Source organism: Capricornis sumatraensis, chromosome 7 (genome assembly GCF_032405125.1).
Source record: "Capricornis sumatraensis isolate serow.1 chromosome 7, serow.2, whole genome shotgun sequence".
NCBI lineage: Eukaryota > Metazoa > Chordata > Mammalia > Artiodactyla > Bovidae > Capricornis > Capricornis sumatraensis.
Genome location: NC_091075.1, coordinates 86,510,485 through 86,798,842, shown reverse-complemented (window position 1 = coordinate 86,798,842; position 288,358 = coordinate 86,510,485). Strand labels below are relative to the sequence as shown.

The window sequence follows — 288,358 nt, the reverse complement described above, 5'->3', positions numbered from 1 at the left end:
CTGTAGGATATAGGCTTCATTCAGCCTCCTTGGGGCTTCCCTGGTGGCTCAGAGGTTAAAGCATCTGCCTGGAATGCTGGATACCCGGGTTTGATCCCTGGGTCAGGAAGATCCCCTAGAGAAGGAAACGGCAACCCACTCCAGCACTCTTGCCTGGAGAATCCCATGGAGGCAGGAGCCTGGTAGGCTACAGTCCATGGGGTCGCAAAGAGTCGGACACGACTGAGCGACTTCATTTCACTTCATTTCACTTCACTTCAGCCTCCTTGACTTTCCCTGAGTTCCAAAGGGTTTCAAACAATTGCTAATCAGGGAAGGGAGGGAATACAGAAACAGGAGAAAAAAATCAAAGGTTGGTATGGCCTCCAGACAGAGTCCTGGTTCCTACTCAAAGAAATATGCATAACAATGTCTTTGAGTCCCGCCCAGGTGGAGGATGGTAACTTCAGACTGAACACAAGATTCCTGGAGCACAGCTCTGTTGCCTCACCACCAACCAATCAAAAGGGGTAAAACACCCTGCAACCCTCACCCCAAATGTTGCCTTCTGTTTCTGGGGACCAGAGATAACCACCCTGTTAGTGTTATGCCCAAGTTGTGAAATCTCCCAATGATCACCAAGGAGCCGATGTCAGATGCAAAAGCAAGAAAGTCTTTATTATTAAGCTTGAGCTGGGGCTCCCACCGTTACCGACACAGCGGCTATGGGAAGGAGCCCCAAGTTTTGGGTTACATGGCTTATATAGGGTATATTCGTGTAAGAGGGGATTTCCAGGCTGGAGGGCATCTGATTGGTCACCCTCTTTCGAAGGGTTGTGTGTTGATTTCTGATTGGTTCTTGTTACCTAAGCAAACCACAAATTCCTGGACGTAAAGCCAGGAGATTTTGGTCTGAGGTCTGATTGGCTCGTGGGTAGTGGGGTGCGGTTGGGTGATTTCCAAAGTCTTTTTCCTGGAACCTCACAAAATGGAGTTTTCTTTTTGACAAGATGGAGTAGCTTAGGTTCTTCATTAGGTCTCCTGTTTGGCCCCTGTCTATTTCCTCTCTGAGAGGGGCCAACAGTTTCAAACTAAATTGCTGTTATTACAAAGGTGAATGCTGGTTTCAGGCAAAAAATATCTTGACTTAGAGCTGGTAGAGAGAATCTCCCGCTCTGCTAGGTAGGCCTATGCCCATGCACAGCAGAAAGAAGTTACAGAAGAAAGAGACCTCCACCCCAATTCCCAAGAAGTATCTTGAGAATGAATCTCTCAGGGGAGAGTTGTTAGGGGAAGCACACTGATTGAAACCTCCCACCGTGGTCAGGCACCATAGTAATCATTTGCATGAGTTGTTTTATGACAGGAGATCCTGATAAGGAATACGGAACTAATAAGCCACCACCAACCTGAAGAGTTTAGGAAAGGTCGAAAGGAGACACCGATTTTGTCTGTCCACTTCTTGAGGTTAATTTGTAAATGACTGTGAGCCATACGGCAGAGCAGTTCTCCTGGGTCCCCTTACCCTACTGCTCTCCACCAGGTGCCCTTTCCCAATAAAATCTGTTGCTTTGTCAGCACATGTGTCTCCTTGGATAATTCATTTCCAAGTGTTAGACAAGAGCCCAGTTTCGGGCCCTGGAAGGGGTCCCCCTTCCTGCAACAATCCTGTCTTCAGGAAAGATATTGAGATTTTGTCTTTAATGGATTTACTTGTAAAGAACTTCATGCATCTGATAGTACTACAAGAAGATTGCAATTAAACTTTGAAGATGTTGGGAAGGTATAAGTGTACAAAGAACTAAATAGACATTTCTCCAAAGAAGACATATAGATGGCTAACAAACACAGGAAACGATGCTCAACATCACTCATTATCAGAGAAATGCAAATCAAAACCACAATGAGGTACCATTTCATACCAGTTAGAATGGCTGTGATCCAAAAGTCTACAAGCAATAAATGCTGGAGAGGGTGTGGAGAAAAGGGAACCCTCTTACAGTGTTGGTGGGAATGCAAACTAGTACAGCCACTTTGAGAACAGTCTGGAGATTCCTTAAAAAACTACAAATAGAACTAACTGCTTTATGACCCAGCAATCCCACTACTGGGCATACACAGCGAGGAAACCAGAAATGAAAGAGACACGTGTACCCCAACGTTCATCGCAGCACTGTTTATAATAGCCAGGACATGGAAGCAACCTAGATGTCCATCAGCAGACAAATGGATAAGAAAGCTGTGGTACATATACACAATGGAATATTACACAGCCATTAAAAAGAATGCATTTGAATCAGTTTTAATGAGGTGGATGACACTGGAGCCAATTATACAGAGTGAAGTAAGCCAGAAAGAAAAACACCAATACAGCATACTAACACATATATATGGAATTTAGAAAGATGGCAATGATAACCCTGTATGCGAGACAGCAAAAGAGACACAGATGTATAGAACAGACTTTTAGACTCTGTGGGAGAGGGAGAGGGTAGGATGATTTGGGAGAATGGCATTGAAACATATATAATATCATATAAGAAATGAATCGCCAGTCTAGGTTCAATGCAGGATACAGGATACTTGAGGCTGGTGCACTGGGATGACCCAGAAGAATGGTATGGGGAGGGAAGTGGGAGGGGGGTTCAGGATTGGGAACATGTGTACACCTATGGCGGATTCATGTTGATGTATGGCAAAACCAATTCAGTATTGTAAAGTAAAATAAAGTAAAATATTAAAAAAATAAAAATTAAAAAATAAATAAGTTAAAAAAAAAAAGAATAGGTATTCAAAACAATGCTGCAGGGAATTCCCAGTAGCTAGGATTCTGCACTTCCACTGCAGGGGGACATGGATTTGATCCCTGGTTGGGGAACTAAAATCCTACAAGCCACACAGCTAGGCGAAAAAAAAAAAAAAAAACAACAACCTGATGCTATAGAATAGAATTTATTGACATGGGAAGCCATTCATGATATATCCTTAAGTAGACACAAAGACTAAATTGAATGTGTGAGTTAGGATAGTTTTGGCAGGAAGTAATAGAACATCCAACTCAAAATGAATTAATTTGTTTATTTTTTAAATATTGTATTTTTATTTATCTATTTGTTTGGCTGCACCAGGTCATCGCTGTGGCCAGCAGGATCTTTGATCTTTGTTGTAGCATGTGGGATCTTTAGTTGTGTCATGGGAACTCTTAGCTGTGGTGTGTGGAACTAGTTCCCTGACCAGGGAATGAATCTGGGCCCCTTGAATTGGGAGTGTGGAGTCTTAGCCATTGGACCACCAGGAGAGTTCCCAAAATGAATTTAAAATGATATATTTATTTATTGCAATTATTAGATGTGTTTATCCAATTGGTCTAGACAGAGAAGGCTTTCGGGTTGTTGATTCAGTGACCTAACAATGTTTTAAAGGAACTGGTTTACTTCTCTTTGCTCTCTCACTCAAAATATCTGCTTATCCTCCAGCTGGCTCCAAAAATAATTGAAAGAAGTTGATTCCTCCTTCACATTCAGAGGGAGGAGGAGAGAATGACAGACTATCACTTTCTGTAAAGACCAAAGAGGAATCTTTCTAAAAGTCTCTAGCAACCACCTCCTAATTTATCATTGGCTAGAACTGTATCATATTCAGATTTCTAAACTCATAGGGAAAGGGAATGTGACTTTCTTCATAGTCAGACTCAGTCACTAAGCTAAGGTCAGTTTCCCAAATCAGAGTATTATTCAATGGAGAATAGGATGATTTGCATTTGGAGAGTCCGATATAATGAAAAAAAAAATCTATCTATCTAATGTCTTTGAATAGAATAAAAAATTAATCCCACATTATGAAAGTATTGGGCATTGGAATTATGTTTCTTTTACATTTGTTCCTTTTGCTTGCCTGTATGTTGTAGTTTTCTATAATTAAGTATGTGCTGTTGTTGTCTCATTAATCTTTTAGTATGGAAAACTTTCAAATCAACCCCAAAATGCAGGAAATAGTATAATGAACCCTCAAGTATCCATCACCTAGCTTCAACAATTATCAACTTGTGATGAATCTTGTTTTATGCATTATTTTTGCAATAAGAGAAAAGTTTGTTTTAGTTAAAAAGAAGATCTAATCACTTACTTATCATTTTCTCTAATCCATAGAATTCACCTATGCAAATCAGCAAGATTAGGTAAGGAGAGCCCAGTATTGCTCTTGTCAGGTGCTCAAGATCCTTCTCAAATTGTGCCCAATGTATTTCTTTGAGAGTTTGGTTTTGTCAGTTTCTTACTCTATCTGTGCTTCTCAGAAATTCATGCTGCAACATCCCCAGTGTCAAGAGGAAAAGCACATGACTCTAGGAACTTGGCATACAGATTAAAATGGCTCACTTGAAAGCATAGAGTTATTTTGAAATCTCATTTTTACTTTTAAAATCTGTGAAGATGTGCATTTTAGGCTATGTTTAATAGAAATAGAATTTCTAAATTACTCACCATTGAATAAATTTGATACTGTAGGGAGATGGTACATGTTGGTCTTACAGCTTCCAGGCTTCCAAGGCACCTTGACAAATACGCCTGTGAACACAAGATCCCCAGTTTGAGAGACACAGCCTAGGCTTCTCTCTGCTTTTAAAACCCTGATTCTCCCCTCTTTGTTTCCTTGATTTTGAAAGTGGATTCTCTTTAAGGTCTTGGGCTTGATATCAGTGCTCTTGCTTTTCTCCACAGGAACCTCAGCTGGTGGGACCTACCCTAGGACCTAATCCTTAGTTGTCAGCCCTACTGACTCAGCTTGGCCAGGTCTGGCCCAGTACCCTGCAAGAAGATTTTAGATGTATGAAAACACAAGGGAGAAGATACATGTTCATCTAATAGATATTTACTGAGTGCCAACTCTGTGTCTACATTTGAATGCAGAGTTCCAAAGAATAACAAAGAGAGATAAGAAAGCCTTCCTAAGTGACAAATGCAAAGAAATAAGAAAAAAAAAAAAAAAAAAGAATGGGAAAGACTAGAGATCTCTTCAAGAAAATTAGATACTTAGGGAACATTTCATGCAAAGATGGGCATTCAGTTCAGTTCAGTTCAGTCGCTCAATCGTGTCCGACTCTTTGCGACCCCATGAATCGCAGCACACCGGCCTCCCTGTCCATCACCAACTCGCAGAGTTCACTCAGACTCACGTCCGTCGAGTCCGTGATGCCATCCAGCCATCTCATCCTCTGTCGTCCCCTCCTTCTCCTGCCCCAATCCCTCCCAGTATCAGAGTCTTTTCCAATGAGTCAACTCTTCTCATGAGGTGGCCAAAGTACTGGCGTTGCAGCTTTAGCATCATTCCTTCCAAAGAAATCCCAGGGCTGATCTCCTTCAAAGTGGACTGGTTGGATCTCCTTGCAGTCCAAGGCACTCTCAAGAGTCTTCTCCAACACCACAGTTCAAAAGCATCAATTCTTCGGTGCTCAGCCTTCTTCACAGTCCAACTCTCACATCCATACATGACTACTGGAAAAACCATAGCTTTGACTAGATGGGCATAATTGAGGCCAAAAATGGTATGGACATAACAGAAACAGAATCTATTAAGAACAGGTGGCAAGAATACGTGGAAGAACTATACACAAAGATCTTAATGACCCAGATAACCAGAATGATGTGATCACTCACTTAGAGTCAGATATCGTGGAATGTGAAGTCAAGTGGGTCTTAGGAAGCATCACTATGAACAAAGCTAATGAAGGTGATAGAATTCCAGCTGAGGTATTTCAAGTCCTAAAAGATGATGCTGTGAAAGTGCTGCACTCAATATGCCAGCAAATTTGGAAAACTCAGGAATGGAAAAGGTCAGTTTTCATTCCAATCCCAAAGAAAGGCAATAGCAAAGAATATTCAAACTACCACCAACTGCACCCATCTCACATGCTAACCTAACAAGGTAATGCTCAAAATTCTCCAAGCCAGGCTTCAACAGTACGTGAACCAAGAACTTCCAGATGTTCAAGCTGGATTTAGAAATGCAGAGGAACCAGAGAGCAAATTGACAACACCCTCTGGATCAGAGAAAAAAACAGAATTCCAGAAAAACATATACTTCTGCTTTACTCATTATGCCAAAGTCTTTGACTGGGTGGATCATGGCAAACTGCGGGAAATTTTTAAAGAGATAGCAGACTACCTTACCTGCCTCCTGAGAAATCTGTATGCACGTCAAGAAGCAACAGTTAGAACTGGACATGGAACAATGAACCAGTTCCAAATTGAGAAAGGAATATGTCAAGGCTGTATATTGTCACCCTGCTTATTTAATTTACATGCAGAATACATCTTGCAAAATGCTGGGCTGGATGAAGAACAAGCTGGAATTATGATTGCCAGGAGAAATATCAATAACTTCAGATACGAAGGTGACACTATCCTTATGGCAGAAAACAAAGAGGAACTCAAGAGTCTCTTGATGAAAATGAAAGAGGAGAGAAAAAAAGCTGGTTTAAAACTCAATATTCAAAAAACTAAGATCATGGCATCTGATCCCATAACTTCATGGCAAATAGATGTGAAAACAATGACAGACTTTATTTTGGGGGGCTCCAAAATCACTGCAGATGGTGACTGCAGCCATGAAATTAAAAGACGCTTGCTCTTTGAAAGAAAAGCTATGACCCACCTAGACAGCATATTAAAAAGCAGAGACATTACCTTGCCGACAAAGGTCAGTCTAGTCAAAGCTATGGTTTCTGTAGCAGTCATGTGTGGATGTGAGAGTTGGACAATAAAGAAAGCTGAGTGCCGAAGAATTGATGTTTTTGAACTGTGGTGTTGGAGAAGACTCTTGAGAGTCCCTTGGACTGCAAGGAGATCCAACCAGTCAATTCTAAAGCAGATCAGTCCTGAATATTCATTGGAAGGACAAATGCTAAAGCTGAAACTCCAGTACTTTGGACACTTAATGTGAAGATCTGACTCATTTGAAAAGACCCTGATGCTGGGAAAGATTGAAGGCAGGAGAAGAAGTGGACAACAGAGGATGAGATGGTTAGATGGCATTACCGACTTGATAGACATTATTTGAGCAAGCTCTGGGAGTTGGTGATGGACAGAGAAGTCTGGCATCCTGCTGTCCTTGGGTTTGCAAAGAGTTGGACATGACTGAGTGATTGAACTAAACTGAACTGAGCTGAACTATGTGTCTGGCACTTAGCTAGGCTTTGGGAATAGTGTAGTTAAAAGAAAGGACACAATCCACTGTTATCAGAGACAACAGGAATGTGTAGACAATTATAAAACGAGCTAAGAAGTGCATGTTTTATGAAGTATTGTGTCCTGTGAAGCTCAGAGTAGGGCTCCTTAAGTGGCTCAGGAATGTGTTCCAAGAACATAATGCAGAATGATTTGGGAGACAAGGAAAGAGTGTCTCGGTAGTAGTTTTCTATATTTGAATGAAAACATGCTCTTGTTTAACCACACAAAGTGGCTTCTTAGAAGTAAAAGGATAGTCAAAAGCAGGAAATTGTTTCCAGGGTTTGCTTCTTACACTTATTACACTGATTTAGCAAGAAGAAATGAGCACAAAGACTTTGATTACTTTGGGATGGAAATTAGAAAAATAATTGTATTCTTTTCAGCCTGAACTTTTTCGGTGAGCATCTTTCACATATATTGGGAATTTTATTCAATTCTTGGTACTTTTTACTCATGTTGCTTCTTCTCCCAGTGTTATCTTGGTGACATCTTAATCATTGGTGAGTCCTTGGCCTTCCATGGTGGCTTAGCTGGTAAAGAATCTCCCTACAATGGAGGAGACCCAGGTTCAATCCCTGGATCAGGAACTCACCTGGAGAAGGAAATGGCTACACACTCCAGTATTCTTGCCTGGAGAATTCATGGACTGAGGAGACTGGTGGGCTACAGCCCATGGGATCACACAGAGTTGGATACAACTGAACAACTAACACTTTTAATTGGTCTTCTATGAAATTTTTGCCAAGCAGAATCAATTGCTCTCTTCTTTCTTTTCCCTTAACCCCATCTCTTAACAGGTGGAGCTTCGAACCATCGGTATTGGCCTCTCTTCCTGTGCCTTCCTGGTTGAGAAAGCAATTAGTCATTCTACTTGCTAAGCTCAGAACTCTGCATGGTGGTGGTGGTTTAGTTGTTAAGTTGTGTCCAACTCTTGTGACCCTGTGGAGAGTACTCTGCCAGGCTCCTCTGTCCATGAGATTCTCCAAGCGAGAATACTGGAGCGGGTTACCATTTCCTTCTCCATAGAACTCTATATAGTATTTAACTATAATACATTTTTAAAAGAAGTATATGGGTTAAGTGGATTAAAATTTAATTTAATATTTATAGTGAACTGATTATTTTGATTACTTTATCATTAAAAGACTATACCAGTCAAAAATTTTAACTTTATTTTTTCTTTCTTGTTTCTCAGCAAAAGAATGGGGTAGTGGTGGTGACACTGGCATTTGTTCTGAAACCATCTTGATTGAGTAAATTTGATGTGACACTTATTTCCCATTGAGTAATTCAGAAACAAACACACCCCAGCAATGGTGAACTCCTCTAAGGTGGAGATAGAAGGATAGGCTGTGTTGACGCACAGTTAATCAGGGCTGAGTAATAGAGCTGAGTGAGAAAACAAATGAAGAAAGCCCTGTGCCTACCCTTTGTATGCTCTTCTACAGATGTATAGTCCTGACCTCAGGTTACTTAAACCAAAGACTGTCTTGTATCTGGACTTTTACTTTTCCACTGTTAGCCCTCTTTTTTCCTCCATTTCAGGTATTTGACAGACACAAAAATCTGTCAATATAAAGTGAGAGATTGGGCTTCCCTGGTGGCTTAGTGATAAAAAATCCACTACCAATGCAGGAGACATGGTTTCAATCCCTCATTTGGGAGGATCCCACATGCTGTGGGGCAACTAAGCCCATGCGTCACAACTACTGAATCTGTGCTCTAGGGCCTGAGAGCCACAACTACTGAAGTCCCCGAGTCCTAGGGCCTGTGTCTCGTAAAAATGGCAGCCATCCAGTACAGCCAAAAAAGAAAGAAAGAGGCTCTTGATATAGAATTGCTATTGTTCAGTCACTAAGACATGTCTGACTCTTTGTGACCCTATGGACTGAAGCATACCAGGCTTTCCTTTCCTTCACTGTCTCCCAGAGATTTTTCAAATTCATGTCCATTGAGTCAGTGATGCTATCTAACCATCTCATCCTCTGTAGCTCCCTTCTCCTGACTTTAATCTTTCCCAGCATCATGGTCTTTTCCAGTGAATCAGCTCTTCACATCAGGTGGCCAAAGTACTGGAGCTTCAGCTTTAGAATCAGCTTCCTATTGAAATCTCCAAAGTAATGCCAAAAACTGGGGAAAGTCATTGCCCTCTGGTAGGAGTAGACACCCTATGAAGTAAAAAGATTTGCCTAACGACTACCAGCACCCAGCTTCACATATGTATAAGGAGACAACAGAGGAGAAGAGTCCCCTGCATGGATCACTGCCTTGTCATGGCAAAAGGGCTTGTGTAACTCAATGAAGCTACGAGCCATATCATGCTGGGCCATCCAAGATGGACGATCGTAGTGAAGAGTTCTGACAAAATGTGGTCCACTAGAGGGGGAAATGGCAACCCACTCAAGTATTCTTGCCTCAAGAACCCCACAGTGAAAATGAGTGAAAGTGAAGTCGCTCAGTCGTGTCCGACTCTTTGCGACCCCGTGGACTGTAGCCTACCAGTCTCCTCCATCCATGGGATTCTCCAGATAAGAATACTGGAGTGGGTTGCCCTTTCCTTCTCCAGAGGATCTTCCCAACCCAGGGATCGAACCCAGGTCTCCCGCATTGGAGGCAGAGGCTTTAACCTCTGAGCCACCAGGGAAGCCCCAAGAACCCCATGAATAGTATGAAAAGGCAAAAATATATGACAGCAGAATATAAGCCCCTCAGATCTGAAGGTGTTCAACATGCTACTGGGGAGGAGTGAAGAGCAATTACTTATAGTTCCAGAGAAAAATGAAGCAGCTGGACCAAAGTGGAAATAATGCTCAGTTGTGGCTATGTCTGAGGGTGAAAGTAAAGTCTGACACTGTAAAGAACAATATTGCACAGGAACCTGGAATGTTAGGTACATGAATCAAGGTAAATTGGATGTGTTCAAGCAGGAGATAGGGCTTCCCTGGTGGGTCAGATAGTAAAGACTCTGCAATGTGGGAGATCTGGGTTCGATCCCTGGGTTGGGAAGAACCCCTGGAAAAGGAAATGGCAACCCATTCCAATATTTTTGTCTGGAGACTCCCATAGACAGAAGAGTCTGGCGGGCTACAGTCTATAGGGTAGCAAAGAGTTGGACATGATTGAACCATTAACACTTTCACTTTTCTAGCAGGAGATGGCAAGAGTGAACACTAACATCATAGGAATCAATGAACTATTAATAAAATAGATGGGCGAATTTAATTCAGATGACCATTATATTTACTACTGTGGGCAAGAATCTCTTAAAAGAAATGGAGTAGCCCTCATAGTCAACAGAGTTTAAAACCTAGTACTTGGGTGCAATCTCAAAACTTACAGAATGATCTCAGTTTGTTTCCAAGGCAAACCCTTCAACATCACAGTAATCCAAATCTGTACCCCAACCAGTAAGGCCAAAGAAGCTGAAGTTGAATGGTTCTATGAAGACTTTAAAAACTTCTAGAACTGACACCAAAAAAAGATGTGCTTTTCATCATAGGGGATTGGAATGCAAAAGTAGGAAGTCAAGAGATACCTGGAGTAACAGGCAATTTGGCCTTGGAGTACTACATGAAGCAGAGCAAAGGCTAACAGAGATTCATCAAGATAACATGCTGGTCATAGCAAGCATCCTCTTCCAACAACACAAGAGACAACTCTACACATGAACATCTCCAGATGGTTAACACCGAAATCAGATTGATTATAGTCTTTGCACCTGAATATGGCAAAGCTCCGTACAGTCAGCAAAATAAGACCTGGAGTTGACTGTGGCTCAGATCATGAGTTCCTTATTCAACATCCAGGCTTAAATGGAAGAAACTAGGGAAAACCACTAGGCCATTCAAGTATGACCAAAATCAAATCCGTTGCGATTATACAGTGGAGGTGATGAATAGATTCAAAGGATTAGATCTGGTCTGAAGAACTGTAGATGGAGGTTTGTAACATTGTACAGGAGGCAGTGACCAAAACCAAAACCATCCAAAAGAAAAGAAATACTAGAATGCAAAGTGATTGTGTGAGGACACTTTATGCATAACCGAGGAAAGAAGAGAAGCAAAAAGTGAGGGAGAAAGGAAAAGATATGAGCAACTGATTAGAGTTCCAGAGAACAGCCAGGAGTGATAAAAAGCCTTCTTAGCAAAAGAAAACCTATTCTGAACAATGTTAGGCTGGTCCCATTCCATTTGTAATGTGCAAAATGCCTGCTCTAGCTGGACTGATGTGAAGTCCACATTCACATAATCTACTCACTATCTCTCCACTGCCCAGAAATATTTAATGTTCTGTTTGTACTAGATTAGTCTCTTATTCCATGAATCTCTGAAAGATGGAAGAAAACAGGATCTAGTATTTAATATATTTCACTTGATTCTAAAGATAATTAAAATTAAAAAAAGCATTTCTGAATAATGCCTCAAGTTTTGAACCCTAGAAAAATGGGCATAACAAGTATACAGACACATTTTAATAAGCATTTAAAATAATTTACTTTTGTTTAATTTCATAACTTTTCAGTTCTATATGTCTGTTTTACAGAGATAAAATGATTCTTTTAAAATATTTTTTATTTTTGTGCTCAGATGTATTTTCTGTTGATCTATGAAATGTACTGTACAAAGCTGTATGGTGGTACAGTTGGGCTAGATACTTTTGTTTTTTAAAATCTGGACTTAGCCAAATATATTTCACCATGTTAAAAACAGTATCATTCTATTAAAAATTTGATTGCATAAAAAAAGGCCTTCTTAAATGAACAGTGCAAAGTAGAGGAAAACAATAGAATGGGAAAGACTAGAGATTTCTTCAAGAAAATTGGAGATATCAAAGGAACATTTCATTCAAGGATGGGCACAATAAAGGACAGTAATGGTAAGGACCCGATAGAAGTGGAAGATATTAAGAACAGGTGGCAAGAATACACAGAAGAACTAGACATAAAAGGTCTTAATGATGCAGATAGCCACAGTGGTGTGATCACTCACCCAGAGCCTGACATCCTGGAGTCTGAAGTCAAGTGGGCCTTAGGAAGCATTACTACAAACAAAGTTATTGAAGATGATGGAATTCCAGCTGAATTATTTAAAATTCTAAAAGATGATGGTGTTAAAGTGCTATACTCAGTATGCCAGCAAATTTGGAAACCCCAGCAGTGGCCATAGAACTGGAAGAAGTCAGTTTCATTCCAATCTCAAAGAAGGGCAGTGCCAAAGAATGTACAAACTACTGTGCAATTGTGCTCATTTCACATGCTACAAAGGTTATGATCAAAATCCTTCAAGCTAGGTTTCAGTGGTACATGAACTGAGAATTTACAGATGTACAATATAGATTTAGAAAAGGCAGAGGAACTAATTTTTGTTGGCTTAAAGCTTAGTATTGAGAAAACTAAGATCATGGCATCAGGTCCCATCACTTATGGCAAATAGAAGAGGAAAAAGTGGAAGCATTGACCAATTTTATTTCCTTGGGCTCCAAAATCACTGCGGATGGTGAAATTAAATAATACTTGCTCCTTGGAGGAAAAGATATGACAAACCTAGACAGCATGTTAAAAAAGCAGAGAGATCACTTTGCCAATAAAGGTCCATCTAGTCAAAGCTATGGCTTTTCCAGTAGTCGTGTACAAATGTGAGAGTTTGACTATAAAGAAGGCTGAACACCAAAGAACTGATGCTTTTGAACTGTGGTGATGGAGAAAACTCTTGAGAGTCCCTTAGACTGCAAGAGATCACACCAGTGAATCCTAAAGGAAATCAGTCTTGAATAGTCACTGGAAGGACAGATGCTGAAGCTGAAGCTCCAATACTTTGGTCATCTGATGTAAAGAGCTGACTCATTAGAAAAGACTTTGATGCTGGGAAAGATTGAAGACAAAAGGAGAAGAGTGCAGCAGAGGACAAGATGGTTAGATAGCATCCCTGACTCAATACACATGAGACTGAGCAAACTCTGGAAGGTAGGGAAGGACAGAGAAGCCTGGCACGTTGCAGTTGATAGGGTCGATAAGAGTTGGATACAACTTATGGAACAACAATGTGATACATCTACTGTATGTTTCCAAGACACCTAAATCCACAAATATATTCCTCCCGACTCAGCTTCTATGTTGCACAGAAGGACACAGGAAAGACAGTCCATTCTAACTCAAACATATGGAGATAATTCTGAATACATTTTCTTCACATGATAGGCAAAGGAGTCAGTTCAGTTCAGTCACTCAGTCATGTCCGCTCTTTGTGACCCCATGGAAGCAGCATAGCAGGCTTCCCTGTCCATCACCAACTCCAAAAGCTTGTTCAAGCTCATGTCCATCGAGTTGGTGATGCCATCCAACCATCTCATCCTCTGTCAGCCCCTTCTCTTCCTGCCTTCAATCTTTCCCAGCATGAGGGTCTTTTCCAGTGAGTCAGGTCTTCACATCAGGTGGCCAAAGTATTGGAGTTTCAGCTTCAGCATCAGTCCTTCCAATGAATATTCAGAACTGATTTCGTTTGGGATGGACTGGTTTGATCCCCTTACAGTGTAAGGGACTCTCAAGAGTCTTCTCCAACACCACAGTTCAAAAGCATCAATTTTTCAGTGCTCAGCTTTGTTTATGGTCCAACTTTCACGTCCATACATGACTACTGGAAAAAACATAGCTTTGACTAAATGGACCTTTATTGGTAAAGTAATGTTCCTGGTTTTTAATATGCTGTCTAGGTTGGTCGTAACTTTTCTTCCAAGGAGAAAACGTTCTTTTAATTTCAGGGCTGCAGTCACCATCTGCAGTGATTTTCAGTTCAATTCAGTTCAGTCGCTCAGTCGTGTCCGATTCTTTGCGACCTCACGAATCGCAGTACACCAGGCCTTCCTGTCCATCACCAACTCCCAGAGTTCACTCAGACTCACATCCATCGAGTCAGTGATGCCATCCAGCCATCTCATCCTCTGTCTTCCCCTTCTCCTCCTGCCCCCAATCCCTCCCACCATCAGAGTCTTTTCCAATGAGTCAACTCTTTGCATGAGGTGGCCAAAGTACTGGAGTTTCAGTTTTAGCGTCATTCCTTCCAAAAAAATCTGAGGGCTGATCTCCTTCAGAATGGATTGGTTGGATCTCCTTGCAGTCCAAGGGACTCTCAAGAGTCTTCTCCAACACCACAGTTCAAAAGCATCAATTCTTCAGTGCTCAGCCTTCTTCACAGTCCAACTCTCACATCCATACATGACCACAGGAAAAACCATAGCCTTGACTAGATGGACCTTTGTTGGCAAAGTAATGTCTCTGCTTTTAAACATACTATCTAGGTTGGTCATAACTTTTCTTTCAAGGAGTAAGCATCTTTTAATTTCATGGCTACAGTCACCATCTGCAGTGATTTTGGAGCCCAAAAAATAAAGTCTGACACTGTTTCTACTGTTTTCCCATCTATTTCCCATGAAGTGATGGGACTGGATGCCAAGATCTTCATTTTCTGAATGTTGAGCTTTAAGCCAACTTTTTCACTCTCCTCTTTCACTTTCATCAAGAGGCTTTTTAGCTCCTCTTCACTTTCTGCCATAAGGGTGGCGTCATCTGCATATCTGAGGTTATTGATATTTCTCCTGGCAATCTTGATTCCAGCTTGTGCAGCCCCCGCAAAATAAAGTCTGTCACTATTTCCATTTTTAGGAATACATAAACCTAAATATGGGCTTCACAAATGGCTCAGTGGATAAGAATCCATCTGCCAATGCAAGAGATGTAAGAGACTCAGGTTTGATCCCTGGGGTGGGAAGATCCTTGGAGTAGGAAATGGCAACCCACTCTAGTAGTCTTGCCTGAAAAATTCCATGGACAGAGGAGCCTGGCAGGCTACAGTCAATGAGGTTGCAAAGAGTTGTATGACTGAGTATAGCACAGGACAGCACAGCACAGGAAACCTAAGTATATAAGAATATAGGACCATATAAAGAATTTCTTTGAGTTTGGAATGTAGATTTTCACAGAGAAAAAAGTTATGAGGTCCTGTTAAAATGAGTCTAACAAGTCTTAGCCCAAAGTCACTCTGGCGAGAATGTGTTCCTTTGAACAAAAGAGTATAATCGAAATTTTAATAAAATTTTAATGTGAAGTAGAATATAGTATGTGAAGCTAGTATTAACATTTAATTAATGAAGATTTCATTTCTTAAGGGCTATAAAACAAGAAAAGATTAATCTCATAACCTGGAAGTTTTTACTTCATCATTGTTTCCTCTTTGTTTCTGGCTGAGTTGTAATTTCAAGTGAGTAGACAGAAGCATGAGCAGAAGGCAATGACACCCCACTCCAGTACTCTTGCCTGGAAAATCCCATGGACGGAGGAGCCTGGTGGGCTGCAGTCCATGGGGTCGCGAAGAGTCGGACACGACTGAAGCGACTTAGCAGCAGCAGCAGACAGAGACATAATACTATATATTGAATAATTTCGAGTAGATATCCATGCTTTTCTTCAGTGTTATCTCTTAGAATAAAAAAAGTTGAGGTATTGCTCTCTCCAATCACAAGTACAGAATGCCCCAGTGAAGAGGTTTCTTGAGTTACCATTAGAGAATGATTTCAGTTCTTGGCAGCCTAATCCCACACTTCACTGTGGATCCCAAATTTTACAGCTGTTCAGATGAGCCATTGGTTAAATGGCTGAGTAGAAGTATTCAACCATACTTATTTGCCTTCTTTACAATGATTTTTAGGATTGGTTCCACATACCTCCTTTCTCTCCTTCCCTCTCTCCTTTCCATGCATATTTTTGAGAGCCCATATGTCTTAGGAATAAAGTTACTGTCTGTTAAGAATTTACAGTTTAGTGGGGTTGAGATAAAATAAACAAAAATTTCTAATACATTATGGTAAGTGTTATGATACTATGAGAACATAAAGGAGAAACACCTAGTTTACAGTAATTAAAGGAGGCAGTTTAAAGATTTTACCTGACACTAATACACAGACATTTGCATATACATGTGTCAGTACACATTTAAAAAAATTAGATTATTATCTTCTCAGAAATAAGATAATAATGACTGTGTTGGCAGATATGCCTGTCTCCCATTGGAAACACCACTGTCCTAACTAAGGGTTAATATATGCAAACTATATGAATTTTCTAGAAGAATGATGGCACATAATTTTGAGATATTAATGCTTTTCTAATCTTTAATGTATTTTCAATAAATACCAAAGTGAAACTTTTATTATATGCATGGTGAAGTGGAAAGCATGTCAGATTAGTTTAAAAAAAAGAGGTGTTATATAATATCTTCCCATGGGGTCGTGAAGAGTCGGACACGACTGAGTGACTTCACTTTCACTTTTCACTTTCATGCACTGGAGAAGGAAATGGCAACCCACTCCAGTGTTCTTGCCTGGAGAATCCCAGGGACGGGGAAGCCTGGTGGGCTGCCATCTATGGCATCACACAGAGTCGGACACGACTGAAGCGACTTAGCAGCAGCAGCAGCAGCAGCAGCAGTTATCTATTTTACACATGATGGTGTGTGTGTGTGTGTGTGTGTGTGTGTGTGTGTGTGTGTATGCTACTTTCTCAGTTTGTCCCACCCTCTCCGTCGCGGGCTGTGTCCACAAGTTTGTTCTCTATGTCTGTATCTATATTCCTTCCCTGTTGTACATCAGAATTCAACACAACATTGTAAAGCAATTATCCTCCAATTAAAAAAAAAAATCACCCTTATAAGCAACAAAAATCATGTCTTCCTTTATATATATATTTCCCCATAGTGCCTTTTATTAATAAACAAAAATATTCTTTAAAGAAATAGGTGTTAGTACTATAATGAGGTATTAACAGTGATTTCGACCAATTTAACTTAATTAAACCAAAGTTTCTTATTGGAAATGTGAGGCTGAGAAAGATTTATTTATTTTTTCTAGATTTAAATATCTGACTTTTATTGAAAAAATCTAGTTTGCGTGGTTTATAGTAACACTTTTAAATTATCATAATCTGAAGACAATAGCTTTTAAGTTTCCACTCCTAGAAAGTACCAGTATTATTTATGTTTTCTTGCTCCTTATAAAATTTGACTTTGTCTTACTAGTAACACAGTCTCCATCAACTAGCCAAGACCCGTCAGACTGGTTCTATTTAGATCATCAGTGACTTCCCTCTTCTCCTTAATCCAGCCCTCAAAGTTGCTGATAGAGTCTGGATACACACACTTGATTGCAGACCTTGGTCTCCACAGGAATCTTCCCTGCTGGTCAGCAATGTATCGGTGAGTTCTCTTTTCCTGTGTCTAAAGTTAACTTGTTTAAAATGGCATGAACCACATCAAGGAATGTGTAGATCTCTAATTCATTATTTGCTTAATATGGAAAAATACTTTTGATATTTTAACTGAAATTTTGTCAAGAAATAGATTTCTCTTCTTTATATACTAGTATTCCCTGTCCTCTTCTGTCTCATTCCAAAATATTTCTCTATATACTTTCAAAACAGCTCAACAAAAGATAAAGATACATGGTGTTTGACAACTGTCTTTTAGTTTGTTTTGAGGAAAATAGAATGTGTTTTTACCTTGAGTTCTATTTGTCCCAAGTCATGTTCTGTATTATGGAGAAGGAAACAACAACTCACTCCAGTGTTCTTGCCTGGGAGATCCCATGAACAGAGGATCCTGGTGGGCTACAGTCCATGGGGTTGAACACGACAGAATGACTAAACAACAACAATAATGTTATATATTATAGTGCATTATACTATATTTTACACTTAATTAAAATTATACATGAGAAAAAAACTGAAACCAACTTTAAAGATTAAACTTATGCTTCTTTCTGTAAATAAATTGTATAAATTTTAAAAACTATATATGTTTTAAAAGAACAAGAAAAATTTAAGAAGACAATGGGATGAAATTATTATAGTTGGATTTTCAAAATAAATCCAATGATGTACCTAGACACAACTTCTCTAATAGAGAAATCATAATTATTTTGAGGCTGTTTTCTTTGAGTTAGAAACTAAACAGTAACAAGTTTACAATGTACTTGTTTGGACTCTGAAAATTTTATCCTCATATTAAAAATTTATTTTCTCTGATTAAAATATTGGCATGTTATTTTTTTTTTTTAATTTCTGCTTTGAGAAGAAAATAGTTTGAAAAGTATAAAACTCCTAATGGGATCTTAAAAATGAAGAACATGCAGGCTCTGTAATTGATAGAGAGTCCTACAAAGTTATGAGAATTTTAATACCCTCTATATTTGTTCATGAGTCAACTCAGAGCTAGAAACATCACAAATTTAATCAGACTTTTCAAGGCTTCCTGCCTTTTTCAAGTACTTCTCTATGATCCATAATGGTTTTGTATCTACCCTCTTGTCTGCCTTACTTTTTACAATATTACTATAGAAAATGGCTTTTATTTAAATATATAATCCAATCAAACTCAAGATTCTAAATTTGAGTTTCAGGCTACATTGATCTGAGTCTGGATTTTGTGTAGGGGAGTTATAATGTGGGGATATTGGAATGAATTTTTCTGAGTATAATCTCTAATTTGAAGCAAAAAATATTTTCAGTTCTGCCTCATCATAGATGAAAGATATGTATCAACAGAAAACAAACAAAAACTTCCTGATCTAAAAATTGTATAGAAAGTGGAGCATAATTATGTTTGAGTCAGCCTAGGTGACGTTCAGAGAATGGGTAGAGTCAAAAGGGATTAAACTTATTATGCACAATTGCTGGAATAAACGTACCAACTAGAATGCTTTGAAGAAAGAGGTATATTGAAATATATAAGAAATTTCATTTTTTAACAGTGATTGTTATAGGTTTTTATTTTTTACTGAAATACAATGTATATATAGTAAAGTATGCATTAAATATTTTTACAACTCAGTGAATTCTCATAAGCTGAACACATTTGTGTCAAAAGCACTGAGATCAAAAAATCAGCCCTCCTGAAGCTTTTCCTTTCTTCATTTCCATTGACTATTCCCAAGGATTTCCATTCTCTATAGGCAATTTCTTTTTAAGGCCACCGGTTCATAAATGGGAAGGCAAATCAGAAACAGGTGGAAAAATTTATCAAATGACATGCTTCTTTTTTTTTTTTTTCCTCTTTTTTTTAACACCAAAAACATATTGTTTCGGGGTGTAACCAATTAGCAATGTTGTGATAGTTTGAGGTGACCAGTGAAGGGACTTAGCCATAAATATATGTGTATCCAATTTCCCCAAACCTTACTCCCATCCTGGGTGGCATGTAACATTGAACTCTGCTATTTTTTCTTTAAGCATATTTCTGATGTGCTTCACTACTTCTTCACTACTTCAGCTACATAGCTCCTTCATTACTTTACCTGTTCTAAATGAAAACCACTACTTGTCAACAAAGGTCTGTCTAGTCAAGGCTATGGTTTTTCCAGTAGTCATGTATAGATGTGAGAGTTGGACTATAAAAAAAGCTGAGTGCCGAAAAATTGATGCTTTTGAACCGTGGTGTTGGAGGAGACCCTTGAGAGTCCCTTGGACTGCAAAGAGATCCAACCAGTCCATCCTAGAGGAGATCAGTCCTGGGTGTTCATTGGTAGAACTGATGTTGAAGCTGAAACTCCAATACTTTGGCCACCTGATGCGAAGAGCTGACTCATTTTAAAACACCCCGATGTTGGGGAAGACTGAAGACAGGAGGAGAAGGGGATGACAGAGGATGAGATGGTTGGATGGCATCACTAACTCAATGGACATGAGTTTGGGTAAATTCCAGGAGTTGGTGATGGACAGGGAGGCCTGGCATGCTGTGGTTCATGGGGTCGCAAAGAGTCGGACATGACTGAGCGACTGAACTGAACTGAACTGAATTTTAGAATTTAAAAGTTAGAATAAATTCAGATCAGGTAAACATTATTCTTCAAATACTATTGTTTTCTCCAAATTCTGATTTTATACTGTTCTTTGAACATGAAGAAATCAATACATTACTTTTATTAAAAAAAGTACAACAGAAGGTTAAAGAAAACTTTTTCAGGTGTAAGCTTACAGGGAAGAGATTTTGGAAAAGAAGAATATATTTATTAAACAATAATATAATATATAATAATATAATAATCTTGATGGACATGTCTGCTGACTGTATTCACCAGCAAGCACTGACAACCAGCAACCACTGACAGCAGACAGAATTTATAGACATTAATATTTCACATGTTTAGACAGATGAAGGTAAACTGAGCACTATTCCAATGAAACAAAATGAACAACTTTAATTTTTACTCAGTAGATAAGCATTATCTCTCAACTTATAACCCATGGATCCCCTCCACTAAATTCACTGCGTATTTATTAAAAAAAAGTTCAGTTCTCATTCAAGAATTCCCATGAATCTCTGGTTGAGGTATGGGAATTGTATTTTTAAAAGTTACACAGAGTAATTCTGATTTACTGTAAAGAACTGATACAGTGTAAAGCCATAAAAAGAAAGGAACTTTTAAGACAGAAAGAACTTAAAGTAGAAATGAAATAGGTCAGCTATTAAAGAGGTGGCCCTTTATTTTCTTTAAATCGGTATAATTATATCTTAATGGGAGGTGTTCTCTTCCCGGTCACCTTTTCCTCCAAGGGAGAAGAGTAGTCATTTACCCAACATAGTGATGATTAAGGAAGAGAAGATTATTTCAGAATGTATGGGAAACGGAGGGTGGATACAGACATAATTTGGGTAGTTTGTGTCTGACAGAGAGAGTGTTCTTACTTGGGTTAAAAATATGTTTGCTTACAGGGAAAAATCTCAGTGTAAATTTAATATGGCAACGTCTTCCTTTCTGCCGTGAAATTAGTCAACAGATAGTGATAATGAAGGGTGAGGTGTAGGTCCAGAGACGCTTTATGATGGTGCTCCAAGTGTTTAATGCTCGGTGTCACTTCTCTTTCAGCTGAGATCAATCCTGGTCCACGTAACAAGTTTTAATGAGTTCTCATTCTGTACTAAGTTCTTTGTGGAAGAAACTGATTTGTTGAGCACCTATATTATGTATTACACCTTTTGTAAAATGCTATCTGATTTAATTTTGACAATCCTTTGAGAAACTGTTATTATGATCTCTCCTTTAAAAGACGAAATAATTGCAGCTCGGGGTTAGTGAGTGTTGGATGGAGAAACTGACCTTGACCTTTCTGGCTCTGTAGTCTATTATTTTTACTATAATACTGTCTATTGTGTGTAGGAAGCTAAAAGAAGAGTCTTTGGAAAATTGGCTTCCTAAAAGAGAAATGGAAAACACACACATATGCATATACACACATGGAAAAAATGTGTATGCATGTGTAGGAATACCTGTTTATATAATGTATAGGCAAAGGAATAAGTCAATACTGGTTAATATTAAAGAATGGACATATGTACCAAAGGAGGAAGGAGGGTGGTATAATTTTATTTTCATTGATTGATCTTTATAAATGTTTTGAAGAATTCATAGACTGTCCTTAATTTTCTTAAAATTGTCTGTATTTAAACAAGAGGATGTAAACTAACTTTACTGTACTATCTCAAAAGTGATCAGCATTCAATTATACAATTGCTTTCTAAAAAAGATTGCAGCATTTGCTATAGTGTGAAAATCAAGTTTTCCTTAGTGCCCCATTTCATGGAAGAAATTCATTAGTCTGTAATAACTGTAACTGTCTAGTGAACCTTTGTTATTATTCATTTTTGTCTGCTTTCATCCAAAATATCCTTGTTTCAGTATAATATGGGAATAAATAGAAACATTCAAAGAATAAAACAACATCACAGCTTTCTTGTCAGCACTGAGATTTACAAGTATGACTGATGCTTTCATCCTTGAGGATGGGGACACCAGGCAGTTGTGGAACAGGTCTTCTAAGACTGTTAGTGCTGAAATGGGCGTTCTGTCTGCATTTCACGACTTTCTCAGGATTAGAGTTTAGAGGAATTCTGCTAAGTACTTTTCAAAGCTCACTCCTTTGGACATACTCTCATTGAAAATGGTGGATGAGAATTTTGAAGAATGGTCTCACAGTTTCAAGCATAATTTGAAGGTTTTGAAATGAGTGGGTTAGAGAATAGGAAAATTTTAAGAGGTTGAGAAAGAAAAGTGGGCTGCAGAGGTACCATGTCATGCCAGAACCTGCAAGCCCAGCCTTCTCCTATGTACATATGTGGCCTGTATAATTGAGCAATTTCTGAGATTTTTAGAATAATAACCCCAAGATGATAGAAATAAGCTTATGATATTTGTCAACAACAAAATAGAGAGAAATGCTTCCTGTCTACCAGCCTCAGAGGTCTACTTAGAAGAGTATCCATTGAATGATAACATTGTTCCTTGAAAATATAACTTTTATATCTTTTGACACATGAGACAGTTAAATCAGCATAGCAGTAGCACTACTGAGGTAGATAGAGGAGGCATTGTGGGGATGGTATAGCATTGTGATTAAGAACCTATGTTTGCAATCAGACAGACCGAGGTTAGGGCTTCCCTGGTAGCTCAGATGGTAAAGAATCAGCCTGCAATACGGGATGCTCAGGTTCATTCCCTGGGTTGGGAATATCCCCTGGACAAGGGAATAGCAACCCACTCTAGTATTCTTGCCTGGAGATTCTCATGGACAGATGAGTATAGCAGGCTACAGCCCATGGGGTTGCACAGAGTTGGACATGACTGAGCGACTAATACACTCAACACACACACACACACACACACACACACACACACACACACACAGACCTGGGTTAATTACCAGTTCTGCCATTTATCACCTCTGGGCAAATATTGTTACTTGACTAAGCGTTCGTTTCCTCATCTAGAAAATAGGTATAATAATATAACCATTGTTTTTTTTTAAAGATTAAATGCACATGATATTTTAGAACAGTAGGTAGTGCACAGCACATGTGAAACAAATGATGGCAATTATTACTTTGTTCTGCATTGACTTATAGCTAAACTTTAAAGAGTGCTAAATCCTTCTGTATCTGCTTCTGCAGCTTCAAAAAAGATATCATCTGACATCTTCAGATGAAAGATTGCAAGATACAATTTAATGGTGACTCTATGATACTTTGGAATCCAAAATATCTGATTGCAAACTCCAGTCTATCTGACTGCAAACATAGGTTCTTAATCACAATGCTATACCATCCCCACAATGCCTCCTCTATCTACCTCAGTAGTGCTACTGCTATGCTGATATAACTGTCTCATGTGTCAAAAGATATAGAAGTTATATTTTCAAGGAACAATGTTATCATTCAATGGATAGTCTTCTAAGTAGACCTCTGAGGCTAGTGGACAGAAAGCCTTTTTCTCTGTGTTCTATAAATTAAGGGATACCACAGTCAAAGATTAAGTAATTCACGTGTGATCACATGAATGAGTGAGTCAGTCAATACTAAAGATGGAATCTGTCCTCCCAGTTCACCTGTGTACTGAGTCCGGTGTTACCAAGTAGAAGAGTTAAACTAACACAGGTGTCTACCTGACCCAGGAGATATTATTGTTGCTGTTGTTATTATTGCCATTTGAATATATATAAATATGTGGACTTAAAAAAATTGCTTATTGCACATTAAAAGCTTATCAGGTCATAGTAAAATTCAGAAGATATATATCTGTATATATATTAGGATATATATGGATATACATTATATGGATATATTATACATGCACCTATGTTCTTTACACAAAACTTCAACATATATTCTTGACACCTATCAACAACTGTGAGGCAGACAATTTTAATGTGATCATGATTTTACAGATAGGAAAACCAAAGATTAGGAAGACTGAAACTTCCAAATCTCTAAGTGATTGGTAGAACTGGAGTTTGAACATACACCTCTAACTCTGGGCTTGAACTCTCTAATACTCCCTGCTGCCACCACCACATCATGATCCCTAGAATCTCAAGTGCTTTTTTTTGTTGTACTAAGTGCTCAGTTGCTCATGGACTGTAGCCTGCCAGGCTCCTCTATCCATTGGATTCTCCAGGCAAGAATACTGGAGTGGGTTGCCACGCCCTCCTCCAAGGGATCTTCCCGACCCAGGGATCAAACCCAACCCAGGGATCGAACCTGCACTGCAGGTGGATTCTCTACCATCTGAATCACCAGGGAAGCCCACTCTCTTGGTTAAGCAAAGATAACTTTCCTTGCTCTTTAAATAATTAGCTTAACCTTAGTGTCTCCACTTCCCTAGTCCAGAAAATAGCAAAGATAATAAATGATACATATAAAATATTTCAAAGCAATCTTTCAAACCTTAAAATACATTCAAGTCATAATTAAGCACTTGGATATATATTACTGGATCTAACAGCAAAGCTAGATTTGGGCTTCTTAAGCAGAGTTCTAAAGCTTTGCACTAAACTGTATACTTCATGGCTGATCATTGGCTTGATTTACAGATTTTTTAGAGCTAGACAGCTCCAAAGATGAGTACTTTTACACATTTTCTTTACCAGTTGAATCCTTTTTACACACAGGTCAATTCAGTTCAGTTGCTCAGTCATATCCACATCTTTGCGACCCCATGGACTGCAGCACGCCAGGCTTCCTTGTCCATCACCAACTCCCAGAGCTTGCTCAAATAATGTCTATCGAGCTTGTGATGCCGTCCAATCATCTCATCCTCTGTCATCCCCTTTTCCTCCTGCCTTCAGTCTTTTCCAGCATCAGGTTCTTTTCCAATTTGTCAGTTTTTCACATCAAATGGCCAAAGTATTGGAGTTTCAGCTTCGTCATCAGTCCTTCCAATGAATATTCAGGACTGATTTCCTTTAGGATGGACTGGTTGGATCTCCTTGCAGTCCACGGGACTCTCAAGAGTCTTCTTCAACACCACAGTTCAAAAGCATCAATTCTTCAGCGCTTAGCTTTCTTTATGGCCCAACTCTCACATCCATACATGACTGCTGCAAAAACCATAGCTTTGACTAGATGGACCCTTGTCAGCAAAGTAATGTCTCTGCTTTTTAATATGCTGTCTAGGTTTGTCATAGTTTTTCCTCCAAGGAGTAAGCGCCTTTTAATTTCATGGCTGCAGTCACTATCTGCGGTGATTTTGGAGCCCAGGAAAGTAAAGTCTCTCACTGTTTCCATTGTTTCCCCATCTGTTTACACACAAGATTCATGCAAACCCCTGCTGTATGGAGCACTGTTGCTATGGGTGGAGTGGGACTGAGACTTGGAGGCCTTACCTGCTCTATCATCTCTGTATCCCCTCGGGCACATGAGGGAATTGAGGGATTTTTCAACCTGTTTTGAAAGCAACTTAATTCTTCATTATGAAGTAGGAATAATGACAAAGCCAACATTTGTTGACCATATACCGTTTACTTGTCATGATGCCAATTGCTCTATAGGTGTTATTCCATTAACACTTAAAAGAACCATACAGTTGGGATCTATCATTATCTCTATTTATAGGAGGGGAAATGTAGACCTAGAGAGGGTTAACTTGCTTGCAGCAAGTGAGAAGTAGAACTGGACCTAAACCCAAGCTGTTTGACCCCAAAGCCCAGACCTATATCCATAAACAAGAAAATAGAAGTTATTTGCATAAAGTCATAGAACTTGTTACAATGAATCCTAAGTGGAATCTTGGTTTCCTTTTTTTATTAGCATCAGACTTATTACTCATATCTCAAAATTGTGTGGCCAGGGAATACTAAGTAAAATACTTTATGTATCTCTCATATAAAACTTCAAGGTAATTCAGTTCAGTTCAGTTCAGTTCAGTCGCTCAGTCGTGTCCGACTCTTTGCGACCCGATGAATCGCAGCACGCCAGGCCTCCTTGTCCATCACCGTCTCCCGGAGTTCACTCAGACTCACGTCCATCGAGTCCATGATGCCATCCAGCCATCTCATCCTCGGTCGTCCCATTATCCTCCTGCCCCCAATCTCTCCCCGCATCAGAGTCTTTTCCAATTAGTCAACTCTTCCCATGAGGTGTCCAAAGTACTGGAGCTTCAGCTTTAGCATCATTCCTTCCAAAGAAATCCCAGGGCTGATCTCCTTCAGAATGGACTGGTTGGATCTCCTTGCAGTCCAAGGGACCCTGAAGAGTCTTCTCCAACACCACAGTTCAACAGCATCAATTCTTCAGTGCTCAGCCTTCTTCACAGTCCAACTCTCACATCCATACATGACCACAGGAAAAAACATAGCCTTGACTAGACCGAACTTAGTCGGCAAAATAATGTCTCTGCTTTTCAATATACTATCTAGGTTGGTCATAACTTTCCTTCCAAGGAGTAAGCGTCTTTTCATTTCATGGCTGCAGTCACCATCTGCAGTGATTTTGGAGCCCCCAAAAATAAAGGCTGACACTGTTTCCACTGTTTTCCCATCTATTTCCCACGAAGTGATGGGACCAGATGCCATGATCTTTGTTTTATGAGTGTTGAGCTTTAAACCAACTTTTTCACTCTCCTCTTTCACTTTCATCAAGAGGCTTCTTAGCTCCTCTTCACTTTCTGTCATAAGGGTGGTGTCATCTGCATATCTGAGGTTATTGATATTTCTCCCGGCAATCTTGATTCCAGCTTCTGTTTCTTCCAGTCCAGCATTTCTCATGATGTACTCTGCAGAGCAGTTAAATAAGCAGGGTGATAATATACAGCCTTGACGTACTCCTTTTCGTATTTGGAACCAGTCTGTTGTTCTATGTCCAATTCTAACTGTTGCTTCCTGACCTGCAAGGTAATTAGTAAATATATTTCTTGAATGTCCTCTTGTCACAAAGATAATTACATTAAAAATCACAATTCACCTTGGTTGCAACTAATCTGTTTTGCATAATGGATTAGTTCCAGTTCAGCTATGACTGCTGGAAACTTAAAGTGTCTTATATAAAATGCCATTTTATTTCAGTTTAATGTAAGGCAAGTCTGGAGTTAGGAAAGTAATGGCTGATAGGGAGATTCACCAAGTATTTAGGAATCCAGGCTTCCATTGCTGTGTTGTCCCATGACATGAATATACAGCCTCCCAATCATGGTTTAGTGTGATTGCCTGAACTCCAACTAGCACATTAGGATTCTACCCACTGGGATAGAGACTCCATTGGTCAGAACTTAAATCCATATGGAGATTTATGAATAAGGGACACTCTTCTATTTTCCAGGGGGCTGTATGTTCAACCAAAAGTCAAAGATTCTACAACTAAGGAAAATATTTGGAATAGGCACCAATGAGTCTCTAGCACAGACATGCTAAATTTGAATGATGAGAGATATGTCCTGTTGTGAATAGTAGGCAGATAGATATATGAGTATGAAGTTTAGACATGTGATCTGCATTTATAGATTTGGTAGCCATTAGCATTTAGATGTGAATTAAAGCCACAGACATTGATGACTGAAAATATTTAGTTCTTTTGGATAAGATGATACTTTGCTTATACTTTTATGGTGTTAATTTGGACTATTAATTCTATCTTATGTTAATATGAATCTGAGCATATTTCACTGCTACTATACAATGACAATACATTAAATTATAACTAAGTTGAGTATATAATCCAATGATTAATTTTACAAATTCATGTTCCATCCAAAAGTTAAAACTCAATACATCCATTATATTATAGGTCAGCAATTGGTACAAGAAATTCACTAACCAAAAATCCCACTTTTGTAAGAATAATATAAACATTAACAGAATCCATACATTTTCCAATTCTTCCTCATTGTTAAATTAATTCATATGGGTTTTATTACGTGCATAAACTTCTAGATTTTCTAAGGGATTCTTTGTATATGGCATACAGTGCTTGCCAGGGAAACAGCAATGAGGAGGACACCAGAGAGTCTTAACACATGTTCCAGCTGGCACATTCTAATTTTAAAGCCCATCAGTGATTTGTACAAAATGCAACTTTACAAGTTTGGGACTTTTAAAACTGGCTTAGGATGTAAGTAGTCAAGAAACTTTATGACTTTCTCATATAAAACTCAGGTTATTTCAAATGACTTGCAGACTTGTAATTTGACCATGCCAAATAATCTGGCATTATCCATCAAAAAAATGATACATATGATAAATTATGCTAAAGTTGATTGCTTAGAAAATTGTGAATTTTAATTGTAATATTGTTGAACATTTCTTAGATTATATGAGACATGGAACTCTAGCTTTGGTGGAAACTAAAGCATATGTAGATCAATTAAAATTCCAAATGTTTCCTACATGAAGAAAATGAGAGCATATTCAACATCATTTAAATTGGGAATTACGGGTTGCTGGAACTTCTGGGATGTTGAATTTGCTCTCTCAGATTTCTCATCTGAAAAAAACTTACATGAAAGGACTTAGTTCTTAAATAAAAGGTCTAATACAGAGACACATGTCACTGGTCTTTCAGTTCAGAGTTATTTCTGCTACATCGTGTGAACTGTTATAAGAGGCATCTAGACAAAGTCATGGGAAAGATTTGGTAAGAGGACACCTAATGCTACAAAAAAATTCTGAAAGTCAGTGCTGCACATTAGCTTCAAGAATGTCTCTGGCTCAGTTTTCTCAATCATTGTTTTCTTCTGATACTCCTGCCAAAATTACTCATGCACTCCCTGTTGGTGCTTATTTTCCTTCCACATTTTCAAGTGCATACAATTCCCTATGACTAGCTGTAATGATGTCTCATCAATATTTCTGTGTGAAACTGCTGCCTTTAAAATTGCCTGCTCAGGTCATTTTGACTTACTATGTTGACCTGGAAAGAGTTTGAAGAAAATAAAGCAAATATCTTACTGTAATTAAGGACTAAAATAGCTCACTTTATAAGTATATAGACCCATATCCAGTTACTTAATACAATCTTTATATTTTTGTATCCCATCTATCTGTGACTATAAATTTCTAGAGGTCAGGCAGAGTGCCAACCTAAGTCTCAGTTTGTAGTTTGTGCTATATCATATCTGGCTGGGAACTTAATAAAGAGCAGGTTGATAACACAGTTGAGATCAGAGACATTCCTTACTGTTGAATTTGCTTATATAATAACACGTGTCCAAAAAAGTCTGATGATACCATATGTGTAATCACAAATTCCTTTTAATGTAGGCAGGATGAAAGATATTATCACTTGAGTTTTATGGTCAGTTAAATACAAGAATCATTAAGCTATGGGTTTTGTCTAAGTTAACAGTTAGTGGTAGGGTTTTCTATCTTTTCCAACATTTACTAAAAACTTACTATTTTATTAAGTAATACAATGCTTATTAAAAATTTACTACTGCACACAGTAATACTGTATTCTTATGTCTATGATTTTAATAACTTTTAGCTTCTTTATAATGTGAAAATGCCACACAAAGGCATTTCAATAATTAGTGAAGTGTTGTTAGATAAAAAATTATCTTAGAGCTTGATATAATTTCACATTGCCCCCCCACACATAAAATTGTTTTCACTGAATAATAATTGGTGCCATTTTCCAGTCTTGAGGAACATATTAAGATTATTATAAAACTAATTTTTGTTTCTGTGCTAAGAATATTACAGAGAATATTGTTCATGACATTACAGAGTATTCTTTCTATTAGAATCTAAAAGAATTTCACTGCAGCCAAATAATTGTTCAGGTTTTATCTTATGGGTATCATGAAGAATGTACATGAACAGGGTTTATTTGTTTTCCTTGTTTTGTGTTTGAGTTGGCTGCTAGAAAGCTTCAAATTTTGTGGTCTGACTTAAAGCAGTATCCAGATGGGGAATTTATGATAAGTAGTTTTAGTACTAGTCTCATTTTGTGTTTTCACTTATGTCTTACTTTCTTCCTAAATCTCTAAATAAAACCATATATAAACGTAATTTAATACTATATATACTTTAATAATTATATAAATGTAAAGTATATATCTACTGGAGTGGGTAGCCATTCCCTTCTCCAGAAGATCTTCCCGACCTAGGGATTGAGCCCAGGTCTCCTGCATTGCAGGCAGATACTTTACCATATGAGTCACAGAGAAACCCATATATCTTTATGGGGGTACCTTAAATCAATCTAGAACAAAATAAAATATAAATAAAACATTTATAATAAAAATAATGAGCTTCCCACCATTTATCTTGGTGCTATAAAAAGAAAATGGAAACAACTGTCTAGAAATTAGATTACTACTTTGTTATGATTGTAACTTCTCTTTGAGAACTATTCATAGTTTTTATTGTAGGGAATACACACATAATTCAGTCCAAGGGTCTGGCTGATGCTATCAGATAATTTATATGTGTATTCGTATAACAGTGGACACAACACAAACATGTTATTTGTAACTTTATAAGGAGTAATGCATTTGTATTTCTTAAAAAAACAAAACAAAACATGGCAATGAAAACATATGATCCATGAACATATATTCAAAATTTTAGTTCCACCTTGGATATTTTAATAGTGTTGTTCTAGTTTACAGTAAGACTCTAATTTCATAAGATTGAAGATCTCACCAGTACCTGTGGATACAAGTCTTCCACAATCTGAAATATTTGTGTGGATGAAACAAGCAGGCACACTCTGTGATGTAGAGAAATGAGCTAAATATAAAATAAAACCTGAATCAATATTTATCAGTTGATATTTTAAATCTGAAGCACTGACTTAGGGAACTGGCAATGTCATAAGTTGCACGCTCAGTTGTGTTCGACTCTGTGTGACCCCATGGACTGTAGCCTGCCAGGCTCCTTTGTCCATGGGATTTTCCAGGCAAGAATACTGGAGTGGATTGTTTTTTCCTCTTCCAGGGGATCTTCCCAACCAAGGGATCGAACCCATGTCTCCTGCATCGGCAGGGGGATTCTTTACCACTGAGCCAGAGAGGCAGCTATGGGGTCACAAAGAGTCGGACACCACTTAACGACTGAACATGAGCATAAGAACATCTTAAGGGACTATGCTGTTACTTCATCATGGTATCTTTCCTTATGCTTTTGTTTGGATATAGTAATTATGTACAGACATTTAATGATCCCAAATAACATATGTTTCCTGAAATTCATGTCCCCTTATTTTAATTTATCACTTTTCTGTGTTACAATAATACTTAACAGTAGATAGATAAAATCACAGTTGGAAAATTATATATTTTAAACAGGTAAAATAAACATATTAGCCAAAAGTTTAATTATTACATTAAAGTGTTTTATGAAAGTCATGCTTTACTTAAATAGTAAATAGTCTTCATAATGACTGACTTATCTTTTCCCGTGTGTAATATTCCAGTTTTGTGTGTAAGACTGAGGCAGACCAGAAGTGCTATGAAGGACTGGAGGTTGAAACACATACTGTGGTACTGACAAATGATCAAGTTCAGTTTGGAGTAATCAACTTCTATTCAATTCCCTCTGTGAATGTATCTTGAGCAGCAGAGTGGTCAGAGAATAGAGATAAGTAAGGCTCAGACATTATCCTCAAGGGAACTCAAGATGTATATTCTGATGCTGACACTTGAAAGTGAAAGTGAAGTCGCTCAGTCATGTCCAGCTGTTTGCAACGCCGTGGACTGTAGCCTACCAGGCTCCTCCGTCCATGGGATTCTCCAGGCAAGAGTACTGGAGTGGGTTGCCATAGGGGTGAATGAAACTTACTGAAGTGGCGGGGACTTTTCGGAACTGAATCTTATATATACAGAGGCATCTATGATGAAAGCAAAATACAAACTCTAAGTTACTCTATATAGGAGGCAGCAGGAGCAAAGACAAACAGCCAGAAAGCTCATGGGGAAGAATGTGAATGCCAGGCCAGCTGAGGCCAACTTGGATTTCTAGTGGTTTCAGTCATTGGCTCTATCATTCCAGAAGAACAGTTTACTGCAATAGACAATGATTTAGAGATTAGGGAAATAAGCTATAGGATGAGTTTTAGTGAAACTTGTTAGAACAAGGTCAGTGGTAATGGGATTACAGACATGTTACATTAGATTTGCCATGTAGTTGAGACTAAAAAATGCAATTATTATAAGTTCTCAAAACAATTAACATTGACTTGTAAGACGGTGCTTACAACAGCCATCAATAATCTGTGGCCCGAGAGCCAAACCTGTCCCACCATCTAGTTTTGTACAGTGCTTGAGCTAAGAATTATAGCTTTTAAATGGTTGAAATGAATAAAAAAAAATTTTTATAAGTAAAAATTATACAAAATTCAAATTTCACTGTGCAGAAATAAAGTTTTATGGAATACAGCCATATTCATTTTTGTGTATATTAGCTGTACCTGCTTTTAAACTACAATGGCATAGCTGACTAGTTGCAATAGAAAACCAGAAATCTGCTACAGTTACTATGGGACCTTCACAGAAATCTGTTAAAGTTACTATGAAAGTGAAAGTGAAAGTTGCTCAGTCCTGTCAACTCTTTGTGACCCCATGAACTTTATAGTCCATGGAATTCTGCAGGTCAGAATACTGGAGTGGGTAGCTTTTCCCTTCTCCAGGGAATCTTCCCAAACCAAGAATCAAACCCAGGTCTCCTGCATTGCAGGAGGATTCTTTACCAGCTGAACCACAAAGAAAGCCTGCAGTTACTATGAGGCCTTCACCGAAAACTTTGCTGATCTGTGGGTTAAGTAGTTAATAATGTATTGAGATCACCAGCTTTATAGACATTGTGCACATGTTCATTCAAAACACCTCAACTGGACTGAGCAAATGAAACATTCCAGCTAAGAATATTAGCACTGCTTACCCTTACAGAAGGGGCTTCCCTCATAGCTCAGTTGGTAAAGAATCTGCAGGAGATCCAGGTTTGATTCCTGGGTCAGGAAGATCCCCTGGAGAAGGAAATGGCAACCCACTTGCCTGGAAAATCAAATGGACAGAGGAGCCTGGCAGGCTACAGTTCATGGGGCTGCAAGAGTCGGACACAACTTAGTGACTAAACCACCACCACCCTTACAGAGACTGGATAGTGAGTTCAATATCCATTATTAATCAGTCCATGGTGGTAGTTCTACATTGGCATTTGTTTTGGTAAACTTTCCTCTAAGCACTGTGAGCCTTGTTGAATGGTTCTCCAATGCTTGCCATGAGGTTTATTTGCAATAGTATAAATACCTTTCCTCCCCTCACATTTTTGTTAATGCTCCTGCTTTTCTTTTTATACTGTTCTAGAAAATGACACATTAAGAAGTGATCATGATAATGCAACTCTGGACTTGCCTTCTGGCAATTTGGGGCTTATAAAATTATGCTGTGTTGTGCTAAGTCTCTTCAGTCGTGTCCAACTCTGTGTGACCCTATGGACTGTAGGCCACCAGGTTCCTCTGTCCTTGGGATTCTCCAAGAACACTGGAGTGGGTTGCCATTTCCTCCTGTAGTGTCTCTTCCTGACCAAGGGATCGAGCCAGAATCTCTTAAGTCTCCTGCATTGGGAGGAGGGTTTTTACCACTATATATAACCATATTTTTTGCCACATATATAACCATATTTTAACTGCTATGTTCACCTGTTACATTCACTGTCTAGTTAAACATGTCCTCAGTTGAAAAGAAAAATCGTAGAAAGAAAGAAATTTGATACCACTGAAGCTATTAGAATTTATCTAGTCTATCTGAAGGTAGTTTTACATGAGGAGGTTCAGATAATTTTCAACAGACCCCAATCATAGTTGGACAAGGGTTTATGTGCAGGAAGGGGTTAGTTACACAAGTGTCTGTTGATATGTAAAATAGATTTATTCCTCTCTATTTTTTTTTTAGCACATTTCCACTACATCTAATTTGGAGCAATTCAACACTGAATCACTTGCAGAGAGAGCAAACCAAAAAGTAATTAAGAAACAGGGTTAATCAGTTTGAAAAGCAATGCCATACAGGGAAGGGAAGAGATATTTCCAATGACAAAATCTCAGTAATACGGCCATTGCCATTATTATTAATAATTAAAATAATGATAATAGTAATTCTTACTATTTGTACAATGATTTTCTACTTGGCAGCTCAAAGTAATAAAACATTTTATCATTTTTCTCTCTAAGAGCTTATCAAGTTAGGAAGGGACTGTAGTTCTTATCCTTGTCTTTCTTATGTAGAAAATAAGGGAGAGAATTGAACCTTCTGGTATCACACTGTACAATAAATAAGCTGGTGGTCAGAATCAAAAACATACTCTCTTAAGTGTTTATTCAGAGTGTTTTTAATGGATTCTCTTGGTTTATTCTATGCTATCCCTATTATTTCCCTCAAAGCCACCGAATAAAATAGTTTTGAGAGGTGAGAGAGAGGAACAGAAGACGCAGTAGTATCTCAAACAAGTTAGTGATAGGAACTCCATGAAAAGACATGTATATTAATGCATATCTATGGAATCTAGAAAAAGGGTATAGCTGAATCTATTTGCATGGCGTAAATAGAGACACAGGTGTAGAGAATGGACATGTAGACATGGATGGGGAAGGAAAGTGTAGGACAAATGGAGAGAGTAGCATTGACATGTATACACTATTACGTGTAAAATAGTTGGCTAATGGGAAGCTGCTGTATAGCACAGGAAGCTCAGTTCAGTGCTCTGTGATGACCCAGAGAGGATTGGGTGGGGAGGATGGAAGGGAAGTTCAAGAGGGAAAGGATGCATGTATACATATAGCTGATTCACTTTGCTGTACAGCAGAAACTAACAACATTATAAAGCAACTACACTCTAATCAATTTTTTTAAAAGACATGTATAATTAGTTTCTCTCTCATTTAATTTGAAAGCCATGATATTTCCTTTTAAAAAGAATCCATCATAAAAAATACATACTTTAAAAGTTACTCACTTACTTTTGTTATTTCACTTCTTACTATTAAAAATTTTGTGTTTTTCTAATATACTTCTCTATGCACACACACACGTACTTTTATTATTAACATTTACAGAAGCCAAACATAGGATGCATATTATTCTGCAACAGTTTTTCATTAAAATAGTTCATTGGTCTTTTGTATGCTGATACAGGTAAACACTACCTCATAAATTTAGTGGCTGCATTTTAAAATTTTCTATCTCAATGAAAACTTATTGTAGAATAAATATAACTTCTGTCTTATATTTCACAATTTTACATGTTCGTTTGATGATTATACCAATTGTCTTCTACAGTTACAAATTATATTCATCTGGCATGTGTTGAAATTAGTTACGAAGCCCTTCCCTTCGTGTATTCCCTCTAACATTTTGCTTATGTCTGCTGTACACATCTCCCTTCTTCTGCAACAAGTGAATACCAAGCATTCAGGGATGGAGGGACAGGAATCAGTTTATAAGCTTCTTAAGCACATCTTCACATAAGAAATATGCACAAGTGGAGACGTGTTTTTATACTTCAGTAATCATCATTCTAGGAACAGGTGTTTGGAATCCCACTTAAATGAGAACTGGAGATGGAAGAGATTGGGGAGAGGAAGATAGTTTCCTTGGCTACAGCCCCATGGGGAAATCACAGAACCACGGGAGGAGACCATGTAGATCCCTGGAGCCTTCACTACATCCCAGTGACTTCAGCAGAGGCAGAGATCTGTAGTGATGACACTATTGGCTTCTGTGACAGTGTTCCCAGTGAACAGGACATTGAGACAGAGTCAAGATGGGATGAAGGTGTGCCAGCGACCAAAGTGATTATACCATTTCCTAGTCCTGTATCAAGCTTCCCTGGTGGCCCAGTGGTAAAGTATCCACCTGCTAATGCGGAGATGTGGGTTTAATCCCTGGGTCCAGAAGACCCCCAGAGGAGGGCATGGCAACCCATTCCAGTATTCTTGCCTGGGAAATCTCATAGACAGAGGAGCCTGGCGGGCTACAGTCCATGGGATCACGAAAGAGTTGGATATGGCTTAGTGACTAAACAACAAGTCCTGAATCACCAGGAAATGGAGTCCCCTTGATTTCTGTAAGCAACAATTATTTACTGCAAAATTCTTCACAATTTTCAAGAAGTTTTTACATTCCATTCATGATCTCATTCAGGGTCCTACGGTCAACCATGTGCTTTAGACGATGGGTGGCCTGTCACTTATTGCCAGATAGAGCAACTTAGTTCAGGGTCTAAATAACTTGTCCAAGCTGGTAAGGAAAGGGTTGGACTTGGAATTCTCCTTATTCTGAATCCACCTTCCTTCCCTCTCCTTTCCCCCAGTTCTCATGTACCAGGCTTCTGTGGAGACAAGAACACACGCCTTGTTTCTTCCAGCATGATAAATACCCCAAGAAATCAAAAATAACAGCATCATGATTCAACAACTTGACCCACTCTAACTTTTTATTTTCTCTAACTTTTGAGTTTGTTTAGAAGCTATTGTAACACAAGGGAATGGTAACTTTACTAAGCAAACAAAAAGCAGGTTGATCAGCATTTTTCAGTAACATATTTTTGAAAGCAGAACAAATGGGAGAGGTTGAGGAAGTTGCATGCAGAGGGGATTTCCTGCAGCATTGCTGAAGTTTAGAGGTAAACATCAGTTCAAACACTCTGGCTCTGTAGAAAAGAACTCTGGTTCTTTTCTAGAGTTATGTGTATCCTCGAAGTTTGTTTCAGAAAAATATTATGAGAACAAAATTAGGAGCTTTGCCTGGAACCTGGTATGGTTCAAGCTATAACATATATCATGTGCATGCTAAGTGACTTCAGTTGTGTTTGACTCTATGGGATCTTCCTGACTCAGAGATTGAGTGTCTCCTATATTGGCAAGGAGGTTCTTTACCACTAGTGCCGCCTGTGAAGCCCCAAAGTTTAGGATTTAGGGAGTTCCCTGGTGGTCTATGTGTTTAGTCTCTCAGTTGAACTCAACTCTTTGCAGCCCTTTGGCTGGTAGCCCACCAGGCTCCTCTGTCCATGGGAGAAATTCTTTTCCAGGCAAGAATACTGGAGTGGGTTTCCATTTCCTTCTCCAGGAGCTCTTCCAGACCTAGGGCTTGAACCTGCATCTCCTGTGTCTTTTGCATTGCCGGCAGATTTTTTACTCACTGAGCCATCAGGGAAGCCCTAACATGTATCACAGGCCATTTAAAATTCTATGATGGAAATAGGCTTTAAACATTTCCATAGCTTGTACAGTGCCTGAAAGTATCTTGCATGTGACCGGCTCAGTAAATCATAGCAAACTCTTATATTGCACTTGCTACATGCTAGGCACTGTTGCAGGCACTTTACCTACAGTAATTCATTTAATCCTTAATGATAATCCTCTGAGACTGGTGCTATCATTATCATCTTCATTTTTTGAGCAAGGAAACTGAGGCACAGAGAAATCAAATTACCTGCCTAAGGTCAGGCAACCAGAGCCAGGAATGGCTTCAGCAGCCTGGGATTGTGGTATGTTTTAAACCAAAACAGTACTCTTCCTTCTGAGTGTTCTAAATTAATTCTCCAGGAATATCTGTCTCACCTAAGGAGTGAGTGTGGTGTACATTATAATATAATCCATCCGTTTGTTTTCTTTCTCAGGTCATCTGTGGTGAGGGCCAGGAAGAGGGCTTGTCTGCAGCCCTGGGTTATTGGCCTCATCAGCTTTATTTCCTTAATTGTCCTGGCAGTGTGCATTGGACTCATCGTTCATTATGCAAGATACAGTAAGTATGGGTTGCCCTGGCATCATGTGATTTACCTCAAATATTTCCTGATCTACATTTCTGTTTTGATTTGTCTCAGGCTCATTCATTCATTACCATAATTTGTTCACATGGATAGTTCAAAAGGATCTTTACCCGCTTTGTGACTCATTTAATCTGCACAAGCCAAGGAAGATTCTTCTGTCTTTGATATAGCAATGCTTCCTGCTGGGAATATCATGCTAGTTTTCATATTCATTGACAAGCAATAATCAAGTCTTAATTATGGGAAAACCATAGGAAAGGTAGAGTCCAATGTTTGGAAAGGTTTGAGGTCATAGGATTTTAAATCATCTTGATTTAAAATAACACCAACTCATTGAAATCCTGACAGTTCAATAAACTATACAATCAGAGATTATAAACTGGTAGGCTCTATTTTGTACTAGTAAGTTGGAAAAATGCTTATAGCAGTATATGTCAAATAAATGTCTATTGTCGTTATTTTAAAATCATCTTGGGATATATTGCAAGTGATTAAAGAAGATAAGATATGCTGAGAAGGTTAATTATAAAGAGGTTCACTCTGTGGTAATCAGGTACCTCCCTGCTAGATGAAGCATGAACACTGTTCTGTTATTAGAAAAGTCCCCAGGGTACTTCAGAACTGTTTTTCCAGGGCATAACAACCCTTCTGAAGTTTCCTTCTTACTCTGTCTCAGGTTTTAATTAGTTGACTCCATTTTGACCTATTGGTTTAATATCTCCCTTAGTAACTTGATAATGTGTTGATATTTAAGACCCTGTAACCAAAGAATCTAATCACATGATTCTAATTTAATTGGGAATTTGCAGAAGTTGCTTTCCTGTGAAGAAAGATGGTGATCTGTAAATTGGTTATCTTCTTCTAACAGACACAAATCCAATCTTCATTTGCTAAACAAGGTGGATTATTTCTGGGAAATTTAAAGAAAAAGTATTTAAAAATTTTTTTGAAGAGGGGATAGAATTTGCCTACATGCAGGTCTTTGAATTTGTAGTATTTGCATTTTGATAATTTCTCTGAAACATGTTTTAAATATAAAGAGAATAGCTAAAATAATTTTATAATTCTACAGCTCTGTTCTGAATATACTAAGTCTCATTATGCTGCAAACATCATTATTCATCTCCATGGATGTCTAAGACTATGTTTTATGCACTTTTGTATTTCTAGAACTTAACAAGTTCCTGGCACATGTTAGATAATTAATGTTTATTGAACGCTGAATGATGAAAATGAGTGAATCATACCTATGATTTCTTGGAGCATATTTAGCCTTGTCTGACTTAACAAGGAAGTCCTAGTAATGTTAGGGATCTCATTACTTCAGTGAGAGAAAATTTTCCTTAGTACTTCTTTGCCTCTTTCCAAGTCATGTATTACAAAGCTTACAAATTTTACTCATATACATACAATAAAAACCTGGTAATATTTCTTCAGTACCCTGTTCCTGTATATCCTATTGTTGAGATGATCATCTGAGTAATATGGAACACACAACTTCCACTGCCCACACAATACACCTGAATAAATAGTGATTGTTATGATATGTGTTGCTGTCATATTTGTCCCCTATCTTCTGTTTACAGATGTAACATTAAGAACAGAGTAGATAAAGCACATGAGCATTTAGGAGCTGGCATGCCTAAAGAACCAAAGTGAGCCAAACAAATCTATTGTAGAAACAGAAAGATAAAGATGGAGATGATCAGGCTTGGAAAAACATTATTTTGGCATAAAACCCAGGCAACATAGAACTGTGTGTGCAGTTTGTGTCCGGTGGCCTTTGGGACTATGTTTCTATCTCTTCAGTAACTTGAACAACAGCAGTATGTCTCCTATGAACATCACTGTGGGTTATAGAATCACCTACAATGAATAATTTCCTGTTAGAATATTATTAGCCAACTCATGTTCATTTTTCTTACTTTTCTGTTAACACTCTCTGGTATTTTTCATCAATTACACATGCCATATAATTCTGTCAACTGGAAATGTGTTTTGACACCTAGCAACCTATTTGACTCAACAGGCAAATTAAAATATTGATTGTAGTAATTTGTTAATTTAGTTGTATCATATGAAATTGCTGATATTTGACCATTTTTAACTTATATAAATGGCAATTTCAAATAATTCAATCTAATAATTAAAAAAAAAACAAGCCTAAGGATATAGAAGAGTATGTTCACCTCTTTTTTAGAACCTTACTAGTCAATGTATGATTTGGTACCAGCAACATCAGCAGAACCTAGGGGCTTGTTAGAAATGTAGAGTCTTGGACCCAGCTTTAGACTGAAGGTAAACTATTGGTCACTATTTCAATATATTAAAAATCATACTTGAAATTGCGTATATTGTGATCTGTTTGCATTTCAGGTCACACAGGCCATTCAGGGCCGGGAAAGGAGGAAGGAAAATCCTCCCTAGACCCTCACTTAGGTAGCAAATGCTCAGGAGAGCTTGACCATTCAGCACCATCCATCTCCTTTACAAATCACTACTCTTTCCCCAGGTCTTGTCCAAATCTGACCAGTGGCTTCCCTTTCTACCCCAACAAATCCTCAGGATGACCAGAATGATCTGGTAGAGTCTTTTTTTTTTTTTTTTTTTTTTGATAGCTCTCATGCATAGCTAGAGATTTCTCCTATAGCTTCAGTGAGTGAGTTTGTTTTTTTCCATTTGAAGAAGCAGTGTATCATGAAAATGTGTGCTTTGGGAGTTAGATGTTAGGTTGAAACCCAATTTAATCTTTTCTGGCCATCTTATGTTGAGATTGGACAAATGCATTTACATTTCTGAGACTACAGTCCTTACTGTTAGATGTGGACACTGCTTTTTTATGAGGGTTATTTTAAACTGAGTGAGACATGTGAATATGCTAGGGATACCGGTGTCTAATGTTAATTTCCTTTCCCTCTGGTGTTTAAGGGAGAGAAAGAATGAGAAGCAAGAGAGAAACTGAAGTTGAATGAGGCACACTCCATTTTCCTATTATAACCATACGCAACAGTCTTGGTCACCATTGTATTCCTAATGCTTGGCACAGTCTCTCACACAAAACATAGTCAGCATTAATATTTCATTGAAAGAATCTTCTTAGCTGTGTACTTGCTTCATGTAAAGGAGAGTAGAAGAAAAGCTATGCTGCATTAATTCTTTAGGAGACCAAAAACTTGGACTGCTTGAACTGGATGCAGAAAGTGGAGACATTGGCTAAAGAAAAAAAAGCCAATGCCTCTGGCTGGAGGGAGAAAATAAATGGAGAGCCAAGGGAACCAGGTGAAACTATGTAGTGTCCCTGGAGGGTAACCAAGGTGGCAACTCTAGCTCCTTAAAATTCTATACACTGAACTCCTGGCATTTTAATCCCTACCTTTACCTTCTCCTTTAGCCAGAATAAATTTGCTTATTCTAGAGTCCTTGCAGCCAGAATTGATGGGTAGTTTATGGAATTGGGAGAAACCTACTTTTAAAATATAAAAGTGTGTTTGCTCTTGGGAAGCTTCTGAATCTATTCAGAAGCTCAGATGGCCTGACTAGCTGCTTCTTGTGGTTCATTCAGAAATATCCATGTGACTAATTAGCCTACAGGAACACCAAGCATTTCGTATGGATTTTACACTCTAAATCTTATAATGATTTTACACTCTAAATCTTATAATGATGAATGTTGTTGTCTTTTATTTTTGAGATAACCATGAAGCTCAGAGCAGGATGATGGAGATGATCTGGGTGGGACATTTTTTTCTGTCTCAGTCCATCTAGCAACTACCAAACAAGGAAATGCCTGATGCTTTACACACATCTGAGAAAAAGTATGATACATTTTTGCCTCTTCCTTATAGATCAAAAGAAGACCTACAATTACTACAGCACATTGTCATTTACAAGTAACAAAGTATATGATGAGTTTGGAAAAGAGGCTTCTGAAAATTTCACAGAAATGAGCCAGAAAATTGAATCGATGGTAAGCATTTCCCCCCATTTCTAGAGCATTTGCTATCACTTTCTACCAAAATTTTTAGTATTCTAGCTTCTCAAACATCCATTTAACTGATCTTGTATATCTTTGCAAAATGGGGACAGACCCTACCTGAGAGATATAAAACAAAATTGACAATACATGATTCGGAGGAATATTCCTTACAGGATTAAACCTAGTGACCTTTAGTCTTTTCTATTTGTCCTTCTTCTTACCCTTCTTTAGCTAGTGATACACTACTGATCAGTGGAGTCCAGAAATTCTGAGAATGTGAGGGTGACCCAAAATATGGTTGTTGTGTCAAGATTGAAACTATTCAGACACATACTTGAGTAGTATTTTAGTACTAAAATGTATCCAACCTTGGACAAGTTTTTGGTACATAAATCTATAGGAAATCCTTGGATATTCATCTTTATCCTTAGGTCATCAACATGTATCCTGAGGAATAAATGAAATATTTTAAATAGTGGAAAGCTAGGCATGCATGCCAAGTCGATTCAGTCATGTCTGGCTCTTAGTGATCCTTGCGGACCATAGCCTACAAGGCCCCTTTGTCTGTGGGATTCTCCAGGCAAGAATACTGGCGTGGGTTGCTGTGACTTCCCCTAAGGCATCTTCCCAACCCAGGGATCGAACCTGCATCTCTTATGTCTCCTGCATTGGCAGGTGGGTTCTTTACCACTAGCACCACCTGGGAAAACTTTGCAGTATAGGCCAAAAGAGCAAGAGCCTGGGTGAAGACTTATCATTGTCAGACTACTTAGAGAATAATTTGGAAGCTTCCTGATAGTCTGTGAGGTAACTAGTGAAATGATGTGATGAAAAGCACCCTAAGCTAGGAGCTGGAACACCTACTTCTAGGACCATCTACTAGCCAGTGATGTGTCATTTGGCACATCTCTGTCATTCTGGAAAAATTCCCTTATGTGAAAATTAAGCCACTAGACTACAAAATTCCCAAACTGTTTTCCGATATCCTGAGAGAGAACAGAATGGCAGTGGTCCACCTGGAAACTGTCTGGTAAATAGAAGCCTAAGGATTTGGATACTTTGCTGAGGAGAAGATCAAATCCTGGTTGAATTCATATTTGTAAACACCACATCAGGGAAATATCAAATAAGCTCTTTTTAAGGAGATATATCTGCTTAAAAACATGTATGCATATATATATACATATAAAAGTAAAAATGCAACTATTTTTCTTGTTTTTTTTTGTGCTAGTCACTAAATTTTGTATAAGATTCAGACTGACTTAAACATAAAGGAACATAAATAGGACTCTAGTACTCTTCAAAACAAGTAATTTTGAAGATATTTGATTAAAAAAAAACCTTTAAATTTATTTCCAAATGAATGCTGTCATTAGAGGGCTCAATTGAATTGTGCTGATTTGTTCATAATTAAAGTAATTGTCCTTGGGAACAAAGACTCAGAAGTCAAACAAAATGTAAGAAAGAATAAAAACGGTCATTGTTTGTCAATTAGTCACCAGCTCATAGTATCTGTGTTTGGTTCCCAGGTGGCTCAGTGGTAAAGAATCTCCCTGCCAAAGCAGGATACCCAGGTTTGATCCCTGGGTTGGGAAAATTCCCTGGAGAAGGAAATGGCAACCCACTCCAGTATTCTTGTCTGGAAAATCCCATGGACAGAGGAGCCTTGCGGGCTATAGTCCATGGCGTTGCAAAGAGTTGGACACAACTGAGCGACTAACACACACACACCCATCGGCTATGTATCCCAGTTCATCTGAGCCTTCCTAAGAGCATCTTGAGTGCCGAATTGGGTGTAGATTATGACAGGATATTTGGTAATATTTTTCACTAGGTTTGAGAACCATGTGACACCATTATGCATTCATTCTCACATTCATTATCTCTTCCAAGTACTAACCAAGCCTAACTCTGCTTCTGAGATCAGATGAGACCCAGTGTGTTCAGGATGGTGTGGCCATGGATTGAATTTATGACCTACCACCTGCCACAGTTTTTTTCATTTCCTTTGTCCACCTACAGTAAAAGTCTCTATCTCATAGTGTGAATACTTCTCTTGCTTTTCAAAACTCAGTCTGTTTACTCTCTTTTATCTCTTTCCGAGTGTAGCACAGCAGACATCACTCCTAGCCCGCCTCCTATGGTTCCCCAGCTCATATAATTCTTAAGGCAGAGTTCAGTGGAAATCACTGAACAGAGTACGAAAAGTACTCCTCAAGTTCAGCAATTGTGAAATGTTGGTCAGTGTGTTTTGCTTTTAAAAAAATGTTTTAAGCTTTGAATAAGTTTGCAGAATTTTAGAAAATTATCCTTGCTGACATATTTTGAATATTTTTGGAACAGGTAAAAAATGCATTTCATAAATCTTCGTTGAGGGGAAAATTTGTCAAGTCTCACATTATCAAGTTCAGGTATGTAGATCTAAAATACTGACTTCTGATTATAATTTGAAGCTAAAGCTGTTAATCTGGTCAATAAAAAATAGTTTGAATTGTTCATATGTGATATAATTTAACAGATTAATTTTGTATCTGTTCTGTGTTAAGTTGTGGGTTACAACGTGCCTTACTCATTCTTTAAAACCAAAAGAAAGAATTTGCAAGACGATTTTGAGGAAAAATGAAAGTGAAAGGCTCTCAGTTGTGTCTGACTCTTTGCAACGGCCATGGTTTGTATAGTTCATGGAATTCTCCAGGCCAGAATACTGGACTGGGTAACATTTCCTGTCTCCAGCAGATCTTCCCAAACCAGGGATCAAACCCAGGTCTCTGTACTGCAGGCATATTCTAAGTGTTATCGGTGGCTATATTATAAAATTGGGTTTTTTGACTTGTTTGTTTTTTGGAAACTAGTTAGAACAAATAGGGACCTAAGCCACATCTCTTGGTTTAATAACAAATAAGCATTATATGTAAAATAGTGTAGTAGAGGAGTTTTTTTTATTTTCTCTTCTTGGTACTCGTTCCTACCATATTTCTTTCCCTTCATTCCACTCATCTGTTTTTTTTTTTTTTTCTTTGCTATAAATATTTAAGATCTCAGATCTGTTGCTCAGTTCAGTTCAGTTCATTCACTCAGTTGTGTCAGGAATCACAGCATGTCAGGCCTTCCTGTCCATCATCAAGTCCTGGAGTCTACCCAAACCCATGTCCATTGAGTCAGTGATGTCATCCAACCATCTCATCCTCTGTCTTCCCATTCTCCTCCTGCCCTCAATCTTTCCCAGCATCAGAGTATTTTCCAACGAGTCAGCTCCTCGCATCAGGTGGCCAAAGTATTGGAGTTTCAGCTTCAGTATCAGTCCTTCCAATGAATATTCAGGACTGATTTCCTTTAGGATGGAGTAGTTGGATCTCGTTGCAGCCCAAGGGACTTTCAAAAGTCTTCTTCAATACCACAGTTCAAAAGCATCAATTCTTCAGTGCTCAGCTCTCTTTATAGTCCAACTATCACATCCATATATGCCTAATGGAAAAACCATAGCCTTGACTAGACGGACCTTTGTTGACAAAGTAATGTCTCTGCTTTTCAATGTGCTGTCTAGGTTGGTCATAACTTTCCTTCCAAGGAGTAAATGTCTTTTAATTTCATGGCTTCAATCACCGTCTACAGTGACTTTGGAGCCCAGAAATACAAAGTCTGGCACTGTTTCCACTGTTTCCCCATCCATTTGCCATGAAGTGATGGGATTGGATGCCATCATCTTAGTTTTCTGAATGTTGAGCTTTAAGCCAACTTTTTCACTCTCCTCTTTCACTTTCATCAAGAGGCTCTTTAGTTCCTCTTCACTTTCTGCAATAAGGTGGTGTCATCTGCATATCTGAGGTTATTGATATTTCTCCCAGCAATCTTGATTCCAGCTTGTGCTTCTTCCAGCTCAGAGTTTCTCATGATGCACTATTCATATAAGTCAAATAAGGAGGGTGACAATATACAGCCTTGACGTACTCCTTTTCCTATTTGGAGCCAGTCTGTTGTTCCATGTCCAGCTCTAACTGTTGCTTCCTGACCTGCATATAGGTTTCTCAAGAGGCAGGTCAGGTGGTCTGGTATTCCCATCTCTTTCAGAATTTTCCACAGTTTTTTGTGATCCACACAGTCAAAGGCTTTAGCATAGTCAATAAAGCAGAAATAGATGTTTTTTTGGAACTTTCTTGCTTTTTCGATGATCCAGTGAATGTTGGCAATTTGATCTCTGGTTCCTCTGCCTTTTCTAAAACCAGCTTGAACATCTGGAAGTTCACGGTTCATGTATTGCTGAAGCCTGGCTTGGAGAATTTTGAGCATCACTTTACTAGCATGTGAGGTGAGTGCAATTGTGTAGTAGTTTGAGCATTCTTTGGCATTGCCTTTCTTTGGGATTGGTATGAAAACTGACCTTTTCCAGTCCTGTGGCCACTGCTGAGTTTTCCAAATTTGCTGGCATATTGAGTGCAGCACTTTCACAGCATCATCTTTCAGGATTTGAAATAGCTCAACTGGAATTCCATCACCTCCACTGGCTTTGTTCATAGTGATGCTTTCTAAGGCCCACTTGACTTCACATTCCAGGATATCTGGCTTTAAGTGCGTGATCACACCATTGTGATTATCTGGGTCATGAAGCTCTTTTTTGTACTGTTCTTCTGTGTATTCTTGCCACCTCTTCTTAATATCTTCTGCTTCTGTTAGGTCCATACCATTTCTGTCCTTTATTGAGCCCATCTTTGCATGAAATGTTCCCTTGGTATCTCTAATTTTCTTGAAGAGATCTCTAGTCTTTCCCATTCTGTTGTTTTCCTCTATTTCTTTGCATTGATTGCCGAGGAAGGCTTTCTTATCTCTCCTTGCTATTCTTTGGAACTCTGCATTCAGATGCTTATATACTTCCTTTTCTCCTTTCCTTTTCACTTCCCTTTTTTTCACAGCTATTTGTAAGGCCTCCTCAGACAGCCATTGTGCTTTCTGCATTTCTTTTTCTTGGGGGTAGTCTTGATTCCTGTCTCCTGTACAGTGTCAGGAACCTCCGTCCATAGTTCATCAGGCACTCTGTCTATCAAATCTAGTCCCTTAAATCTATTGCTCACTTCTGCTGTATAGTCACAAGGGATTTGATTTAGGTCATACCTGAATGGTCTAGTGATTTTCTCCACTTTCTTCAATTTCATCAACCATCAGTAAATAGAATCCAAGGCATAACATTTAAAGCAAAATACTATATGAAGATCTTAAAATAATGTATTATCTTCATACAAATTATTTGTAATTTCCAGAATAAAATAGCTGCTATTTCCAACATTATTTCAATGACAAAAGCTCCAAGTTGCTCATCAGCCTATTATTTAGTTGCCCACTTTCTCTTAAAAATTCCATACTCTTTGATGTTCAAAATATTCCTTTTTTTTGGATCTGTATCTGCTTCTCTGGTTATCAAATTTTCATTCTCTCAAGGGGACTTCATTCACCCACATCATGGTTTCTTAGGCTATGAAAATTCAAGTTTCTATTTCCAGTCTAAATTTTTGTCCTGATTCTAGAACTATATGCTTGCCCATGCACACTTCCATGTGGGTGTTTCACAGAAAATTCTCAAACTCACGAAAAACCTAATTGTGCTAATAAGAAACCTGGAAGTTATCCATACTCCTCCCTTTCCTGGGCCCCTTGAACTTAATGAATAACTAAGTTCTACCAATTCTACAGGACTGGGGAAACAGAGACTTTTGGAGAACACAAATAAAACCTGTGTGCACCAGGACCCAGGAGAAATGAGCAGTGACATCATAAGAGAATGAGTCAGACTTGCCTGTGTGTGCTTGGCAGTCTCCAGAGAAGGTGTGGGTCAACAGTGGCTGGGTCAACAGTGGCCTGTCGAGGGGTCAAGGGAACTGACTACAACAGTTCTGGGAGGCTTGGCATGCTGGCATAAGTCATTTTGAAGGAGGCCACCATTACTGCCATTCAGTAGAGTTCAGTTCAGTTCAGTCGCTCAGTTGTGTTCAACTCTTTGTGACTGCATAGACTGGAGCACACCAGGCTTCCCTGTCCTTCAGCCACTCCTGGAGCTTGCTCAAATTCATGTTCATCTAGTCGGTGATGCCATCCAACCATCACATCTTCTGTTGTCCACTTCTCCTTCTACCTTCTATCTTTCCCAGTTCAGTTCAGTTCAGTCACTCAGTCGTGTCTGACTCTTTGTGACCCCATGAATCGCAGCACGCCAGGCCTCCCTGTCCATCACCATCTCCCGGAGTTCACTCAGACTCACGTCCATCGAGTCTGTGATGCCATCCAGCAATCTCATCCTTGGTCGTCCCCTTCTCCTCCTGCCCCCAATCCCTCCCAGCATCAGAGTCTTTTCCAATGAGTCAACTCTTCACATGAGGTGGCCAAAGTACTGGAGTTGCAGCCTTAGCATCATTCCTTCCAAAGAAATGCCAGGGTTGATCTCCTTCAGAATCAGGGTCTTTTCCAATGAATCAGCTCTTTGCATCAGGTGACCAAAAGATTGGAGCTTCAGCTTCAGAATTGGTTCTTCCAATGAATATTCGGGACTGATTTCCTTTAGGATTGACTGGTTGGATCTCCTTGCAGTCCAAGGGACTCTCAAGAGTCTTCTCCAACACCACAGTTCAAAAGCAACAATTCTTTGATGCTCAGCATTCTTTATTGTCCAGTTCTCATATCCATACATGACTACTGGGAAAACCATAGCTTTGACCTTACAGAATTTTGTCGGCAAGGTAATATCTCTGCTTTTTAATATACTGTTTAGGTTTGTCATAGCTTTTCTTTCAAGGTGTAAGCTTCTTTCAATTTCATTTCTGCCATTACACAGCCTCAACTATCAGCAGAAAATTGGATTAAAGACTTAGTGAGCATAGCCTTGCCCACCAGAACAAGACCCAGTTTTCCCCACAGCCAGTCCCTCCCATCAAGAAGCTTGCACAAGCATCTTATCCATCAGAGGGAAGACAGAATGAAGACCTCAATCATGGATCACAACCTTGCCTAACTCAATGAAACCATGAGTCATGGCATGTAGGGCCACCCAAGATGGATGGGTCATGGTGGAGATTTCTGATAAAATGTGGCCTACTGGAGAAGGGAACGGCAAACCACTTCAGCATTCTTGCCTCGAGAACCCCATGAACAGTATGAAAAGGCAAAAAGACATAACAGTGAAAGATGAAGCTCTCAGGTCAGTAGGTGTCCAATATGCTACTGGAGAAGAACTATTGCTCCTTGCAACTAAAGCAAAGACAAACCTAGACAGTGTATTGAAAAGCAGAGACATTACTATGCCTACAAAGGTCCATATAGTCAATGTTATGGTTTTTCCAGTAGTCATGTATGGATGTGAGAACTGGATAATAAAAAAGGTTGAGTGCTGAAGAATTGATGCCTTTGAACTGTAGCAGTAGAGAAGAATCTTGAGATTCCTTTTGGACAGCAAGGAGATCAACCAGTCAATCCTAAAGGAAATCAACCCTGATTATTCAATGGAAAGACTGATGCTGAAGCTGAAGCTCCAATACTTTGGCCACCTGATGCAAAGAGCTGACTTACTGGCAAAGACTCTGATGCTGAGAAAGATTGAAGGCAGGAGGAGAAGGGGATGACAGAGGACAAGATGGTTGGATAGCATCACCAACTTGATGGACATAAGTCTGAGCAAACTCTGGGAGATGGTGAAGGGTGGGAAAGCCAGGTGTGATGCAGTCCATGGGGTTGCAAAGAGTCCAACATGACTGAGCAACTGAAAAACAACAATCAATTCTATCTTCTGAATCACTTTCTAATTTGTTTACCCTTTCATCCCAGAAATCTTTCTATTCATTATTTTTTTCTTCTGTTACCATAATAGGAAGGTGTACCAATTTGTTGGAAAGATACAGTCAGTCTTAGAGATATTGATTTGAGATAGTAAGTGATCCTATGAGCCCGAAATATGAGTCTGACATAAGGGAGGAAATGAAAACTGAGTTGAAGACATACATTTGCTCAACATCAACTCAGAGTATTAGAAAATGTGGGTGTCAACAAAATTTCTCAGAAAAGGGGTAATGCAAAAGAAAAAGGATCATGAAGAAAACTTGAGGAGTGACATATTTAAGGAAATAGAAGAAAAATAGCAAACTAGGAAATAGACAGGGAAGGAGCAGGCAAAACAAAGAATCGAGAGAGGCATCACTGAAGCTAATAACAGAAAGCTTTAGTGAGGGAGCGGTCAGCATTGACAAGATTCCTGAGAGACCGAGTAATATGACTAGAAAGAATCCACGGGAAATGTCAATGAGGAAGTCATTAGTGTTCAAGTACAGAAATGACTCAGTTGAGCAGAAGGGGAGGAAGTAGACGCAATGAAGTAAATGTGAGGTAGAATGTAATTTACCCATTCAAGAAGGTTTTCTGTGATATGAAGGTGTGAGGTGAATCATATAGCTAGGGTAGAGGGAGGTTTTGTTTTTGTCTCTATCAGCTAGCCAGTAGATGAGTAGTTTATGGGAAAGAAGAAAAGAGTAAGTAATGGATGTATAGGGGTGCTATGGCAGTGAAAAGGGGGATGAGATATACAAGAATGATCCCTTTAAAGCTCTATTTTTCCAGATTACAAAAGCGATACAAAATTGTATAAAATTCAAATAACACAAGATTACAAAAAAACAGAGAGCAAAAGTCCCCTCTTTAATAGTTTCATGCCCAGAAATAACACATCTTTCCCCCCCACCAAAGTCATGGCAACTTTATTGTCAGTGTGTGGCAGGGGTCTCAGTCATGATAGAGACACAGGTGTCCATGTAGCCCTCCCAGAGGGCCTGGTGCTGGGAGTCATCCAGGGCGTGGACCAATGCCCAATACTGATTAATCATTCAATGGCCAGTGGTCTGGGCCACAGGGTTCCATGAACTTCTCCACAAGGTCCACAAACAGGTCTCTGACATCCTTATTGTGGGTCAGCTTGGAGGCCACATTCACCAGCCCCCAGGACCTGGCTTCCATCTTCAAAAAGAGAGCACTTTGATCTCCTTCAAGTCCTGGAGACTCTCCTTCTCTAAGTCCACATCATTGTCATCCACCCAACTCCGAGGGTCCAGTTCGGGATCATGAACTCAGCACAGAAGGCAAAATCCCAAAAGCTTAGGGACTGCAGTTTTTTCCTTCCCTGTCCGAGAGCAATTATTGGCAAAGAAGGCAATAGCTGCATAGTCCCTGGCCAGTCGCTCAAACAGGAGGAAGTGCTGCTGGGTGTTGTCGACCAGGGAGCCTTCATTTCCTCTACCACCTTGAAGACTTGCTTAAAGTTATCAGACTGTCTCCAGTAGCTCTTGAGGGTGATACCAGTTTTGGTGCCTATGTCATCCAGGTGTTTCTTGGTGCCCTTGGACAGATTCTTGCCCAGTGCCTCCCGCATGAAGGCCTGGTTAGAGGCAGAGTCCCTCTAGATGAACAGTGCCTGTCGAGAGGGTGGGATCTGGAAGATGAGCTGGTGCCGCAGTTTTGGTGGTGCATGGAGCAGGTGCTCAAGCACATGGAAATTACCATAGTGGTCCATGGTGTCACTCTGGAGCATCGCTGCTGTGGCCCCGGGCTGCTTCAGGATTCCCCAGCAAGCACACCCTCAGGGCCACCGCGTTGCTCACCAAATCACCATCCAGCCAGAGGTGATACACATCCTGGTTGATGACGGTCATGTTTCCCATGAAGATGTCCAGCTTGCTGGTCACAGCAATGCCAAGAGCCCCAGTAGGAGGAAGGACTCTGGCCTGCACACGGCTGCCCATCACATCTTGTTAGTAATTTACTTTTAATATTTTCAGTGACTGCATATAGATTTAGCTGGCTATATAGTTTTTCACTGCAAGTGTATGTCAAGATTGATTTAGCCTTTGCTCTTTTGATGGGCAATTGGGTTGTTACAATATTTTTTTGATTTAAAGATAAAGTTAAGATGCTGTATGTATACATATCTCCTTGCACCAAAAGAGTGTATTTTGAAGATTAAACTTCTAAGAGTAGAAATGTTGCATCAGAGAGGATGGATAATCAAATTTATAACAGATAAATCACCTTGCAAAAATGAGATTCTAGTTGGTATTCCTACCTACAGTTTGGGAGCACAGGAGTTGATGCAACATATGGGTGAGGAGTAAGATTCTTTGGGGTTCTGGTTCGAGATGGTGAAGCAGGAAGAAAAAACTTACCTCCTCCCATAGACTCCCTGAATCTACAGATACAGAAGAAACAATTTTCTCTTAAAAAAAACAAACAAACAAACAAACAAAAACCCAAGTTGACTGAGTAACTACTGCACATTGGACAAATGAGAAGACAGTCACATTGAAGCAGGTTGGAGAGGCTGGGACACAATCTTGCCATAAATCCTATTTTGCCATACCAGGAAAGAATCTCAAACCCAGAGATTCTCCCTGATGAGTGAAAAGTTTGAACCCCAAATTAGGCACCTCAACTTTTAGGACCTGTACCTAGAGACAAGCCTTCAAAACATCTAACTCTGAAAATGAACAGGAGTCAAGTGCTGAGATCTACAAAATTGTATGTCTCTGGGAGATGGCTCTTAAAGTATCCATGCACCTGGACTCACCCTCCTCAGGGCCCAGCACAGTGGCAGCCTATTGCACCCAGACCGAGGGGCAGCTGGTTGTGATTGTGAAAGAAGGGGTAGAGTATAGACTGAGAATGAGAAAGAGTAGTCAAGGGTGGTTCCAACGTAGTAATTCATTCAAATAATGCTAAGGCTCATTAGCACTCTATTGTGGAAATAAAACCACATGAAGTCAAGACAACTTGGTCAAGCTTTCTAACGTCTTTAGGATTAGGAGTTGTTTAGAAGAGCCTGGAGATTGCTTGGGAGAAATTACTGGATTTAATTAATCCTGAAAGACAAAGCCAGAGTTGGTTTCTTGTTTACCATACATTTTATTTGATAATTTTGAACGGTTGACAAGAAAATTGTCTTTTGATGTTAATATCTCAAGTATTCAGCTAGATCCTGTGGTGGTAAGGAAGATCATAGGCTACTAGCTGAAAGGCTGAGATGGGAGTCTTGAATGCAACAAACAATAGGAATATTGTTGTTGTTATTCAGTCCCTAAGTCATATGTGACTCTTTGTGACTCCATGGACCGTAGCACGCCGGCTTTCCCTGTCCTTCACTATCTCCTAGAGTTTGCTCAGACTCATGTCTGCTAAGTCGTGATGCCATCCAACCATCTCATCCTCTGTCACCCCTTTCTCCTCCTGCCCTCCATCTTTCCCAGCATCAGAAATATAGAAGAAAACAAATTAGATCTTTTAAAATTTCATTTACAGATTTGTTTTCTGTGTTTGTGTTTCAAATGAGTTATAAAGAAAAAATAGAGTATGATATTGCCATAAATCTTATTTGGAACTTAATCTTTTAAAACTGTATTTCTCTCTTTTTTTTTTCTTTTTTTGGTCCACAGTCAAGAGGAACGTGGAGTGTTGGCTCATATGCTGCTGATTTTTAGATTTCCTTCTACTGAGGACCCTGAAACCATCAATAAAAAAATACAACATGTTTTACATGAAAAGCTGCAAGATGCTGTAGGACCCCCTAAATTAGACCCTGATTCAGTTGAAATTAAAAGTAAGTTTATTTCTTCTAATTCAATTCTCTTACATAGAATAACTTTGGTCTTGGGCACTAATCTTTAAAAGTTTTTGGATGTTTTTTGTTATGTCTTGCCACCAACAGAATACTTCTTTGGGACTAAATTGATCCAAATGAAGTTTTTAAAATTTTAATACTACCTTAAACTTACATCTCCCCTGCAAGTCTGTCACTAACTCGTGAGCCTGGATTCTTTTTCTATATTTAGCCTTACACTTTAGCTATAGAATCCAATGAATGGAAAAAGTGGCTCAGTGTATTTATTCCTCTTCTTGTTGCTTACTTTTATGTTCTGAGTGTGATGGCTTATATGCTACCGATTTTTAGATTTTGTGAAAGATTCATGCCATCTACCTATTTTCATTCAAATGTCATTAATAAACCTTATTATCTTCTTCTCTCGGAGAAGGCAATGGCAACCCACTCCAGTACCCTTGCCTGGAAAATTCAATGAACAGAGGAACCTGGTGGGCTGTAGTCCATGGGGTCGCTAAGAGTCGGACACGACTGAGTGACTTCACTTTCACTTTTCACTTTCATGCATTGGAGAAGGAAACGGCAGCCCACTCCAGTGTTTTTGCCTGGAGAATCCCAGGGATAGAGGAGCCTGGTGGGCTGCTGTCTATGGGGTTGCACAGAGTCGGACAATACTGAAGTAACTTAGCAGCAGCAGCTTCTTCTCTTAGGCCCTTTGCTGATGAAAAGTATATCGTTTATCTTTTGGCAAAAATTATTTTTGGTATATTTTACAACTAACTTGAAAAATCTAAATTTTTTGTTTTTGTCAGGGCAAGGGAACAAGATAAACAATGACAGGTCCTCATAAATAGAAAGTGAAAAACATACAAGACCCTCAGGGGAAATATAAGATTGGTTAAAAGCTCAGTCATGTGCTACAGTACAGTGTTAGTCTCTAGAAATGGTGTACCAGCCACATGTATATTCTTAAGTTTCTGGTAGTCACATTAAGAAAGTAAAAGTAAACATGTCAAATGTATTTAATTAATTTATGCATTTAACCCAATATATCCAAAGTAGTACTACTTCAACAAGTAGTTCATATAACTGTCTACTCTTGAAATAATAATGTAGTTTATAATACATTGTATTCACAATGTAACTCATATTGACAAGTAGTCCATGTAAACATTTTTCATGAGATTTGAAATCAGTTGTATATTTTATATTTATAATGCACTTCAGTTTAGCCACATTTCAAGAGCTTACTAGGCACATGTGGCTGGTAAATAAAGTATTGGATATGGCAGGACTAGAAACTACAGAATAAAGCACAAGTAGAAAGAAGGAATAAAAGTGCTCATATAAAAGCTAACAGATGTAACCAGAGACCAAACCTGGTAGTTAGTCCCTCTACTTGCTTAGACAAGGAGGCCCACTAGTCAGGGCCAGCTATTAGTATGTAATTTGTGGGGCCAAGTGAGAAGTGAAAGTCTGAGACTCTTTTGAGAAGCAATTAGACAGTGCTGTTGAAGGTGCTAAGATATACGATTTTTCTTTCATGATCTTTCCTGATTTGTCATGGTATTTTTATCTATTAATTAATGACATTTTAAATGAAAAAGTGGAGAAGGAAATGGCAACCCACTCCAGTACTCTTGCCTGGGAAATTCCATGGATGGAGGAGTCTGGTAGGCTGTAGTCCATGGGGTCGTGAAGAGTCAGACACGACTGACTGAGCGACTTCCCTTTCACTTTTCACTTTCATGCATTGGAGAAGGAAATAGCAACCCACTCCAGTGTTCTTGCCTGGAGAATTCCAGGGACAGGGGAGCCTGTTGAGCTGCTGTCTGTGAGGTTGCACAGAGTTGAACACAACTGAAGCGACCTAGCAACAGCAGCAGCAGTAAGTGATAAAGTCAAAATTTTAAATTAGTATCATGAGTTTTGGTGATCACCTTTATATTGTGAAATGTCAATTTCAAATGCAAATACGAAAGCATTTCATTTTTATTTGGAATCATGAAAATTATACAACTGTATTTCATAGCTTATCCATGCATGCATCTTGGTTACCAGAACCAAAGAAATGCTAGAGAAGTCTAGCTCAACATTGTTTATTTCCTTTCTAGATACAGGCACATTTTACCAGTGCTCTCTACCATCAGCTTATGTGAGGAAGGACCAAAACATCCTTCTATATCATTATTTTCAGCTAAAGCTTTTGGCTAATACAAAGAAGTAATGGGCACAAGAAAGGGTATGGTAGGTCCCTTAGTCATTTGTGTTCATTTGAATGCCATTACTTCTTTAGTGTTCTAAGCAAGTTCTGGTTCAAATAGAAAACTTGGCCTCCTGGGGCTGTCAGTAACCTCTGTTTATATGGTGGTAGACATCAAACACTGTCTTGTACTCATTTTGAGTTTGCTGAACATTATGGGTCCATTGGAATTCTTAGTTCATAGGCTATCATGAATAACACATGCAAAAGGGGTAGCATGAATCCATGGACACATGGTATATATCTCCTCTGCCCATGCCATACTCAATTATCCTATCAAACTGCACTTCCAAACACAAATTATGGCATACAATTATTACGAATTTCAACACAGTGAGCATTAAACCAAGTGCAAGGTCATGCTGAGTATAGGACTTGGTGCAGATACATGTCATGCATCCACAAAGTCAACCTTGTCAGTAGTATGTTAAAAAAAAAAAAAAAGAAATTCAATGAAGTAAATGTAAAGGTCTAATTGACTTTATTTAATGATTTATGGATTGGGCAGCACTCTGCCTTAGCGGACAGACAGGAACTCTGAGGATCTATACAGAATGGAAGACTTTTATGGCCAGAAGGAGGCAAGACAAGCAAGTTTTCTGGCAAAGTGGATTGTGTCAGGAAAGGGCAACTTCATATGGGGGACGATGGGGGTCGGCAGACAGATTACTTCACTAGTTCTGACTAGGTAATTCCAGATTGACTGATTAAGAGTCAGATTCCTGAAATAGGTTGAATCTGCAATTAGGCTAGATGGTAAATTTGGCTTACTGATGTGGGACTTAGCACAATGATGCCATTTGGAGTCCCTTATTTATTTTTGTAATATTATCAACATGCAAAGCCCGGATTTTCTCTAGGAAAAGCTTGAAATAAAGAACAGAATATTGAAATAGGGAGACTTGTGGTGTTTTTAAATATTCACTAAGAGTAAATGGTGACTTCTTCCTTATTGTTTCATTTCCCCCAAATGTAGCCAGAATAAAGTCAGAAAAGTCTTTCTAGAAAATAGATTTTTTGTGAATCAATACTATTAAATACTAGAAAAATTAACATTATTATTATTTTTTTAATCTTTAGAAACCCTATCTTGCCATGTTCAAAGGAATAGTTTTATTCATTCTAAAGCTACTGAATCAGGAAATTTGAGTATTGAGAGTTTTATGTAACTATTGGTTGGTTTAGCATTTGGATAGGATTAGGGTCTGATAGTTGAGCTAAGGAGCCCCTGGCTAGAGTTGAATGACAATTTGAGAGCAAGTTGTCTTTCTAAAACTTTAGCTAAAAGAAGACCAAGAAATGGACAGCATTGTTTTTCAATGGGAGTGAGAACTAATTTATGGACATGTACTAGGGTATGTTGTATAGATGGAACCATGCTTATGAATTTGGTAAAACAAATAATACAAAACTGAAATAATGGTCAATAAAAATGTGATTGCATTTGGGGAATCAATATTGCAATTTAGAACAGGATTTCCCCTCATAAGCTATGGACTACCTACATCCTATTTCCTGCTATAAAACTCATATTCCTGGGTTTCAGGACAAACTCAGAATTACTGGGAAAAGGAAATGGAATTTACATTATAAAGATGCTCTTCAGGTGACTTTTAGCCACACTAAAGTTTAAGAAACTGTTCAAATCTCCCTTCTCCCCAAGAAAATGACTATACTATGTCTATGATAAACTGTGTTGCTTTTTGAAAGTTTTACATCATAGAGATACTATTTTTTAATGGAATTGAGCAACCTTTAGTATTTTAAGTACTCAGCAGCATTATGAAATTCTGATGTGCAGACCCTATTCTATTGACCATTTTTGTGTGTTTCAGAAATCAACAAGACAGAAACAGACAACTTCCTGAACAACTGTAAGTTTAACACATTTATTAAAATTGCATTACCTGAATGAAAAAAGTTAACTCTAGATTATTTAAGTTTACTTTGTCAGTATTATGGGATCAGAATAAAGTTTGATTTGTGCACATCTCATGGTATTTATCTTACCTCTGAAGTACCTTCTATTGCAAAAGGATAAAAACTAGGAGGATTTTGAAATGGATGTATGGGGCCTGTGGCAGATGTGTAGTAGAAGTGAGCAGTACAGTTGTTAAAGAAAAGCCAAAAATATTTCTTAATGTTCTGATTGAAGATATCTACAATATATCCTCATGAAAATTTTCTAAAGATTGTATAGAAGTAATTTGTACGTTGATATTTTTCAGCTAAAGGCAGAAACTTAGTGCTACTCCACACTAAATAAAATCTTGATGTTATTAACTCATATTATAAAAATTGCTGACAATTATGGGACTGGGGTTCTCCAAGCCAGGTTTCAACAATACGTGAATTATGAACTTCCAAATGTTCAAGCTGGTTTTAGAAAAGGCAGAGGAACCAGAGATCAAATTGCCAACATCCGCTGGATCATCAAAAAAGCAAGAGAGTTTCAGAAAAACATCTATTTCTGTTTATTGACTATGCCAAAGCCTTTGACAGTGTGGATCACCACAAACTGTGGAAAATTCTGAAAGAGATGGGAGTACTAGACCACCTGACCTGCCTCTTGAGAAATCTGTATGCAGGTCAGGAAGCAACTGTTAGAACTGGACATGGAACAACAGACTGGTTTCAAATAGGAAAAGGAGTATGTCAAGGCTGTGTATTGTCACCCTGCTTATTTAACTTATATGCAGAGTACATCATGAGAAATGCTGGGCTGGAGGAAGCACAAGCTCGAATCAAGCTTGCTGGGAGAAATATCAATAACCTCATATATTCAGATACATCACCCTTCTGGCAGAAAGGGAAGAAAAACTAAAGAGCCTCTTGATGAAGGTGAAAGAGGAGAGTGAAAAAGTTGGCTTAAAGCTCAACATTCAGAAAACTAAGATCATGGCCTCTGGTCCCATCACTTGATGGCAAATAGATGGGGAAACAGTGACAGACTTTATTTTGGGGGGCTCCAAAATCACTGCAGATGGTGACTGCAGCCATAAAATTAAAAGACATTTACTCCTTGGAAGGAAAGTTATGATCAACCTAGATAGCATATTAAAAAGCAGAGACATTACTTGGTCAACAAAGGTCCATCTAGTCAAGGTTATGGTTTTTCCAGTAGTCATATATGGATATGAGAGTTGTACTATAAAGAAAGCTGAGGGCCAAAGAACTGATGCTTTGAACTGTGGTGTTGGAGAAGACTCTTGAGAGTCCCTTTCACTGCAAAGAGATCCAACCCGTTCATCCTAAAGGAAATCAGTCCTGAATATTCATTGGAAGGACTGATGTTGAAGCTGAAACTCCAATACTTTGGCCACCTGATGGAAAGAGAAGGCTCATTTGAAAAGACCCTGATGCTGGGAACAATTAAAGGTGGGACGGGAAGGGGACGACAGAGGATGAGATGGTTGGATGACATCACTGACTTGTTGGACATGAATTTGGGTAAACTCTGGGAGTTGGTGATGGACAGGGAGGCCTGTCATGCTGCAGCACATGGGGTTGCAAAGAGTCGGACACAACTAGCGACTGAATTGAACTGAAGTGGCGGGACTGGGGTATAGGTGGATGAAATTACTGAAGGCCCAAACAATATCTTCACCCATATTTTAAAGGTACTGACTCAAGGCACAATGTTTCTTCCTCCTATGGCAGAATACCCTACCATGATTTAGAGAATATATTTGATATTTAACAGAATTACACAATACCTTTATATGAAAAGAAGAAATGTACTACTCACCAGCTCAGAATATTGGTTAATTCACAGGGTTAACTAAATGTAAAACCAAAGAATAATCCCATTACATGGCGTCTCTTTTCACTACTAGTATTTGTTGGGAACTTGTTATGTACTAGTGCTATGTTAGTCAATAGGGACATAAAATGGGTATTTAAACCTTGCCTAAAGCAGCTTACACTTCACTGAGACTAGATATATGAGACTAACACATGAACACAGAATTATAAGACAGTAGCTCTCAAACAGGGGCAATTTTGACCCCCACCCCCCACCCCAACTGACTACGTCCTATTGTGGCATTTGGGTTATCATGATGCTTGGGGGGCAAGGATAATAGTGGTATCTAATATGTATAGGCCAGGGATCCTTTTAAACATCCTGTGATGCACAAGATGGATCCACACAACAAAGAATTATCCATCTGAAAATGTCAGTAATGCCAAGATTGAGAAACTCTATTATAAACAATATTCTATTACTAATATTAGATATATATACATACAATAATTTATGTACTAATATATGCTAATCTGTTGTATATAGAGATAAATATATACATATGTATATACATACACAGGCTTCACAGTTGGCTCGGGGGTAAAGAACCCACCTGCCAATGCAGGAGATTCAGGAGACTTGGATTTGATTCCCATGTCAGGAAGATCCTCTGGAGAAGGAAATGGCAACCCACTCTTGCCTGGGAAATCCCATGGATAAAGGAGCCTGGTGGGCTACAGCCCATGGGGTTGCAAAGAGTAGGACATGACTGAGCATGCACAACAGTTTGATGCTTAAAAACAGTTGCTAACAAATGCATCCTCTCTTCTGCAGGTTGTGGGACACGAAGGAATGAAACCTCAGGACAGAGTCTCAGGATTGTTGGTGGAACAGAGGTACAAGAGGGTGAATGGCCTTGGCAAACTAGTCTGCAATGGGATGGGATCCATCGCTGTGGAGCAACTTTAATTAATGACACATGGCTTGTGAGTGCTGCCCACTGCTTTAGAACGTAAGTATTGAACCTTGAAATGACTAGATGGTGGTGGTGGTTTAGTCGCTAAGTCCTGTCTGACTCTTGCGACCCCATGGACTCTAGCCTTCCCAGGGTCCTCCATCCAAGAGATTCCCCAGGCAAGAATACAGGAGTGGGTTTCTATTTCCTTTTCCATGAGAATGACTAAGGGTAAGCAAAGTGCATTGGGCTTAGTAGGATGGAAATACCTCATGAGAGATGAGTTTAATACAAATTAAAGATTATATACATACATATGTATGTATATGCATGTTTTATCACAAAGGGCTTCCCTGGTGGCTTGGTAAAGAATTAGCTTGTGATGAAGGAGACCTGGGTTCAATCCCTGGGCTGGGAAGATCCCCTGGAGAAGGAAAAGGTTACCCACTCCAGTATTCTGGCCTGGAGTATTCCATAGACTGTATGGTTCATGGGGTCCCAAAGAGTCGGATACAAGAGAGTAGGAAACATAAATGTTAGTAAGAGGTTTTATAGTCTAGAAATAGAAATGGTATCAAAGAACATGTAGATAAATTATCCACTGACAATTACACAGTAATCTATCAAAGGAAGCAGGATTTTGAGAATTATCTCTGGACATTGAGGTTGGTGTGAAAAACAAGAGCCGTTTCTCAGGTAGATTCTACATATCTACCTGAGATAGATGCTAAGTGAATTGTTGTTTTGATCCTGATGGAGAAATTCTAACAAAAAATTATATATGAAGAAATTGGGTAGTAACAAATTATATTGATACAAGTGAATAGATTGACTAGTTATATTTCAAGGAATTTTGATTCAATCTTCCAACCCATTGCAAAATGCCCAAGGTATAGAAGATAAGTAATGCTTTGTTAAATTATTGTATAGCGGTTTTGATTTTCAGAGAAATGTGTGGATAGGCAACATGGTACACACAGAATGCATACAGTTCTCTCATTCTGTACAAGATATGCTTTCCATATGTCCCTTGGAGTCACTGATGCCCAGAAATATCAAAAGGCCCTAGGATCTGGAGTGGGTGACTCAGTATGCAGAATGAAGTGCACATCCTAAGAAAACATGTATGTGTGCTCAGTTGCTCAATCATGTCCAAGTCTTTGCAACCCTGTGGACTTTAGCCCTCCAGGATCCTCTGTCCTTAGGGTTCTCCAGGCAAGAATACTGGAATGGGTTGCCATTTCCCTCTCCAGGGAGTCTTCCTGACCCAGGGACTGAACCTGCATTTCCTGTGTCCTCCTGCATTGGCAAGTGGATTCTTTACCACTGAGTCACCTGGGAAGCCCTAAGAAACATGACACAGTGGTATTTCCACCTTATCTGACCCCTGAACCTTAGATTGGAAAGCATTTGTATCTATGCACAGAAACCATAATTTTAAAAGGAAAACTTACTTTGACATGTGTGTGCTAAATTATTTAATGTAAACAGTTATATTAGTAACATGGTAAAGTGGGATTTGTTCCTCATTCTTTATCCTCAGGTATAACGACCCAGCCAGGTGGACTGCTTCTTTTGGAGTCACAATACATCCTCCAAAAATGAAACAAGCCCTCCGGAGGATAATTGTGCATGAAAAATACAAATATCCATCACATGACTATGATATTTCAGTCTTAGAGCTTTCCAGGCCGGTTTCCTACACAAATGCAGTACACAAAATTTGTCTCCCCGATGCATCCCATGAGTTCCGCCCTGGTGATGAGATGTTTGTGACAGGATTTGGAGCACTGCAAAATGATGGTGAGCATCTGAGGAGAAAGTCAAATCATAGTAACCTAATTTGGTATGCTAACGCATTTAAAGAGTGGAATGCCGTTATGCCAAAATATGTTGGTGGGTTGGTCACATGGACCTGGGCCAATCAGGTCCTACTTGGAAACTAAGCGATTTAGAAGATATGTAAATTCCTTCATACTTTAGGTTACTTTCAAGTACATCACTACAACTATAGTAATGGTGCTTGGTAAGATGGCTGAAAGAGTGAATATGTCTGAAATTTTTACTAGGGTAATAACCACGTAAGATTGTGAAGTGGGAGTGTTAGTTGCTTACTTGTGTCTGATACTCTTTGTGACTCCAAAGACTGTAACCTGCCAGGCTCCTCTGTCCATGGAATCCTCTAGGCAAGTATACTGAAGTGGTTTGCCATTCCCTTCTCCAGGGGATCTTCCTGACCCTGGGATCAAACTTGGATCTCCCACATTGCAGGCAGATTCTTTACCATCTGAGCCACCAGGGTATTAACAACATAAGAGATTAGGGATCGTTAATAGTTACACCCAATTGTGAAGATCAGAGAATCATAAAACCATCTTTCCTTACTGAAATTAACTTCTAAGCTTAATAATGACATAGTAATTAGTTAAGCAACTTGAGGTTCTTTTCTAGGCACCTAAATTCATTTAAAATAGTTATACTTCATTTCCCAAATACCACTGTATCTAAAAAAATACATTCCTAAGATATTATGTGCCATTTCATCCAATCAGTCAGTTCAGTTCAGTAGCTCAGTCATGTCTGACTCTTTGCGACTTCATGGACTGCAGCACCCCAGGCTTCCCTGTCCATCACCAACTCCGGGATCCTACTCAAACTCATGTTCATCGGGTCGGTGATGCCATACAACCATCTCATTTAAAATAGTTATACTTCATTTCCCAAATACCACTGTACCTGAAAAAATACATTCCTAAGATTCTATGTGCCACCTCATCCAATAACTAATTATAAAAGACTTTCTTCAGGTTTATAGAATATATGTATATATATAAATATGAAGTCTTTTTTTTCCCTTTAGGTAGCAGTCAAAATCATCTTCGGCAAGTACAGGTAGATCTCATAGACACTAAAAGCTGCAATGCACCCCAAGCTTACAATAATGCCATAACTCCTACAATGTTATGTGCTGGCTCCTTGAAAGGAAATAGAGATGCGTGCCAGGTAAGTGAGTGAGTGCATAATTTTTTGTTCACCTTTTATTTTGAAATAATTACAGCTCTACAAGAAGTTGCAAAGATAGTACAGAGGGGTCCCCTCTAACCTTCACCAAGTATTCTCCAGTGTGGTTACATCTCATATAACTAGAGTAGAATATAAAAGCTAGGAACCGATCTTGGTACAAGGTGTACTTCTTGCTTTTTATCACGTGTGCAGATTTGTGTCATCATCACTGCAGTTAAGAACTCTTCCATCACCACAGAGATCTTTCTTCCTTTATAAAAACATCCATTTCCTTCCCCCATCACTTTATCATCACTAACATCTGGCAATCACCAATCTGTTTGCCATCTCTATAATTTTGTAATTTCAAGAATGTTGTATGAGTAGAATCATACAGTAGCCTTTTTTCAGAATTCCATTTTGATTTTTTTATAGTTCTGCTGTATATTACAATTATTTTTTAAGTAGATAAATTAAGATTTTTAGCTGGAGTTTTAATATCAAACTCTCAAAAATTCATAGAATAAGTAAACAGAAAAGTATAGTAATATAGTAGACCTGAAAAGCACCATGATTTATCTATTAGTGTTTTTAACCATACTCTCTCTTTGTAGGAAAATTGTACGGTTCCTGTAAGTTAAATACACATAACTTATCATAGTCTACTGGTGTTGAGATTTTACTAGTTTTAGTCGGATTTGAAATAGAAAACATACTTCCCCTTAAGCCTCTTTAACCTTTCATCATTCATAATATTAAATATTAATAAATATAAATATTAAATATTTCCTTTCTATAAATACTGAGAGCCACATCAGACAAGTTTTTGCTTCAAGTGCCAGATGTAACTTAGAAAACTTTAGAGGAGAAGGGAAGTCTATTTACTCATCTGTTCTTTCTTCCCTTCTGGTTTTCTAAAATTTTTTTTAAAATATTTTTAATTGGAAGACAATCGCTTTACAATATTGTGTTGGTTTCTGCCATACATCAACATGAATCAACCATAGGTATACACATATCCCCTCTCTCTTGAACCTCCTTCTCACCTCCCACCCCTCTAGGTTGTCACAGAGCACCAGGTTTAAACTCCCTGCATTATACAGCAAATTCCTACTAGCTATCTATTTTACATATGGCAATGTATATGCTTAAAATTCTTTTTATATCATTTCTTTTCTGTTTCAGAACCTTCCTTTAGCCATTTTTTTAAAGTATAGATCTGCTAGTGTCAAGTTCCCTTAGATTTTCTTTGTTTGCAAAGTTCTTTATTTCCTATTTATTTGTAAAGCATAATTTTGCCAGGCATATAATTTATGCTTGACAGTTTTTTTGTGGTTTTTTTTAGTGCTTCAATCATGGCCTCTGTAATCTATGATAGGAACTTGCTGTGATTAGAATTGTTTTTCTCTTGCAGATGAAGTGTCATTTTTTTCTTGCTATGTTCAAGATTTTTTCTTTGTCTTTAGTTTTCAGAAGTTTGAGTTTGTATCTTGGCATGGATTTCTCTTGGTTATACTGCTTAGGGCTTGCTCAACTTTTTAATCTGCAAGTTTATGCCCTTTGACAAACTTGGGAAAGTTTCAGCCTTTGTTTCCTTGAAAATTTTTCAGCTTCATTTTGGAATCCAATAATAGGTATTCAGCACTTTCATTATGCTCTCAGAGATCTCTGAGCTTCTGTTCATTTTTTTTTTCCATTCCTCTTTCTGTGTGTTCAGACTGAGCAATTTCTATCATTCTATCTTCAATTTCATTGATTTTGTTTTTACTTCCATCATCTCCTTCATTTTTCTGTTAAGCACTTCTAGTGAGCTTTTTATTGGATTTTTTGTTTGTTTCATGATGGAAATTACCCATTAAGACATTTTTGTGATGACTGCTTTAAAATCTTTGTCAGATAATTCCAGCATCTGTCATCTCAGTGTCTGTGTCTGATTGATTGCCTTTTCTTATTCAAAATTTTCTTATTAAAAATTTTCCTGGTTCTTGGTATTGGGTAATTTTCAGATATATCCTGGACATTTTGGATATTATGTTATGAGTTTCGGCATCTTATTTAAATCTTCTGTTTTTACAGGACTCCTCTGACATGACAGTGGAGTGGGTGGGGGAATGAGGTAGCACTTCTCCCATTCATTGTCCCCTGATGCCAAGGTGGGGAAAGAGACCTTTGTTACTGCTGGATGGAGGTGGAATTGCAGGCTTCTCACTAGGGTTTCCTTTGTGGCTCAGCTGGTAAAGAATCCACCTTCAATGCTGGAGACCTGGGTTTGATCCCTGGGTTGGGAAGATCCCCTGGAGAAGGGAAAAGGTACCCACTCCAGTATTCTGGCCTGGAAAATTCCATGGACTGTCACAAATAAGACACGACTGAACCACTTTCACTAAGTGTGGGGTTTTTTTTTTTTTTCTTTTAAGATGGGAGAAAATTATTAAATTTATTTTATTTTATTTTTTGGCCATGGTGTGCCTGGCATACAGGATCTTAGTTTCCTGACCAGTGATCCAACCCATGCTCCCTGCGCTGGACTGCCAGAAAAGTCCTGAAACTTATTAGATCTAATTTTTTTAAAAATATATGCCATTTTCCCTCCTCACCCTTCTTGGTGGAGGAACAGAAAATCCCCTCACACACACCATTTAGGGGATTTCACATATAAAGTCTGGGATGGTGAGGATGAAGTAAAAAAATACCACTCTGGATGGGAGCAACTTGTTACTGCTCCCCTTGTGGTCTCCACTGACATCATGGGATAGTGGCCTTATCACTGCTTGGCTCTCCACTAGGTCTGTTCTGACATCACCCTAGAGGGAGAGAGAGTTCTGCCTCATCGATATTGGAGGATAGTCCATGCTCCCCAGCTGGTTACCACAGGGGAGGAAGAGGAAGGCTTCATCATCACCTGGCAGAGATGAAAGAGAGGCTCCCCACTCAGCCTCCCCTGACACCAGTCAGGTGGGAATTGGACTTCCTTAGATTCTGGAAGGGTGGAAGTCCAGTCTCCCCACTTGGCCCTTGCTGATAGGGTTGGGATAGGACCACACTTTTTTCTGTGATTGACTCACAGTGTGTACACATCAATCATCCAGCTTATACATTATCAACTCATGACCAATCTTATTTCATTCCTACATATTTTAACCCCCAACCTTCTTCTTCCCATCCTCAACTCCAGATCTATTTTGAAGTAAATCACAGTTGTATATAATTTCATTTGAAAATATGTTACCTCTTCTGTTAATACAATGCTTTTTTGATGATATTATTAGATGTGAATGTCTCATAAATTTGGGGAACTAAAGAGGAGAAACCAAGTTTGGCCTTGTGATTATAACACACTGCTTTTCTGTTTCAGGGGGAATCTGGTACTTCCCCCTCTCAAATATCATCAATAACTTTATTATGCAGAAATCTTTGCTTGGATCTCTTACTCCCTTCCATGTCAGTGGCATGTGGCTACCTCTTAAAATATGATCTTGTTTTGGGTTCTATAATCCTGAAATATGCTGATTTCCCCCTCCCTCCTTTTCCAACAACTCATTTCTCTTTCTTTATTTTGGTTTCTCTTTATTTCCCTCTCAGCCTGTCTCTAAGCTTGGCTGTTCCTTAAGACTCATCTTTTTTTTTTCTCTACATATACCTTCAAAGAAATTACCTTTTCTTTAAGTTAGCTGTCACTTTAATGTCTTCCAAATATACATCTCCAAAATTAATCTCTTGCTCAAATTCAGTCTTGCATTTCCACCAAACCATTTCCATTTATATGTTTTAAGTTGTTAGCATAAGACAACTTTTATATATGTTCCATCTTAAATACGACAGGCCTTCAGTCAATTCAGTTGCTGAGTTATGTCTGACTCTTTGAGACCCCATGGACTGCAGCATGCCTGGCTTCCATGTCCATGAAATGTTTTTTTCATTTCAAGTTTCTCATTTATGTGGTTGGCTTTCATTATTCTTGAAAACTTTTACTTTTAAACATGGGGATCACCCACAGAGATGTTATGGGGAGGGAGGTGGGAGGGGTTTTCATGTTTGGGAACACATGTAAGAATTAAAGATTAAAAAAAAAAATAAGATAAAAAAAAAAATCTCTTTCACATGTAATCAATTAAACCATAGAGTATTTCCCCCTTACTATTTCTTCCATATTTATCTCTTTGTCTCCATTCTTTCTGTTAAGAACTTAATTTATTGCTTCATTGCTTCATATCTTAATCACTAAAATTTGTTTCTTGTTTAGCTTCTGGCTTTAAGTTTCTGTTATGATATGTACATTCTTTTGTAAAAAAATTTAGTGGAGTAGTTGATTTACTATGCTGTGCTAGTTTCTGCTATACATCAAAGTGAATCAGCTATACATACCCATATCCTTGAATAAACTTCCTGCTCTGTTTCTCATTAAACCACTCACTAAAAATAGCTGCATTTAAGAGAAAAATAGCAGTGGATACAGACCAACGGACCCCTCAAAAGTTATGCAACTTTATAATCAGAGAATTAACAACATCATCAACAGCAAACATAATTGTACCATGAAAAATAACTTAGTGTAGGTAGGCAGATTGCCCAGGGTGGCTGGCGGCTGACTGAGGGAAAGTTAAAAATGCACAAAAACAATAGAGTAGAAACACTGACTAGAAATACTGGCTTGCTGAGGGTGAGACAATGTACATGGGAGGGTAGCTCTGGGCAGAGGAGGAAGTACAACCTGGCAGGACCTGAGAATTAAGCAAGGATGGGGTGTGCCTCTCTGGGTAGGGAGAAGGGTTCCTGGGCATAGACACTCTTAACATTTTCTTAAACTAGAACCTCCAAGGCTTCTGCCTGTGCAATAGCTGAGCTGAGACCTGTTTTTCTGGAAATTGCAGTTCTACTCCAATTATTCTGGCTCCCTTGCCCAAGTCCAAACACCTATAAGCCGTCACAACTTCCACTTTGTACTGATGTAACTCCCCTATTCACCAATCACATGTGAGCTAACTAGTGTTAACAGAACCAACTGTCTCTTTCTCCATTTGATACTTGCTGGACATCACCTAAGTTTTCAACTTGTATTGCTGTTAGACTTACTGCTGTCTTTTTCCCGTAATTACTTTATTAGACTCATTCAGTCCTGTCTCTTAAACAGATTTAAGCTTTGTAGTTTCTGGCATATTCCATTTCTTTTTCCTAATCTGCTATGTCTTCACATAGGCCTAGGTGTCAATTATCAAAATGATTTGTTATCTGATAGCTTCATACAGTACACTTTGTTTCTATCAGTACATTGTACACTCCTTGAGGGGAGGGCTCATGTGTTTAGACGCTTTTTACATCTCCTACCACATATGAGAGTATAAGGAAATATAATTATTGGTGAATTGATTTAAAAATTACAAACACATTATATCTAATTGAGTTATTATTAGTGTTAATTAATACTTTTATGTAAATGAAAGAAAATTCTCAAAGAAATTAGTGTAATGTAAAGGAAAAAAGCATAGACTTCTTAGTTAAATCACTCTGGATATTGAATAGCATGTGATATCAGGAAAATTGCTAAACTCTGTTAGTTTCAGCTTCTTCATTGCTAAAATAGAGAAAATGAAACCTAACTCCATGCTTTGCTGCCAGAATTACACGAGTTAATGAAATAATATATTAATTATTTAAGCACTTCATATAGTGTTGAACATGTAATGAGTGGTCAGTAACTGGAGATCCGAGGATTTTGGGGGAAGATCAGTCAGCACCTTGTTTTTATGACCCATATAAAAGAAATAGCCTACTGACTTTCACAAGGCAGAAACAACTGGAGTTTGTGTTTATATATACATATTCACTAAGTTCTGTTTTGTGCCAGGCTTTATGTTAAGCACGTTATGTACACTGTCTTACATAATCTTCAAAATTATCCTTGCAGGTAGGTATTATTAGGAGCGTTAGCAATAAGTAAATTAAAGGTCTTAGCCAGCTTGGAGGGGCCAGAATTGAGCTTTAAACCCAGTTGTCTGACTCTGATGTCCATGCTTTTTATCAGTACTAAACTCTTCACCCTTCTTTTAGGAGATGTGTCATACAGGTAGAGTGTGGGCAGTTATTTGTCAGATGTATCAGATTGGGGCTGTTCTGCCAAGAGATGGAGTCTTTTCATCTCAGAGTACTGAACCCTGAGTCTAACCAGCTCTCCAGGCAGGGGAGCTCCTCTTTTATGTGAATTACTGGCGTAGGTAAAGGACATCACTTGTCATTTGAGCACACAGAAGATTTTTTAAAACTGCCCCTTTCATTAAATTCACGTTAAAAAATAACACATTTCTCTGTAATAAGCTGCAATATTAATTACTAATCTCTCTCTTCTCCTTTAGGGCGACTCTGGAGGACCTCTGGTTAGTCCAGATGCTAGAGATATCTGGTACCTTGCTGGAATCGTGAGCTGGGGAGATGAATGTGGGCAACCCAATAAGCCTGGTGTTTATACTAAAGTGACTGCCTTCCGGGACTGGATCACTTCCAAAACTGGTGTCTAAGAGAACAGCCTAGCAGAATGGAACACACTTTTGTGTACAGGTCATTCTTAGAGGTACAGAATTGCCGAAGTCATCATGCAGGTCATCTAGATCTGACCAATCGAACTAAACCGTCTGCTATTTCCTTCCGAGCTCTTCTCCGCACACCATCTTGCTTCTACCAGATGGATTCTGTCTCAACTTGCAGTCACTTGTTTTTCTAGAAGTTTTCTGTCATCAAATTTTGACTTGTTGACATAAATCTCTCTCATGTGTGTGTGCAGTTTGAAGTGATCCCTTCCTTCATTTCGCTGGCTTTTCTCAACTCAGTAAATTTCCACTTTCAAGGTGCAGGACAAAGAGTAAAATGAAATATGAAAAGAAAAAAATACATTTTTTATATACAGAAAAGTATTAGGTGTTTTTTCTTAATGCGATGAAAAAAATGATCATAATCATTATGAAAGGTCAGGTAAAGAGACAGCAGAAAACTAAATACTTCATGATGGTGAAAGAATGGGAACTAAGTTAAGGAAATAAAGAGAAACCAAGATATAATTTATTTGCACTTCCAGCAAACTGACAGAGATAAATGTGGGGAAGATTCTAGTTTCTTGTCGCCTATAATAATTATACAAACTCTATGTAATGTATTTAAGTTAAAGCAAATAGTATTTATTTAACACGGCACTACTGAGAATGTCAACATATCATAATAAAAAATAAATGTCATCAATTTGCTTGACATTTTGATAATCCACAAAGAAGGGGAAGATGGGGAAAATGTTACTCGTCAATTTACTGCGAATTCCTTTCAAATCTGAGGCTAGAGTGAAAATTTACCTAAGAACAAGCAGCGTATATTATGTGGTAAGATTTTTGTATGGTTGGGTGGGAGGAAATAAAAATAGAATCTGTATGAACTGTTGAATGAAATGGTATTATCACCAAGAGTTTGTGTGTTTGTATTTAAAGTTTTTTCACATTGCATAGCTGTGAAGGGAAATAAGATCCAGGTGTGAGTGTGTATAGCTGTATAAATGCAGCTAAAGGTCAGACCTCTATTTTGAGATGACTGCTGATTCTGGCCTTACCTCTCCACCTCCTTGCCCTCATTTCCAGTCTGTTCTTACACCATGTGTCTCTTAGACTCCTCTGGGCTCAGATGGGAGGATATTATGGGGAATTTATCCTGGAAGATGCCTCCCTGCTACATCTAGCATGACCCTGAATTGCTCACTGCCTGGATAGAAAATTGATAGAAAAAGCCTAATATCAATCACCTTCCTGATTTCAGCTTTGATAAATTACTATTGAGTTGTTAGATATACAACATTCAAGTGATATAGGCACTATGAAGTTAGGATTGGTTTCATGTTAGTGGTGAGATTTCACTGAATCTTTGCATTACCCTGTCCTCATTGTGTATAACTACTCATATGCGTTCTGTATTGTACCATAACCACTTTGAAAGAAACATTAGTAGAAAAAAAATCCACCTAAATAGCATTGGCATAAGAACTGATACAATTTAGGCACTAGGCTAAAATATGATATGAAATCTGACATGAATTTACTGTTAAATATTTTGTAGACATATATTTAATTTAATGAATTCTTTTGAAAAAATTGAGGAAAACGATGAATTTTAAAGAAAGACTTAAGTACAGTTCAGTTCAGTTCAGTTTAGTCGCTCAGTCGTGTCCGACTCTTTGCGACTCCATGAATTGCAGCGCGCCAGGCCTCCCTGTCCATCACCATTTCCCGGAGTTCACTCAAACTCACGTCCATCCAGTCGGTGATGCCATCCAGCCATCTCATCCTCTGTCGTCCCCTTCTCCTCCTGCCCCCAATCCCTCCCAGCATCAGAGTCTTCCAATGAGCCAACTCTTCGCATGAGGTAGCCAAAGTACTGGAGTTTCAGCTTTAGCATCATTCCTTCCAAGGAACACCCAGGGCTGACCTCCTTCAGAATGGACTGGTTGGATCTCCTTGCAGTTCAAGGGACGCTCACATTTCCTACCATTTTCTCTTGTTTGGGAGAAGGCAATGGCACCCCACTCCAGTACTCTTGCTTGGAAAATCCCATGGGCGGAGGAGCCTGGAAGGCTGCAGTCCATGGGGTCACTGAGGGTCGGACACGACTGAGTGACTTCACTTTCACTTTCAAGCATCGGAGAAGGAAATGGCAACGCACTTCAGTGTTCTTGCCTGGAGAATCCCAGGGACGGCGGAGCCTCGTGTGCTGCTGTCTATGGGGTCACAGAGAGTCGGACACGACTGAAGTGACTTCGCAGCAGCAGCCTCTTGTCTGAGCATACTTCACAGTTAGGCCTCTAGGTGGCACCCATAGTCTGTAGGTAAAGGGAAGCAAGCTCTTAAGGTGTCAAGTAATGATGAAAGCTGTAGTAGGCATTCTGTATCAGGGTCTTGTAAAACCAAAAGGATAAAATTCATCTTTAAGAAGGTGTTTAAAAATTAATCCATATAAATTGACAGCATGTTAGTATTTTCCACATTTCTGGAGGTAGTTTCCAAATTAAAGTAAAATTTGCAATGTGATAGGAATTTTTTTGGCAAACTTGAAGAGATTTAAATTAAGAAGAAATTTTAGAAGTTCAATTTTACAGTGGCATCATATTTCTCAGAGAAATATTTCTCAAAAGATCTTAGAAATAGAGGTTTGGCCATAGTGAATATATAAGCGATAGTTCAAACTTAATGTGCACAGAGAAATAGATAAAACAGTATCATATTTTTAAAAGACAATTTTATTTGAAAGTTAACTTCTACAGGATTTCAGATCTTCCCTAGTAGCTCAACTGGTAAAGGAACCGCCTGCAATGCAGGAGACCAGAGTTCAATCCCTGGGTTGGGAAGATCTGCTGGAGAAGGAAACGGCAATCCATTCTAGTATTCCTGCCTGGAGAATCCCATGGATAGACGAGCCTGGAGTACAGTCCATGGGGTGGCAAAGAATCGGATATGACCAAGTGACTAACACAACAAAGAGTTTCAGCATTCTTGAACTTGTCTTTTTTAGCCATTTCATTGGAGAAAGTTAAGAAGTCATGACTGAAATAATATTTATTAACTGTGCAAGAAGGCAGGCATTTCTCAGATTTATTTTCTATCTCTTTTCCCACAGTACCTAGTAAAGTGCTCTGCATATAATAGTCTTTCAATAAATGTTGTTGAACTGACCTTTTATTTTTGTATTATGCAGGACGTGTAGCTTTGTTACTATTTACACATCAATTTTAAGAAGTAATCCAGATTTTACACTGGGTGATATAAGCCAGTTATTTAAACACACTAAGCCTCAATATACTCATTTTATAAAACAGGGGTAATAATATTCACCTCAAATGAATGCTGTAGAGATTAAAATGAGATATTTAAAAGTGCTTAACTAAGTTCTTAGAACATAGCAGGTGCTAAAGAAATTGTGCGATTATAACTGTTGCTGTAAGCTACAGTGTTACATGATTGCTACTTGATTATTAATAGGTTGAATAAGTATTTTTAAGATGAAAAGATGATTAGATCAACAGAATGGGCTGGTTTCTTGTTTAATTTTAATTCTACAAGAGAACTTTTATTGAGATCATTCCAAAACATATTACCAAGTTGTTATTTTCATTTTTCATTTCAACTTTTAAAAATGATAAACCTTTTTAGCTACAGAGCTACTGGACCATATGAAGATCTATAGTCTAGTTCAAACGACGCCTCCTCCATGAGGCCTCCTCGACTCTCTCAAGTGGAGATATTCTTTTTCCTGAAATTTCTGACCACTTAAAATGATATTTATAATCAGATAATCATAGACTCACACAGAGCTGTAAAATATAATACATGCATGCTAAGTTGCTTCAGTTGTGTCTGACTCTGTGTGATCCCATGGATGGTATCCTGCCAGGCTCCTCTGTCTGTGGAATTCTCCAGGCAAGAATACTGGAGTGGGTTGCCATGCCCTTCTCCAGGGGAACTTCCTGACCCAGGGATGGAACCCACATCTTTTATATCTCCTACACTGGCAGTTGTTGGGTCCTTTATCACTAGCGCCACCTGGGAAGACCAGAAATATAATACAGAGAGATCCTCTGTGTTCTTTATCCAGTTCATGGAAATGGTAACATCTTGATTAGCTGTAGTACAATACATAACCAGGAAGTTGACCATGAGACAATCTATCAACCTTATGAGAGTTTATGTTTTTAAAACATGCAATTATTTGTGTGTGTGTATTTAGTTCCATGTAATTTTATCTCACATGTGGATTTGTGTGCACCACCAAGTCACAATGCAGAATAGTTTGGTCAAAGGATCCCTCATGTTATGCACAGCCATCTGGCATCATCCTTATCCCCATTCCCAGTCTGTAATCCCTAACAAACAATCCGTTCTCCATCTATATAATTTTGTCTAAGAATGGTATATATTAATAACTGGGATCATACGATATGTCTCCTTTGGAGGCTGGCCTCTTAACTCAGCATAATTCCTTTAAGATCAATCCAAATTGCGTGTGTCGTGCTCACACTTGACAGTCCATTCTTACTTTATTGTTGTGTGTGTTTCACAGTATGGGTGCACTGCAATTTGTTTAACCATTCATACATTGAAGGGCATTTGAATTGTTTATAGTTTTTGGCTACTATGAATAAAGCTACTACAATGTTTGTATGTGGATGTGTAGGTCTTAGTGTGAACGTAATTGTTCATTGTTTGTACGGTTCCATTTTTTTCTCGATCTTAAAGTATTATGCAGACGCGCATCAGTTGTCAACCCTAACTTCCTTTCTGTACAAACTTTACATTTACCACTGTTCCTGCTGTACCATCCTATGCACTCACTGGCCATTTAGAAACTTTGCCTGGCCAATATATGTTCAAATACAATAAGGTTATATCTTAATAGGATTATTATATTAATATCCTTTTATGTAAACATAGGGAATTTAATAATCAAATTTTGTGACATTCAATAAATTCACAAAACATTTTTAAAGAAATAGATTTTAGCAGAAAGCAAGTGCAGCAATGATGTTTATTAAATCTAGAATATTTCTCTTATTAGTTCTAACACTTCTGGTGGTGTAAATTGACAAATGCTGGTGATGCTCAGATTTCTTTCTGCAAAAAGAAGCGGTTATACCATGGACTGGGTGACTTAAAAATAACATGAATTTGTTTCTTGTGGTTCTGGAGGCTGGGAAATCCAAGATCATGGTGTCAGTTATAAAATAAATAAGTAATAGGTTTAATGTACAACATTATTAATACAATTTACACTAAAAAGTAATTCTACATTTGAAAATAAATGTGAGGGCATTATTAAATAAATTGCATGCAATGTGCCATTACAAATGGACTTTTTGAACTGAAATAAACATTTCTTCAAAGAAGACATTTCTTTAATTATTAGAGAAATGCAAATTAAAACTACAATGAGGCACCTCGCACCAGTCAGAATGGCTATCATCAAAATGTCAACAAACAATAAATGCTGGAGAGTGTGTGGAGAAAAGGGAAATTCCTAAGCTATTGAAAGTACTGTTGGAATGTAGATTGGTACAGCCACTATGGAGAATAGTATGAAGCTTCCTTAAAAAACTAAACATAAAACCACAATATGATCCAGGAATCCCACTCCTGGGCATATAGTCAGAGAAAAACTATGGTTTGAGAGGATGTATGCATCACACTGTTCATTGCAGCACTGTTTACAATAGCCAAGACATGGAAGCAACCTAAATGTCCACTGACAAATGAATGGTAAAGAAGATGTGCATATACACAATGGAATAATACCCAGCCATTAAAAAGAAGGAAATAATGCTATTTGCAGCAACATGAATGGACCTGGAAATTATTATATTAAGTGAAGTTAAGTCAGACAGAAAAAGACAAATATCATATGATGTTGCTTACATGGAGAATCTAATAAAATAATAAAAGATACAAATGAACTTATTTACAAAACAGAAGCAGACTCACAGACTAAGACAATAAACTTATGATTACCAAAAGGGAAAGGTGGGGAGGAGGGATAAACTGGGATTTCGGAATTGACATATATACTCTACTATACTGAAAATAGATAACCAACAAGGACCTACTAAATAGCACAGGAAACTCTCTATTCTGTAATAATCTAAATGGGACAGAAATAGATATATGTGTATGCATAACGGAATCACTTTTCTGTAAGCCTGAAACTAACACAACATTGTAAAACAACTATAGTATAATATAAAATAGAAGTATTTTTTAAATGGACTTTTCTTCCCACAGAAATATATGTAGGTAGAACTCCAGATGGTGTTACTAATCTGAAAATCAGAATTTCAGTCAGGAGAGAAAATCTGCTGGTCTACGTGGAGGAATTCTGCTAGGAGAATTAGGATATTTGTATTTTAAAAACATGATAAACGAAGAGAATTCTATTCTATTTGTGATTGCGCTCCCCCCAAAAAAACCTCATGTGAAGTGGTAAAAATATTAGTATCTTCAGGAAGCTGAAAATACTTTGTAAGCCATAATAACAGGACCTGTCTTAGTCTGGCAGATAGAAGAGACAGCCTCTGCCTTCAGGGTGCTAATAGAGATAATGTGTAAGAAAGTTAATCCAGTATTACTTGGACCTTTCTGTTGCAAGTAATGGAAATCTGTAGTATCTCAGTATATAGATCTTGCTTTTAAAACTCAAGAACAGGAAGGAATCAGATCGGCTTCTAGGAATAACTGGAAGGCCCATAGGACTGTCTCCTCTTACCTTTGTTTTACTCTGCCCATCTATTCTTTCTTTTCTCTTTGAAGATTTGCTTTCTCCTCTTTTTAGTCCATATGGCCAGAGAAGGCAATGACAACCCACTCCAGTGCTCTTGCCTGGAAAATCCCATGGACGAAGGAGCCGGGTGAGCTGCAGTCCATTTGGTCGCTGGAGGCATGACTGAGCGAGTTCACTTTCACTTTTCACTTTCATGCATTGGAGAAGGAAATGGCAACCCACTCCAGTGTTCTTGCCTGGAAAATCCCAGGGATGGGGGAGCCTGGTGGGCAGCCGTCTATGGGGTCTCACAGAGTTGGACACGACTGAAGTGACTTAGTAGCAGCAGTAGCAGCATGAGTTTAGTAGTTCTTGCCCCAGAATTTAGGAAGTATTTGTTAACGCTAAATTTGAAATGCTTAATTGCATAAACAAAATCTCATTTATCAAATAAATATATTTACATTTATGGCTATAAAGATTTGAGAGTAGAAGTTTGACAACCAGCTATGTATTTAAAATTTTATATGTTTATGCATGCATGTTCAGTTGTGTCCAGCTCTTTGCAACCCCATGGACTATAGCCCATCAGGCTCACTCATCTGTCCATGGAATTGTCCAAGCAAGAATACTGGAGCAGGTTGCCATTTGCTACTCCAGGGGATTACACATTTAGCTACACAAATAATGAGTACTCACTTTCTTTTTATGAAAATTGAGTGCACTGAAATGTGTATCTCTCGGACACATCAGCTTTCTTGGAAAAAGTCATGCTGTTATTATAACAATATTCTGGTATTGGTTCACATATATTTAATTTCTCTTATCATGTGTAATCTCTATAGATTGCAGATGCATTCTTTTCTGTATCTTTTATATCTACTTTCACAGGACCTTGCAGCAACTTTTCAGTACATGTTGTTGGCAGGCTCTTTATTTTGCTTACGTACAGAAATAATTCCCTCTCTCATAGCATATATATTAATTGTTCAGAAGTTTTGTGGTGAAGTATAACACAGAAAAGAACACAGAAGACAAATGTACAGATCAATAAATTGTCATGAGGTAAACAGCCATGTAATTATCACCGAGACAAGAAATAGTACACTGCCAGCATCCCAGAGAACAGTATCCTGGACTTAAAATTCAATACCCTACAGCTAACAGTGTTTGAATATTACAGAAATGAAATTGTATAGTATATATTGTGACTCTCATTTGTGAAAATCATTTATGTTGATGCATGTATCTGAAGTTCTTTTACTTAAAGTGCTGTAGAATGTTTTATTACATGGAAAATATCACAAAGTATGGTTTCTGTGGTAATACCTTTTTATTGTGTGAAGATGTTGCTATCTTCACAATCATGAAGATTATTTCCTAAATTATTTTCTAAAAGTTTTATTATTTTGCATTAAGATCTATGATCCTCCATTAATAGAATGCCATGTAGGGGTCAAGTATCATTGGTTTTCTTTCATAGAGATATCCAATCCAGATATTGGGCATATAGTCACACTAAGCGAATTGCCTTTCAGGAGCCCAAGTCAAAGCATGGTGGGTTTAACAACTACCCTTACTCAGTACGGACCCTGGATTCCAATTTTTGATGCTGTTGCCCTGATACTATTAGATGCCCTTTTCAGCTTTAGCATCCTTTTTCAGAAATAGCAGCTCCAAATGGCAGGCTAATTTACTTCTTTGAGTTTATCTTCACCAAGATCTCAGCCTTGGAATTTTTATTTTGTTAGCTTTATGATGTTGTCAACAGAGTTCTTAACTATTTTACCCATTTTTCCTACTATAATTTTCAGGGATGTTGGTCTCATTTTCTTAGTCCATCATCTTAGGAAATAGAAGTTCCGTGCATCTAAAAAAAAATTAATCTTGTTTTTTACTACTCACTAGGTAACTTTTCATAAGTTACAAACTCTTTGAAGTTCAATATCCTCATTTGTAAAGTGGGAGTGACAATATTTATCTCATGTTTAATCACTAAATTGTTTCCGACTCTTGCAACACGATGGACTGCCCTCCAGGTTCCTCTGTCCTTGGGATTTCCCAGGCAAGAATACTGTAATGAGTTGCCATTTCCTCCAGGGGATCTTCTCAACCCAGGGATCAAACCTCTGTCTCCTGCATTGGTGGGTGGATTCTTTACCACTGAGCCACCAAGGTAGCCCATTTATCTCATAGAATTGTTGAAAAAATTAATATGAAAGAGGTATATAGAGACATTGGAAAATAAAAAAGTAAGGCTACTAGTGTACCTTCCATGAATGATAGTAATTACTTTTGTTATATTAATAATGATAATAATTCTTAAGGTGATGACGAAGACAGTAAGAATTCTAAGTAACTCGGTCTATCACATTGCCCTAATCTCCTACTCTAAAAGTGGTATAAAGTTAATCTGACAATATTTATTTTAAGTGAATCAACATAGGCTTCAAGTAATGACTGCTTCCAATTTTAGATTTGCCCAAGCCATACTTTTAGTAATTTCTCCACTTTTTTTAACCCCAAATTTTTTCTGATTTAGTGGCAAGTGATTTTCACTAATAACTTTTCTCAGTTAAAAAATAAACTATGTTATCTCCACTCTTGGACTCCTCTCATTTTATGATTCATCAAAATCTCATAAACATTAGCTATAACACTACACATAGTTTAATTTGTAAGTACTGTTAGTACTTAGGAATGCAATTCATCTTACAAAAGACTGAAACTCATCAAACAGCAATTTGGTCTCTTATAATCTATCTTTTTATTGAGTATTAGACTTCGGTTCACTATGTTACAAGGGTTGGCAAAGAATGTCAATCTTCCTTCAGTCTTTCTTTAGTAGAAATAGATTATATAATGAAGTTATATTTTTAGTAACAAAAATTACCATTGCACAAAAAATGGTGCTTTAATCTAGAGAATTTATAGGAAGTGGGCAGGCAGTCTAGTATCAGAATATTTGGATTTGATACACACACATCCTTTGAGTAACAGACCTATAAACTAGGTTATCCAGATTCCTTGAGAATATGAAAATAATATCCTAGTTATGGACTCATGCATTCTAGAGATAGAGAATCTTGCAGCTCCTATTCTAAGTTCACTACATGACAAATTGGTCAAAAACAATGTCATGAGTTTGATAAATATCAAATAATTCCCTAGAGCTTGATCATGATGAATTATTGGTAAAACTGAGCTTCTAGCTTTGCTATTTTGAGAATTAAGTCCTGTGAGAAGTATGCTTATTAAGAAACAGTGCCCTTTAAAAGGCTGCTAGTAGCTCTCCAGACAAGCTAAACCAAAATATTGCAAATGCTAAATAAAAAAAATAGTACAAATAAGAGCCAAATACCATGTAGGAATTCCCCGGTGGCTCAGCTGGTAAAAAATCCGCCTGCAATGCAGGAGACCCCAGTTTGATTTCTAGGTTGGGAAGATCCCTGCAGGAAGGCATAGCAACCCACTCCAGTATTCTTGCTTGGAGAATCCCCATGAAGAGAGGAGCCTGGTGGACTGCACTCCATTGGTTCACAAATAGTTAGAGATGACTGAGCAACTAAGCACAGCACAGCACTATGTAAGAATAAACAAGCAATAAAAAGAAAGTAGAGGTGCTTGCTTCCTGTTCCTGACAATGAGACTGTAAGTGCTTATTGAGAAACTGGAGTGTAAGAAAAATTAGTATAAGATGTAAACCCTACATTTTAGGATCTTATCATCTTCTTGGGGAAATAAATATGACACAAATAGAACAATAAATAATAATTAATTGTTATGAGGTATGTGCAATATTATGACAGAAAATAAAATTAATGTGGGCAGAGTAACTTCAGAAGATTCAATAGGCTAGAAAATCTTAAGGGGGGTTTGAAGGATTTTGAAAATCTTGAAAAGAAATGTATTTGGATGTAAATGTCATGATACAACTTGGGGAAAATATAAACCCAGGAAGAAAAAGTTGGACAATTCCAGCTGCTATGGAGCACTTGATTAAATTTTATCTGAGTTTGTTAAAACACTGAGACCTCATAATTGAATTGAAACTGGAACATGCAGTCTATGGGAATGTTTTGGAACACATGTACATTCCATAATGTACTCATTTAGAGAATGGTGATTCAACAAAGCCATTAATATAATATGACATATTTTTCCTTTACAATGGAGAGGGCTTTTGCAGTTATGGGACCAAAGGGAGAAAAATAGCATAAGTACTGAAATTTTAGGCTTTGTTTAGGATGGAAGAAAGGTTCATACTGTTTCATAAGCAACGCCGTTTATCCAAGGAAAGTTGAAGGAACACATCTTCTGAAGTTGCTATTTTTGATGTTAGGAAGCAAATCAAAAGAAAAAAGAGATGCATATGAGATGATTGGGGCTTCCCAGGTGGCTCAGTGGGTAAAGCATCCTCCTGTAATGCAGGAGACCCAGGAGACATGGGTTTGATTCTTGGTTTGGGAAGATCCCCTGGAGGAGGAAATGGCAAACCACTCAAGCATTCTTGCCTGGAGAATCCCATGAACAGAGGAGCCTGTCGGGTTATGGTCCATAGAGTTGCAGAGAGTCGAATACAACTGAAATGACTGAGATGTATGCCTGCATATGAGATGATTGATATCTAACATAAATACATAATATACATTAGCTTCAAATCTTTGATTTATTTTAAAAAGGTAACAGACAGTAAATGTCATATACATGAGTTATGGATTATATTTCTAATAGCTGTTTCAACAAATAATTTTCTGAATCTCAGTGAGTATGTAAAGACAAAGTTTAAGTATGTGTAAAGTTCAAAATGTGGTTTTCCTGAAGGATAGGTAGCAATTCTTACAGTGGTGATTATGTCAGTTTTGGAGACTTGAATATTTTTTCTAGGAATTTTTCCACCTTATATAAATTTAGAATTTTATTTTCAATAAAATAATTGCTTTCCAACTTGTTTCATAAGAACAACATTACTTTGATTACAAAGCTTAACAATGACATTAAAAGACAATGAAATTATGTCATTCTCTTTCAGGAGCATGAATACAAAACTCCTAAGGAAAATAAGATATCAAACCTAGTAAAATACAAAATGTATCACATTTTATTTGCAATACAGTTGGGGGTCATTGTAATAGAAGTATGTTTGATTTGACTTTTAAATATCAATTTAATTCACAATATTGATCATACAAAAATAGAAAAATGATTATCTCAATAAATGGAAAAAAGCATTTGGTCAATTCAAAATTGATTTATTATAAAATTTAGCAAACTAAAAGCAAAAAGAAACTTCTTTAATCTGATAAAATGATAGTAACTATCTTATTCAATGGTGAAATACCAAAAAACATTCCCTAAAAGTAGGAACAAGAGAAGGATGCCAGCTATCACCCATTCTATTCAACAGTAACTAGAATTCTATGATGTATGGCAAAAGTAGTCAATCAACCAGTCAGCTAAAAGAAAATGAAAATATAAGAAATGAAAAGGAAGTAATAATATTGTACTTATTTGCTGATGTAGATGTATGCTAAAAATCCAAAATACTATACAAATAGAAAAATAAAATTAATAAATGAAGTTTCTCAATATGAAGTCAATATACTAGTCAATTGTACTTATATAAGCCAACAATAAATATAACAAAATTTAAAGAATAGTACCATTTACAAATAGTACCATTTTCCAGAGGTCATGTACAGATATGAGTTGGACCATAAAGAAGGCTGAGTGCTGAAGAATTGATGCTTTTGAACTGTTGTGCTGAAGACTCTCGAGAGTCCCTTGACAGCAAGGAAATCAAGCTAGTCAATCCTAAAGGAAATCAGTCCTGAATACTCATTGGAAGGATTGGTGCTGGACTGAAGCTCCAATCTTTGGCCACCTGATGTGAAGAACTGACTCATTGGAAAAGAACCTGATGCTGTGAAAGATTGAAGGCAGAAGGAGAAAGGGGTGACAGAGGATGAGATGGTTGGATGGCATCACTGACTCAATGGACATGAGTTTGAGCAAACTCTGGGAGATAGTGAAAGACAGGGAATCCTGGTGTGCAGCAGTCCATGGAGTCTCAAAGAGTAGGACCTGACTTAGTGACTGAACAATACCACCATCAACAACAATTTACACTGGAATAGAAAAAAACAAATACATGAGACTGAACCTAGGAAAACATCTATAAGCCTTCTATTCAGATACTTATAAGACACTATTGAGAGAAATTTTTTAAAAATCGAAATGAACAGAAGAAATCACCAAGTTCATGGATTGGAAGCTTCAGTATATTAAGTTAATTCTTCCCCATTTGCTCTATAGATTCAATACTATACCAACAGAAGTCTAGAGATTTCTCTTTGGAAATTGATCAATCAATGTAAAATTTATAAGGAAATATAATGGACTAAAAACACCTAAGACCATTTTGAGAAAAGAAAAAAAAATATGGGCTTACATACCATATATCAAGTGTGAACAGAGAAAAAGTTCTGTTCTAGAAGTATTAAATCGCAATCCATCACAGATGATAAAGAATGAGGCCCATTGTGCTTTGGACAAACAGGCCTCTTAGATACTTGGGTAAATATCTCCAGTAGATTTTGAATAACCCTGGACTCTTGAATCTTCCCATACATTGAAAAGCATTAATATCACTGACTTGAGATATTTGTTTTTTTGTGACTAGCAGTAGTCTTTTACTAAGATGTATACTTGACAGTGTGTATTTCCTAGCCAAAAATCATACAAACTGGTTTTCTCCACTATCTCTTCGGAGCAGTTTCCTCAGAGCTAACTCAGTGGCTGTCTCCAAGCTATAGTCCTCAGTAAGACCTTGAACACAACTTAAACTGACAACTCTTGTGTGTTTTTAAGTTGACACATGACATGATGTGACTTCAATAATTAAGGTAGTGTGATAGAGTACACTAAAAAATTAAAGTAACTATAAAAAATTCAGAAAAAGACCCCCATTTGGTTTATATCAATACTTGATTTATAACAGAGGTGGCAATGCAGGTTAGTGGATAGAGAATTGCATGTGCATGATTTCAGTAAGATGTGCAGGGTCAATTAATAGTCATATGGAAAAAAAAGCATCTTTACTCCTTCTTCATAATATACACACAAAGGAATGCAATGTGAATTAATGATCTAAGTGCAGATACACTAAGGTTTTTAGAAGAAAACATGCAAGTATATCTTTATGAAAGGCAAGGAATTCTTCAACAAACTATGTACATATACTCATAAAGTACTAACCTTAAAAGGAAATACTGGCAAATTTTAAACTAAAATTAAGAGATTCTGTTTTTTAAACACCACCAATGACTTGTTCCACTTCCAGCAATGGAGAAATATCTTCTATCAAGCTTTTCTAGAATTAATAATTATAAACCTTGGGAAAAATATAAAAACCATATGAAGGTAGTACAGAGTGACCAAAAACTGGCAAAAACTGTCACAGAGAAAAATAATGAAGAGAAGAGACTATACAGGGTGAAATTTAAAAGCTGTCTCAAAGAAAACTAAAGAAGAGAAAGGGCTATACTGGGTGAGATTTACATACATATAGTTTCTTGCCAGAGAGCACTGGCCAGTCCAGGTGAGACAGAGGAGCTAAAAATTAAGCAGAAAACCACAGTATAACGGGCTGTAGGAGTCAGAACACAAAGCCTGGGGCTGTAGCATAGCTGAAAAGTGAAATATGTAAAATAATGATCATAATGATCATTTTCACTGGTAATTAGGAAAATGCAAATGTAAACAACAATGAATTAGAATTCATCATATCAAAATGGTGGTGATGTTAGTTATGTTAATATCAATGCCTTGTGAAAAGTCTTTCATCAGCAACTTATACCTAGTTACAGCTGGTTTCAGTTGAAGAGGAAGACTCCAGAATGATGAAACTGGTCAAACACAGAGTTAGAATTATCTTGATTTACCAAAAAGCTATTTCTTAGGTGTACCTTTTAAGTGACCAGACAAAGATTAGGCTATTAGTTTTTTCTAAATAGCCAAGTCAAGGAAGCTTGTCATTCCCTGGATGACTCTTATCTTGAAGTCATAGAAATATAGCAGTCGTTGACACTAGTCAGACAAGTTTCACTTTATTTGTTCTCTGTATTTCACCCAGCCCATAAAAATGAACCAACCAACACTGAATGTAACACATAAACCTAGGAAACACTGATTGTCTTAAAAGCTCCACCAGAAAGCCCTTATTTTTATTACCACTATTATCATTGTCATCATCATCAACATCATCACTATCTTTGTTCCTGACTCCACCATAATAACCAGAATACTATGTACAGGTAAATGGAATTTTATTTGGGAGATTGTTTACAAAAGCTAACAGACAATGGCACCCCACTCCAGTACTCTTGCCTGGAAAATCCCATGGATGAAGGAGCCTGGTGGGCTACAATCCATGGGGTCACTAAGAGTCGGACACGACTGAGAGACTTCACTTTCACTTTTCACTTTCATGCATTGGAGAAGGAAATGGCAACCCACTCCAGTGTTCTTGCCTGGAGAATCCCAGGGACGGGGGAGCCTGGTGGGCTACCGTCTATGGGGTTGCACAGAGTCGGACACGACTGAAGCGACTTAGCAGTAGCAGCAGCAGCAGCAGCAGCAACAGGTAGCTACAGAGTAGCTTCTAGTTTTTTGTTCATTAGTCGCTTTTTATAATTTAGATTTTTATTTCTGGATCCATGCTATTGTTTCTGATATCTAAAGACCCTGTAAAGCCTCTGGGAAAATTTCAGAAATTTGGAAAATATTAAACAAATTTTAGCAAAATTTTATTTGCTATTTTAAAAATAATCATTCATAAGAATACCACTGGGACTTCCCTGGTGGTTCAGTGGTTAAGATTCCACATTTCCAGTGCAGGGGCATAGGTTTGATTGCTGGTCAAGGAACTAAGATACCACATGTTGCAAGGTGCAGCCAGAAAAAAAAAAAGGAATACTACCATTTTTGTTCTCTAATAGTGTAACAAAAACCATGTTTTCTAATATGAATTTTTAAAGAAATAGTTTAAAGACCTGAATGCCATTATAGATTTTTGGAATAATATACTTTACAACACAGACCCTAAAGTAGCATCTGGCAAACTGCAGGGGGCAATCAAAACTTAATACATTTCCAAATAAGTTCCTTTCTAGACTCTAGGCTTTCCTAGAGTTCTGGAAGAAAGTTGGTGGTGGCGGCTCTTTGACTTATTTGATCATTAATTATTAACTTTCTTCCTTATTCGTAAGCCTCTCCCTATGTGGCTCAGACAGTAAAGAATCCTCCTGCAATCCGGGAGACCTGGGTTCGATCCCTGAGTTGAGAAGATCCCCTTGAGATGGGAAAGGCTACCCACTCCAGTATTCTGGCCTAGAGAATTCCATGGACTGTATAGTCCATGGGGTTCTCAAAGAGTCGGAAATGACTGGACAACTTTAACTATGGGAAAAAAAAAAAGTATCTGTATAAGATTTGGGGAATTTTGCATTGGAATTATGTTTTATGCTCTTCACTATACAAAAGAACTCAGGTCCATCCAATTCAAATGATTGGAAATGAAGTTTTAGTAAATGAGAACTACAGTTTGTAAGGGTTTGTAATTAAATTGCTAATTCAGGGTCAGAATTTGTTATAAGGAAGTCTGATCTAGGATATGATACTGGGTGTGGGCTGTGGGAGATAAATTATTGTGAGATAAATGTTTTAAAATTGTGGATAGTGTAGTTACCATCATTTTTAACATCATTATAATTTGATTAAGGTAAATGGTTGAATTATACCAGAATAGCAATGAGCTGTTCCTTGCAGTAGATTCTGTCCAAAAGAGAGACAGGTATAATTTAGTTTAGCATATGGAGTTGGTTAAATTTATTGAAGATTAATTTTTACCTTATTCTCTTTGTTAAATGAGAGGTTCATTCAGGAACTCAGATTTTTACCTTTAAAAAATTATGGCTAAAATATATACTTGATAGATGAGAGTAAATTATGTCATGAATGAACTTTTTTGGATATTTAGAACATGATTTTAATGATTTCAGCTGTTACTAAAAATAATAATCAATTTCAGAATGCAAACATCATACTTACTAGAGGAGAGGTTGAATAAATCATAAACTATGATATTTTATATATAAAAAATCTCCTCAATTGTTTATGATCAGAAGAAATTCACAATTAAGGGGGAAAAGCAATACCAGTTCTATAGTCAACACTGTGTATTCTTTAGAATTTTCAAGAACATCTAAAAGGGGCCTTCAAAGAAAAGCATTTTATACACTGTAATATAGTGACTATTTTATATAGAAACCATGTCAGTTACTTTCTATACTATGTACATAATTTAGGCTATATAGTGCTTGAGTCTCTCAAACTAATATTTATGTCTCAGAGAGACTAAGCTACCAGCCTAAGTTACAATGGCTAATTCAAAACAAATTTGAGACTATCAAAGTAAATTTTTCTACTTATTAGCAGACATATATTTTCAGATATTAATAAAGTTATAAATAATATTGTTCACATTAATTATATGCTCCTTTTAAAGTGTGATTCATCTAATATAAGAGATATTGTGCCCAAATAGCTTTTTTCTATGAAAATTAGATTACACAAATGAACTCCAGTATAAAAGCATGTATGTCGCCAGTCCAGGTCCGATGCATGATACTGGATGCTTGGGGCTGGTGCACTGAGATGACCCAGAGGGATGGTTCAGAGAGGGAGGAGGGAGGGGGGTTCAGGATGGGGAACACGTGTATTCCTGTGGTGGATTCATGTTGATGTATGGCAAAACCAATACAACAATGTAAAGTAATTAACCTCCAATTAAAATAAATAAAAGAAAAAAAAAGCACCTATGGAATGTAGGGAGTTTCTTTGAAGAGCTTTCACAAGGTTGGCATAGGGTAGTGTTAATAAACAAGTCATCAAAAGAGTTATAAGGAAGAGGTAGGATTAAGAATTGAGAACGGAACAGAGATGAATTAAGACTGGGTGGAGTTGCTCAGGTGGGGCATAGTTACCTATAATCCATTTTTAAAGGATCTTCTCTACGAAAAGTCAGTTAGTTCTAGAGGGACTAGAACAAAAAGGTTCTCCTGCTCATAGAAAATATTTAATTTGACACATATATCTACTGATTATAAACTCTTCTGTTTTGTCATTTTTTGTTTGTATAATGCAGAAAACAGAGATTGAAGAAATAGTCGAGGTTATTTTGAAATTTGAAATTAGATTTGTTTGTGCGTGTTACAGCTGCAAATGAACTATTTCATGACATCATGTCTTTTAAGATATGAAGAATAATGTCCAAACTTTATATAAATTAGATTAAGCCTAGCAATATGACCTAACTGTAAGCCTAGATCATTCTATCTGTATGATGCCAAGTTACAATATTTTCTGATTATTTTTCATCTAATTGGTTGGTTGTAATGATGAAAGTTATCTGTTAAATTATACTGTATAGATAATCCAAGCTTATTGTAGAAACATTAGAGAGTATAGATAAGGAAGAAGTAAACAAAAAGAAAAAAGTCTATCCATAATCTTAAAACATGGGCAAGATGAAATTGACATCATGATGCTTTCTGACACACTTAAAACATATAAATGATGTTATATGTTTGTGTTTATAAATCTATATATGACCGTGTATATGACGTAGCTGTAGTTTGCAAAGGTACAATCAGATCATGTATAATGTTTTATAACCTGTTTTAAGTAAATAAAAAATGTCAGTTGATTTCTCCTCATCAACGTGAGAACATAAACCATACTATTTTGCTCACTGTTGTATCCTCAGCAGCTAACATAGCACTCAAAGATGATCTGTTAAATGAATGAGCATTAGGGTCTATCCTCCTTACACATTCTGTGTTTTAAGCTAACAAAGATATGATGCATAAATTATAAATTGTGTTGTATGAGTTGGAGGAGAGACAGGTAAATTTAGAATATTTATCATCTGATTCAGCACAGCACACAGCACATCATCTGATTCAAGTCACCTTCCTTCTTTTGGTAGATACACCAGTGTATCTTCCCAGAGAAGATCTTGGCCGTTATGGAGAGCCATCCTTATTTTTCTTGGAGTCGTGGCAATCTTGGTATTAACTATTGGTCTCCTGGTCCATTTTCTGGCAGTTGGTCAGTATTGACTCTCATTTTCTTAAAAATTGACAAGAAATAACAGGAATATTAAATTTCTTTATGGAAACTTTCTCATCTAATTACTATTTTATTTCAACATAATTTTATGTTATTTGACACCAAAGTTTGCAATTTTGGGGGGGCTCAAATGCCTCTTTGATCCAGTCTATAAGTTATATCACCAGCTATGGGAGTGTGGACAAGATTGAAATGCTCAATACTGTGATGCCAGTATTCATTGTTAATAAAGGTTCTTGTAGAGTAGGTTTGTAGCTAACTTGGATCTTTTGGTAAAAAAATATACCTCAAACTTCAGAGATTCTCTACTCTTCTTGGTTCCTTCTGATATTGGTTATTAAGATCTACACACACAATTTTGTCTGACTCTTTGTGACGCCATGGACTGTAGCCCTCCAGGATCCTCTGCCTATGGGATGATCCAGGCAAGAATATTGGAGTGGGTTCCCACTCCCTTCTCCAGAGGATCTTCCTGACCAAGGGATCAAACCTGGGTTTCCTGTATTTCAGGCAGATGCTTTACCGTCTGAGCCAATGCTTGTGCTCTGATATTGGTTGTTAAGATCCATTTGAGGAACTTTCCTGGTGGTCCAGTGATGAAGAATCTGCCTAGTAATACAGGGGATGCATTTTGATCCCTGGTTGTGGAACTAAGATCCCACATGCTGTGGAGCAGCTAAGTCCAGGGCCAAAACTGGAGCCCTTGTGCCACACCTAGAGAGTCTGTGTACCACGATGAAAGATCCCACATGAGGCAATGAAGATCCTATGTGCTGCAAGTAAGACTTGATGTAGCCAAATATATAAACAAACTTTTCTGAATGACATAATTGATAAGCAGCTGTGGATAATCCACTAATGGCTTTTCTAATAGTGGATAGTCAAGAATGGTTAAATGGCTGAATGCTCATACTAACTTGACCTTATTTTTAATAACATTCCTTAAGTTTATATCCAGAAAGCTTGTTTTATTTCTATATTTCAGGAAAAGTAAATCCTGAAATTTGTATATCCAGTTAATGTTTTTGAAGAAACTTGGTATGTGTTATTCCACTTGATCCTCACACTAGTTCTCTGAGTCTGGGAGGGCAGGTTTTACTACTGTCCCTACTTTCACATGCAGGAAACTGAGGCTCAGGAAAGTCAGGTGACTTCCTAGATATCACAAGCTTTTTAGTATAGTTGAGCACAAACCCCCATCTTAATACTTTAAGTGTATTATTCTAACAATACTTTTTCATGATTTTCCTGTTTTATTCCTCTGAAATATATCACCCTATGCAGTAATGCAATGTGGATATATTTTGCTTGATTCAGTGATGATTTCAGTTCTTTTTCAACCTAGCCTCTTCTCCTTTGTTTTTACCCAACCATCTTAATGTTAAATTTCAAAACTTATCCTTTGGAAGCATAGTGGATGCTCACAGTCTCTTGCCTGCCTTGTCTATCTACCACCTCTCCATAGTCGGAATCTTTCTATCTACTTCTTATCTCTACTCATTAAAAAAAACAACTTTATTCACATAGTTTCTTATAGATAGCTCTCTGAGTTTTCCAAATCAGGTTCCCATGAAGAAGGCTTGTCAGTATGGTAGTGGGGACCAGTAGCTTAATTAGCTAGCCTTCCAAAATATGGTTTGCATTTTAACAAGTCCCGTTTTTAAAAGAAACAATTACTTAGTGGAAAGAAGTGATGCAAAATGGAGCACTATAGTTATCCTGGCTTGAGCAGGAAGTGTGTGGGATGAGAATTTACTCTTGAGTTTCTTTCCATGATCAGCTATCTACCATTTCAGATTCAATGCTAGACAAGCTTATATTACCTAAATCTAAATTAGTTGAACTGAACTTCTTGAAATAAAATTAGACACTTAAACTTTGTTGTAAAAGTTGTTTGAATAAATTTTGGAAGATGGGCTTGCTCTAGGATTCTGGTTTATGAATTAATACAGTCTTTGTTAATACTGAGGGTAACTAGAGTTGGTTGAGAGCTGGGGGGACCTCTCATTCAAGTGGTGATAAGTTAATTTCCCAGTACTGATTATTAATTTTGAGATAAAGATATGGAGGGACTTGAGGTCAAGTTTATTTTAAAGTTTTTTAAGTATTTCTTTATTTCACAGAAAAGACTTACTATTACCAAGGTGATTTTCATATTTCTGGAGTCACATACAATAATAATTGTGAAAAAGCAGTTTCATAGGCCAGCACATATCTGAACAAAGATATTGAGACCAAGGTAAGTCAGAAGTTTATTTATTTTATTATAAATTTGGTTAAAACATACATGGTAGCTTTTTTGTTTTTTCTCTTGACAGATGTCTGATGCACTTCAAAATTCTAGTGTATACAAAGAATATATAAACTCAAAAGTCATCAAACTTCTGTAAGTAAAAATTCATTCATGATCTTATGAAATGAGAAGTAGATAATATACCATATCTGCCTCAGCTTTAAATAACAACAATAGCAAGAAACAGGGATAGAGGAAGAGAGAGAGAAGGAAGGAAGGGAGGAAAGAAGGGGAGAAAGAAGGGAAGAAAAAAGGGACTAAAGAGTTCCCCATAAATTATAGCATCACTCTATTGAACAAATTTCTATTCAGATAAGAAGTGTTCTGCTCAAATCTTTAATCTCTGTACTCAAAGGGGAATTATAAGGTTTTTGGTGGCAGTCAGTCCTAACTGACTTCTATGGTAAAAGATAATCGTAACTATGCAAAACCAGAAGTTCTAGCTGATTGTTTTGCTACTGATACACTAATCATCTCTTTTCCCATTCATACCCATCTGGCCATATTTTTTCTAAAGCAATCCTCCTTTGTTCTCTCTCATAATTGCCATCTCTTTAATGACTGGAGAAAGTGAATCTTTTAAGGTAACTTTTGTCTAAACATGTATTGTAAGTGCGCTTGGTGGTGGTGGTGGGAATGAGGGATGTAGGGAAGCAGTGTCACAAAGCATAGGGGATGAGTGACAAAGGAAGCACTTGTGAGTCTGAACTCCCTAAACAAAACAAAATGAAACAAGAAATCCAGCTAGCCAACCAATCAACCAACTAACCAACCAACCAATCTACTTTCTTACAGACAAGCAAAAATCTTCAAAAGGTCTTCAATTAATCATAATTATTTGAAAATAGAGTTGAAGTTTCTTTAAATCATGCTTAATATGGATTTTTCTTTGAAAATATCCCTAAATGAATTTATCTTCTTTCCTGATTAATAAAAATGATGTACTGAATATGTAGATAATGGAGATTGTCTTCATGCTTCAGAGTTATCTTTCTGAACTTTCTCATTGCATACATCTATTGGGTTGGGCGTGTATAAGAATCTTAGGAAGAAGGTTAGTACTGGTTCCCAAACACATACTAGAAGTTATCTTTTGAATACTTCCAGACCTTGCATTTAAGTTCTCATTTATCTTTTTCTCTAAAATTTAGCTATTAGAAAATATCTATATAAGAACACTATTGTTTTTCTACATTACAATAAAATCACAAGCCAATTATTTGTTGGCCAGTAGTCAGTTTCTTACATGTGTTTGAAATATTCTGATTTCTAGTTTGTGGTTCACATCCTTTTTCATGAACAATAACTCTTATCTAGTTAGGCTCTTAGACACCATTACACTTTATATATACGGAGACAATATCTGTATTATTTTTTAATATATGTAAAGGCAATATAATAATTAAAATGTGGGAAATCTAATGTGTTCATTAAACATCTAAAAAATCAGAAAGCAGCACACTAGAATATTTCTGTTATTTCTAGTCCTGATTCCAATGGTTCAAGTGTACAGTTAGAGTTGACATTCAAGTTTCCTCCAGCAGAAAAGAATAGCATGAGGACTAAAATCAAGGCTATCTTACATCAGATGTTGAAGGACAACATGGCATCCTGGAATGTGGTTCCCACTTCCATTAAAGTTACAGGTATTTTATTTATTTATTTATTTATTTTTTACGTTATTATGTTAAGTACCTAGACCATTAAAAAAAAAGGACTGGAAAAAAATGAACCAAAATTTTTAGGAATTTTCTTAGGGAAAATTAGCTTTTTCCCAACTGTGACACTCCTATAATTGAGGTGGTATTAGAAAGAGAAGTGTTATAGAATCTTTGTCTGAACAGTGATAGAAATAAGTGTTAAGCTACAGGCATGCTTGTGAGTTTGGAAGGATTGGCTGTAATGGATGAAAAGGGGGTGAAAAATAATAACTGAAGCCATATTCCTCCTTGTCCTATGCTTAGTCACTCAACTGAGTCTGACTCTTTGTGATGCCATGGACTGTTGCCTGCTGGGCTTCTCTGTCCACAGGGATTCTCCAGGCAAAAATACTGGAGTGGGTTGCCAAGCCCTCCTCCATACATTCCTCCTTTAGTTCAGTTCAGTTCAGTCATTCAGTCGTGTCTGACTCTTTGAGACCCCATGAATTGCAGCATGCCAGGCCTCCCTGTCCATCACCAACTCCTGGAGTTCACTCAAACTCATGTCCATCAAGTCGGTGATGCCATCCAGCCATCTCATCCTGTCTTCCCCTTCTTCTCCTTCCCCCAATCTCTCCCAACATCAGAGTCTTTTCCAATGAGTCAACTCTTCACATGAGGTGGCCAAAGTACTGGAGCTTCAGCTTTAGCATCATTCCTTCCAAAGAAATCCCAGGGCTTATCTCCTTTAGGATGGACTGGTTGGATCTGCTTGCAGTCCAAGAGACTCACAAGAGTCTTCTCCAACACCACAATTCAAAAGCATCAATTCTTTGGCACTCAGCCTTCTTCACAGTCCAACTCTCACATCCATACATGACTACTGGAGAAACCATAGCCTTGACTAGATGGACCTTTGCCTTCTACTTATGTCAGGATCTCATTATAAGCAACAGACTTGGGGTTTTTTTGATCATTCAGTGTAAAGATTGCAGGAGTAAGGGTAAAGTTGAAGATTAGGAAATTCTCATTGTTTCTTGTGGAAGAATGGAAGTAATACTATTAAAGATAAAGTTTGCCTGAAATAATTCCTTAGAAAACAAGTGAAGAAAATGATAGGATTTTGTCCTAGTACAGAAAGTAATATTCATAAATTTTTGATGGATTTGCAAAGATCTTGAAACTCTAAACTCTGATTGTTAAACAGTTTGTTAGGTGATAAGCTTGTGTTTCCAGAGCCCAGTTTTGTTATTCTTCCAGACTGACAATTGATCCTAGTATCCTTGAAGGCTATAATGGCCACCAACTGCCAGTTACAGCTCCTTTGCTTCAATACAGTCCCTGTTACCAATGGGCCACTCATGAGAAGTGAGTTTGAGTTAGAGCTTCTGCAAGGAGCAAGATAACTCCATTGTGCTTAGTCATTAGGAAAGAAGGTTGTACCAGTTACGGCCCCTCTGTCTTCTAGGAATTCAGGGTCAACACTTTCCTATGTGCCTTTTTTTTTTTTTTTTAATGTACTCTCTTTTATTTCTCTCTAAGCTCTCTTTCCAATAGAAAAGAGACTTAAATTTAAGTCAAATTCTCAAAATTTCACAATTCAGTCTAAGTAATGAGATGACTTCTAAAGAGCAGGGTAGGCACAATAAAATGTAATTTTAATTGCTATTTTTCTTTAAAATATAGACAACTCTATTTCAAAGTAGTGAGAATTATCATAGGGAAAAAAATAAAAAGATTATGCTCAGTGCTTCTTTTAGTAAGAGTGTCAGCTTCTTATGTCTCTAAATGTTTACTTCAACTATTATAAAACTGACAGCTTTGCTTTTTTATTTCCTTTTCCTTTGCCTATACCACCTTATAGAGATGTGGAGAGATGGCCAAAATTGAGCAAGTAAGAGTCAGAGGGATTGATAAATAATACATGAACTAATCTGAATAGTTAAATGTTGGGTGTAATTGGGTTGAGAAATTTAGTACTTTGGTTGAAGAGAATTGCTTGGTGATATTTTACTAACCTTATGTTTTTGTTTCTTAATTTCAGAAATCAGCAAGAATAATGTTGAAGTGCTTACCAACAACTGTAAGTTTAGAAATTTTATTATAAATTTAACACTTTCATAAATAGTTCCCCATCATCTTGCTACAAAGTTTCTAGAAGTACTTCATTTTGGAAACCTGTGGTAGTCCTTCAAAATTATTGGCGATGCTACAAATCTATTTAGCATTTCTCTTTGAAAAACACTGACTATTTGTAATGGGTTGTCCAAAAGGGTGAAGTGAGAATTATTTTTAAAAAATGGAATCATGAAGAATATCATGGCTGAATTAGTTTTTTTTTTTTTCTTAAGTGAAGGAAAAAAGGAGGGTAATAAGAAACTGAGGGTAATAAGAAAATGCAAAACTAGGCTATATAAAATGTGTTTATTATAAGTTAAAAAAACAGTCTGTACTTCTCAAGCCAATTCTATTTAGAGTATCATGTGGTCCACAGTTTGATACATCCATGCATTCATTCATTCAGGGATATTTATGGAGTATATGTTGTCCATATGGGGCTTTACAGACAGCATTGTACATGCTATGTAAGACATTAATGAAGCAAAGTCTCCATGCTATGTAAGACATTAATGAAGCAAAGTCTCCATGCTATGTAAGACATTAATGAAGCAAAGTCTCCACCTTTAAAATTATGCAATCTACTTGAGGAGAGTAGAATTATAATGGATAGATACAACAAAGGTCAACAGTTGAAAGATTCTTAAAACTGGGAAAGAGGAAAAGTAAAAGTCATCAAAACAAGGATGGAGTGCTACCATAAGAAAAGTACATTCTGGAAAGAAACAGCATTGGTTAGGAGACACAGGACAATCATTGAAGGATTTCAAGAACTGTTTTAAATGTATTTCTTATAAAGCATAATCAAAGTTACCTGCTCTTGTACAAATAAATGCATTTTTCAGGTTGTGGGAGAAGACTGACCAACAGTATCACAGTAGGCAACCAAATTGAATTGTGAACGGGGAAAATGCCCTGGTGGGGGCCTGGCCATGGCAGGCAAGCATGCAGTGGAAAGGTCAACACCACCTTGGTGCCTCTCTGTTCGGCAGGAGGTGGCTCCTATCTGCAGCTCACTGCTTTGCTAGGTAAGTTTGAAGGTCTGACTAAAGGTAAGATTCTGGTTGCAGATCTATTTAGGAGGTCTGTGAAGGTTAACCTAAATGTGTGATATTCACCAAGACAACATGACATTTACAAGTACTCTCATAATTCAAGGGCATTGAAGACATTTAAGGGCTTCCTAGGTGGCACTAAAGAACTTGCCTGTCAACACAGGAGACTCCGGTTTGATCCTTGCATCAGGAAGATCCCCTGGCATGGCAACCCATTCCAGTACTCTTGCCTGGAGAATCCCCATGGACAGAGGATCCTGGCAGGCTACGGTCCATAGGGTCGCAAAGAGTTGGACACACCTGAAGCAACTGAGCTCACACACATGCAAACAAAGGCATTTAAATGGGGACAACTAAGGGAAAAGTGAATGGAAGCAATTAACATTTTCCAAATAAGGGCTTTTGCCTGATACTATGTGCTTTACTTACATCACTTCATGTAATCATAACAATAATTCCATATGAAAGGTATACTTGAAGATATTTAAAGATGAGGAAATTGGGTTTAGAAATGGTGATACAACTTGACCAAGATCCTACCACCCTTAAACAACAGGAACCGAGTGTGAACTCAGGTATGTTTAAATCCAGTTACAAGGTGCTTATTTGTCTTGTGCTCTAGGAATTTACAATCTAGCTGAAGAAATTTAAATGTGATATATTAAAGATATTATGCAGCTTAGAGTGGTAAGTGTCACACGTACAACACAGATGTTAGTATGCTCTATGGACACTTGATGAAGATAGAGAACATATTTTATCTGAGATATGCAGCTGCAAGTTTTGTTCCAGACTCTAAAGAGATAAAGTTTGTTTGATTGGAGTAGATAGATCAGAAAGAATAATGCATATTTTGAGTTGAAAAAATAGTCATCTTCAAATGTGCTGAGATGTAGAGACACAAGTCATATTCTATGGACAGCAAACGAAAATAACTATTAGAAGTAAAGAAGATTTGTAAATGGAAACATTAGAAAATATAGTTTTATTCATTGGGGACACCTCTAAATAACAAGATGCTTACTTACTAAAGATGCTCTAAATAACAAGATGCTCACTTACAGCTATTGAGTGTGTGGAGTCACTGAAGTCTTCAGAATGGGAGAAGGATTCAAGAGGGTCACAGTTACATGAAGATCTTGAAATCTTAAAAAAAAAAATGCACCTGACATTTTGAGGAAAGTGACAGTAATTAAATAGAATGTTAGGGCCTAAATTGAGAAAGAATCTCAGAGGAACTGGAGAACCTGGTCAAAAAATCTAAATTAGAAGCCAAGATTCATTGACTTGGTACATATAGTGGAGTGACAGGGTGAGAACAAGTTGCAATTTTTTATGTATGCAGACAGACGTCAAGAGCCCTGCCACAGGCTCATGGAGTCCAGCGTACATGGCGTTACGTGTGATTCTGGACCCCATGCACTGAGGCTGCTCATGTGATTGCTCCCTGACTCAAATGCATAGAAACCAGATGGGGCTGAAGTAGCAGGAGACATCAGTGACTGTTTAGGAGGATTTGTAGTGTGCTAACAGCTCCCATATGGGCTTCCCTGGTGGCTCAGAAGGTAAAGAATCTGCCTGCAATGCAGGAGACTGGAGTTTGATTCCTGGGTTGGGAAGATCCCCTGGAGAAGGAAATGACAATTTCCAACACCAGTACTCTTGCCTGGAGAATTCCATGGGTACAGGACCCTGCTGGGTTACAGTCCACGGGGTTGCAAAGAGTCAGACATGACTGAGCAACTAACATACACACAACATCTCCAATACAGGCTTCCCTGGTGGTTCAGATGGTAAAGAACCTGCCTGCAATGAAGGAGACATGGGTTCAGTCCCTGGGTCAAAAAGATCCCCTGGAGAAGGAAATGGCAACCCACTCCAATATTCTTGCCTGGGAAATCCCACGGAGAGAGGAGTCTGGTTGGACACAACTTGACAACTAAACAACAAACAACTCTAATAGTCCTTAGAACTATTTTTATATGTCTGCAGCATTTATGACATCCCCACATCAAAGACATTTTTAAGACAAGAATTTAAGTGCTTTATAGTACTGTTTGGGAAACATAGCTTAAAGTTATAAGATAACCCCTGAGAATACCATTTTGACCCACAAATTGAGTGTATTTTAATTAAATTGTGCCCACCAGGAAAAATAATCCAGAAGATTGGACGGTTAACTTTGGAACTGTAGTAAATAAACCGTATATGACATGGAAAGTTCAAAACATTATTATTCATGACAATTTTAGTGGCCCTGGGATTCATGATGATATTGCCCTTGTACAGCTCGCTGAAGAAGTCTCTTTTACGAAGTATGTTCATAAGATTTGTCTTCCTGAAGCCAAAATGAAACTCTCAGCAAATGACAGTGTTGCAGTTACAGGATGGGGAACATTTTGTATGAATGGTAAGTTTATGTGGATGGTAAGTTTTTCTATAAATATGTAATAGCTTCATAGGAATAATTATTTAATCGATCACTCACTCTTTCATGCAATTAACCAATTCATTAAAAAAAAAAAAACTGAAAAGAAAATGAAGTGATGGGACCAAAAAAGCATGGCATTGTCTTCAGTTTCTGAAATATCTCTGGGAATATGAACTGGAAAATTTGGAATTTCTGTGTGAGGCAGCCAGCTATAATAAACATTAGAAAGAAATCAGTCTAGCCTGGTACTGGTTTGCCTCTTGGTGACCAAAGGAATCTGCCTTATTCTACAAATTGTTCTTTGTATTAACAAACAAGGTTAAAATCTCCATAATATGCAGAATTTGTTGCCCTTAAGTCCTCTTCCAGTGATACTTCAGCAGGCCTTTTTGTAGATTATTGATAAGAGAGTGTGCAATGCTCCATATGCATTATCTGGCTTGGTGACGGATACAATGCTATGCGCTGGATTTATGTCAGGAGAAGCAGATGCCTGTCAGGTACTTTTAGATACATTATCAAATCATTTTTCCCAAGTACTAATTCATTGGAAGTTTTTACCACTTTTTTTTTGTCTTAATGATTTTCACAGAGTAGCTTCTTATTTCAATCCACCTAACAAATATTTATTCATCTCATTAATGTACCAGACCCCAGCTCAGAAGCTGGAGATGCAGTGGTGAACACAACTCTGCTCTCAGGAAGATTTCAGTCAAGGAATCCATAGTTACAAGGTAATAAAATAAATTTGGCCCTATTCTCTGGGCAACCTGCAGACCTAGGAGGCTGCCTCTTCCTTATCCAGAGATGCCACTTGCACATGTCATCCATTCCACAGAGGCTTCATCATGGAGTCACTTTTGCCACTGTTAAGGTTGGACTCATTACCAAGTCAACTTCTAGTCTTCCCAGCCCAATCCAATCCAGTGGTAGGCACTGTGTTCTGGTTTGTAATTGCCCTGGGTTTTGAAGAAACTCAGTAGTTCCACAGTTCTAAGCCTGAAGAGCATGAATTGTCTGCACTGCCTAGAGCCTATTGAAAACTCCAGAGGAGAGACAGAAATGTTTCAGGACAAGAAACATTTTTTTTTTCCTTGTTTTCTTCTAGAATGATTCTGGTGGACCACTAGCTTACCCCAACTCTAGGAACATCTGGCACCTTGTTGGAATAGTAAGTGCGGGAGAAAGGTGTGGTAAAAACAATAAACCAGGTGTCTACACTCGAGTGACTGCTTATCATGACTGGATTACCTCCAAGACAGGACTCTGAAAGAGAAGTAACTTTGGAACATAACAGAAAGACAACTATAGGGTATTTTTATCCGTTTTCTCAAAGTATTTTTCTTTTTATTGTTGATATACCAATTATTTCTTACATACAAATGAATGAAGGTCTTGATTAATGTTTTATTTTATCTAAAACACTATCCATCCATTCATTTATTTGTTTAACTAATATAGGAAGCAGAAAGAAAAAAAGGAAGATCAAAATATTTTTTATTAATACCCTAGTTCTGATTTACCTTGCCATTGAATTAGAAATATATTTTATTTTTCAGAATTAAAAAAATTCACATTTTGTTAGTATGAGAACAAATATGCTAGATACACCAAATAAATTATTTTTCATTCTATAAATTACAAATTCATTTTGTTAAACTGGACTGTATAAGACAAACAATGGACATTCACATTTTATTTATATTTGAGATAGTTTTTATAATCTTGTAAAATCTTATAATCTTAGAATGGAGAAGGGATATCAGAAGTTCAGCTAGACCAATTCATAGAGTGAGGAATGCTAATAGGAACAATTATTTGCTTCAAGTCATTCTTCAGCCTTTGATAGGCTCTAATCCTCACATAAATTTTCCCTCAATAGAATTTAAATTCAAAATGAGTCGAGAATTTTAAAATGACTTAAAGTTGCAATTATTTATATAATATTTTCTTCATGTCCTTCTTTTGTCATTTGTTTTCATTCTCTTACAGCAAAAGTAATGTGAGGTCCTCGAGGGAAGAGGATAGTATGGCATCTATTACAGTAGCTCTCTTGACAGTACATGTGCAGTTACACAGAGGGCTGACTTTGTAACCTCTGTGAATAATTTACCTTTTACAATTTCCTAAAAATAAAAATGTAGCTTAAAATTTCAAAAAACAGCTAAAATAAACTGAAAAATTCTCTTTCTTCAATTGTTTTTGACATTACTTTTTTCCTAAAAATAAAAATGTAGCTTAAAATTTCAAAAAAACAGCTAAAATAAGCTAAAAAATTCTCTTCCTTTGATTGTTTTTAACATTACTTTTGCTTTTTTCTTTATTGTAAACTGTGACTCAAATGACAAGCACAGTGATGTGAAGTCAATCCATAACCAAGTATGACAAGATGGTGCTTTTTTCTTCCTCACTCTTTACTCAGGACGATCACACATATTTACTGAATACCCAGTGTTATTTCAGGAAATGTTAGATATAGACACAGTATCATCTTTCAAGAATTGCTGCATTTAGAGGATAAAGATAGGCAGTAAAGATATAAGTAAGATAATCTCAATAAGTGTTACAAAGGGGAAAAAATGATATGATAGAAAATAATAGGGCTAATGAGAAGTACTTGAGATTGGGCCGTCTGAACAACTTTTTCAGAATAGTATCCTCAAGATTGCCAGGAGAAATATCAAAAACCTCAGATATGCAGATGATACCACTTTAACAGCAGAAAGTGAAGAGGAAATAAAGATCCTCTTGATGAAGGTGAAAGAGGAGAGTAAAAAGCTGGCTTAAAACTCGGTATTAAAAAATTAAGACCATGGCATCTGGTCCATCACTTTATGGCAAATAGGGAAAATGTGGAGGCAGTAACAGATTTCCTCTTCCAGGACTCTGAGATCACTGTGGATGGTGACTGCAGCCATAAAATTAGAAGATGATGGCTTCTTGGCAGGAAAGCTAGGACAAGCCTAGACAGTGTATTAAGAAGCAAAGACATCACTTTGCCGACAAAGGTCCATGTAGTTGAGGCTATGTCTTTCCAGGAGTCATGTACTGATGTGAGAGCTGGACTGTAAAGAAAGCAGAGCACCAAAGAACTGATGCTTTCAAACTGTGATGATGGAAAAAACTATTGAGAGTCACTTGGACATCAAGATCAAACCAGTCAATCTTAAAGGAAATCAACCCTGAATACACATTGGGAAGGCTGATGCTGAAGACCCAATACTTTGGCCACCTGATGCAAAGAGATGACTCATTGGAAAAGACCCTCATGGTGGGAAAGATTGAGGGCAGGAGGAGAAGTGGGTGGCATAGGATGAGATGGTTAGATGGCATCACCAATTCAATGGACATGACCTTGGGCAAACCCCAGGAGACGGTGAGGGACAGGGAAGCCTGGCATGCTGCAGTCCATGGGGTTGCAAACAGTCAGATGTAACTTCATGACTGAACAACAACAACAAATAGAAAGCTACTGCTTGCTCCTTCCTGAATCTATGTTCAGCGATGTCATATGAGTAGCTAGAAATTGATCATGGTGTATTTAGACATTGAAAATTGATCAGTGCTACAAGTTGGCTCCTAGTCCCTATCCCTGAGACCTGGTTGTTAAGTATTTACCAGCACACCACTGAATGTAACTATGTATTACTCTTTTAAAAGAAATCTTCTCCAGATGACGGGCTTCTCTGATGGCTCAGATGGTAAAGAATCTGCCTGTAATGTGGGAGACCTGGGTTCAGTTTCTGGGTCAGGAAGATCCCCTGGAGAAGGTAATGATGCAACTTGAGCATAATTTCTATTCCAGGACATTACAAACTAGCTTTCTGACCACTGTGTCAGATATTTTGTTAAATGCCTTAAGGAATGCCTGCTTAGCACTTGAGGTACATAAGTTGCTACTAGTTTTCATTTTTCATGATTTCAAAGTAAGGAAGTTTTAGAAACTATTTTTGAGACATTTCATAAATGTCAAGCACATTTCAGATTTGCAGTTTACAGTGGTTAAAGGATTACAAAAAATCATATGTTTTAATGTTTTATAAAAAGATCATATGATAACAAAAAATCAATCTTTCATAAAAGATTGTTTTCTTTATAATTATTATAATTCTTTGTGAAAATAAAATAATTCTATTGTACTTTCTTAAGTTGTTTCCTCAATAAATTTAGTCACAATTCAGACTCGTGGTTGAATAAACAAAACTTTATTTGAATTAAACATAGGAGTATACAAGAATTCAATTAAATAACTGTCTTTGGTTTCATATGCTTATATTGTATATCAGATTTATATCATCTATCAAAAAAAAAGATTCAACAAAGCAAAAATCACTAGCCAGAGTAATGAGAGTCTTTCCCCACATTTTCCTTCTCAGTCACTTGATGAAAGAGAAGGGATTAAAGGGCATCAAACCAAGCCATGATCAGAGCAGAGACAGACAAAGTCTGTTATCAGGGAGTCTAGGAGAATTTCTTTGTTCTGCTTAAAATCTACTCCACCCCTGGACTCATCACCCTTGCAGAATAAAACCTAAACTCTTTATTATGATTTCAGTTCAGTTCAGTCGCTCATCCATAAAAAGCTTGACACTGTTCCTACTTCTGACATCCCTAGTCTGGTGTTCCAGATTGCCCCAGGCATACATCTGTTATATGCTTTCTATGAAATGGGAACATCTATTTTTGCATCTGAGTATCCTACTAGACAGTTTCTCAAGAGCTCTTTTCTGTCTCTGTGTTCTTGAACTGGTGTCTGGTTCAATGGAAGTAATAGTACATTTCAGTGTTAGTCAATTGGATGGGATTATTACTTCCATTGAATCAGACACCAGTTCAAGAACACAGAGACAAAAAGGATCTAGCTGCTGTGTGCAGCTCTAAGCTTTCTCCCATTGTGTCCTTTTATTTAACCAGTGCTCTAATTTTGCTACTACTTCAGATTTCTGAAACATGCTATTCTGGGCCTTTCAAATGCTGTGCTCCTTATCTAGAATGTCCTCCTCTGACATTTTTCTCCTGGTAAAAATTAGTTTACACCTTTGTGAGACTGATCAACTTTTTTTTTAGTCCATGCTGCACAGCTTGGCATATGAACTCTTAGTTCCCTGACCAAGGATTGAACCCAGGCTCTCATTAGATAAAATGTGGAGTCCTAACCATTAGACCACCAGGGATTCCCAATCCACTGTGTTCTTATGGATTTTGTGCTTATTGTCATCAAGCCATCATCGCATCCTGGAAAGTTCTACAAAGCCAACAAATATTAATACAATTTATTTTTAACCAATATTAATTTGGCCCGAACTCCCTACATTTTATTTACCAATTCCTCTTTTTATCCTCTACTCAGATCCGTATCAAAGACATACTTTTATTTCATTTCAACAAGTATATTTAAAAATTATTTAATTATACAAGCAAGCAATATATTAACACATTATTCTTGTGAAAATAATGAATTCATTACAGGTCAAGATAAAGTTTCTTTAGTTATAATTTTCAGTTCTTGTCTTTTTCCTTCTCCTTGGAGGTAATCATTATTTTGGAATCCTAGATATTTTTAATATATTTACCTTTTTATAAATAAATACATGAATTTAAGTATATACACTACCTTCCATTAAAAAAGTCAATATTATTTTTTAATTATTTCTGTGATTCTGCATGCAAATTGTGATTCTGCATCTCATGTTTTTACTCAACAATTTTTCTTAAATTTTTTTCTATACAGATTTACAACTCTATCAGTCAAAGTTCAGAGTAGAAAAATCATTTTATTTATTTATTTCAGAAAAGGCATTTTAAACAGAAAGCAATTTGAAGTATGAAATCATGTATTTCAAGTTATTAGAAGGGCTGGTGTGAAGGCCCTAGGCTGAACTTCGAGGATGACCCATAGAACCATAGAGAACTGATGCCCGCAAGAGATAGCCACTGGCAGTATTGAATTCAATAGCTAAGATTCAGGGATCAGAAAAACACTAGCAGCAATGATACTACTACAGCCTCCTGATACCCATAAGCTGGTCTAGTCTTTGCCTACTCTCAAATTGTTTCTTAGACCCTAGGAAGCTGGAGAATAGAAAGTAGAATGCTGCTGCAAGAAATAGAATATCCCCATGACCTTTTATCAACATGAATCCCAAGACACCCTCATTTTTGCCTTAAAAGGCATCTGACTTGCTTCTCCCTTTCAAGTTTCATACAAGTGCATCTAGCTGGCAGAATCTATTTTGCATCCAGAATTCTAAATGCAAGGGAGTCTTGGAAATGTCTTTTTAAGCTTTCCAGTCTCTACAGAATAAAAAGGGACCTTAGAAAGAATGATGAGTAAGGCACCACATCAATTATAACCTCATTCCTTTTAACTGCCAAACAATATTGCCTTATATAGGTACACCATAGTTTAACCATTGCTCTATCCGTGAATATTTTATTTCCATCTTTTCTGTTGAGAAAACTGTAATAAATCACCTTATATACTCCTGTTTCAGTATATGTGCCAGGATAGATATCTAGATGTATACCTAGAAGTGAAACTGCTTATTTATACGGAATGTGTGTGTATGAATAGTCATGTCTGACTCTAGCCCATAGGGAATACAGTGTTAAAATTAAATAGGTGATGTCAAGCTACTCTCTAAAGTTGTTGACTCAATTCTAATTCCTACCATCAATATAAGAGAGTTCGGAGAGTGTTTTGCCTATGTTCTCCTCTAGGAGTTTTATAGTTTCTGGTCTTACATTTAGATCTTTAATCCATTTTGAGTTTATTTTTGTGTGCGGTGTTAGAAAGTGATCTAGTTTCATTCTTTTACAAGTGGTTGACCAGTTTTCCCAGCACCACTTGTTAAAGAGATTGTCTTTAATCCATTGTATATTCTGCCTCCTTTGTCAAAGATAAGGTGTCCATAGGTGCATGGATTTATCTCTGGGCTTTCTATTTTGTTCCATTGATCTATATTTCTGTCTGTGCCAGTACCATCCTATCTTGATGACTGTGGCTTTGTAGTAGAGCCTGAAGTCAGGCAGGTTGATTCCTCAAGTTCCATTCTTCTTTCTCAAGATTGCTTTGGCTATTCGAGGTTTTTTATATTTCCATACAAATTGTGAAATTATTTGTTCTAGCTGTGTGAAAAATACCATTGGTAGCTTGATAGGGATTGCATTGAATCTATAAATTGCTTTGGGTAGTATACTCATTTTGACTATATTGATTCTTCCAATATATGAACATGGTATATTTGGCCATCTAATAGTGTCTTCTTTGATTTCTTTCACCAGTGTTTTATAGTTTTCTATATATAGGTCTTTAGTTTCTTTAGGTAGATATATTCCTAGTATTTTATTCTTTTCGTTGCAATGGTGAATGGAATTGTTTCCTTAATTTCTCTTTCTTATTTTCTCATTATTAGTGTATAGGAATGCAAGGGATTTCTGTGTGTTGATTTTATATCCTGCAACTTTACTATATTAATTGATTAGCTCTAGTATTTTTCTGGTGGAGTCTTTAGGGTTTTCTATGTAGAGGATCATGTCATCTGCAAACAGCAAGAGTTATACTTTTTCTTTTCCAGTTTGGATTCCTTTTATTTCTTTTTCTGCTCTGATTGCTGCAGCAGGATCCTTTATGACCCACCTCCCAGAATATTGGAAATCAAAGCAAATATAAACAAATGGGACTTAATTAAACTTAAAACTTCTGCACAACAAGGGAAACTATAACCAAGGTGAAAAGACAGCCCTCAGAATGGGATAAAATAATAGCAAATAAAGCAACTGACAAACAACTAATCTCAAAAATATACAAGCAACTCCTGCAGCTCAACTCCAGAAAAATAAATGACCCAATCAAAAAATGGGCCAAAGAACTGAATAGACATTTCTCCGAAGAAGACATACAGATGGCTAACAAACACATGAAAAGATGCTTAACATCACTCATTATCAGAGAAATGCAAATCAAAACCACAATGAGGTACCATTTCACAAAAATCAGAATGGCTGCAATCCAAAAGTCTACAAGCAATAAATGCTGGAGAGGGTGTGGAGAAAAGGGAATCCTCTTACACTGTTGGTGGGAATGCAAACTAGTACAGCCACTATGGAGAACAGTCTGGAGATTCCTTAAAAGACTGGAAAGAGAACTGCCTTATGACCCAGTAATCCCACATGCCAGGACATGGAAGCAACCTAGATGTCCATCAGCAGATGAATGGAAAAGAAAGCTGTGGTACATATACACAATGGAGTATTATTCAGCCATTAAAAAGAATACATTTCAATCAGTTCTAATGAGGTGGATGAAACTGGAGCCTATTATACAGAGTGAAGTAACTCAGAAAGAAAAACATCAATACAGTATACTAATGCATATATATGGAATTTAGAAAGATGGTAACAATAACCCTGTAAGCAAGACAGCAAAAGAGACACAGATGTATAGAACAGTCTTTTGGACTCTGTGGGAGAGGATAAGGGTGGGATGATTTGGGAGAATGGCATTGTAACATGTATAATATCATATATGAAATGAATTGCCAGTCCAGGTTTGATGCATGATACTGGATGCTTGGGGCTGGTGCACTGAGACAACCCAGAGGGATGGTACAGGGAGGGAGGAGGGAGGGGGGTTCAGGATGGAGAACACGTGTATGCCTGTGGTGGATTCATGTTGATGTATGGCAAAACCAATACAATATTTAAAGTAATTAACCTCCAATTAAAATAAATAAATTTATATTAAAAATAAAAATAAATATATAAGAGAGTTCATTTTGAAATAGAATTCTTAATTTTTAATATTAGTAGTGTTACTGAATTGTTCTAATGTGCTTCTATAATTATTCATGGATGGTATTAAGCATATTTTATGTTAATGTCCATCTCTATTTCTTCCATGAATGCTCTGTTAAAATCTTATCTACATTCCATATTACATTTAAAAAATATTTTATTAATTTTTAGTAGGTCTACCTATTTTGGGGTATTAATCATTTTATCTAAGCATATATGTTATTTGATGAACATCTACTGGATACTAAGAACTTTGATAAACATTATGAAAAACAAATATAAGCTATAGTTCTTGCCTTCAGGTTTAAGTAACTTATATTTTCATTGGTATGATAGAACCCTCCACAGAACATATTCAAATAGAAATCAATATGATAATTTCTATTAAATTGAAAATGAGCACTGATCATAGTAAATATTATGGGCCATAAAAAAGATTAAAGAGAAGGGTTTATATTAAAGATTAATAATTCCAGGGAAGGGTTTATGAAGGTCATAGTAATTAAGTTGGACCATGAAGCATGGATAAACATTACATGGTAGAAATGGCAATCCTGGGTGTGTTAATCTTAGAGGTAGGAAAGTACTTGCCATTTAAGGAATGTGTGTGTGTTCGTTGCTCAGTCATGTCCAACTCTCTGCAACTCCATGGATTGTAACCCAACAGGCTCCTCTGTCCATGTCCATGGAATTCTCTAGGCAAGAACACTGGAGTGGGTTGTCATGCCCTTCTCCAGGAGATCTTCCTGACCCAGGTTTCCCTGCATTGCAGGCAGATTCTTTACCATTTGAGCTACCCAGGAAGCCATACAAGGAATAGAACTGTGAGAAATAGCTCAAGAAAAGTCAAGTTTTAGGTAAAGTCATTGTGAAGGTAATACAATGTCCTGTACATTGTGTCAAGCACTTGGCCTACATGGTCTCAGTTGATAACAGTTACCTTAGTGTTAGTGTTAGTTGCTCAGTCGTGCCCGACTCTGCGACCCCATGGACTTCAGCCCACCAGGCTCCTCTGTCCATGAGATTTTCCAGGCAAGGATACTGGAGTGGGTTACCATTTCCTTCTCCAATTACCTTACCTGTACAATATTGTTAGATCCCATTCTTACTTAGGAGAAAAGGGAAGCTCAGAAAGATTTATGCCAAACAACTAGTTACTAGTGATCCTGGCCTTGGAACAGAGGTCATGCCCTTCCTGTTAGAGCATGCTGTAATGGAACAGTATTGGTAAAAAGAAATGGCATTCTAAGGACCTTGAATATTAACCAGTGAGGTTTCTATTTTATCCTGAAAGCAAGTGAGAGTTTTGATGATTTTTAAATGAAGAAATGTTATGAATATGTTTTAGGAAAATGAGTCATACCTATTAATATTATCATTCAGGTCCATGTTCAAAAGTTTCCTCCTCAGAGAGGCCTTTTCTGATCACCATAAAGATGGCCTTCCACCATTTTCTACCCAAATTATTCTGCTTTATTTTCTTTACAGCATTCATAAATATCTCATATTAAGTATTTACTATTTTCTTGATTCACTTAGTAAAATAATGCTTGACTAGATTAGTTAACTCCACTTCCCATAAAAACATCAAAATAGAACTGATAAATCCTATACCAAACCCCACTTCCATCAGTAAATCCATTCCTTCAAAAATGTGCAGAGAATCCAGGGAGAATTTTTAGATTAAGTGTGTTTCAAATGAGTAATGCTGTGGCAAAATTATTTTTTTTAATTGAAGTATAATGGCTTTACTGTTTTGTGTTAGTTTCTGCTATAACATGAAGTGAATCAGCTATATATATACACATATATTTCCTCTCTCTTGAGCCTCCCTCCCGTCCCCATCCCACCCTTCTAGGTCATCACAGAGCTCCCTGTGTTATATAGAAACTTCTTACTTAGCTATCTGTTTTATACATGGTAGTGTATATACTGTAACAGAATTATTGTATCAAAAAAACAAACCCACAATGTACATTTAAGTCCTGTGTCAGAGACTGCTCTGGTAGGTACAGTTGGTTTCACTGAGGAGGAGCCACAGTATCACAGAAAAGGGGTGGATGGAATCTGAGTCAGAACACTGATTCACCAATTTGTGGTGATATTTCTTGGGTGGACCTGTCAGATGACCAATCCACATTATGTCTATGTCTTAGTATCCAACTCAAAGAGAATTTTCATTTCTTCCTTTAAATCACAGATCCAAGTTGTCATCAACACTTGTTAAACAAGTTTCCTTTTAATTGCTTTCTGCTATTGCACCCAGCCCTTAAGATCCCAAGTATCACTGTGGTTAGTACATTTACCTGAGAACCACTGATCAGGACAAAAGAAGTGCAGAAGTTTCCTTTATCTTTGCTAACATCAACAGCTATTGTATCAGTACAATATGTACAGGTAAGTGGAGACTTGCTTAATTCTGACATAGAAAGAAGTAACACTTTCCCCACTATGACTCCCACCCAAGGGTTGCAGTAAAATAATTGAGTTTGAGGGGAATTCATAATTTTTCCACAGCAGTTTGGATTTCCTGCCTGGGGGCAACCCTATTATTTACATGTTGTACCTGGGATCTATAGTGTTTTTTTTTGTTTGTTTTTTTTTTTAGCAATTAGGGTAGTGCTTCAAAAAGCTAACATGCAGCTTAACATTCTGTGAATGAAAAACAATATTAATGTGTAACTGCTTTTTACTTAATACTTTTTAAAATTTTGTATTGGAGTATTTAGTTGGTTAATAATGTGTTACTTTCAGGTGTACAGCAAAGTGACTCAGTTATACATATACATGTATCTATTCTTTTTCAAATTCTTTTCCCATTTAGGTTATTACAAAGTATTGAGCAGAGTTCGTTGTGCTACACAGCAGGTCTCTTGTTGGTTATCTATTTTATATTTTTATTTATTAAAAAAATGCTTGGAGTATGATTGCTTTACAACGTTGTGTTACTACAGTACAGCAAAGTGAATCAGCTATACATCTACATATATCCCCTCTTTTTTGGATTTCCTTGCCATTTAAATCGATGTGTGACTATTTTAAAGTGGAGAGAAGGAAGCAGAGAGATAATTTTCTTCTCTCATAAAGCTAATATTAAATTGTTATTGGTGGTAATGATTATGAATCCTTCATTTTTGTTTAATATCTGTGCTTTCTGAAGTGCTTTCATGGATATAACATTGAATATCACAGTACCATTGCTTCATAAGGGTTCTCTATAGAATAATATATAAAATTATGTATTTTTATCTGTAAAATGTTCATAAACTAGAATAATGTAACTATGTATAGACATGTGTTACCTCAAATATCTAATTAGATTATTACTTCATGTGAACAATGATTATTCATGCCAACCTTTTAAAAACATGCATGGAGTTTTCATTGCAATGTATACAATATACCAAAATTAACTGATCCTAATTTATAATATTTATAACATTATGAATTAGGATAACTGAAATACAAACTCATACTTTACAGAAATATTTCTCTAAAAAATGTGCATCCTAACATAATACTCTTAATTAACTATGCTCCAATATAAAATAAAAATAAATTCATGTAAAAATATAATTAGAAAGAGCCTGCTCAGTCAGGGGAGTACTGGAGAGAAGGACTGGGAGTTTGGGATTAGCATATGCAAGCTATTATACATAAAATGGATAAACAACAAGGTCCTACTGTGTGGCACAGGACACTATATTAAATATCTTCTGATAAACATATTGGAAGAATATGAAAAGAATGTATATATATGTATAACTGAATCACTTTCCTGTATAGTAGAAATTAACACAACATTGTAAATCAACTATACTTCAATGAAATAAATTTTTAATTTTTAAAAAAGAAAGAGCATGCTCACTGTGATAGAGCATACTAAGAATATTTTTCTTGAACTAAATACTGTTATGTGATTTCTTTTTTTTATTAAAAATATTATATTTGTAACCCTGAGTTAAGGAAAGAGCGTTCACACACACTTAAAAGTGGAGAAGAAACAAAAAGATTGTTTTGTTCTGTTTCATTTTGCCTGTAAGTTAGTCATCACCTTTATGCTGGGTAGGTAATATTTTTATTTATAGAGCACCTCCTCCTTCTCCGTCATTCTGACACTTGTGTGAAGTCTTAAACTGAAAGAGTTCAAAGGATTAAGCCATTGTTTCTAAGCACTGCTAGTTAGCCAGGAAAGGTTCAAGCCCTAGTTTAGTGAGTAACTTCTCAGGGTGAGGCAATAATCTGATTGCCTGGGGGATCTTGGGGGAATCTTAAAGCACGGTTGCCTCTGAAGGTGCATTTGATGAAATCTTAGGTAGTCTGTGGCTGCACAAGAGTTCTGAGTGATGAAAGACCAAGAGGGAGAGAGGAAACACTACAAGTGAAAGTAAAGACTTTAAAACCGTATTTTATCAGTATCAAATTCTTTTGTAGGGCTAGTCCAATGAAATAGGAAAACCCTTAAAAGAAAGCTATGTTTTAGATCCTTGCCACAGAAGCTTTGAGATTCATGGCAGTGAGATGGGTACTGCTCTGATCCAATATGGCACTTCATATTTGTGTGTGTTCTTTTTATATAATAAGGACATAGTAAATAACATAGGATCATGATCATAGGATAAAAATTATAATAAGCTTAGGCATCAAGAAGTCCTAAGGCATTTCTATTCTCTTCTCCTCCTGGCCCCCCCTACCTGGCAAGGTCTTCACTTACTAACTTTTTCCACTACCCATTGATCAGGGGAGGGAACTAGAGTCTAAGTAAAGGTAACTTGGCACCAAACATCATGACTCCTGAAAAATAATTTCATAGCACAGATCCAGAGAGGTTCAGTCATAAGCTTTAAGGTAAGCTCATAGGCTTCACCTCCTTTTTCCCCTTTCTTCCTTCTTTCCTTCCTCTCTCCTTCCATCTTTTCTTCTTTCCTTCCTTCCCGTCTTCAAATGTCTTTTGCTACTAATGTGTTTAGAGTATGGATATTCTAGGGGTGAGCAAGAGAAAATAAATAAAGATTTGGAATGGCTGACTTTTCTAATATGTCTTTCTTATTCATATTCTTTACTTGCAGACCAGTGACAGTTTCTCGGACATCTTTTCCACTGTGGATGATTTTCCTCATTGTGTTTGGAGTGGTGGCAATCCTAGGAACCACTATTGGTCTCCTAGTTCATTTTCTGGCAGTAGGTTGGTAATGAATACATTTCTATTTCTTTAAGTTTGTTGCAATCTTCATTTCTATTACCACAAGACAAAGAAACAATTGCAAACAACAAATAATCTCTTTTTAGAAAGGCCATTAATGAATGACCCAAGACCCCAGAAATAAGCATTGTCAACATTTGTCAGTGTATTACAGACATCTTTTTGAATATGCACAGGTAACATAATGTATGCTTTATAAAGACATGAGTGCACAGATAATTGGTAAAAAGTGAAAGTCGCTCAGTTGTGTCCGACTCTTTGCCACCCCATGGACAACATAGTCCATGGAATTCTCCAGGCCAGAATACTAGAGTGGGTAGCCCTTTCCTTCTCTAGAGGATCTTCCCAACCCAGCTCTCTGACATTGCAGGTGGATTTTTTTACCAGCTGAGCCACCAGGATTCTTTACCAGCATAATGTATGCTATATAAAGACATGAGTGCATGGAAAATTGGTAGATAGGCAGAAAAAGTAATCTACCAAGATGGTATCAAGGGTGTTATTTTATATTGATAATTAAAATATTATACTCATTGTATGTGATGAAGAGAGAAGGAAATGGCAACCCACTCCAGGATCCTTGCCTGGAAAACCCCATGGACAGAGGAGCGTGGTAGGCTACAGTCCATGTGATGAAGAGAAATAAAAGAATATTGAATTTTGACTATTTGTTTCTTGATACCAAAGATATTAACAATAAAAAGTCTTCTCTACATACATTTTAAGAAAGACTTTGGAAAACAAGAGAGAAGTGGAGTCATTTTTAAAAATCATGTGTTTTAACTTTAGACATTATGTTATTCATATCCTGCTATGAAAGTTTAAAAATAGGCACACAGACTTCTCATTTGTCTGTCACACTTCCCAGTAGTTTGTTACCGATATTATTATGTTTCACTGTCAACATTTATAGCACTTTATTTTGGCTTACAATTATAATTACTACAGTTTTGGAGTTTTGAATGAATATATTTTCATATTCAAATATTCATATGCTCACCATTACTCCTTTATCCATGACTTTGCTATGCTTGGATTTATTTTTCCTCCTAAGCTTCATATAGTTTAGTTTTAAGACTCAAACTGTCACAGCTCTTTATAAAAAAGCGGGCCCTCCTCTGCTACCCTTATTTCCCATTTCTCAGAGCAACCGTTTTCAATTCTTTGATTCTTAACATTTCTATACCTGGACTTTTCAGCTATTGATATCTGTTTACTTTCTACTATTCATGTCATACTTCTTCACTCCCTGGCTACATGGTTGTTGATTTGGAATTTCCCTTTAGTGACTTTCTAAGAGTTATTTTCAACTGTCAACTGCGTTTAACCCCCTAATGCCTGATTTCTTTTTTATTATTTTATTCACTTAACTGTGGGCTTCCCTGATAGCTCAGCTGGTAAAGAATCATCCTGCAGTGCAGGAGACCTCGGTTCGATTCCTGGGTCAGGCAGATCTTCTGGAGAAGGGATAGGCTATCTGCTGAAGTATTCTTGGGCTTCCCTTCTGGCTCAGCTGGTAAAGAATCCACTTGCAATGCAGGAGACCTGGGTTCGATCTCTGGGTTTGGAAGATCCCTTGGTGAAGGAAAAGGCTACCCATTCTAGTATTCTGGCCTAGAGAAATCCATGGACTATAGTCCACAGGGTCTCAAAGAGTCGGAAAGCAAATTTCACTTTCACTTAGTTGTGGAATGTATGTTCCAGAAACTTTCAGGGAAGTTTACATTTTGACATGACTGAAAATATAATAATCTACTTTTGACCTTAATTAACAGTATAGAATTCTAGGTTGAAAAATGTTTTCCTTCTGAATTTTGAAGTTAGAGCTCTATAATGTTCATGCTTTTATAGTTTCTGCCAAGAATTCTGATGACATTTTGATTCCAAACTTTTGAATGATAACTCTTCTATTCTTCCATTTTCTGACACCTTATTGGATTTTTTTCTTTGTCCCCAGTATTTTAAAATTTTATGGTAATTTGATATAATCTAGATCTTATTTTTATTCATTGTGCTGGGTATTTAGTGGGTCCTTTCTATCTAGAATGTGCTTCAGTTCCTGAAATTTTTCTTAGATTTTTTTCTTTGATAATTTTCTAGCCTTTTTTCCCTCTTTCTGGGGCTCCTGTAATTTGGATATTAGGCTTCCTAAATGTAGCCTCTAATTTTCTCATCTGTTTCTCTCTATTTTTTCCATCCCTTAGTATTTTTAAAAATGACTTTCTTGGTCATTTTCTCAAGTTTATCTTCCAAACTTCTACTGAATTCTTTATTTCTGCAGTTATATGTATAACTGCTTTTAATTATCTGGTTATTGGTTTATATAACATCTTGGTTTTATTTCTTACAAAATTTTCTCCGAATATAATTATCTGTTTTAGTTTTTAGTCTCTTTCCTCAAATGTTTTCTCTGTTTATTTTGGCAATATTTCATACTAGATACTTGTCTCAAATATATGTTAATCTTTCAGCTCAGTGTCTGCTAATATTTAAGATTGGAGATTAAAGAGCTGACTGAAGCTCACTACGAAAGAGATATCTGTTGACAATGGTTTTAACTATAGACTGTGCTATTTAGGTGGTTTTGTTGAGAGAATTCAAGTTACCAGTACTTTTAGATATTTTTTCTTGAACTGGTCGGAATTCCTCGGTGTAGAGAAACTTCATTTGTTTTACACGAGCATATTCTGGGCTGGGGGGAAAATAAAGTGGAGTAGGGGAAGAGTTCAGCATATACATTTTTAGAATGTGAACACGCTTTCGACAGTGTCTCTCAGTTTCACTAATCCAGAAAATTTAGCAGTTGGGGGAGACACTGGGATCTAGTTGCTTCAATCATTTAAAGCTCTTTAAATTAAGCCTTCCCTTGTCTTTTGGTCTTTTTCTGAGCTTAGAGAAAGGAGAATGTTGTAGTTCTTTTACTCCCACAGCCTTAAATAGAAATGTTCCCTTAAACTCTATTGCACCTAGAGCACTCAGTAGAAAAAATACAAACAAAAAAACAAAATCCAATCCTTCAAAACCATGTGTGTGTAAATTGCAGGGTTTCTATACAGAAATAAGTTATAAGTAATCAAGTCATGGAAAGGTTGTAAAATAAATCTTCCTGCACTTTATCTTTCTCAATTCATATTTGCATTTGGACTACTTTATAGATGAGAATGTTAATCATAAGGTGCAAATATGTGTTTTAGATTTTTCATCTCTAAGGGGTTATTTTCATCTCATCAGGTGCCCACAGAGTACAAAGGCTATATTCACAGTGATTTTAGCATACTGAACAATCTCAGTGGTATATTAGGCTTCTTGCATAGAATTAAAGTAAGAATAGAATACTCAAGAAATGATTTCCTTGGACTTCCCAGGTGGTCCAGTGGTTAAGAATCTGCCTACTAATACAGGGGGCACAGGTTCAAACCCTGGTCTGGGAGATTCCACACTCCATGGGGCAGCTAAACCCATGGGCCACAACTACTGAGCCTGTGCTCTAGAGCCCACACACTACAAGACAAGCCACAGCAATAAGAAGCCCTTGGGCAGAGGAACCTGGTGGACTATGGCCCATAGAGTCTCAAAGAGTCTGACATGACTGAAGCAACTTAGCTTACACACAGCACAACAATTAGAGAGCAGCCCCCACTTGCCACACTAGAGAAAGTCCACCTGAAGCAATGAAGGCCCAGAGCAGCCAAATATAAATAAATGAAATTTTTAAAAGAATTGATTTCCTTGTTCTAGGGTATAGTTTCTCAGCCTTAAATATCTTAGATATTAAATGTTCCAGTTTATCCCCTGGCTCTGGGAAGATGCTCCTTGCAATTGTAATAAAATCAGTTTGGATCTGGCCAACTTATTGATTTAAACTGAAGAATAGTCATGACTGACTATTATAATAAGTAGAGATATTTAGAAATCTAAATAAAGAACTAAAGGATGCATTGTAAACAATGAATTATGAAAAATAAATTGAACAGCTTCAAGGTCTATTTTTTGCTACCTATAATAAAAACCCAGTATTCAACTTCTTTTTCCATCACTTTTCTCATTGTAAAATATTTCCACCATATTTATAACGACAACGCATCAGTTCAGTTCAGCTCATTTCAGTTGCTCAGTTGTGTCTGACTCTTTGCAACACCATGGACTGCAGCATGGCAGGCCTCCCTGTCCATCATCAACTCCCAGAGTTTACTCAAGCTCATGTCCATTGAGTCGGTGATGCCGTTCAACCATCTCATCCTCTGTTGTCCCCTTCTCCTCCTGCCTTCAATCTTTCCCAGCATCAGGGTCTTCTCTAATGAGTCTGTTCTTTGCATCAGGTGGCCAAAGTTTGGAGTTTCAGCTTCAACATCAGTCCTTCCAATGAACATTCAGGACTGATTTCCTTTAGGATGGACTGGCTGGATCTCCTTGCAGTCCAAGGAACTCTCAAGAGTCTTCTCCAACACCCCAGTTCAAAAGCATCAATTCTTTGGTGCTCAGCTTTCTTTATAGTCCAACTCTTATATCCATACATGACTAATGGAAAAAACATAGTCTTGACTAGATGGACCTTTGTTGGCAAAGTAAGGTTTTTAATATGGTGTCTAGGTTGGTCATAACTTTCCTTCCAAGGAGTAAGTGTCTTTTAATTTCATGGCTGCAGTCACCATCTGCAGTGATTTTGGAGCCCCCCAAAATAAAGTCTGACGCTGTTTCCATTGTTTCCCCATCTATTTATAAAGAAGTGATGGGACCAGATGCCATGATCTTGGTTTTCTGAATGTTGAGCTTTAAGCCAACTTTTTCACTCTCCTCTTTCACTTTCACCATGAGGCTCTTTAGTTTTTCACTCTCTGCCATAAGGGTGGTGTCATCTGCATATCTAAAGTTATTGATATTTCTCCTGGCAATCTTGATACCAGCTTGTATTTCATCTAGCCCAGTATTTCTCATGATGTACTCTACATATAATTTAAATAAGCAGGGTGACAATATACAGCCTTGTCATACTCCTTTTCCTATTAGAACCAGTCTTTTGTTCCATGTCCAGTTCTAACTGTTGCTTCCTGACCTGCATAGAGATTTTTCAAAAGGCAGGTCAAGTGGTCTGGTAGTCCCATCTCTTTCAGAATTTTCCACAGTTTATTGTGATCCACACAGTCAAAGTCTTTGGCATAGTTAATAAAGCAGAAATAGATGTTTTTCTGGAACTCTCTTGCTTTTTTGATGATCCAGCAGATGTTGGCAATTTGATGTTGGCAGATCCTGTGCCTTTTACAAATCCAGCTTGAATATCTGAAAGTTCATGGTTCATGTACTGTTGAAGCCTGGCTTGGAGAATTGTGAGCATTACTTTACTAGCATGTGAGATGAGTGCAATTGTGTGGTAGTTTGAACATTCTTTGGTATTGCCTTTCTTTGAGATTGGAATGAAAACTGACTTTTTCCAGTCCTGTGCCTGCTCCTGAGTTTTCCAATTTGCTGGTATATCGAGGGCAGCATTTCACAGCATTATCTTTTAGGATTTGAAATAGCTCAACTGGAATTCTATCACCTCCACTAGCTTTGTTCATAGTGATGCTTCCTAAGGCCCACTTGACTTCACATTCCAGGATGTCTGGCTCTAGGTGAGTGATCACACCATCGTGATTATTTGGGTCGTGAAGATCTTTTTTGTACAGTTCTTCTGTGTGTTCTTGCCACCTCTTCTTAATATCTTCTGCTTCTGTTAGGTCCATACCATTTCTGTCCTTTATTGAGCCCATCATTGCATGAAATATTCCCTTGGTATTTCTAATTTTCTTGAAGAGATCTCTAGTCTTTCCCATTCTATTGTTTTCCTCTTTCATGTTTCATTTTAACATGGTGTCTGCCTTTCTATATTCATACAGAACTTGTTGTTTAACAGTTAAATTTATCATCTAATTATATCCTTATTAGTATCTCATATATGCTTTTATCCATTTGGAGCCTGTCTCTCCCACAAGATAATCTTCAAAGGCAATGATCACACTACAAAATAATGTTAACATTTTTTTAGTGTTTACTATATGCTAGGCACTACTGTCCATTATCTAACATATTCCTAGATGTTTCTATCTATCACATATTAGGGGTAAGATGCATTATATATCAAACAGCATAATATCCAGAAAAATTTAGGAAGGAAATGTAATGGATTAGATGTGGGCTTCGGGGTCAGAGAGGTCAAGAGGTCAGGTATTGATGCTTGGCTCTTTTTAGTAGCTAAGTGATGCTAGGTAAATATCTGAATATCTCTGAGCACATTTCTCTTGAAAAATAGGTATTCTTCACATGGTTTTTATAAATTATCTTCACATAGTAGATGCTTAATGTAGTAATTTTTAAAATATTTACTTTTTATTTTATTTTTTTTGGCTGTACCAGGTCTTGTTGTAGCACATGGGGATCTTTGATCTTTTTTGCAGCATGCAACATCTTTAGTTGCAGTATGTGGGATCTAGTTCCCTTATCAGGGATCAAGCCCAGAGCCTCTGAACTGGGAACACAGAGTCTTAGCCACTGGACTATCAGGGAAGTCCCAACAATTTTTATTTATACTCCAAAAATTGATTATTCTAGACAGATATCATTTATAGCATGTCCTAGGTTCCCTCAGAGCTCAGTTGGTAAAGAATCCACCTGCAATGTAAGAGACCCTGGTTCGATTCCTGGGTTGGGAAGATCCTCTGGAGAAGGGATAAGCTACCCACTCCAGTATTCTTGGGCTTCCATTGTGGCTCAGCTGGTAAAGAATCTGCCAGCAATGTGGGAGATCAGGTTTTGATCCCTGGGTTGGGAAAATTCCCCTGGAGAAGGGAATGGGCTACCCACTCCAGTATTCTGAAGAATTTCATGGACTATACATACAGTCCATGGGGTAGCAAAGTGTTGGACTTGGCTGAGCAACTTTCACTTTCATCTGTCTCAATCAAGATGTAACTCTTCTTTTTGACCTTTGTCTGGTATAGATCTGCTCCATTATTGGTCTTATAAATACTTTCTGCAAAGCCTAGTTTATCTAATCAACTGACCCAGAAAGGGTCACAAGGTTTATAAATATCTAATATGAACATATTATTTACTATTAATATTTGCTGTTACCATGTAATTTATATTTGGATTTGAAACCCATTTCACTAAAATAATCATTGGATCATTTCCTTATCTCACAGAAAACAAGACCTACTATTACCAAGGTAGCTTTAAAGTGCTGAATATCCCATATAATAGAAATTATGAAAAGGAGACATCACAAGAAAATAACTATCTTAGCAAAATTCTTGAGACGAAGGTAAATTAGTATTTTCTTATACTTAGTTCATTGTTAATTCTCTGAAACATAAATTTATTACTGGAATTTGATGTTTGACTCTATGTTCTCTTTAACAGATGTCTGATGCCTTTCAGAGTTCTAGCATTTACAGACAATACATCAATTCTCAAGTCATCACACTGGTGTAAGTAACTAATAACTGTTAGAGAAGATATCAACCTATCACATATATCATTATATTTCAAATACCACTATAAAAAGAGTCTGTTGACATATTACAATCATTAGCCAGTAAGTTACTAATGAATGACATCATCCTAAGCTAAATATCAGGCTAATTGTTTAGTGTACAACTAAAGCAAAGTTTGAGCTACTTAGTTAAGTTCATTTTTAGCAACACTGAGAATACATTATTTCTTAAATCACATATGAATCATTTCTCTAGTATTTAAAGTTTTTATGTTCAGCAAATACTAACTGGTCTCTTAGACCAATGTTTGATGGTATAACATTTTTATTTAGCTGTAACATAAATACATATCCTGTTTTTTCATGTTTTTCTATTCTTGCAAGTTAGCTAAACACCTTGGAGAACTGCCCTAGAGTTCTTTTATGGTAGAAAAAAGCATATCTACACCAGACTTTGATGCGAAGGAAATTCTTTTAGTGGCCACAACAAGAAGCAAAATAGCTGTGCTGTGTTTTCTGCAAGAGTTTGCAGAAATATAGACTAGCTAATGGAGCTCTGTGTGCTGTACTTCGTCACTGTTGTGTCTGATTCTTTGCAACACCATGGACTGTAGCCTACCAGGTTCATCTTTCCATGGGGATTCTCCAGGCAAGAACACTGGAGTGGGTTGCCATGGCTTCCTCCAGGGAATCTTCCCAACCCAGGGATCAAACCCAGGGCTCCTGCATTGCATGTGGATTCTTTACTGTCCGAGCCACCAGGGAAGCCCAAGAATACTAGAATGGGTAACCTATACCTTTTCCAGGGGATCTTCCTGATCTAGGAATTGAACTGGGATTCCTATATTGCTGGCAGATTCTTTACCAGCTGAGCTACCAGGGAAGTCCAATGGAGCTCTAGAATAGGAGTTAATCCAACTTTGCCACTTAGTAACCCTAGAGTCTTGAGTGAATCACTCTGACTCTGCTTCCCTGTCTGTAAATAGTGATAACTAACAGATACACTGCATTCCCCATAAAACTATACTCAAGATCAAAGAAGATAATGTGTATGGAAATATTTGCAAGTAAACACTTTTCCAATGAAAGCTGTTATTGCTTTTACCTTAATCAAGGCTACCAGACTATGTCTGCCCTTCTGCTGCTCCTGGAGCTCAAGGGGACTCCTAGAATTGCAGAATGGTTCAAAAGCTCAACTTGAATTAATCTTGGGAATTGATTTTAGTATTGGAAACAGTGGGAGGCTAACACTAAAGGGTATCTTTCAAAGAGAACTGCAACCACCCCAAAGCTTCTGCTTGGTTTTCCCACACACGTAACTTCAGGTATCTAAAGGAAATGTGAGCCCACAGAAAGTGATGGAGAGGCTACAGGTCTGCGGTTTTCATCTGGGCACACCTTGTTGATGGCTCAGAGAGTAAAGGATCTACCTGCAATGTGGGAGACCCAGGTTCAATCCCTGGGTCTGGAAGATCCCCTGGAAAAGGGAATAGCAACCCACTCCAGTATTCTTGCCTGGGAAATTCCATGGACAGAGGAGCCTGGTGTGCTACAGCCAATGGGGTCACAAAGAGACATGATTGAGCATCTTAATACTTTTGACTTTCAACTGCCACTATAATCAAACTTGTATTCACTGAGTGTTACCTAGGAATAACTATATATTTATATACCAAAAGATAATCATTCATTAGAAAGATCTAAAGCATAATAATACCACTTCAGGCACTAACCTCAGAGATGTTCGACAATTCTTACAAATCTATTAGCCAGCCTCTTGGACTGCCCCCACCCGCATTCCAATACCAACCAAATCTGTCCTGAACATAAGTCAGGTTAATCTTCCACAAGCACAGTTTTATTCAACAACTTCTCTTTACCACTGCCCCTTGGCTGGCATTCAAATCCTCTTCCATCTGAGCTCAGTCTCCTCGACACTGTTGTCACTGGCCAACTGGGCATAGAGACAGAGTGCATAGTGTAATGAGCTTGGGTTAGAGAGTCAGTTGTACTGTATCTGGATCTTAGTTTAATTATTGTGTAATCTTTAGCACATTGCATGTTTGCGTACTCAGTCATGTCTGACTCTTTGAGACCCTATGGACTTCAGCCCATCAGGCTCCCCTCTTCATGGAATTCTCCAGGCAAGAATACTGGAGTGGGTTGCCATTCCCTTCTCCAGGGGATATTCCCAACCCAGAGATTGAACCCAGGAAACCTGCATTAGCAGGAAGATCCTTTGCCACTGCACCACCAGGGAAGCCTCTGAGCACATTAGATAGACTTTCAAAGTCTCAAGTTTTCCTTGTCTGCAAAAGGAAGGTAATGACACCTAAGGTGCAGGGTTGTTGTGGAGACTAAGTGTGATAATAAATGTGATAATGTAGTACCTGGAACACAGCAGATACCCAGTAAATGCTAATTAATAGTATTGCTATCCAGTTATTCTGCAGTACTATTCCTCCTTTGTTCTGCCTGATAGCAATTTTTGCTTGATGATGAAATAGTGATAAAAATATTTTAAGGTCTAGTGTGTATATTACCTCTTCAATAAAAATTTCTCTGATACTTTAAGTAAACCATGCCTTGTCTTATTTGCAGATAAGATAAACATCTTATTGCTTTGCCTCATTTATTATAGTCATTTGTATAGATGTCATCTCTCTTAGAAACCTGGAAACTTCTTGAGAGTAGGAACTCTGTTATAGTCACCCTTGTATCACCCCATAACACTTAGTCACTTCTCATGGCAGCTCAATAAATGACTGATGAAAGTAGGAATAAATGATCCCGGTTTTTATGTGATACTTCTACTCTGTGCCTCAAGCCTTTCCTACATTTTTAGATGTGTAGAACTACTTGTCTTCCAAACTGAATAGCTGTATGCATACTGTCACCAAGCAAAGGTAGGCAGCTGGATGATCCTGTAAGTAACTTAAAGTGAAGGTACTACAGACACCTACAAAAGAACTGAAGTGAAGATACAAGAGGTCAGGGAATAAAGACAAAATGTTCATTTTTAGCAACATATGAAACCTTTACTGTGTTTTTAGTCCTGCTGACAACAGCATGACAGCACATATATGGCTGGTATTCAAGGCGCCCAAATCAATGAAGGAAAACACAAGAAGAGGAGTTGAAAGCATCTTATGTCAAATGCTGAGGAACCAGTCAGGATCCTTGACTACAGATCCTGATTCGCTTACACTTGAGGGTAAGCTTATGTACTAGATGGAAGTAGTGTTACTCTCATCTTTTTATCCTGTGCATATATCACAAGCACCAAGCACAAAGCTGATTCTCATTTTTTTAATGAATAAGTCACGGTTTTATGTCAGAGCAACAATTTGTATTCTTCATTATTAAAACACACTTCGATCATAATAATGCCACACCTTAAAATTGGTTCTCTGAGGCAAAGTGAAAGTGAAGTCGCTCAGTCATGTCCGACTCTTCGCGACCCCATGGACTGCAGCCTACCAGGCTCCTCTGTCCATGGAATTTTCCAGGCAAGAGTACTGGAGTGGGGTGCCATCGCCTTCTCCATGAAGATAGAGACTGTACCTTTTTTCCTGTTTCCTTGGTTCGCAGTAACAACATCATTCTGGTGGGGAAAGCAGACCAGTTTTGGCAGCCCTGGTGGGAAAGGTGGATCTTGCATTTACCTAGGTTGGGGGAAGGAGCACCCTCTCTGGAGGGAATGCTAAACAGGTATACATGAGTGAAACAGGAGGCTCTGGGTTCACACACCCCCATGACAACAGGGCAGGCTGGGCTGGGGGCCCTGCCCTTGAGTTCCTGAAGCCCCAGGGCTCTTGCTGCCTGAAGTGTGGGCTGCGAGTATTCAGGAACACAGCTGCTCTTTATTCTAAATTAAATAGCAAAACTTTGAACAATCCTCACAGTTGTGATGTATTCTTGTATTCTTTTCATGATCTCCTATAACTTTCAGAAATAGGATTCGATCAGCCATTATAAGACAAGTCAATTTTTAAAAGTTATTTTTGTTTACTGACAGGAATCAGGTTCACCTGGAGGTCTTCCTGTTCTTCAAAGGAAATATACTAGTAATTTTCCACTTTGGATGATATAAAATACAATTCCAATTAAATAAAAAGAAGTCTCTCATGTGGAACTATGAAGATAGTATTTCCATAGCACACATTCATATATAGTAAAAGAACAATTCAAATAAGCCAATATTCTCTCTCTTCTGTTGAAACTTTTTATCCTGAGATTCAAAATTATTTCTCTCTGGACCTACCATCACCAGCCCCAGAGTCATTAAATTTACAATGAGCCTTTTCTTCTATTTCAGAAATCAGTAAGGTCAAAGCTGAAAAGATAATCAACAACCGTAAGTTCAGATACTTTTTAATTAAATGTTTGTGATGATGTAAAACATATCGATCAAGATTTGTTATTCTCAATCAGACACAGTTCTAATTGCTTTACATGTAACTTATTCAATCCTCACAACAATCCTAGATAAGTATTATTATTGTTATTTGTTTTGGAAGGACTGATGCTGAAAAGTTGAAGCTCCAGTATTTTGTCACCTGATGTGAAGAGTAAACTCATAGGAAAATATCCTGATACCAGGAAAAATTAAAGGCAAAAGGAGAAGGGAATGGTTGAAGATAAGATGGTTAGATAGCATCACTGACTCAATGGACATGAATCTAAGCAAACTCTGGGAGACAGTGGAGGACAGGGGAGCCTGGCCAACCATAGTCCATGGGGTCACAGAGAGTCAGATGCAATTTAGCAACTGAACAACAAAAATTATTATTCCACTTTAGAGATGTGGAACTGAAGCATAAAGAAGTGAAGCAATTTCCTCAAATTCATCCAGCTTGTAAATGATGGGGCCGGAATTCAGACCAGGGAGTCTGGTTACAGAGTCCATGTACTTAATGGTGTCTTTATCCACCTTGCACAGTTTCCATATCCTCCAAGTGTTGAAAAGTCTTGGAGATAGTATGATGGGTAGGAACGTGATCCAGGGGTTGCTAGTGATTCCTGTGTAGATTACATTCTGTTGCTTTCAGTGAGAGACACTGTCAGATAGAACAACACAAGAATAACCGAGCTCAATCTCAGTTTTGTAATCAAACAGGGTCTTGCTATTCTCAACAGTATAACACTGACTCTTTCTGACAGGCTGTGGGAGACGACCAAGGATGTCTGCTACATATGATAGAATCAAGGGTGGATCCACTGCTCAGGAAGGAGAGTGGCCCTGGCAAGCAAGTCTCAAAAAGAATGGCCGGCACTACTGTGGGGCATCTTTGATCAGTGACAGATACCTGGTGACTGCAGCTCACTGCTTTAAAAAGTAAGTTCATCATATTGCCTGAGGCTAGGGCTTCCCTGATGGCTCAGACAATTAAAGATTGCCTGCAATGCAGGAGACCTGGGTTCGATCCCTGGGTCGGGAAGATCCCCTGGAAAAGGGAACAGCTACCCACTCCAGTACTCTTGCCTGGAGAATTCCATGGACAGAGGAAGCTGGTGGGCTACAGTCCGTGGGGTTGCAAAGAATCGGACACAACTGAGTGACTAACACTTTCTTTGAGGGAGGCTAAAGTTCCAGTTTACACCTGTTATCCCAGGGTAATCATCAATAGGATTCCTTCTCATTCTCAAGTGTTCTGGTTTGAAACACAAATCATATGATAAACCAATCTAAGGCTTTCCTACCTTATCAGTAAGATTGGAAAAAGTCATTCATTCTTGACATTTTATTTCTCACATGATTCTTAACTCTCATCACTTCATACTCCAGACATCCCAAATGATTTGCAATTGTTATCACACATAATTCTGTTTCATACCTCCTTCCCACTCTGCACCTGCCTGTCTCCTTCTCTCCTTGTCTTTTAGGCAAGTATGACTTAGCTCTATAGTCTCATCAAAATGCTACTTTTTCTAAGAAATCTGCCAGTCCCTAGAGCATGCAGATTTAAGTCCTCCTATTTTGTGGTCACACAACAGTTTAGGCAATTATAACTTTTTGTGTTCATGCCCATCTTTCATTAGATTTAAATTTCTTGAAGGCATGAACTATTTAATTTCTACAGCTTAATCATTTAATATAGTGTAGGTATAGGGACTCGAAGATTTTTCAAGTGAATTTAAAAAATCAGATTGTATCACTGCTAATGGACTGCAAAGCAAGAAATCGTCATTAATGTCATGAAAAGACTATAACAGATGCAGCCTGTACCTCTATTTCTCTGAAATAAATGCAAAATACATAATTTTTGTTTCTTTTAGTTCACAAGATCCAAGGAACTATACTGTGACCTTTGGCACCAGAGTAAATCGCCCCTATATGCAACACTATGTTCAGCAAATTTTTATTCATGAAAACTACATCAGGGGTGAACTTCATGATGATATTGCAGTTATATTGCTTACTGAAAAAGTTTTATTTAAGAACGATGTCCATTCAGTTTGTCTTCCTGAAGCCACACAGATTTTTCCACCAGGTGAAGGAGTTGTTGTCACAGGATGGGGAGCACTTTCATATGATGGTAAGTTAAGTTTTGAGTAGGAACTTAATATGCAAGATATGAAAGAAACAAGGGAAAAAAAGATCTAGGGATAGAACAAAATGATCATTTACCCCTGGAGGCCCAGTACTTCCAGGAAATGGTTCGAGGAAGGTGCATATGAAGTTATGACTTTGCAAATCCTTGATTTGGAACATTCCAAGGAGGCCAATTTGGTAGAGGAAACTCCTTGACCTGGAGAACCTAACTAAAAAGGTGCTGCTGCAAAGATGTAAGAAGGGAAATAAGGACAAATGAAGACAGCATTAGAAAGATGTTTCAAATTATTCTTTAAAAAATTATTTTTCTTTGGTTTGAGTGAGGGGAAGGGGCTTTTTCATTCTTAGAATGTGAAAGTGAAGTCGCTCAGTCGTGCCTGACTCTTCAAAACCCCTTGAACTGTAGCCTACCAGACTCCTCCATCCATGGGATTTTCCAGGTGAGAGTACTGGAGTGGGTAACCATTCCCTTCTCCAGGGGATCTTCCCATCCTAGGGATTGAACCCAGGTCTCCTGCATCACTGGCAGACACTTTACCATCTGAGCCACCATGGAAGCCCAATTCTTTACAAATTTCTTTTTCTTTGGTTTGAGTGATGGAAAGGGGCTTTTTCACTCTTAGAATAGGCAGAGTCAAATATAAGTCTTATACAGAGAGGACAAAGCTAGTTTTCCATCCTGCTCTGCTACAAAGCAGCTCTTTTGCTGATAATGTTTGTGTCCATTAGGTGAATACCCAGTATTACTTCAGAAAGCACCTGTGAAGATTATTGATACAAACATTTGTAATGCTCAGGAAGCATATAATGGGGTGATACAAGACACAATGCTATGTGCTGGGTACATAGAAGGAACTATTGATGCATGCCAGGTAAGTCCGGACATTATTCACAATGACCATATAGTATATTATCAACTACTATTTTACGTAGATTATCAATATGAAAGTAATTCTGTGTTTCAGTTAATTCAATCTTTACAATCCAGTCAAACTCCCTCTTGGCTCTGGGACTAAAGTAATTCTCCCCTATATGCTACATGTGTTTATAAGTGTTTAATAAACACATGTTGGACTTACTCTGAGTTAAGCACTGACTGAAGTCCTTTACAAATACGAATCCATTTAATCCTCATCACAACTTTGTGATGTAGATGCTATCATTACTATCATTTTATAGATGAGGAAATTGAGGCAGAGGAAGGTAATTTGCCAAAGGGCACAAAGCTAGCGTGTGGGAGAACAGGTATATAAACCAAAATAGCCTAGCCTCACAGTCCAAGCAATACTGTAAGCAATATTTCACTAAATTCTCAGTCTCAGAAATGTTTAAATTACTTCTAGACTATTTCTTTTACTTTGAGGCCTCATGGCTACAGTTTTGTTACATTTCTCAGATATGAAGCCTGCTACTCCAAGTATATCCATAATATATGTCTCCCAAAGCGTTCTCATGGAACGCTTATCAGTTCATGCTTTAAGACTCAAATTTACCCCAAAGAACCCCAGTGAATACATAGGCTAGTCCATCACTGTTGAGGTTAGACTTACATCATACACCTTCTGACAGTCTCTATGAAGCATGAACCACAAACTCATCTGGGCTTACTACTTTATGCAAGTAAAGTATCTGGAGGTAAATTCTCATAATGGCAAATATTTTTTATTTAGGGTGACTCTGGAGGACCACTAGTTCATCCCAACTCTCGAAATATTTGGTACCTTGTTGGAATAGTGAGCTGGGGAGCAGAATGTGGGACAATCAATAAACCAGGAGTCTATACACGAGTGACTGCCTACCGCAACTGGATTGCCTCAAAGACTGGTATCTAAGAGGAAAGCATCTTATAGACCCTGTTTTAGGTCATTTTTGCCTCTTACTCCTAAACCTTATTTAACGTGTATTTTAAATTGGTGTGTATAATAATTATTTTGAAAAAAAAAAAAAAAACTGTGTTCTTGAGGGAATATTTATGAACTTTGAGCAGACTCGACTAGAGAAAACAAAAGATCTCGTGTTTAGTTGAGAAAAGCCTAACTGAAGAAAATGTTCCTATCAAAATGTACCATTACTATTTGTTTTCTATTTCTTGTGCCCACAACATGGTTATCTCTCCACACAACAACACTCTTGGTTTTAGTCATTCAGACTTTCTGGAATTGAGAAAATATGTCCTTGTCCACTGCAGGTTAGCAAGCAGCACTCTAGGAGACTAGAACCAATACCTTCTGAGAGTTGGTTGGAACACACTGTATATGCCTTCCTTTCTGTATTTTGTGGAAGGGATGTAGCTGTGAATTAAATCTGGTCTGAATTTAGGCATGGTTTAGAGTCTCCTATTTGTTATGGGGTCTTGATCAACTCTTGAAATCATTGTTTAAAAATTTCACCATAAGCAACATTAGGCAAAACAACACCTTTTTGACTTACAGAAACCAAGTAAACTAATTTTGCTTTGTTCATACAGGCTTCTGTGGAGATCCTTCATTTGTAACATGTATAAAAAGAGTAGCTATGAACCATGAAAGTATATTTTAATTAAAACAAATTTAAAAGCAAACTCTCTTTGTTCAATATGACAATTTTTTTCTTTTCTTTTTCTCCTTTTTTGGTTTGTTTTTTTGTTTGTTTTCTAGAGTCTTTTACTGTTGACCATCTCTCTTTTTTTTTTTTTTTTTCCCTGTTATTCTTGCCACTTGGTTCATAACTTGGGAGAGGGCTTCAGGGTGGTAAAAAAGCTACCTTGTTCATTCTATTAATTTCTGAGAGATTAATATTGAAACTCCAACTAAAAAATCTTAATTTATCTATTTAAATGATTGTAATATATAGTGGAACTATACATAATTTTTTTCTGTGTTTTCCAAGTCTTTAGTAAATTTGTTATCATATTTTACTAATTTAAAAAATAAAAAAGAAAGATAAAAAGCAGAAAAGAAATCTACCTCAAGGCTGGAGAGAGAGGCTTGGGCAAGTGGGTGGGGGAGTAAGGGGTAAGGAGGTGGAGAGGTGGGAAACCAGCGGGTGGGACCCTCAAAGGGCCCTGTAGGCTGGAGGATACTGGACACACTTGAGGATGATGCTGGCCCAGCCTCAGCAGAACTGAGGCCCCAGACAGCCTGTAGAGTTTGGTCAGGTCATCATATACAATCTGAATGAATTTCAGCTTGGAGTCTAGGAAGTGGCTCTCCAGGAAGCCACAGAGGTGACAGGCAGAGCTCAGGCATGCCTCCTCTCCCAGGCCAAGGCGGTTTGGATAGTGGGCAGGCTGCCTCCCTACACATCAGGATTTCCTGGGGTCAGTTGCCATGCAGGTCTTGCATCTTCAAGAGATGCTGGGTGTCTGTGCACTGCTGGATCAACTCACTGAAAAAGCCATCTGGGGGTCATTGTCTAGTGGGAATGCAGGTCCAGAAGGAGGGAGGTGAGCCAGACCCACAGGAGCAGGTTGACCAGGCACTGATGGTGGCCTCTATTTGGGAGGAATATGTCTACCTGATCTGGGGGCTCATGGTTCATGGGCAGCTAGGAGCCAACCTCACACCCCAAATGGTGATGGAATAACCAAGAAGACAGCTCTAGAGTCAGAGATGTAGAAAATAAGTTTATGGTTACCAGAGAAAAAAGAGGAGGGAGGAGGTATAAGTAGGGAGATCAGGATTGACATATACCTACTACTACGTATAAAATAGATAAGGACCCACTGTATAGCACAGGGAACTCTACTCAATACTCTGTAATGAATATGGCAAAATAATCTAAAAAAGAGTGGAGCTGATTCACTTTGCTGAATAGCCAAAATCAACACAACATTGTAAACCAACTATACTCCATTAAAAAATTTTAAAAAAGAAGCTGAGGCTGAGAGCTGAGGAGGAAGTTGAGGGTGTTCAGAGGCTGGAGGGACAGATACCTTCCAACCAGAGACAGATCTGTACCCTGTGCCTGTAGCTCCTGTTTTGAATATACTTAAAGTATATTCTGCTTAATTATGTAAACTGTTACTTTTTTAAAAAAAGAACAAGTACTAATTCAGTTCCTTTATCCATGAAATGATAATTTTAAAATTATTTCCTAATAGCCTTGATGTTATCATTATGTTAAGAACACTGCAAACTTTGGCACAGGTGCTTTTGATTAGAAACATTTATCTTAAATACTTCATTATACATTAGTTAAATGTGCATAACACATATGCAGTTAATACATTAAAAAGGTTTCAAATTGTTTTGAATATTTATGGAAATGTATATTATATAGTATACATATTAAAAATTTATACTTTAAAAATCTGAGATTAAGAAAGGAAAACAATGATGACTTGAAAGAGTTATTCCAGATATTCATTCAGCTTGTATTGGAAGAAACATCAAAATCTCAGTGTCCACAAAGTCTGGAAACTTGATGTCCAGTCTACAACCCTAACACACTTTTTCTAAATTCTGGGAAAGAAGCTTCTTCTACAGCACTGTGAAGTGTTGTTGGATTATTGTTGGTGATTTGTTCTTTTGTAGCCATCTTAATCATTTATCTCCTTGGCCTTATGTTTATTCATTAGGCTTTTGACATTGTCCTTGGTGGTGGCAGATCCTGTAATTGATTTTTCTATAAAACTAGTGTCTAGATCCAGTTACTTTTATACTGGACCTTTTTCAGAGTCTTGTCTTTCCAGTTTTAAGCTGCATATTTTTTCTTGAATCATTCATCCTCAGCCACAAGACTATCCACATACCTCTTCAGATCTGCTAATATGTGTGCTGAATTTGTTAGTTCATTCTTTTATGATGTCCTTTGAGGCTTTGCTTCCAATAGTACATGGACTTTTTGGTTCACTCATTTTCTTGGAGTGTTGGAGCCTTTCAAAAACAAAAAGCAACAACAACAAAAAAAAAAAAACACTTGAATTTGTGTCATATGCTTCTCTTAGGAAAGGCCACTCTTCCGGAAAAGAAGGGATCTTCACCCTTCAGGAGACTCTGAAGACTGGGTTTGTGGGTTTGTGGGTTTTTGAAGGCTGAAGATAAGTCCCTCCATTCTTGTCCATGTTCTGTTGGGCTTTCATTTTTTTCCTCTTTGTTTTTCTTTTTCAAAGTCTCCTTTACAAGTAGTAGCTATTGCATGAGGCTATGCAATATCTGTTATAAATAAACTTGCTTGGCCTGTTTAGCTTACAGCTTTGAAAAGTTAGTTGACATTTTATAGCTTCTTAGTATTTCCTGTCAACTGAAAACTCTACATGCCTTTCTATTACTGATGAACAGTTGAGAGGTACTTCCATTACTCTCTATTGACTCTCAGGTGAATATCAACATAGCCACAATGGCCAAAATGACCTGGCACAGGGTCCATTCTATCAGGGGAGATCCATCAGGCTATTGTAAGGAATTCTCTACTGCCCCTGGGAACCTGAAATACTGAGAGGTTTGCTAATTTTTTTGGAGACAGCATCTATTCTGAATTTATAAATGAGTTGCATAAGCCCTGTGAGCTTGAGGGTACTTATCTCTGTTATAATCTCTTTTCTCTGCACTCTTGTAGTCAGCCTACTATGCTAGCTTTGCCAGATGCATATCCTTGATCTTAAATTATCTGCAGCAGTGGTTTTCAAACTTTGAGCTCTTAGGATACTTCTGTTCTTCAAAATTATTGAGAATCCCAAAGAGCTTTTGCTTATATAGATTATACCTATGGATATTTATCATATTCAAAGTTAAAATAGGAAAATATTTAATCCACTTAAAATAATAATAAACTCATTAGATGATAACAGAACTTTTATTTGAAAATAGCTATATTTTCTAAGGGGTTTTCCTGGTGGCTCAGGCAGTAAAGAATCTACCTGCAATGCAGGAGACCCAGGTTTGATCCCTAGGTATTTTCTAAGACAAAAATATGAGAAAAATGGCGTTACTTTATAGTTTTGCAAATGCCTTTCATATATAGCTTAATAGAAGACAGCTGCATTCTCATCTCTACTTTGTATTAAATTTGCTGTTTTGGTTAAAGTATATGAAGAAAATCTGCCACTGACAGAGGTATGCAGTTGAAAAAGGGAAGAGTAAGGCAATATTATTTCTAGATAGTCTCCTTTGAAAATACTATTAAGTGTAGTTTCTTCCAATGTCGAATTCAATGAAATTTTTGTGCGAATTTTTGTGTGAATTTTTTTATATTAAAATCCATTAGAAGACCTGGCAGTTTGGGTGAATGTTTTATCCATATGTGATTCTGTTGGAGTATTTATTGGTCATTTTGAGTTATTCTTATGTTCCAAGTATTGACATCTTCTATTATAAAATACCAAAATAATCATACTCTCAATATCAGAACTAATATCATCATAAAAATCTTTCATTATCAGGGGGCTGTCAAGTTCACATGCCTACATGGTAAGTAAGTTCAGTCATATCTGACTCTTTGTGATCCCACGAACTGTAGCATGTCAGGCTTTTCTGTCCATGGAATTTTCTGTCCAAGAATACTGGAGTGGGTTGCCATTTTCTCCTCCAGGGGATCTTCCCAGCCCAGGGATTGAACCTACGCCTCTTATATCTGCTGTGTTGGCAGACAGGTTCTTTACCACTAGCGCTACCTAGGACACCCAAGTTCACAAGGACATGTATGCATTTACCAAAATTCTAATTTTTCACAATAAATCTCAAATTTTATCATTAGTAACATGTATCTTCAGTTGTTTTCTTTATGATGGACTTATTTCCTTCATTTTCAAGATATTGTCTACCAAATACTGATTCTAAATAGCCACAGTTTTCACTCACTCTTTTCAAATAAAGTGTTGTTCCATGATAAAACTGGTGAGTTCAGCTTGTAAGTTGTACAATCACTCAACATACAGCAGAAGTGCCCATGTGTACTTCCCATTTTGTCATTCAGAGCATTACAAAGACAGGTACTCAGTGTCAAAATTTCATACAATTTGTAATTTTTAATGTTTCATTCAAGGCATTCTCGATGAAATAATATCTTCCTCTATAAATATTTGACTTTGAAAAATACAAGGATATGATGATTCTTAGTATAGTTTGATTCCACTACCTCCATTAGCTAAGGTGAAAGTGAAAGTGAAGTCATTCAGTCGTGTCCAACTCTTTGTGACCCCATGGACTGCAGCTCACCAGGCTCCTCCGTCCATGGGATTTTCCAGGCAAGAGTACTGGAGTGGGTTGCCTTTTAGCCTTTTTAGCCACCAATGCTTTGGTACAACTGGTGTGGTTTTACAGACCTCTTGAAAGGTTTTAGGGTTCACAAGGGGCTCATGTTCAGTTCAGTTCAGTTGCTCAGTCATGTCCCATTCTTTGCAACCCCATGGATTGCAGCATGCCAGGATTTCCTGTCCATTACTCACTCCCGGAACTTACTTAAACTCATGTGCATCGAATAGGTGATGCCATCCAACCATCTCAATCCTCTGACTCCCCTTCTCCAGCCTTCAATCTTTCCAAGCATCAGGGTTTTCTCAAATGAGTCAATTCTTTCCATCAGGTGGCCAAAGTATTGGAGTTTCAGCTTTAGCATCAGTCCTTCCAAAGAACACCCAGGACTGATCTCCTTTAGAATGGACTGGTTGGATCTCCTTGCAGTCCAAGGGACTCTTAAGAGTCTTCACCAACACCACAGTTCAAAAACATCAATTCTTCAGTGCTCAGCTTTCTTTATATTTCAACTCTCACATCAATACATGACTACTGGAAAAATCTTAGCTTTGACTAGACAGACCTTTGTTGGCAAAGTAATGTCTCTGCTTTTTAATAGGCTGTTTGCTGCTGCTGCTGCTAAGTTGCTTCAGTTGTGTCCGACTCTGTGTGACCCCATAGACGGCAGCCCACCAGGCTCCCCCGTCCCTGGGATTCTCCAGGCAAGAACACTGGATTGGGTTGCCATTTCCTTCTCCAATGCATGAAAATGAAAAGTGAAAGTGAAGTCATTCAGTCTTGTCTGACTCTTAGCGACCCCATGGACTGCAGCCTATGAGGCTTCTCCGCCCATGGGACTTTCCAGTCAAGAGTACTGGAGAGGGTTGCCGTTGCATTCTCCAAATATGCTGTCTAGGTTGGTCGTAACTTTCCATCCAAGGAGTAAGCGTCTTTTAATTTCATGGCTGCAGTCACCATCTGCAGTGATTTTGGAGCCTCCCAAAATAAAGCCTGACGCTGTTTCCATTGTTTCCCCATCTATTTCCTATGAAGTGATGGGACTGGATGCCATGATCTTAGTTTTCTGCATATTGAGCTTTAAGCCAACCTTTTCACTCTCCTCTTTCACTTTCATCAAGAGGATTTTTAGTTCTTCTTTGCTTTCTGCCATAAGGGTGGTGTCATCTGCATATCTGAGGTTATTGAGATTTCTCCTGGCAACCTTAATTCCAGCTTGTGCTACATACAGCCCAGAATTTCTCATGATGTACTCTGCAAATAAGTTAAATAAGCAGGGTGACAATATACAGCCTTGACGTACTCCTTTCCCGATTTGGAACCAGTCTGTTGTTCCAAGTCCAGTTCTAACTATTGCTTCTTGACCTGCATATACAGTTCTCAAGCAGCAGGTCAGGTGGTATAGTATTCCCATTTCTTGAAGAATTTTCCACAGTTTATTGTGATCCACACAATCAAAGGCTTTGGCGTAGTTAGTAAAGCAGAAGTAGATGTTTTTCTAGTACTCTCTTGCTTTTTTGATGATCCAGCAGATGCTGGCAATTTGATCTTTGGTTCCACTCCCTTTTCTAAATCCAGCTAAGTTCCTGGTTCACATACTATTGAAGCCTGGCTTGGAGAATTTTGAGCATTGCTTTACTAGCGTGTGAGATGAGTGCAATTGTGCAGTAGTTTGAGCATTCTTTGACATTGCCTTTCTATGGGATTGGAATGAAAACTGACCATTTCCAGTCCTGTGGCCACTGCTGAGTTTTCCAAATTTGCTGGCATATTGAGTTCAGCACTTTCACAGCATCATCTTTCAGTATTTGAAATAGCTCCACTGGAATTCCATCACCTCCACTAGCTTTGTTCATAGTGATGTTTTCTAAGGCCCACTTGACCTCATATTCCAGAATGTCTGGCCCTAGGTGAGTGATCACACCATCATGATTATCTTGGTAGTGAAGATCTTTTTTGTACAGTTCTTCTGTGTATTCTTGCACTTCTTCTCAATATCTTCTGCTTCTGTAAGGTCCATACCATTTCTGTCCTTTATCGAGCCCATCTTTGCATGAAATATTCCCTTGATATGCCTAATTTTCTTGAAGAGATCTCAGTCTTTCCCACTCCTTTGTTTTCCTCTGTTTCTGCATTGATCGCTGAGGAAGGCTTTCTTATCTCTTATTGCTATTCTTTGGAACTCTGCATTCAGATGCTTATATCTTTCCTTTTCTCCTTTGCTTTTCACTTCTCTTCTTTTCACAGTTATTTGTAAGGCCTCCTCAGACAGCCATTTTGCTTTTTTGCATTTCTTTTCCATGGGGATGGTCTTGATCCCTGTCTCTTGTACAATGTCATGAACCTCTGTCCATAGTTCATCAAGCACTCTATCAGATCTAGTCCCTTAAATCTATTTCTCATTTCCACTGTGTGATCATAAGGGTTTTGATTTAAGTCATACCTGAATGGTCTAGTGGTTTTCCCTACTTTCTTCAATTTAAGTCTGAATTTGGCAATAAGGATTTCACAATCTGGGCCACAGTCAGCTCCCGGTCTTATTTTTTCTGACTGTATAGAGCTTCTCCATATTTGGATGCAAAGAATATAATCAATCTGATTTCTGTATTGACCATCTGATGACGTCCATATGTAGAGTGTTCTCTTGTGTTGTTGAAAGAGGGTGTTTGCTATGACCAATTGTGTTCTCTTGGCAAAACATTGTTAAACTTTGACCTGCTTCATTTTGTACTCCAAGGCCAAACTTACCTGCTATTCTAGGTATCTCTTGACTTCCTACTTTTGCATTCCAGTCCCCTATAATGAAAAGGACATCTTTTTTGGGTGTTAGTTCTAGAAGGTCTTGTAGGTCATCATAGAACCATTCAACTTTAGCTTCTTTGGCATTACTGATTGGGGGATCGACTTGGATTACTGCGATATTGAATGGTTTGCCCTGGAAACGAACAGAGATCATGCTGTCATTTTTTGTGATTTCATTCAAGTACTTCATTTTTGGACTCTTGGTTGACTATGATGGCTACTCCATTTCTTCTAAGGGATTCTTGCCCACAGTTCAGTTCAGTTCAGTCACTCAGTCGTGTCCAACTCTTTGCGACCCCATGAACTGCAGCATGCCAGGCCTCCCTGTCCATCACCAACTCCCAGAGTTCACTCAGACTCATGTCCATCAAGTCAGTGATGCCATCCAGCCATCTCATCCTGTCAGCCCCTTCTCCTCCTGCCCCCAATCCCTCCCAGCATCAGAGTCTTTTCCAATGAATCAACTCTTCGCATGAGGTGGCCAAAGTACTGGAGTTTCAGCTTTAGCATCATTCCTTCCAAAGAAATCCCAGGGCTGATCTCCTTCAGAATGGACTGGCCGCATCTCCTTGCAGTCCAAGGGACTCTCAAGAGTCTTCTCCAACACCACAGTTCAAAAGTATCAATTCTTTGGTGCTCAGCCTTCTTCACAGTCCAACTCTCACATCCATACAGGACCACAGGACAAACCATAGTCTTGACTAGTTGGATCTTAGTCAGCAAAGTAACATCTCTGCTTTTGAATATGCTATCTAGGTTGGTCATAACTTTTCTTCCAAGGAGTAAGTGTCTTTTAATTTCATGGCTGCAGTCACCATCTGCAGTGATTTTGGAGCCCCAAAAAATAAAGTCTGACACTGTTTCCACTGTTTCCCCATCTGTTTCCCATGAAGTGATGGGACCGGATGCCATGATCTTCGTTTTCTGAATGTTGAGCTTTAAGCCAACTTTTTCACACTCCTCTTCCACTTTCATCAAGAAGCTTTTTAGTTCCTCTTCACTTTCTGCCATAAGGGTGGTGTCATCTGCATATCTGAGGTTATTGATATTTCTCCCAGCAATCTTTATTCCAGCTTGTGCTACATCCAGCCCAGCATTTCTCATGATGTACTCTGCATAAAAGTTAAATAAGCAGGCTGACAATATACAGCCTTGACGTACTCCTTTTCCTATTTGGAACCAGTCTGTTGTTCCATGTCCAGTTCTAACTGTTGCTTCCTGACCTGCATAGAGATTTCTCAAGAAGCAGGTCAGGTGGTCTGGTATTCCCATCTCTTTCAGAATTTTCCAGTTTATTGTGATCCACACAGTCAAAGGTCTTGGCATAGTCAATAAAGCAGAAATAGATGTTTTTCTGGAACTCGCTTGCTTTTTCAATGATATAGCGGATGTTGGCAATTTGATCTCTGGTTCCTCTGCCTTTTCTAAAACCAGCTTGAACATCAGGAAGTTCACAGTTCATATATTGCTGAAGCCTGGCTTAGAGAATTTTGAGCTTTAGTTTACTAGCGTGTGAGATGAGTGCAATTGTGCGGTAGTTTGAACATTCTTTAGCATTGCCGTAGTAAATATAATAGTTATCTGAGTTAAACTCACCTATTCCAGTCCATTTTAGTTCACTGATTCCTAAAATGTCAGTGTTCACTCTTGCCATCTCCTATTTGACCACTTCCAATTTGCCTTGATTCGTGGATCTAACATTTCAGGTTCCTATACCATACTGCTCTTTACAGTACTGGACTACATTTCCATCACCAGTCACATCCACAACTGGGTGTTGTTTTTGCTTTGGCTCTGTCTCTATCTTCTCCTGCGAGAACTCCAAAATTATAACTCATTGCTGAATAACCATCGACAGAAGAATCCAACCAAAAAAAGATACTCCATGTCCAAGGGCAAAGGAGAAGCCCCAGCATCATGGTAGGAGGGGAAAAATCACATTTAGAATCAAACCCCAGAGACGCTCGGAGGGCTCAAACAAACCTTGTGCATACCAGGACTCAGAGATTCACAGAGACTGAGCCAGAACTGTGTTTGAGTGTCTCCTGCAGATGGATGGGTCAACAGCGGACTGCTGCAGGGGTAGGGCCTCTGGGTGCAGTAGACCTGGGTATGACATAAGACCTCTTGGAGGAGGTCACCATTAACCCCACCATAGAGCTACCAGAACTTACACAGGACTCTTGAGGGCACAAAGAAAACCTTATGCGCACCAGGACCCAGGAGAAAGGAGCAGTGACCTCCACCAGAGACTGACCCAGACTTGCCAGTGAGTGTCCAGGAGTCTCTGGTGGAGGCGTGGGTCAATGGTGGCCTGAGGCAGGGTTGGGGGCACTGAGTGCAGCAGTGTGTGCATGGGACATTTTGAAGGAGGTCACCATTATCTTCATTACCTCCACCATATTTTGGCCCCAGGTTAAACAACAGGGAGGGAACACAGCCTCACCCATCAACAGAAAATTGGATTAAAGATTTACTGAACATGGCCCCACCCATCAGAACAAGACCCAGTTTCCTGCTTAGTCAGTCTTTCCTGTCAGGAAGTTTCCATAAGTCCCTTATCCTCCTCCATCAGAGGGCTGACAGAATGAAAACCACAATCACAGAAAACTAACCAATCTGATCACATGGACCACAGCCTTGTCTAACTCAGTGAAACTATGAGCCATGCCACATAAGGCCACCCAAAATAAATGAGTCATGGTGGAGAGTTCTGATAAAATGTGGTCCACTGGAGAAGGGAACAGGAAACCACTTCAGTATTCTTGCCTTGAGAACCCCATGAACAGTATGAAAAGGCAAAAAGATAGGACAATGAAAGGTGAACTCCCCAGGTCAGTAGGTGCCCAATATGCTACTGGAGATCAGCGGAGAAATAACTCCAGAAAGAATGAAGAGACAGATCTAAAGCAAAAACAACACCCAGTTGTGGATGTGACTGGTGATGGAAATAAAGTCCAATGCTCTAAAGAAGGAGCTCACAGTGTATAGTTAAAATATGGCTCATTGTGGTGACCTGACAAACAAGGGGTGAAATCACAGTGGCCACATTGCCTTGGTAGGCATCCTGTATCTTCCTTAAGGTGATATCCTGTTTTCCCCTCCTGGTGCCAGTTTCTTAAGACTACATGACCACGCGACCTTGAGACCCCTTCAACTACATGACCATAAGACCCCAGCTACTGGCTAAAGATAAACTGAGGCTCCCTCCCTCCAGAGCACAATTTCCCACCAATAGGGTATAAGAAGGATTGAATGTAAAAAGAGAGCACTAGTTTCTCTCTAAAGCCAGTCACTTTCTTTCTTTCTTTCTTCCTTTCCTATAATAAATCTTTCTCTGCCTGAATGCCTGGCTCACACTCCTTTTCTCCATGCTCATCTTACAAAAGGATCTTAGAGATCCTCAAGAGTCAACAGCCACACTTTCAAAACTACTAATTGTTCTCAAGGGTAGGTTATATAACCAATATCCAAAATAATCTTAGCAATCCAGGTGGCCCAGTGGTAAAGAATCCACCTGCCAATGTAGGAGACACAAGAGACTTGGGTTCAGTCTCTGGCTCAGTAAGATCCCCTGGAGTAGGAAATGGCAACCTACTCCAGTATTCTCATCTGGAGAATTTCATGCACAGAAACCTGGTGGTTTAAAGTCCATGGGGTCTCAGAGTCTTGACATGACTGAGCAACTGAGCGCATACATTATGACTCCTAGTATGGTTTGATTCCACTACCTTGATTTCCTAAGGTACTAGCAGTTTTAGCCACCACTGCTTTTGCACATTGGTGTGATTTCACAGACCTCTTGAAAGGATCTTAAGGATTGTCCAGAATCAATGGCCACCCTTTTAAAACCACTGTTTGTTCTCAAGGGCAATGTTCATAACTAATATCCAAAATAATCCTATCAACTATATATAACCAAAAAATCACTAATCTATATACTCATAAATGACAGAAGCATGTGGAAGAGGCAAGAAACCAGAGTGATAATGTTGTCATGCGAGTGTATGTTCCTCGGTTCTTTGTCTCGTCACAACAAAGATTTGGAGTGACGGACATTAAAGCCCCCTCGGCATGTCACAGCTCTCAGGTCTTGGATAGACTGTGTTATAGTTCTCAGGTCTTGAATGGACCATGTTATAGCTCTTAGACAAATCAGTGTTACAGCTCAGTATTACAGCTCTATTTTATTTAGAAGATAGCAGGGAACATCCATCTTTGAGGCATGAGGGCATGTCGATCCAAAGACACGAAGAGAAGAGCACCCCAGCGTGCGGAAGAGAGAGAGAGAGAGAGCTAGCTTTGGCTCCTCTATTTGTATGTTTATCTCTCCCTGGGCCTGTCCTGTGTAAATTGGGCCAGCCAGGAGTGTTGTTTGTTTAACTTGAGGTCCTCACTCCGGTCCTCCGACCTTCTTTTGTTCTATTTTTGCTGGCTTTTCCCTTCCTTGTCTTTTAGCCACCGCCATTTTGGACTCCTTTTCCCTATTCTACCTACCTAACAAGCTCAATCAAAAATTTATCAGAGGAAGTGCCTGTGAAATAAAGCCCTATAACATACACAAGAAGAATCCAGGAAAAGACTTCCTGGCAAAGGGGCGGAGGTACTTGGTAATGGCATCCAAAATAGAGAAAACACATTGTCAAACACCGTGACTGAACATAGCATCATGCATTAGTCAGGGTAGGCTAGAGTACACTGTGCTAACACACACCTAAATCTTCATAGTTTAACACATCCAAATTTATTTCTCCCTCAAAGACTATTATTGATACTGGCCAGGGTTCTTGGCCTTCCCCAATCAATAGACATTAACTAGAGGCTAGACAAGAGATTCAGACAATTCAGAAATTGCTTTATTGGGGTCTCTGCTGCAGCAGAGGGGAGCGAGAACAAGTAACAGTTGCTCCTTGAGAAGGGGTGAGGGGTAAGGTGAGGTTAGGGCTGTGTCCTGCAGGTCAGGCCTGAGGGGTGGCTTTTGTGCTCTGCCCATCTCTCTGGTCCCATTGAGTTCAGACCGTGTTTGCAGTACTCTGTTTTTGCTCCAGGATTTTCAAATGGACAGAGGAGCCATTAAAGGACACTAAAGGTGTCAACTAAAAAGTACAGTCACAACCTGAAAGTAGAGTTATTTTATTTGGTGGGAATGTTTAGGACTCTGAGCCTGGGAGAGAGCATCTCAGCAGCTCTGAGAAAATAGCTCTAAGGAAACAGGAGGGAAAATCAGGCTATATACAAGCTTGCAACAAAAGGGAGCAGACAGTCTGAACATCAAAGATCACGTATCAAGTCAAGGAATTTAGCTTTCTTTGTATGGGAAGATGCAAGCCTCTGAGCTCACTGAATTCATTCCTTTCATATGCACCTCAGCTATCTGGGCCAGGCTGCTTCCTTGTTCACCTTGCTTCTTGAATTCCCCCAGCTCCTCAGCCATCACTGTGGGGAGTGAATCTCAGTTTGGGGAGCCTTCATTCATATTTGGAGGCCAGAAATTGCTGGTGGTTGAGTCATTTCTTGTTTGTTAATATGTCAGGAGATATTTTCATCTCACAAAGCCTACAGTCCGTGGGGGTCACAAAAGAGTCGGACACAACTAAGCACAGCACAGCACTTCAGAAGTGGCTGTTGGTTTTTGGGTTTGTGCGTGTGTGTCTTTTTGTATCCTTTGGTCCAAAATTTGTCCCAGCTGCATATTCATGCAGTTATTTTTAGTCCCATATACTTTCTTTGTACTTTGTTGCTCAAGGAGAGGCTTGTCCAGATGCAAGCACTGCAGCACCGCTGCAAAGGGTCGCAGGTCCTAGTCTGTCTCACTGCCAGTAGTTTTAGGGGAAGCACACTGATTGAAACCTCCCAACCTGGCCAGGCACCACAGTAACTATTTGCAGGAGTTGTTTTATGACAGGAGATCCTGATAAGATATACGGAACTAATAACCCACCACCAACTGGAAGAGTTCAGGAAAGGTCTAAAGGAGACAGCGTATGTCCGTCCACTTCCCAAAATCCCTCTCGCTAGCACCCATCTTGGCTGAGTGATGCGTGTGCCACCAGGAAAGATTCTGAATTAGAATGATTGGCCAAAGACCACCCGGAAACTAATCCCATCACCATAAAACCGAGAATGTGAACCACGCGGCAGAGCAGTTCTCCTGGGTTCTGTTATCCTACTGCTCTCCACCTGGGTGCCCTTTGCCAATAAAATCTCTTGCTTTGTCAGCACGTGTGTCTCCTCAGACAATTCATTTCCGAGTGTTAGACAAGAGCCCAGTTTTGGGCCCTGGAAGTGGTCCTCCTTCCTACAACAGTAGGACAGCTCTCCAAGGCAGCTGGAGCAGCAACTAAGGCTTTTTTTGTCTTGTGGCATTGTCACATGGACATGTGGGTTCCACAGTCCATGACAGAGGAGGAGAAAGCTGCTGATAGCTCCACTAACAGAACCAAACATGCATCCACTGATACTCCTAGACCATTAGCTGTAACTCCTCAAATGACCCCTTCTAACTTTAAGGGGGCTGAGAAATGTGAGAGAGTGCTTGGATATTTGGAGAGCCTTACACTTCTCTGACTGAAACTAGTTCTTTAAAATAGACCCCTGGCACAGAGATAATTTCTAAGAGTAAAGATTTAAGGGAGATTCATACTGCACTTTCAGATCAAAAAGGAATAGAAGTCAAGGAGGAAAGATCAGATAATAAGCAGTGATTCTTTATGGTATAAAGAGCAAAATCTCAGTCTAGTATTGGAGAGCTAATTTTTTTCCTTTAAGTGGGTAGAAGAGGGAAAGAGAAACTGTTGGGGCCATTGTGAGGAAATCAGGAGAGACTCCATCTTGAGGCCTATCATCCATTTTAAAGACAGGATGTGAAGTGGGCCTGAACCCTGCCCAAGAGTGAGGAAAGCATTGCTAGTGAAAACCAGGTCTCCTGGAGACTTCCCTCACTACGGATGGCAAACAGAGACTGTAGTTGTGGTCAGGGCCCCCTGTTAGATTAACCATGGAGACACCCTCCCATGATATATAATCATTGTCGTTCCCCTCCTTTAACCTCAATTGTTTGTTCTCCTAGCACCTACTTGTTGTTAAAACTCAATCATATGCAACAAAAAGATTGCTAACATGTAACCAGCCAGGTAGTGGGGGTATAAAACCAGGCCTCTCAGAAACATCAGGATCCTTGTTGGGAACTGATTTCCCTTGGACCCGCTGGTGTAATAAACCACACTCCACTGTCTTGAGTGCCCTCCAAGGTGTTTTTTGTGACTACAGATTCCACAACAAAACAGGTAGGGAGAAGTCTAGAATTACACAAATTTCTATCATAATGGGGGCTTTCCTGGGGACTCAGAATCTGTCTCCAATGTAGGAAACCCAGGCTCAATTCCTGGGTCTGGAAGATCCCCTGGAAGAGGAAATTGCAACCCATGACAGTATTCTCACCTAAAGAATTCCATGGACAGAGGAGACTGTCAGGCTATAGTCCATGGAGTCACTAAGAGCTGGACACAACTGAGCATTTTTTTGTTCTTTTTTTATATATAATAATGCTTAGGGGAAAAAAAAGTTACAATAAAATACCATGTGGTTTGTCTCTCCTGTGTAAAACTGGCATAAAAAGTCTAAAAGGAAATATAGGATGATTTTAACAACTAATTCTGGTGATATTTATATTTTCCATAGTGAGCATGGTTACTTTGTAACCAAAGGAAAAACAAGCTTCATTTTAAAATACCATTCTAAATGATACATTACCTACAAATAATAAATCTAATATTAACATGTGACATTCATTAATGTGGTAAATATGCTTTCCCCCTCCTTAAACTGGGATGTGTGGCTTGATATAAAGTCTGACAAGACTGAAGATTTTGCATCAAGTAGTCCTGGAAAATCATGTAGCTGCATAGCCACAAAGAACTGAAAAGTTGTAATTATATTTCTTTAAGCTCAAATGTGACATGTTTATATATGGTACACATATTTATTACAACATATATTCTTGCTCTCCACAAATATATTACTGAAACTTACATTAATTCAATTTCTATAAAGTGAATTATATTTTAAATTACTAAAATAGCTTGTATTTAATAAGGTATTACTCTGAATTATTTTTCTGTATAAGATGTATATTCAGTTCAGGTCAGTTCAGTTCATTCACTCAGTTGTGTCTGACTCTTTGCGACCCCATGAACCACAGCACACCAGGCCTCCCTGTCCATCACCAACTCCTGGAGTTCACTCACTCATATCCATCAAGTCAGTGATGCCATCCAGCCATCTCATCCTCTGCCGTCCCCTTCTCCTCCTGCCTCCAATCCCTCCGAGCATCAGAGTCTTTTCCAATGAGTCAACTGTTCGCATGAGGTGTCCAAGTACTGGAGTTTCAGCTTTAGCATCATTCCTTCCAAAGAAATCCCAGGGCTGATCTCCCTCAGAATGGACTGGTTGGATCTCCCTGCAGTCCAAGGGACTCTCAAGGGTCTTCTCCAACACCACAGTTCAAACGTATCAATTCTTCGGCGCTCAGCCTTCTTCACAGTCCAACTCTCACATCCATACATGACCATTGGAAAAACTATAGCCTTGACTAGACGGAATTTAGTCGGCAAGGTAATGTCTCTGCTTTTGAATATGCTTTTGATAGGTTGGTCATAACTTTCCTTCCAAGGACTAAGTGTCTTTTAATTTCAAGGCTGCAGTCACCAACTGCAATGATTTTGGAGCCCCCAAAATAAAGTCTGACACTGTTTCCACTGTTTCCCCATCTATCTGCCATGAAGTAAGTGATGGGACCATATACCATGATCTTACTTTTCTGAATGTTGAGCTTTAAGCCAACTTTTTCACTCTCCTCTTTCAATTTCATCAAAGGGCTTTTTAGTTCTTCTTCACTTCCTGCCATAAGGGTGGTGTCATCTGTGTATCTGAGGTTATTGATATTTCTCCCAGCAATCTTGATTCCAGCTTGTGCTTCATCCAGCCCAGCGTTTCTCATGATGTACTCTGCATATAAGTTAAATAAACAGGGTGACAATATACAGCTTTGATGTACTCCTTTTCCTATTTGGAACTAGTCTGTTGTTCCATGTCCAGTTTTAACTGTTGCTTCCTGAACTGCATATAGGTTTCTCAAGAGGCAGGTCAAGTGGTCTGGTATTTCCATCTCTTTCAGAATTTCTCCACAGTTTATTGTGATCCACACAGTCAAAGGTCTTGGCATAGTCAATAAAGCAGAAATTGATGTTTTTCTGGAACTTTTTTGCTTTTTCCATGATCCAGCGGATGTTGGCAATTTGATCTCTGGTTTCTCTGCCTTTTCTAAATCCAGCTTAAACATCTGGAGGTTCATGGTTCACATATTGCTGAATCCTGGCTTGGAGAATTTTGAGAATTACTTTACTAGCGTGTGAGATGAGTGCAATTGTGCGCTAGTTGGAGCATTCTTTGGCATTGCCTTTCTTTGGGATTGGAATGAAAACTGACATTTTCCAGTCCTGTGGCCACTGCTGAGTTTTCCAAACTTGCTGGAATATTGAGTGCAGCACTTTCACAGCATCATCTTTCAGGATTTGAAACAGCTCAACTGGAATTCCATCACCTCCCCTAGCTTTGTTCGTAGTGATGCTTTCTAAGGCCCACTTGACTTCACATTCCAGGATGTCTGGCTCTAGGTGAGTGATCACACCATCGTGATGATCTGGGTGTTGAAAATCTTTTTTGTACAGTTTTTCTGTGTTTTCTTGCCACTTCTTCTTAATATCTTCTACTTCTGTTAGGTCCATATCATTTCTGTCATTTTTTGAGCCCATCTTTGCATAAATGTTCCCTTGGTATCTCTAATTTTCTTGAAGAGATCTCTAGTCTTTCCCATTCCTTTGTTTTTCTCTATTTCTTTGCATTGGTCACTGAGGAAGGCTTTCTTATCTCTTCTTGCTATTCTTTGGAACTCTGCATTCAGATGCTTATATCTTTCCTTTTCTCCTTTGCTTTTCACTTCTCTTCTTTTCACAGCTATTTGTAAGGCCTTCCCAGATAGCCATTTTGCTTTTTTGCATTTCTTTTCCATGGGGATGATCTTGATTCCTGTCTCCTGTACAATGTCAGGAACTTCATCAGGCACTCTATCTATCAGATCTAGTCGCTTAAATCTATTTCTCACTTCCACTGTATAATCATAAGGGATTTGATTTAGGTCATACCTGAATGGTCTAGTGGTTTTCCCTACTTTCTTTTATTTAAGTCTGAATTTGGCAATAAGGATGATGCCAAATGATCTGAGCCACAGTCAGCTCCTGGTCTTGTTTTTGCTGACTGTATAGAGCTTCTCCATCTTTGGCTGCAAAGAATATAATCACTCTGATTTTAGTGTTGACCATCTGTTGATGTCCATGTGTAGAGTCTTCTCTTTTTTTGTTGGAAGAGGGTGTTTGCTATGGCCAGTGCATTTTCTTGGCAAAACTCTTATTAGCCTTTGCCCTGCTTCATTCCGTATTCCAAGGACAAATTTGCCTGTTACTCCAGGTGTTTCTTGACTTCCTACTTTTGCATTCCAGTCCCCTATAATGAAAAGGACATCTTTTTGGGGTGTTAGTTCTAAAAGGTCCTGTAGATCTTCATAGAACTGTTCAACTTCAGCTTCTTCAGTGTTACTGGTAGGGGCATGGACTTGGATTACTCTGATATTGAATGGTTTGCCTTGGAAACGAACAGAGATAATTCTGTCGTTTTTGAGATTGCATCCACGTACTGCGTTTCAGACCGTTTTGTTGACCATGATGGCTAGTCCACTTCTAAGGGATTCCTGCCCGCAGTAGTAGATATAATGATCATCTGAGTTAAATTCACCCATTCCAGTCCATTTTAGTTCACTGATTCCTAGAATGCCAACGCTCACTCTTGCCATCTCTTGTTTGACCACTTCCAATTTGCCTTGATTCAAGGACTGTTGGGAGCCAGCGTGAGGAACTCCGCCCATGGCAAAGGTCATGAGGAAGGAAGCTTGGGATACGCAAAGGCGTGATCAAGCCTCAGGAAACCCCCTGTTCCCGAGCATCTACCCCCAAAACCAGAGTACTTTACGGGGAGCTCTCCCCCATAACCATTTTTCTCAGAGAAGGAGTTAACTTGCAGCTCCAGTTAATAAAAATTCCTGTGCGTGATAAGAGTGTTTCAACTTATGAACTCTGAAGCTTCTCTAGCCTGCCTGATCAGGCTCGTCTGGCCGCATGTGATTGTTTACAGCCTCCCAACTGTGAGAGGCACGGGATGTTTTAAAACTTTCTAAATACAGACTCTTTTGAGAAGTTAGAAGATCATTAGTATAGTATTAGTAGGATGATTAGGAATTATATTGGTGAAGGGTTTTTTCATTTGTCCTGCCAATAATTACTGCTAATTCCCTGCCCTGGGTGTGACAAGGATGTCTCAAGTCAAACCTCTCTGCTGACAGACTAGCTTGTGTGACAGCCTCTCAGCCATAAACAGCACAGAGAGTTTGGAGTATTAGCATAGACCTTTTTTCATTGATGAGTCAGATTGCCATCAGGCCTCCATATCCTTAGGCACCTGGGAATATATTAATCAATGTATTTGGAATATAGAAAAGGAAATATAGTAGTTTTTTGATGTTAGCAATACTAGACTTTTGAGTTAATGAATCTTCTCTTTTGTTATAGATCACTGTACTTTGTTATAAATCACTATAAATCACTATGCTATGTAACTTTATCACTATCTTAAGACAAAATAGATCTTAAGGGGAACATTGGTAAAGGGTTTACATGTTGAGCCAATATTTGCTGCTAAAACTTCATATTCCTGCCCTTATAATGAATATAACTAGCATATAGGAGAAATAAGTATTAACCTTTAAGATTAATCATGTTAAACCTTAGGTTAAGTAAATTCCTTTCTTGATTGTAACTCACAACACCCTCACCCTATAGGAATGCAACTTTATTTGGAGGGTGGTGCCTGATTTAAGAAAAAATCACCCCTGGAAAAATAAGTTTTCTGGTTAACTGACCGGTATCAGAAAGGGCCATAAAATGTCAGCAGACCTCATGGCTAGAAGATGATGAAACTCATAAGACCTTTGTATAATTTTATATGAAGCACCTGATTGTGACAAGGGTCAGGTCTGCTGACCCCCGCGTGACTCTGTATTCATCCCTATGTATAACAAAAAGGTATATAAACAAACCTGAAAAATAAAGAAATCAGATCAGTTTCTGGAAAGGCTGATTCCCCCGTGTCGTTTCTTTCTTGCTCCTTGTTTTCCTGGCTGAATTCCCATCTGAAATGTGGGTACTCACCAAGCCTGCTAATTCTGCCTGGGCTTCTGAGATCGGACTGGGGAGGCCTCAGTGCCTCCTCTCCTTTGGGAGAATGGAAAGACGCCTGTGGCCTACGTAGGTGGTGATTGGGATTCCATGTAAACCAGTTATTCAGCCTCTTTTCTCCACTAATTCTCCTACTACACTATCTGTTTCTAATATCCCTCTAGATCTGTAATTAAATAAGTTTTTTCCAGGATGCCGACTCCGTCCCCACCTTCGAATCACCATGGATCCACCGGGGCTGGACCCCGGCAATGGACCTGACATTCCAGGTTCCTATGCAATATTGCTCTTTATAACATCGGACCTTGCTTCTATCACCAGTCATATGCACAACTGAGTATTGTTTTTGCTTTGGCTCCATCCCTTCATTCTTTCTACAGTTACTTCTCCACTGATCTCCAGTAGTATATTGGGCACCTACTGACCTGGGGCGTTCCTGTTTCAGTATCCTATCATTTTGCTTTTTCATACTGTTCATGGGGTTCTCACGGCAAGAATACTGAAGTGGTTTGCCATTCGTTTCTCCAGTGGACCACATTCTGTCAAGCCTCTCCACCATGACCCGCCCGTTTTGGGTTGCCCCACAGGCATGGCTTAGTTTCATTGAGTTAGACAAGGCTGTGGTCCTAGTATGATTAGACTGACTAGTTTTCTGTGATTATGGTTTCAGTGTGTCTGCCCTCTGATGCCCTCTTGCAACACTTACCATCTTACTTGGGTTTCTCTTACCTTTGACATGGGGTATCTATTCACGGCTGCTCCAGCAAAGCGCAGCTTCTGCTCTTTACCTTGGAGGAAGGGTATCTCCTCATCGCCACCCCTCCTGACCTTGAACGTGGAAAGATGTGTGTGTGTGTGTATATATATATATATATATGCTGCTAAGTTGCTTCAGTTGTATCCAACTCTGTGTGACCCCATAGATGGCAGCCCATCAGGCTCCTCTGTCCCTGGGATTCTTCAGGCAAGAACACTGGAGTGGGTTGCCATTTCCTTCTCGAATGCATGAAAGTGAAAAGTCAAAGTGAAGTCGCTCAGTCGTGTCTGACTCTTCACAACCCCATGGACTGCAGCCTACCAGGTTCCTCTGCCCATGGGATTTTCTAGGCAAGAGTACTGGAGTGGGTTGCCATTTCCTTCTCCATATATATATATATATATATATATATATATATGTGTGTGTGTGTGTGTGTGTGTGTGTGTGTGTGACACATATATTTGCTTATGAGATACTAAACATTTAATTTTTACTTGAGCTTTTTGGTTTTTGCAAGCAGGAGAGAACACCTATGTTCTATCGTTTCTCCCAGCAGAGGGCAATGCAATCCAAGCATCATGCTTCACAATTTTTCATGAAAGTCAAACTTGCATAATTATCACTTGGCAATTCTTACGCATGGGCAAAGTATAGTCCCACTAGGAGATAAGAGAATAGACAAAGGAAAAAATTCCCTTTCAATCCTTATTTCAGGAATATAAATAAGGAATACAAGGAATATCAACTGAGATGATTTGTGCATATTCTTATTAACCTATGCCAAGCATCAACTGTATGGAGATCGGTAACAGCTCAGAGGGCAAATAGCTTTTAATGTGGGTGGTTTCACATCTAGGGAAGGTTAAAAATGGTTCTGGGAAGAAGCACAGACTAAGTTCTATTTTTAAAATCTACTCCTGCAGAGAACAGTATTAAGTTTCAGGATAAATAAAAGTGCATCTATTAAGTAATGGATTCTACTTTAAAAGAAACCACATTATCTAGTGAGGAGAAAGTATAAATATGCAGCGAACTCAGATGCAAGATGGCATTTAACATAATAACTGCCTGTTTTATAACCTCTAAACTCCATTTCTTATTTCTAGGCACCCCAGAGGCCCCTGAGGGAGAAGTCAGTGCACAGCGGTATGGGTTTACTCTTGCGCTTCATGTTCAGTGGACAGCAACCTTCGAAGAGGCAGCTCTAGACCTCCTCCTTGAGGGACTTGTGACTATAGCGACAGTAATGATTACTGCAAATTTTGGGGGCAGGGGCTTTGCTCTCCTCTGTTGCACCTGCCCAAGAGAATGCAGAAAGTGAAACACTCCTTCAGCCATTTCTACCTGGCACCAGACAATGCCCAGCTGTGCTGGTTGGCCTGGCCAGACAGGGAGCAGCTGCTGGTAGGGTCCAACCCCACTCCTGTGTGCAGGAGGGGTCTGCTGGCCCCACTGCAGGAGGACTGTCAAGTATTTTCTGAATTTACATATATTCAGAACCATAAACATAGTTATTGAATCTGGTCAAGAAATACAAATTATGTTTGTTGCCTACAAACCTGGAGAGCATAAACTAAATATGTAAAATACTAGTGGACAAAGGGAGGCCAGACCAAGTTAGGGAAAGTACATATTTTTTTTCTAGCGATAAGACCTATTGCTAGAGAAGCTTTAGGGTAGTTTAGGCCTTGATGGAAAGGGAGGATTTAGACAGGAAGAAACTGTAGGGAAAGGCTGGCATTTTGAGTGAGGAGAATAATGAACTTGAACAAAATAATGAAGATAGCACATTTGAGCACACTAGAAAAGAAATGTACCTTATGGAGTACAAGGATCAGACCTGGCATATGGAGGTAATCTAGAGAAGTGCTTCTCAGCTTTGGAGCCCTGAAGGAAGGACTGGGGTGTGTAGTTATCATAAAGAATCCTAAATCTATTAGTGCTCCAAACAATACCTTGTGAATATATATTACTTCCCACTTCCAAATATGTATAGACGCTATTGAAATTTATAAAATGTAAATTTATTTAAAGGAGCTGCTGAATTAAAACTGTTTTAACATTTCTCAAAGAATGCCATTCTTCAGGTCTCAACTTAAATCTCCTATCCTCAAAGATTTTTTTCCTCATTCCACCATGAAATAGTGCCCAGGACCTCACCATTCTCTGCTTTAATTTGTCTCATTCTGCTTTAATTTGTTTCTTTAGCAAACAAAAACCAACCTGGAAGTATATTATGTCTATTTGCTTACTCCCTGTCTCCTCTTTTTGGCTGTAAGCTACCCTGAAGCAAGGATTTTATTGCATTCACTACCAAAATACCAACACCTATTATGGTGCCTCTACATGATAGGCCTCCAGTAAATGTTTGCTGAATAAATGAACAAGTCTGTAAAGTACTAGATTCAAATGCATGCTACAAGGTAAGTGAATTGATGAGGTTATAGGCTGTCATCTTTGTCCTCACAGTAAGTAAATTAAAATAGCAGCAGAAAACTCTTCACTTCCTCTTTACAGTCATCTCTTTGCATAAAAATGAGAATTTCTTATTAATAATAAGAGATGCCACAGAAGAACTAGCCCAATCATGACACACATAAGAGGGAAATGAGTCTTTAAAAAGGCTGCAGCTTAATTATGTGCAGGAACATTGCTTTTGAGATATAAGTAAATGACATAACCATTCATTTCAGTGCTCAAATGATAGAGACATTAATCAGAGCTTCCTCTAAACTCAGACAGATTAAGCCTCTACCATATTATTTAAAATTAGGTAATATATGTTGTCACTTGGATGCTTAGTCATTCATTCCCAAAACATTTTGAACTCCTGCAACCCCAGTTACAATAGGAAAATGATCACGTCACGATATTGCTTAAAGGCATGTTAGAAACAAGATCTGTGATTATACATTAACCAAGCAAGTCATCAAAGGGAGAACTAAACTTTTAACAAGAAATTTGGTGCGATGCAAAGTACTCAGTAAATAATATTATGTCAGGAGACATCTGAATTTTTAATATTAATGTCACATTATTGTTACTTCAGTTCAGTTCAGTTCAATCGCTCAGTCGCGTCTGTCTCTTTGCAACCCCATGCACGCCAGGCCTCCCTGTCCATCACCAACTCCCGGAGTTCACTCAGACTCACATCCATCGAGTCCGTGATGCCATCCAGCCATCTCATCCTCTGTCGTCCCCTTCTCCTCCTGCCCCCAATCCCTCCCAGCATCAGAGTCTTTTCCAATGAGTAAACTCTTCGCATGAGGTGGCCAAAGTACTGGAGTTTCAGCTTTAGCATCATTCCTTCCAGAGAAATCCCAGGGCTGATCTCCTTCAGAATGGACTGGTTGGATCTCCTTGCAGTCCAAGGGACTCTCAAGAGTCTTCTCCAACACCACAGTTCAAAATGGATTCATGTCAATGGATGGCAAAACCAATACAGTATTGTAAAGTAAAATAAAGTAAAAATAAAAATTAAAAAAAAAAAACAACAAAAAAAAACCAAAAGCATCAATTCTTCGACGCTCAGCCTTCTTCACAGTCCAACTCTCACATCCATACGTGACTACTGGAAAAACCATAGCCTTGACTAGACGGACCTTAGTCGGCAAAGTAATGTCTCTGCTTTTCAATATGCTATCTAGATTGGTCATAACTTTTCTTCCAAGGAGTAAGCGTCTTTTAATTTACTCTTTGGAAGAAAAGTTATGACCAACCTAGATTGTTACCTAGACATGTTTATTTGTTCCCTGACCTTTATTCTGACATATCTATTAGATTACCACTAATTATAGGGCAAAAATTGGTAACTATCATTTTATGTTATTGAGCTTCCTCTCCCAGGAATTTGACAGGGTTGTTGTCTTCACTTCATTATCTTCCTGTGAGAGGAGTGTGAAAATAGTGGTTACCCTGTGTTCTTCTCTACAGTCTGGTTGTTTTTATTTAAACACACTAAGTAGCAAATTTACTCTGGTTGTTTGGCCACGAATGAATAGAATGCATTAATATAAATCACAATGTGTTGTGCTGTACTCAGTCACTCAGCCATGTCTAACTCTTTGCGACCCCATGCACTGTAGCCCATCAGACTCCTGTCCATGGGATTCTCCAGGCAAGAATACTGGAGTTGGTTGCCATTTCCTCCACCAAAGGCTCTTCCCAACCCAGGGATCAAATCTGTATCTCCTGCATCTCCTGCATTGCAGGTGAATTCTTAACTGATGATCCACTGGAGAAGCCCTATAAATCAAAACAGTAAGCAAATAAACAATTACACATGGAATAACCTGTTTATCTATATACTCACCTATTATGCCCTCAGAGTTATTTCTGATATGCCCATCCCCCCGAAAGCCTAAACTCTACCTCTTGCAAATCAAGAATAAGAATTGTTACAGTGCTAATGACTTGAATAGCTGTATGAATAACTCTTTCCCCCACCAAATCATCTGTTAACCTATGAATTTATCATGGTTTTCCTATTAGGACAGCCTCCTCTACATACTTGGAGCCCAATAGATACGATTCTTCCATTTATCTTTTATCTCTCAATCAATTAGTTTTAGGCAAGAACACAAAGATTCTGCATCTACAATGTAAAGCTATTGCTGATTTTTTTTTTTTTTTTAATAAGGGGAATAAGACTTGACCTCTAGGTAGAAAACCTAGTTATAGGGGATCTTAGAATCACCAATGATCTTAGTCTCGATTTTCTTGAAAACATCCTGAAGCAAAAAAATCCCCTTACTTTTACTTTTGGGCATGAAATTCTAGGAAAGAAACAGTGAAGGAAAGGTGCCAATGAACAGGAAAGCATGGAAAGCAAATGTAGATTACCAGTCTGGCTAGAACTTTATATCAAGTAAATATAGTATCTTAAGAATGTATACATGCGCTACTGTGTTGCTGCATAGTCTGACCAGGGAGCAAAAGGAAGAAGAGTTGATCTACCTTCTCCTATCTGCCTTTGAACAAAGTTCACCATATAGTGAATCAATAGTGGCACACTTTCCGGTTGTACCATTTGGTCCTTCCAGGAGCCATGGGGAATCTAAATAGCAAGACCGGAGTGATGGCGTTCATAGCACCCACCACAATACATAAGGGGAGCTAGTAAGTAGAAGCAGGTCAGTGATACTGCCTACCTGTCCATATTCAGTCTCACAGACCAAGCTGGGCAAGCCACTGCACCTCCTGTGTGTCTCATAAGTAAAAGAAGGGCCTGGGTGAAAAGCACAAGGTATAAAGAATGAGACAACATGTCAGTCTTGCTTGAGAACCCCATGAGGGGCTGGGAGCAGTTACTTCCACGGGACTGCCTGACCAAATATTGTATAAAAATTGAGTCTAGTCATAACCCAACAGAGATGGAAAGGAGTGAATTCATGACAGAGTATTGTAGCCACTGTAAGGAAAAAGCTATTTATGGAAATTATGAGTTAAAACTATTTATGGAAATTAAGCTTGTAAAAGAAGTAGGGGAATAAAACACTCTTAATTCTTACCTGTTCAAACTAAGCCCATTTAAGATATGCAATCATTCCATTCACTAAAATTAGAAAATGTTAACCAGAGCCAGTAGTACTCCAAAGACATACAGATGGCCAACAGGCATGTGAAAAGATGCTCAGCATCACTAATCAACAGAGAAATACAAATCAAACCCACAAGGAGATATCACCTCACACCTGTCAGAACAGCTATCATCAAAAAGAGAATACAAATAATGAATGTTGGTAAGGATGTGAAGAAAGGGGAACCCTTATACACTGTTGGGAATGCAAATTGATGTAGCTACTGTGGTAAACAGTATGGAACTTCCTCAGAAAACTAAAAATAGAACTACCATATGACCCAGCAATTCCACTCTTAGGTATATACCCACGGGAAAAAACAACAACAACATTAATTCAGAAGGATGTATGCATCTCAGTGCGTTGTTTATGATAGCCAAGATATGGAAGCAACTTAAGTGTCTGTCACAGCTGAATGGACAAAGTAGATGTGGTATATATGTGTGTGTGTTCTCACTCACATACAAAGGAATACTACTCAGCCATAAAAATGGATGAAATTTTGCCATTTGTAACAACATGGATGGACCTGAAGGGTGTTATGCTTAATGAAGTAAGTCAGAGAAAGACAAATACTATAGCATATCACTTATATGTGAAACCTAAAAAATAAAACAAACTAGCGAATATATCAAGAAAGAAACAGACTCACAGACGTAGAGAACAAACTAGTGGTTACCAGTGAGAAAAAGGGAGAGGGGAGGGACAAGATGGAGTTTGAGAGGTACATATCACTATGTAAAAAATAAATGAACTACAAAGACATATTGTAAAATTCAGGGAATATAGTTAACATTTTAAATACCTATAAATCAAGCATAACCTTTAAAAGTTGTGAATCATTATGTTGTAAACCTGAAACTTAAAGAACATTATAAATCAACTATATCTCAAGGAAAGAAAAAGGAGAAAATAGCAACTGCACCATGGGATATGTGAGGCATTGTGAGGTAATGAAAAGAAAACTACATGGAAATAAGAAAAACCTGATTCCAGTCCCAATTCTATTACTCATATTGTGAATTGAGCATCTTACTCAGCTTCCCAGATCTCAGTTTGGTTTCCTGCTTTGTGCTTACCCTTCACAGCAGTGTTGACAGTTAAAGAAAACAAAGTATTTAAACTCTCATTACAGCAACAGGAAATCAGCAAATTTTGTTTAAACCAGAAACTGTTCCTGAACTTTCTTTCATCACATTTTTTCTTCTCCAATATTTAATTTTACATGGAAATATATTTACCAGTATCTCTCACCATCTGTGTAACATTAATTTGTTGAATCTAAAAGTGATTTTGCTTTGATTAGTTAAAAATCCAACTGAGGTGTTGCAAACATTCTCTGAAGAATGACGGTTCTCGTGTATTAATATCTGGGCACTGACAATAACTCCTCAATAACAATACTTAATTGTTTATCGAGCACTTCTTATGCAGCAGGTGGTACCTAAGTGCTTAACACAGATAATCTCATTTAACATCCTAATAGTCTTATGATATAGAAATTATGTAAATCAGCTATATAATTTGTAGGGCCTAGTGAAATGTGAAAATTTGAGGCCCTTTAAGCTTTTTCCTCTAAAAAGGTCTTATTATTTATTGATGGTTCATGAGTAACATTAAAAACTAATGTTATAAAAATATATATTGCTGTCACAGTAAATAGCAACACTGTATATCATATCTTAGTTTATCATAAAACTTTGGGGCTTTTATGGAAATTTATTTGTTAACTTATGAAAATTTATACTTTTATCAACCTTGCTTTCAATTGGTATTTTAAAAATTTATATCAATAGCTCTTGGCAAGACCACATCTTTTTTTTTTTTGAAATGTAAACATTTTAGTTAAAAATTTATTTAAAATAAGCATAATTTTAGACAGTTTTAGGTTTACAGAAAAGTGCAGTGTACATATGTCCCCACAAAGTTCTCCTTGTTGTTGATATCTAACATTAATATGGTATATTTGTTATTATTGAGCCAATATTAATACATTATTATTAAAATAAAACCCATTCTTTACTCATATTTCTTCAGTTTTTTTCCTAATGTCCTTTTCTATTCTTGGATCCCATCCCAGCTACCATGTTATATCAATATTTAGTTGTTATGTCTTCTTAGGATCATTTTATCTATGACAGTTTCTCAAACTTATTTTGATGACCTTGATGAACATGTACATATGTACAAGCATAGTGTATACACAGTAAATATATGTATATACATATATATATATGTCCAGTGTATATGTTCAGTTCAGTTGCTCAGTCGTGTCTGACTGTTTGCAACCCCATGAATCACAGCACGCCAGGCCTCCCTGTCCACCACCATCTCCCGGAGTTCACTCAGACTCACGTCCATAGAGTCAGTGATGCCATCCAGCCATCTTATCCTCTGCAGTCCCCTTCTCCTCCTGCCTCCAATCCCTCCCAGCATCAGAATCTTTTCCAATAATTCAACACTTCCCATGAGGTGGCCAAAGTACTGGAGTTTCAGCTTTAGCATCGTTCCTTCCAATGAACACCCAGGACTGATCTCCTTTAGGATGGACTGGTTAGATCTCCTTGCAGTCCAAGGGACTCTCAAGAGTCTTCTCCAACACCACAGTTCAAAAGCATCAATTTTTCAGCACTCAGCTTTCTTCACAGTCCAACTCTCACATCCATACATGACCATTGGAAAAACCATAGCCTTGACTAGATGGACCTTTGTTGGCAAAGTAATGTCTCTGCTTTTGAATATGCTGTCTAGGTTGGTCATAACTTTCCTTCCAAGGAGTAAGTGTCTTTTAATTTCATGGCTGCAGTCACCATCTGCAGTAATTCTGGAGCCCCCCGAAATAAAGTCTGACACTGTTTCCACTGTTTCCCCATCCATTTGCCATGAAGTGATGGGACTGGATGCCGTGATCTTAGCTTTCTGAATGTTGAGTTTTAAGCCAACTTTTTCACTCTCCTCTTTCACTTTCTTCAAGAGGCTTTTTAGTTCCTCTTGACTTTCTGCCATAAGGGTGGTGTCATCTGCATATCTGAAGTTATTGATATTTCTCCCAGCAATCTTGATTCCAGCTTGTGCTTCTTCCAGCCCAGCGTTTCTCATGATGTACTCTGCATATAAGATAAATATGCAGGGTGACAATATATACATATCTATAAATATTTATCTGTGTAAAATTTTGTATCTATTTTAAACTAAATATCTCTAAATCTAATTCATTACCTCATGGATCATTTAAGTCTTTAAAATTTTGAGAATTTTTAATTTTGAGGAAGTTCTTTTCACTGATGCCACTGCAACTGGACCTCTTAAAAGTATTTTATTTTGTTTTATTTATTGTTTTTGGCCACACTACTTGGCTTGTGGGATCCTAGTTTCCTGACCAGGGATTGAAACCAGCCTCTCAGCAGTAGAAGCACAGATCCTAATCACTGAACTACCAGGGAATTTCCTTAAGAGTGTTCTATAGGAATGGACACTTGGATAAATTTCTAATAAATTATTAAAAAATACAAGTTTCAGTACTTCTAGAGCTGATGATTCTCACATAACTCTTTTTCTAAAAATATTTAACTATTCATAGAAATCAGTTCTGAATAAGTCTGAAATTAATTTTAAACTCAAATTTACATAATGGAATTTTAATGTTTCATCAGACATTTCCTGTCATGTGCAGAGGTCATACAAAAAATTGAAAGTGGCATCATAATTTGTACATAATTCAAAGTGCCTATACAAAGAAAACTTAATTTTTAAATTATCTTTTGCATTAATAATTACTTCATTCAAATTATCATTTGAAAATAATCTTCTTTTCCATTGACTGCCATGATCTTTACATGAAATTTTAATTTCTAAGGCCATAGGTATTTGTTGTGCAATGGTGGAGCAGTTTTCAAAACTGGAGATTTTAAACATTTTTAAGAATTCTAATAACTCAAAGTGAAGTCGCTCAGTCGTGTCCGACTCTTTGCAACCCCATGGACGGTAGCCTACCAGGCTTCTCTGTCCATGGGATTTTCCAGGCAAGAAGACCAGAGTCAGTTGCCATTTCTTCCCCAGGGGATCTTCTTGACCCAGATATCGAACCCAGGTCTCCTGCATTGCAGACATATCCTTCACCCTCTGAGCCACCAGGGAAGACACCTATATAACTCCTAACCAAGGGATTGAACCCACATCTCCTATGTTTCTTGCATTGGCAGGCGTGTTCTTTACCACTGGTGCTACCTGGGAAGCCGGGGTATTCTTATTTTGTGATAATTTATTAGGAAAGTTTACCAGTTGAATGCTTGCACTCCTTCTAACAAAGCTCAGGATAGAGAGCTAATATTTGTGCAGACTTGGCAGGGAAAGCTTTAGAATAGAAAGATGAGCTAGAAGGGTCTTCTACCATCTGTCTCATCCTTATGTCCACGTGGGGAACTTTCCTGGACCATGGTCACTGCCACTGCTGAGAGCTACCTCTGCTGTCACAGTTTCCACTAGCAATCTGAACCAAGGTTCTATTCTGGCAGCCTGCTCAGGTATGCACATGTGTTCCAGACAATATGACCCACTTCTTGTCACCTATACTGCCCTTCGTGCCTTGGGACTTGAGTCTACAATTGTGGGCACTATGTTTGATCATAATCATATGTGCTCATTGTTACCCAGTGTGTTGCCTCTCTCACGGATATGTTCACAGATAAAATTACTAAGAATTCTAAGATGGCTCAATAGAACATTAACCCAAGTGGGAGCCCTTTTGGTGGGATATGTCCTTTAAGACTATAAAAATTGTGCTCTCATGAAGCAATTAGTAGGATAGGGATTCTTAGTAGCTTTACTAAAAAATTAGAAAACTAAGGTTTGAAAAGTCACTTTCCCAAGTTTATATAGCTAGAAAACTACAGAACTAGAGATTAAACCAAAATATATCTCATCCAAAAGTTAAATTCTTAGTTATAATGTTGTGTCATATAGAAAAACTCACTCCTTCTTAAACTTCTAGTTGATCATAGAAACTGCTGTTGGCTTATTCTGTTAAAGCAGTAGCACTCTCTGTCTATATGGTAATGTCTTATTACATGACAATACACCCCTAGAGAAGTGTATTCACAGATCAGTCACCCTCTGTTCAATTTGAATTTCAGTAAACTAAAAATATTTAGTGTAAATATATTTTCAACCATTGCTTATCCTTGCAAATAAATGTTTCAGCTGGGTTTCAGACCTGGGTAGTTGTGAAATGTGGGAAGATGTTAAATATTGCATAAAGTATACTTACACTAAAAAGTTATTTATTGTTTATGTGAATTTAAAATTTAACCAGGCACCCTGTATTTTATCTGGCGACTTAACTTCTTAGGCCCCATTGATAGATTAATGCTGATTCCCCTCAACCTTTATCTAACCAGATCTAAATATGGAGTGATTTTTTTTTCAAATCTTTTGATCAGAGTTGGTAGCTTTATATTACTCTCAAAAATAAAACAAAATGCTTCATGATTCAAACATATAATTTTTCCTCCTCTTCCAGCCCTGAGTTTTTGTTCTATCATACACACACACACACACAAAACCACACACTCAGGATCATTTCCCTCCTTCTCTACCACCTCACCATCTCCTCCTCTCTTCATTATAATGACCTGCCATCTCCATTCTTGTAGTCTATAGTATTTTTTTTAAGGGAGTAAAGGAAACAGCATGATAACATCACATTAAGGAAGTAAAATAGTTTGAATCAGAGTAACAGAGCCTGTTTTTCTTGTCCCCTTGTATCTGTGCGGTGCTTTTTCATTATATTGTGAGTCATGGTCTTTCCCATGCTTTGTTGAATCACAGAGAGTCCTTGGGCATATATGCTCTGGTATCAGTTGTTTTACACTGACCAAAAAGAAAAGAAAAGAAAAGAAAACTTATCTTTCAGAGCTTAATGAGCTCTGAGCTGAATTCTCTATTCCTTTGCTGCTTTCTTCTTCACTTGTCATTTTCACCTTTTTTATTTTCAGCCTTTAGCTGAAGGCTCAGCCAATTGGTTAATTAAGATTGTGATCTGTGACTTACCCCAGCTCTCCAAATTGTTTATCTTGATTGTATTTCCTTTTAAACTGGTCAATGGATCTTTGCCATTTGGATTTCTACACTTTCTTCTTCTCAATCCCATCTTTTTGTGGTATTCCTTCTTCTTAGACAAAAGAGTCATTTGGATTTTCAAGAACTGTCCTTCAGAAGATATCTGGCATGAGTCAACCGTTTCCATTAGGAAGTCACCAGATAGAACTTGTAACTCACCCTAATTACTATCTGGGATTTGACAGTTCTTAAATCTGTGGAAGTAGAATCAGGGGTGGGAGAGATTGGCAGTTTTTGAAAACCATCTCTTCGCAGCCCTTGCTTAAATTTTGGAAAGGGAGCCTGTAGAAAATGAGACCACCATCTATTAAGATGTCTCTTCAAATTAACAGCTGACATAGCACAATGGATAAAGCAAACATGTATATGTTAAAATCTTGATTCTGCCACTTACTATCTGTGTGACTTTGAGTTTATTGGCCTCTCTGAGCATTGATTTCTTCACCTTTTACTAATAAGATAATAATACAACTCAAAGTGCTCTTGTATAGATTAAAAATGATATAACAAAGCCCCTGACATATGATAGAAATTTAATAAATAGATTTTATCTTTATTGTTATAGTTTCCTAATCAGAAATTTAAGGTTAAACCCTATTAAGATAATATCTTTTTATGTAAGTGGAGCTACCATTGCATCTATGAATTTTAACTGTTCTCGTGACTTGAATTTGTTCAATATAATTGGTCCATGAGAAAATGAGAGAAACAATGATGTGTCCTTTAATTATTCCAAAGGGCTATAGGCCATATATAATTTCATTGCAAAAGAAGAATCTTCCAGTGTTACGTACAATATAATTAAGAAAAAAAAAAACCCAAAGGTATCATAAAGTGTTAGTCTTGTTTTGTTTTCTCATCAGATATTTGTTGTAGCCTAAGGTGTAAATTAAATAGATTCATATTGTGACAGCTGTCTCATACCATAATTATTTAATGACATTCTATGTGTACAATTTTTGAGTGTAGACTTATAATTTTATGAATCTAATAATGTACATTAGTGCCTTTAAGACATAAAAGCAAATGAAAATTTATGATTCAAGAAAAAATCCTGAGTGTTTCAGAAGCAAGCTGTTTATACAAGAACACTCTATTTCCAGTAAATTTCTTGATTGTAATTCCCTATGACTAAAATGATGTGTCAAAGGGTAAATAATTACACTTAAACACGGAAGCCTAGACTCAAGGAGGTAAAAAAAAAAAAAAAAAAAAAAGTCCAGTTGAGGGTCTAGATGGGGTGTGGGCAATGAAAACAAAACAAGTAGCTAGAAAATCTAGTGGTTTCCATACTTTATGAAAAGTAGAAGATAGTATTATTCTCTAGAAGATTCAATTCAGCTACTGTAAGAAACACAGTATTGTGGGATGTGAACGATAATAAAACATATAATAAGTCAATATTTAATAAATTATGTTACAGTACTTTTTTCTTTGGCACACTTTTGTGCATGACCAACTCTCTATCTTTGGAGTTGGAATTTTTACAATGAAAATTTTGTAAGAGAAAGATGCACTTTTTAAAATCCAAAGTAGGGTTTGCTTTCAGATGAGAGAAAACAATAACTTTGAAAGCCAAGCCTTATCAAGGAATAAAAATATTTTTCAAAAATTTTAGCTCCAATTATTTTTAGATCCAGTCTTGGATAAAATCATTAAATTTCTTTCATAGCATATACAAAATATTTCTTTCTTCTTTAAACCAAACTTTGAGGGTTACTTCCTCAGGAAAGGAAGTTATGAAGCAAGGTGAGTCTACATTGGTGAAAAAGAGAAGTGACCCTCCATCCTTTCTACCTGGGCAAATTGTGTGTGGGGGTGGGTGGGGATGTGTGTGGAGAAACAGAACTGGGAAGAGTGGTTAGATACACATGTTCTCCTGTCTCCTCTTGAGGTAGAACTCCAAGATGAGTGGAGTAGCAAATAAAAATAGAAATGGGTAAGTCCAGAAATGCTAGAACTGTGATAGCTAGGGAAAGCTATGAAGTTCTAGGAAAAGCCCTGTATGGTGGTCTTACCGAGCTTGATAGAGGAGAGGTGTGGCACATTTGAGAAAGAAATGTAAGTATATAGATAAACCTGAGGCTTATTCTTCAAGGCCTACTCTGCATACAAGGAAAAAGGCTGTGTCCATGTACTTCAGTGATGAAGTGTGGAGGTGCTGAGACCTGGACCCAAACTAGTCACAGAAAGAAGGGAGTTGGAGACTAGGAGCAAACGACCAGGATCAGACTACATTGCTGGGTGCCATCATGCTATCCTGAAGATAAGCTGGGCAAGAAAACCTCAGTATTATCTATGGACCGGATCAGAGAAGAGCAAGGATCAAGAGAATACCCCATGAATCCGAGGTCTCCACTGCTCAGCTGCCTTAGTCACAAGCACTATTTATTCATACATCAATATACTTGGAGAGGATCAGGGGAGGAGTAAGAAACCAAGAGAAAAATACAGTAAAAATGGACATTTATCTGAAGAACAATCTTTAAACCAACCTAATAGAAAGTGTAATTTTGAATTTAAGAAACTAATCTATTCCAGTTAGGGAGTAAAAAGTTGAAAGAATTTAAAAGCAAAACATAGGTATCTCAGTCCTGTTGCACACTTCCCAGGGTAAAGAAGTGCCAGGGGGAAAGATGGCATCTTTGACAGAAAAAGAAAATTAACCATATTTCTTGGCATATCTGAGTGTAGTGGGTAAATGTTGATCTCAATACATCTCCTAAAATAGATAAATGAAGAATGGAGAAATTACCTAGAGCTGATTCTTTCCTCACACCTGTCATCTCTGTTCAATCATATTTATAACATATCTCCCAGCTATGGAGACCATGCTCCATATTAAAAGAAATCAACGGCAATGATGAACAGATCCACATAAACTTAACATTTCACAAGCATCATCTCTCAAAGAGAGGAGTTCCTTGGTATCTCAGCTGGTAAAGAATCCATCTGCAATTCAGGAGATCCCGGTCCGATTCCTGGGTCAGGAAGATCTACTAGAGAAGGGATAGGCTACCCACTTCAGTATTCCTGGGTTGCCCTGGTGGCTCAGCTGGTGAAAAATCTGCCTGCAATGCATTAGACCTGAGTTTGATACCTTGACTGGGAATATACCCTGGAGAAGGGAAAAGCTATCCACTCCAGTATTCTAGCCTGGAGAATTCCATGGACTATAAAGGGTTGCAAAGAATCAGACAATGAGAAATTCATCCAAATCATTTAATCATGAATGCAGAAAAAACAAACAACAGAAAAGATCAGATCTAATAAAGCAAGCACTGAAAATATGAATTAATAAAGAGGAAACAGCAAATATTTAACCAATTCCTGACTTCAAAATTATTTTGATTTTACATGAATACAAAATAATGATAATAATGATATCACTTGATTGTCAATCGTTTTCTTCATAAACTCAAAAGTTGAGACAGCCATTTTTACGAAAAAACTATTTCTTAAACAGGATATCTATATATTTAGAAAAGCCAAAATTAATCTGATTTAGACAAATTATCAAACATTTTAGAATCTATTATATAAGCTATAGAATCTAAATTACTAAAATATGGAAAATTTAAGATTTAAGAATGTAAACAAAAATGAAACAAGATTTTCAAACTTGCAGGTACAAGTTCCAGGAATTTAATATAGTTATATAACTCAAATATGGAATATATACTTATCTGTTGGTATGGGAATAACCAGAATTATGCAAGAATATTTATTGCATTTAATAGACACAAAATTGTACCAACTGCTGTTTAAAGTTAACTTAAAAAGATACAATTTTAACAAACTCAGCCAGGTGGATTTCTTTACCTGAACTTTAAATGATTATCTTTCCTTCTTTTCTGTTATAGAAAATAATGTGAAGGCTGTGGTTTTATTTCAGGTGTAATCTTCATGAGGATTTTCTTTTTCTTTTCTATTTTTAAAAAATAATTTCAAAATTAGAGAAAGTGGCAAAAATATTACAAGAAATTTATTTTCTCTGTGCCATTTGTAACATGCAATCATCATGTTTAATCACTCCAACATAGGTGCTACAGTGTGTATTTCCTATAAACAAGGGCATCGTTCTAGTACAGTAACATATTCCCAGGTGGTGTTAGTGGTAAAGAACTCACCTACCAATGCAGGAGACGTAGGAGACATGGGTTCAATTCCTGGGTGAGGAAGATCCTTGGAGTAACCCAAAGGAGTAACCAACTGGAGTAACCCACTCTAGTATTCATGCCTGGAGAAGCTCATGGACAGAGGAGCCAGGCAGGCTATGGTTCATACTGTCTCAAAGAGTTGGACATGACCAAAGTAACTTAGCAAAATCATCAAAATCAAGAAGCTAACATAAATACGTTACTACATCCCAATCCAAATACTCTATTCAAGTGTCATTAAGTATCCCAACCATACTTATTATAGCCAAAGGACCCAGAAATACACACTACATTTTGTTGTTTAGATCCATTCAATCGAGAAGAGTTCTTCAGTCTTTCTTTGATTTTCATTATTCTGATATTTTTGAAGACTATCAGCTCAGTTCAGTTGCTGAGTTGTGTCTGCCTGTTTGTGACCCCATGAACTGCAGCACTCCAGGCCTCTGTGTCCATCACCAACTCCTGGAGCTTACCCAAACTCATGTTCATTGAGTCAGTGATGCCATCCAATCATTTCATCCTCTGTCATCACCTTCTCCTCTTGCCTTCAATCTTTCCCAGCATCAGGGTTTTTTCCAGTGAGTCAGTTCTTCACATCAGGTGGCCAAGTTTTGAAGCTTCAGCATCAGTCCTTCCAGTGAATATTCAGGAATGATTTCCTTAGGATTAACTGGTTTGATCTCTTGCAGTTCAAGGACCCTCAAGAGTATTTTTACAACACCACAGTTCAAAAGCATCAATTGTTTGGCACTCAGTTTTCAAACTCTCACATCCATACATCAGTTCAGTTCAGTTGCTCAGTTGTGTCCAACTCTTTGCAACCCCATGGACTACAGCATGCCAGGTCTCCCTGTCTATCACCAACTCCTGGAATTTACTCAAACTCATGTCAGTGATGCCATTCAACCATCTCATTCTCTGTCATCCCCTTCTCTTCCCACCTTTAATCATTCCCAGCATCAAGGTCTTTTCCAATGAGTCAGTTCTTTGCATCAGGTGACCAAAGTATTGAATTTTCAGCTTCAGTATCAGTCCTTCCAATGAATATTCAGGAATTATCTCCTTTAGGGTGGACTGGTTGGATCTCCTTATAGTCCAAGGGACTTTCAAGAGTCTTCTCCAACACCACAGTTTGAAAGCATCAATTATTCAGTGCTCAGCTTTCTTTATAATCCAACTCTCACATCCCTACATGACTACTGGAAAAACCATATCTTTGACTAGATGGACCTTTTTTGGCAAAGTAATGTCTCTGCTTTTCAATTTGCTGTCTATGTTGGTCATAGCTTTCTTCCAAGAAACAAGTGTCTTTTAATTTCATGGCTGCAGTCACCATCTGCAGTGATTTTGGAGCCACCCAAAATAAAATCTGTCACTGTTTCCATTGTTTCCCCATCTATTTACCATGAAGTGATGGGTCCAGATGCCATGATCTTAGTTTTTTGAAAATTGAGTTTTAAGCCAGCTTTTTCACTTTCCTCTTTCACCATCATCAGGATGCTCTTTAGTTCCTCTTTGCTTTCTGCCAAAAGGGTTTTGTCATCTGCATATCTGAGGTTATTCATATTTCTCCCAGCAATCTTGATTCCAGCTTGTGCTTCATCCAGCCCAGAATTTTGCATGATGTACTCTGCATACAAGTTAAATAAGCAGGGTGACAATCTACAGACTTGCTGTACTCCTTTCCTAATTTGGAACCAATTCATTGTTCTATGTCCACTTCTAACTGTTGCTTCTTGACCTACCAGATTTCTCAGCAGGCAGGACAGGTGGTCTGGTATTTCCATCTCTTTAAGAATTCTCCACAGTTTGTTGTGATCCACTTAGTCAAAGGCTTTAGCATAGTCAGTGAAACAGAAGTAGATGTTTTTTTCTGGAGCTCTCTTGCATTTTCTATGATCCAAAGGATGTGGGCAATTTGATTTCTGGTTCCTCTTCCTTTTCCAAATCCACCTTGAACATCTGGAAGTTCTTGGTTCATGTACTGTTGGAAGCCTCACTTGGAGCATTTTGAGCATTACTTTGCTAGCGTTGAGATGAGTGCAATTGTGCAGTAGTTTGAGCATTCTTTGACATTGCCTTTCTTTGGGATTGGAATGACTGACCTTTGCCAGTCCTGTGGCCACTGCTGAGTTTTCCATATTTGCTGGTATACTGAGTGCAGCACTTTCACAGTGTCATCTTTCAGCTCAACTGGAATTCCATCACCTCCCCTATCTTTGTTCGTAGTGATGCTTTCTAAGGCCCACTTGACTTCACATTCCAGGATGTCTGGCTCTAGGTGAGTGATCACACAATCGTGATTGTCTGGGTCATGAAGATATTTTTTGTACAGTTCTTCTGTGTATTCTTGATACCTCTTATTAATATCTTCTGATTCTGTTAGGTTCCCCACATTTTCTGTCCTTTGTTGAGCCTATCTTTGCATGAAATGTTCCCTTGGTATATCTAATTTTCTTGAAGAGATCTCTAGGTTTTCTCATTCTATTGTTTTCCTTTATTTCTTTGCATTGATCGCTGACGAAGGCTTTCTTATCTCTTTGGTATTTTTTGGAACTCTATATTTAAATGGGAATATCTTTCCTTTTCTCCTTTACATTTCACTTCCTGTCTTTTCACAGCTATTTGTAAGGCCTCCTCAGACCGCCATTTTGCTTTTTTGCATTTCTTTTTCTTGGAGTCTTGATTCCTGTCTCTTGTACAATGTCAGGAACCTCCATCCATATTTCATCAAGCACTCTGTCTATCAGATCTAGTCCCTTAAATCTATTTCTCACTTCCACTGTATAGTCATAAGGGATTTGAAGAGCAGCCATGAAGAGAGACCCCGCTTCGAAGGTAAGAGAAACCCAGGTAAGACAGTAGGCACTGCGAGAGGAGATCAGGGGGCAGACAGACTGAAACTACAGTCACAGACAACTAGCCAATCTGATCACATGAACCACAGCCTTTTCTAACTCAATGAAACAAAGCCATGCCCTATGGGGCCACCCAAGACGGGCAGGTCATGGTGGAGACGTCTGACAGAATGTGGTCCACTGGAGAAAGGAATGGCAAACCACTTCAGTATTCTTGCCTTGAGAATCCCATGAACAGTATGAAAAGGCAAAAAGATAGGACCCTGAAAGATGAACTCCCAGGTCGGTAGGTGCCCAACATGCTACTGGAGATTAGTGGAGAAATAACTCCAGAAAGAATGAAGGGATGGAGCCAAAGCAAAAACAATACCCAATTGTGAATGGGACTGGTGATAGAAACAAGATTAGATGTTGTAAACAGCAATATTGCATAGGGACATGGAAAGTTAGGTCCATGAATCAAGGCAAATTAGAAGTGGTCAAACAGGAGATGACAAGAGTGAACTTCAGCATTCTAGGAATCAGTGAACTAAAATGGACTGGAATGGGTGAATTTAACTCAGATGACCATTATATCTACTACTGTGTGCAGGAATCCCTTAGAAGAAATGGAGTAGCCATTATAGTCAACAAAAAAGAGTCTGAAATGCAGTACTTGGATGCAATCTCAAAAACGACAGAATGATCTCTGTTCATTTCCAAGGCAAACCATTCAATATCACGGTAATTCAATTCTATGCCTCTACCAGCAATGCCGAAGAAGCTGAAGTTGAACAGTTCTGTGAAGACCTACAAGATCTTTTAGAACTAACACCCAAAAAAGATGTCCTTTTCATTATACGGACTGGAATCCAACAGTAGGAAGTCAAGAAACACCTGGAGTAACAGGCAAATTTGGTCTTGGAGTACAGAATGAAGCAGGGCAAAGGCTAATAGAGTTCTGCCAAAGAACGCACTGGTCATAACAAACACCCTCTTCCAACAACACAAGAGGAGATTCTACACATGGCCATCACCAGATGATCGACACCGAAATCAGACTGATTATATTCTTTGCAGCCAAAGATGGAGAAGTTCTATACAGTCAGGAAAAACAAGACCAGGAGGTGATTGTGGCTCAGATTATAAACTCCTTATTGCCAAATTCAGACTGTTTTCATTATATCCTGTTAAATGGACCACAATTTTGATTTCCCATTGCTGGTCCCATTACTTTTCATCATTTAACTAAGAAGGTGTATTTAAGGCCTTTTCATGGTGATAGTTTTTTTAAATTGTAGGTAATTTGTGGGAAATATGCCAGGTCTATGCAAATAATCTATTTTTCATCAACTTTCACTTAATGAATTTCTCATCTAATTTTTTTCTGCCTGAATCCATCATTACTAACTTGGTTGCAAAGAGATGATTTTTATATAATTTCATCATTCATTTCACATTCATTGTGGATATCCCACTGTAAGTCAAAACTATTTCTAATAAAGAAACAGGAATGTAACATTTAGTTATTTGTAAGTGTTGCTTTGTAGCTTCCTATTTTACTTAATGAATTATAATCTGTTACTATATCATTTATTTGGATACAATAGTTATCATAGATTTGAACAGTGGTGTCCCCTTTACTCTGGCTTTAGTGTCTTTTTGACAAGTTCCCATAACTGAGTACTTCCCTAATTTCTGTCAGGACAGGACAAAATGTTCCAAGCTCATCCTGTGCTTTTTGTGATCCAGTTGTTCCTCTAAAATCTCTGGTTACCATAGTGGAGAGTGGTATTTAGAAACTAAGATCTGAATGCTAGATGACACCATTGTTATCGGGTTATTGTTTCTACCAAGCTTTTGTAGTGGACAGAGCTAAAGAAGATATGTGTATCAGTAACTAAAGCTGAAACTCCAGTACTTTGGCCACCTCATGTGAAGAGTTGACTCATTGGAGAAGACTTTGATGCTGGGAGGGATTGGGGGCAGGAGGAGAAGGGGACGACAGAGGATGAGATGGCTGGATGGCATCACTGACTCGATGGACGCGACTCTGAGAGAACTCTGGCAGTTGGTGATGGACAGGGAGGCCTGACGTGCTGCGATTCATGGACACGACTGAGTGATTGAACTGAACTGAACTGAACTGAACTGAACTACCTATGTATATGTATATACATATTTACATCTATATATCTTTATCATTGTAGGGAAAACTAAATTAATCACAATATCTCCAACTTCAATCCAAAGTTACAAGGTTCACTCAAGCTTTCTTTCTTTTAATATTGTAACTTCTTTCTCATACTGTGAGAAACCTAGCTCCTCCTTCTGTCCTTGGTATATTTACTTGTTTCAGTTCAGTTCAGTCACTCAGTCATGTCCGACTCTTTGAGACCCCATGAACTGCCCAACCCCAGGCCTCCCTGTCTATCACCAACTCCCGGAGTTCACCCAAACCCATGTCCATTGAGTTGGTGATGCCATCCAACCATCTCATCCTCTCTCATCCCCTTCTCCTTCTGTCCTCAATCTTTCCCAGCATCAGGGTCTTTTCAAATGAGTCAGCTCTTCGTATCAGGTGGCCAAAGTATTGGAGTTTCAACTTCAGCATCATTTCTTCCAATGAATATTCAGGACTGATTTCCTTTAGGAAGGACTGGTTGGATCTCCTTGCAGTCCAAGGGACTCTCAAGAGTCTTCTCCAACACCACAGTTCAAAAGCATCAATTCTTTGGCGCTCAGCTTTCTTTATAGTCCAACTCTCACATCCATACATGACCACTGGAAAAACCATAGCTTTGACGAGACGGAAATTTGTTGACAAAGTAATGTCTCTTCTTTTCAATATGCTGTCTAGGTTGGTCATAACTTTCCTTCCAAGGAGTAAGCGTCTTTTAATTTCATGGCTGCAGTCACCATCTGCAGTGATTTTGGAGCCCAGATAAATAAAGTCAGTCTAGCTATTACTGAGTAATCAATTACTGACTCCTGCTCATTCTACTACTTCTATTTACTACTTCCCACTCCTGAGCTCCTGTGTGAACAGACTCTCATGACTCCAGACAAGCCAGCCTGCTGCCACTGGCATTTCTGTGTATGGATGCCCTCATCCCTGTTGAGCTTTTTTAAACCTCCACATATAGACACATACAGGCTTCCCTGGTGACTCAGCATTTAAGAATCCATCTGCAATATGGGAAACTGCCTGTAATGCAGGAGAGGCAGATTTGATCCCTGGGTTGGAAGATCCCCTGGAGAAGGGAATGACTACCCATTCCATTATTCTTGCCTGGGAAAGCCTATGGATAGAGGAGCCTGGTGGGCTACTGTCCAAGGGGTCTCAAGAGTCCAATACCACTTAGCAACTAAACCACCACCACCATAGACACCTACATCCCCCAGACCCATTTAATTGATTTGGGAGTGAATTATTAAAAGAAGAATGGAGAAAACAACCAAGGAAAGAAAGAGGAAAACAAAGAAGTAAGGAAGGAAGGGAGAAGCACTTGCTTGATAGATTTTTAAATAAACATCATGTTAACATTTAGAAAGACCTGAGGAAAGAATTCGTACTTCCCCCAACAGCATATGAGAGGACCTTCTCTCCATATCTGTGTTGATATCTGATATTAAGGAGGTTTTTAAATGCTCATTAATGGATTCCCATGATATGTCTCTAAATCTAGAGTTCCCTGATTTCTACTGAGATTACAAATTTTCCCATGTTTATCGGTCACTTTTGTTCCTTTTTTTGGGGGTATTTTTAATTTACTAGAAAGTAACAATCCTTTATAGAAATTTTGCTCTAAAGCAAAATAAAAAAATGAGACAGTGTCTTAATCGGGGTAGAGGGGCTTTCAAGGATTTTCTTTCTTTCTTAAAAGTAGGTTTATCCAACATGGTTGTATGCTAAAAACAACAGTCCAGTACAAAGTAGAAAAATTGCTTGCAGGAGAGCAAGACCATTAATTTCTATAGTGACATCTTTTGATATATTAGTGGAGATCAGTGTTAGGACCCAAGAACAAGAGCCTCAGATAAGAACAATTGATGCAAGATCAACAGAAAGGGAAGAGGGCAGATTGGGTGGATTCAGACGGAGAGTCTGTTACTTGTAGATATTTATCAATAGCAATACCTGGAAGTACCTCCAGGTATTTCCTTTTTGAGTACAAAAAAATACTCAATGAGATAATGTTAAAATATTATTATTATAAAAATTTTAGAGTGTATAATAAATTATATTTAGCTTATTAAAAGTCACCTAGTTAGAGGTTCAAAATACAAACAGGCAATGTCCAGATCATATAAAAAATGCACCCTTATCATTTGCTTTGGCAACCAGCCCACAAAGCCAAATCACTACCTGCAACAACCAGTCCAGAAGGCCAAACAACATGCAATCAGCCGCAAATGATTTGGTCTTAATTAATAACTGGTAACTTTCCTAATATTTTCCCCCACTTCCAACTTAGGACCAACCAGAGAAAGCTAAATAGGCACGCTTTATCCAATCGAATACAATGCTTCATTTCTAATTAACCTTCTTAGAGTTTTCCTATGCTAGTGGCCCCCAATCAGGGCATATTTGAAATCTTTTTAATACTATAAAGCTGCCCTCACTGTGCCTACTTTTGAGTCTCTGCCAAACACAAATGATGGTGGCTGACTCCCTGGCTGTATATAGCATGCTCTGAATAAACAGTCATTACTTTTTTTCACTTAGTTGGTTTTTGTTTCTATACTAGAGCTGCATATATATATGTGTAGTTTTTCCAATTTACAAAATATTATATAGTATATATAGTTCCAGCAGTAAGTTCCAGTGCTTTATTATCAAAGAATTGTTTAAGCATTGGCTACTAGGTAAAGCTAGAGCAAATGACTCAAAAATTATTTATTATAATTAGTGTTTATGTACAAGTCCATATGAATGAATAATTGATTAATCTATTATTCGAGAGATAACTCATATTTTCATTCTGTTAATAAATTGATAAATTAATATATATACATGAATATAATATACATATGTATAGTGTATACAAAAAGAGAGTAGAGATAACAAGCTATAAATGCTAAGAAAAAGAAGTAAGCAGAGGTTGTGAATAGAAAGTGATGAGGTAACTATTTTAGACAACATGGTCAGAGAAGTTCCTTTGATAAGGTAACATCAGAGCAGAGATGTAAAAAAAGTGAAAGAGCAAGACTTGGAGGTATTTTCAGCAAGAATTTCAAAGAGAGAGAATAGAAATTACAAAGACTAAAGGCAACATGTCTGGAACTGAGTGAAGATGACGTTGGAAATGCCGGAGAACAAGAAGAGCAAGACTATACATGATCTCGCCTGCTAAGATAAGACTTAATTTTGTTCTGACTGTGCCAAAAAGGCATTTGAGGGTTTTATTCAAGACAGCAACATAACTTGACTGACATTTCAATAATGTTACTCTGATCATTGTATAAAGAATAGACTGAGTAGGGCTAATTATGGAAGTGATGATGCCAGTTAGGAGACAATGCAGTAATTCAGATGACTAGTCATTAGATCATGGATTATGGTGGTCATTAGATCATGGATTATGGTGGTATTAGTGAAGATAATGGCTAGTGGTCAGATTCGAATATACATTTTGAAGGTAGAGATGCTAGGATTTTCTAATGGATTGGATGTGGAGAAGAGTCTAGCATGACTTTAAGGTTTTTGTCATGACCAACTGGGTGAAGAACAGTGCAGTTTGTTGCTATTTGAAAATGCTGAAAGAAGTTATAGGGCCAGGGAGAATTAACTGTTAAATTTGGTATACATTAAGCATAAGATGCTTATGTAAAATACAAGTGAGTATGCTGAGTGGAGATTTAAATATACAAGTATGGAGTTCAGAGAGGAGATAACGACTGGAAATGTAAGTTTAGGACTCCTGAACATAGAGAGTGCATTTGAAACAAAGGAATTAGATGAGTCAGGCAAGTGTGATAGAGAAAGAATAGAAATTATCTGAATAGAAAACATGTGAAGGCTGAGCCAAGAGAATTTGCAAAATTTAGTAGCTGAGAAGAGGTAGAGGATTCAGCAAAAATTTTGAAGAATGAGCATTTGTTAAGGAGTCCTTTTAGGCTTCCCTGGTGGCTCAGTGATGAAGAATCCACTTGCAGTGTAGGAGCCTGCCTGCAATGTAGGAGACACAGGTTCAACCCCTGGGTTGGGAGGATCCCGTGGAGAAGGAAGTGGCAACCCACTCCAGTATTCTTGCCTGGGAAATCCCATGGACAGAGAAGGCTGGAGGGCTAGTGTCCATGGGGTTGCAAAAGTTGGACTCCATCACCATCCTCATATAACTCTTTGTTGACTTGTGTTTCAATCTACTGCCAAGGGTGCACTAATAATGTAGTATATAGTAGTTTGAACATATCTCCTCTGTTAATTAGCAATAATTTAAAGCCAAAATGTAGCTGCAAAACTATTTCCTTGGGGTATTTACTCAATAACCTTTCGAATTAGATGTTTTTATCAGACACTAGGCAACAAAGGTCCGTCTAGTCAAGGCTATGGTTTTTCAAGTGGTCATGTATGGACGTGAAAGTTGAACTGTGAAGAAAGCTGAGCACCAAAGAATTGATGCTTTTGAACTGTGGTGTTGGAGAAGACTCTTGAGAGTCCCTTGGACTGCAAGGAGATCCAACCAGTCCATTCTGAAGGAGATCAGCCCTGGGATTTCTTTGGAGGGAATGATGCTGAAGCTGAAACTCCAGTACTTCAGCCACCTCATTCGAAGAGTTGACTCATTGGAAAAGACTCTGATGCTGGGAGGGACTGGGGGCAGGAGGAGATGGGGACGACAGAGAATGAGATGGCTGGATGGCATCATGGACTCGATGGACGTGAGTCTGAGTGAACTCTGGGAGTTGGTGATGGACAGGGAGGCCTGGCTTGCTGCGATTCATGGGGTCACAAAGAGTCGGACACGACTGAGCGACTGAACTGAACTGAACTGAAAAGTACTGTGAATAATTTATGTCATGATAATATCTGGTGAATCCTTCAATTATTTAGTGATTAAAAGTGTGTTTTGTGGTAGTCTGAACTGAATAAATATTAGTTTCATGCTGCAATGTTTCATCAGCAGAAATTTAATGTACTAGCAAAGGATACTCTAAAGTTATTACTGTAGGTTATTTTTTCCATTCATTTTCTTCAAGTGCATAAAGTAATATGAGTAAAAAAGGTATTTCTTGAAATAAGGATTCTATACCCAAGTTCTTTCATCAACATTTTCACTCCTAAATTTACTATGAGACTTTGGGCAAACTGCATCATCCTTGTAGAGAAGAGAGTAAGCATGATGTTTTCTTGCTACGTGTTGGGAGCTGTAGGACCAGATGGGATCTGTGCTGTCCTCAGAGTTCTCTGGAAGAGAGCCAGGAATAATGATAGTGGTGATTATAGGTGTGTTAGAAAATGCCTCAATTGACCTGTTGTTGTTTTTAGCATCACCCTATGATTGGCTAAAGAAAGATGGCATGTGACTGACTTCAGATTGCCAAGAATCATTTTGAAATCATGGTGCATGCCTGACTCAGGTTTAAAGACCCAAGCCCTGGTCGAGAAAGAGATGGTATTGTCTTTCATATATTTTGGATTTCAGAGGAAAGTTTCAAGAGTTTCATTCTAGGGCTATTTACATCAGCTGCCAGGCAAAGGAGAAGATGCAATCTAATGTCAGAACCACTTCAAGATCATAAATTACAAGGTATGGAAAGCAGTATTTATGAGATTAATGCATATTTTAAAATCTATTTTTCTCCTTATACCACATTATAGTTTCCTATGGCATGATCTTCCCTAAATGTACTTCTATGTTTACATTTTCTATCTGCCTTGTTCAAATTTTATTTTCTCTACTTGAACCTTAAATGAATGATAAGGCATTTTCAATATGTTGCTTAGAAGTAGATTTTTAGTCAATCAAAAGATATTTTGGGAGGTTTGAAACGGTATTTGTTTGGTTTGAAAAGTCTAATTCAGTGTTTCTTAAAGTGGGTACCGTCAACTCTCAGATATCCCCGAGTCTCTCATGGGCTGGCGACATCAAAACAAAGTATCATTTGTGGTTTCTCTGGGCTGACACTGGTACTGATAAAATCAAAGCAGTGATGTTTAAAATTGTTAGCAACTTAGAGCTAATCTTTTTCTTTTTAAGGGCTCTTAAAAAAAAAAGTTCTTGTTTCATTTAAGAATATTCTTGATGAAACAATAAAAATTAATTTTATTAAATTTTCCCCACTGAGTACAGATTTTCTTTAATATGCTATGTTACAAAATGAAAACATGCATAAACACCTCTGCTGCATACTGAAGGACGGTGGTTGTCTTGAGGAAAGTTCTTGGACATTTGAGTCAAAAGCTCAAGTAGCTGCTGTTTATCACATAGTGCCATTTTCGCTTGAAAAAGAAACTAACAGACAATACCATGGTAATTTAGACTTAGTTCTTTTATAGACAGTTTATTGAAAACTAATCAAGTGAGCCAATCACTTCAGGAAAAATAATTAGTAATGTGTTGCTTGTGATAAAATTTAAACTCTGATGTGAAAGTGAGAATTTTATAAAAGGTAATGAATCCTTATAAATGGAGAGTTTTATAATGAGGTTGGTGGTGATATTGCATAATGGAATATGTCAGCATTTGGGAGATCTGTATGACTGTGTGAACTAAGTAAACCTATACTTCATAAATAGCTAATGCATAATATTTTACAAAATCAGGCACATCAAAAGATTCCCTCACAAAGTGACATGAACTGAATACAACAGTTTCATTGATACGGCTTCATATTGCAACAACTAGCCTGTAAGAAATTACTGCTTTTCAAGATTTTGTGTAGAATCAAAGAATATACATAATAATTTGAAAAGGCTATCAAGATATTCTTTCTTTTCAACTACATCTCTGTGGAGACAGAATTTGCCTAAAAACTTCAATCAAAACAACCCATTGCAATGAAATGAGTTCAAAAGCAGAGAGATATAAACTGAGGTTCACAGTTTTTAAAATAGTTTTAAAAATAATGATGCTATTTTTAAATGGCTGATTATCTTCAATTGTAAATTAATAAATGTTTGGAATTTATTTGTTTTAATTCTAATGCAGTAAATATTGATAGCTTATATAAACCATAGTTGTTTAGTGTTCTCAATAATTTTTAAGGATATGTCTGTTTCATGAGAACAATATCTAAGTACCTTTCTTTTAATTCTTTGCAAACGAGAAGTCAATCAGAATATACCTTTATGACAGGGTGTTAATTTAATAGCCTTGAAGCTAGATTTTTAAAACATATAATCTCATAAAATGTCATCTGTTATTTTCTTATTTAGTGACTTAGTCCATCACATATTTAACACAGTGATTATACATTTAATGATTGCATATCAAAAACTTTAAAATGTTTAGCACTACTGTTCCAGGAGGTATTTTTTTGTTTGTTTTAATGTTTATCTCCTGGTCCCAGCAATTTAACACAATCACGTCCATAACCACACTGCTGCTGCTGCTGCTGCTGCTGCTAAGTCACTTTAGTCATGTCCGACTCTGTGCGACCCCATAGAGGGCAGCCCTCCAGGCTCCACTGTCCCTGGGATTCTCCAGGCAAGAACACTGGAGTGGGTTGCCATTTCCTTCTCCAATGCATGAAAGCGAAAAGTGAAAATTAAGTCGCTCAGTCGTATCTGACTCTTCACGACCCCATGGACTGCAGCCTACCAGGCTCCTCCGTCCATGGGATTTTCCAGGCAAGAGTACTGGAGTGGGTTGCCATAACCACACTGACGATCTCTAAATATACATATATTTTGATGATCAGAACTTTGTGAGACCCCGCTACAAGTCAATTAGGTTTGTCATAGATTGCATGATTAAAATCATGGAAGTATAATTATTCTGGACTAGAAAAAGACATCAGAGATTATGTAGTACAAGCTTTCCTTTGGCAGAGATAGAAGTAGAGGCATAGAGAGGGATAGATAACAAACAAGGTGGTGTGTGTGCTCAGTCGCTCAGTCCTGTTCAACTCTTTGAGACCCCATAGACTGTAGCCCACAAGGCTCCTCTGTCCATGGGATTCTTCAGGCAAGAATACTGGAGTGGGTTGCCATGCCCTCCTCCAGGGGAACTTCCCAAACCAGGGATCAAACCCAGGTATCCCTCATTGCAAGTGGATTTTTACCATCTGAGCCACCAAGGAAGCACAAGTTATTAAGTGACTAACTCTAAAACTGGAATCTGGTTTCCTAGTCAAATATTCTTTTAACTATATTGCTAATTATTTTCTCCAGTTCTCCACCATCTGATGTGTGAGATCTTTGATCTCGAGTGAAAAATATTCAATTACAATGATACATCAGTTCCACAGACCTAAATTGGTGCTCTTTGAAGCTTTCACCCACTACTTCAGTCCACTAGGAGGGCCTATATTTATTTATTTTTAATTGAAGGATAATTGCTTTATAGAATTTTATTGTTTTCTGTCAGACCTCAACATGAATCAGCCTTCAGTTCAGTTCAGTCATTCAGTCATGTCCGACTCTTTGCAACCCCATGAATCACAGCACGCCAGGCTTCCTTGTCCACCACCAACTCCAGAGTTCACCCAAACTCATGCGCATAGAGTCAGTGATGCCTCTCCTCCTGCCCCTAATCCCTCCCAGCATCAGGGTCTTTTCCAATGAGTCAACACTTCCCATGAGGTGGCCAAAGTTTTGGAGTTTCAGCTTTAGCATCAGTCCTTCCAATGAACAACCAGGACTGGTCCCCTTTAGGATGGACTGGTTGGATCTCCCTGCAGTCCAAGGGACTCTCAAGAGTCTTCTCCAACACCACAGTTCAAAAGCATCAATTCTTCGGCACTCAGCTTTCTTCACAGTCCAACTCTCACATCCACACATGACCACTGGAAAAACCATAGCCTTGACGAGATGGACCTTAGTTGGAAAAGAAATGTCTCTGTTTTTTAATATACTGTCTAGGTTGGTCATAACTTTTCTTCCAAGGAGTAAGCATCTTTTCATTTCATGGCTGCAATCACCATCTGCAGTGATTTTGGAGCCCCCAGAAATGAAGTCTGACACTGTTTCCACTGTTTCCCCATCTATTTCCCATGAAGTGATGTGACTGGATGTCATGATCTTCGTTTTCTGAATGTTGAGCTTGAAGCCAACTTTTTCTTTTTCATTCTCCTCTTTCACTTTCATTGAGAGGCTTTGTAGTTCCTCTTCACTTTCTGCCATAAGGGTGGTGTCATCTGCATATCTGAGGTGATTGATATGTCTCCCGGCAATCTTGATTCCAGCTTGTGCTTCTTCCAGCCCAGCGTTTCTCATGATGTACTCTGCATAGAAGTTAAATAAGCAGGATGACAATATACAGCCTTAAAGTACTCTTTTCTGTATAATTCTTCTGTGTATTCTTGCCACCTCTTCTTAATATCTTCTGCTTCTGTTAGGTCCACACCATTTCTGTCCTTTATTGTGCCCATCTCTTCGTGAAATGTTCCCTTGATATCTCTAATTTTCTTGAAGAGATCTCTATTCTTTCCCATTCTATTGTTTTCCTCTACTTCTTTGCACTGACCACTGAGGAAGGCTTTCTTATCTCTCCTTGCTCTTCTTTGGAACTCTGCATTCAGATAGGTATCTTTCTGCTTTTCTCTTTTGCCTTTAGCTTCTCTTCTTTTCTCAGCTATTTGTAAAGCTTCCTCAGACAACCATTTGCCTCTTTATTTCTTTGATACTTGCTTTGATATACTATTTTTTTCTGTAGTGTAACCCTACTAGTGTAGACGCCAAGTAAAATAAATCAGTTTCTTAAATTCTATTTTTACCCCTAAATATCAGCAGTCTAGTTTATTTCCAATTTTGTGCTCTATCTAGTTCACAGAATCTCTGGAGACTACTTAATTATTTCTAGAACAGTTTCTTGGAAGATCTAATTTGGATGGCTACGAATCAAATTAAAGAGATAGTTTTCGAAATCAGTGCCATTCTCTGTTACTAGTAAAGATGTCCATTTAGTGAACATATATGTGTATCTGTGTGGAAACTTTGCTGTGATGTGAAATGTATTGTTACTGTGACACATAGTAAAAATATGGGCAAGAAGGCTGCACTAAGACTTTTCAGGATCCTCATTACTGACCAGGAGAAATTTAATGCCCACAGGATAACTTTGGAACATGATGCAAAAGATAAGTTAGGCTAGGGGCATTAGTTTGAGTTTTCAACCCTTCAGCAGGGAGGAACATTTTATTAATTATGTTTAGAAATTTTGGTGCATGGTGACAAGAGTAACAACACTGACTTTAATCAATTTTCTTTTGTTTTATTAATAGAATTATTTACAGAAAACACATCCCCTTTATTTTCTATATGGAGAATAGACAGCTTCCACAAGCCCTGACTCCAACCTTGGTGTACCACCGTTTTAGAGCAGCCAAGAATTTTTCCAAGTTATTCTGTACCAGAGTCAGAGTTTTATCAAGTTATCAGTAAAGAGTATAAGCTACTTATGAATAAGATATAAGCCACTGCAAAACCTAAAGTCCAACTTTCCAGAAGCAAAATTGTTGTTGTTTAGTCAACCAGTCATGTCTGGCTCTTCTGTGACCCCATGGATTGTAGCCCACCAGGTTCCTTTGTCCATGATATTTCTCAGACAAGAATACTGGAGTGGGTTGCCATTTCCTTTTCCAGGGAATCTTCCTGATCCAGGGTTGCAACCCACATGTACTGATTCTCCTGCTTGGCAGGCAGATTGTTTACCACTGAGCCACCAGGGAAGCCCAGAAGCAATGTAGAAGGTAAAAATGAATTGTGATTTGGAAGTGATAGGACAAATCACCCAGTAAGTGTTAATTGGTCACCTACTACTGGTCTACCTAAGACACTAAAGACATCACAGAAGCAAACGATCCAGTTGTTGGTCTTTAGAGGTTAATGTCCAAAACGTATAAACAGCTCATAAAACTCCATATAAAAAACAAACAACCCAGTTCAAAAATGGGCAGAAGATCTCAATACACCTTTTCTCAAAGAAGACATATGGATGGCCAACAGGTACATGAAAAAATGTTCAACAGCACTGTCATCAGAGAAATGTAAATCAAAAGCACAGTGAGCTATCATCTCATACCTGTCACAATGGCTATCATCAAAAAGCACACAAACAAATGTTGGTAAGGGAAAGAGGGAGGGACAAAATAGAGGTAGGGGATTGAGAGGTACAAGCTACTCTGTATAAAATAAATAAGCTACAAAGAGATACTGTTTAGTACAGGGAATATAGTCACTATTTTATAACTTTAGAAAGAATATAACCTATAAAAATATTGAATCACTCTGTTGTGTACCTGAAACTAACATAACTTTTCTAACAACTATACTAGAATAAAAATAAAATAATATAAAAGTTATATGCTATTTTTATTTTATATGACAAAGAAATTGAGGCACAGAGAGATAACCAAGGTCACAAAACAAAAGTTTGAATCTAAGTATGGATGCCCATAAGCTGCATGTTAAACTGTCTCAAACAGTTAGAGATTTGATTGAGGTAGTAATTGTATTGAGCTTTTACTAAATGTTATCTTAAGTGAATGAAAGAATAAGGAGAACACCCCAATGGGAAGGAGGTTGTGAAAATAGAAGAGACATCACAAAGTCATGATGTGATGTATTATGGGGGAAAAGGTTGGGTAAATTTGATTCTTAGAGGATTTTGAACTTAATGAACAAATTCTTGATGAGGTGAAAGATAGGAAGCTAGGGCTTCCATCGTGGCTTAGCAGTAAAGAATCTGCCTGCAGTCAGGAGATGAATGTTCAATCCCTGGGTTGGAAAGATCCCCTGGAGAAGGAAATGGCAACCCAGTTCAGTATTCTTGCCTGAGAAATCCCATGGACAGAGGAACCTGGTGGGCTACAGTCCATGGGGTCTCAAAAGAGTCATACATGTCCTAGGGGCTAAACCATCACTACGACCACCAAAAGGTTTTTAGGCAAGGTGTGATCCTCCACTAAACCTCCTTTACTTTCTTTCAATGGCAAAGTAGTACACTGATTGCCTTAATGAGTGCAAGGTGACTTAAGGTCAGCACTCAAACCTTAGGCTACTAGAAAGTATGAGGTTAAATTATTTCTTTGTGATGACACTACTTACTATGTTCATAAATTTAATTAATTTACCATAAAAATCTGAAATTACAGGGAAATGTACCTTTAGAATCTACTCTAAAAGGTGTATTTTTCTGTTCCTTTCTTTAATTTTGGACACTGATGAAACATGATCAATTCAGGAGTATCTTAACTTTCTCCTTAATGTCTGGTCATCAGAATGTAAGATGTAACGTCATCTTATTGTACACTTTTTCCCATTGAGGCTTTGCATCATACACTCATTGTCTTTGACTGATGATAAATCAATCAGCAGCACAGCATTAGAACCAGCATGGTGCCTGCCCATATGTGGTTGCATGTGATGATATCAATGAAGTCAAATTCACATGTAGTGAATTTCACTACTATCTGCTAACTTTTAGAATTAATGGATTGAGTTGTCAGTTCTAAGGAACATTCATTTAAAAACCTTCATATGATACATTAACTAGGTCCTCATACGTCAATGCCTTTATTTATTATAATTAAAGCAAAGAACCAGGGTGTACAGCAGAGAAAGCTCTGAGTTTTAATCACAGGACTACCAGGGAATTCCCTAGATAAAGTATTCCGTATGAACAATGAAGATGCATGTTTAAAGCTTTTTTTTCCTTTAATATTTCCTAGCTCTGAGCCTTTAAAAGCAGCACTTAAAATTATAATATTCATCCTGAAACTTCACTGATCTTAAACAGTTCATGTAGTCAGACTAAAATTTCTGTGGATGAATGCAATCATCTAAAGTGACTCTAAATACTGAGAAATTCACACACACTAAAATGGACTAAAGTATTCTTAATAAAAAAGGAGAAAAATAGTTCAGTTTTTGAAAATTTTCTTTTCTTTTTTTTGACTTTTGGGGATTAATAAATTATTTCAATCAATTTATTATCTTTAGAGTTACAATGGACAGTATTATCAAAAGCTATTATACTCCTAATATTTATTTATGAAAAAAATAAATCCCAACAAGATAGACACTATCATACTAGCAAGATACATAGCAAAGACAACCATCCTGGTCCATAACCCAGGTCTTCTCCACGTCACAACACCTCATGGTTCCCTGAAAACTGGAGAAGAAATAATGATTCTAATGAAAAAGTATGAAGCACCATCAATGTCTTTTGTGTTAATTTTTTAAAAAAACAAATTAAGGCCACACCTCGTGCTGATCGTACTTCTCCAACCAGAAAAGTGTGGTTCTCTGAATCATCAGCTGCTGATGTTGGGCTTCCTCTACTGCATGGAGCTTCTCTGTGAAGGTATTGACAATTACTTCACTGTGTGGAACCAGCTGGTGCAAACTGATCATGTTCTTATCAGACTATTTTCAGGCTGCAGAACTCAGTCACTAAACTAGTCAGACTTGTTTCCTTTCTTGTTGTCGATTACTCTCATTATTTTCCAGCCTCCCAACCCTGACCTGGCTGATAAAGATCAGATAGTGACTGAATAGAAGCTGGTGCAGCCCTGATTCCATGATGTACCAGTAAGTACTCAGCTTTTCTCAGTCCGGGTTATCAATGGGTACAAAGGTTTATGACTTACTCCTGAGATGGTCAGGACAGATGTTGGCTGAGGGAGAGTGCTTTAAAAATAAGAGTTTTTCATGTGTGTTATTGTATTTTGTGTTAAAGTTTTATTTTCTTTTATTTTTTTTTAATTTTTATTGGAGTATAGCTGCTTTCCAATGTTGTTAGTTTCTGCTGTATACAAATCAGCTATATGTATACATTTATCCCCTCTTTATCTATCTTTCCCTCCCATTTAGGTCACTACAGAGCACTGAGTAGAGAGAGCTCCTTGTGCTCAAAATGAGACAATATGGTCCTTTCTAAATGGTAGAAGTAGAAATGATCCACAGTGGTAAATTATATTATACCTAAACATTTAGAAAAATCTATGCCTTAAAGAATAAAGTATTTAATATAGTTCATTTAATTTCTTCAGTATGATTAATAGCTCGGTATAAATTTTTGTCTATGTTGCTAATTGAAGTATATACTGGGAAAATTTGAAATATAAAAGTAAGAGCATAGTCTCTCTAAATAATAGAAAGTATGTAGCAATAAGATTGTTTCTACCATATGAATGAAATGAATTAAAATATTCTTATCTAAAGACAGTGCATTAACAAAATCTAGACTCCATGGGACATTTGTTGTAATTGAACTCCAAAGTGACTGATTAATTGATGAATTTAAGGTAGATAAATTTGTATTTATATTTAGGTAACTTCAGGCTATTGTTTTACAGACTCGGAAATTAATAACTGATATTTGATGAGTAATTTTGTTCAAACACCTGCTTAGTCTAACCTTGCTTCTCAAAGATTCTTAATCTCTGTAGACACCAATTTCCCACATGTTCAGCTCTGACTCTTTCAAACTTGCAATGACGATTTTGTGATCATTGTAACTGTACAATCATTTGATTTTGTCTTCAATTAAATGTAATGCTTTAAGCCATTAGGCTATGACACTTAAATAATGAGTGTTCCTGCCCTCCTTAATTTACTCTCAAACAACAGCACATCCTGAAGAAGAATGTCCATTTCATGCATGAAGCTTCCCCCAGAGACCCTTTCATGATAGCATTGTATAGCAGTATTATCTGTACTTTTTATTAAAATGTATTTTAAGAAAATGCATTTTTTGTTTACCAAGATAAGGTTAGAGGAAGACAAAATGTGCACTAGAAAAAAACTTACTTTTATACTTAACAAACTTCAGGTAAACATATGTCAACAGTCTCAATTTTAAAAAAATTAGCAAAGGATTTGAAGTACTCTCATTCTCCTTTTTTTCTTTTTTTTCAGAATTTTTTTGGTATGACTTCTCTATCAGCCTGGTTCTCCTCTGCCCAGTTTATGGCATTATCTCTATTCATTCACTTTTCCACTTTGAAGGAATTGTTAGAGGTATATGAAATTTATGAATTTAAGCTTCATCAGCATTGATTCACAGCTTATAGTTCTGAGGATTTTAAAGTATCTTTCTAATTGGATTCCAGATCAGTACTATTTTTAATACAGATATTTTGTCTAAAAATACAGATTATGCCATAAAAATAAGATGATTAGACAGTGGTTCACTTAATTTGTAAAGATATCTGGGCCAAAGGATCCAATCCCTCAAAGTGAATGAGTTAGGTATGTGATGGCTTCTTAGCAGAAGTTTTTTCTCACTGATGTAGTGGAAAGAATACTAGCCTGAGCTTTAAATGTGTTCTAGATCCAGTCTTCAGCAAGACACTTACCTCTCAAGACTTCACTTTTATTGGTAATATAGGGAGAGTTTGCAGTAAAATAAATTGGGGCTGGGGGGTGTTGTAAGCATTAAGGGGATTTGAAATATTTTTTGTGGATAAGCTATTTTTAGTTTATTGGATTATAATTTGCATATTTTACATTATTCATTTTGTTTTTTCTTTGCTGTATTAATAATATTTGATATTGTTGTAGTTTTACTGTATTGTAAGTAGTAAGTGTATTATGTTGTGGAACTGTTGCTTTAAATATATGATTGTGTGTGTACACCACACTGTGATGTAGAACATCTCTTATGGTGGGTCATGGTCAAAAATATTTTTTAAAACTTTCCATTAGATAGCCTTAAAGTCCTTTTAAATACTTAAATTCTATGATTTCTAAAGTGCTAATAGGTAGTTAATATGGAGAATATTATCTTGTTTAAGGCCTTAGAGAACCTCTTAAATTACTCTATATTATAGATTGATTTTTCTTGGTCCCTATATCTAATGCTCTCTACCAGTGAGACAGTCCACCAGGCTCCTCTGTCCATGGGATTTTCCAGGCAAGAATACTGGAGTGGGTTGCCATTTCCTTCTCCAATATAAGAGGCAAGACACAAGTCAAAAATCCACATGCTGATTGTATGAACTGATCAATATTTAAAGAAAGTGTAAACACAGTGCTCTAGAGGTGCCTACTCAATCTCATAAAAACTTCTCTGAAAGTATAATGATTGAATTTAGTCTTAAAAGGCAAGTAGAGATTAGCTGGAAGAGAAAGATGGTATTCTTGAGCTGAAAGAACATAGCCCTTGCAAAAGTCAAGACTTGAGATACACTCACCAATAGATGTTGGAAATTATCAAATGAAACTGAAATGATCAGTAAGACTAAGAAGGACCTTTTATACCCAGTTTAAGTCTTTGAACTTTGAGAGTTGAGTGAAAAATTAAACAAGAGGAAGAAGTGATGAAATTTGCAATTTAGAAATGCTAGGGTAGACTACCAGAGCAGTATCATGGTTCTACTTATCTTTTGTGTACAGTTGCAGAACTAAACGTAGGGAATAGCAGGAGACCATCCTTGAGCACGTTTCTTCTGCCTAAAATGAATTTCCTTCTCATGTTAGATGAGAACCTACTGTCTTCCTACCCTCATATCTTTAATCTTAATTATTCCTGAGCTTAGTCATCCTAATCAAACTTGCATAACAGATGGTATATGCTTCTGTTGGCACTTCTCTGCATGATTAATTATTTGCTTACAATTATGTCTCTCTAGTTAAACAGAGAGCTGTCTGTATTTCCAGTGCTAAAAACATTGCTTGGCCCATTGTAAGCATTCAAGATTTGTATGCTGACTTAGGGTAACATATGCCAAAAGCCAAAGAATAGATAGTAAGAAAAGACAACAGATCAGGAATAAATGTAAATTTCAAATTTGTTTTTCATTACATAATTGTTTAAGAAAACCTATGCAATGTTTGAAATATAGTGATTCAGAAGGTGAAGAACTGAACAGTGAAAAGAATTCATTCCAAGTAACTTGTGGTCTTCTCTCGTTGGAGTTGGTGATGGACAGGGAGGCCTGGCGGGCTGCAATTCATGGGGTCGCAAAGAGTCGGACATGACTGAGCGACTGAACTGAACTGAACTGAAACTTTTGGTACTGATAAGGATTTATTGTGGACGATGTGAAAATATCAGATGCTTATACACTAGATTTTATTGTTTTCTTTGTTAATTCAACAAATGTTTATTATTTTTGCTTGTAATGTAGCACACTACACACATACTGTATGTGCATATCTTTGTACATTATATATATACACACATGATATATGTTGTGCATATATGGGTGTAGGAAGACAGCATAGAAACCAGTATTTTGACCAAGAAGATAAGTCTATGTTGGTTCGAGCAGTTATTTGCAGTAGTCTTTGAAAAAGATACTGTGTCTCTGGAATACTGTGGGGCTGGATGTGTTAGGATAATGAATATGTAGAGACAAGAAAGTTTTCATACTCTTGAATCATATAACCATTATATAGGTTCATATAATGATTATGAAGCACTTGAAACCTTAGCATTTCAGGAAGTCTAATACTCAAAATCCAGGTTCAAAAGCCCATTCAAAGACACTCAGAGATGTTTACATTTGTTGTTTTCAATTCTGTACAATATATTTTCTTTTAATCGTGTATATGACTAAACTGTGAATCTTAACTGATTCCCTATAGTTGCCTATATTTAAAATGTATCAGTTCAGTTCAGTCGCTCAGTTGTGTCCGACTCTGCAACCCCATGAACTGCAGTACACCAGGCCTCCCTGTCCATCACTATCTCCCGGAGTTCACTCAAACTCACATCCATCGAGTCGGTGATGCCATCTAGCCATCTCATCCTCTGTTGTTCCCTTTTCCTCCTGCCCCCAATCCCTCCCAGCATCAGAGTCTTTTCCAGTGACTTGCTTTTAAATTATTTTGCACAGTTCTTAAGATTTTATAACTAATTGCTTATTATGGCTCAGAATTTGAAATCAGGCTACTCTGAGGCATCAACAATTTATATAACATTATCATTGGGTGAAGAGAGCAGACCCTATTTTAAGTCTTTTATATAAAATAAAAATGAATTACTCTAAAATATAACTGTAGAAAATATACAGTAGTGTGATCTACACGTGGGACCCATATGAAATTGACCTTTGTGTAGGGTAAAAACATATGAATACCAGAAATTTCACATGGTTCAAACTTATCAAGTCTCTTCCATGTCTTGTTTTATTTATTCTGGAATATTATATATGGAATGAGCAATGCAACTTAAAACTTACATGATTTTAAAACCTATCAAAGCATCCTTTGAAAAACCCTTTATACTACCTAAAAAATACAGGCTTAGATACTAGAATGTCAAAAAATCTTGAACACACATCTCAATCTAGTGAGATAAAATAGAGCAAATTGGCAAGAATTAAGTGCTAAAAACAGAAAAAACTAGAATCCAGTGAAAACCAAAATGTAAAGTGTGTCTATTGCAAGTCAAAAGGAAAATAGTCTAGATAATCATTTGATTTACAAGTGCTAGACAGGTGCTTCGTTTTGTATTTCCCCTCTCTCACCTAGTGACAGATTCTTGTATATGCTCTGCACTGCTTCTTTTTCATAATCAGCCAAATAAACTTGAATAGGTAGAAAGACCTAATATGAATAAAGCCTTTGGACAATATTTCAGTGTCAAATCATAAGTGAAGCTATACACAGTAAGAATTTATAGTTTCATCTTTATAAAAGTTTTAAAAAATAGACTAAAAATCAGGTCACTTACGTCACTTCCATACTGAAATCACTGGTATTTTCATACATATTGGGTTGGCCATAAAATTCACTCAGGGTTTTATATCATTGTCCAGAAAAATCAGAATGAACTTTTTGGCCATCTCATCTACATACGTGCTGAAATCACGTATGATGGATATTGAGGTTGCTTCTATGTCTTGGCTATTGTAAACAGTGTGTAATGAACACTGGGGTCCCTATATCCTTTTGAATCAAAGTTTTCTCTGGATATATGCCCAGAAGTGAGATTGCTGAATCATACAGAAGCTCTATTTTTTGTTTTTAAAAGAATCTCCATACTATTCTCCATAGAGGCTGTACCAAATTATTTTCCCACCAACAGTGTAGGAAGGTTCCCTTTACTCCACACTCTCTCCAGCACTTATTGTTTGTAGATTTTTTGATGATAGTCATTCTGACCAATGTGAGATGATATCTCATTGTAGCTTTGATTTGCATTTCTCTAATAACTAGTGGTGTTGAGCCTCTTTTTATGTGTATCTTGGCCATCTGTATATCTTCTTTGGAAAAATTTCTCTTTAAGTCTTCTGCCCAATTTTTGTTTATTTTTTTGATAATATTAAGCCTCATGAACTGTTTGTAAATTTTGGAAATTAATACCTTGTTGGTTACTTAAAGATTACTTATAAATGATCTGTAACAATGTGGAAGATATGGCTTATTAGCCAATAATTTATTCATTTACAAATTTATGGTCTTCAAATAAATTTTTTGATAGTGTTATATATACCTTAGCATATTGAAAAGCAGAGACATTACTTTGCCAACAAAAGTCCATCTAGTCAAGGCTATGGTTTTTCCAGTGGTCATGTATAGATGTGAGAGTTGGACTGTGAAGAAAGCTGAGCACTGAAGAATTGATGCTTTTGAACTGTGGTGTTGGAGAAGACTCTTGAGAGTCCCTTGGACTGCAAGGAGATCCAACCAGTCCATTCTGAGGGAGATCAGCCCTGGGATTTCTTTGGAAGGAATGATGCTAAGGCTGAAAAACCAGTACTTTGGCCACCTCCTGCAAAGAGTTGACTCATTGGAAAAGACTCTGATGCTGGGAGGGATTGGGGGCAGGAGAAGAAGGGGACGACGGAGGATAAGATGGCTGGATGGCATCACCGACTTGATGGATGTGAATCTGGGTTAACTCCGGGAGTTGGTGACAGACAGGGAGGCCTGGGGTTGGGCGGTTCATGGGGTCTCAAAGAGTCGGACATGACTGAGTGACTGAACTGAACTGAACTGAACTATATACCTTATTTATATTATGGGGATCTATTTGTGTTGATTATCTCAGAAACCTCCACTGGTTGGACATGTGCATGGCTGAAGCAAAGTTGCAGTTTATTATCAAAGAATATAGTAAAGCCAATTATTGCTATATACTTGCCTTACTAACCAACTCAAATAAGCTGAACTAGATACTATTGCTGATATTTGAAAGCCAGAGTTCATATTTAGGCATCAGTTTACATTTCTTCAAATAAAAAAAAAATCTTTCTAATTGCTCCCAATTTTTTTAAGTGGATCAAGAATTCAAGGTCCCTTAAAGCTCAACATTCAGAAAACGAAGATCATGGCATCTGGTCCCATCACTTCTTGGGAAATAGATGGGGAAACAGTGGAAACAGTGTCAGACTTTATATTTTTGGGCTCCAAAATCACTGCAGATGGTGACTGCAGCCATGAAATTAAAAGACGCTTACTCCTTGGAAGAAAAGTTATAACCAACCTAGACAGCATATTCAAAAGCAGAGACATTACTTTGCCGACTAAGGTCCATCTAGTCAAGGCTATGGTTTTTCCAGTAGTTATGTATGGATGTGAGAGTTGGACTGTGAAGAAGGCTGAGCCCCGAAGAATTGATGCTTTTGAACTGTGGTGTTGGAGAAGACTCTTGAGAGTCCCTTGGACTGCAAGGAGATGCGGCCAGTCCATTCTGAAGGAGATCAGCCCTGGGTGTTCTTTGGAAGGAATGATGCTAAAGCTGAAACTCCAATACTTTGGCCACCTCATGTGAAGGGTTGACTCATTGGAAAAGACTCTGATGCTGGGAGGGATTGGGGGCAGGAGGAGAAGGGGATGACAGAGGATGAGATGGCTGGATGGCATCACTGATTCGATGGACGTGAGTCTGAGTGAACTCCGGGAGTTGGTGATGGACAGGGAGGCCTGGTGTGCTGCGATTCATGGGGTTGCAAAGAATCAGACACGACTGAGCGACTGAACTGAATTGAACTGAACTGAATGTGAATATCTTTAAACTAATAAGGATAAGAGATACTATTAATGATTGCCTTTCTGAAAGTAGTTTTATAAATTTTAAATAAGATGCCTTTCATTCAACAGGCTATGTGGTAAGATTTGTTCTAAATGCCTGGAACTGGATTATCTACTTTAATTATGTTTTTTCCGGTCATTAAAATAAATGAAATAAACATTATTTAGAATCAAATTGATTTGAATTGCATTTTCTATGATTTATATTACATTTGCTAATGCTAATGTTGTATTTATAAAGCTTAATTTCATCAAGAAAATTATTTAAAAACCAGATTCCAAATGCTTCAGTATATTTAATGAAATATGATTTATTATACATACAGCCATGAAATAAGCTTTTTTTTTGGATGTAATTCCTTTTCAAAATTTTATCTATAGGGAAATGTAATATTATATTAAATTGAATAATAGATTTTCATGCAAATATAGAAGGAAATTTCTGTTGACCTATTTATAGAAATAAATGTAGGATCTCTCAGAAAATGAAATTCAATAATAGAACCCTAATCATTCTTAGAAAGGGAGAATGGATAGTGGCTCAGATGGTAAAGAATCTGCCTGCACTGCAGGATCCCTGGGTCAGGAAGATCCCCTGGAGAAGGGAATGACTACCCACTCCAGTATTTTTGCCAGGGGAATTCCATGAACAGAGGAGCCTGGAGGGCTACAGTCCATGGGATCTCAAAGAGTAGGACACACAGCTGAGCAAATAACGCTTTCACACTTTCATTCTTACAAAGACAAAATTTAGTAGTTACATTTTTTAAGCTATACATACAGTTTGTCAGTTTTCTTTAAAAGCTCAGGAAATACAGTTTAATTATTCGATGTAATTTCATAGCTATTAGGTATGTCTTTTTAAATTTCTAGGAATTAGATGATTTTACTATAGCAAATAGCTATCAAGTAACCACTTAATGTATACTTAGACCTTCAAAAAATAAAGAATGACATTTTAGAAAAACTATAAATCTAATGAAACAGGATTTGGGCTGTATGATATTGGGTTAGGCAAAAGGCTTGTTCAAGTTTTTCCAAAAACTCAAATAAATCTTTTGGCCATCGCAATAGTTTAGTTCATTGATCAATGATATGGCAGCTCAACTTTTGAGGGGAAAATTCCAAGAATGAGAAACTCTTACATTTCTTCTTCTTATGCAGCACTCTAACCTACTCATTACCTCTTTCACATCTGGCCCTTTAGAAATGTGACAGAAAGATTCTAAAGCACGTTAATTTTGTTTATTTAATATGCAGATTATAATAATTGTTGATCTCTCTTATCTAGGACATTTAAATCTTAATCATAGCTCCTCCTTTTGAACTGGATTGCAAAATACCACTGAAATGCAAACCTTTATGCCTGTCAACCAAACAGGAAGCTGAGGAAATAAAACTGGTTGCTCATTGAAAACAACTGTGTTTTTAAAATACATATTTATGCATTTCATTATTTATTTTACCAGAGACAAAATAGCAATACCACATTCTTTTTGGCAATATGTGTGTATGGGAAAGCAAAAGTCGCTCAGTCATGTCTGACTCTGCAACCCCATGGATTCTACAGTCCATGGAATTCTCCAGGCCAGAATACTGGAGTGGGTCACTTTTCCCTTCTACAGATCTTCCCAACCCAGGGATCGAACCCAGGGATCGATCCCACATTGCAAGCAGATTCTTTACCAGCTGTGCCACAAGGGAAGCCCAAGAATACCAAAGTGGGTAGCCTATCCCTTCTCCAGAAGATCTTCCTGACCCAGGAATCAAACCAGGGTCTCCTGCACAGGGGTCTCCTGCATTGCAGGTGGATTCTTTACCAACTGAGCTATTGGGGAAGCCCACAATATGTGTGTATACAAGTGTGTATATAAAGTATATATTTATTGCAAGTTCAATTTATTGTAAGACTGCACTTTATATAAACTATTTGGTTTCTGATTAAGAGACAATATTCTGAAGATTTTTTTAAGGATGGATGCCAAAAATATTGAGCATTAATAAACATTCTAAATATTTGTCAGAGGAGTGCGTGCTTAACAGTTTACAAAATCTTTTTTAGCCTGTTTAAAATCTTTTTAAAACTGTTTTAACTCTGCTTTTATCCCCTAAGATGCTCTAATAAACTCAGTTTCAAGTAACAGAATTTGATTTCTCAAGAAGCATTTTATGCTGTGTTGGGTAAGAATGGTTAAAATTACTTTAGTTCAAAGAAATGGGACTAGAGTTTTTGTTTTTGTTTTTAAGAATTTATTGAGTCTACTGAGCTATCTTATCATTTTATTTAAAAAGCTAACATGGGAGCTCTGGATCCAGTCAGGTGAGAGTGTTACATATAAAGGAAGGTAAAATTTGTATGTAATTTCTGGTAATTTAGCATTTTTCTTTTCAATTTCTCTTTTGCCAATATTTGAAAAGAGAACTCCTGGGCCATTTTTGAGGACAAAACACGCCTTGCCTGTCAGCTAATCTGAAGTTCAAGAACCTAATGGAAAAAAGTCTTGTCTCGCCCTTGTTAGGTGATGTATTTGCCCACAGTTTCAGGGGACAAAGTAGAACCTCAGAGCAGGGATTCTTTTTTATTTTTTTTTAACTGGAGGATAATTGCTTTACAACACTGTGTTGGTTTCTGCTGTACATCAGCATGAATCAGCCATAGGTATACATATGTCCCCTCCCTCTTGAACCTCCCTTCCACCTCCCACCCAACCCCACCAGTGTCACAGAGCCCTGAACTTGAGCTCCTTGCTTCATACAGCAAATTCTCACTGGCTCTACAGTAATGTATATGTTTCAGTGCAACTCTCTCAAATCGTTCCACCCTCTCCTTCCTCCACTGTGTCCACCAGTCTGTTTTTTATGTCTGCGTCTTCTTTGCTGCCCTCAGACAAGGGATTCTTAATTTGACTCTGGGAAGTTACACTATGGTTGCTATTAATTGATCTTAATTATGTGTCAGATGTTGATTTATACTCTCCTTGACTTCCTGAAATGCTGGCAAGTTGTAAATCTAAGGTTCATTGTGATTCGTATTCATGGTTGAAATTTCCAAGTGAATAAGTTTCTGATTAATGCTAAGCAAGGGCCTTTTGGAAATACAAAAGAAGCAGAAAACCTCTACCTTTTAGGATTTTACAATCTGGGAGAAGTAAATTTTAATTACACAGGGAATAATAAATTAAATTAGCATTCAATTAAGCAGTGAACACTGTAATAAATACTGGTGGAAAAGACAGAAGAATATTAATAATATACCAGGATGCTTATATATAATCATTACAGGAAGCATTTCTAGAATTTGTATACCTTTTATCTATATAGTATTCCTATTATGGCTGTTTTTCCAACATTGTCACAATTATTACATTTAGAAAATATTCAGCATCAGTTCAGTTCAGTTCAATCGCTCAGTCGTGTCTGACTCTTTGCGACCCCATGAATTGCAGCACGCCAGTCCTCCCTGTCCATCACCAACTCCCGGAGTTCACTCAGACTCGCATCCATCGAGTCAGTGATGCCATCCAGCCATCTTATCCTCTGTCAGCCCCTTCTCCTCCTGCCCCCAATCCCTCCCAGCATCAGAGTCTTTTCCAATGAGTCAACTCTTTGCATGAGGTGGCCAAAGTACTGGAGTTTCAGCTTCAGCATCATTCCTTCCAAAGAACACCCAGGGCTGATCTCCTTCAGAATGGACTGGTTGTATCTCCTTGCAGTCCAAAGGACTCTCAAGAGTCTTCTCCAACACCGCTTCAAACGCATCAATTCTTTGGTGCTCAGTCTTCCTCACAGTCCAACTCTCACATCCCTACATGACCACTGGAAAAACCATAGCCTTGACTAGAAGGACCTTAGTCGGCAAAGTAATGTCTCTGCTTTTGAATAGGCTATCTGGGTTGGTCATAACTTTTCTTCCGAGGAGTAAGCGTCTTTTAATTTCATGGCTGCAATCACCATCTGCAGTGATTTTGGACCCCCCCCCAAAAATAAAGTCTGACACTGCTTCCACTGTTTCCCCACCTATTTCCCATGAAGTGATGGAACCGGATGCCATGATCTTCGTTTTCTGAATGTTGAGCTTTAGGCCAACTTTTTCGCTCTCCACTTTCACTTTATAAATCTACATATACATTATTACTCCTTAATGAACTTCAGTGGAGTAGGAAATGATAATCCATTTCAGTATTCTCGCCTGGAGAATCCCATAGACAGAGGAGCATGGTGGGCTATAGCCCATAGAGTCACAAAGAGTTGAACACGTGACTTGGTACGCACACATGCACGCATTAACTTCATATACTATAAAACTGGCCAGATTTAAGAAGCTAATTTTGAACACTCATATACTAAAATTTTTGTGGAATGATTTTGCATTTCTTTTTGCAATAACTATAGGCTGTTTTCTTTCATGCTCACTATGTTTCATACACACTTGTCATATCAGTAACATGAACTAACCAAGCTCCTACTCATCTAACACACACTGCTTCCTCTGCTTGTGCAGCTCTTCCTTGTAAGCTTCACCTAATCAGAGAATCCTTTAGGTTTTGGTTCAAATGTCCTGGGAAATCTTCCCTGATCCCTTGCTCTATTTTTTTAATTTAACTTTTTTTTTTCATTGAAGTAAAGTTGATTAATAATATTGTATTAGTTTCTGGAATACAGCATAGTGATTCAGTATTTTTACAAATTATATTCCATTAAAAGTTATTATAAGATAATATCTACAATTCCCTTGGCTTTTAATGCTATTGGAGGCAATACAGGCATACCTCATTTCATTTCACTTAATTTTATTGCCTTTCACAGATACTGTATTTTTTAACAAATTGAAGTTTTGTGGCAACCTAATATCTAGCAAGTCTACTGACACCATTCTTCCAATAGCATTTGCTCACTTTGTGTCTCTGTGTCACATTATGTTAATTTTCACAATATTTCAAACTTTTTTATTATTATATTTGCTATGGTGGTCTGTGGTCGGTATCTCTGATGTTACTATTATAAATGTTTTGGACACCACAAATTGCGCCCATGTAAGATAGCGAACTTAATTGATAAGTGTGTGTGTTCTGATTGTTCCATCCACTAGCGGTTTCCCCTTTTCTCTTTCTCTCCTCAGGCCTCCCTATTCCCTAAAATAAAACAATATTGAAATTAGGCCACTTTCTAACCCTGCAATAGTCTCAAAATGTTCAAGTAAAAGGACCAGTCATGTATCTCTCACTTTAAGTCAAAGCTAGAAATGATTCAGCTTAGTGAGGAAGGCATGTTGAAAGCCTGTGTACAGACCAAAAGCTAGGTCTCCTGCATCAGTTAGCCAAGCTGTGAATGCAAAGGGAAAAATCTTGAAGGACCTTTAAAGTGCTACTCCTGTGAATATATGAATGAAAAGAAACAGCCTTATTGCTCATATGGAGAAAGTTTTAGTGTCTGAATAGAAGATCAAACCAGTTGCAACATTCCTTTAGGCCAAAGCCAAGGTCCTAATTCTTTTTAATTCTATGAAGTCTAAGACAAGTAAAGAAGCTACAGAAGAAAAGTTTGAAGCTAGCAGAGGTGGGTTCACAAGGTTTAAGAAAAGAAGCCATCTTCAGAACATGAAGGTACGAAGTTAAGCAACAAGTGCTGATGCATTATACAAGCTTCATTAAATTATCTTGAAGATCTAGTTAAGATAATTTATGAAGGTGGCAACACTGAACAAAAGATTTTCAATGTAAATGAAACAGCCTTATATTGGAAAAAGATGGCATCTAGGGCTTTCAGAGCTAGAGATAAGTCAATGCCTGGCTTCAAAAGACAGGTGGGTTCTCTAGTTAGGGGCTAATGCAGCTGGTAACTCTAAATTAAGGCCAATGCTAATTTATCATTCCAAAAAATCCTAGTGTCCTTAAGATTATGGTATATATCTCTGCCTGTAATTTATAAATGGAACAGCAAAACCTGGATGATGGCACATCTGTTTATAATATTGTTTCCTGAATATTTTAAGCCCACTGTTGAGATCTACTGTTCAGAAAAAATGATTCCTTTCAAAATATTACTGTTAATGGACAAGGCACCTGGTCACTAAAGAGCACTGATAAATAAAATTTTTTATTATTATCAGATTTTAATTTATTATCATTATTATTATTATTTCTTAACATAGCCATTCTTCAACCCATGAATCAAGGAGTAATTTTAACTTTCAATCTTATTATTTAAGAAATACATTTTGTAAAACCACAGTTGTCATGGGCTTCTCCAGTGGCTCAGTGGTAAAGAATCAACCTAAAGTGCAGGAGACGTGGATTGGATTCCTGGGTTAGGAAGATCCCCTTGAGGATGAAATGGTAGCCCACTCCAGTATTCTTGCCTGGGAAATCCCATGGACAGAGGAGCCCAGTGGGCTATAGTCCATAGTGCTGCAAAGAGTCAGACATGACTGAGCACACATACACGCATAGTTGCCATGGATAATGATTCCTCTAATGGATCTAGGCAAACTAAATTAAAAATCTTCTGGAAAGGATTCACCAGTCTAGATATCATTAAGAATATTTGTGATTCATAAGAAGATGTCAAGTTGTTAACATTAACAGCAGCTCTAGAGAAGTAGATTTCAACCCACCTGGATAACTTTGAGGGGTTCAAGACATCCGTGGAGGAAGGAACTGCAGATATGACAGAAATAGCAAGAGAACTAGAATTTGAAGTGGAACCTGAAGATGTGACTAATTTGCTACAATCTCATGATAAAACAGATGGGGAGTTGCTCCTTATGGATGAGCAAAGAAATTGGTTTCTGGAGATGGAATATACTCCTAGTAAAGATGCTATGAAGATTGTTGAAATAACAAGGATTTAGAATACTACATAAATTTAGTTGATTAAGTAGTGGTAAGTTTCTAGAGAACTGACTCCAATTTTGAAACAAGTTCTACTATGGATCAGTTCAGTTCAGTCACTCAGTCATGTCTGACTCTTTGTGACCCCATGAATTGCAGCACGCCAGGCCTCCCTGTCCATCACCAACTCCCAGAGTTCACTCAAACCCATGCCCATGGAGTCGGTGATGCCATTCAGCCATCTCATCGTCTGTCATCCCCTTTTCCTCCTGCCCCCAATCCCTCCCAGCATCAGAGTCTTTTCCAACAAGTTAACTCTTCGCATGAGGTGCCCAAAGTACTGGAGTTTCAGCTTTAGCATCATTCCTTCCAAAGAAATCCCAGGACTGATCTCCTTTAGAATGGACTGGTTGGATCTCCTTGCAGTCCATGGGTATATACTATCAAATCACATTGCATGCCAAAGAGAAATCATTTGTCATAGTAAAAGTCAATTAATGTGGCAAATTACATTGTCATTTTATTTTAAGAAATGTTCACATCCATCCCAAGCATCAGCAACCACTTCTGTCAGCAAGGCATTAACATCAAGGCAAGAGCCTCAATCAGATAAAAGATTGCAACTCACTGAAGACTAATATAATGATTAGCATTTTTTAGTAATAAAGAACTTTTAAATTAAGCTATGGACATTGCTTTTTAGTCATAATATCATTGCATACTTAATGGGCTACAGTATAGTATCAACATAACTTTTACACATACTGAGAAACAAAGAACTTGTGTGACTTGCTTTATTCTGATATCTGATTTTATTGCAGTTATCTGGAACTGAACCTGTATCTCTGAGGCATAACTGTACTGCTTTTATAATTTCAATATTCATTCATCCAGTGATAATATATGAAAATATTTTTTGATGTTTATATGTAATTTGCCATCCTGTAACCTTTGTAAGCTTACATACTAGTCCCTTTCTGATCAATACTTAGACATTTTCTATATAATATGCTAATAAAGGCAGTTTATTCTTTTCATTCTGTAGGTTCTAAATTTCTTTTTCTTGCTTCCCTGAACAGGTTAGGGCCTCTAGTATGAATAGGAGTGATCTCTGCTGTGAATCCAGTCTTAGGGGAAAGCATTCAGGTCAATATTCAAGTGCATGTGCATTTTGCTTAATATTTCAACTACACAGACTTCTTTTAAGTGTCAAACATCACTATCACATTGCTATGACTCTGTTTCTAATAATGAAATGGAAGTTCAGTTCAGTTCAGTCGTTCAGTCGTGTCCGACTCTTTGCGACCCCATGAATCGCAGCACGCCAGGCCTCCCTCTTCATCACCATCTCCCGGAGTTCACTCAGACTCACGTCCATTGAGTCAGTGATGCCATCCAGGCATCTCATCCTCGGCCGTCCCCTTCTCCTCCTACCCCCAATCCCTCCCAGCATCAGAGTCTTTTCCAATGAGTCAACTCTTTGCAGGAGGTGGCCAAAGTACTGGAGCTTCAGCTTTAGCATCATTTCTTCCAAAGAAATGCCAGGGTTGATCTCCTTCAGAATGGACTGGTTGTATCTCCTTGCAGTCCAAGGGACTCTCAAGAGTCTTCTCCAACACCACAGTTCAAACGCATCAATTCTTCGGCGCTCAGCCTTCTTCACAATCCAACACTCACATCCATACATGACCACAGGAAAAACCATAGCCTTGACTAGACAGACCTTAGTCGGCAAAGTAATGTCTCTGCTTTTGAATATGCTATCTAGGTTGGTCGTAACTTTTCTTCCAAGGAGTAAGCGTCTTTTAATTTCATGGCTGCAGTCACCATCTGCAGTGATTTTGGAGCCCCCAAAAATAAAGTCTGACAGTGTTTCCACTGTTTCCCCATCTATTTCCCATGAAGTGATGGGACTGGATGCCATGATCTTCGTTTTCTGAATGTTCAGCTTTAAGCCAACTTTTTCACTCTCCTCTTTCACTTTCATCAAGAGGCTTTTTAGTTCCTCTACACTTTCTGCCATAAGGGTGGTGTCATCTGCATATCTGAGGTTATTGTGTTCCTAAAAAAGACTAAAATGACATCATTTACTTGCTCGGGTGTGTCTGATTATTCACAATCCCATAGACTGTATCCTGCCAGGGTCTTCTGACCATGGAATTTCCCAGGCAAGAGTACTGAAGTGGATAGCCATTTCCTTCTCCAGGGATCTTCCCACCCCAGGGGTTGAACCTGTGTTTCTTTCATCTCCTGTACTGGTAGATGGATTCTTTATCACTGTACCACCTGGGAAGCCCTTTACACTAGATTTTTAAAATTTAAGTGCAAATTAATGATGACAAAAGCTAGAATGGAAAGGTATCCCTGTGAAGAGGAGCTTTTCTTGTGACATGACCATCACTCTTGAGATTTTTCTAGGACCAACTAAAGGTTGCAACGTGGGTACTTCACAAACTATTTCCAGTAAATTTTTAGAGTTAAAAATATATGGGTAACTTAGAAGGGTAGTTATTTCCCTTGGATGCTGACTTACTGTGTTGAATAGGAAAAAAAAAAAAAAAAGTGGAAAATTAACATGAGAAAAATCTTCCCTTGAAAAGCTTATACTTTCAGCTATGTGTCTCTTGTTTAGCTGCATAAACATTTGAAAAATGATTACAAAAAACTGAGTATATTTTTGACACAAACTTGGAGTTCAACCTGATAAAGAGGTTTATGCTATAAAATACTAAAAGCAATGAATACTTCTGATGAGTTCTGAAGGTGACTGATGAGTTAAATGTTAAGTTCATTTAGTCATCAAGTAGCTACTTGATATCTATCATGTGTGTGTTATTAAGGTAACATATTTTAATTGAGGCTGAAAATAAGTAAATACATATATCATAATTTGGGTAATGATAAGTACAACAAAAAAAAATGAAAAAGAATAAAAAGATAGGGAGTGAGTTGGGCTCTCAGTGTAAAACAGGTTATTAGGGTAACCAAAGTGTCTTTATAAAGTGAGACATGTAGATATCTGGGGAGGGAGTATTTCAAGCAAAAGGAAAACTCTAATGCAAAGATGAAGGCAACATTTTTTTTAATGATTCAGAGTAAAATATTACCAGAATAACTGGGAGATAAGACATCTTGAATTATGAAATATTTGAAAACATAATGATACCCATGTTATGTATAGAACTGGGCCACCAAAATAGTTACCATGCTTATAATTTAATTTAGTGGTAATATGGGACTAAAGGTTATTTCTTAACTGTTTATGAAAACAAACTTCTTAAATTAAAAAATAACAACAACACACCGTTTGTTTATTCAAAGTAAAACTTTGACAAGATTAGAAGACTCTTGACTGAGGCTTTCTATTGAGGTGGTTTTTATCTGAATCAACATGCTTCTTCAGTCAACTTCAAACCTTTATTCCACTATGGTCAAATTCTTGGGATTATATATTATTCCTACCGGCACTAGTGAGTTAGTTCCAAATAGTATTTGATAAAAGATTGACTAGTGAAACCCCAGTTTATTATCTAGAAGCAACCATTTAGGATATTTTTATTTGAAGTATAAGAGTATAGCTGTATAATATTTAATATAGTGCACAAAATTAGAAATGTAAATATTCTTAAATCTTATTTCTTATAGAATAAGTTTTGTATAGAAAATATTTATTAATATATTTAACCCACATTTGTGAACTCAGTGAAGACAGTCACAGATTCCATCCTTTAGGAAATTATAACCCAGGAGAAGATATAGGAGATTATTAGTAAAGATATAGGATATAGGAGATTATTATTACTTTTTAAATGAAGTAGAAGATAGTATGTATGTACTCACTCAAAAGTGTTTATTGAACAACTACTGTATACCAGGCACTCTTCTAGACACAAGAGATACAGCAATTAGCAAGACTGGTACTATCTATGCTGTTTGCCACCTAGAAGTAGGGAGGGGGGGGAGACATTAACATAAATAAAAATAATATTTGATCATTTATTATAAATTTAAATTCGGAAAGGTAGAGGGCGCTATGGGAGCATACATGCAATAGTATGAGAACACAACATATAAGAATATGAACCCCAAAGAAGTTTGTGATTATGAAGAGAAAGATCATTTTTAGCCAGGGATTCCGAAAGCCTTCACAGAAACATAGTAATTGACTTGGATCTCGAAGGATGGGTGGGATTTGGCCTGGGGTAGAGGTGGAGAAGAGCAGTGCAGATGGAGGCGATGGCATGGACAGAATCATTCAAGTGTGAGAAGGTCTGGAGGATCAAAGATCATGCAGTAGGCAAGCTACTGGGAACTTTACTGAAAATAGCAACCAGCTGGCTGGAAAGATGGGTTTAGAGCTCTGAGTGAATGTCTAGGCTTGATTCAGGAAACAGAAAGTAGCTGAAGAGACATTTAAGCAGGAGAAACACCACAGAAAATGAGATGTCCTAAATATCTCTGTTTACAAGGTGCTGAATAGACTGATGGGGAGGAAAGGTGAAAACAGAGTGGCTAAAATTCCATTATGATAGTTCAGTAAGGACATAATGAGGCAGGAATTGCCCAGATCTTTGGGTTTACTTATCAAAGGAAAATATGTAGAACATAGAAGTGCCTTGAGATGTAGAGTCATAGTCTTGATTTTAAATTCTTGTCTCAATTCTTGCCAATCTCACCTTGCCCAAACTAATCTAAATCTTAGTTAATTTATCATTAACTGAGGCTACTAATGATTGCATTCCAGAATTTTGGGATGAATTTGAGATAAAATGTATCAATGCTCAGCACAATGTGATAGAGGGGATATGTTCCCAAGGGGAAGTCACACAAGTCTGCTTTCCCCAAGGTGGCATTTGGATTTGTTGTTGTTCAATCACTAAGACGTGTCCAATTCCTTGCAACGCCGGGGACTACAGCCCATCAGGCTTCCCTGTCCTTCACTATCTCCCAAAATTTGCTCAAATTCATGTCCATTGAGTCAGCTATGCTATCTAACCATCTCATCCTCTATTGCCCCCTTCTCCTCCTTCCCTCAGTATTTTCCAGATCAGGGTCTTATCCAATAAGTTGGCTCTTTGCATCAGGTGACCAAAATACTGGAGCTTCAGTGTCAGTCATTCCAACGAATATTCAGGGTTGATTTCCTTTAGGACTGACTGGTTTGATCTCTTTGCTGTCCAAAGGACTCTCAAGAGTCTTCTCCAGCACCACAATTCAAAAGCATCAATTCTTTAGCACTCAGCGTTATTTATAGTCCATGTTTCACATCTATACATGATTACTGGAAAAACCATAGCTTTTACTATACAGGCCTTTGTCAGCAAAGTGATGTCTCTGCTTTTAAATATGCTTTCTAGGTTTGTCATAGCTTTTCTTCCAAGGAGCGACTTTTAATTTCATGGCTGCAGTCACCATCCGCAGTGATTTTGAAGCCCGAGAAAATAAAATCTGTCACTGCTTCCACTTTTCCCCTTCTATTTGCCATGAAATGATGGGACCAGATGCCATGATCTTAGTTTCTTGAATGTTGAATTTTAATCCAGCTTTTTAGCTCTCCTCTTTTACCCTCATCAAGAAGCTCTTTAGTTCCTCTTCACTTTCTGCTATTAGAGTGGTATCATCTGCATATGTGAGGTTGTTGATATTTCTGCTGACATTTGGGGAATACCAGTGTAAGAATTATAGTTTCAAGCTGATGAATTGTAATTATAACACTTTCCTTTCATTGGCTGTCTATTATTTGTCAGGCACTGTGCTCAGAATCCCATTTCCATTATTTCTTAATATAGTACAGAAAATGTGAGCCATTGTTGCTGCTTTTTAACAGAGAACTGAAATCTATCAAGAAGTTATAAAGTTATTAATAAGTAGTAGAACCTACTGTCATCTGCAAGTATTGGGCAGTCTATTTCATGGTATCTTAATACAATAGGTAAAAATGAGTTGTCATAACAGTAGTCATAAATTTTTGTAAACAGAATGTGTTTATTAAGATATTCAGTGTAAGAGAAGGAATAATTTCAGAAATACTAAACAGATATGAGTGAAAATTGTATTAGTAGACATATAAGCTTCAAATATAGACTAAGGCAACAAGGCAAAGGCAAGGAAAACAACCTCGTTCTGGGGTTTTAGTGCTGAGGTCATTATGTTACAGCATCATGCTTAATGCAATACAGAATTTACAAACTACCCATTATTGGTGAGCTTCACCTAAAAAAGACAATAAAAATGGGATTAAACTGCATGATGGCCTTGATTATTTTGAGGTTACCTGGTACCATGTCTGACAAATGATTGAAGAGGTGTTACTCTCCATTTCCATCCTTGGACTCCTACTAGAGCCATTTTTCAAGAAAAGAAAGTCAGATAAGAATGCAGAAATATATTCCATTTGAGTGAGAATCAAAATAAAATGGCATATTGAAAAAGAAGAAAGTTATTTGGATTCAGTTACCATTGTTTTGCCTGGGAAAATAATGGATTTTTTTTTTTCATAAAGCTCAGCAAGTTAGTGGCATTTTAATAATAGAAAAAATATTCATGCACTTATAGCACTTTACATACAAAGTTTCATTTTATTTTTGCAAGAAATTTGTGAAGTAGATAGTATTATGGACTTCCTTAGTGACTCAGTGGTAAAGAATCCGCCTGCAAAGTAGGAGACCTGGGTTCAATCCCTGGGTCAGGCAGATCCCCTGGAGAAAGAAATGGAAACCCACTCCAGTATTCTTGCCTGGAAAATCCCATGGACAGAGGAGCCTGGAAGACTGCAGTCCATGGGGTCACAAAGAGTAGTGACTAAACAAGAAAAAAACAAAGTATTATACATATTTTCTGATTAAAAATAAAGAAACAAACATACTGAAGCACAGAGGGATTAAACATCTTGTCTGAAGTCACACAGTTAGGCATTAAGTGAAAGTCACTCAGTCGTGTCCAACTCTTAGTCCATGGAATTCTCCAGGCCAGAATACTGGAGTGATTAGCCTTTCCCTTCTCCAGTGGTTCTTCCCAACCCAGGGATCAAACCGAGGTCTCCTGCATTGCAGGCAAATTAAAATGGGAATTTAAAGGAAACAACTGGACTCCTGGTGGTGTTTTAGTTACTATAATATACTATATCTCAACTCAAAACAAACTTTATGCCTTTTAACTGACCAGACAGTAGATCATAATAAAAGTCCACTGTTAGTGATTTACTTCCGCTATGTCATATCCAGGGCTAAACACTGGGGGAAAAGAGATTCTGAGTCTGCAGATATTGCTGAGGTGTGAAGCTTCCTTTGTGCATTCAAAATTGTATTTAAAATGCATTTTGTGTTAGTTTTCTGTTGCCGATTCTTTCCACTAACCTGTGTGTGTCACTATGTGTATATGTCACTCTATGTGTGTGTGTGTGTTTTAAGGAAGGTTGTTAACCTCAGTTAACCCATGTCATTATAGAGGTATTACTAACCATGGGAATTCCCAGAAATATATGCTATTTGGCAAGAAGCAGAGAGGACTGTGCCCGAACAGAATATCTAATATGTATCTATGCTTCAGGTTGAATACAAATATGTTACGACATGTGTAAGATATAATAAGAATTCCCCTCAGGGCTGCTGTCAGGAGAACACCTTATTAACACGTAGATATTTATGCTGCCCATGGAGGAGTGTATCTTACTTACCTTAACCTTGGATATTTACATATCTTTAGTACCAAGAATAGTCATATTTAAATTCTCATGTGAATATCAATAGTTATCTGATGGAATCACTTCACCTATTTCAAAGTAATCAAACAGGGTTTCCTGGTAATATTTTAATAATATTGCCCAAATATTTAATAATATTGCCCAAAGAGAAAGTCACCTAAGAGTGATCTTAAAGGTTTGAAAAATATTGGTCACACTTTATATAAATAAAGTTGGTCATAGAGTCTTCAGAAAATTTCTTGTCTTTTGTATTTCAAAAGACCCTTAGCCAACTCATCCTCCTTTCCATTGTGTTACCTAGTCAAATTAATATATGACTTTATTCAAACGTAAACTCTTGGTTTGTTTTTAATTTTGAGAAGCATCACTTGGTTGATTTTTAAAACAAAGACAAAAAGATACTGAATGAAAAAAGTGTGCTTACAAAATTCTCTGGGAGCTCTGCTTTCATCATTTCTATTCACCTGCTATATAATTCCTATTAACATTTCTCAGGTACTAAGAGATGATGAGAAATACTTTCTTAACATGTCTCATTGTTTTCCCAAAGCAGTAAAAAGATTTGGCCCACTGGTAGAAAGAACTGGAAAAAGTTCACCTGATTTTATGTCACAACAAGTACCTAGATTTATTCATCAGCAAATACCCCAGTGTATGTAACTGTGCTAGGCACACAGTAGGTGCTCAGTAAGAACTTGTTGAATGAATCGCATGTGACAGAAGGGTTAGATCCATTTTGTGTGATCCTAAGGAAATATAACCGGCATAATGGATATAAAGTTTACGGATGCATTTCTAAAAATCACCATCAGTTTATTCAAAGGTGAAAGAAATTTCCTCAGAAAACTAGGGAGGAAGTGTTTCAAGAATATGCTGGATGACTGTACAGCATAGTAGTGATATAATACAGGACACTGTGGCATGGTTGACTGAGCAGATTCATTATAAGTTATGCTCAACTATGAATTCTAAGCTTTCATATGGATTCCTGGGGAAAATCAAGAAAGGCATCTTCATATCCCTACTCCCAGACTTAAAAATATATTTGTATCTGCAACCAGTCTCAGGAAGCAGGTCCCTCTATTAAAGATGACTTCTCTAGATCCCAGACTTTCCTTCCTCTTCTGAGGCCCTGGGACAGGGAGGGAATACATGGCTCATGTTTATATCTACTGCTCACCTTGCTGGTTCCTTTCTTACAGGTCAAAGCCTGCCCAGGATTTTCATACACTGGAAAGATGGTAGAGAGGGACAGTTTAAAAGTGATAAGGTGTCCTCTAGGTTTATGGCAGGCAAAGGCTGTAGACTTAGATGTTAGAGATGAGAAGGGGCTGTGTGACAGATCAGGCTGCCAAGGACTCCATTGTATGGGACCTTTAGGGTTACATTAAAAAAATTGTGTGTCATGATGAAAGTCAGAAGTTAGTTCCTACACCTGTGCCTCAGTGGGGAAATTATGTACTGGTAGAGTTCTATACCATGATATCTACTACTGTGGGCAGGAATCCCTTACAAGAAGTGGAGTAGCCATCATGGTCAAAAAAGAGTCTGAAATGTAGTACTTGGATGCAATCTCAAAAACAACAGAATGATCTCTGTTTGTTTCCAAGGCAAACCATTCAATATCACAGTAATCCAAGCCTATGGCCCAACCAGTAATGCTGAAAAAGCTGAAGTTGAATGGTTCTATGAAGACGTACAAGAACTTTTAGAACTAACACACAAAAAAAGATGTCCTTTTCATTCTAGGGGACTGGAATGCAAAAGCAGGAAGTCAAGAAACACCTGGAATAACAGGCAAATTTGGCCTTGGAATACAGAATGAAGCAGGGCAAAGTCTAATAGAGTTTTGCCAAGAGAACGCACTGGTCATAGCAAACACACTCTTCCAACAACACAAGAGAAGACTCTACACGTGGACATCACCAGATGGTCAACACCGAAATCAGATTCATTTTATTCTTTGCAGCCAAAGATGGAAAAGCTCTACATAGTCAGCAAAAACAAGAGTAGGAGCTGACTGTGGCTCAGATCATGAACTCCTTATTGTCAAATTCAGACTTAAATTGAAGAAAATAGGGAAAACCACTAGGCCATTCAGGTATGACCTCAATCAAATCCCTTATGATTATACAATGGAAGTGAGAAATAGATTTAAGGGACTAGATCTGATAGATAGAATGCCTGATGAACTATGGATGGAGGTTTGTGACACTGTACAGGAGACAGGGATCAAGACCATCTCCATGGAAAAGAAATGCAAAAAAGTAAAATGGCTGTTTGGGGAGGCCTTACAAATAGCTGTGAAAAGAACAGAAGTGAAAAGCAAAGGAGAAAAGGAAAGATATTCCCATTTGAATGCAGAGTTCCAAAGAATAGCAAGGAGAGATAAGAAAGCTTTCCTCAGTGATCAATGCAAAGAAATAGAGGAAAACAACAGAATGGGAAACACTAGAGATCTCGTCAACAAATTAGAGATACCAAGGGAATATTTCATACAAAGATGGTCTTAATAAAGGACAGAAATGGTATGGACCCAACAGAAGCAGAAGATATTAAGAAGAGGTGGCAAGAATACACAGAAGAACTGTACAAAAGAGATCTTCATGACCCAGATAATCATGATGGCATGATCACTTACTGAGAGCCAGACAGCCTGGAATGTGAAGTCAAGTGGGCCTTAGGAAGCATCACTATGAACAAAGTTAGTGGAGGTGATGGAATTCCAGTTAAGCTCTTTCAAATCCTGAAAGATGATGCTGTGAAAGTGCTGCACTAAATATGCCAGCAAATTTGGAAAACTCAGCAGCGGTCACAGGACTGGCAAAGGTCAGTTTTCATTCCAGTCCCAAAGAAAGGCAATGCCAAAGAATGCTCAAGCTGCCACACAATTGTGTTTATTTCAGTTCAGTTCAGTCCAGTTCAGTTCAGTCACTCAGTCGTGTCCGACTCTTTGCGACCCCATCAATCGCAGCACGCCAGGCCTCCCGTCCATCACCAACTCCTGGAGTTCACTCAAACTCATGTCCATCGAGTCGATGATGCCATCCAGGCATCTCAACCTCTGTCATCCCCTTTTCCTCCAGCCCCCAATCCCTCCCAGCATCAGCGTCTTTTCCAATGAGTCAACTTTTTCCATGAGGTGGCCAAAGTACTGGAGCTTCAGCTTTAGCATCATTCCTTCCAAAGGACACCCAGGGCTGATCTCCTTCAGAATGGACTGGTTGGATCTCCTTGCAGTGCAAGGGACTCTCAAGAGTCTTCTCCAACACCACAGTTCAAAAGCATCAATTCTTCGGCACTCAGCTTTCTTCACAGTCCAACTCTGGCATCCATATATGCACTCATCTCACACGCTAGTAAAGTAATGCTCAAAATTCTCCAAGCCAGGCTTCAGCAGTACATGAACCGTGAACTTTCAGATGTTCAAGCTGATTTTAGAAAAGGCAGAGGAACCAGAGATCAAATTGCCAACATCCGCTGGATCATGGAAAAAAGCAAGAGAGTTCCAGAAAAATATCTATTTCTGCTTTATTGACTATGCCAAAGCCTTTGACTATGTGGATCACAATAAACTGTGGAAAATTCTGAAAGAGATGGGAATACCAGACCACCTGACCTGCCTCTTGAGAAATCTGTATGCAGGTCAGGAAGCAGCGTTTAGAACTGGATATGGAACAACAGACTGGTTCCAAATGGGAAAAGGAGTACATCAAGGCTGTATATTGTTACCCTGCTTATTTAACTTATGTGCAGAGTACATCATGAGAAATGCTGGGCTGGATAAAGCACAAGCTGGAATCAAGATTGCCGGGAGAAATATCAATAACCTCAGATATGCAGATGACACCACCCTTATGGCAGAAAATGAAGAGGAACTAAAAAGCCTCTTGATGAAAGTGAAAGAGGAGAGTGAAAATGTTGGCTTAAAGCTCAACATTCAGAAAACTAAGATCATGGCATCTGGTCCCATCACTTCATGAGAAATAGATGGGGAAACAGTGGAAACAGTGTCAGACTTTATTTTGGGGGGCTCCAAAATCACTGCAGATGGTGATTGCAGCCATGAAATTAAGAGACGCTTACTCCTTGGAAGGAAAGTTATGACCAACCTAGATAGCATATTCAAAAGCAGAGACATTACTTTACCAACAAAGGTCCGTCTAGTTAAGGCTATGATTTTTCCAATGGTCATGTATAGATGTGAGAGTTGAACTGTGAAGAAGGCTGAGCACCGAAGAATTGATACGTTTGAACTGTGGTGTTGGAGAAGACTCTTGAGAGTCCCTTGGACTGCAAGGAGATCCAACCAGTCCATTCTAAAGGAGACCAGCCCTGGGATTTCTTTGGAAGGACTGATGCTGATGCTGAAACTTTAATACTTTGGCCACCTCATGTAAAGAGTTGACTCATTGGAAAGACCTTGATGCTGGGAAAGACTGAGGGCAGGAGGAGAAGGGGACGACAGAGGATGAAATGTCTGGTTGGTCACCGACTGGATGGACATGAATTTGGGTAAACTCCGGGAGTTGGTGATGGACAGGGAGGTCTGGTGTCCTGCGATTCATGGGGTCGCAAAGAGTCAGACACGACTGAGTGACTGAACTGACTGAGAGTTCTGTATGCCCTCTGCATCCCAGAAACGGCTCTGTTTAAAATTGGTGTTACACATCAGAGTTCCAGATAAGCATTACTTTGAGAAAGAGGTCTCATGGCCTGCAAAATGTTTTGTTCCCCAGGCAAAAATGTGTTGCAATATTCCTAACCTCTTTCTTTCACATTCTATGACCTGTTCATCAGCATTCTGTCAGCTCTTCTTTCAAAATACATTCTGAATCTAATTATAAATTCTGATCTCCTCACTGCTAATATCTCAGTCCTAGCCACCATCACGTGTCCCATGAACCACTATGGTAGTCCCCTAACCAGTTTCCCTGTTTCTACCCTCATGTTACCCCTAGCCTCCATCAGAGTATTCTTAACACAGTGATTCTTTGAAACAATCATGACACTCCCCTGACCAATATTCTATAATGTCTTTCTTTCTTATTCAGAATAACATAAAGGGTTCCTTATGGCCTGAGAGAGTATAAACTGGCACTAAGACCCTCTTCAACCTCATCTTTCCCCCTGCTTCTCCTTGTTCACTGCCCCAGTGGCCTTATTGACACTATGGCTCTTCTGCAAATACCCCAAGTCTCCCTCACTTCAAAACACTTGAACTTACCATTTCCTTTGCTTGCAATACTTTCTCCCCTGATATCTGAATGATTCCATCCTGCGCTTGTTCATATCTCCACTTAGATGTTACTTGTGCCGAGATGTCTCCACTAATCTGTTTAATCCCTCTGCATCCCTGTTCATTCACTATCCTCTTACCACGCACTTTCCATTTATGAGTAGATTTATTTATTGCTCACTGTCTGTCCTTCCCACCTGGAGACATGAAGGCAGAGAAGATATCCTCAGTCCTACTATATCCCTACTATCTAAAATAGTGTCTGAAATAAGTCAATACTCAATGAAAATGTGGTGAGTTAATGAATAAAATCAAAGTGTGCAGTGTGCTTGATAGTTATAGTAGCCATAAGTCTTCTTGAGGCAAAAAATGTGATCATTCTAAGGTAATTTTTGTAGTAACCATTTCCGACTCCTGGCACGGGGCAAAGAACACAGATGCACTCCTGCAGTTACACTCTCAGACTTCTAACAACCGTCTCTGAATTATCTCTGCCCCTTCAGACTGCTCAGCGCCTGGCCTCCCATTGCTGCCCATTTTCAGGCAGGAAAAAGGCACTCTGGGCTCCCACCGTCATCCCTGGCAGGAGCAGGACTGAATTCCCACCTCAGTTTATGTATTCTCTGGCATATCTTTGAAGGACACAGGGAAACCATAGAAATGTCGCTCATATTTGTAGCATAAGCAACTAAATTAAATTAGTAAATATTGTTTATGTAGCTGCTTTCAGAGGTAGGACTGAACTTGCTGATATTATAGCATGGGAGGAGGTTGCTTCTGGGTGCTGATAAGATGGCAATCATGATTTTGAAGGTCAGGTATAAAGGGGAATAGATCTTAGGCTGGCTCTAGAATTTACAGGTCTTAAACATTTATTTTAAGGAATTTTTGTAAAACATATGACATTTTTGTGATATCCTGACATATCTCACATACTTTTATACTGTATTGTACTATATAAATAGGATTTAACAAGACTAGCATCCTGCCTTCTCCTCCCTTCCCCCCATATACAGAGCACACATTGCAGCAAAGGGTTACAATGCTATGCAATTTCTGCCCACACTCTGCAACTTTGCCCTCCTCTGTTGCCTGTCAAGCCAGTCATATCTGGCTGGTGGGGAACTTAATTTTGATGACTAACTCATACTTGAAATTCCCCCAGTTTCTCCCCATTTTGCCAGCTCCTTGAGCTTCTGCAGTCACTTATTACCATGACATTTACAGAATATGACATGTGTCTTTTGGACAAAACCAAAGACATTTCTTTCCATTGCCCTTTGATTTGTGACTTCTGTCTTTGGAATTTTTATCAAGTTTGAGACAGATTTTGCCTTGTCATGAAAATACCAGTGTCATCACTACCTAGATATCTGGATCATTTAAGTGGTGCAGCAATCCAATCAGCTCCTGTTTTTAACTACACATCATTTTGCCAATGTTTCTGACATGTTTTCCAGTGTTATTAACAGTCCTCCCATAGAAAGAAATCTTCCAAAGAGAACTGCACTGCCATAGCTGAAGTAAATTAGACTGTTTAAACTACCAAAATGGTTCCCCAGATTTTCTTAAACTCTTTCCACTTCTCATCTTCTGTGAATTGTTCTCTTTTGTCAGTTTCATCAAATTTTCTTTTCAGTAGTAGTGGAAAATGCTATTAATCATGTAGTTTTCTTTGACTTCCAAATAAATTCTATGGTCATATTTCTGTTTTAAAAGAATAATGAGAATATGATCATGAGAATTTGTTCTGCCTGTAAGCAAGGAGTAAAATGGGAAGGATATGTTTAACCTGTATCACATGCTGAAGAACTTCCTGTAGCCCTCAAGGGTTGACCCAACTGTCATAGTATCTGAGAAGTCTTACCTGTATCTATTTCTATACTTTTTCCAAACAACTTTTATTAGTCAATTCTCTGTTCCTTATTATAATACTTGGTAGATCTATTATTTTCCTATGACACTCTGTGGATTTTATTATGTCTTTCTACTCTACCATAAGCCCTTTGAATACTAAGTCTGTGCCCTTGTTTCGTTTTTAAATTTGTGTATCCCCACCCAGTGCTTGGAATATATTAGGCATGTAATAAAAGGTTCTTAAATAGAATTGAAATAAGTATAACGAAAGGGCATGTGACAACCCTACTGACCTGATCATGTGTCACGTGGCTCTGGGTATGTTCCAAGTTCAGTACTACCAAAGTTTTGCCTAGGAACACCTGACATGTTTAACATGAATAAGCCAATTGTCTTATTATTAATAAATAGTTTTAGGACCTTTACCATGAACTTAATACTCATAGCAAGACTGTGGGTGAGAAAAGGACTGGGAAACCTTCTAATCTAATTGGAGTTTAGACACAGTAGATATTGATAATACCCAAGTTTACAAAGCTTTGCATCTGAATCCATAAAGTACTGTAGTACATAGATCTGAAGTATGTCTATTATAAAAAAGTTAAACATGATTTATTTGTGATATATATATATTATATGTTTAATATGTCTCATATATATATATCATTTTTAATATAAGTATATATATATATGTCTCACATATATATTACCCTGGAAAGCAATATGTACAATGAGTTCAGAGAAGCTGAGAAATAGTCCATCAACGCTAAACCAACACACAATTATTCAACAATATATTAATGCCTCTGGTGAAATAATCTTAGAAAATCAAACACATACATGTGCACTTGAGCACACACACACCAACTGTATTGTGAAGTCTAGAAATGGGGAAAGTAGTGCCAATAATGATATGTCAGTAACAAGCTGGCTCAAATAATGAATTGGCTCAAATTTCAATTTTATAACTGAATAAACTAAAGCACTAAGGGATTAAGTTTAAAAAGGGGCACATAGTACTGTGCCAAACCACATGCTATGAAGTGTCTCAAATTAGTGACTGAAGTTGTATCAAGGAAAAAAGGCAGAAAATAAATCCTGAATATAAATTTTAAAGTAATCCTTTGTCATCTGAATCTTCAATTATGTCACCCAGAGAATATCTGATAGTGATGTTTGGTGGTTAAGGATATTTTACTCTTGCTTGGAGCAACCTCTCTTATCATGAGTGTTCTCCTGTGATTTGTACAATCCACTAATAGGTTATTTTACGCATCTTCTTTGTCATGACTTATTTGTAACTCATTGCTCTTTAGATGCAAAATACTATGACTCATAAACGTAGTTGCATATCTCACTGACTTTTGAATAACTTATTCTATGGTAGCTCAGTGGTAAAGAATCTGCCTGCCAATTTAGGAGACATGGGTTGGTTGGATCCCTGGGTCCAGAAGATCCCCTGGAGAAGGAGATGACAACTCACTCCAATATTCTTACCTGGAAAATCTCATGGACAGAGGAGCCTGGCAGGCTATATAGTCAATGGAATCGCAAAGAGTCAGACACGACTTAGTGACTGAGCACAGCATAGCATATTGAGGCTTGTCTTACTCATACAACAATTGCCCCTGTGTGCCTAACATAAAAAAGTCCTATCTGCTTAGTTGTTTTGACATACAAGAAAAAAAAACTTATACTACCAAAGGGGAGAAAGAAGGAGTGACAGGTTAGGAGTATATTATTATTAAAAGATATAAACTACTATATGTAAAATATATAAGCAATGAGGATCAGCTGCAGGGCATGAGATCCATGTTATTTAATGTAATATATAATGAAATATATAAATAGCACTGTGCCCATTTCTGCACAGTGCTATTTAAACTAGTTAGAACCCCAATCAAATTTTTCTTTAAAGTCTCCATTTTAAGAAAAGTTCTGTAAAGGAAACTGGGAAAGCACCTGTTTCAATTGCTTAAACAAACCTAAAATTTCAAGACTGAACTAGCTGTAGGCCTCTCAATAATTATTTGTCATATGTCCAATTATCAGCTATTTTTGATATACTAATTACAGAGCTCATTGCAAGTAGTGATTGGGAAGGGGCAAATTCTCTCACCTGTTTATTTAAGTATGATTATTGCACTTATCATTAGAGAACCTGTCTCTAAAAAAGGATATAACTCTTAGGCTTAATTTCTAATCTACACAGCTGCATTTTGGAGGAGGAAGTCATAGGTTTTATATTTGCTATCTTGATCAAAACATTTGTGAGACTGTTTAGAGAGGAAGGTGTTTTAAGACTGACTTTTTTTAACATACCTCTCTTGGTCTGTGAGTAAGTCATAGAAATGAAATGGCAGCATATGTTTAGAAAAAGGAGAAATACAAATAGGAGCTATCTCTGTAGTAATATAGAATAAATTTCTTATGCTAAAGAAACCAAAATATTTCTATTAATATTAACAATATTTAAAGCCAAGAAATGTTCATTGGTTTATAATTTCTTATTCATAATATTTTTTAATTACCAATTCCAAACACCCAAATTATTTTCTAATGCAAGCTCTTCACACACGTTCTATCTGCCTGAGAGACTTGCAACAATCCTACACATTCTCCTCACACTTCATCCCAGCATTAAGATAATTTTCACACAGAGGACTCCATTACTTTTTTCAAGTACTCCCTCTCTCCCAACCTAATCTATAAAATCTTATTTTCAACCACAGATATCTTATTGAACTTCTTCTAAGCTCTTATCCCAACTTTTAAGGATCTCTATGCTTACTAGTTTTATCTTTCCTCTCTTCTAGACTGCAAACACTATGACAGCAAGGATAATGTGTTTTCATTTTATTTACTGTGTATTCAATAATGATTAGTGTCTAAAACATAGTGTTTGTGATATAATTGTTTGGTAAGTATTGATAATAACACATTTTAGAATTGTTTAGCTTTTATATACAAGTAATTTTTCTGGATGTAGGACCTAGACTGAAATTCTTTCATTCATCATTCATTCATTCATCCAAGAGCAGTGACATTTATGTCAGGAATTATGCTAGGTATTATTAGCATTAGATGCCGAGTATTAGAGTAATCTATTACTGCAGCCATGAAATTAAAAGACGCTTACTCCTCAGAAGAAAAGTTATGACCAACCTAGATAGCATATTGAAAAGCAGAGACATTACTTTGCCAACAAAGGTCCGTCTAGTCAAGGCTATGGTTTTTCCAGTGGTAATGTATGGATGTGAGAGTTGGACTGTGAAGAAAGCTGAGTGCTGAAGAATTGGTGCGTTTGAACTGTGGTGTTGGAGAAGACTCTTGAGAGTCCCTTGGACTGCAAGGAGATCCAACCAGTCCATTCTGAAGGAGATCAGCCCTGGGATTTCTTTGGAAGGAATGATGCTAAAGCTGAAGCTCCAATACTTTGGCCACCTCATGCGAAGAGTTTACTCATTGGAAAAGACTCTGATGCTGGGAGGGATTGGGGGCAGGAGGAGAAGGGGATGACAAAGGATGAGATGGCTGGATGGCATCACTGACTAGATGGATGTGAGTCTGAGTGAACTCCGGGAGTTGGTGATGGACAGGGAGGCCTGGTGTGCTGTGATTCATGGGGTCGCAAAGAGTCGGACACGACTGAACAACTGGACTGAGCTGAACTGATTATTGTGGCTCAGAGGGTAAAGTGTCTGCCTGCAATGCGGAAGACGCAGGTTGGATCCCTGGGTCGGTAAGCTCTCCTGGAGACGGAGCAACCCACTCCAGTATTTTTGCCTGGAGAAGCCCATGGACGGAGTAGCCTGGTAGGCTACAGTCCGCGGGGTCTCAAAGAGTCAGACACGACAGAGAGACTTCAGTTTCACTTTTCTCACGCTTCTAGTTTCTGACAATATCTGTTCATATAGTTCTTCAGAATTAGGAAATGTCTCATATATACTTTCTTAAAACACAATCACATTAAAATGGAGGGGGGGGCAGATATCATCACTCTAATTTGATAGACAAGGGATTCTTAGAATCAGAGCATCAACATAAAAGGATCAATATACGACCAAAGACTTGAACCTTAGATTTCTGATGCTGAATGTCCTACTTTTTCTAGTGCTGTTTCCATACATACTTCATTTGTGTAATCACTCAAGTTTTATTTCTTTTTTTAAATTTTATTTATTTATTTTTTTTAAAAAAATTTTATTTTTACTTTATTTTAGTTTGGTTTTGCCATACATTGACATGAATCCACCACGGGTGTACATGCGTTCCCAAACATGAACCCCCCTCCCACCTCCCTCCCCATAACATCTCTCTGGGTCATCACCATGCACCAGCCCCAATCATGCTGTATCCTGCATCAGACATAGACTGGGGATTCGATTCTTACATGATAGTATACCTGTTACAATGCCATTCTACCAAATCATCCCACCCTCTCCCTCTCCCTCTGAGTCCAAAAGTCCGTTATACCCATCTGTGTCTTTTTTGCTGTCTTGCATACAGGATCATCGTTGCCATCTTTCTAAATTCCATATATATGTGTTAGTATACTGTATTGGTGTTTTTCTTTCTGGCTTACTTCACTCTGTATAATCGGCTCCAGTTTCATCCATCTCATCAGAACTGATTCAAATGAATTCTTTTTAATGGCTGAGTAATACTCCATTGTGTATATGTACCAAGGCTTTCTTATCCATTCATCTGCTGATGGACATCTAGGTTGTTTCCATGTCCTGGCTATTATAAACAGCGCTGCGATGAACATTGGGGTACATGTGTCTCTTTCAATTCTGGTTTCCTTGGTGTGTATGCCCAGCAGTGGGATTGCTGGGTCATAAGGTAGTTCTATTTGCAATTTTTTTTAAGGATTCTCCACACTGTTCTCCATAGTGGCTGTACTAGTTTGCATTCCCACCAACAGTGTAGGAGGGTTCCCTTTTCTGCACACCCTCTCCAGCATTTATTGCTTGCAGATTTTTGGATCGCAGCCATTCTGACTGGTGTGAAGTGGTACCTCATTGTGGTTTTGATTTGCATTTCTCTAATAATGAGTGATGTTGAGCATCTTTTCATGTGTTTGTTAGCCATCCGTATGTCTTCTTTGGAGAAATGTCTATTTAGTTCTTTGGCCCATTCTTTGATTGGGTCGTTTATTTTTCTGGAATTGAGCCGCATAAGTTGTTTGTATATTTTTGAGATTAGTTGTTTGTCAGTTGTTTCATTTGCTATTATTTTCTCCCATTCTGAAGGCTGTCTTTTAACCTTGCTTATATTTTCCTTTGTTGTGCAGAAGCTTTTAATTTTAATTAGATCCCATTTGTTTATTTTTGCTTTTATTTCCAGAATTCTGGGAGGTGGATCATAGAGGATCCTGCTGTGATTTATGTCGGAGAGTGTTTTGCCTATGTTCTCCTCTAGGAGTTTTATAGTTTCTGGTCTTACATTTAGATCTTTAATCCATTTTGAGTTTATTTTTGTGTATGGTGTTAGAAAGTGATCTAGTTTCATTCTTTTACAAGTGGTTGACCAGTTTTCCCAGCATCACTTGTTAAAGAGATTGTCTTTACTCCATTGTATATTCTTGCCTCCTTTGTCAAAGATAAGGTGTCCATAGGTGTGTGGATTTATCTCTGGGCTTTCTATTTTGTTCCATTGATCTATATGTCTGTCTTTGTGCCAGTACCATACTGTCTTGATGACTGTGGCTTTGTAGTAGAGCCTGAAGTCAGGCAAGTTGATTCCTCCAGTTCCATTCTTCTTTCTCAAGATTGCTTTGGCTATTCGAGGTTTTTTGTTGTATTTCCACACAAATCTTAAAATTATTTGTTCTAGTTCTGTGAAAAATATGGCTGGTAGCCTGATAGGGATTGCATTGAATATGTAAATTGCTTTGGGTAGTATACTCATTTTCACTATATTGATTCTTCCGATCCATGAACATGGTATATTTCTTCATCTATTAGTGTTCTCTTTGATATCTTTCATCAGTGTTTTATAGTTTTCTATATATAGGTCTTTAGTTTCTTTAGGTAGATATATTCCTAACTATTTTATTCTTTTCATTGCAATGGTGAATGGAATTGTTTCCTTAATTTCTTTTTCTATTTTCTCATTATTAGTGTATAGGAATGCAAGGGATTTCTGTGTGTTGATTTTATATCCTGCAACTTTACTATATTCATTGATTAGCTCTAGTAATTTTCTGGTGGAGTCTTTAGGGTTTTCTATGTAGAGGATCATGTCATCTGCAAACAGTGAAAGTTTTACTTCTTCTTTTCCAATTTGGATTCCTTTTATTTCTTTTTCTGCTCTGATTGCTGTGGCCAAAACTTCCAGAACTATGTTGAATAGTAGTGGTGAAAGTGGGCACCCTTGTCTTGTTCCTGACTTTAGGGGAAATGCTTTCAATTTTTCACCATTGAGGATAATGTTTGCTGTGGGTTTTTCATAGATAGCTTTTATTATGTTGAGGTATGTTGCTTCTATTTCTGCTTTCTGGAGAGTTTTTATCATAAATGGATGTTGAATTTTGTCAAAGGCCTTCTCTGCATCTATTGAGATAATCATATGGCTTTTATTTTTCAATTTGTTAATGTGGTGAATTACATTGATTGATTTGCGGATATTGAAGAATCCTTGCATCCCTGGGATAAAGCCCACTTGGTCATGGTGTATGATCTTTTTAAAGTGTTGTTGGATTCTAATTGCTAGAATTTTGTTGAGGATTTTTGCATCTATGTTCATCAGTGATATTGGCATTAGTTCCTGTATTTTGTTCATTTTAATGCATTTTTTTAAAAGCACAAACTTAGGCTTAATTCTCTTTTAAACAGATCAAATACTAGGCACTATTAAAAACAGTAAAAAGTTCCCCTTATTGTCTGAATCACATTCGATGAGTAAATCATTGTAATCTACAAATCAGAATAAACATATGGGAATAATGTAAAGGGAATATAAGTAACTAAAATAAAGTAATATTTTTTCAAAGTTTGAACCAGTTATACATTTTGAAAAAATCCAATTTATCATAGCCAAGTTCTCAAAGTTCATTGCACACTTAAAACTGCCTTGAATGCATTTTGTATATTATGCTCATACAAACATTTCATAACAGTCTAGCTAATAAACTTCTTTAAATTTCCTGAATGCTTTGTTTATTTTTTACCACTTTATTTTTCTCTATTAGGATAAACCACTTCCTTTATAATTATCTGGTGTCTGCATAATGCTCCCTCCAGCTCTACTTCAAAACATGGAAATGAGTATTTGGTTAAAATTTAGGCTTCCACGTGAGACAAAAAGTCTATATTCCAGCTGTAACAGACTGAGAATAGCTGATTACCAAACAAAACTCATTTTAAAATTAAATATGGGGAGGGTGGCAGGAGGGGGGTTCAGGATTGGGAACTCATATACACCCGTGGTGGATTCATGTCAATGTATGGCAAAACCAATACAGTATTGTAAAGTAAAAAAATAAAAAATAAAGAGCACACACACAAAAAAAAAACCTGGAAAAAAAAAGAAAAAAAATTAAATATGGCCATGATAAAAAAACTCCTTCATATGATAGAGTTATCATGATGTAATATCATGATTAATAACATCCCCATAAATTTGATTTTTCTCATTTTTTGCTTTCTGAAGGGCCCAGAGTACTAAAACCAAACTGACAAAACTTACAGGAAAATGAAGTGAGAATTTTTTTAAATTGCAGCAAACAAAATATCTATAACTAAACAATTGAGAATACTTAATGTTATAGATTTTGGAGCTGGAGATTTCAGTTATGAATGAGAAGGAATATATTACTTATGTGGAGACAGAAGTAACTTTTTTTTTTAATTGTTTCTGGGCTGTGTGATATCAACTTTAATAGTTACTTTTATTAGAGTCATACAAACATGTGTTCGTGACAAAATTAAAATAAAATGAGTCAAAGAGAAGATGCAAACTGGATACTTCCCATTTGAGACCAAATATGAGGAACATACACTGCTCATTATTAACAATATTTATGTCTACATTGGAAACACTTTTTCTTCATTTAATTTTCCTCATCTTGCCTGGAGGCACTATCATGGAAACAAGGGAGCCATTAATCTTTTCTTTGTCTGGCAGCTAAGAAATCAACAAAGCTCAAGGACTAGAGCAAAATCCATTTTCTTCTCTCCACCCTACTTACTGCCTCAGCCTTAGTTCAAGCCATTGCCCTTTCTCCTGGACCTTCAAAATGACATCTAAACTGGTCTTTCCATCTGCACTCTTGCTGTAAATTTCATTCATACCTCTGAAATTATTCTAAATTCTCAGCCTAACTAAAACTTTTATTGGTTTGTCACCTCACCTTCGACAGAATAAATTTCAAGCTCTTTACTTTGGGTTATAAGACTCCTTATGAGCTGGTTCAACCCTCCAGCCTTAACATGTCCTCTTTTGAGTACAATAATGCTGTGAAAGACCTGCCATCATGGATATACTTTGGAAGACATAATTGTTTAAGGGCAAAATTCTTATTTTATGTATGTATTTTCCCAGTATAATTTTTATTGCAAAATGCTGTTTCACCTCTCTAGTGTTTTTCATTTTTATTTTTTGCACATACTATTTTTTGCCTCTGTTCCTTTCTTCTCTTTTATTCCTGGACAACTTTTATCAAAGTTTTAAGCATGTTTCTTTCTTGATAAAACTCCCTGACACAGCACTCTAAGAGGCTGCTTTCTCTTCTTGTACTAAATTTTCTTTTGGCATAGTTCATACTGTCTATTGATTACTTGTTTCTATGTCTATGTCCTCATTTATAATATGAGCATCCTAAATACATATTTTAAAATTTTTAAACTTCTTGGGCTCTAGAATAATTTCAAGAATGTTCTCAAGATCATCTCATTTAAAGGATTTAAGTTCAAATAAATTAAGATAGAATTTTTAAGTTAAAATTAAAAACATAAAAACTGCTCCAAAATATCTCACTTGTAAAATATTAAATATTGAATCCTATTTGGGGATTCGGAACATAAAGCAAATAAATACCAGTTCTCAAGTTGGAGAAAGAGAATTTAAATTACTTAAGGTATTTTGGGTGGACAGGTAATACATGAGTTGGGATAGGTAAGAGACAAAATGAGACAGGGCAAAAGCTAACAGAGTTTTGTCAAAAGAATACATTGGGCATAGCAAACAGCATTTTCCAATAACCCAAGAAACGACTCTACACACGGACATCTCCAGATGGTCAATACTGAAATCAGACTGATTATGTTCTTTGCAACCAAAGAGATTGAAGCTGTGTACACTCAGCAAAAAACAAGGCCTGGAGCTAACTGTGGCACAGATCATGAACTTTTTATTGCAAAATTCAGACTTAAATTGAAGAAAGTAGGGGAAATCACTAGGCCCTTCAGGTATGACCTAAATCAAATCCCTTATGATTATACAGTGGAGGTGAGGAATAGATTCAAGGGATTAGGTCTGGTAGACAGAGTCCCTGAAGAACTATAGATGGAGGTTTGTAGCACTGTACAGGAAGTGGTGTCCAAGAACATCTCAAAGGAAAAGAAATGTAAGAAGGCAAAGAGATTTTCTGAGAAGGCTTTACAAATACCCAGAAAAGAGGAAATGTGAAAGGCAAGGGAGAAAGGAAAAGATATACCCAACCGAATGTAGAGTACCAGAGAATAGCAAGGAGAGATAAGAAAGCCTTCTTAAGTGAACAATGCAAAGAATTAGATGGAAAAAAACAGAATGGGAAAGACTAGAGATATATTCAAGAAAATCTGAGATAAAAAAGAGAACATTTCATGCAAGGATGGGCATGAAGAAGGTTAGAAATGGTAATGACCACAGAGAAGCAGGAGATATTAAGAAGATGTGGCAAAAACACACAGAACTATACAAAGAAGATCTTAATGTCTCATATAGCCATGATGGTGTGGTCACTCACCTACAGTCAGATATCCTGGAGTGTGAAGCCAAGTGGGTCTTTTTTTTTTTTAATATAAATTTATTTAATTGGAGGCTAATTACTTTACAATATTGTATTGGTTTTGCCATACATCAACATGAATCCGCCATGGGTGTACACATGTTAAGAAACCTTACTATGAACAAAGCTAGTGGAGGTGATGGAATTCTAGCTGAGCTATTTCAAATCCTAAAATATAATGCAGTTAAACTGCTGCACTCCATGTGTCAGCAAATTTGGAAAACAGCAGTGGCCATAGGACTAGAAAACGTCAGTGTTCATTCCAATCCCAAAGAAGGGAAATGCCAAAGAGTATTCAAGCTAGCACAGAGTTGTGCTCACTTCAGATGTCAACAAGATGAGGTTCAAAATCCTTCAGTCTAATCAACGGAGAACTTCGAAATGTGCAATCTGGATTTAGAAAAGGCAGAGGAACAAGAGATCAAATTGTCAACATTCATTGGATCATAGAGAAAGCAAGAGAATTCCAGAAAAACATTTACTCCTGCTTTATAGACTATGGGAAAGCCCTTGACTGTGTGGATCACAACAAATTGGAAAATTCTTAGATGGGAATACCAGACCACCTTGTCTGTCTCCTGAGAAACCTGTATGCCAGTCAAGTAGCAATAATTAAAATTGGACGTGGAACTGACCAGTTCAAAATTGAGAATGGAGTACATCAAGATTGTATATTTTCACCCTTCTTATTTAACATCTATGCAGAGAACATCATATGAAATTTTGGGCTGGATGAATCACAAGCTGCCATCAAGGTTGGAAGTGGAAAAATGAAAGTCGCACAGTCGTGTCTGACTCTTTGCGGTCCCATGGACTGTAGCCTGTCTATCTCCTCTGTCCATGGAATTCTCCAGGCAAGAGTATTAGTTTAGGGTACCATTTCCTTCTTGAGGGGATCTTCCCAACCCAAGGATCAAACCTGGGTCTCCTGCATTGCAGGCAGATTCTTTACCAACTGTGTCATTAGGGAAACCCAGAATCAAAAATGCTGAGAGAAATATCAACAATCTCACATTTGCAGATGATACCACTCTAAGGGCAGAAATCAGAGAAGGAAATGACAACCCACTCCAGTAGTTTTGCCTGGAGAATTCCATGGACAAAGGAGCCAGGTAGGCTACAGTCCATGGGTTTTCAAAGAGTTAGACACAACTGTGTGACTAACTTTCACTTTCAATGGCAGAAAGCAAAGAGGAACTAAAGAGACTCTTGATGAGGGTGAAAGACAAGAGTGAAATCTGGCTTAAAACTCCACATTCAAAATACTAAGCTCATGGCATCTGGTACTATCACTTCACAGCAAATAGAAGGGGAAAATGTGGAAGCAGTGACAGATTTTATTTTCTTGGGCTCCAAAATAACTGCAGAGGTTGACAGCAGCCACAAAATTAAAAGGTGCTTGCTCCTTGGGAGGTAATCTATGACAAACTTAGACACCATATTAAAAAGCAGAGACATCACTTTGCTGACAAAAGTCCATATAGTCAAAGTTATGGTTTTTCCAATAGTGATGTACAGATGTGAGAGTTGGACCATAAAGAAGGCTGAGTGCCAAAGAATTGATGCTTTTGAATTGTGATGCTGAAGACTCATAAGAGTTCCTTGGACAGTAAGGAGATCAAACCTGTCAATTCTAAAAAAAAATCAACCCGGAATTTTCATTCAGTTCAGTTCAGTCACTCAGTCGTGTCCGACTCTTTGCAACCCCATGAATCACAGCATGCCAGGCCTCCCTGTTCATCACCAACTCCTGGAGTTCACTCAGACTCATGTCCATTGAGTCCGTGATGCCATCCAGCCATCTCATCCTCTGTCGTTTCTTTCCTTCTTCTCCTGCCCCCAATCCCTCCAACCATCAGAGTCTTTTCCAATGAGTCAAATTTTCGCATGAGGTGGCCAAAGTATTGGAGTTTCAGCTTTAGCATCATTCCTTCCAAAGAAATCCCAGGGCTGATCTCCTTCAGAATGGACTGGTTGGATGTCCTTGCAGGCCAAGGGACTCTCAAGAGTCTTCTCCAACACCACAGTTCAAACGCATCAATTCTTCGGTGCTCAGCTTTCTTCACAGTCCAACTTTCACATCCATACATGACCACTGGAAAAACCATAGCCTTGACTAGATGAACCATAGTCGGCAAGGTAATGTCTCTGCTTTTGAATATACTGTCTAGGTTGGTCATAACTTTTCTTCCAAGGAGTAAGCATCTTTTAATTTCATGACTGCAGTCACCATCTGCAGTGATTTTGGAGCCCCAAAAAATAAAGTCTGACACTGAAGGATGTTGAAACTCCAATACTTTGGCCACCTGATGTAAAGAGCTGACTCACTGGAAAAGATCCAGATGCTGGGAAAGATTGAGGGCAGAAGAGGGAAGCAACAGAGGATGAGATTGGTGGATGGCATCACCATCTCAAGGGTCATGAGTCTGATCAAATCTGGGAGATATTGAAGGAAAGCGAGGCCTGGCATGCTGTGGTCCATGGGGTTACAAAGAGTCAGACACAACTTAGCGACTGAGCAACAACAACAAGTGCAAAATGGAAATGAGTTTCCGTAGGGACTGAAATCTTATCAAGTATAACTTGCAATTTGTGGTTTCACTAATAAAAATGGGAAGAACTGTAGTCAGAACGTCAAGAGCAATGTTGTTACTCTTTAAAAAAAATTTTATTTTAATTGGAGGATGACTACTTTGCAAGGTTTTGTTGGTTTCTGCCATATATCAACATGAGTCAACCATAGGGATACATATGTCTTCCCTCCCTTCAACCTCCCTCCCACCTCCCACCCCATCACATCCCTCTAGGTTGTCACAGAGCATGGGATTGAACTCCCTGAACCAAAGAGCAAATTCCCACTGGCTATTTTACATATGGTAATGTATATGTTTCAACACTACTCTCTCAATTCATCCCACCCATTCCTTCCTCCACTGTGTCCACAAGTCTGTTTATGTCAGTGTCTCTGTTGCTGCCCTACAAATAAGTTCATCAGTATCATTTTCTAGATTTCATATATATGCATTAATATACAATATTTGTTTTTCTCTTTCTGATTTGCTTCACTCTGTATAACAGGCTCTAGATTCATCCACTTTACTAAAACTGACTCAATTTCTTTCCTTGTAATATTCCATTGTATATATGTACCACATTTTCTCATCCATTCATCTGTTGATGAACATCTGGGGCTTCTTCCATGTCTTGACTATTGTAAATAGTGCTGCAATGAACATTGGGGTACATGTATCTTTTTAAATTTAGGTTTCCTCAGGGTATATGCCTAGTAGTGGGATTGCTGGATCATATGGTAGTTTTATTCCTGGTTTTCTGTTAAGGGATCTCCATACTATTCTCAGTAGTGGCTATATAACTTTATATTCCCACCAACAGTGCAAGAGGGTTTCCTTTTATCCATACTCTCTCCAGCATTTATTGTTTGTAGATTTTGATGATGGCCATTCCTACCAGTGTGAGGTGGTACCTCATTGTAGTTTTGATTTGCATTTCTTTAATAATTAGTGATGTTATACATCTTTTCATCTGTTTATTAGCTATCCAGATGAGTTCTTTGGAGAAATGTCTGTTTAGGTCTTCTTCAATTTTTTGATTGGGCTGCCTTTTTTTTTTTTTTTCTGATATTGAGTTGTATCTACTGCTTGTATGTTTTGTCAACTGCTTCATTTGCAATTATTTTCTCCCATTCTGAGGGCTGTATTTTCATCTTATGTATGGTTTCTTTTACTGTGCAAAAGGTTTTAATTTGTCTTGTTTGTTTATGGTTTGTTTTTATTTCCATTACTCTAGGAGGTGTGTCATAGAAGATCTTGCCCTGATTTATGTCAAAGGGTGTTCTGCCTATATTTTCCTCTAAGAGTCTTCTAGCTTCTGGTCTTCTTTTAGGTCTTTAATCCATTTCAAGTTTATCTTTGTGTGTGGTGTTAGGAAGTGTTCTAATTTCATTCTTTTATACATGGTTGTCCAGTTTTCCCAGCATCCACTTATTGAAGAGACTATCTTTTCTCCATTATGTTGTTACTTTTAAAATAAGCAATTAATAAAAAGTTTAAGGTCATTTAAAAGTATACATATTAAAACCTTTTATTTTTAATCAAGAGATACCAGTGAGATTATTATGCAACTTTCTTGCTAAAAGTTTCTGTTTTAAAATATTAAGATGTTATCTATATATTACCTTTTTATTACATGAGCCTCTGTACTTCACCACCCAAATTTCAAGTTGCCAACGTGTTTGACAAAATGTAGAGGGGAGACGCCCTCCTTTCAATGTCAACATCAGTAGAGCTTTAATTAAAACATACTGGGATTGAGGTGCTGGGGAGGGTAAACAAAACCTTGTGTTCCTATCAAAATCTAAGTATGTTATTGTGAATTAACAGTAGAAACTATTTTCACAGAATTCTATCACACATGGAATTGGAATAGAACTGTACTACAATTTTTTTTTAACCTTACTTTTTTCTTTCTATTTATCACAGACCACTTGAATGTTCACAAGCTGATTACCCACAAGTTGAATATCAAAGAAGACAGCAATGCTGGGGCCCTATAAGTCTATCTCTTTTCACATTGGCAATCATAGCAATCATAGGAATTGCCATTGGTATAGTTACTCATTTTGTTGTTGAGGGTAAGTATACAGGTCACATTTCTATTGCCTCAGTGCTCCATGACTTAATATCTTGAAATTCTCAGTCATATAAAAATTCCATTTGCATGCTATTAGCATTTTAATTATTAATCTTTTACTGATGTTAAATTACAGATTGCCCCAATATTGAGTCCTATGTTTCATATTTCCAGCCAGTGATGCTTGCAATATATTTACATTATTATGAAGACAATCGAAAACAAATACATACTTTTTTAAAAAGAATGAAAACATTATCTTTAGAATAAAAACAAATCACATCATGTGTTGAGTGTAATATATATATATTTTAAATCAATATGTTAATGAGATGCTCTAAGAAAAACTAATAATCTGAGAAAATAACATGAAAAATATCTTTAAAGGGCTAAAGGTTAAACATTATTTTTGAAAGAAAAAAGACACTGTTTTACTACTGAAGGAAGAAGAAAAACTCAGAATTATTCTACCTTAGGTGAAAAAATAGAGTCAGTACCACATTTAAACCAAATGACAATCAACCAAAGTCATTTACCTTTGTCTTTGGTGTGTGTATTTATAATTACATATGACTGAGACTTTGCCAAAAATTTTACAAAATTGTATGACCCATAACAATAAAACCATATTTGAAAGAATTCCCAAATGGGGATTAATTATTGTCCAATGTACTCAGCTTACTAGCTTACCTACTTTATTGGGGGATTGATCATATTCATTTCTTAAACTCATATAATAAAATAATAAACTACATTAACCTCTGTCTTTCTTGTTAATATCTTTTGTGTTTAGAATGCAGTTCATCTTCAATATTTCATGTGTTCAAGAAATAAAAAAGTAAAGGAATAATACAAATAATGGGGAAAATTATTTTTAAAATATCATAGAAGTTGTGTTAGGTTGAATAATGTCCCCACACCCCAATACATCTGTGCCTTAACCTTTGTAACTGATGAGTGTTACCTCATACTGCAAAAGGGACTTTCCAGATGTGATCACTTCAAGGATTTTGAAGAGCTTTTATTCTGGATTTTCTGGATGGGCCCTAAATGTAATCCCAGTATCTTTATAAAGGACAGGCAAAAAGCCCAAAGAAGGAAAAAGGCTATGTGACAATAGAAGCAGGGAAGAGGAAAACAATGTGATGTATAACCACAGGCCAAGGAACCAGGATCCCTCTAGCAGCCAAAAAAGGCAAGGAAAAAGATTCACCCCTTAGATCCTCCAGAAAAACAAACAGAAATACAAACAGGTCTTAATTTGAGCCCTGTAAAACTTATTTCAAACTTTTGACCTAAATTGGTGGTCACTGGTCACAGCAGCAATAGGAAATTAATACAAAGGTAGGTCCTTGGACTTTAAGGACATCCAACCAGTCAATCCTCAAGGAAATCAACCCTGACTATTCACTGGAAGAATTGATGCTGAAGCTGAAGCTCCTACACTTCAGTGGAGTGGTCTATAAAAAGATGAAAAGGATAATGTAAAAAAAAATTTTAAGAAGACTGTGTGGTGAATGCAGACAAATATAAGCAGTCTGCTATAGTTTCAACAGAAATTATTAAGGGAACATGGCAAAAAATATGCTCAAGAGGTAAGCAGGACCTAGGTCAAGGAAAACCTTTATAGATCATAGTAAAGTGTTGTGATTCCTTCTCCATTGGGAATGGAGAAAAATGAAAGTGTTTTAATTGGAGAAGTGATATTGTCAAATTTGCAATTTAAAAAATATTTTTCTGCTGGTATGTGGGGAATAGAACTGCGGAAAACAGGACAGGAAGCAGGGTACCAGTTAGAAAGTTGTTATATTTTCCAGACAATAAATGATGAGGAAATGAATGACAGCATTAATGACAATAGAATTTGTGAAAAGATGATGAAGTTTTAAAATTTAGGAGATAAAGTTTTCAGGATCTGTTGATTAATAGGAAAAGATCAAAGTGTACTTTAAAATTTCCAGTCTGGGTCATGAAGTAGATTGTAATGACAAAATTTAAGATAGAGAATCTAGGCAGAGTACTTTTTTAATAGAAAGGTCATTTTGTTTTGGATATACATTAGCTAGGGGGATGATGAGGATCTGAATTAAGGATATAACTCTTTTGGGTGGGATAAGGGATTCAGAAGATATTAGTAAGTTGCATTCATAGATCTTAAGACTGAAAAATAGGATATTGCAAATGAGAATTAAGCCAGCCATGAAGAGATACCCCACATCCAAGGTAAGAGAAACCCAAGTAAGATGGTAAGTGTTGCAAGAGGGCATCAGAGGGCAGACACACTGAAACCATACTCACAAAAAAACTAGTCAGTCTAATCACACTAGGACCACAGCATTGTCTAACTCAATGAAACCAAGCCATGCCTGTGGGGCAACCCAAGACGGGCGGGTCATGGTGGAGAGGTCTGACACAATGTGATCCACTGGAGAAGGGAATGGCAAGCCACTTTAGTATTCTTGCCTTGAGAACCCCATGAACAGTAGGAAAAGGCAAAATGATAGGATACCAAAAGAGGAACTCCCTAGGTAAGTAGGTGCCCAATATGCTACTGGAGATCAGTGGAGAAATAACTCCAGAAAGAATGAAGGGATGGAGTCAAAGCAAAAACAATACCTAGTTGTGGATGTGACTGGTGATAGAAGCAAGATCCGATGCTGTAAAGAGCAATATTGCATAGGAACCTGGAATGTCAGGTCCATGAATCAAGGCAAATTGGACGTGGTCAAACAAGAGATGGCAAGGGTTAACATGGACATTCTAGGAATCAGCGAACTAAAATGGACTGGAATGGGTGAATTGAACTCTGATGACCATTACATCTACTACTGCGGGCAGGAATTGCTCAGAAGAAATGGAGTAGCCATCATGGTTAACAAAAGAGTCCAAAATGCAGTACTTGGATGCAATCTCAAAAACGACAGAATGATCTCTGTTCGTCTCCAAGGCAAACCATTCAGTATCACAGTTATCCAAGTCTATGCCCCAACCAATAATGCTGAAGAAGCTGAAGTTGAACACTTTTATGAAGACCTACAAGATCTTTTAGAAATAACAGCCAAAAAAGATGTCGTTTTCATTATAGGGGACTGGAATGCAAAAGTAGTAAGTCAAGAAACACCTGGAGTTTGGAATGAGGAATGAAGCAGGGCAAAGACTAATAGAGTTTTGCCAAGAGAACGCACTGGTCATAGCAAACACCCTCTTCCAACAACACAAGAGAAGACTCTACACATGGACATCACCAGATGGTCAACACTGAAATCAGATTGATTTTATTATTTGCAGTCAAAGATGGAGAAGCTCTATACAGTCAACAAAAACAAGACCAGAAGCTGACTGTGGCTCAGATCATGAACTCCTTATTGCCAATTTCAGACTTAAATTGAAGAAAGTAGGGAAAACCGATAGACCATTCAGGTATGACCTCAATCAAATCCCTTATGATTATACAGTGGAAGTGAGTAATAGATTTAAGGGTCTAGATCTGATAGATAGCGTGCCTGATGAACTATGAAATGAGGTTGGTGACATTTACAGGAGACAGGGATCAAGACCATCCCAATGGAAAAGAAATGCAAAAAAGCAAAATGGCTGTCTGGAGAGGCTTTACAAGAAGAAGAAAGAAGAAAAGAAGAGAGGTGAAAATCAAAGGAGAAAAGAAAAGATATAAGCATCTGAATGCAGAGTTCCAAAGAATAGCAAGAAGAGATAAGAAAGCCTTACTCAGTGATCAATGCAAAGAAATAGAGGAAAACAACAGAATGGGAAACACTAGAGATCTCTTCAAGAAAATTAGAGATACCAAGGGAACATTTCATGCAAAGATGGGCTAGATAAAGGACAGAAATGGTATGGACCTAACAGAAGCAGAAGATATTAAGAAGAGGTGGCAAGAATACACGGAACTGTACAAAAAAGATCTTCATGACCCAGATAATCATGATGATGTGATCACTAACCTAGAGCCAGACATCTTGGAATGTGAAGTCAAGTGGGCCTTAGAAAGCATCACCACGAACAAAGCTAGTGGAGGTGATGGAATTCCAGTTGAGCTCTTTCAAATCCTGAAAGATGATGCTGTGAAAGTGCTGCACTCAATATGCCAGCAAATTTGGAAAACTCAGTAGTGGCCACAAGACTGGAAAAGGTCAGAGTTCATTCCAATTCCAAAGAAAGGCAATGCCAAAGAATGCTCAAACTACCGCACAATTGCACTCATCTCACATGCTAGTAAAGTAATGCTCAAAATTCTCCAAACCAGACTTCAGCAATACATGAACCATGAACTCCCTGATGTTCAAGCTGGTTTTAGAAAAGGCAGAGGAACCAGAGATCAAATTGCCAACATCTGCTGGATCATGGAAAAAGCAATAGAGTTCCAGAAAAACATCTATTTCTGCTTTATTGACTATGCCAAAGCCTTTGACTGTGTGGATCACAATAAACTGTGGAAAATTCTGAAAGAGATGGGAATACCAGACCACCTAACCTGCCTCTTGAGAAATCTGTATGCAGGTCAGGAAGCAACAGTTAAAACTGGACATGGAACAACAGACTGATTCCAAATAGGAAAAGGAGTATGTCAAGGCTGTATATTGTCACCCTGCTTATTTAACTTATATGCAGAGTACATCATGAGAAATGTTGGACTGTAAGAAACACAAGCTGGAATCAAGATTGCCGGGAGAAATATCAATAACCTCAGATATGCACATGAAACCACCCTTATGGCAGAAAGTGAAGAGGAACTAAAGAGCCTCTTGATGAAAGTAAAAGAGGAGAGTGAAAACGTTGGCTTAAAGCTCAACATTCAGAAAACGAAGATCATGGCATCTGGTCCCATCACTTCATGGGAAATAGATGGGGAAACAGTGGAAGCAGTGTCAGACTTCATTTTTTGGGGCTTCAAAATCACTGCAGATGGTGACTGCAGCCATGAAATTAAAAGATGCTTATTCCTTGGAAGAAAAGTTATGACCAACCTAGATAGTGTATTCAAAAGCAGAGACATTACTTTGCCAACTAAGATCCATCTAGTCAAGGCTCTGGTTTTTCCAGTGGTCATGTATGGATGTGAGAGTTGGACTGTGAAGAAAGCTGAGGGCCAAAAATTTGATGCATTTGAACTGTGGTGTTGGAGAATACTCTTGAGGGTCCCTTGGACTGCAGGGAGATCCAACCAGTCCATTCTGAAGGAGATCAACCCTGGGATTTCTTTGGAAGGAATGATGCTAAAGCTGAAGCTCCAGTACTTTGGACACCTCATGCAAAGAGTTGACTCATTGGAAAAGACTGATGCTGGGAGAGATTGGGGGCAGGAGGAGAAGGGGATGACCCAAGATGAGATGGCTGGATGGCATCACGGACTCAATGGACGTGAGTCTGAGTGAACTCCGGGAGATGGTGATGGACAGGGAGGCCTGGCGTGCTGTGATTCATGGGGTCGCAAAGAGTCGGACACGACTGAGCAACTGCACTGAACTGAACTGAACTTGGGTGAATGCATAGATGAGTAAATTGTTCAGAAGATAGAAAACAGGATATGAAGCAAGGTTTGAATCTAAAAAGAGGTAAATAATCCTGGTTAAGGATAGAAGTGGGCTTCCCTGGTGGCTCAGTGGTAAAGAAAATGCCTGCCACTGTAGGAGACATTGGTTCAATCCCTGGGTCAGGAAGATCCCTTGAAGAAGGAAATGGTAACCCACTCCAGTATTCTTGCCTGGATAACCCCATGGACAGAGGAGCCTGGATGGCTACAGTCTGCTGAGCTGCAAAAGAGTCGGACATGACTTGGCCACTATTCAGCAACAACAAAGGACAGAACTAGAGAGTTCTCCAAAGTAACCGGTGAGAGGCCAAAAGCAAGAGAGAAAATCAGAAGATGGCTTCATAAAGCCAAAGACAAGCTTTCAAGGAATATGATTAAGTCCACTAAGAAATCAAGATGATTTTTGAAAAATACCAAAATAAATATGGCCTTAGACATAATAACTGTTTTGCCCTTGACAATGGCAGCTACAGTGGTTTGTTAAGAGTCCATTACAGAAAATTGATGCCTGCATGGACAAAAAGAAAATGCAGATTTAAAATACTGGTTTATATTTAAGTAAGTTTGTCATTAGTGTAGAAAAAAGTGATCACCCATTCAATATAGCTTCATAATGCAGCTTAGTTATAATATACCTATATTACAATTCTTTAAGGAAAATGATAATTTTTATTATAGGACTGTCAGCAATTGTTTTCAGCATTTGAATTTTTATTGTATGTTGGGTATCTGATTGTGTGAAAAATTTTATATGCATAGACACTATAAATGGATGTTCTGAAAGTATAATCTATTTTAGCTTGATGCAATAAAAATTACACAATATTTTTAAAAATGACTATGACTAATTATATAATAAAAGAAGAAATAAGCTCTGTTATTGTAAATTGATTTCCTGGGGGAAGGGGACAAGCAATTGATCATGTCTAAGCATGGATCTTTTGTTTATTTTTACCTTTCAGATGATAAGTCATTCTACTATCTTGCCTCTTTTAAAGCTACAAATATAAAATATAGAGAATGTTATGGAATGAGAACCTCAAAACAGTTTATAGAAAGGAGTCATCAGATTGAGAGAATGGTAAGCCCAATAGAAATTTTGAAAGCTTATGAATGTTTCTCTGCCTGACAGTGAATGTGATTGTTATAGGAACATAATTTCTCCATGGCTCAGTTTCTTCTTCTATAAAATGAGGATAATATAGTAGGTCATACGGTTTTAACTTAATGTATGTAAAATATTTAGAGTAATGTCATATGCCATTAAACATATGTAGATTAGAGTAGGCAACTAATTAACATCTGAGGAAATTCTTGGTTGAAACAGGTATTCTCAGTTTAAGTTATGTTTAAATTTAAATTTCTCTGTTAAAAACAGATCAATTTTTAAACTCTTGATTTCCTTTCTTGGTTCATTTTCTCTAAACTTTTCTTTCAACATAAGAAAATAGGATTGTGATGCTTTGTCTCGTCATCTTGTGATTTTGATTTTGAAACATATAAAGGGTCACATACAAGACTGTGTGTCTATGATTCTTATGAATCTCAAATTTAGTTATGTCCCTCAATTATTTTGGCTTTCCTTGAAAACCTAGGCAATTATAACGGCATTTCTAATTTTTTAAATTATATCAGGCAAGCAAAATCCTTGCCTGTTATAGCAGAAAGTCAAATAAAACAGTCTATTTTTGTTTAATAAAAAAAAATATGTCTTTAGAGACTATAGATTTCTTTAGCAAAACCCACAGTATTAGACTAGAGTATAATTAAAGTCATGAGAGTTATTCTAACAAGGAAGTAAGGGGTCTATAGAAAGGGAACTTAATTAGTATGGTTTTTATGATTAGCTATAGACACTATCTCTCTTTTTTAATTCCTTACTTATTTAAATTAGAAGATAATTACATTACAATATTGCGATGGCTTCTACCATACATCAACATGAATCAGTCACTGGCATACATGTGACCCTCCATCCTGAATCCCCCTTGAAACTCCCCATCTACCCCACCCCTCTGGCAGATGAGTGGATAAGGAAGTTGTAGTACATATACACAATGGAATATTACTCAGCTATAGAAAGGAACACATTTGAGTCAGTTCTAATATAGTGGATGAACCTAGAGCCTATTATACTTAGTGAAGTAAGTCAGAAATAGAAAGACAAATATCATATATTAACTCATATATATGGAATCTAGAAAGATAGTACCAATGATCCTACATGCAGGGCAGCAAAGGAGACACAGACATAAAAATAGACTTTTGGACACAGTGGGAGAAGGACAGTGTGGGATGATTTGAGAGAATAGCATTGAAACATATACATTACCATATGTCAAACAGACTATCTCTTAATTAAGGGAGGAGGACTTTAGCACTCCCACTCTTAATTGTACTCTCCTTTCTCTTAATTGTTAACAACATAAGAAAGTATTTGCATTTTATTTGGCTGTTTATTCTTATATAGCTCGATTATATGTAGTTCCATTCTAAAGGTTGAAAACAAACTGGTTTATTTTTCTTACCTATTTAGATAGGGTTTTGCATTTAAATAGGACAATGTTTTTACAGTTTTGTTGCCACAGTTCTTTTTCAACTTTATTTGTAGGTGGCTTTATTTAGATTTTTTATTTGTAATTGAAATATAATTGTTATATAACATTATGTTAGTTTCAGATGTACAACATAATGGTTGATATTTGTATAAATTGAGAAGGAACACCACCATAAGTGTAGTTAACATAAAACACCACAGGTAGTAATAATTTTTCTTCTTATGATGAGAACTTTTAAGATTTACTCTCTTAGCAACTTTCAAATATACAGTGAAGTCTTAGTAGGTACAGTCACCATGTTATACATTATACCCCAAAGAACTTATTTATTTTATAACTGGAAGTTTGCACCTTTTGACCACCTCAGCCCATTTTGCCTAACACTCATCTCTCACTCCTGGCAACCAGCAATCTGTTCTCTAGATATGAATTTGTGGGTTTTGCTTGTTTGTTTAGATTCTATATCAGTGAGATCATATGGTATTTATCTTTCACTGTCTGACCTACTTCATTTAGCATAAAGCCTTCAAAGTCCATCAGTAAATTGTCAAAAATAGCAAGATTTCATTCTTGTTTGTGTCTGAATAGGTGGCTCAGATGGTAAAGTGTCTGCCTGCAATGTGGGAGACCCAGGTTCGATTCCTGGGTCAAGTAGATCCCCTGGAGAAGGAAATGGCAATCCACTCCAGCATTCTTGCCTGGAAAATCCCATAGACGGAGGAGCCTGATAGGCTACAGTCTATGCGGTCGCAAAGAGTTGGACACGACTGAGCGACTTCACTTCATTTCATGTATATGCCACATCTTCTTTATCCAGTTATTCATTGATGAACACCTAGTTTGCTTCCCTGTCTCGGCTATTGCACGACTAATAGCAGTGGTAGTATGGTTGATTCAGGGATTTAAGTTTGTTCTTTCCCCCATGTGAATAAACAGTTGTTTTAGCACCACTGATTGAATAGTCAGTCCTTTCCTGGTTGATCTGCCATGTCATTTCCACCACAATTCAAGTTTCCATATATGATGTGGAATACTGCTGGGATCTCTAATCTGTTCCATCCATCAGCTTGTTTTTCACTGGGTCAGTACCATGATACTTTAACCTCTACAGTTTGACAATGTGTCAATACATGTTGTATTAATTTCCTAGGACTGCTGTAGCAAATTACAAAAAACTAGTGACTTGAAACAACAGAAATTTATTCCCTCACAGTTATGGAGACCAGAAATCTTAAAATCAAGATGTCAGCAGCTTGGAAGTCTCTAGAGAAGAGTTCTTTGCCTCTTCAAACTTCTGGTAGCCTCAGGCATTCCTTGTCATGTGACTACATGAACTTGATCTCTGTCTCCATCTTCGCCTGGCCTTCTCTGGGTTTCTTTGTTTCTCTACTCTGATAAGGATACTTATCACTGGATTCAAAGTGTTCCTGGATGATGTCTACACTGGTCTCATCTTGATATCCTTAATTACACCTGCAAAGACTCTTTGCCAAGTAAGGGCACATTTACACGTTCCCAGAGTCAAATGTATCTTTAGGGGGCCAGCATTCAACCCATACACCTGGATTTATCATCATCTCTTTCAGGTATACTGTAGTTTTTCTTGTCCTTTTTATTTCCCATACCAAGTAAACACACACACACACACACACACACATCCCCTCATATTAAGGTTTTGATTTAGCGTGCTTCAAATGTAGAAATCTAGAGAAATAATTGACACCATTAATTTATATTTATTTGCTATATTTCAATAGAGCTTTAAAATTATTTTCTTAAATGTCTCATATATCTTAGTTAAATTTAATCCTAGATGATTGTTTCATTCCAATCCGAAAGAAAGTCAATGCCAAAGAATGCTCACACTACCACCAATTGCACCCATCTCACACCCTAGTGAAGTAATGCTCAAAATTCTGAAAGCCAGGCTTCAGCAGTACATGAACTGTGAACTTCCAGATGTTCAAGCTGGTTTTAGAAAAGGCAGAGGAACCAGAGATCAAATTGCCAGCATCCGCTGGATCATTGAAAAAGCAAGAAAGTTCCAGAAAAACATCTATTTCTACTTTATTGACTATGTCAAAGCCTTTGACTGTGTGGATCACAATAAACTGTGGAAAATTCTGACAGAGATGGGAATACCAGACCACCTGACCTGCCTCTTGAGAAACCTATATAAAAGTCAGGAAGCAACAGTTAGAACTGGACATGGAACAACAGACTGGTTCCAAATAGGAAAAGGAGTATGTCAAGGCTGTATATTGTCACCCTGCTTATTTAACTTATATGCAGAGTACATCATGAGAAACGCTGTGCTGGAAGAGACACAAGCTGGAATCAAGATTGCTGGGAGAAATATCAATAATCTCAGATATGCAGATGACACCACCCTTATGGCAGAAAGTGAAGAGGAACTAAAAAGCCTCTTGATGAAAGTGAAAGAGGAGAGTGAAAAAGTTAGCTTAAAACTCAACATTCAGAAAACTAAGATCATGGCATCTGGTCCTATCACTTCATGGCAGATAGATGGGGAAACAGTGGAAACAGTGTCAGACTTTATTTTTGGGGGCTCCAAAATCATTGCAGATGGTGACTGCAGCCATGAAATTAAAAGACGCTTACTCCTTGAAAGGAAAGTTATGACCAACCTAGATAGTATATTGAAAAGCAGAGGCATTACTTTGCCAACTAAAGTCCATCTAGTCAAGGCTATGGTTTTTCCAGTGGTCATGTATGGATGTGAGAGTTGGACTGTGAAGAAAGCTGAGTGCTGAAGAAATGATGCGTTTGAACTGTGATGTTGGAGAAGACACTTGAGAGTCCCTTGGACTGTAAGGAGATCCAACCAGTCCATCCTAAAGGAGATCAGTCCTGGGTGTTCACTGGAAGGACTGATGCTGAAGCTGAAACTCCAATACTTTGGTCACCTCATGCAAAGAGTTGACTCATTTGGAAAGACCCTGATGCTGGGAGGGATTGGGGGCACGAGGAGAAGGGGACGACAGAGGATGAGATGGCTGGATGGCATCACCGACTTGATGGACGTGAGTTTGAGTGAACTCCAGGAGTTGGTGAGGGACAGGTAGGCCTGGCGTGCTGCAGTTCATGGGGTTGCGAAGAATTGGACACGACTGAGCGGCTGAACAGAACTGAACTGAGATGATTGTTTTGTGGTTGTTTGGTTTTATGTGTATATGGGTTTTTTTTTTGTTTTTGGTCATTGTTAATGGATATCTTTTCAAAGTGCATTCTTTAAAAATGGTTTTTACCAGTGTATAGAAATGTGACGAGCTTTTATAACCTCTTTTCACTCTGCCTCCTTTTTCTCATGTGGTATTTCCAAGTGCTGAGTCTCTTCTGGAGCTTTTAGAGCAGAGAGACTCCCTTTGTGGTTGAGTTGCCTTGATCCACAGTCTGGTCCAGTGATTTCCAATTATGGGCACTTTTGTTTCCCTAAAGATATTTTGCAATTCCTGGAGACATTTGTTTGTTGTTGTCATCACACTAGGAGGAAGAAAGCTGCTGGCATCCAGTACCCAGAGGTTCTGACTATTCTTCCAACTTTTACATTCTCCTCCTTGCTCACTATTCTCTGACCATAATAGTCTTCTTTGAGATTCAGTTCAGTTCAGTCACTCAGTCATGTCTGACTCTTTGTGACCCCATGGACTGCGGTACGCCAGGCTTCCCTGTTCATCACCAACGCCCAGGGCTTACTCAAACTCATGTCCATTGAGTCAGTGATGCCATCCAACCATCTCATCCTCTGTCATGCCCTTTTTCTCCTGCCTTCACTCATTCCCAACATCAAGGTCTTTTCAAATGAGTCAGTTCTTGGTATCAGGTGGCCAAAGTATTGGAGTTTCAGCTTCAGCATCAGTCCTTCCAATGAATATTCAGGACTGATTTCCTCTAGGATAGACTGGTTGGATCTCCTTGCTGTCCAAGGGACTCTCAAAAGTCTTCTCTAACACCACATTTCAAAAGCATCAATTCTTTGAGATTACCTACACATTTTTTTCCTTCTATCTGGAACTGCACCCCCTGATCCCACTCTTTCTGTTTCTTACTTCTTCTGATCCTTCTGATCCTTCCTGTATCCTTCATGTATCATGTTACCTTTCTGGAGGTAATTATAGACCCTCAGCCATTATCCTGAATTACTTTACTGTTTTAGTTACCTTTTAGGGGGGGCCACTCTACAGTTTGTGGCATTTTAATTCTCTGACCAGGACTGAACATAGGCCCTCAGCAGTGAGAGTGTAGAGTTCTAACCTCTGGACCACCAGCAAATTCCAGCCTTTGTATTTAATTGTTTATTACTGGCTATCTCTCTATTCTATGAGCCCAGGGACCACAGCATTTTGTTCCTACTCTTTATCCAGTATTGTCACAGTAACAAATCTAGGAAACTCTAGCCAATTGTTCTGAATGAACAGATAAGTTAGAAAAAAGGAAACAATGGGATACAATGAAAGAGTCTTGAAGCACTGCAAAAGCCAGCATTTTTTTTTTCTTCATACCATTGAGTAAGATTAACCATACCTGGAGAATCAATGAATTTATGAAAATGTTACTGTGTACCTCTTTTGTGCAAGCTAATGAAAAATGCCAAGGTCTACATAGTACAGTTCCTTCTTTATTTGGAGTGTATAATATTGTTTATATGTGGAAGTTTAGACATGGACAATATTAGAAAAAGATAATTTATGTAGCAAATGATATGACATATAAGAGCTTACAAGACTGAATGATAATACTAGAGCTGCTATATTGCAAAATACAATAGTTTAATATATGACTCAAACAATCAGTATTTTAGGGGTTCAGAGGAAGTAAACATCTCGTTGAGCTAGCTAAAAGCTTCCTTGGAGAGGAAAGCAGTCTAGTGTGGTTTGGGAAGGGGGTATTTTTTTGTTTGGTTGTTGTGTATGTGTGTGTGTGTGTGTGTGTGTGTGTCTGTGTGTGTGTGTAGCTTTTCCCCTGAAAGAAGCAGGGTATCTGCAGAACTTGTCTGATTACTTTCATGGGTGGGCCCAGAAAGGGATTTCCTAGTTCTCACCAGTAACTACTAATCTTCCGTAAAGACCTAATCTGCATGCAGTTCCCAGCCAGAGGGAAGGCGCAAGCTCAAGCTTGCCAAAGACAATAACTTTTGGTTACTGGGTGTACTTTCAGTCAGGCCACACATATTTTTTCAATTATGCTCTTTTAATTTTGATCCTGGAGTCACATCAAGGACTACAGTTTGTGTCTGATTTTAAGGAAAATGTTTTATTTTCATTTTATCAGATTAAGGGCAGGAGGAGAAGGGGGCAACAGAGGATGAGATGGTTGGATAACAGCATCAATGCAATGGACATGAATTTGAGCTATCTGCTCAGTAAAGGAAAGGGAAGCCTGGCCTACTGTACTCCATGGGGTAGCAAAGAGTCGGATATGACTTAGTGACTGAACCACAACAAATGGGCTTCGTCATTATCTTGTTTAAAATGGAGCACTCTCTAATAATCTTAGGTTTCAGTTCAGTTCAGTTCAGTCTCTCAGTAGTGTTCAGTCTTTGTGACCAAATGGACTGCAGCTTGACAGGCCTCCCTGTCCATCACCAACTCCCAGAGTTTACCCAAACTCATGCCCATTGAGTCAGTGATGCCATCCAACCATCTCATCCTCTGTTGCACCCTTCTCCTGTCTTCAATCTTTCCCAGCATCAGGGTCTTTTCCAGTGAGTCAGCTCTTCATATCAGGTGGCCAAATTATTGGAGTTTCAGCTTCAACATTAGTCCTTCCAATGAACACTCAGAACTGATCTCTTTTAGGATGGACTGGTTGGATCTCCTTGTAGTCCAAGGGATGCTCAAGAGTCTTCTCCAACACCACAGTTCAAACGCATCAATTCTTCGGCACTCAGCTTTCTTTATAGTCCAACTCTCACATCCATACATGACTACTGGAAAAATTGTAGCCTTGACTAGAGGGACCTTTGTTGGCAAAGTAATGTCTCTGCTTTTTAATATGCAGTCTAGGTAGGTCATAACTTTCCTTCCAAGGAGTAAGCATCTTTTAATTCCATGATTTCAATCACCATCTACAGTGATTTTGGAGCCCCCCAAAATAAAGTCTGCCACTGTTTCCACCGTTTCCCCATCTATCTGCCATGAAGTGATGAGACCAGATGCCATGATCTTACTTTTATGAATGTTGAGCTTTAAGCCAACTTTTTCACTCTCCTCTTTCACCTTTATCAAGAGGCTCTTTAGTTCTTCTTCACTTTCTGCAATAAGGGTGTTGTCATCTGCATATCTGAGGTTATTGATATTTCTCCCAGCAATTTTGATTCCAGCTTGTACTTCCTCCAGCCCAGTGTTTCTTATGATGTACTCTGCATATAAGTTGAATAAGCAAGGTGACAATATACAGCCTTGACATACTCTTTTTCTTATTTGGAACCAGTCTGTTGTTCCATGTCCAGTTCTAACTGTTGCTTCCTGACTTGCATACAGATTTTTCAAGAGGCAGGTCAAGTGGTAGGGTATTCCCATCTCTTTCAGAATTTTACACAGTTTATTGTGATCCACACAGTCAAAGGCTTTGGTATAGTTATTAAAGCATAAATAGATGTTTTTCTGGAACTCTCTTGCTTTCTCCATGATCCAGTGGATGTTGGCAAATTGATCTCTGATTCCTCTGCCTTTTCTAAAACCAGCTTGAACATCTGGAAGTTCACGATTCACATATTGCTGAAGTCTGGCTTGGAGAATTTTGAGCATTACTTCACTAGTGTGTGAGATGAGTGCAATTGTGCAGTAGTTTGAACGTTCTTTGGCATTGCCTTTCTTTGGGATTGGAATGCACACTGACCTTTTCCAGTCCTGTGGCCACTGCTGAGTTTTCCAAATGTGCTGGCATATTAAGTGCAGCACTTTCACTGCATCATCTTTTAGGATTTGAACTAGTTCAGTGAAAATTCCATTGCCTCCACTAGCTTTATTCATAGTGATGTCTCCTAAGGCCCACTTGACTTCACATCCCACGATGTCTGGCTCTAGGTGAGTGGTCACACCATTGTGATTATCTGGGTCATGAAGATCTTTTTTGCACAGTTCTTCTGTGTATTCTTGCCACCTCTTCTTAGTATCTTCTGCTTCTGTTAGGTCCATACCATTTCTATCCTTTATTGTGCCCATCTTTGCATGAAATGTTCCCTTGGTATCTCTAATTTTCTTAAAGCGGTCTCTAGTCTTTCCCATTCTATTGCTTTCCTCTACTTCTTTGCACTGATCGCTGAGGAAGACTTTCTTATCTCTCCTTGCTATTCTTTGGAACTCTGCATTTAAATGGGTATATCTTTCCTTTTTTCCTTTGTATTTTGCTTCTCTTCTTTTGACAGCTTTTTGTAAGGGCTCCTCAGAGAGCCATTTTGCTTTTTTTGCATTTCTTTTTCTTGGGGATGGTCTTAATCCCTGTATCCTGTACAATGTCACGAACCTCCATCCATACTTCATCAGGTACTCTGTCAATCAGATCTAGTCCCTTAAATCTATTTCCCATTTCCATTGTATAATTGTAAAGTATTTGATTCAGGTCATACCTGAATGGTCTAGTGGTTTTCTCTACTTTCTTCAATTTAAGTCTGAATTTAGAAATAAGGAGTTTATAATCTGAGCCAAAGTCAGCTCCTGGTCTTGTTTTTGCTGACTGTATAGAGCTTCTACATCTTTGACTGCAAAGAATGTAATCAGTTTGATTTCAGTATTGACATCTGGTGATGTCCATGTGTAGGGTCTTCTCTTGTGTTCTTGGAAGAGGGTGTTTGCTACTCCAAGGACAAATTTGTCTGTTTCTCCAGGTGTTTCTTGACTTCCTACTTTTGCATTCCAGTCCCCTATAATGAAAATGATATCTTTTTGGTGGTATTAGTTCTAAAAGGTCTTGTAGGTCTTCATAGAACCTTTCAACTTCAGCTTCTGCAGCATTATTGGTCTGGGTATAGACTTAGGTTACCCTGATATTGAGTGGTTTGCCTTGGAAATGAACAGAGATCATTCAGTTGTGGATGTGGCTCTTGATGCACACAAGGTGCAATGCTATAAAGGGCTATCTTGCATAGGAACCTGGAATGTTAGGTCCATGAATCAAAGCGAATTGGAAGTGGTCAAACAGGAGATGGCCAGAGTGAACGTCAACATTTTAGGAATCAGGGAACTAAAATGGACTGGAATGGGTGAATTTAACTCAGATGAGCATCATATATACTACTGTGGGCAAGAATCCCTTAGAAGAAATGGAGTAACCATCATAGTTAACAAAAGAGGCCAAAATGCAGTACTTGGATGCAACCTCAAAAACAACAGAATGATCTCTGTTAGTTTCCAAGCCAAACCATTCTTAAGTTTAGACCATTAAAAAAAAGAAGGATACAATTAATTTTTTGTAATTTGGACTAAATATAACATTTACTTATATATACTGATCTTCCAGTAGATAAATATAAACATAGATTTAACTTCTCCAGAAATTGGTTACAACAATGATTAGGTGTCCAAAAAGAAGTGATTCCCTTAGCCTTGTTAAACTAGAAGCAGAAAAAAAGCAAATTCCTAGGAGATTATCTTTTATTAGGTTTAGATTCAGGAAATAAAAGATGCTTTGAGGACTTCTTTAAGGGCTTCCTGCCCCCAAACCTCTACCCCCACCAACCTGAAAATCTGTCATCAGGCATATAAGTAACTTGGGGTTGTCAATGTCACTTAATGCTTAAGAATACAAGATCTCGAGCCAGATATCCTGGGTTCACATGGCAGAACAACCACTTCCAATGCCAATTTAGACAATTAAGTGTCTTGAGCTTCAGTTTTTTTCACCTATAAAATGGGACTGATGAGAATAAAGAAAATACTCTCCTCATAAGGCTGTATGAAGTTGACTAAGGAGTTGGTCCAATGCCTACCATGTAGTATGGACTTAATACATGTAAGCTATTATTAGTGGCTACACCAATAGTGTACTATACCAGAATCTACTCATTTTTTAAATAGAGGTCAACTCCTCAAGGGACCATGGTCTCATTAATATCACATTTTAGTTCAAATAGATTCTTAGTAATTTCTTACACTCTGATATGACAGAATCCTGATCCTTTCCTACAGTGCCATTATGTACACAGTTCAGAATTTCAGAGGCCATTTATATTAAAGTGCTAAAAATCTTAAGGGCTTCCCAGATGACTCAGTGGTAAAGAATCTGCCTGCCAAAGCAGGATGCAGGAGATCTGGGTTTGATCCCTGGGTTGAGAAGATCCTCTGAAGAAGGGACTGGTTACTTACTCCAGTATTCTTGCCTGGGGACATCCATGGACAGATGAGCAGAGGCTATGATCCATAAGATCACAAAAGAGTCAGACATGTGAGCACGGCTGCATATATGCAGAGATCTTAACATCACATATTCTCCTTGTTCCTTGAGAAATGAAAATGAAATGTGTTCTGAAAAGCTTAGTGAATCATAAGTGACATAAATCAGAACTGTTACAAACCCCTGGAATGACCACTTATGAAGGGGGTGGGAGTCACTACTGGGGTCTCCTGGCTTCCGCCTTGCTTTAAATTCCCACAGAGTTTAACTTACCCTTGGCAACATGATTTGCAGATAAAGCAAAAACAACCATGTTGTTATTTTCTCTCCTTTATGGTACTCTTGAACTTTCATTCATTTTCTCACTTATTCATTCATTTATTTAATCCATCTAACATACATTGAGCATTTACTGTGGACCAGGCATTGTGTCAAACAATAAACATACAGTCCAGAGCGGGAAAGACAATTGTAAACCAGTGGATAATTGCTACAATAGAATCATGTGCAAGATGCTGGGGTGGCTTCAGTTCAGTTCAGTTCAGTCACTCAGTCATTTCCAACTCTTTGCAACCCCATGGACTGCAGCATGACAGACCTGCCTGTCCATCACCAACTTCAAGAGTTTACCCAAACTCATGCCCATTGAGTCGATGATGCCATCCAACAATCTCATCTTCTGTAATCCCCTTCTCCTGCCCTCAAAAGGATCAAGTCTTCAGCGCTCAGCTTTCTTTATAGTCCAATTCTCACATCCATACATGACTACTGGAAAAACTGTAGCCTGGACTAGATGGACCTTTGTTGTCAAAGTAATATCTCTGCTTTTTAATATGCAGTCTAGGTTGCTCATAACCATAACTTTCCTTCCAAGGAGAAAGAGTCTTTTAATTTCATGGCTGCAGTCACCATCTGCAGTGATTTGGGAGCCAAAAAATAAAAGATAAATAAAGTCTGCCACTGTTTCCACTGTTTCTCCATCTATTTACCATGAAAAGGAGAATTTAATTTTGTTTGAGGAAGGCAAGTCAAAGACAAGTTAGTTGTCACTGAAGAATACCATAATTGTCATTGAAGAAACTTACCTGAAAAAAAAGTATACTGAAGGAAGAGGGAAATGAGTGTGCAAAACTGTAAAGGTGTGAACCAGGACAGTAAGACTAGGAAAGAACAGGTAATAAAGAAGATAATAGGAGTAGGATTAAAAAAGGACCATGATATGCAGATGATACCACTCTAATGGCAGAATGCAAAGAAGAACTAAAGAATTTCTTGATGAGGATAAAAGAGGGTAATGAGAAAGCTGGATTAAAATTCAACATTCAAAAAAGTAAGATCATGGCATGCAGTCCCATAACTTTCTGGCAATCAGATGGAGAAAAAATGGAAACAGTGACAGTCTTTATTTTTTTGGGCCCCCAAAAGCACTGTGGATGGTGACTGCATCCGTAAAACAAGAATTTGCTTGCTCCTTGGAAGAAAAGCTATAACAAACCTAGACACTGTATTAAAAAGCAGAGACATCACTTTGCTCACAAAAGTCCATATAATCAAAGCTATGGTTTTTCCAGTAGTTATATACAGATGTAAGTGTTGGACCATAAAGATAGATGAGGGACAAAGAATTGATACTTTTGAACTGTAGTGCTGGAGAAGATTCTTGAGAGTCCCTTGGACTGCAAGGAGATCAAACCAGTCAATCCTAAAGAAAATTAACCCTGAATATTAATTGGAAGGACTGATGCTGAAGCTGAAGCTCCAATACTTTGGCCACCTGATGTGAAGAACTGACTCATTAGAGAAGACCCTGATGCTGGGAAAGAGTGAAGGCAGAAGGTGAAGGGGATGACAGAGGATGAGATGGTTGAATGGCATCACCAATTCAATGGCCATGAGTCTGAGTAAACTCTGGGAGATAATGAAGAACAGAGAAGCCTGGCATGCTGTGGTCCATGGGGTCTCAAAGAGTCAGATACAACTGAGTGACTAAACAGCAACAACAACAAGGCCCATGAAGGGTTAAGACTGTGGAGCTCATACTAAGAGACACTGGGTTTCAAGCAGGAGTGTAATATACTCAGACTTGTGCTTTAGGGATCTCATCCTGGCTGCTGGCATATTGGGTAACAAGTAGGGGAGGAAAGACAGAGTTGAATCACATAAAGGTGCCAGTGAGGGGAACACTGCAAAAGCCTGAACACAAGTTTTGAAGGAGCTGATTTTTAGACCACAGCAGTGAGATGGAAGGAAGAGAGGGAAATTCAGTATTAAATGAGGTAAAATCTACTGAGCACTGTTATTAATTTAGAGGAATCAAGGAGAAGGAAGAATCTATTGGGCAAGGGAACCAATATTCCCTCTTCCCAAAGAAGGCAAGATTACCATGGAACTAGTCCCTACGTAAACTTACATGGACCTGCAATTTCTGAATTTTGACTTTCACTCTGGTGTTTGTTGTTTTTTTTTTAATCTTTTCAGGCAGTGCCTCAATACTCTTTTGGGGATCAGGTAACTTTAGGAGATAATTTCACAGAATATCCAAAATCCTTCGATGGTTCAGACTAGAAAAGCCAAGTAATAAAATGCTGACAGTATGAAGTGTGATGAAATATAGACCTGCCAAAGAGAAGATTAACAAGTGAGGGTATCAGAGTCACATGACAGATGTTGATACATATTATGTCAAATGCTCTCATGAGGGATATTCATGTGAGAAATAAGCAAATTGATACCAATAGAGATTAGAATGCCATATTGGAGAATGAGGAAAATATATGGTAGGTGAATGCTGCCTTGAAAAATAGCACCAATAGTTTAAATTATTTGACAATCAAAATGAACATTACGAATAGTGTTTAGTATATCAGGCAATGTGTGACATGTGGTATACATTGTTTTTTTTTTATCCTCAAAACAACTCTACAACGTACATGACTCTGTTACATCATGTTAGAGCAGAATCAAACTATAATGATAAGATTGTTCAGTTTTACAAGGATTAGACCTTGGTTTAAGTCTTACCACTGCATATAGCCAGTTCACAAGTCTGGGAACAAACGCATCCTTAACTTTTCCATATGTCTCTAGATAAGATGAAGAGTAACATTTTCTTAGGATTAACACTTTAAATTTTTTTCTATTCAGATGTCTAGGATATTTCAACATTCTGGAGAGGGTCGGTTTATCAAATCTCATGTTATCAAATTAAGGTATGTAAACTTGGCTTGGGGCTTCCCAGGTGGCAGCAGTGGTAAAGAATCTGCCTGCCAATGAAAGAGATGCAGGAGACATGGTTTCGATCCCTGGGTTGGAAAGATCCCCTGGAGGAGGGCATGGCAACTCACTCTGATATTCTTGCCTAGAGAATCCCATGGCCAGAGGAGCCTGGTGGACTATAGTCCTAGGGTCTCAAAGAGTTGGACACCACTGAAGTGACTTAGCACATAAAGGCCAGCCCCTTTTGATTATCCTCACTTTAAGCCTACCCAAAATCAGACTAGGATTTTCTCTTCAATAAGGTTTTACCTGCATTATTTTATTTCTAATCCCTTTTCACTCTTTGTTCTGATAAAAGGCAACATATATAAATTGAAGGTATGCACTATCAGAGACTAAAATAAGTTACTGAAATTTATCCTGAATATATTTTAATAGAATATCCAAAAGGCTTGGCATTTACTGAAATAATATATCTCGTTTTCTATCAATTTTGATAAAAATTGATGAAATTTTAAAAATTTTATTGTGGATATCAATCAGTTTACACACATACATATTTATACACACGAGCTTCAGAGGTAGTGCAGAGATAAAGAATCCACCTGCAAGGCAGGACACTCAGATTTGATCCCTGAGTCAGGAAGATCCCCTGAAGAAGGAAATGGCAACCTACTCCAGTATTCTTGCCTGGAAAATCCCATGAACAGAGGAGTCTGGCAGGCTACAGACCATGGGATTGCAAAGAGTCAGACACAACTTAGTAGCTAAACAACATATATATCTATATAATATATCTATATATATGTTGATATATACACATGTGATAACATGCATATACATATATATGTAAATACACATATATATTTGTAATACTTATTTACTTCACTTCTTGATGGTAAATATACATATGGTCAGGAGCCCATGTCTTTTCTATCCCCTTTCCCCTTTCTACTCTCCTTTCTTCCTTCATTTTTTATATATTTCCAATTAAATTTGTTCTCAAAATATAACTAGAGGGTTTCTAGACCTCTACACATTATTGTAAATTTTTATATTTGAACTTATCAAATGATCTCCTTTTATAATTTCTTTTTTTAATCATCCATGTTTCAAACTCATATTAACTGACTACTAAGCCCCTTAACACCAATGGCTTAACACAATAAAGATCTATTTAATTTCCACAGTACAGTCCAAACAGAAGTGGCATAAGTGGCTGTAGGAATGATTGGGATTGTAGAATGGACTTGCCCACTGAATCTCTGGTTGGCAAATAAGGGAAGAGTGAACGCATGGAGGATGGTACAGGAGGGCCAGGTCTGGGAGCAGGGTACATCATTTCTTCCCACATTTCACTGTCCAGGATTCACTAGAGAGTTTCAATAAACTGCAAGGAAGGCTAGGAAATGAAATTTAGCTCTTGCTTAGAAGGCAAAGCTTAGCAGAAGGGTTTGGTGAATGCAAAGCTTTGTCTTTTCCACACCACAACAGAGGAGTAATGACCTTGGTTACAACTTGGTTCAGAATCCCTTAAAAAGCAAATCACTTAAGTGCATGTATAGAGCATGATTTCATGAACCTCTCCTCCTCCCACAACCTCCTCTTTTTGAAGTTCAAAAAAGTTATGAAACTAAAATTATCGCATAGCTAGATGGTGAGCTAAGTTAGAGGCAAGAATAATGTTTTTTCCAGCTATTTATTTTAGCTGGTATTCCTAGAGATCATTTAAAAATCTGATATGCACACATTCCACTCACTATGTTTCTTTAAATCTAGTGTGAATCTAGTTTAAATCTAGTGTGAATCTAGTGTGTAAAACTAGTTCCTGGTTAGAGAACTGACTTTATTATGATTACCTCTATCTGCTTTTTCCTCTTTAGTCCAGATCAAAATGGTATGAACATTCTTATGGTGCTTGTGTTTCGATTCCCATCTACCGATAGTGCTGAGCAAGTCAGGAAAAAAATTGAAAGGATTCTATATCAAAGTCTGAAGAGAGAACCGATGCCTTTAACTATATACAAACCATCATTTACACTCACACGTAAGTCCTTTTACCATCTTTGTGGTTTCTTCCCTTCACAATCTTTTTTTTATTTTTCATAAGAATTCAGGTCAATGTATTCTCTCATTTCAAGAATTCACCCTTGATGAATGTATGTCAGTGTAGATTAAAACTAAAATAAAAATTCGCTATGAGGTAAAGTCTAGTTTTATGATTTTTTTTTCATATTTAACTTTGGCATCACTATGGGTTTTTAATTCACCCCTGTGTAAGAATTTTCACGTTGGATCTTTTCAAAAGCCTGAAAGGGTAGGCATTAATTGCACCATTTTAAGGAAGCTAGACTCAGGGGAGGTGTCAGACAGGACCTGCAAGCATTGGCGGCAGGGGGCGGCGGGGGCGGTAATAAAGCACAGGTATCATGACTCCCAGAGGCCAGTACTGGGGGTTAGCTTCCATAGTATCAAAGAAACAGAATCTTTATGAAGGTTGAAGCCTGTTGGAAGAAACACTAACATGAACCATAAAGAGATTCTCTCTAACTTATTTCCAATTTAAAACAATTGTAGTCATCTCCTCACAGATTCTTCACAATACAAACTCAGAAAAGCTGTCGTTTCATTTTCCCCCCAAAGCAGAAAAAAATGGAGCTCTAAAAGGTTATGAAAGTAAAACTAAAACTGCCTCACAGCTAGTGGGAATCCAAACTGAGAGACATTTCCGTTTTTCTGTACCAACACAAAATTAGAGAAAGTAGAATAATGTATTTCAAATAAGACTATAAGTGCCAAGATCAGGGACTGTGTCTTTTTATTTTCCTATTCCTCCCCCTGAACTCTAGCATATGTCTCACAGGCATTAGGTATTCCAACTCTGTTCATTGTTTCTAATTAAGTATTTCCAAATGTGGTTGCCTCTGATTTAATTCCAAAAAATAAGGCTTGTCCTTTAGATCTTAAATCGTTTCCCTTCCCAACAACTATGAATTTAAAAAACAGATTGTCTAATTTCTCTGTTGGTAGAAAACCAGGACAATCCTTTAAATACATTTTGATAGAATCCCCATGCACAATAGTGATAGCTTCTTCATAGAGTAATCAGAAATGATGAAGAATATGGTATCCACCTTTATTTTAAAATCAATTATATTCCAAGGAAAAACATGGCATTTTCCAGCACTCTGTAAATGGCAATCTCAAACTAAATCTCAATTCCTGGTAATATAATTGTGCCTAACACATGATTATATAAGCTCAAGTAAAATATCCACCATAAATTAAAATTGTAGAGTTTCTTATTTTACAATTTTAAAAATCATTTTTCAGCCTTCCTGGTCATGTATACTGACTTTTTATTATAAAGGTTGTTTTCATTGATTGTATTAAATGATATTCTATGACCATCCTTGATAACCAAACTTCTACCACATACATTTTCTTCTGCTACATACAAAGCTCACATTAAATAAAGAGAAGTAAAATGTCCAGGAGACTTCTAATAGGATTTGGGGCTCACATTCCTCTTAGGGGAAAATCAGTATTCTTGCAGAAAATATGATATACTTTCCTACTTTCTAGCAAATAAAACAAATACCAAACCACCCCAATCAAATGAAACTGACTATAAAGGAACACTAAGATAAATTTGAAGGGGAAAAGGTGTCACAGAAGGGAGACATAAAGTGGAGGGAGAAATAGGGGGCTGGCTGTATACAAGAGACCTTCATGCCTCCAGTACCTGCTGACTTCCACCGTATTCACTGTGAGAGTCATCCTCAGTGAGAGAAGCCATCAGCCTGCAAGGACCAAGTTCCCACCCTTTGTAGTCAAAGGCCTGGGAGTTGGTCTGTGAGGGACCTGGGATGCCTATCAACCTGGCTTCCAGCCATATGCCTAACACACATAGGCCAGTCCAGCTGCTACAGTGAACACCAGTTGTGATGGGAATAGAGGTCGTTTCCCTTAGTTTTATCGGAACTCCCACAGAAATCAATCATGGACATTTATCCTAATCATTCTTTCCTCATTTCCTAACTTCCGTTTTTTTGGTTTCTTAGCGAAAATCAGAAAACAAAATGCTACCTTTTTAGGGTAAAATTATACATTTTGAACCAAATCAGAGTAGAGGGTTATTTATATATTTCTTGGTTACAAAAATATCTTATATGGATTCTTTGGGCAATAAGCATTTTATAGTAACCATTTGAACAAAATCACATGAAAATAGGAACATACACTGCCACCAACTAATTCACGTTTTGTTTATTCCAGCTATCGACAACAAGAAGATGAGGAATCTTCTCAACAGCCGTAAGTTCCAAAGCCCATGACTAACTGTCTATTTCATAGCAAAGATAATTAATAAAAGCCCAGAAAGTTACAAGTAGAATTTACCACATTCTTTTTTGAGGTATAATTGATATAACATTGTATTAGTTTTGAACATACAATGTATAATTATTTGTTATCTGTATTTGAAAATGATCATAACAGTAATACCAAGCTGTTTTTTTTCTGTTGTAAACCACTTATCTTTTTATTATGTTTTATTACTGTTGACATTTTAAGACATTTAAATTTATACATTTATGCCAAATATAATTTTTAGTGTTTTGACTTACAGAATGTGGTAAAAAAAATTACACAGTATTCTTGATATTACATACATAACATATATAGCTATATTTCTAACATCTTGCATGCATGTGTGCTAAGTTCCATTGGTCGTGTTCAACTCTTTGTGACCCTATGGCCCATAGACCGCCAGGTTCCTCTGTCCATGGGATTCTCCAGACAAGAGTACTGGAGTGGGTTACCATGCCCTTCCCAAGGAAATCTTCCCTACCCAGGGATGAAACCTGCATCTCTATGTCTGCTGCATTGGCAGGTGGATTCTTTACCACTAGAGCCACCTGGGAAGACCAATTTCACATTTTACTTATCACTAATCTTTACATGGACTTCCCAGGTGACTCAGAGGTAAAGAATCCACGTGCCAATGCAGGAGACACAGGAGATACAGGCTCGATCCCTGGGTCAGGAAGATCCCTTTGAGGAGGAAATGGCAAACCATTCCAGTATTCTTGCCTGGATAATCCCATGGACAGAGGAGCTGGCAGGCTACAGTCCATGAGGTGGCAAAGAGTCAGACATGACTGAGCACCAGCACAAACTTTACGTACTCTATTACTAATCTTTTTCAGAACAATATGTTCCATTTTATCCCAACAGTCACAGTCATTTACCCATCACTAAAGTCTCTTGCTTGATCGTTGTTCAGTCACTAAACCATGGCTGATTCTTTGTGACCCAAAGGACAGAAACATGCTAGGCTTCTTTGTCCTTCACTATCTCTGGAACTTTGCTCAGATTCGTGTCTATTGAGTCAGTGATGCTATCTAACCATTTCATCCTCTGACGCTCTCTTCTCCTTTTGCCTTCAATCTTTCCCAGCATCAGGGTCTTTTCCAGAGAGTCAGCTCTTCACGTCAGGTGTCCAAATTGTCGGAACTTAGCTTCAGGATCAAAGTTTCTTGTTATACATTTACTATTTCGCTTTCTTGAGTCTTGATTTAAATTCACCTTTTTGCTTGTTACACTGTGTCTTTAAGTTGTTTTTCGGTTAAGACAACTACATAGATGGTGTATTTTTGAGAACTTGCATATATCAGAATCTCTTTCCATTGCCTTTATGTTAATGTTTTATAGGATTCTTGGATCGTAAATTTTCTCAAATAACTATGTGCATATAATTCCACCTTCTTCTAGTGTATTGTTATAGAGCAGAAGTCTAAGGCTGGTGTGATTTTTATTCTTTTAAGTTATCTTTTTAGTTCCTGGAAGAAGGTAGGAAATCTTTATCCTATAACATTTTTTTTTTTTTTTTTTGTCAAGAGATCTAGATGTGTATTTGACACTGAACCTTGTCTGGGACACTATCAGATTTTCAACTTGAACACTGTTTTTTCTCATCCTGGAAAAATATTCTTCCTTTATAAATTTGATAATTGACTCTGTTTTGATTGTTTTTTTTTTCTTCCTCAGGAACACAAATAATTTTTTATCTGAATGTCCATTTACTGAACTCTATGACGATCATTATTTCTAGTTCCAGTTCAGTTTCAGTGCATTATGAAAGATCTCATCAGATTTATACTCCTGACAACCTCTTACCTGAGTTGTCTGGTGTCACATTTTCTCTTCTCCTATGGGGATTTATTATCTGTTATGACATTTCTGTGATTTCTTGAATTTTCTTGATTGACATACAAATCTTTTGTTGTGTGTGCTCTTATCAGAGTGTATTTTCCCCTTATGTTTGGCTACCTTTGTTTTGTTAAGGTCATGTTTTCTTGAATATCTTTGCTGATACCCAGCAGAAGTTCTGAAAATTTCTGAGGAAAATTTTCAGTGATATGTCTGTCTTCTAAGTTTATATATCATCTTATTTTGAGGATTTTAACCATGCCCTACAGTTAGATATAGGATTAAATTTGGATTTTAAAAACAGAGTATATGAAAACTACATCAACTGCCCACTTTAGGGCACCACCAGTTCCAGCATTCACTGGTGCCAGTGCTTTCTGTCATTCTCTGTTTAAATTGCATTTCATAAGTCCAGTCACAGTGCTATAAAAAATACCTACCATAGACTGGGTAGTGTATAAACAGCAGAAATATATTGTTAATAGTTACGGAGGCTAGAAGTCTGAGATTGTTGTGAGGTGAGGGCCCACTTCCTACTCATAGATTCTTGCTACACAGTCAAGTGGTGGAAGGGGCTAGGGGTTCCTCTGCAGACTATTTTACAAGGTACTGATCCATTCATGAGAGCTCCACTCTCATGACTTAAGCACCTCTGGAAGGCTGTACCTACTAATACTACCACCTTTAAGGGTTAGGGATTTCAACTGTAAATCTGGGGAGTACACATTCAGACCATTGCATGAAATAACCACATTTTCATAGAACCTTTCATCTTCCCTGTGTTCCTAGATAAGATGGTGTGCAGGCAATGGTGGGTTCTGAATGCATACATAGAGAAAAGAGTTGATGGGTCACGACTGGAAGTTTCGAACTATAGCTTCTGTTTGGCGAGGGACTGGTGAACTATACCTTTATTTCTGGTGTGGCAAATCACAATATCAGTGGCTTTGTCAGAATTGTTAGGGTTCTCCACACAGTTCTGGTTCAAAGAAATAGGTTGGACAGTCCAAGAAGTTGTTTTTTAAACCAACCCACTGAATACTGCAGTTACTGAAAATTACCTCCAAAATGTATATATTTTTTTCTTATCTTTCCTTAATTTTTGATGATTTTGTTCCTTTTGCCTTTGAGTAATACCATAAGCTCAAATTTTTCATCTTCAGTCTTGGGATAATAACATCTAATAACAGAGAGATAATAACAGAGTTTTTAAAATTAGGGCAAGTATATGTAACACTATGTACAGGGTCTAGATCATAACTAGTAGATATTATTTTTATTATTATTACCTTCATATTTATTTTTAGAGGAAATTGGGAGAGGAGGCATTAGACTCTACTGATGTGGCACCATATTAATGGAGAAACTCTACATGACAGAATTATGATAAATTTATATGTATGACTTCGCAACTATTTTTTAATCTGTTTCTGAATAAAACCTCTTTTTTAAAAAGTACATTGTTAATAAAAATATAAACATTGATAATTAGAAGGCACATTAATAAAGTATACTAATGCACTTTCAGGTATTATTTAGGGTTGAAGTCTAATCAACTGAGAATTTGTTATCAGGGAATCAGAATATGTTTTAAAACACAGACTTTTTAAATTTTAGAAAAGATAGTCATTAATATTTAAGATGGTTAAAATTCAGGGCTTTTCAAAGACAATGTACAGATTTATGTTAAGGCAGAATCATGGCTGACATTCAGTCTCAGTAGTAAGGATATAACTTTCAACATAGATCCTTCTAGACCACCTAACCTGCCTCTTGAGAAATCTGTGTGCAGGTCAGGAAGCAACAGTTAGAACTGGGCATGGGACAACCGACTGGTTCCAAATAGGAAAAGGAGTATGTCAAGGCTGTATATTGTCACCCTGCTTATTTAACTTATATGCAGAGTACATCATAAGAAACCCTGTGCTGAAAGAAACACAAGCTGGAATCAAGATTGCCCGGAAAAATATCAATAACCTCAGATATGCAGATGACACCACCCTTATGGCAGAAAGTGAAGAAGAGCTAAAAAGCCTCTTGATGAGAGTGAAAGAGGAGAGTGAAAAAGTTGGCTTAAAGCTCAACATTCAGAAAACGAAGATCATGGCATCTGGTCCCATCACTTCATGGGAAATAGATGGGAAAACAGTGGAAACAGTGTCAGACTTTATTTTGGGGGGCTCCAAAATCACTGCAGATGGTGACTGCAGCCATGAAATTAAAAGACGCTTACTCCTTGGAAGAAAAGTTATGACCAACCTCGATAGTATATTCAAAAGCAGAGACATTACTTTGCCGACTAAGATCCATCTAGTCAAGGCTATGGTTTTTCCTGTGGTCATGTATGGATGTGAGAGTTGGACTGTGAAGAAGGCTGAGTGCTGAAGAATTGATGTGTTTGAACTGTGGTGTTGGAGAAGACTCCTGAGGGTCCCTTGGACTGCAGGGAGATCCAACCAGTCCATTCTGAATGAGATCAGCCCTGGGATTTCTTTGGAAGGAATGACACTAAAGCTGAAACTCCAGTATTTTGGCCACCTCATGAGAAGAATTGACTCATTGGAAAAGACTGATGCTGGGAGGGATTGGGGGCAGGAGAAGGGGATGACCGAGGATGAGATGGCTGGATGGGATCACGGACTCGATGGACGTGAGTCTGAGTGAACTCCGGGAGATGGTGATGAACAGGGAGGCCTGGTGTGCTGCGATTCATGGGGTCGCAAAGAGTCGGAAATGACTGAGCGACTGAACCGAAATGAACTGAATCCTTCCAATATCCAACTCTGTCTCTTGCCAGCTGTGTTACCTTCAGTAATTTATGTTCTTTTTCCTGGGCTGAGTTTTCTCATTTAAAAAGTGTTTTGCTACACATGTATTGAAAACTCTCAGCAGAGGATCTACACATTTTTATGCTCTTAAATTGTCTATCTACTTATCTATTTATTCATCTGTATATGCTCTGTACAGAAGCAGAAATTCATTCTGGTTTGGATGCCTTGAAATGTTGGTAAATATTTCTTTTGAACCCCTCTGGGAATAGTAGCACCCCCTAGAGAATAACCCCAGAGACTGAGTGCTAGAAATGGGTTAAAGAGCAACAGGTTCAATGGACCCTCTAAGCATCTGCACCCAATGCAAATCAAGATGTGCTTTTTCCCCCTCATTTTCATGAAAGCAAGGTAACACTTGTTTCTGTGACAGGCTGTGGAATAAGGATGACACCTTCATACATGCCATTACCAGCATTTGCATCTACTGAAAGAATTGTCCAAGGAAGTGAAGCAGCTCTGGAAGGGGAGTGGCCATGGCAGGCCAGCCTCCAGCTCATAGGGGCTGGCCATCAGTGTGGAGCCAGCCTCATCAGTAACACATGGCTGCTCACGGCAGCTCACTGCTTCCGCAGGTAAGTTTATTAGAGCTCTTGTGAGTCTTGCTTACTCAGTTATTAATTACCATCAATTTAGTGCCTGGGAAGAGTTTAATCTCACCAAATTATCCTCTACTCCACTCTGGATGCACGCCATCCCCTAAATGCATTATGGCTGCTCCATGCCCCAATTGAACTCATCCCCTCACCCTTCTCTCAATATATATCATGTTTGGTTTGGTGAAAACCAAACCAATGAGCCATTCTTGTGGCTCATACCATCTGTTTTCTTGTATGTAGCATCATGAAACTATGCGATCTTTATCTACTACATCAGAAATTATTTTAAAGACTATTATACATGTACAAATTTAAACTCTTCTGCATATTTAAGGAAAATTCAGCCACTTTCACTTTTAAAAAATTATTTCATCTATCCTCCAACTATCAACATCCACCACCACTTATAGGAAAAAAAAAAAAATCAAAGGTATCATTTTTGAAGGTCTCCCTTCCAATTCTGGAGAAGGAAATGGCAGCCAACTCCAGTATTCTTGCCTGGAGAATCCCAGGGATGGAGGAGCCTGGTGGGCTGCCATCTATGGGGTTGCACGGAGTTGGACACGACTGAAGCAACTAAAAAGCAACAGCTTCCAATTATCCAAGAACCATGTGGGCTGGTAAAGAATCCACCTGCAATGCAGGAGACCTGCGTTCAATCCCTGAGTTGGGAAGATCCACTGGAGAATGGAAAGGCTACCCACTCCAGTATTCTGGCCTGGAAAATTCCATGGACTGTATAGTCCATGGGGTCACAAAGAGTCCGACATGACTTAGCCACTTTCACTTCATTTCATGTTGGCTTTTCTGGACTAGAGAGGTGTGTGGATGGTGGGAGAGATCTACCAACCTATATCACTGCCCTCACGGTGTGGAAGATGGGTTATATAAACCTTAAAAGAGCTCTCTGTTGGGCTTTCACAGTTGTAACCCTTAACACTCAGTTATATCACTTCACATACACAGACATGCACAGGCACGCTATTGCCCAAGATCAGGGACACACTATCTTCTTTCCCTGAGGTTTCAACATCAGGGTACAGAGAGTTTTTCCTTTTAAACCCTCAAAAAACAAAAGTTCTGAAAAAAGTCCTGGCCAACGACACTGTTCACACACCCTTTCAGAAGAAACTATCCCTGGTGAGTCTAGGTGGTGCTTGATCATCCTTCTAAGGGTAACACCCAAATTGTTCTAAGATGCCTACACCTTTATTTGTGGAGTTAGATGTGTAGTGAGAATGACTTAATGGATTTAAGGTGATTGTCACTGTCTCATGAAAAAAGAGAAAAAGGATGCACACATACGTATTTACAACCTCAGTAATATCATCACACTTAGGTAAACTTGAGTCTCACTAATTTTTCAAGGCTTTATGATTTTTTCATGCTCATATAGTCCTCCATTCTTCATACATTTAAAAAATTTATAACTGATATTTGCTTACATAAATTAAAAAGAAATAAGCTCAGAATGTAAAGTCTTTAACTATTTAGTGAAGAATATAAGCTATATAGACTGAGATACATGTTCTAGCAGGTCCACTGCCATTTCTGTGTGGGCAGACATATAAAGGGACTGGCCATTGAGTTTGATAAAACAGAGATAACTGGTGATCTTGATAAAATAAATTGTGAAGATGTGATAGGGGTGAGAATGAATTCAAGAGAGAAAAGAAAGATAAGGATTGGATGTAGTGAGTTTAGACCCCACTTTCAAGGAGTTTTTAAATGAATGGGAGCAGAGAAATTTGATATTCTGGGGTGGCTGTGGATTCTAAGGAGGAATTTTTTTTTTAATATGAGAAATGTGATAGTATATTTTATGCCAATAATAATAAAGAGTTTGAAATGATAATGATCCTGGAGAGAAAGGGATCAATTTTGCATGTGATATAATTTCATATAACTGCATAATGAAGTGCACTATTGTGAAGGAAAAATAAGGGTACTTTGAAGACAATATCACAATTGTCCAAATACTTTTAAAACTTTTATGTTTTTTCCTACAGAAATACTATATTTTAAAAATCATATTTAAGACAAATGTTAGCACCTTTATGCCCATGAAAAATGATCCCAGTCTTTGTGAAACAAGTGTATATAGGGAAAAGTTCTTGACAGGATATCATGAGACCTGGGCCATCTGTCTCTGACACTAACCAGCTGAATATATTATGTACCTGGCCGAGTCATTTAATTTCTGAATCTCAGTGTTCTTATCTGTAGAGCATGCTGAACTGTGCCTATTACTTGAGTCTCCCTTTCTGGTTTTTCATGCATGCATGAAGGTATTTCTGTTTTGTCTACTCAGTTGGTTTACAAGATCCTTAAGGACTGAAGTAACATAAGTCTTTGTAGCTTCCAGAATTCTAGTTTTCAGATGAATGCTTCATCCTTAAGATTTCTGCTTTGAATTAAACCTTCCTTTAAAGTGTAAATAAGTAGAGCAGCTGAGAGAGGAGATCCCTGCATATCCCAATTCCTTGGCCCCTAGGCTCTGCCTGCTCATCCCTGGGGCAGTACAGAGTACTTTGCAAACCACTGATCTTTCAGGTTTTGCATTACAGTTAAAACTTTATGATTCACCAACACAGTAATCCTGCATGAACAGGGAAATTCCCTTTTTGAATTCTCTTATGTGTAATTTCCTTTTACATAATTTTCCTTTACATAGAGAATTCAAGTTTCTATATATTTTTGTCATTCTTGAAAGTGCTGGTTAGACAAAGAGGAAACTGAGGTTTATGGTAGAACAGGGAGTAAAGAGATGATAGAAGGATGCAAAATTTGTTTGTAGTGTAATCTCATAGTAGAGAAAAGCATCTGTGTTAAGGGAAAGCCTTAACAGTAAGGGGGACTGACCAGGGCAGATGAAAGGGTAGTGGGAGCTCTAACAGCACAATAATGAGTTAAGGCTGCTTTTAGCCCTTGAGTATTGGGGCAGGGTATGGGCACTGGGTGGAGAAATAATCCTGTATACACATGAGGGTTTGTGAAGAAGACAAATTACACTTTGTCTCAAAGATCAAGGTAAGACTCAAAAACAAGAGTCAACAGGTTAAATCATAAAATAAGAATAGAGAGAATGTCTCATACAGAAGGAAATAACTCTTAGGGTGATAATGTCCAAAACAGGTCAAAATTAATTTCTATACACTTCATTGAAATTAGAGAAAAAATCAAATTTGAAGAGTTCCTAATGAACAAAACTGTTAATTTAATTTAACATTAAAATATTTAATTAAGATGGTAGAATTAAAATGTTATAAACTAATTGTATACTACCCATTATTATTATTCCAACTGCAGCATGGAATTCCACTTAGCTATTGTATTCTTTTAAATTTTAGAGCTTGTGAAATATTTTAAGAGCTTTCCTACTCTCACTTGTATCATCAGTATTTTAACCTCTTTTTTTTTTACATAAGGCCACCAATTGCAAATTCTCTCGCTATAGGAATGCTTCAGGGACATAATTCCAATAGTTGTGAAGAATACTGTCTCAATAGTTTTTAAAGGATACAGTTAAGTCTCACTAATATTATTCTTTATTTTTATGCAGAAATAAAGACCCAAATAGATGGATCGTTACTTTTGGTATAACTATAACACCACCCACAGTGAAACGAAGTTTGAGGAAAATTATCATTCATGAAAATTACCATAAAGAAACAAATGAAAATGACATTGCTTTGGCTCAGCTTGCTACCCGAGTTGAGTTTTCAAATGTAGTTCAGAGAGTTTGCCTCCCAGATTCATCCTTAAAGTTGCGACCTAAAACAGGTGTGTTTGTCACAGGATTTGGATCCATTGTAGATGATGGTGAGTTGTTCAGTGTAATTTACTTAGTACAGATTTATCTTGGGATCTAATGTGCCATCTAGGAGGTACCTCTTTAGACTCTTCATTAAAATGTTCATGCTTCTAATGTGTATGGGATTCCGTGGTGGCTCAGATGGTAAAGAATCTGCCTGCAGTGCAGTAGAGCCAGATTCAATCCCTGGGTCAGGAAGATTCCATGGAGAAGGAAAGTATGGCTCTGAGAAGAACAAGGTGCTATGTGTTAAAGTAAAAAAAACTAAAAGGAATCATATACCCATCCTTGAGGAGTTCACAATTATTTGGAACAGTCGTGAGGAAGAGGAGAGTTCTATAACATGGATAAGATGAACAGACTGTTCTGGTTACACTAAGAAGGAACAAAATGCTATGGGAGTACAGGGGAGTAAATTACTACGAGCTGTATATTCGCCAGATGTAAACACTCCTGGCTAGTGTATACTTCATATGCTTTTTTTTGTTGTTGTTAAAATTCTTCCTAATTTTAATGAGGATATACTATGGTCATAAATATAGAAGTGGTTTGTGAATGTTTTGAGACTAACTTGTGCAGTATTTTTTCCTCCTAACCACTGGCCTTCTTCTCTGCTGGTGTCATATTGTTGATATATCTTCAGCATTTGCTTTGTTTCTCATGCTTTGAGACATTCTGAAATAACACTGTATAGCATAGAGCAGGGCAAACAGACCTGTGCAGTTTGTATCCTGGTTTATACTTGAGTAGATTTTGCAAAATCAATGAACTTCTCTGAGCCTCAGCTTCCTTATGTGGAAAATCATGAAAAAAGTGATATACATACAATATTGTGTGTAGTTTTGAGAGTTCAAAGAACTTTTGAAGGTCCACAAATGCAAGAGTTGGACATGACAGCAACTAAACCACCAACGCCACATATATGTGTACTGTTTCCTTGTATGTAGACATTTATACCACAGAAAATAAAATTAGGCAATCATTAATAATGAAAACTCTAATGCTTTTACTCCTAAGAATATACAATTCATGTGTCTTCTGAGTCTTAGATATAGCTGTGTTCAAAGAACATGTTTTTTGTTTTTTCATTTGTTTGTGTAATAGGACCAACACAAAATAAACTACGGCAAGCCAGGGTAGAAACCATAAGCACTGAGGTGTGTAACAGAAAGGATGTATATGATGGCATGATAACTTCAGGAATGTTGTGTGCCGGATTCATGGAAGGAAAAGTAGATGCATGTAAGGTAAGTTCAAAGACAAGGTCAACACTTTAAAAGGAAAGTTTCCATTAATGATTTCTAATTTGGGCCTATATGTTTAAAGAAAAACATAACATGAATTTTATCAAAGAATCAGTTTATCTAAATAACCAATGATAATAAAAATTATTATATTGAGTGTTTATTATGCAAAAACAATGCTAAACACTTTCTATACATTATTTCATTTAATATAATGAGATTGACATAGTTCAGTTCAGTCACTCAGTCGTGTCCAACTCTTTACAACTCCATGGACTGCAGCACGCCAGGCCTCGCTGTCCACCACCAACTCCCAGAGCTTGCTCAAACTCATGTCCATTGAGTCGGTGATGGCATCCAACCATCTCATCTTCTCGTCCCCTTCTCCTCCTGCCTTGAATCTTTCCCAGTATCTCTTTTCCTATGAGTCACTTCTTTGCATCAAGTGGCCGAAGTATTGGAGCTTCAGCTTCAATCAGTCCTTCCAATGAATATTCAGGACTGTTTTCCTTTAGGATGAATGGGTTGGATTTCCTTGCAGTCCAAGGGACTCTCAAGAGTCTTCTCCAACACCACATTTTAAAAGAATCAATTCTTCAATGCTCAGCTTTCTTTATAGTCCAACTCTCACAACCATACATGACTACTGGAAAAACCATAGCCTTGACTAGACTGACATTTGTTGGCAAAGCAATGTCTCTGCTTTTCAATATGCAGTCTAGGTTAGTCATGGGCTTTCCTGGTGGCTCAGAGGTTAAAGCGTCTACCTCCAATGTGGGAGACCTGGGTTCGATCCCTGGGTCGGGAAGATCCCCTGGAGAAGGAAATGGCAACCCACTCCAGTATTCTTGCCTGGAGAATCCCATGGACAGAGGAGCCTGGTAGGCTACAGTCCACGGGGTCGCAAAGAGTCGGACACGACTGAGCTACTTCACCTCATTTCACCTAGGTTAGTCATAATTTTTCTTCCAAGGAGCAAGTCACCATCTGCAATGATTTTGGAGCCCCCCAAAATAAAGTCTGTCAATGTTTCCACTGTTTCCCCATCTATTTGCCATGAAGTGATAGGACCAGATGCCATGATCTTAGTTTTCTGAATGTTGAGTTTTAAGCCAACTTTTTCACTCTCCTCTTTCACTTTCATCAAGAGGCTCTTTAGTTCTTCACTTTCTGCCCTAAGAGTGGTGTCATCTGCATATCTGAGATTATTGATACATCTCTTGGCAATCTTGATTCCAGCTTGTGCTTCATTCAGCCCAGTGTTTTTCATGATGTACTCTGCATATAAATTAAATAAGCAGGGTGACAATATACAGCCTTGATGTACTCCTTTTCCGATTTGGAACCAGTCTGTTGTTCTATGTCCAGTTCTAACTGTTGCTTCCTGACCTGCATACAGATTTCTCAAGAGGCAGATCAAGTGGTCTGGTATTCCCATCTCTTTCAGAATTTTCCAGTTTCTTGTGATCCCCATAGTCAGAGGTTTTGGCATAGTCAATAAAGCAGAAGTAGATGTTTTTCTGGAACTCTCTTGCTTTTTCTATGATCCAATGGATGTTGGCAATTTGATCTCTGGTTCCTCTTCCTTTTCTAAAACCAGCTTGAACATCTGGAAGTTCACAGTTCACATACTGTTGAAGCCTGGCTTGGAGAATTTTGAGCATTATGTTACTAGCATATAAGATGAGCGCAATTGTGTGGTAGTTTGAACATTCTTTGGCATTGCCTTTCTTTGGGACTGGGATGCACATTGACCTTTCCCAGTCCTGTGGCCACTGCTGAGTTTTCCAAATTTGCTGGCATATTGAGTGCAGCACTTTCACAGCGTCATCTTTTAGGATTTGAAATATCTCAACTGGAATTCCATCACCTCCACTAGCTCTGTTCGTAGTGATGTTTCCTAAGGAAGGCCCACTTGACTCTGTATTCCAAAATGTCTGACTCTAGGTGAGTGATCACACCATCGTGGTTATCTGGATCCTGAAGATCATTTTTGTACAGTTCTTTTGTGTATTCTTGCCACCTCTTCTTAATATCTTCTGCTTCTTTTAGGTCCATACCATTTCTGTCCTTTATTGTGTCCATCTTTGTGTGGTACTATTGACATAGTACCATGATGTAGTACTATTTATAAATTAGAAAATTAGTCTATTGCTCCAGTTTCTGGGTCAGTCAACCTCTTATGCTCTATTGTTATTTTCTTAAACAAATTTGTAGTCAAAAGGCAGAGAAATCTCTCCTCTGAAAAGCACTTTATTCAGCTGTATCGTCTCTCATTTATCTTGTTTTTTTCTCCCTACCTCCTAATCTCTCTACTTTGTTCCACTCATTCTTTCATGCCATTGACGCCTAAAATAGATTCCACCTTCATCCTAACTTCTGCAATATTGTCATCAATTCATTTAAATACTGGATCCTTAGTTCATAGATCTCAACTTCCAGGGACCTTAACTCCTCCTCAGTCACCTATTCCTAGGGCCACACCTTGAACCTTGTCATCAAAACCTGTTGCATCTCCAATGACACTAAATTCCCAAATCTTCCTATTTAACAACTATCCTCAGTCCTTTCTGCCTGATTTTCAACTACTTCTGTTTCTTTGGTCACTCTGTTATAATCCAACCTACCAATCCTGACTGCCCAACATACACAACTTACACACATATTCTTTGTGTCTCTTCTCTGTTTTATTTTAATTTCTAGCTCTTACACCATTCAATGCACAATATATTTTATTTAACTGTCTCACTACCCTAGAAAGTGAATTCTGTGAAGGCACCTATTTTAGAGCATCTTTTTTATTTATCTGTTTCATGAATACCTCAATCAGTCTTGGCACAAATATTTGTTGGCTGAATACCACCCTTCTTCAGTTTCACAGAGTCTTGTAGAGCACAGCTTCTCTGCTGCTTCACAGTCCATTAATTCTTTCCTTTCTTCCACTGTTCACTTGTCCAATTTAGATTTCACTGTGATCCTTTTTTAAACATTTTTGCTTATACCCCAAATCCACTTGATGTTCTCTCTTCCTAGTGTTTATGTCTGACAAGTTCCAAACCTGGAAGAACTCAGTTATTCAGACTCTCCCTCTCTGCCTGCTTCTGGGAAATCATATGCTCCTGAAAAAAATACAACAGATCACATGGCTCCAGTATGTGTTCCACATAACAAAGCTGACAACCTTACTATTTTTGTTGCTTTTTCCTAAATCTACCTTTTGCTGAATTCTCCCACCATTCTCTACTTTTCTTAACTTCCAGTTTTTCCTGCTCATTTAATCTCGACTGATGATTCTGTTCTGAATTTTCAAAAACAAATAAATAAATAAATAAAAGCCATGGTAGGGAATTTCCCCACCTTCCTAGCATCAAACATTGCAGATCTGCCTTTATCTGGACCCTTTTCATCCACCTTCAGCTTAGGTCACTGCAGAGAAGTTGCTCCTTCACTAAGAATAGCCCCTTCCCCACTGTTCAGATGCCTCCTCTTATTGACCTTTTGGGGAAGTTTACACTAGCAACTGGGCTTCCCAGGTGGCACTAGTGGTAAAGAACCCACCTGCCAATGCAGGAGACGTAAGAGACGAGGGTTTGATCCCCAGGAAGACCCCCTGGAGAAGGAAATGTCAACCCAGTCCAGTATTCTTACCTGGAGAATTCCATGGACAGAGAAGCCTAGCAGGCTACAATCCATGGGTCACAAACAGTTGGACACAACTGAGGTGACTTAGCATGCATATATTAGCAATTACAGTCTCTCTCCTTCCAGAGTCAACATTTCTCTTGTAACTAAATTCTCTATTCAGATCTCTCAAGTCACGGAGAAAAAAAAGAAAAGCAATTTTTTTTTTTTGACCCATAATGCCTTCAGCTAGCCTCTCATTTTATCTCTTTACCATCAAATATTTGAGAAAATGTTTATTGTCGCAATTTTTTCATCTCTCACTAACTCCTCAAACTGTTTCAATATGGTTCCTGCCTTATCGTTTCATCAAAATCTCTCTTCCTAATGTTTTCAATGAATCACTAACGACCATCAACAACTTGAGGGGGTCTTTTTTTCCTCTTAGCAGTATTTAATAGTGCTTACCACTCCCTCTTTACTGAAATATTGTCTTCTCTTGGCTTGTAATAATTTTCATTTTGCATCTCTGTCTGCTCCTTCTCTATCTCCTTTTTCAGTGTCCTTCTCTTAATCCCACCCTTTACATGTTAATTTATGCCTGTTTATCTTTTCACTTGATACTTTCTCCCCAGAGAATCTAATTCTCTTTCATAGCTTCAATTATCATTATTTTTTTTGCAGATGCTACATAAAATTTTACTTTTAGCCCCATCCTCTCTTTTGATCTCCAGATTTATCTATTCTATTCCTACTCGGCAGCTCCAGTTGGATATTTCAAAGGCACTTCAAATTCAAATGTTGTACCCGATTCTGCTCTGATTCTTCTCCCCAACTAATCTTCTTTCTGTGTTTTGTATTTCTGCAAATGGTATTCCCTTTCATTCTGTTAGATACGCCAAAGGCTAGAAACCATTGTAATTTCTCTTTTCCCATATTCAAATCCACCTAATCCCAAGGATTTTACTTCCTTAAATCTCTCTCCACCATCTTTTGCCTTTCTATCCTCTCTCAACCTCTCCTCCTCTTCCTGTCCCTTGACACCCTCCCATACACATTAACTATCTAGTTTATCTCTTTGTATTCATTCTTATGATCCTGTAGTGCATTAGTCGAATGAATTTCAGTATGGTTTCTAACAGGATGCAATCTGATCATGTTAACACCCTCCTTAAAACACTTAAATCTTCAATGTTTTACCTTTATTTTTCTCTTATGATAAAAACTTCTTTAAAAGACCCATAGGACTTTATATAGAATAGTCTCTCTTTACTGCTATGGCCTCATTCTGTACCACTTGCCCACTTGCTGTCCTCTCTCCGGTCTCCTATTTCTACAAGCCTTTGCATATGCCAGGCTGCTTCATGCCACAGAGCATTTGTCATGCTTCCCTCTGTCTAAAACGCATTTCATTCACGCCTTGCTTTTCACGATTTACTCCTCTTCCTTCAGCTATTAGATTGATTACATTTCACCAAGGGAAATATCCCTAACCTCCCTGACTAGTCAAATCCTCCTATTGTATGTCTCCATAGCACTCAGAACAGTTGTCATTTGCATATTTGTAGGCTTATTTCATATTGTTTTTTTCTTATCCTATATGTGAAGCTCTATGAGCATAGGGACAGTTCATTTTTGGTCATTGTTAATCCTCAATGCCCATCAAAATGCCTGAGACATGTAGCGAAGTGTTAGGTCATTCAATTGTGTCCAACTCTGCAACCCCATGTGCTGTAGCCCCCCAGGCTCCTCTGTCCATGGAGTTCTCCAGGCAAGAATACTGGATTGGGTAGCCACTCCCTTCTCCAGGGGATACTCCTGACCCAGGCATCCTCAATACCCAGGGGTCTCCTGCATTGCAGGCAGATTCTTTACCATCTGAGCCACCAAGGAAGCCCTGTGACATATAGTAGGAACTCAATAAATAGTTGATAAAAGAAAAAACAAATGAAGCAAGTGGGAGAGGCACCGAGAATTTATCCTGTGTATCTTACCTAAGATCGCACAACAAGTAATTAATAGAGCTGGACCTGAAATGGGCAGTTCAACTACTGAGACCACAATTTTAACCTCGATACTTGCATCTATTTATTTGCATAATCTTCTCTGATCCAAAAGAGATTTAAGAAGGCTTATATAAAATTCAGAAAGCAAACATAAGATAGAAATAGGTAAGTGAAAGAAAGGAAAGCCAGAGTAGGTTCATAAAATACAATCAAGAGCTAACATACTCAGAAGAGATCACAGAAAATTGCTGCTGCTGCTAAGTTGCTTCAGTTGTGTCTGACTCTGTGCGACACAGACGGCAGCCCACCAGGCTCCTCTGTCCCTGGGATTCTCCAGGCAAGAATACTGGAGTGGGCTGCCATTTCCTTCTCCAATGCATGCATGCATGCTAAGTCGTTTCAGTCGTGTCTGACCCTGTGCGACCCTATGGACAGCAGCCCGCCAGGCTCCACCGTCCACAGGATTCTGTAGGCAATAATACTGGAGTGGGTTGCCATTTCCTTCAATGTACAAATACCAACCTCATATTAAATATTTTAGATAAATGCTTACTAAATCATGCTTACAGTGTCTAATAAAACTAGCAAAAAATATATGTATGCTGAAGCATAAATAATGTAGCCATTCCATATAAATTAGTATTGGTCTTTCTAGAAAATAATGTATTTAATAATTTAGCACAAAATTTTAACTCAGTCAAGAGAACCATCATATAATCTGTCTTTAATCTAGTTGCATGTTCTACGTAACTGTTTCCATTTTTCCTCTGGAAGAAAGATGATTGCAGTGATTGTCCTACTGAATTAGAGTTAACAGTCTCAATTTTTTTTTCTCTAGGGAGATTCTGGTGGACCTCTGGTTTATGAAAATCATGAAATCTGGTACCTTGTTGGTATAGTAAGTTGGGGACAATCATGTGCTCTTCCCAAAAAACCTGGGGTCTACACAAGAGTGTCTCAGTATCGAGACTGGATTGCCTCCAAGACTGGTATCTAGTGTGAACTGATCCTGAATTTTATACATCGCACATAGAGCTAAAACTCCCACATATTATGTACTATTTATATTCTTGTGATTTGGATCAGTTCTTTTGCTGAATGTCAAGAAGTCCTTCACAGGCAGAGCAATCTAATATCATGAGGTGAACTTTGTGTATATGGGACAGAAATCTTTCTCTACCCTAAGAGAAAAAGATACAGCAAATGACAGGTAGCACCAACTCCTCACTCACATGGGAAATTGTGATCCTACTAATCAGATGAATATTTACATATACTTTCCTTCCATTGAAGATGGGAACATCATTTTCCAGAGGATATGAAGGGGCTTCCAGGGCTGCCAGGGCTGCCAGGGCTCTCAAAATCTTACTTCATATAGTACCTGGAGCACTTGGGATTCATCTAGCAAAATATCAAACAGAAACCATCCTTGAGGATTCAGGGCTCCAGCATTCTAGGACTGATTACTGGACCTTCAGTGGCTTGAATGGAGTGTGTGAGATTTGCAATATAACTTGAATTCTAACCTGTGTTTACAAATAATAATACAGAGCATTATCATTAACCATGAGAATTGCCATTTAAAAGGTGTTTAAATAAATCTGAACTTGCTATTAACATTGGGTTATACACATCAGTGCTAGCTTCAGGATGCATGTTGTATTGTTAATAAGCATTTCTGGTTTATTCTTTAACAACATCTTTCCATTCACACATTTGAAGCTAGACTGAAAAGGAGACAACTCTTGGGAGAACTTTTTCGTGGGTATAAGGAGGATAAAAAGAACCAATGGAACCCAGGCTATCAGAGATGTTTCAAATAATTACTAACAAAACAAGCACTCTTTAGATTTTTGATGGAATGAGACATCCAATTATCATTTGCTGCTGCTGCTAAATTGCTTCAGTCGTGTCCGACTCTGTGCAACCCCATAGAAGGCAGCCCCAGCAGGCTCCCCCATCCCTGGGATTCTCCAGGCAAGAATTATCATTTAGATATATCTATATCATATACAGTGCTTTTATAAGTCTTAAGTTCTCTGACAAGTCAGATGTCTACTGGAATGTCAGATTAGGAAATCTGATTTGTGCAATACTTGGCACAGTGTCTGGCATATATTATACACTATATAAAGCTTTGTTATAATGGGAAGGAATGCCTTTATGAGTTTTAAAGTAAATTAACTTAATTTGTTTAATAAGTGAATGACATGGGGCTTAAACCAGCCCTGGGTCTGGTGGGAGAGAGCACAGGCTTAGAATCAGACTGCTTGAGCTTGAATGTTGACTCTGCCATGTATAAACTATGGGTCCTTAACATCTCTGCATTAGCACTTTCATCTCTACAGTGAGAATAAAAATAGTACCTACCTCATACCATTATGAGGATTAAATGCATTCATACAGGTAAATTACTTGGAACAGTGTCTTTACACAGCGGGCTCTCAATATGGACTATGTGTCATGCTGTGTGTGCATGCTCAGTTGTATCTATCTCTGTGACCCCATGGACTGAAGCCCGCCAGGCTCCTCTGTCCATGGAGTTTTCCAGGCAAGAATACTGGAATGGGTTGCTGTTTCTTATTCCAGGGGGATCTTCCTGACCCAGGGATCGAACCCATGTCTCCTGCACTGACAGGTCGGTTCTTTACACTGAGCCACCTGGGAAGCACGTATATAGATTAGCTTCTATGAATTATTATTAATGTGCTTTGGACTCAATAAAACAATATACTTTTTAAAATTTGTACCTTGCTTCTTTAAAATCATGTAATTGATTTCAGAATAGTTTAAATTACATTGTAAAAAATTAGGTGAATTACTAGGTTTTCAAAATCAGTTTTGTATGTCTCAGTAATGTATGTCTAACCAAGTCTGCTTATACACAAGTAGTCATAATATGCTTGTCATCTGTCATCAGGGCTATGGCCACAGAGATGCAGCTGGATTCACACTCAGGTTCCAAACGTGAGGTCTCAAATTCTAGACTTGTTGCTCTGATTTATCTAAGAAAAATCTAGCCTCTTAGTTTCTTTGATGATCGAAACTTTAAATTTGCATGTATGTGTGTTATATGTAATGTATATGTAAACAAGATAAATGTAACTAAACAACTCCTAGTCATTTAATATAAATGTTAAGATATAATAGACACAAAATGGTTATTCATACATACTTCCTTTTTGAAAACAAAAAATCACCAAATTTCTGATCTGATGACTCCTAGCAACTAAATATCAACAGAAAAAGCAGAATAAAAATTTAAATCCTTATGCTTCCTTTTATATTTAGAGATACAGCCAAAACTTTTTGGCAAATATTTAGCATGTTCAAAATCTGTTTGACTGATGATGTACCTTCTTTATATTAAAGCCTAACACAGCCTTTGGTAGACAAAAGAAAACAAATCTGTCTAGATTGGATGGATATGTGCTTTTGTGTACCTATATTTTTATTTCAGAAGACTGTGACTTCTCTTTGCATATAAATATCTGTGAAACTACATATACTTATTTAAATTATAATACGGTTAACTTAATTCAGCCCAATGACATTTTGACACATATGAGAGGAATAAATGCAATAGACTATGAAAATCTAAGAAATGGAAGAGCAGATTTTAAAAACAGATTTATATATACTATTTCTAGTTTGATTCTGATCTGTTGTGTGGTGATACGAGGATCATGCAATAGCTTTTCCTCATGTTTTCCACCTACTATATGGGACATTGGGTGATCTAGCTCATGGCATTGTTGTAAAGCTTTCTTGTAAAATAATAAAGTTGAAAAATCAATGAATGTTTAAAATTTGCTCAAAAAATGCAAAGTATATTTCTGCAAACTGATATTAGTACAGATGATGCTGTAAATGCATGAAAATTATACAGAAGTGGTTTTTTTACAGTGTTATTTTTATTTATCAATAGTATTACTTTGTAAATTTTGCAGATATTTTGTGGTTAAAAAAAAAAAGCCTGGGCTGTGTCTTGTATGCTGTGAATACTATAATAACACACACAACTTTTCATAGAAAAAAAAAAACAACAACAACAACAACTCTACAATTTGTCTGACTCATTGTTTTTAAAAAGACAGGTCAAAGCCATTTCAGTTGACAGTAAATGACGTAGCACATAATTCCGGTAGAATCTTGGTAGAATTTGGGGTGCCATGTGGATAAAAGGGTTAATTATTAATGCTAGAACAAGACTGAACCAAAAATTTTACAATGCCTAACAACCTCTCAGGAAAATCTTCATGATTCAATAACACTAAGAGCAAAAACACATTAATAGCAATCATCCAATGAACTTGATGCTTTGCTCATATATTTATTTGACAGAGATGGGATATGTGCAAGGCATTCATTCATGTCATCAGGGAAATGAAAAATGAACTTGTTACAAAGTATTGAAATTAATCCTAGAGTTATAGCTGTTGGAGCTGGACAGAACCTAAGAGATTATCTATATGAAACTTCTTTTCCAAGAATTCAAAGCCAAGAGAAGTTCCCCAGGAAATACATTAGATGATAATCAATAGAGGAGGAGAATGCAGGAACTCTTTCATCCAGTTCAGTCATGAGTTACACATGTTCACTAGACAGGGATATTGTGGTTTTAGAAGTCATTGCAATGAAATGATTATTGCTAGACCAGTGTTTCTCCTAGGAAAAAAGTTCAACTCACATCATGTTTGGCAAAGTATGTCATTTAATCAAACCAGCTTTATGGTTAAGATAAATAATACCACTTAAAATTATATCCAGCTATAACTATGGAAATAAAGGACAATTTTAATGTAGGTGAAATTGTAGAGCTAGTTAAATTCGCAGGTCAGAATAATCTATGGAAAGTTTCCCCTACAAATCTACACAATATCCCTTCTCTTTCTCATCCCTCCACACTAAACTTTCTAATTAAAGCCTTTATGTGGTGTAAATTCAGAATCTATACCATATTTTAAAATGAGGAGCAGCAAAAGATTTCAGATCTTGCTAAAACAAAGTGTTTGCTTTGAACTTTGCTCTTTTTAATGCCTCATTAGAAAATCTGTTTCATAAACAAAACTACAGGAAGTGCACTAAAATGCAGCAAACCAGAAGTTTTGATTAAGATGATTTTGTGAACGCTTACAATGAACATTCTTTTACATGTTTCAGTATTTTTCTGGCCTGAAAGTTTTAACTGGCTAATAAGGAATGAGAGAAATGTAATCATGTCAGGCAATTAAGAGAAATATATCTTTGCTCCCAATTGCCCTTAACTTTTTAAATGGAATATTAACCTATCTACCTCACAATGTTGTGAGATTTTCTTCTTGAATGAGAGAGTTCAAATTCAGAGAATGTTTCAAACAGCTTGAAAAGTGACAAGTATATTATTATAAACTGGTAACAGCACAGCTGATGCTGCACACGCACTAAGATTTCATTAAGTTTTTATACAGTCTTAGCATTTGTGTTTATCATTAGTATTGCTTTATGTATTTTTCAAAAACCACTGTTTTGTTGAAATTATAGTTATTTTCTTGAAGAGAAATAATATATAATATAGCTCATACTTGTTGTTCCGTCACTCAGTTGTGTCCAACTCTTTGTGACCCCGTGTGGACTGCAGCATGCCAAGCTTCCCTGTCCTTCACCATCTCCTGGAGTTTGCTCAGACTCATGTCCATCGAGTCGGTGATGCCATCCAACCATCTCATCCTCTGTCATCCTCTTCTCCTCCTGCCCTCAATGTTTCCCAGATCAGGGTATTTTCCAGTGAGTGGGCCCTTCCCATCAGATGGCCAAAGGATTAGAACTTCAGCTTCAGCATCAGTCCTTCTTATGAATATTCAGGTTTGATTTCCTTTAGGATTGGCTGATTTGATCTTCTTGCTATCCAAGGGACTCTCAAGAGTCTTTTCCAGACCACAGTTCAAAGGCATCAGTTCTCTGGGGATCGTTCTTTTTTATTGTCCAGCTCTCACATCTGTGCATGACTACTGGAAAAACCATAGCTTTGACTATATGGTCCTTTGTCAGCAAAGTAATGTCTCTGCTTTTTAATACACTGTCTAGGTTTGTCATAGCTTTTCTTCCAAAGAGTAAGCATCTTTTAACTTCATGACTAGAGTCACCGTCCGCAGTGATTTTGGACCCCAAGAAAATCAAGACTGTCACTGTTTCCATTGTTTCCCGAATTATTTGCCATGAAGTGATGGGACCAGATGCTGTGGTCTTCATATTTTGAATGTTGAGTTTTAAGCCAGCTTTTTCACTCTTCTCTTTCACCTTTATCAAGAGGCTCTTTAACTCCACAGCTAGTATGAGTAATATTAATTTATCTTGAAAAGTGCCAGGCAAATAAAATTGTTGTTCACTTGATAGCTTTAAGAATGAATACAGTCCCAATTCATTTTATTTACAGCATATTTTGGGCTTCCTTGGTTGCTCAGTAGTAAAGAATCTGCCTGCTAATGCAGGAGACACAGGTTTAATCCCTGGGTCAGGAATAACCCTCGGAGAAGGAAATGACAACCCACTCCAGTATTCTTGCCTGAGAAATCCCATGGACAGAGAAGCCTGGTGAGCTATAGTCCACAGGGTTACAAAAGAGTTGGACATGACTTAGCAACTAAACAACGTATTTTACCATAACATATTGGAGAACTCTATAATCAATCAACTGGGAATATTGTTAAAGCTACCTTATAACTGACAGTGGAAAATATCAAAATCACTCCAAAGTCATAATTTAACAAAGTATATTTCAAGTACTCTGCTTAGTACTGCATTCTGAACCATTTAAGATTCAAATTAAGTCACAGAGCTATGTAATTGTGAGTATGCTAACCAGATGTTAAAGGTTTCCTGCGAAGTTCTATTTGTATACATTTTGTTCCATTGTCAGAATCTATGTCCCAACTTTTACTTAAAATTTAGTTTTGGAGATGAGGAGGGCATTGTTAGATCTTTCTTCCCTTTCTACTCCCAAACATCAGTATTCTCCATAAAAGTTGTTCAGATATACCCCTATTAAATATTTTCAGGAGGACAAGTTTCAGAAATACATAGGATTACTTTCCTAATGGTTTCAGCTACCCTTCATCTGTATTCAAAACAAGTGCCTTCTTATGAACCTCAAACTCATACCTTCCTGCTTAGATCTAGGTGGAGATTAGTGAATGCTTGGGAAATTTTTAACTATCCTCTAGTGTTTGTCCTATAAGTAGTAATCCTTAGGGAAAGAGGATTAGGAAATTAATGCTTGGTTGAAATTCACGATGAAGAAAAGAAGAATTTAAAAGTGGAGAGGAGAAATAAATAGAACCTGAAAGTGAAAAGGGAACCATTGGAAAGACAAATACATTAAGCGAAATCCACTTTATAGAATTGTCATAGAAAAAAAAAGTAGGCCACAGAATAAAAGCTTTTCTTTTTTTTTCATTACAGGAAATGAATGATTTATTTATTCCACTTTAGAAAAACCTACAGGAACATTATAACTAATACTTTTTGAGAGGATGAGGGCACAAAATTATATCGACTTACAACTATTTTTATCTTCCTATTTTTGTACATATGCATACATGTATTTAATGAAATTGACAAAGTAGCATTTTTAAAATTATTTATTTCTCCATCTGAGACTATATATTTTTCAATGACCACATGTTAGGATACTCATCATTTTTAATGGCTACGTTTGAGTTGATACATAGATCCTTTCACCACTTGACCTTGCCCAGAACATCAGGCTAGCCTGCTATCAGCTAAATTTTACGTCAGAGTCATGAGTCATAAAGCATGACATCCTCCCCTTCCTCACTCCATGAACCCTCTTGTACTGCATGAAGGAAGACCCCTAATACTCACCTATCTTTCCCTCTACATTGCTTCTTTCTCATAAGACCTGTGGTTTCTTCTCCTCATACAGTTCTTTGTCTTCCTCATGGGCTTTACACCTCATTACTACCCCTTTCCTCAGCTGATTCTGCTTAATCTTTCTTTTTTTTTTAATCAAAAATTTTCCTATACCTTCAACATTTCACAGAATGTTTCCTCATCATCTTACTTCAGTCTGGGTGTCTCTAACATATGCCTTCACTGTAACCCTCTCAAGTGATTCCTCTTTCTCTCTGGATCTCATACTAAGTCAATATTCTTCCAACTCCCCATTAAAAGCTTCCAAATATTTGTGTTCATCCAACAATTACTGTTGCACAATAGCATAAACATATAAAGTAATATTTTTAGTACTTAGGCTCATATCTCTAGCTATACCACATATTATCCCTCTTAATAACTTCTAGGCTCTGGACATCACCCCCCACACACATTAGCTGAGGTCAAAATAGACCTCTTTATCTGACTCTTAATTTCACTGTGGTCAATTTCAACATCCAAATGGATAATCCACATCTAGCCTCAATTCTTTGAACTCATAAATCCAAATGACCTTAATTTCTTTTACACCTCCATCACTTCTGATTTATTGGAATAACTTCAAAATGATCTTTTTCCAAACTTGCAGTCCTCTATTTCATGCATCTGCACCTCTAATTTCGAATACCTCTAGTTTCTCCAACTCCTATAAGAAGTGCTTAATCTAGAGCACAACAACTTAGATAGGAAAAATAAAATAGTCTTTTTTTATTTTTTTGAATTTATTTTTCATTGAAGGATAACTGATTTACAGAATTTTGTTGTTTTCTGTCAAACCTCAACATGCATCAGCCATAGGTATACATATATCCCCTCCCATCTCCCTCCCTATCCCACTCCTCTAGGTTCATACAGAGCCCTGTTTGAGTTTCCTAAGCCATACAGCAAGTTCCTTTGGCTATCTATTTTACGTATGATAATGTAAGTTTCCATGTTACTCTTTCCATATATCTCACCCTCTCCTCCCCTCTTCCTGTGTCCATAAGTCTATTCTCTGTTTCTCCATTGTTGCACTGTAAAGATTCTTTATTACCATTTTTCTAGATTTTGTATATATGCAATAATATACAATATATATCTTTCTCTTTCTGATTTATTTCACTTTGTATAATATAGGTTGTAGGTTCATCCACCTCATCAGAACTGACTCAAATGTGTTCCTTTTTATGGCTGAGTAATATACCATCTTGTATATGTAACACAACTTCTTTATCCATTCATCTGTCGATGGACATCTAGGTTGCTTCCATATTCTAGCCATTATAAACAGTGCTGAAATGAACAATTGGATACATGTGTCTTTTTCAATTTTGGTTTCCTCAGGGTATATGCCTAGGAGTAGGATTGCTGGGTCATATGGTGGTTTTATTCCTAGTTTTATAAGGAATAACCATACTGTCTTCCATAGTGGCTGTATCAATTTACATTCCCACCAACAGTGCAAAAGTGTTCCTTTTTCTTCACACCCTCTCCAGCATTTATTTTTTGTTGACTTTTTGATGATGGCCATTCTGACCAGTGTATGGTGATATATCATTGTAGTTTCGATTTGCGTTTCTCTAATAATGAGCGATGTTGAGCATCTTTTCATGTGTTTGTTAGCCATCTGTATGTCTTCTTTAGAGAAATGCCTGTTTAGGTCTTTTTCCCACTTTTTGATTGGGTTGTTTGTTTTTCTGGTATTGAGTTGTATGAAATGCTTGTATATTTTGGAAATTAATCCTTTGTCAGTTGTGAGGGTTGTCTTTTCACCTTGCTTATACTTTCCTTTGCTGTGCAAAACCTTTTAAGTTTAATCAGCTCCCACTTGTTAACTTTTTAATTCCCATTACTCTAGGAGGTGAGTCATAGAGGATCTTGCTTTGCTTTATGTCATCCAGTGCTCTTCCTATGTTTTCCTCTAAGAGTTTTATAGTTTCTGGTCTTACATTTAAGTCTTTAATCCATTTTGAGTTTATCTTTGTGTATGGTGTTAGGAATTGTTCTAATTTCATTTTTTTACATGTAGCTGTCCAGTTTTCCCAGCACCATTTACTGAAGAGGCTGTCTTTGCCACACTGTATATTCTTACCCTTTTGTCAAAAATAAGGTACCCATAGGTGCATGGGTTTATTTCTGGGCCTTTTATCTTGTTCCATTGGTCTATATTTATGTTTTTGTGCCAGTACCATACTCTCCTGATGACTGTAGCTTTGTAGTATAATCTGAAGTCAGGAAGGTTGATTCCTCCAGCTCCATGCCTCTTTCTCAAGATTGCTTTGGCTATTCAGAGTCTTTTGTGTTTCCATGTGAATTGTGAAATTTTTTGTTCTAGTTCTGTGAAAAATGCCATTGGTAATTTGATAGGGATTACATTGAATCTGTAGATTGCATTTGGTAGTATAGTCATTTTCACAATATTGATTCTTCCTACCCAGGAACATGGAATATCTCTCCATCTGTTTATGTTGTCTTTGATTTCCTTCATTAGTGTCTTATCATTTTCTGTGTACAGTTCTTTTATCTCCTTAGGTAAGTTTGTTCCTAGATATTTAAGTCTTTTTGTTGCAATGGTGAATGGGATTGACTCTTAATTTCTCTTTCTGATTTTTCAGTTAGTATATAGAAATGCAAGTGATATCTGTGTATTGATCTTATATCCTGCAACTTTGCTAAATTCACTGATTGAAAGTGAAAGTGAAGTCACTCAGTTGTGTCCGACTCTTTGCGACCCCGTAGACTGTAGCCCAGGCTCCTCCGTCCATGGGATTCTCCAGGCAAGAATATTAGTTCTAGTTATTTTCTGATACTATCTTTAGGGCTTTCTATGTGCAGTATTATGTCATCTGCAAACAGTGAGAGCTTTATTTCTTCTTTTCTGATCTGGAGTCCTTTTATTTCTTTTCCTTCTCTGATTGCTATACCTAGGATTCCAGAATTATGTTGAATAAAAGTAGTGAAAGTGGATACCCTTGTCTTGTTCCTGATCTTAGGAGGAATGCTTTCAGTTTTTCACCATTGAAAATAATGTTTGCTGTAGGCTTATCATATATGGCCTTTACTATGTTGAGGTAGGTTCTTTCTATGCCCATTTTTTGAAGAGTTTTGATCATAAATAGGTGCTGAATTTTGTCAAAGGCTTTTTCTACATCTATCGAGATGATCATATGGTTTTTATCTTTCAATTAGTAAATATGGTGTATCACATTGATTGATGAATCCTTGCACTCCTGGAATAAACCCAACTGGATCATGATGTATGGACTTTTTGATATGTTGCTGAATTATTTGTTAAAATTTTGTTGAGGATTTTTGCATCTATGTTCATCAGTGATATTGGCCTTGTAGTTTTCTTTCTTTATGTTGTCTTTGTCTGGTTCTGGTATCAGGGTGATGGTGGCCTCATAGAATGAGTTTGGAAGTGTTCCATCCTCTGCAATTTTTTTAAAGAGTTTTAAAAGGATAGGCATTAGCTCTTCTCTAAATGTTTGATAGAATGCTCCTGTGAAGCCATCTGATCCTGGGATTTTGTTTTTTGAGAGATTTTTGATCACAGCTTAAATTTCAGGGCTTGTAATTGGATTGTTCATAACTTCTATTTCTTCCTGGTTCAGTCTTGGAAGACTGAACTTATCTAAGAATCTGTCCATTTTTTCCAGATTATCTATTTTATTGCCATATGATTGTTAATAGTAGTCTCTTATACTCCTTTGTATTTGTGCATTGTCTGTTGTAACCTCTCCTTTTTCATTTCTAATTTTGTTGATTTCATTCTTCTCTTTTTTTTTCCTTGATGAGTCTGCCTAAAGGTTTGTCAATTTTGTTTATCTTCTCAAAGAATTAGCTTTTAGTTTTATTAATCTTTACTATTGTGTCTTTCATTTCTTTTTCATTTATTTCTGCTTGGATCTTTATGATTTCCTTCCTTTTACTAATTTGGAGGGTTTTTTTTTTCCTTCTTTTTCCAGTTTTTTAGGTGTAAAGTTAGGTTGTCTATTCGATACTTTTCTTTTTCTTGAGGTGGGATTGTATTGATATAAACTTCACTCTAAGAACCGCTTTTGCTGCATCCCATAGGTTTTGAGTTGTGTTTTCATTGTTATTTGTTTCTAGAAAATTTTTATTATCCTTTTGATTTCTTCAGTAACCTGCTGGATATTTAGAAACGTGTTGTTTAATCTCCATATGTTTGTGTTTCTTAGTTTTTTTTCTTTCCTTGTAATTGATATCTAGTCTCATAGCATTGTGGTTGGAGAAGATTCTTGATACGATTTCAATTTTCTTAAATTTACTGAGGTTTGATCTGTGACTCAACATGTGGTCTATCCTGGAGAATGTTCCATGTGCACTTGAGAAGAAGGTGTATTCTGCATCTGGATAGAATTTCCTGAAGATATCAATGAGATCCATCTCATCTAATGTATCATTTAAGTCTTGTGTTTCCTTACTAATTTTCTGTTTTGAAGATCTATCCATTGGTGTGAGTGGGGTGTTAAAGTCTCCTACTATTATTGTGTTACTGTCAATTTCTCCATTTTTGTCTATTAGAGTTTGTCTTAGGTATTGAAGTGCTCCTGTGTTGGGTGCATAGATATTTACAATTGTTATGTCTTCCTCTTGGATTGATCCCTTGATCATTAGGTAGTGTCTTTCCTTAAAGCATCTGAATGCAGAGTTCCAAAGAATAGCAAGAAGAGATAAGAAAGCCTTCCTCAATAATCAATGCAAAGAAATAGAGGAAAACAACAGAATGGGAAAGACTAGAGATCTTTTCAAGAAAATTAGAGACACCAAGGGAACATTTCATGCAAAGATGGGCACAATAATGGACAGAAATGGTATGGACTTAACAGAAGTGTAAGATATTAAGAAGAGGTGGCAAGAATACACAGAACTGTACAAAAACGATCTTCATGACCCAGATAATCATGATGGTGTGATCACTTGCCTAGAGCCAGACATCCTGGAATGTGAAGTCAAGTGGGCCTTAGAAAGCATCACTATGAACAAAGCTAGTGGAGGTGATGGAATTTCAGTTGAGCTCTTTCAAATCCTGAAAGATGATTCTGTGACAGTGTTGCACTCAATACGCCAGCAAATTTGGAAAACTCAGCAGTGGCCACAGGACTGGAAAAGATCAGTTTTCATTCCAATCCCAAAAAAGGAAATACCAAAGAATGCTCAAACTACCAAACAATTGCACTCATCTCACAGGCTAGTAAAGTATTGCTCAAAATTCTCCAAGCCAGACTTCAGCAAAACATGAGCCGTGAACTTCCAGATGTCCAAGCTGGTTGTAGAAAAAGCAGAGGAACTAAATATCAAATTGCCAACATCCGCTGGATCATCGAAAAAGCAAGAGAGTTCCAGAAGAACATCTATTTCTGCTTTATTAACTATGCCAAAGCCTTTGATTGTGTGGACCACAATAAACTGTGGAAAATTCTGAAAGAAATGGGAGTACCAGACCACCTGACCTGCCTCTTGAGAAACCTATATGCAGGTCAGGAAGCAACAGTTAGAGCTGGACATGGAACAACAGACTGGTTCCAAATAGGAAAAGGAGTACATCAATGCTATATATTGTCACCCTGCTTATTTAACTTATATGCAGAGTATATCAAGAGAAATGCTGGACTGGAAGAAGCACAAGCTGGAATCAAGATTGCTGGGAGAAATATCAATAAGCTCAGATATGCAGATGACACAACCCTTATGGCAGAAAGTGAAGAGGAACTAAAGAGCCTCTTGATGAAAGTGAAAGAGGAGAGTGAAAAAGTTGTCTTAAAGCTCAACATTCAGAAAACTAAGATCATGGCATCTGGTCCTATCACTTCATGACAGATAGATGGGGAAATATTGGAAACAATGTCAGGCTTTATTTTTTGGGGCTCCAAAATCACTGCAGATGGTGACTGAAGCCATGAAATTAAAAGACGCTTACTCCTTGGAAGGAAAGTTATGACCAACCTAGATAGCATATTGAAAAGCAGAGACATTACTTTGCCAGCAAAGGTCTATCTAGTCAAACTATGGTTTTTCCTATGGACATGTATGGATGTGAGAATTGGACTGTGAAGAAAGCTGAGTGCCGAAGAATTGATGCTTTTGACTGTGGTGTTGGAGCAGACTCTTGAGAGTCCCTTGGACTGCAAGGAGATCCAACTAGTCCATCCTAAAGGAGATCAGTCCTGGGTGTTCATTGGAGGGATTGATGCTGAAGCTGAAACTCCAGTATTTTGGCCACTTCATGCGAAGAGTTGACTTATTGGAAAAGACCCTGATGCTGGGAGGGATTGGGAGCAAGAGGAGAAGGGGACGATAGAGAATGAGATGGTTCGATGGCATCACCAACTCGATGGACATGAGTTTGAATGAACTCTGGGAGTTGATGATGGACAGGGAGGCCTGACATGCTGTGATTCTTGGGGTCGCAAAGAGTCAGACACGACAGAGCGACTGAACTGAACTTATTTTGTCTGATGTGAGGATTGCTACTCCAGCTTTCCTTTGCTTCCCAGTTGCATAGAATATAGTTTTCCATCCTCTCACTTTCAGTCTATATGTGTCTTTAGTTCTGAGATGGGTTTCCTGTAAACAGCATATATATAGGTCTTGTTTTTGTATCCCTTCAGCCAGTCTGTATCTTTTGGTTGGAGCATTTAATCCATTGACATTTAAAGTAATTATTGATGTGTACATTCCTATTGCCATTTTCTTAATTGCTTTGGGTTGATTTTGTCGATATTTTCTCTTCTCTTGTATTTCTTGACTATATAAATCCCTTTAATATTTGTTGTAAAACTGGTTTGTTGGTACTGAATTCTCTTAACTTTTGCTTCTCTGAAAAGCTTTTATTTATTTCTCCATCAATTTTGAATGAGATCCTTGCCAGCTACAGTAATCTTGGTTGTAGGTTTTTCCTTTTCAATACTTTAAATATATCCTATCATTCCCTTCTGGCCTGTACAGTTTCTGCTGAAAGATCAGCTGTGAAGAATATGGCATTTCCCTTTTATGTTACTTGTTGCTTCTCCCTTGCTGCTTTTATTTTTTTATTTTTTTTATGAGAAAAGTGTGAATTTTATTTATTTCTATAATGAGCCATTGCCAGTTCATTTATTCACCCTCAGAATCCTAATTTAAATTTTGTGAGTTTTTTTAAATTTTACTTTATTTTATTATTTCTTTGTGTTTAGTTTTGTCAGTTTGATTAGTATGTGCCTTGGCATGTTTCTCTTTAGGTTTATCCTATATGGGACTCTTTGTGCCTCTTGGACTTGATTGACTATTTCCTTTTCATGTTGGGGAAATTTTCAACTATAACCTCTTCAAAAATTTTCTCATACCCTTTCTTTTTCTCTTCTTCTTCTGGGACCTCTATAATTTGAATGTTGGTGCTTTTGATATTGTCCCAGAGGGCTCTGAGACTATCCTCAGTTCTTTTCATACTTTTTACTCTATTCTCCTCTTCAGAAGTTATTTCCACCATTCTATCTTCCAACTCACTGATTCGTTCTTCTTCAGATATTCTGCTACTGATTTCTTCTAGATTATTTTTCATTTCAGTAATTGTGTTGTTTGTCTCCGTATATTTATTCTTTAATTCTTCTACATCTTCGTTAATTGATTCTTGCATTTTCTCCATTTTGTTTTCAAGATTTTTGATCATCTTTATTATTCTTAATTATTATTATTCTGAATTATTATTTTTTTATCATTATTCTGATTCCTTTTTCAGGTAGTTTGCCTATCTCCTCTTCATTTATTTGGACTTGTGTGTTTCTAGTTTGTTCCTTCATTTGTGTACTATTTCTCTGCCATTTTATTATTATTTTTTAACTTATTGTGTTTACGGTCTCCTTTTCCCAGGCCTCAAGGAAAGTTGAATTCTTTCCTTGAAGAAGGTTGAATTCTTTCTTCCTTTTGGTTTCTGCCCTCCTAAGGTTGGTCCAGTGGTTTGTGTAAGCTTCATATAGGGTGAGATTTGTGCTGAGTTTTTGTTTGTTTGTTTGTTTTTCCTCTTATGGGCAAGGGTAAGTGAAGTGTTAATCCTGTCTGCTGATGATTGGGTTTGAATTTTTGTTTTGTTTTGTTTGCATAGGGTGCTACTGTGGTTGGGTGATGCTGGGCCTTGTATTCAAGTGGTTTCCTTTGTGTGAGTTCTCACTGTTTGATACTCTCTAGGGTTAGTCTAGGGTCTTAGAGTCAGTGCTCCCACCCCAAAGGCTCAGGACCTGATCTTCGGTCAGGAGTGATGATTCCACATGTGGTTTGTTATGGCATTAAGTGAGATTAAAACAAATATCCAAAAATGAGAAGCCAAAGATGAACCCCAGACAAATGGCAGCTACAAAATCAGGCAAGTAATGATTAAAATAATGGAATATACATATATACAAATACTCCCATGTGCAAAGTCAAAACAGTCAAACAAAAATAAAGTACAGTAGATTGACCTAGAGAATAAAGGAAATCAAAAATTATATTTACCTGTTAAGAACAAAACTAACTAAAGCACAAACTGGAAAACAAAACTAAAGCAAGGTGCTAAGTGGGGAATAGAGCAATGAAAACAAAACTAACAGATACATTGAGAGGAAAGGAAAGAAAGAATAGATATGCAATGTTAAATAGAGGTAGATGAAGAGAATTTATATACATTAAAGATTAACTGCAGGGGGAAAAGAACAGCAGGAAACACAAACAAAGGAATGAATGTAGAAAAATATAACAGATTTTAAAAAATTAAAATTCTAAAAAAGAGAAAAGGAAAAAAAACAGAAGGAAAAAAAAAAAAAAGGAAAACTTCTCAGAACTGCAAAAGCCCAACGTAGAAGCAGAGGTTTATAGCAACAATAAAACTGTGACTGAATATACATATATACATATACACCCATAAGTGTAATCAAAAGAGTCCAACAAATATAAAGTACAATAGATTGACCCAACAAACAAAGGAAACCAAAAATTATGTCTACCAGAACAAAACTAACTAAAGCACAAACTGGAAAACAAAACTAAAGCAAGGTGCCAATTGGGGGAATAAAGCAATGAAATAAAACTAACAAATACATTGAGAGGAAAGGAGAGAAAGAAAAGAAAGAATAGATATGCAAAGTTAAATAGAGGTAGATAAAGAAGATTCAAATACATTAAAGATTAACTGCAAGGGGAAAAGAAGAGTAGGAAAACCAAACAAAGGAATAAATGTAGAGAAAATAATTATATATTTAAAAAATTAAAATTAAAAAAAAGAAAAGAGAGGGGGCAAAAAGGAAAATTCCACAGAGCTGCAAAAGACCAACGTAGAGGCAGAGGTTTATAACAGCAATAAAAAATTTGACTGAGAAAAAAAGCTCAAAAGCTTAATTGGACTTCATAATGCCAATAAAATCAACAACTACAACAGAGGTGGAAAAAAAAGGGGGGGAGGAATTCCAAAAGAATCTACAGAACAAGTTAAAACATAAGAATAAGAAATGTTTTCTTGAGTCACTGCTGTCAGAGTCCTTTCCCTAGCTGGGAATCACAGTCCACCTTACCTCCCTAGGATGCCCTCCAACACTGTGCTGATCTCTGGACCTGCGGTGGGGGCAGCTGATTCTAATCTGGTCCTGCTCCTGTATGTTCTTGCCTCCAATGTCCACAGCTATCAGAACTAGTGTGTTTTATTTTGTGGGCACTCTCCCATGACCTTTTATATATTCCATAGACATAGAGACTGCCTAAGTGATCATGTGGATTTAAGCTGTAGCTTGTATAGCTGGTGGGAAGGTTTTGGGTCTTCTTCCTTAGTCACACTGCCCCCTGGGTTTCGACTGTGGTTTTATTTCCACCTCTACATGTGGGTTGTCCACTGAGGTTTGCTCCTGAGGCTGTCCTGGAGGACTTGGGTTTGCCCCTTTGAGGGCCAGATGTGGAGGTGGTACAGTTGTTTGGGTCACAGGGGTTCTGGCAGCACCAGGTACTCAGGGGAGTTGACAGCTAGGGCCACAGGAAATATAGTGGTCTAGAAGGGTATGGCAACCAGTATGGGCCAATAGGCTCCAGTATTCTTGCTTGGAGAACCCCCTCCCTGACAATGAAGCTTGGCAGACCACAGTCTACAGGGTCACAAAGATTCGACACGACCGAAATGACCCTTCATCCATAGATGCAAGACATTTTTTTGCCTGTGGTAGCTCTGACCCAGTAAGAGTTGAGCGTAAAGGTGGCACAGCTGATTGGCTTTCAGGGACCCTAGTGGCATCAAGTGTGCAGGGACACAGACTGCCTACACTGCAGGAATTATGGCTGTATCAGAGTCTTTTTTCAAGCTTCTTGTAGCTGGCGATCAGAAGGCCTCTTTGGCTAGTCTTTATAGCGCCACCCATTCAGGCACTTAGAGGGTTCCCTTGCCTGGGGTCCTTCTCTGTTGTTTGGCACGTCAGGCTCATAAAGGGGTCTCCCTGGCTAGGGTCCTACTCTGTAGCTCCATGTGTCAGGTGTTTGATGGGCCACTCTTTATTGTTTAGCTGCCAATGCTTGCGGGTGGGGAAAGAGAGGCTATGGTGATGGCTCAGCTATGTGTGACTCAGCAGTATCACCTTGCTTCCATGGCTGCCTGGCTTTCTTCCACCAGCATTTCCCACCACGATCTCCTCACTCACATTCCCCTCAGTCCATCTCTCCACAGTCAACAGCAGCCCTTGCCCTGGGATTGCTCCACAATCCCTAAACTCCAGCCCCCAGCCGCTGCACCTTCCAGGGGACCAGCATTCCTGTCTGGGGTATGTATGGCTGCTGTAAGGACTGTCTGATTCTCATTCCCTTTAGGCTGCCTCAGATCAGCTGTTTTACTCTCAGTCTTAAATGTTTCTCCTCTAACTCAGACAATTGCCCCAATGTGGGGATCGGACTGCTGCTTCAGTTTCCCCCCCCACCAAGTGCAGGTCCTGTCCTACTAACACTCCTGCTTTTCCCCCTAGTTCCTTCGTCCTACTGAGTTTTTCATGGTTCTATATATTCTTTTCCACTGGTCAGGTATTCTTGTCCACTCTCAGCTGGTGTTCTGCATGCACTTCTGTGTCTGAAGGTGTATTCCTTATGTATCCATGGAAAGAGATGTACTCCATGTCCAACTATTCCTCCTCCATCTTTTTACTCCTAAAATCATCTTTATATTCATTAATTGTTAACAGAAGCTTACTATTTTTTTCCATTACAAAATAGGCCAAAAAAAAAAACACCTCAACAACCCTGTAACATAAGCTTTATCAGTGACTTTTTCACCAAAAGAAATCATAGATATTTTCATTTCATTTAATAGTTGTTAGATATGCATCAAAATATATTTATACTCATTACAGCTTTGAAATTATGTTATTAGACTCATTGCTATATTCCATTATCTAACATTTTAAATGAGAAGCATATTTACTTCTATTCAAAATTGTAACAGACACATATATAGGTATGGCTGAGTCCCTTCTCTGTTCACCTGAAACTATCACAACATTGTTAATTGGCTATACCCCAATACAAAATGTTTTTGGTGTTAAAAAAATTAAAATGAAATTTTAAAAAACCCAAATAAAAAAAGATTTTGATAACTATAATGCCATATACTGTTTTTTGTATAATCCTATGTATTTTATCTTATGCATCTAAAAACATTCTTATGAGAAGGGGTCCATAGTCTTGACCAGAGAGCCAAAGATGACAATGGCTATGACACAAAAAAGAAGTTCAGAGCCTTTAACCTATAGGGTAAAGACAAAATATAGTTTCAAGACATACAAAAATTTCATGATTATCCTCTTCTTATTTTTCATTTTAATCTCTCATCTTAACTCTTTCCTTTTCCTCTTATTCTTTTTTTATTCTTAATATAAATTTATTTATTTTAATTGGAGGTTAATTACTTTACAATATTGTATTGGTTTTTCCATACATCAACATTAATCCACCACAGGT

The 288,358-nt window shown here is 37.8% G+C and overlaps 4 protein-coding genes and 1 pseudogene across 4 annotated transcripts; 4 read left to right on the top strand and 1 right to left on the bottom strand.

The window, feature by feature from the left end:
* The first annotated feature begins 12,055 nt into the window (after positions 1-12,055).
* Positions 12,056-69,841, top strand: LOC138081837 (transmembrane protease serine 11E-like). The gene is made up of 10 exons (XM_068974958.1): positions 12,056-12,225; positions 37,627-37,751; positions 41,622-41,743; positions 44,096-44,163; positions 53,200-53,363; positions 57,462-57,500; positions 60,206-60,383; positions 61,870-62,129; positions 63,187-63,329; positions 69,680-69,841. Exons 1-10 carry the CDS (start codon positions 12,056-12,058, stop codon positions 69,839-69,841), a joined length of 1,431 nt encoding a protein of 476 aa, XP_068831059.1.
* On the bottom strand, positions 50,485-51,516 carry LOC138082218 (acidic fibroblast growth factor intracellular-binding protein-like; annotated as a pseudogene).
* A 12,448-nt stretch (positions 69,842-82,289) lies between the features above and the next one.
* Positions 82,290-99,594, top strand: LOC138082361 (transmembrane protease serine 11B-like). The gene is given in 11 exon segments (XM_068975641.1): positions 82,290-82,303; positions 88,654-88,766; positions 90,911-91,026; positions 91,106-91,173; positions 92,566-92,726; positions 94,765-94,803; positions 95,684-95,730; positions 95,733-95,866; positions 98,044-98,313; positions 98,683-98,824; positions 99,433-99,594. Coding segments are annotated over 11 exon segments (1,266 nt in total).
* A 9,915-nt stretch (positions 99,595-109,509) lies between these two features.
* Positions 109,510-128,179, top strand: LOC138081836 (transmembrane protease serine 11B-like protein). Its single transcript, XM_068974957.1, has 10 exons — positions 109,510-109,517; positions 112,190-112,305; positions 119,502-119,620; positions 119,719-119,786; positions 122,845-123,005; positions 124,110-124,148; positions 124,955-125,129; positions 126,071-126,330; positions 127,077-127,219; positions 128,018-128,179. Exons 1-10 carry the CDS (start codon positions 109,510-109,512, stop codon positions 128,177-128,179), a joined length of 1,251 nt encoding a protein of 416 aa, XP_068831058.1.
* A 1,570-nt stretch (positions 128,180-129,749) lies between these two features.
* LOC138081835 (transmembrane protease serine 11F-like) lies at positions 129,750-269,486 on the top strand. The gene is made up of 14 exons (XM_068974955.1): positions 129,750-129,899; positions 132,709-132,736; positions 140,780-140,931; positions 143,391-143,607; positions 150,529-150,665; positions 227,330-227,486; positions 233,999-234,117; positions 248,093-248,157; positions 250,048-250,211; positions 252,443-252,481; positions 257,579-257,780; positions 261,367-261,626; positions 262,723-262,865; positions 269,328-269,486. The coding sequence occupies exons 1-14, from the start codon at positions 129,750-129,752 to the stop codon at positions 269,484-269,486; spliced, it is 1,992 nt and encodes a 663-aa protein (XP_068831056.1).
* Positions 269,487-288,358: the final 18,872 nt, after the last annotated feature.

Bases quoted from the DNA above. Each gene is read 5' to 3' on its own strand.
- LOC138081837 (XM_068974958.1), top strand. From the start codon at position 12,056: ATGGGCACAATAAAGGACAGTAATGGTAAGGACCCGATAGAAGTGGAA. The intron at 53,364-57,461 runs GTAAGTTTATTT...TGTGTGTTTCAG, and splicing joins TGATTCAGTTGAAATTAAAA to AAATCAACAAGACAGAAACA. The intron at 63,330-69,679 runs GTAAGTGAGTGA...CTTCTCCTTTAG, and splicing joins GAAATAGAGATGCGTGCCAG to GGCGACTCTGGAGGACCTCT.
- LOC138081836 (XM_068974957.1), top strand. The intron at 119,787-122,844 runs GTAAGTAACTAA...CTGTGTTTTTAG, and splicing joins TCTCAAGTCATCACACTGGT to TCCTGCTGACAACAGCATGA. The intron at 126,331-127,076 runs GTAAGTTAAGTT...TGTGTCCATTAG, and splicing joins GGGAGCACTTTCATATGATG to GTGAATACCCAGTATTACTT.
- LOC138081835 (XM_068974955.1), top strand. From the start codon at position 129,750: ATGCAGGTCCAGAAGGAGGGAGGTGAGCCAGACCCACAGGAGCAGGTT. The intron at 257,781-261,366 runs GTAAGTTTATTA...ATTTTTATGCAG, and splicing joins GCAGCTCACTGCTTCCGCAG to AAATAAAGACCCAAATAGAT. The intron at 262,866-269,327 runs GTAAGTTCAAAG...TTTTTTCTCTAG, and splicing joins GAAAAGTAGATGCATGTAAG to GGAGATTCTGGTGGACCTCT.